Below are 288,358 nucleotides of genomic sequence, written 5' to 3'. Positions count from 1 at the left end.
TTTCGTGTTTCAGAAATTATAACATTAAACATAGTGTTTTGATTTTGTGACAAGACACATTATATCAATTTAGTGTAATTTCAAATATAGTGGATCTGTTTAAGAAATCTGATTTCTTTTGTATGAGTGAAGTTTGGTGCCTGATCATTTCATATAATATTATCCAGCTCTTGTGGGGAAAAAAACAGATTTCCCACTCATCTTCTCCTAAAAATTCATGATTTTATAGGAATGTATATTTATTTGTACAGGACTATGTCTATTTTTGTCCTCTTTTCCAAGGCAGTCTTTATGTAGAACATTTCCATAGCTGCAAGCATCCTTTTTATCTTTCTGTCTATCTTTCCTAGATCTTTCAGAAGTGGCTGAAGCATTTCAAAGCACAAAGTTTCTTAGAAAGGAGTATGATAGCCTGAATGATTTCTTCTATTAGAGCTATTCCTAATACTCTTTTTTAACCAGTTAGACATGTGAAAGTGGGCAAGGTGAATTGGTAATATAAATCAGTAATATATATATGAGGAGATAGGTCACACACGGATGATATTCTTTGGCATAATACATGTTCACAGCAAAAAGAGTCCAAGTCACTCTGATGGTCTCAGTACCACACCTCAGACCAGGCTGGAATCACATGGCTGATGCTCACATGCAGTGAAGAGTGAAGAGTTAGAGCCAAAACACAGACTTGGAATACAGATGCATCACTACCAGCTTTAAAAAATATGTACGATGGCTTTCATTTGAATTACTGTCAAATATCTCAGAGCTTTCAATGAGTCTCAGATGCAGTAAAGCTTTAAATATATGTCTAAACTTAAGAATGGAGGGAAACATCATCTTCAATGACCAAGGTTCTGAAAAGGAAGTGGAGTTTATGGGGAGGGATCTTTCATTAGTCTAACTAGTAATTGGACCAGAAATGGATTTTGTACTTGAAAGTCTGTCTTTCTTTCCCTACCTGTATCACTGGGTTTATCAAAAGACATTCCTTCTCTCTGAATAATTTGCTTAACTTACAACTTAAAGATGCCAGTAATTCTGGCGGAATCAATAAAGATATTTACATTTCAAATGCACATATTTATGCATTGTCAGTGAATTGCCATCTGAATTATACCTGACTCTCAAACAGAAGGTCAACAGCAGCCCTGTAAAGTGGAGATCACCTCTCTTTGATGATTATTTTAAAATGCAATACCTTCGTGCCAGGGCATAATTTCCACATTATGGTTTCAGGAAAAGCAGGTTTACAAAACCAAAAAGCAGTAGACATGCATGATGTAGCCCCAAATTTTCAGGCAAATGCAGTCTCCTGTTTCATGGTCCAACTTCTCCTAAAGACAGAAGACACCTTGTGAATCAGAATTGTGTTTGCTTTTCAGTGATGGAGCTTGCCTCAGACACGCTTCCTTGAAGCAGGCTTGAGTTGAGCTGATGTTACTGGCTTCTCACACTTACAAGTGCCAAGGGGAAAAAAATTTAAAAGTTGCACATTTAGAAGTAGCATGCACCATTAAGCTGAGTCTACTGTTGTGGAGATGTGTGAATTGACTGATATATTGACACGGTGCTTAGTGCAGCAGAGCAGGCCTGCACGTGGCTTGGGAGTCAAATAGGGAGGGGGAGGAGAGCTATTTGTTTTGTTATGTCAAACCATTCTGCTGTCTCTGAAAGGAAACTCATTTTGGGATAATGGAAGAACAGGCATAGAAACTCAAACAATAGTTGCTGGACCTTAAAAGACACCCACATGTAATTTATTTCCTTCCTTTTTTAACAGACTGTTATGTATTAAAGTGTCCATATTGTTATTAAACTCATGTATTCAGAATATTATAAAAGAAAGTGAATCATCTTCAAACTGACAGGCATCTGTACTGAGAACAGCCAGTGTTTCTTTTCTTGATCCCAAAGATGCTTGTTTATGGCTCAAATTTTTTCTTCATTTTAAGAAAAGCATCTCTTCATTGTGTATGTTTGCAAGAACCTCATTGTGTCTACATTCTCATTAGGTTTATTTTGTCATTAAGAGTGAAGAATGAAAGATATTTCACATTTGCATTGGTGGGTTCAAGATGAGTTTTTCAACATCAGTCTTATTTGATATCATGTTATCTGCACTCCTTGACCAACCTTTCATGTGGAAGTCTTTCATGTGGAAGTCGATCAGATGTGGGAGATGCAAAAAAATGAGCCGCTTTTTCCTTTATTATTGTGGCTATTATTGAGGCAGCTAAAGCCTAAACCAGGTCAAAATTGCTGCATGATATTAGTGAGGAAATGCAGCAATTTTTCTACTTACTCTGTTGAGTGATTCCATATTGTAGTATTTGCATTGAATGTAAATATATTGGAGCCATTCTTTCCACCTTCGGACTATACAGAGAAATAATGTGTGAAAACCCAATAGACGAAAAACACCAGAGAAATATAAGAGAGAAAGCAGTTTGCACTGTAAATATTATATTATTGTGCCAAAAGATAATTAAACTGAAATTATCAACTCCTTAACATAATAAAAAGTGCATTGAGTATTCTATGGAGCAAAGAAGTATTTTTGGCATCTGGCTACAGCTTCTCTACAGACCTACTATATAAAATAAGTACCCCAGTACAGGAGTGCTTGCCAAAAACATTGTGTTAGAATAATGTTGGACATTTATTGTTGTTGCTATTGTTGCTAATCATATTATCAGCAATATTTTTTGTACAAAGGTTTATTTGTAATATAGCAGAGATAAAATCAGGAAGAATAAGTTGTACAATGGAGGTGGCTCCCTAAGGCTTGATTGTTACCATTCACTTATACTTTTAGACTGAGAAATTTTTACTGTCAACATTTGTAGGGAAATTGGAATTGTCTTATAAAAATGGAAAAGTTTCTAAAGAAAAAATGTGAGCTGCTGATGTTGAGCACAGATTGTCTTATTCTGCTTTCTGTCCTTTCTCTTTGATTTCTTATTTTTTCCTTTTACAATAAGTGACCAAATAATACAGTGTCCATGAGGAGAATGTCAACAATTACCAGAAATAAGAGTTCTTTCTCTTCACTGAGTGTGGCAATTAATCTTAACAGAAGAATGCAGTGAATCATACATTAAATGGCTCAGTAGGTTAGATAAAAACTGGGCAGTAACTAAAAAGAAGAATAACAGCATAGGAAATGAGACTGGTGCAAATAAATAGCAGAAGAATTTAAACAGGAGCTACCACTTTGATTTTGCATTAAAAATATAAAAATATAACATTAAATGCATTGCAACTTTCAACTTTGTTCCAGAAATGAACTGGATACTCTCTTCATTTTGGGCCAGCTGATCCAAACGTAAATCAATCTTTGTGAAAAACTAAATACATAAAAGAGTATTTAATTCACAACTGAAATCTATACCAAGGTTTAGGTGTCTTTCCTTTAATGGAAAAATGATTGCAAAAAGATATTGTGAAGCACTATTTGACACTGAGGTCATGCTACTCAAATACATTACAGACAAGAAAGGATTCTTTATGCTTACTTCTAGAAAGGAGTTGTAGCTACCAAATTATTGCTTGAACTGATTAAGGTATGTTTTAAAGTGCACTTTTACCTATAAAAATTATTTCATTAAGGCTGGAGTGACATAGCACTACAAAGTTGTAATTCAAATTTGTTGGCACTGAGGCAATAAAAAGGGGGTTTTTGTTTAGTTTTTTTTTTGGGGGGGGGTTGGGGGTTTTTTTGGTGCATTAAGCAGATTTACTCTTTAATAGTGAAGCTTCAGTGGATGATTATGACATCAAAGTGTGACAGACAGTGATTATGTACTGCAGGGGGAAAAGGCGGATAAATACAGACATTTAATTCCCTTAGCTTAAGGAGACATTATTCCTGGCTAGTAGGAAAAATAAATATTCCACCTCTACCTCCTTTAGGCAAAATCAGATACAGATTCAACCTACTTGCCTTGTCTAAAAGTTCTACTTTAAAAAATGTTAATTGCAAGTTTGTTTCCTTTCATTAAGCATAATTTCAATAAGTATCTTCTTTTTTTCTTTAGTTGGAGGCCTACAACAGGTAGCTTGTTTTCCTCCATTCCTAAGAGTTCATCCATAATTCTGCCTAGGCATGACCTTCCCCGTCACTGCAGAAAAGGCATAAGACTATGAAATCAATTTTTAAAGGAACATACTAGATATAGTGTCCAAAGAATATAAATAATTTAACAATTATTTAAGAACATTAGGCTTCCTCTGAAATTAGGAATTACTTTTTCTATGTAATTCTCAAAAAAGAAAAGAGAATACACAAAACTTGATGCAAGAAACACATGGATACACTGGATACAGTTACTACTGAAGGTCCAGGAAAGATTTTTTGTTCGATTAGGATTTTCTTTCAGGTATCAAAACTCAATCATTCTGATGTTTAACCTATATGAACAAAATGTTTGGGTTTGATCTTGAGTTGCATAAAATAAGTAGAAAAACAAATTCCTGTCAGCTGTAAAGGAAACACAAAATACCAGAGATTAAATTCAAAACACTTTTTGTCTTTAGTTCAGAAAATTTTATTCCATTAAAGGTAGGAAAGGGTGGGGGCAGTGAGAGGGTGGTGGATTTAGTTACTGAGGTAGGTGGGAAAGACATGAGAATAATCCTCTTGGTCTAGAGCCAGTATATATCAATTAAGTCCCAGACTTCATGCACATTCTCTTTAATGAAGAATTTTTAAGGAATAAAAAGCAAAACAGTAAATTCAGTAGATTATTTTCTTTTTATGTTGCTATTTCTTTAAAATCCTACACTTTAAAAGATGTTATCCCTGGTTTATTCTTACACATAGTGAAATAAATGCAATGGATGATGAGGACCTTTTATTTGACCCTGCTACTGAATGCACTGTTATGAAGAGAAAATGGTTCATAAACAACTTTTTTGTAAGGAACAGATTAGTAGATGACATGAGGACAGGAAAACAGGGGCATAAGTTAAGAGTTAAAGCTGAAATTGCTGAAACTGTCTCTTGTGTGCTGAGATTTGCATTGTTGTGTTAGAAAGCAAAAAAAAAAAAACGGGGGGAAGTTTCCAGTAATACGTCGATGTCGAGATGCTGGGAGAAAATCCTGCCTCCACAGAAATCAATGGCATATAGCTATTGATTGCCATGAAACCTAGTTTTCATCTAAGTTTTTGCCAGCTAGCAATGATGTGTCCAGCTCAAACACTAGACACTGAATCATTCTTCAAGATATATATATTCTGGTTTTAGTTTAACTCCTTGTTGGTGAAAGTCTTCTGCTTCTAGAAAACAACTATATTAAGTTTTTAACTTATCAGCCTGCAAAAGGTGCCTGTTCATGCAGTTCTTGTAGGTTTGCAATTTTTCTTCTCCTCTTCCATCTCTTCAGCCTTTTCTTATTTCCTCTCCTGGCTGAAATCTAGAGGTCTGGTCCTGCAGTGACATAAATAAGAAAAAAGCCACAACATTCCAAATGAACTGCTTCCAAACTGTAATGTTATACAACACAGTGTATCCTGAAACTAGACTGTCATTCCATGCAGCTGGAAATTCTTTGGCCACTGAACACTGGATTTTTTTCTAGCAGTTTTATGAACAGCTGTGTTACACACTTTGCAGTGGTTCAGAGTGAATGTGCAGTTGGATGAGTTAACAGTCCTGCAGAATAAACACAGTCTAATCTAACACTCCTTTAGAAACATGTTTCAACACTGCCTGCAAAACACACCAAAATGGGGTTTTGGGTTAAACAAAGACCATAAAAACCACTAATACATGGTCTGCTTTTATACCTTACCTAGAACAGAGAGTCTCCAAAGGACCAACTCAGAAGCACATGCTAAAGTCCTGCATAGCCTGTGATCTTCACTGAGCTGATTGCACAAAATTCCTACACAAATCACACTATCATGTGGGAATCTGAATTAAGAATGTTCATCCCTATATTTAGATGCCTAGAAAGCATTTATAGAAAACATGTCATAATATGCATCTGATATCTGCCCAAACACACTTTTGCCATCATTATACATTTAGGAAAGCTTTTTTGGCTAATGGTTTTAGACATGTAAACGCATCAGTATCTTTTTCTGATAAGATCAGGACAGGAATAATAAATCAAAAAGCATTCAGGTGATAAGAGAGGAGATGCTAAGAGTTATTGCAATGAACACTGAATGATATGCATGCATTAGAAGGACACCTCAGAAAGATTAGAGCATATAGCTCTGAGCCATGTTAATGCAGGACTTTATATTAAAAAATAGGGTTTTCAGGGGAGAGAAAGCAAGCACTGTTGCTTGTGTAATGTATTAAACCCGTAACATTTTTCATTCTTGCTTTTCTACCCCTTTTATTTTTTTTATGGTCTAGCTTCTAAAAATGTTAAGAAACCTGGCAGACCTCATGGAATTCTGATTTTAAGAACACAAAACAGGAAGCTATTTTGAATGCTCCCTCTTGAGCCATCTTTGTGCTGGCAGCACAATGCCTGTAAAATCCACCTGCTGGAAGTCGGGTGGTTTATGCAAAGGGATGTCATGGTAATTTGGAAACTGCTGAATACAGAGAGAAGCCTTTTCCTGCCCCCAAACCTGCCACACCAGTTTTTCTAGCTCATTACATGCCAAAACTTTTGATTGATGTGCTCACTTCAGTCATGGGTAATTTTAACTCCTATATTAAGTAGCTGCTGCTTCCACTCCATTATATTACCTCGTATGGGGCAAATCAGAGCTCAAGCTTGGCTTGTATTGGCTTGACCTAAAAGGCAGAGTAAGCCTTTGTTCAGTTTTGTGTAGGCAGCAAGCCAATATTTCAAAACAACTTAGACAATCACTCTGCCTTTTCTTAATTGTCAAATTCCCTTGAAAATGGAGCTTTTAAGGACTCCTACATAGCATTTTTTTGGGGGCCCTGAAGAGATAAGAAAGTTGAGAGAGGCTTTCTAGACACAAACACAAATTCTTTTTCATTAAATTTAAGCAGAATATTAAGTTCAGCGTGGAAAAACTTGTGACTGCCTTGCACTATTGTCAGTGGGGTGGAATTCCTACTTTGCACAGCCTTGTTGCACAATTCCCTGGATAGGTCTGGGACTGAAAAGAGCCTGAACAGGCACATTGGGTGTTTTCTCAGAAAAGACCTACTGCCTACAGTCCTACAGAAGTCAGGCTACACGTAAGGAGGGAAATGATGACTTAAATAATCTATTTTATGGTTCTTTAAAATGAAGCTTATTGAAATTGAGTGCTTAGATTCCCTATCTTGCAAAGAGAAAAGTATCAGTCCTTCAAGTTCATCTTATCATTAAATTAATGTATAGAATGGGAGACATTTAAATGGCTTTGAAGGGCTGTGAACTGATATATGTGATGTTTCTTAAATTTGATCTTCACCCTCAGGTTTAGGGCTATATATCATTCAGTCACCTAAAGATTTGAGAATGATATAGAATATAAGATTTTAGACTGCAAGCAGATTCTCCTTTGTTAAATTCTGTTTCAGATACCACTACAGGGAGGAAAGCACTTAGTTTGAGATGTGGCTTGGCTTTAAAGATAGGATAACCGAGAGGAAATAGTCCCCCTAAATAGTTTTTGGATTTCAATTTCTTGGTAGGTATGCAATTTAAAGATCCATGTAAAGCTATTTGGTGGAACATTAAACATTCAAGCTTCTACCACTGCTTCACTGATTAAGTTCAAATGCACATTTCAAATATAACTTTGTAGATATTGTTGCTTGCTGACAAAGCACATTTAATCAACTGGGCTGGTTATAAGTAATAAAGACACAAATTATAAATGTGCATAGTCATGCCAGGACCCATTTTACTCTTATTTGTATAGCACAGACCTAGACACTTATCATCTTCAAAATTATTTTTGGATGGATTACTTAGGAATTGTACAAACACCTAAGATTAAAACCACAGTAGAGTACAACAGGAGTAGAATTCATTAAATGAAACAGACAAAAGCTTCACAAGTATTGATATATGAATCCTTGAGCTAATTATGAAGATATACTCATCTTGGAGATCATTTTTAATCCTCAGAAATAAACAGGTCCTTTCTGAGACTAGTGAATCTCATTCTAAAATAGTCAACTAATACACACCAAGATTAGTGCTTTCTGCAATGACTGATTGTCTCTATTTGGAAGAAAGGAAAAACATTGTGTACAACTTGGAGTATTTTTCCATACTGCTGATGTCCAGAGTAAAATATGATGAATCCCTTCCAAAGATTCTTTAAACCTAGTGCTGGAACTGGTAAACTAAGGGTTTAAGTTTTTGACTTCAACGTCGCAGAAAATTGGTATCTGCCTGCTGAAGTTACGTCTCAGGGTTTATTCTACTCCTTTCCTAAAGTTTATTGTCTTTGCAATGGGGCAGTTGACCTAAACTGTTATATTAAACTGGCTTTGATTTCAGTTCACAGGACTGCTAATAATAATTTAGAAGAGGTCACAGAGGTTCTCCTTGAAGAAAAAGCATGATTAGGAAGTAATTAAAAGACTTCTCTTTGTCTTGTTATATGTTGGAATAACTGAAATTTACCATCTTAGGAACCTGCAGAGGTCACAGACTGTAACATATTAAAACACGGAGCACACTTGAACATGGCCATATACTACCCACTAAACATGAGGGTTGACACATGCTTCAAGACCATGTATGTTTCCATATTGTAGTACAGAACAAGAAGAATACCTTCGGGCATCCACAGGATTTAAATAAATTCTCAAGGAACACATTCTCTTCTTCCCTTATTTTTCAGGACCTCATGACATAGCCTCAAGTTTTACAAAGGTAAAAACAATTTTTAAGAGCCTAAATCACATCCCACCTACTTTTTCAGCTATGACATGAAAATAACAAGAGAAACCTCTTCAGTGTGCTGTATTTCCCTTCTGACACTTTTTTAAATTTTCAACCCTTCTGTTGACATGGGCCATTTCTACCTGAAAGAAAAAAGAGGAAAAATTACATTTTTATTTTAGAATTCTCATAAGTAAGAAGGTAAGAATGAACACATAATTTCATTAAAATCAGAATAATTTTTTAATATTTATGTATATAAGGTATAAAATTTTAATATGATGTGCAAAACAAAACACAGGAAAATTCACTCTAGAAAATACACAGGGAAACTTTAAAAGGCCTTACACTGACTTTTAACTCTGGAAAAGTCACGGTATAGAAAGATCCATTGCTTTCATATGAGAATTTAAGTTTGAAGAAAATGCTAATTTTCCTTTGACTTAGAGATATTGAATTAATTCTTGAAACACCACTACTGGTAACACAGCAAAAGATATTACTTTAAACTCTTTTATTTAAAGGGTTTTCTTTTTCTTTTTTTTTCCTTTTTTTTCTTTTTTCCCTGAGCTTTAAACTTTCAAATCATCAATGTGCCCCTCAAGGAATTTTTTCTCTCTTTCTTCCACATCTTAACTTTTACATGTTCCATTTTGTTGCCTGATTAAATCATTCTGCAAATCCTGTTTAAATTGCCTTTCTTCATAGAGATTCAAAGCTTGATGTAAATACATCATACCTGTAAAATAGAAAGAAGTTAATACAGTTATGCATACACTCTGGAGGAGTGCATCTGAACTTCAGGCACAGTCTGTGATTTTTGACAGATATGTTTATGGCCTTCTCTGCTCTTTAGTTCCAAAGTGCCATTCAAAACATGGGGTTTTTTTAGAAAATAGTGTATATTGGGATTAACAAACTCCTTTTATTTTGCTATTGCACAGGGTTTTTTATATATGGAAAGCTGTGGTGATACTCTTATTCTGGGTTCAAATCAGGTTCTGTTCAATTTAATACACAGGCATATCTGTATTAGAAACACTCTATCATTACAGAAATACTAATAGAGTAAAGCAGCAAAGTTCTCCTAATGGAGTTATTATCAAACTGAGTCTTTGTATAATTGTAATAAATTCACTGTCTTGAAGCAAATCAAGCTAAAGAACACTTTTGGTTTTTTGCTGGTAAAACACAATGTGTACTAGGGGTTTATATTAGCGCAGAGGTGTGAGTTTAAGTTTACTTTCTACAGCTTGGCTATTCGAACTGTAACAAAGGTTTTAAGGTAGACACAGTCTAAGTTAATTGGGAACCAGCTTGGAGGGCATGGTTTAAATTAAACTTCAATAAACCAGTGTGACATTGTAATGGATTAAAAAGTGGTATACATTTTCTGTAAATGTGATGAAAAATGTCTTGTTTGCATATGCAACCTTTGCACAGTCTGCTGTCTCCTTACTAATTCTCCCAGTTCTATCTTGAAATGTATTTTATTCAGGCGCAGATATCAGCTTTGCTTCAAGTATAGCCTTCACATATAAGCAAATGTGTGTCAAGCAATTTAGGAATATGCCTGAAAGAAATATGATTTTCCCTCCTGAATCAATCAATCCTCTCTTCTTCCTATACTGCCTATACAATTCTTATAAATGATACCTTCACAATTCTACTGGGAGGTTAAGTAAGTGAAATGTTAATGCAGTTCTTGTAGGAAAGAAAATACATGTAGATTCCCAGTGCTCTGTAATAATAATGCCTCAAGATCATATTCATATCCTTGAAATGCTGGCTGTGTATTACAAGAGTAGATTTCTTTTAAAAGATTAAAAACAAACAAAAAATAAAAGAAGCAGGTAGAATTAATGGAGTTGTGTGAGAACCAATGTAATTAATTCACTACAATTGGAACCTTGCAAAGGATTTACAAACAAAGGGGTGGGATTGCAATTAACATGTTCACTTGTCCCTGAGCAAGCCTCCCCTTTGATCTTTTCAGATGACAGAAGATGTGTCTTAGGAATTAGAATGTAATGCAGGCATCAGCCATGATTGATGGAGGGGTAGCAGGGCTGAGTGAGAGCAAACTCTTCATGCAAGCAGGCATGTGCCACTGTATTTATTGCACTGCCCCTCCTCCCAGCTCGTTCCTGAAAGGAACCTTTTCACCTAGGTTTAGCTTGTCATTAGTGAGGGCACTACAGAGGAGCGGTTTTGTTTTTTAGTTACGGTCTCTGGGAGTTGTGTTCTGTCAGGTGCTCCTTTCTTTTGACCTACTTCAGATTGCAGTTTTGCCTTTAATAAGAGCACAGTGCCCTTTTCACAGGTTGATAGTCATGAATATAGATACACGCTGGGATAAAAAAAAAAAAAGTAGATCTAAAATATCGAGTATTTTAGGTTCCTACCTTTAATCCGAAACAAGAAAGAGTAGAAATATTTTCTTTATTTATATAAATAAAATACCTCAAGTACTGGAAATTTTTAGCTAGGCTTTGCACAGGCTCACTTAGCCTGTTTTTTCTTTATTAGTATTAGTGTTTAGTAATAGAGTAATTAATAGAGTAATTAATATGCTAAAAATCTCAGCCAAAAGAAGTGGCTTCAGCAACTTTTCTCAGTTCTTGAACTTCTTGAACTTCTTGAACTTCAGCAAGTTTTCTCAGTTCTTGAACATATAAAATGAAACAAGTCTCTAGAAGCATTACAGGTGCTTCTATCAGCTGCACCTTAGGGCCATTGCTTAGTGTTTTATATTTCCCCAAAATAATTTGGTAATAATTTAAATTATGCTTAAAAGGCAATAAAGGTAATGTGTTCATGACAGTGGCTGTCACTTTGTGGCTGACCACTTGACAGTCATTTGCCTTACAAAGTTATAGTCATATTAATGGCATTGTACCACAAAGGCCTCATGACCTGAAGAAAAAGAGGCCTTTTAGTCTAAGTTACTGTATGATTCTTCTGCTATGCAGCCTATGCATGAAGCCGTCTGATGCAGAAAAACCCAGTCCAATGGAAGGGAATATGGAATAGGAGAATTCTGGAAGGAAGATGAAATGTTCACTTCATATACCAAATTCTTATTTTAGAGTATTGTCAAAAGAAAATTGCTTGTGATATTTGTGTAGGATGGTTTAGTCATTCCTACAATAGGTGAGTCAACAGAAAACATAAGAAAATGACTAATTTTAATTATATCTGTAACTCTATTCTTATTCAAATAATCATATGCTTTATTGCAAATCATACATTATAGAATATTATATAAACATGGTCTTTCCTTAAATAATTTTAGTGATTTGTCATTTGGGATGTAAGGGAAGAATGAAATGAATATTCTTCATTTGAAAGAGGAAGGAAAAACTCTTCTGTTTTGCACAAAGTTGTCTAAGCAGTTTATATAAGACTTGTAAAACTTCTATAAACCTAAAATAGCATTTCTTAAGCAACTGTGGCTGAACAGGAAATGTAGCAACAAGCAGGAATCTATCAAACCAGTTAGAGCTTTTAAGAGTGGCACGTGTCTGTACTGCAAAGTGAGAATTCCCATGTAACAAAAGCGACTTTGTGACATTAGTTCTTTCCAGGATTTTGCCCTCACTAACTAGTTTTTTATTAAACTCTACCAAACTTCAAGGAGGTATCTCTCGAGAGGCATATTACAAGAGCATACAGAAGCCTTTTGTAGACTAAATATAATTAGGGTTAGCTGATTGCTAAGAGAATTAGAAGAAAAGCATCATGAAAAAAAAGGGAAAAAAGTGTCCATACATTTTATAATCTGTATTTATTCAAAGCTGTATGTGAAAGTATATATAAAAGTTTTGATAAGTAATTACTAAGGACAGCAGATATATACCATGCTGGTTAATTAAGCCGTCATGGAGAAATTGCTGTAGTAAGCAGTCATTAGTGGCTCTCAACAGATTCACCTCTCCTTTTCTCTCAATTGATTCTACCAGACTTTTTATTACAGCTGAGAAAAAGCAGGAAAAAAATAATCTGTCAAACCTAGATCGGGAATGATAGTTGCATTGGAGCGTACCTCATGACTTATTTAATTTGTTAAAAAAAAAGAAATGGCTTAATTGGTGAGAAGTCAACAACACAAAACATCTGATTTTTCTGTAACCTTGCAGAGTTTTGTTGAGGATTTCTCTCTTTCTGCCTGTTTAAAGTGGTTGAAAGGCAGAAATATTTCTCATGGAAGGCTGTTGTGGATGATCCAAATATTTTCTGTCAGGGAGTAAATACCCATATTCCTCCCCCTGCATGTTCGTTATGTGATCATGGTTTGTAGATGAATAAGATTATTCAGGGAAATTAGAACGGTACATCTGACTTCATTTGATGCCACATAAGATTTAGATGTCAAAACAAGGTATTTTTAAGGAAAATGAAGATACAGGGGGTGGGCTGTAGAGTGTACATAAGCTTGACAAGCAGCAAGTTCAAGCTTGTCTAATACAGAGGAATAAATTTGCTCTTCTGTGAGTGTTTTGAACATCTGTGCTTCTAAAGCAGGTCCTGCTCAAGGTTTAATTTTTAAGGCTGAATAGGGAAGCTGTAAAGCTGCAGATCTTTCAAAAAGGAGAAACTTGAAGCATACCATTCCTTGGTCCTCCAAACCCAGGCTGTACAGTAGTGTTCTCTGTTATCATCTGAGATCTGAGCAGTCTGATAAAGATTTCAGACCTGAGAGGGATGTGTCATGCAAGGAGAATTTCAGAATTGAAATACATTTTCATAAAAGCCATTTATGCTTAGAGAACAAGTGTGCATTTTACTGAACACAGAGGAAATTAAGAAACCAACCAGCCAACCAAACAAAAAGGCCAAACAAAAGCAAAGAGCATTTCTTTACTCATGTCTTCAAACCACTTTTATCCCATCTGCATGTCATTTTTCATTATTGATTTCTTGAGTGTCTCACTTCCAATGGCAAGAATGGATGATCTCTCTTCTGTCTCCCTCCCCTTCTTTTCTTCCCACTCCTTACCTCACCTCCTCCTTTAATTTTATACATTCTGTTTGTGTCTGTATGGAGGGGCTGGTATTTCTGTTCTCCCAGCTGTCCAAACCTGGAGAGATATGGCTGTGCAGTACAGTTTATCTCTCATCCCTGCTCTCAAATATCCTTCTAAGAATCTGGAGATATAGGAGGGTAGTGTAGATTTGGGTTCTCTGACATGCACACATGCGGTAGTAGTGGCAAGACTGAGGTCTCAATGTAATAAAGTGGGCCTGTTCTGCCTGTGCTGGCTGGACACAGTTGTTTCTTCTAGACCAGCAGACTTCTGGATTAATGAAGAAGAAATCTTCATGTACTGACATTACAATTCTTTCTTCTCAAATCCTTTTTTTCCAGGAGCAGCTTCCAGATAGTTCTTGATCTCAGTGCATTAGTACACAGGGTTTTTTTATTATTTCTTTTGCAGATAAAATGTTTTATAATGCTTATAAAACATTAATAAAAGACCTATATTCAGAAATTAACCAGGCCTAAAGACTGGAGTGTTTGTGTAAATTATTATAAAAATCAGAATGTTTTTTCCTTGGGTGAGTCATTCTCCATTCTATGCCCAGAATGCACAATAGATAGCATGACTGTGTCAACTCCTGCCAAGCAGTTTGGATGGTACTGCCCTAATTCAGGTGATAAAAGAGTTTAGCTTGATAGTTAAACATCATAGCAGGACAGGGTGCTGTCAGAGACAGAAACAAATATAATAGACAGAAATAAATATAATCTGAATCTTTTTACTTAATACTTGAGAAGCAGCCATAGTGTTAATAGTTGAGCCTCAGTATGTGCAAACCACCCATAGTGAAAAAGAAAGGCTTTGGAGGTTTTGGACAGAACCATTGTATAAGTATCAAGTAGAGACTTTGTTAGCTTTTGTCTTGGGTGGAGGCCATCATTGTTTCAAGAACTGATTAGATTTCCTATTGATTTCTTCATGAAAAGGCAGCCAACAACCTCATCAGTTATACATTCTTGAGTGCCATCTACTGGCACCTTCTCTATTACAAGCACATTTACACACTTGCATGCATGTTTACATATTTATATGTGCACATAGGCAGACACACATATCTGTATACGCATATACATGTAAAGTGGTCTACAAGTCAGGATTGCAATAACCAATTTGCAATGTGCATTCACCCAGTTAAAGGCTCTCACCTCATTGTTACTGTGCCCAGGAGTTAAAATTAAGTTGAATTAGCAGAATTAATGAAGCCGGTATTCCTATGAGACCACATCCTGTATTCTTAACCGATTCCATGCCCCCTCCCGTATGCACAGAACTCACAGATCTGAGCTCCCAGTCTTCCCAACGTCATCCTAGGCTCTCTGCATTGACCGAGATATAATTGTTCTTTCCTCAGAGGGAACAATAAATTCTGTTCTTTACTCTGTCTCCACTGCTCGCAAAAGTTTCAGAACGCACACACCTTTGAGCTACCTTTCCTCTTCCTTCTTCTCAGACCTCACTGGAACTGATCACAGAGGACATAAAAGTTACCAGGTAGACCAGTATAAATGCAGAGGCTGTAATCCCATTTCTCGTTTCATTTTAATTGCATTCATTTTCGTGTAGCTCATTTTAATTAATTGGTTGCCCTAATAATCATTAAATACGGAGTGACAGTTAAATAAATATATTATTTCTGCTTCAAGGAGATTTAAAGGCTTTTTTGGTTTTATTTGGAGCTTGGAGGTGAATCTTCAGGCACTGAGAAATATACTGATGCCATTGTCATTCATATAAAAATGAGCAGGCGAAAATGAGCACGGACTTTTGCTCTCAGGAGTTCAGACATGTCCCTTGTTACTTTGGTATTGCAAGTAGCATTCTTAGAGATTAAGCACACAGTGTTAAATTCTGGCCAGCAACCAAACTCTTTACAAAACAATTCTAAAGAGATGGAAATTTTCTCAAATCTATATTCACAATCAGTCTTTATCATTTATTTCTCTCCCATGGAAAAATCTTTGTTTCTACCAGACAATGACAAATAAATATGAGAAAAAGACATGCACTCTACAGGCCAGGCAAGATTGTAGAAGCTACATATCTGTGCTCTGTCCAGGTGACACAGTGTAGCTACATACATATACCACACATAAATTGCAAACTATTAAGCCAACAACCAAGCAACAAACGTTCGTGCCTTTTTAAAGTGGTCCCTGTCCTACTCCATGTGTTTCATTCTTCTATCAATAGAGGCCAGAAAAAAAAACAAACCCTTTCGTCATTTCATCTTGAAGAAGCAAATTTTAGTGATGAGCCCAGAACTCAGGCAGTGACTACAGAGCTGTTGAATAGCATTCAAAAAGGAAAAAAAAAAAAACCAAACCCTTGCTGTTTATAACCATTTGCTAAACTGGAAAGCAGCAACCTTGATACAGAATAAAAATTTATTGCAATCTATCAAGATCCCCATTCAAAATGTTTTTATCCCTTTCTTTTTATTAAAAAAAAAAATGCTTGCTACATGAAAAGAATAAATTTTGATCTGGAATTTTCTAAAAAATAATAAGGATGCAACCATTTGCAACTAAACAATGATCATTTTGAAAAATGCTCACAAATAAGAGCAGTTCTAGGAAATTTCTATGTAAAAAATAAACACTAAAAAGACTAGAGTTCTCATATAATTTCAAGCTAACATAAAACATGGAAATATAATAAATAATGGAAGTAAAAATCAAAATATACTAGCTTATGCACATTTTTCCACTTATCCTTTCCCTTACAGTTTTATTTCTATTTTAAACCTCTATCTGTTTGAAATTTTATGAAATCTCTTCTTTTCTACTTTTGAATTCATTGTGTGCCTTAACTTTTGGCTACTTCTAATATTGTGCTTAGGAGTTTTATTTTCCTACAAGACATCTGTCTCATCTTCTGAAATATGTTATATTCCACATGTTCATTTAATTTTAAATTAGATCAAAATAGAGTAGAAATACAAACTAATACCATAATGTGTTTTCCTGCTAGCAACTTTCTTTCCGGTATTTTTTTTTCCTTGTAGTTCAGGTGCTCTTCTTGTCCTTTTTAAATAGTCACAAAATATAAGCAAACAGTTAGAAAATAGGTGCAAGTAGTTCTTTGTAAAGATGAATTTGTGTAAGATATATCCACTCCACTAACGCTTCAAATCAGCAAGTATGAGTGATGCTAGAGGTCAGTGGAAACAGAACTATTGATTTTGATGAGCTCAGGATTAAGATGAAAAGAAACTGAAAGTTTTAATAGGTCATTTCTCATGGGGAGTGGAATAAGATATTCAGCCATTGCTGAATCATAAATAGGAACAATATAGTGATTTATTTTTTAACCCTATCCTGACTTGAAACAATAAGAATTTTTTGTTGAAAGTAGGTTTTGAAGTATAATGCATAAAAAATTCCAATGGCATAAAGCCAATTCCATGCATTATGTTTTTGAAATATGAAAACTGTGAAGAATTTCTCACGTGGTAAATAGATGCTCATTAGTTTGCCTCAGAGTGTGTTTTAATATTTTACCTTTATTCTATAGTTGACTAGAGACAGCAAAGACAATTTCTGCTTGTAATAACAAGAAATTACCACCCCATCAGGTTAAATGAATCATATCTTCCATTACAGTTGATTACAGCATCTCATAGTTTTCTAAAATTTGCAGCTTTTCAAATTGAAATTTTGCAGTTTTGTTGTTTATGAATATGATGTTTATTGGTACTGTCATTATTCTTATTACTGGCTACAATTTTTTTTGTGTGAAGGTCGTTTATGCAAGAGGTTTGACAAGTTTTGAAAGATAAACAAGATAGAAGGGAGGATAATAATGTTTTATTTAATGCAAATATTCTTATTTTTAAGATTATTTAACAGCTTTAATGCTTGACATAGGGACAATAAAATTTAAATTTTCCACTGAATTTTATTTATTGCAAGTCTATTTGAATGTTCCCATTAAAAGTATGGTAAAATCTGAGAACAAATAGCATAATATTAGATTGTGTTATTTGAGAAATATTATCTGAACCTGTAATTAAAGACTGAAATAATGAATACATGCAGAGACAGTGTTGAAGTTATATGTACTACAGAGCAGACTGAAGACTTAAAACAGCTATTTGGAAACAGCACTGTACAAAAAGGAATGAATCATTTGATCTGCAGTAGAACTAATCCAAGGAAAAAATGAAAAGGTGTGTGCTACAGTGTCAGCATAAAAAAGTTCAAGCTATTAGTAGAATGTATTTTCTATCTAATTATAAGGTACCATAAAGAATATGTGATATAACACTTATATACTGCAACCTGAATAATATTTTTACATGCATTTCAGGGATAGTTTGCATTTCTGGTCATACTTAAAACCTCACTAGAATGTTATCAATAGATGTCTTTTTAAATATTCCCAAATGATTTTTTTTAACCTTCCTTTCTTTATTCTCCCCTTTTCTCCCTTTTTTTTTTTCCCCCTCAATTCAATTTGCACTTTGTCTTTGAAGTTTACTCTCTGCCTTTAATTACCTTTGATGGACTGGTAAGACTCTTGCCACGGAACAGTTCATAGACTTAGGCTAATATATCATAAATGAGAAATCTTCTGCTTGAAGCACCATTTTAAAGCACCATTTAAAACTGGAAGGACACATCACATTGACATACACTCAATAATAACATTTCACAGCTTTTAACTAAGCTGGTAGGCATGCTTTTTTTTTACCCTTTTTAAATTTTTTTTTCTCCTCTCAGAGACAGCTGCCTATTCCTGTTCATGCACGGTTTCTGCCAGTACTCTGATGTCTTTATTTAGGGAATTATAAAGAATTGCTTGGAGTCTTCTGCAGTTTGAAAAAACTTGCCATTGAAGGGGAGGAGGATAAAACTTATTCAGAAGACAGATGACAGCTTTTCATCTGGGGATCATACAGAAGGATGCTTCCTTCTATAAAAATAGCTCCTGAAATGTTGTTTTCTTCTCACATTTTCAATGACCAATCATTCTTAAAAAGAAAGAATACCCTTAAAACTGTGAAGTCAGCTGAATCCTACAATTCTCATTCAGCCAAACTGGTATTTTTTACAATTATTACTATTTGACACAGTAAGGCATGCAGAATTGGCTCCTAAAAGAAACAGATTGTTCTCACAGCCACCCCTCCCATCCTTCAAGAAACAATAGCAGCCTGAGTCAAATCAGCTTGCACTAATTTTGTTTCATAAAGAGACCATTTGAATTGTATTTGTTGACAGTATCTTTTTTTGTCTGTATCAGGAAACCAACAGAATAGAGGAACATTGTGATCATTATTAAATAAACTGTCATCCTATTTAACTGAATGGAGTGATTTAAATGTCACTCTAATGAGCTGTTTGGAGTTTATTTTTTAGATTATAATCTGTTAATTAACGATTAATGTGTGCTTTTAAGACATAGCCCACTGCAGGAGGTACTGGTGAGGCATTTTCCCTCAGCAGGAGTGCTAGGCAGTAGTTAACACAAAATAAGCAACCGGGACAGATCCTCAGCTGGTTAGGATTTAACTTTGTATTTTCTAGAGTACAAAAGAAACTAGACTTTCATATGGAAATAGGTCAAGGAAGTGTCTTTCAGCAAGTGGGGAAAGGGTAGGGCTGTAACTTGTGAGGGTACTAGGCAATTGTATCCCCTGGGGACGGAAAAGAAGTGGTAATGCTGCAGTTTCATTAGCGGTACAGACAAGTGGGGATGAACCATTTCGCTGACCTGCTGCTACCAATTATAGCGAGTACTGAAGGATCTCTGGTCGCGCCGTTTGCCAGAACAAGTGTTTCAAACATAAATAAAGAACAAAGCAAGCAACACTTGTACTTACAGGTTGGCAGTAGGGGAGTTAGAAAGATTATCGCTCTTATTTGCTTCCAGGTCTTATGAGGAGTTGATGGCCTGGCTGAAGTATTTCTGTCGCTGAAACATTCCACTTCAGTTGAGATAGTTTTTTTAATGCAGAAATATGAAACAAATATGCTGATATATACTGGGTTACCATACAATTATTCTTTTAGTCTAGTTATTAATAACCATGCACTAGTGTCAATACCACTGGTCTCTATAACACCAAAAGCTTTTCAATCCCCTACATATAGAAACCAGAATTTTTAATTCAAAATAGATGCACACACCCCAATATACTCCTATATAGATAAAAGATGGTTCTGCAGTGTTAGCAATTTTCTTCAAATCCTAAAAGCCAGAATATTATTGAGAAAGGTTTTCTGTTTGTTTGGTTTTTTAAAATGTATTTAGTGATTAAGACCAGTGGCCACAGATTCATCAGTTAATGAGGTAATATCAGATCTTTGAGATTACACAGCAGGCATTTTTTTATCTCACTCAGCTTGCACTTCAAATGTATTGGTATTGCTTGCTTGTCCTGAAGAGTTAGAGGATAGCAAATACGTCCATTTTGTAAATGAAGAGCTAGCAGACATGAGAACTAGAATCAAATTAGCCAAATTACAAATACATTCAACTGCATGTAGAGGGATTGTTTTATACTGTAGATAAGTGTCTTTTTATACTGGTGAGTTCATCAGCTGATTTTTCTTTTCTTTTCTTTTCTTTTCTTTTCTTTCTCACCAGTCCTTAGAGAAATATCAAGACAAATTTAGTAAAAATAAATAGTATACTTGCTCCACAAAATCTCAGTGTGGATTTTCAGCTGTACCTAGCACTCATAAAAAGATTTCTTCTATGCTGTGCACAAGTTTCCAGCCACCTGAGTTATTTCCACACCCTGCCTACCTCTACACAGAGTTATGTGCCATCATGGACCCAGAATGGATAATTTGCATTTTTACCCTGTATTTTTTATGCCTCTTGACTTATATAAAAAAATTTATTCAGTGAATTTGAGTTTCCTGATATTAAGTCCCTGTCTAAAGTCCTCACTATATTTTACATTTGGTTTTTTTTTCTGTTTCCTTGTCTAAAATATATTTTTGAAATACAGTTGTAAGCAAATCAGTATAAACAAAATCAAGGTGTGCTGAAGAAGCTCATTACAGAGAAACAGAGAACTTGTTAAAAGGAAAGAAACTTATCTGAGCTTAAAGGAAAAATAATGCAGAAAGAGAAGTAGACAAAGCAAGAGGAAAAGATCTTTATGAAGTTATTGGATTCATCATGGCTTTAATTTGAACAGAGCCATTATCTATGCTAGCTGACACAGGACAGCTTGTGTTCATGCCACCACAATCTTTACCTAATTAATGAGAGCTGCTGGCCCACAGTAGCTACTGACCTGTCTCCAGGAAGCCTGGAGGAGAGAGTGCTGGTTGGCTTCAGCCGAAACTGCTCAGGAACTGGGGCTAATGATGTGAGACAACAAGTGAACAAGTGCTTCTGAGAGGATAACTATGAGTGATTAGAGTTTCTTTTGTGGAGCTGTAGGTACAGCTCTGCACCCTGTCTAACAAGCCCCTCTCTTGCCTGTGCTGTTTTGATGTTGGAATTAGACCACCTCAGGTGCTTTCTGTTTGAGCACATAGGTGACTTCAAAACAATGCATAGGTGCCATCCTTAGTATTTTCACTAGTAAATGGAACATAAACACAGTGCCAAACTAGACTGATGGGATATCTTATGTATTCTCTATTCCCTCATGTAAATTTGACTTTTTCTTTAGAGAGGAAAAAACCCGTATTGTATCAGAAATAGCAATTACAATTATTGATTATACAAAAAATTTGTATGCATTTTGTATTATTATTATTATTATTATATGAAATTATTGTGTTTTTCCTTTTCCTTACCAGAAAGTCTGATGCTACACTGAACACATGATTATTTCCAGCACTTTGCTTAGCACAATGCAGTTTTCAGACAAATAAAATAACAATTTATTCTCCATTCACTACAAAGGGTAAATTCAGAGATAACAGTGGCCTGGGGATTTAGAAATTGTGCTAAATTCATATGGTAATGAACATCTGTGATGTCTTGATGACTCACTTGCTCTAAAGGATACAATCCTCAGGTTTCACTATTGTCTTTGAAAACTTGCAGGAAGTCCCACATGGAACACTGATGACAGACAACACGGGATGGTTTTAGGCAGATTCCCAGTAAGACAGAGGGCAATGCTGGGCTATATCCCAGTGTGACACAATGGCTAAGGTCTAAACATGGAAAATGTCTCAATATTTTAGTGTTTTAATGACATCATAAAACATAAATGGAAATATAATATAATGAATTACCCTGATTGCTGTTGTAATTTTTTGCCTGTTTGTTTTTCTCCCTTTGCTGAAGTGGCACAAATCATGCCACCTGCTAGGAAACTCTCCTCTGAATGGCTTAATTCCTTTCTTTTGCCTCTCCTCCCACTCCTCCCATGACAGAAGAAACTTTTTTCAAGTGTGTTCTGAGAATTTCAGAGTATGCTTTCTTAATCAGCTATGTTAAGACACTCAGCCAATTACACTTGACAATTTTCTTTTTAGAAATAGTAATACCTCTTCCTCAAGTTATTTTGTCACTGGGCTTGAACCAATGCAGTTTAATTAGATCAAAGAGAGCAAAACACCAAAAAGCAGTTTTGAAAGGGAATCTACAAATATTTGCTTTTCAGACAGTTGTGGAAAATCCAGGAAAAGATAATGCAGAAAATCCAAATGCAAGCTATTGCTCAGAGTAGAAAAGGAAAAATATTAAGATATGTTGCAGGTGAAATCAAAAACCCTGTTGTTGTCTGAAGTATTATCTCTGCCAAAAATGTCCGCATCCTTGGCAAGAAGGGAAAACTACTGAGGGTAACAAATGCTGCATTCAGAGCACGGAAACCTGTACTCATCAGAGTGTGAATGAAAACTGCCCACATGGGAAACAGGAGCTGGACAACAGCATCAATGGACACCATCAGTGCTTTGTTTAACCACCCTGACGTTCTGCATGGGACTTGACCACCATTAATCTTGCTGAGCAATCTGCAGTAGGATTTTTTACATTAAAGCTCTGGGGTTTTTTTAAGGGTTAACTGTCTCTCTTAAGCCTCATTAATAGGAAATTTTTAAAAAAAATTCTGAGAGTAATATAAGTTCATCATACGCTTCTTTGGAATTCATCTTTTTACCCTCTTCAGCTACTTTACCTAAATGGTTATTTGCAAGCATCTTTGCAGTAACTCACAGATTAATGAGCTTATTATAGAGTTAAAATATATGGAAGTACTCTATTGAACAGATGAGATGTTTGATTTTTGTAAACCTAAGGATAATATACCTCATGACCTTCATAAAGTGACATTTGGGTCATAGTGGAAAAGAAGATTTAGAGACACTGCATTTTTGCACACATTTTTCATGACCCCTGATTTTATAATATATTTAAATTTGTATTTTGTATCTGGTTATCCTGCTCCTAACAGAGTCTATTGTTTCTGAAAACACAATCAAAAATAAATTAATTTATATATTTATAACAAGAGTACTTGGAATTTTTATAGTTAACAATTTTATTGCAGAGATCCTTACATTAAGGCTTCAGGGTTTATGTTTTCTGTGATATCAAAGATCAGGAAGAAACTTAACTACAAATGCAGATTTTTCTATGGACTTTTGATCAGTGTTCTTAGATCTTCCTTCTGTTGTCCTTGCACTGGCCACAATAGGAGACAGTCTATCAACTCATCTTTGGTCTATCCCAATGATTACCTTTTCCCTAAGAATGCTTTAAAATGTCTTAATTTTCAGGTGGTTTGGTCAAGATATAAGTCTCCTTTTCGGTCACTTCGCTCTCTCTAATCCTGGGTAGTTAAAATGATTCCAAATTTTTTTTGAAGGGATTATTCGTTTAATTGTGATTATACAATGGATATTTCATGATCTGTGTTCACTGTGCAATCATAGAAAAGGTTTAATCCTAAATAAGATGTTGAATAATAATTAAAACTACTGAAGACTTGATTAGGAGTGTTCAGGGATTAGAAAAGAGAATTAAAGGTGGCTACTGGGTCCAGGGGCAAATTCAAGGACTTCAGACATCTTTACAAATAAAAAATCCCAGAACAACCCCACATACACTAAACAAAACCAAATGAAACATATTTTTCAAAATGATTGAGAAATTTATTGGGCTAAGGATTTCCTCTGGGAAGCCATCTAAACAAGCCACATAAAAACAATAGAATGTACTTTCTGAGCTCCACAGAGATGTCATTGTGTATCATGGGAGACATAAACTGATTAACTTCAGAGGGTCTTAAATACCAGAAAAGAAAAGTGTGAATGTGGATGGGGAGAAGTGGAGTAAGACAAAACTTTGAGGAGAAAGTCCAAAGGAAAGGCTGAATTTTATTTCCCATCACAAATATGACCTGTCTATAGAGTGAGCAAGTGCCAAATTTTCCTATTTTTCCCCAAAAAATTGCATTGCAAAATGTGCTTTAAGAATTAATACCTCCTTCATATAAATCAAACCTATTGGATAATATCACAAATGCATTTGCAATGAGTGAAAGTGGAATATTTTGTCCTGATAATCACTGTCTAAAAATTAATCCTCTTAAGCATGGTAAGAACTTCTAATTTTGGATAAGCAATAAAATATACATATTTATATTTTAAAAATTGTACATAAGTGCATATCCATTTATGTATGTATGCACAATTATCCATGTACGTACATATATATTTTACTTTTTCTGCAGCTTTTTCCAATTCTTCATCACAGTATTAAGCCTCAGGGTGATTACATTATCCATAATTTCCAGTAAATTACTGGAAGATGTCACTAAAAGTGCAGAAGAAATCACAAATGTGTGAATGTTGAGAAATGTCTTCCAAAAATATCAGCCCCATCTATGTTTTTAAAATAAAGTTTTATAAAAAGATTCTCTTCTGGTACCAGCTAATCTAACTTCAGAGATGCTAAGATTATTTCTACCACACAAGGCTAGTTAAAATGCCTCAGCTCCCTCCTTTTAATTACACATGTGGTCACAACCATAAAAAGTCTAATTTCCTAAGAAAATCACAGGATATTCTGAGCTGGAAGGGACCCATAAGGATCATTGAGTCCAACTCTTTAATGAATGAATATGGGGACCAAACCCGCAGCATGGGTGTTATTAGCACCATGATCCCATCAGCTGAACTAGTCTCAGGGTCAGAAACAGAGCAAGAAGTGGTTCCCCTAAAAGAAGTAATCTTCTGACATCTCTCACACAGTCAGGCTTCTAGCTGGAAAATGTGGCAGACACACATTCTGTAGTGGTTTCCTGTGTATAAATTTACCTGGGAGTCACAGTAAATAGGACTTGACTATTTTGAAATTGTATCCTGCTCTTTCACGTTTTCTACGTTTTCCTATAAGCTCTTCTGTATTTCCTCATCAGTGCATGTTAAAAGCCTCCTGGATATGCAGTTGTAACTTTATAAGCATAAATGAGGAAAATAATTCAGAAAATCAATTAATTTGCCTCTGGCAAGGCATCAATTTTACATTGAATAAAAAAAAGTAAGCCTTTCTGAGCACTGCCATTTCCCTAATACCTCTCTCATTCTTTATTTATTTATTTATTTTTATTCCAGACTGAAAAAAAAAATCAAAGGTTGACATTTTTTATTAGGAAACAATCAATTTTGTTTTGGTCAAAAAGTGTTGCTCAGGTAGAAATACTATGAATGTTATTTAGGCATATTGCATTTTTCAACTTATATATTGAAATACAACTTATTTTCAAATCCGTTCCAAATGAAAACTTGAAATAGTAAATATAAAATGCAGAAATTGAATACATTTCAATTTTAATAAGTTTTGAGGTTTTTTTAAGTGTCACCAGAAGATATTTCTGTCCATTTTGACAATAAGAGGCTTTTTCATTCTTTTAAGAAACCCTCACAAATGCAACATGGTTATAAGAAGCATATTTCAAAAAAAGCTTTCTTAATTACAGTACAACTTTGATTAAATTGTCCAACTAGTTATGATATGATTTAACTGTATGAAGTTGGATCAAACTTTTAAAGTCTTAAGAGCTTAATCTCTCTTTTGAGCTTCTCTGATACAGTACTTTATGTAAACATGTGGCTAGCACTGATTGATGATTGTCTTTGCACAAAATTTTGAGAAGGAAGTAACATCAGGAAACAAGAAATTATGATTTTTTTCAGTGATCTCCCAAAACTGACATTGTAGATTGTTGATAGAGGGAAGACTTGCAGTACATATAGTCATTGCCCAAGTGCCTCCACCCAAAACACAAAGATAGCACTTCTTGTTTTTTTGCAGCCAACTGTAAAAAGAAAACAGTGAAGCGCTGTAAAGCAGAATGGTGACAGACCAGAAGATACCAGAGATTACTAAGAATGACTAATTATGCCTCATACATTCAAAGTAGGAATGACAGCATCATTGTAACTGACAACAGATTCTAAAATTCTCTGGGAAAGACACAGTCTTAAGTGATGTCCCACAGACAGACTCAGAGGTAAAATGAGCCCTATGGTTTGAAATTAAAATTCAGGAGAATTATATAATTCTAGCTGAGAATCTGAAGTTGGCTGAAACTGTAAAAAGGATATCCCGTACAACGTGGAAGCATATTTAGGCAACACTGCAGGCCTGTATCTTCTCTAAACCTGTAATTTTTATGAATGATTCATTATTCCTTCTAGTGTTACTATTATTACATCTAATGTTTTTAAATACTATCCTTGTAATAAAAAAATTTGCTCCTCTGAACTTCATCAGCTCATAAAACTATATCTTGTGTTTTTCAGCATACTGAGAACTAGGTGTTTGTTACAAAATATTTCAAACCATTCATGATAATTTTATAAAGTAATTGTCACAGAGTTATTATTTCTGCAAATGTATTCCTGTATTTTTCCTGATAACTTAATTCTGTCTGCATACAGGTGTTCTTCATCTCCTGTGGAATCAGCTATTATGCATATGTAGTGACAGGTACATGCGGATGGGAGATTACAAGTGTTCTGTAATTTGCTTCTGTGTATTACTTCCTAATGTGTACATTTTTGAATTTTCAAAGTCGCTGAATGAATGAGGAACCTACGTGTTTCCTGTGAATTTCAATCTGTGTTTTTTTTAATGGCATAAACTATAAAATGTTGTTTTGAATATGTTTAATGAAAGTTGTAGACTGGATCTCAAGATACAAAAACAAAATAGACTCTGTCTTGCAGGTGAAATTAATAAATATAGGAGAAAAAAAACCCCTGTACATTAAACTGCAGATATGTCTAGACCTTCAGCTTGTTTAAAATAAAGATTCCAAAGCTCACAGGCTTTTAATTCACAACTCCATTTCATATCAAAATATATCTAAACTGTTTGTGGCTCTGAAGCTTTCTAAAATGTTGTGATAGGGATTTGTATGAAACATCATGTCTATACTCCTTCTCACCAGATCATAATGACAAGAACATAAATAGGTTTAAGTATTTTGCAGTAATATAGAATTAGAAGCTTTCTCTGTTTTTTAACAGATTTTTTTCCATCATAAAAAGAATATATTCACTATAAAGTTATTTCCATATGTTTTTTATAAAAAAAACCTAATTTTCAGGTTTGATTTCAGATAAAATCCAAATATACATGTTCAGAGCTTCATCCAAAGTCAAACAGATCTACATTAGGTGTAGTGCTGTCAAAATGTTTAAAGTAATGAGAAAAAAAAGCAAATTTATGTAAGTTTTATAACAGTTTGTTTAAATATTTTATTTTAGTTTAATATGTAAAATTCACATATTATTTCTGAATTCTAAACAAACTTATTAAAATATGTAAAGGAATTACTGGAGTCCTCCATCAATATAATTTACTTACTAGCTAGTACATATTTAATTTTATATTATTAATTGCTTTGCTTATGGATGGAGAAATTTAAATTAAGGACTATTTTTTATTTTTCAAAATTAACATGACAATTTGAAAACGATAAACTGCTCCATATGCAGGAATATATCATACCCATAGGGGCACCTTTCTTCAAGTTCAAAAGGAGATTAATGCACTTGTTATGATGTAAATTACACTTCTAGCACTGACACAAAAGAATTGCTATAAAAAATGTATATAATCATATAAATACATATAAATACGTATACAAAAAATACATATAACTTTGGCACCAGATAATAGTTATGTTCATTAATTTAAAATCTATATGTTCCTCTCTAAAGTCCTCTAACAGGATACAAACATTTTTTCCTATATTCTCTTTTGTTCCCTCACAAAGTGATCCACTGTTTCTCAATTACACAGAGATTGAAATGTAACTAGGAAGTTCACATCTGTGAATTTAGAATGCTGGGAAAAGAGTGTTGGGTAAAAAAAAAATTAAAAGTATTTTTAATCTACTTTTTGCTTTGCAAAGATATTAATTTTTAGACATGTGAATTTTAATTATCTGTGTGAGCACTTTTAATGGGTTTTCATTTTCTATAGAGATGAAACATATTTGATACTCAAGGATTTTTAAAACAGTTTGAAACCAAAACACAGGGTTCTTTACATTTTATTTGTGCTGATGAAGTGACAATATATCCTCAGTTGATATTTTTTCTTCTACTGTAAGCAGAATTAAGACTTCAAGCTGGATGACCTATGACCTAAGATATATGAGATCATACAGATTGGAGCTTGATGACAGACTGAATGGAGTAAGAGATCTGAAAGTTATACTGGAATGCAACTCATGTATCTAGACTATTTAGACTGAAATATTTCATATCTGGTGTTCCCTGTAAAGGAAAAGCCTGAGACATGAAAAGGAAATACACCTTAGTCTATGGGAAAGCCTAAAGTAGCAAGAAGTGGAAAACCTCAAGGATGGTTAAGAAGCATTACTGAGGTTTGGAGAAAGACTGGGACCTATGAATTCTAAGGAAGATCACTGACAGACACAATGAATTGGTCTTCAGCATGGAAAACCCCAGGCATTACAGTCTCAGAAAAACAGTAGAAGGGAAGAAAAAGGAGCTCTAGCAGGGTGTACTCTACAGAGGCCCAGTACAGGACATCAAAGGTAGAGAAATAATTCTTAACATTATTGAAGAGTGTTTTGGGACTGGAGGTTTGTGTCTGGGTCATTGGCTAAACTCTAGCCTGATGTTAATCAGCAGAAAAATAAATCTTCATGTTTTGTGTGGATGTGTCCTTTAGCAGGAGCAGAACAAGGAGGTTGTTCTGGAATTCACCACAGCATCTATCTATGCTACTGTTGTTATGGTGCTGCACTTGTGCAGGTTGCACAAAGAGTTTTAGGAATGAGAACCTCCACAATTAGCCATGCCTACCCTCTCAGAGCTGCATTTACAAGACTACTGACCTGAAAAGTAGGTCCCTGACAACCAACACGTTCAGAGGAAATTCAGCTTCGCCAAATTGACTCGGCCTATAAGTGTTACGTTAAATGTAACACAATACTGAAAAAGAGCCAAAATAGGTCAGGAAATGTCTGCTTTAGATAGTGGCAGTGTAAACAGTTATGCTGAAAGTAACAGAGTTATTGCACTGTGTAAAGTTTTATTAGATTTAATCTCCCATTAAAAGTAGTTCCTTTGCAGTTCGGGAGTAAAGAATTATTTTATAAGCACTGTGGATCAATATAAAATAGAACCTTTTTCCCAGGCAGTCTAGTTCTCATGAAAAAAACAACTTATATCCTAAGGGGAACAAGAAGAAACCCAGCATACTAATTCTAATATTTAAAAGTGATCAATGCAACTTTAGATGATAACAGACTGGCTCAAAAATCCCCAGTACTTTAAATATTGCCATCTGAACACTGTACCAAGGAGTGCCATGGGAGAATTGGCCCTATCCTGCCTTGGGGTTGCAATGCCCACAGTGTACTAAACAGCCATGCTGCAGCAGTCCCAGGGCCAGGAGAAGGGCAGCCTGATCCTAGTTTAAGAGTTTAGGGCACTCATTTACTTTCAGGAAAGACAGGTCTCCCCTCCTGGAGTCCTGCCTGTTTTCTTTCATTCTTTATTCTATGCACTCACATTTCTGAAATCAGGGACCATATCTAAGCATGGAAGACGGAGCTGAACCCTTGGAAATCCTGGGTGGGCAAGGGGATTCCTTGAATAACTGGGTAGCTTCAACTGGCTGCTGAAAACAAGACAATGTGCTGATCTAAGTGGAACAAAAGAGAACTTTCAGTGGTCTGTCTTCATTCAGATGAACAGAATCTCACTCACTGCTTCATCAGGGGGACATCCTGTTTACTATGATAAATTCACCTAACCTTAATTCTAGTTTTTAATGAAAGACCTGTTTTTTTTTCCATTTAAAAATATTTCCTAACCCATTTTCCAGACAACTTACCAAATTACCAAGCTGAAACAAAAATCTTTAAAAATTGTGTTCAAGATTTCAGTTATAAACATCTAGATACTGTAACTGTGAGTCAGATATGAGACGGGTTGTAAGTTAACATTTTTATTATTTTGAAATAAACTCAGAAGTGCAGTCCAGTCTTTGTCCAGAGAATTCCTGGGCTGAGATAATGACATTTTAATAGAGAAGACAAAGTTGAATACACAAGCAGAGCAAAGTAAGGAATGAGCTCCCATGGGCAGGCAGGTGTTCAGCTGTTTCCAGGAGCTCTGGGCCCCATCACACCTAACAGTGACTTGGGAAGGCAAACACAATCACTCCAAATATCCCCTCCTACCTCCTTCTTTCCCCCACTTTATATGATCATGATGTCATATGATCTGGAATATCCCCTTGGCTAGTTGGGGTCAAAAACATTTCTATATTGTCAACCCTGTGTTCAGTACAATTTTAAAACACAACCCCGTACTAGACACTGTGAAGAAAATAAACCACATTCAGAATCAGCACATATTATTTCAAGCTTGGCATTTTTACTGACTACAAGCTGATATGGAATAAAACTATAGGATTTCTCCTCACAGTCTTTTTAAGTACTGTTTCCCTCTCTTCCCAAACACTTGGAGTGTAGCAATTATTACCTATATTTTGATAAAAATCCCCTTTGTTTTAATGTTATAAGGATAGGATTACAACTGTTTATAAAAGGTTATAAACATTCTTTTTTCTGTATGATAGAATATATTAGTCAACTGAAAGCCTAGGAGCAAAATTCTCTTTTACTTATTTTTTTGACATATCCTCTCAGAGATTTTATACCCTTATAATTCTATAAAACATGTCCTCTGCCTGAGTTCATACCTGTTGCCTATTTTGTTCTGAATAAGATAATATAATAAAGGTACCTAAAGACAATATTTGTGCTTTAAAGATCATAATATCCTTAAAGTTACAGCAGAAAGGAACTTCAATGTAGCTGTACTATCACTTTAACTTTTTAGGGTTATATCACTTTTTTTTTTTTAATTAATAAGTTAATCTCAAAAGGGTATACTTTTCAAAGAATATAGATTCTTCAGAAACTATGGTCCCATGGAGCCCTTTAAAATCTATGGATGTGGTTAAGATGTAACCAAGCCTTGGTTGAACAGAGGTTCAGCAGATGGCAGTAAGATTCAGAACACAACCATCTATGAAAAGGACACCACAGTGGTATTTCTCACAGCTGTAGGTTACTGGTATGAGTAAAGACACTTTATTGTGGGATAAATATTATACAGTTCAGAAAGAAAAAATCTGCCTGACAGCTCTGAAAGCTGTAATGGCCTTCACCTTTGCAGACCTTCATCCTGGGACCAAGTGAATTAGAGGGTAGGACTGCAATGGGACTATGACTGCTCTCTGTAGGCAACTAAGGTAGCATGGCCACAGTTGTGACAGTTCAAACTGTAGACTTTGAAACTGTTCATCAATCATACTAAAAGAACTTTCTCCGTTTCGATGCTCTGGGATGTTTCTTTTCAAGATTTCCCAGAGTACAGCTAATGACCTTGAAGCTGATTCCCAGCTAGCAGAATCAGTGAAGGCAGTAATTGATCATGATTTATGCCAGATGAGTTTCTATATTCTTATTTTTCTAATGTTTGGGGGGTTTTTTGGGTTTTTTTTCCCCCCAATATAAGGTTCTTGATATCACTCAAAACCATAATGAAATTAAAATTTTAATTCTCTTTACATGTTCTGTCCCAATCCCAGAATTTAATCATATGGTTAGGTTGCTGTCATTCCCGTTACTGTTATGATGATGCTTGCTATTCAGTCTTAAAGAAAACACGCTATGCCATTTGAGCCTAAACTTTACCCCCATATCCACTTATTAATTGGCTTGCTGCCATGCATGTGTCCTCTGATCGATAGCATGTATGTGTTTATTGTTGAATTGGATCTTCCTCCAAACTTGACATGCCCTTGTACTACATATTCCATGAACTACTAAAGAAGGGCTAGGAAAGTTTGTGGAAATAACAGGGAAGTGTTTCTTCATTCTGTTACCTGGAAAGCAAGAAATAATTGCACTGTAGTCTGAGTTTCAAACTTTCATTCCATAATATTTTGACACTGATACATTGAAGGTTTGGAGAATTTGGTAAGGAGGTATGTTGCTGTCTTGAATTTTGACAGTATTGTGTGTGCTAATGTAACTGAGCAATGTGCTTGACATGAGACATTTTTTTCCCTAGAATGCTCACAGATATTTGTCAGAATATATTTCCTCAAAAGAAGTCAAACTTCTAAGTTAATTTTGCCTTCTAACATGAGCCATCCACTCTGCAAGGAAAAAAGCTAAAACTCTGTGTGGAAACAGCATCAGGAGATATACAACACAATTTAAGACTGGTCGTTGCTGAACACCACTATGAGTAGTATCAACTCACAGATTATATTGTCTCAGTGCTAAACTATTACTGTTTCCTGAAGCCCTGCAAATGAAAAATAAAAATCTAACATTTCTCCTGCAATTTCATTTTATGTCTGATTCTCAAACCAAAGTGAAGGAAAAAATTAAAGAAAATGTACACTGTATCTAGAGAGTGAAGAGGTTTTATTTTCTTGAAATAGCTTAGGAACTTCAGTTAGCACGTTAGCCATGTCACATGGCAAATTTTATGTTCATGAAAGTAATGCAACTTACATGTTCCTTGTAGAAATTCTGCATTTCCATTAATTTCATCATCATGTACTCATGGAATATATCTTTGGACAGAAATACAGCTCTTCATGCTTTAGTACTATCACTCAGTACTTGAGTGACAGTAAATATCAAGCCATTATGGTCACAGTGCTTTGTCTGATCAGGGATAGATAAGTATAGAACTCATAATAGGTAACTATTTTGAGAGATGCTTGTCTAGCTCAACTGTCTTGCTGGAAGGTGAATTCTCTCTTGGCCTCTTTGTCAGACTTAAGCAGTTACAGACTACACTGTGGTAGAAGACATTTAGGGAGGAAAATTCCTGTGGTTCAGAAGTGAATAAAGGAACTTACTAGCACTGTTCTTGTGCATTCACAAAGGGGTAGGGAAATGCCATCATCTTCCTGTGATAAGTGTTCCGTAGCCTAGTTTGGGTGCAAAATGATTAAACTGAGACTGCACTCCCACAGAATCCAGTATGGCTCACATAGACACAGGTTTAGTCTCTTTTACCTGATACTGGCCAAACCTGAACTCATACCTGACAGCTCAGGTTATACTCTCTTCTGTTCAGTTAATAAAAATATGCATCTGCTTTTTTTGTTTGTTTGTTTGTTTTTTGGAGTTTTTTTAGGAATAACTCAATTATCTCCAACAGTGAAGATACTCTTTCTCTCTTCAAGCATATGCATCTCTTATTTCTTGTGAGCTAGAAACAATTTCGGTGTCTGTACACCATGGCAAAGGAAATATTATCTCTCATCTGCCCACTACCTTTAAAAAATCAACTGATAGTTTTTCCTGAATATTTTATTTCAGAATCACTTTCATTGTTATAGAACACACTTGACCACCACCCAGAACAAAAAGACAGGGTGAAGCATCTTAAAGTGGGACTCTTTGTATATATTTAAAGATTTGCCTCCTCTAAGTTTAAACTGGCATAAATGGCATCTTAGCTTTAGGAAAAAAAAAAAAGCCAAACCAAATAAAAATTAAAATAAAACTAACCAAAAAGCAAATAGAATGTTGAAAAGGTGAAAGTTTTACTTCAACATGTTAACATCTGAAGCAAAGGATTGAACTTCCATTTGTATAACCTGGGCATCATTACTAGGTTGCTACAGCTAATCATATATCTATAGCAAATTTCAACCATGTTCGATATACTAATAAGCAGAGGGAGCCACAGGGGACCAGCCTGTGCATCTACTGAGTGGCGTAAAAGGAATATTCAAGCAATGGTCTCATTATTTATTTGATGGATACTTATAAATGAAAAGAAATGGAGAAAAGAAGTCTTTTGTCCTTGATTGGAAAAGGATGGTCCCTCAATGTGTGCAAGAGAATTCCTGACCCACAGAGAAGCCTTTTGAGTAATCCATAGTAGCTGCCCAAATCTCATGTGTGTTTGGTTAAATAAAACTCTTTAGTGAGATGAGCTGTAGATTGGTGTCCCTCTTTGTTGGTAAGAAAAATGAGATGTGGACAATCAGTATTGGTAAGCAAAATGGGATGTGGTTCCTTGCTAAAGCACTGGCTGGTGTCCTCAGATTTCCTTAGCACAATTCCTGGCATGGGTTTGACCTCTACTGGCTCACCCTCACCAGAAAAAAGTCAGATATGTTCTCATAAATTTTCTTCAGGGAAAGGAATTTCTTCAAATGCATGTGAGCTAAGCTTTGCTGTTTATCCTCACAGTGAATGAATGGGCACTGATACACTGTGATCCCAGTGGAAAAAAGATCTCCCTTAAAGCAAGAGGGGTCCTACCTTATTTCACTGGGACTGCAATGATAGATGAATGGAAAGGAGCTACCCAAGAAATCTTTGTGATTTAAATTAGGTATTATTATGGCATGCATACTTAGCACCACTAAGATATTACTATACTATGTACCACTAAAAAGGTAAATAGAAAAACTAAAATAATGCAGGACCACATTCTCTCTTCAATTTCTGCCTGTAGACACTGGATTGCATAAATAGAAATTCCACAAACATACAGAACGCAGAATACATGTCATTTTAAAACACCTTTCTACATTCAACATGCCTAACTTCTGGCAAAGTTTTTCTCTTTTATTAGTTTCCATTTCTCCTACATTCACTACACGGTAAAATTTATAATCACAACACTGAATGGACAGGGATTGTCTATCAATATATTTGGCACTCTTTCCATACTAATTGTTGCCTCTTTGTTTCTCACTGATTTAAGGCACATATATATATAAATTCCTAATATTATTTTAATTTGCCTATGAGCTTACATTAATTACAGGTTTTCAGAGAGCTAGACCCTCATTCTTAGACTGAAAATTTGCTTTTGCTCTAGTGCCATAAGACAAGAGGTAGCAGCTAATGTTTATATTATTGATTAATCAGATACTGAAGGGATTAGGTTCTAAGATTGTTTAGTACAGGAAAATCCATACTTATTGCATTAAAACAGATTTTAAGACCTTGTTTATTGGCTGTATTCATGGTCAGACCCCTGGGATTTATTCAATCTGAAATGCCTATATTATTTGTGGGCATAAACCAATCTGTTAAGAAAAATATCTAATGTAGGTCACACAAAGGCAAGTAATTTACAGGTAGTAGTAGTAAATTACAGGTCAGTAATTGAAAATGACCACTTACATAAACACTTCTAAATTTATAAAACTGCCAAAACCTTAAATATATTTAGTTAATAAAGATGAAGTCTGGACTAGTAGTCACTTTTGGCTACCACTTTCTTTGTTTAATGGATTTTCTATTATGCATTCATTTTGTAATTTTCATGGATAAAAAATTTTATTGGCTTGGCCATAACTTCTACACATGTATTCAATCAGAACAATTCTTATGCTAGTCTTATTGCTCCCCAGTGTATAATGTACCGATTAGTGCAAGCAAATACTGGTTGTTTCTTTGAAAGAGAAAATGTCATAGCTGTTCAAATATGTGGAGATTCACATAAGTGGAGAAGTTAATATAAGTGGAGATCCACATATGTGGGTATTCATGTTATGGAGCATTTTCAACACAAATTTTTAGAGTTGCACATATTAAAAAAATTAAGAGTTGCATTAATAAACTTCACTAATAAATGACATAAAGAAAATGTTTATTTGGTTAATTTAAATCATTGCTGTATTTTGAAACCATCTGCAAAAAAAATATTGTGTTTTCATGTTTGTTTTATTTTTTTTTGTAATTTTATATGCCATTTTGCCATTTAAAATAGGATGGTGTATGCAACACCTTTTTTCAGCTTCCTGGAAAAAAAAAGTCATAATAATTCCAAAGCTCAAAAGTCATGTATAAAAATATTGGTTTGGATTCTAAAAAAAACCAAAAAACTTTAATTTTTTACCCAGAAGTACTTTTCTGGTTTTCAAACTTGAGTTTCAATATCTACTGCAAACACTTGCAAGGATATACATAATTCTACTTATCAATACTACACCCTTCATTCTGCATTTCTCCTTTGATAACTGATTCAAGGAAAAAAATGTGTGATATCGTTTTCTGGGTCTGTTTCTGTTTGAAGACATTATATCATTCAATCTTATCGAATAGTGTTTCCTATTCTAGTAAGTGACTTCTAATCCACCTTTATTATTTTTCTCTCTATCATCAGTGATTAACTCATTCAGCTCATTGCTGTATATAGCAGAAATTCTATGGTCCTTATAGCTTTTCATTCTTCATTTCATTTGTGAATAAAAGAATTTTTCTCTTCCAGAATGACAATATTTTGGACATCACAAGTATTTCCACCAGGCCTCTAGCTGTGACTTTCTTCCTCCTTCAATCTTATTTTGCTTAAATGACCTGTCTTTGAAAGATTGCAAAATTCCTGCTCGAACACATGTGTCTTGAGTGAAACTTTGTCATACTGTAAGTGGTGGTGCTTGCAACAATAGTTTCACACTATCCAGTGCTTGGTATTCTTGTTCATTGCCTTCTATTTCCCATCAACAATGGATTCAGATAAGTAGGTGATTGTATGCAAGACACGTTTTCTTTCTTCAACTGTTCTTGCAATTCTGTTTTCATTTCTATTAATTATTGTCAAGAAGAATCTTGGCACAAAAAAAGTCATGGCTCGTGGCTTGTCATTATGACCCCAAAGTCTTTTAGTTCAAATGTACTTTAAAAAAAATGCTTTCATCTGATTTCTTACCTTTAATATGTAAGCCCCCGTTGTGCTGCTAAAAGTGTTGTTGACATAAAAAGTTATGTTCTTTAAATCAATATAGTTCTGAGGTTTTTTAAAAATGCATCTCCTCTGATAGCAACCTTATTTAAAAATGATTTTTTTTCTTTAGCTTAAAGAAAAGCTTTATATCAGTCTCATCCTGACTGATATAAAGTAGAATGACAAAACCTTTTTTTGCACATCTTAAAAACATCTTTATGGACAGCTAACTTTAGTATAAAATGTTGATTTCAACTAACACCCAAGGTTTTTAAAAATATTTTCTTATATAGAAAAGTTGTAAACTATAAATTATAATTTAAATTTTTTCAGATACAGAACTATTACATGTTAATCAACTGTTTGTGGGGCAGATAAACAGACTATAGAGCTGCATCTTTAGGAGAAGGATTTATGACACAAGTATTTTCCTTGTAAAATTAGCTGTGGAGGCTATAAAGTACATACAGATTACCACAGATCGAAAATATGCTACTAATACAAAACTCTGAGAAAGTAAATAAATTTGCAAATTCAAACTACACTGTAGCTAGATCATATGATTTAGAAAAAGTATGAGATTATAAACATGGAAGCTTTATTGTGGTGCATGGTGTAAATATTCCAAAGATGTCTATTTTGTATTCTTTGTCTGTTTTGCTGTGATGTCTCTTTCAGCATCAGATGCTGCTGCTCTGTCTGGATGATAGTCAATGTATTTTCTCTTTCCAGTACCATTCTGCTTAATTCTAATAGAAATATTGCTAAAAGCAATTTAGTTTTGCTCAGTTTCCAAGTGCCCCACTATTGGCAATTCAAGTGGTAGTTAGTGTGATTTTGTGAATCCTTTTTTCTGTTCCACATAACTGTATTTTCAGTAATAAAATAAGCATTTAACATATAAAAATGTAGTGAAAGATTTTCAAACAGAATATTAAAAAAAAAAAAGAGAGAGTGCATAAAATACCAATTGTTAGGCATATAGAAAATACTTGTCAGGTTTTTTTCTTCCTAGTTTCCTGGTCTAGCAGTAATGTAATTTGCAGGACTATTTATGAAGTTTAAAATAAGGAAAAAATCCTTTTCACATCTTAAATCCTCTCAGCCATTTTCTGCCTTTAAGATGAATTTGAAGTCTTGCTATAGCAAGTCCTTTAAGAAATAAGTTTTGGTGTTTTACACTTTTTGATGTCTTGCATTTCAGGAATGTCATGCATTGCATTGTCCTCTACAAAGGGCAGCTTTCCCTGCTCTGCAGCCGTGTTAACACTGGTCTTGCAGCAGGACCAAAGCCCTTGCCTCACACCCTTTCCATCTGACTGCTGCACCTTGGAGCTGGACCAAGTCTGCTGCAAGGCCCAGTGACCGCTCTCTGAGCAAGTTCACTCTCCAGATGGGGAGAAGGCAAACATGAAATGGGAGTCAGCAGAGCTCTTGCACCAGTCCCATCCTTTATTCGCTCACCACAATAAACTTCACGTACTACAGTAATTTACCTCCTTCTGCCTTTTCCGCCCTTTCTTCAACCCACACCAGCAATAGCAAAGAAAACAACCAGGAATATTCTCTCTCTGAGTCACCCTTAAAGAATCTGGCCCTTTCTTCTACTCCTGTCAAGCTCAGCTCAGACTAGCTCTTGGAGAGTGTTACCAAATTTGAATAGTTCTATGAAAAATAATCCAACCAGGAAGAACTCCAACAACCTTCCTCCACAACAAACAAGCAAACAAACAAACAAACCTTGTATTTGTGTCTCCTTTGGAAGTTTGCAGATTTAGAGGGTAACAAAATGGGCACAGTTTGTCTTCTAACAGATTATGAATGCCATGTGTGACATTGCTTGAAAAGATGGAAAATGTTTACACAAACTGTCAGAGATAGCTAAGATAATTTATGGTATGTGGCATGCATGTTTTTGAACCAGAAAGTTTGTCATACACCTACTGTTTGGCTGTAGAATCTATGAGAAGACAGATCTTGTTGACATATCGCAGCTGCATTTCAACTCATTGTGAAATGCTTTGACTTCAACAAAATTCACACCATATGCCAAAGAAGAAAAAGAAATCTTACAGTTTCCATTTCTCTTTTAATGTCTTCACTGAAGGTGAACTACTCTGATTTTGCAGGTGTTACATATGAGGTAAGCAAAGCAGTAAAGAATCTCAGGGGTTTCTTTTGTTTTTTTATTTTTTATTTTTTCTCTTTGTTTGCTTTTCGGTCTGGTTTTGCTTTTGGTTGTTTTTTGGGGTTTTTTGTTTTGTTTTGTTTTGTTTTTGTTTGGTTGGTTTTTTTGTTTTGTTTGTTTGTTTGTTTGTTTGTGGGGTTTTTCTGTTTGTTTTTTTTTTTTATTTTTGAGTTCAGGCTCCAAAAAGAGGTAAATATGACCTACTAGTCACTGCTGTTTCACAGGAATAAGGGAAAGAATTCCACCACAGCTAGAGGCTGCCTAGAGAGGCACTGGTAAGGGAAGTGGGAAGAATTGGCAGGTAGAAGTGATGATGAGGGATAAACACAATGGAATGAGTAGCCTTGAATTCCTGCATAGCTTTGATTTGTGTCAGGAAATGGTTAAATTGTAATAGAAGTCCATCCCTGTCTGCAGACATGCCTTAGGAATCAAAATACTCTGTATAGATTTGCATGGCTTTCAACAAGATTGGAAAGCAATATGCATTTACAATGCTCTTCTGAAGTCTCCCTCAACCGTCAGACTTCTAAACAAGTGAATCTTCCTCTTTATTAGATAAAATGTTCTCCTCTGGACATAAGATAAGTGGTGAAGGGAAGAACTATAAATGCATAAGTTGAAAATAGTCCTGTTCAGCTGAAATTGCAAGTGAAGTCCTGACCATATATCAGTCATAAGTGAGATGGTGTTCTGCAAGGTTATTTGCTTTCATTATTTTTCAGTTCTCTACATCAGCATTCTCATGAAGACAGCACATAACTGGCCCCAGATGTTATCTAGTAAATTATTTTTGTCCTGCAAATTCTATATGCTTTACTTATATGATGCTGTTTTGGTCAGACTTGTTAATTTTTATATATTTTATAATTTCTTGTTTTGTTTCCAAGAAACTCATATTAAGTAAACAATCTGTAAATAGATTCAGAAGTTAAAATATAATTTCCATTATTATTAAATTAGTTATATAAAATCTTTTGGAGAAAGAGAATATTTTTTCTATTATATTAAAATATTGATAACTTGTGTATGCATGTTTTCCTTAATGCAATATGTTCTGTGCTGTTTTGTAATCTAGCTCCGTGGGGTTTATTTCTGATTTCCTTATAAAGCTGAATTATTTTCTTAATAAGGTTTAAAGAAAAATGATCATGATTATATTTTATGTCAAACAGACGTCTGATGGATATTATAGAGTGTTTTGTACGAATGAACTCTCATTATGAACTTCCAGGTTAAATTTTCCAACAACTTGATGTTTTCACTGTGGCTGGGAATGTCTATATTCCAAGTGTACAGATTCTGCCTGTTTAAATTTATATACTATGGTGTATGAGTCTATCCTGACTAAATATCTGACATCACATGATTTGCTTCTATGAATTGTTAAAAAAATTTTTTCTTACCAATCATTCAGAGTAACTATTTGAATGCATAGGCAATGATGCTTAAGGACCAAGTCTCTTCCAAAATGAGGAATCAATCAGAATATAAAAACTTTGTGGAAAATTCTGATTACATTTACTAATCTTGAAGTAATTATATTCCTCTTTTATCATTATATGTCTCCTCACCTACTCTCTGTGTATTCTGGATATTTCTCCTCCAAAAATTTTCAGATGAGGCCGAACATCCACCTACTGGGATAGTTCTATATTTTCTAGCTGTCCTTGATTGGACATATGCCTGGCAAATAACTATCTCATTCCCAAATTCCTACAAATATGAAGAGGTCATCAGATGTCCTTTCCAGAAGGAACTACAAAAGAGGTTATTTCCTGTCATCAGCAGCTCCCTAAAAGAATCACCATGTTTTTGGAGCTTTGCATCTCTTAGTTCATTGCAGTCAGATGAACCTAATATAATGTGCAGGTGAGAAATATACCTAAGGTGGGAGGACAGCAAGTGTCATAGTCCTTGAATATTTCTGATGAATAAGATAGAAGATGAATGTACCCTGAAGTCCTGCCCTAGTTCAAGCAGGGATTGAGGGAAAGAATCTAAATGTGGAAACAAGGTTACTGTGGTGGGCTGGCCTCCTTGGATACCAGGTGCCCACAAAAGCCATTCTATCACTTCCCACCTATGCTGGACAGGGGAGAGAAAATACAGCTGCTGTTTAGAATGTTTCAGTCTTGCTGAGTAGCCAGACCTGTTACAAGCTGCTGTGGGCTTGTTTCTGCTGGTCACTCCCACCTTGCTCAGAGTTACCTCTTTTCACTCCCTGTTGAAGAGCTTTATTTGATCCAGTATAGTTAAGGGGAATCAAATATTTTTGCTTTCATCTGAATGATCACGTTTTGTCTTAGATGGTGTATAAAAATCTTATTGGATCCGGCCCTCATTTTTTGATGGGATTCTTGTTCATAAGGAATATATCAATGATGCTGATTATACTTTCTGCAATCATTTTTGTGATTAAAATTTTGGACTATTATTGTGAATTTTAATTCAAGTATTCATAAACATTTAAAATTGAACTAATTAATGAGTATCTAGCAATTTATGTCTTTTGAAACTGCACTGAAGATGAGTCTCTGGAGCCAAAAGACCATAATTTTGTATAGTTCCCAAGTATACCAGACAGTGTACAATTTTGTGATGTCTGAAAGTATCCTTTCAGTAATTGCTTTCTGGAGAGCTCTATATTTGCTTTCTAACTGATATCTTCCAAATTACTTTTCATTTAACCTTAACTAGTCCTTTCTCTAGGGTTATAATGTCAAAATATTTTAATGTATTACTTGAGTTTTCTACAAGAAAAAATATCATAAATTAGACAAAGAAACAAATATCAAAAAGTTATAAAAGGACATGTGTAAGGAATTAAGAATGTTAATTAAGAAATTAACATTTCTTAATACATATGCTGAAGAAGTCCCTGCCCTACGTTTTTGTTCACTGGACCTCATAAAAGTGCATTTAAAAATTTGAAAAGGCATTTGTCTTTAGAGAAAAAAATAAAATCATATGTCAAACAAACAAGAAAGGCAGATTGGTACAAGATTGGTACAGTGTGGTTCTAAATGAGCAGTACCTGACTTAGCAATAGCCACTGATTTTAACTGTGCCAAAGGAAAAGTAGAATCTATGAGTTCTCACAGATTAGGATGAGACATGAAAGATGTAAGAATGGGATCAAAATGTAAATTATGTTCTTTAGAAAATAAAAACAAATTGTGAGCTTGGGGGCTACCAGGTCACAACATTTACCAACAATTCCTTTCACTTCTTCCTATTGTAGTGTTGCAAATGGATCTGAATAGAAGTTTAAAGTCCAAACTGGACTTTACTTTTTACAGTGACTTTTTACAGTGACAGAAAAGATCAAGAGGCATTGAAACCTGAACTCCTGCTGCTGCTCCCTGTAGAGAGAAGCTGTTGGGATCATCAGGTTGTATGATACCCTTGGTGTTACACATATTTGTGTATATTGGGGTGTGGAAAAGATGTCTTGGAAATGGGAAAAGGAGATCTGATACAGTTGGTGCAATCATGAAGAGACAGTTTGTGGTGAGCAGACCATAAAAAGAGAAGGATTTTGATAGTCTGCCTAATTCTGTCTGTTTCTTTAAGAGCAAGGAAGGAAAGTGTGCTGATTTATCTCTTGCTGGTCCCGTTGTTCTCTGGGGCAGGAACATTACAAGTCACTGTTTCAAATACAGGCTGTCACTTTAGATGATAGAACAAAGGGAAGTGGCTGAAAGTAAATAAATCTTGAATTCACACAGGTATAAAAGGACCTTTTTCTATAAGCAGGCCATTCTAAACATCACTCTGAATGGTTTGTGAGGCAAAAATAATGGGCTTGTTTGAGAAGCAATTGAGGTACTTTCTGACAAAAATAGTATATTAGGAGATTAGTCTCCAAGGGGTGGATAACCTTTTCAGATTCTAAGTATTTCTTCTGTTCTCATGTGTGAGCATACAATCTGTTAGTCTCAAAATATATCTACAAACCCACAGGCCCACCTTCCTGACAGCTGCTCAAACAACAGAGCGGGGGAGCAGAGAAAAAACTCTGCCCTGTCACCCACCCAGCAGTCCTGAAAAGCTTGGTAAGTTACTCATACAATCCAGAAATGCCAGTCTGAGAGGAGGGGGAGAAAGAAGGCTCTTAAAGTGCAACATTTGCAGCACACGCGCTAAAACTAAAGGGGCCAATTAGTATAATAGGTTTGAAATCATTTCAGCACACTCCTAAAGACAAAAGAAAAATTGTCCTTCAGAAATGCGGCTTTATTGTTCAGACGGGTATAGAGCCGAACAATGAATTCTATCAGTTTTGGAGGCAACATTCCTTCTTCCTCATACCGGACCATACATTATTAATGAGCACTATTTTGAGTGTGAAAGAACTGTTTGAAAAGCATTAACATAGTCTATTGGATGTGATTGACACTGTCATCCCTTTCATTTTGCTGTTGGCAAGAGGCATCCCTGTAGATTTATGTGCATCTGGACATTACTAATATTCTCCTTGTTATGCACTCTGGGCAGCTGTGATATGGAAATTCTTAGCACGCCTTTTAGAGAAGGAGTTTACTGTTGTTATCTGTACAAAAAGGGAATAATTATCCTTCACTGAGATTGTATCAGCCAAAAATATTTAATGTCTGGTTCCTTAATAACCCTAACCTGTTTTCAATATATACCCTTTTAAAAGAAATTTCATCAAGATTATGTGGATTCTCCAGATATTTCCAGTGACTCTTTGCTAGACTGTTTAGTTTCTGGGAATCATGTCCACTTATAATTATTCTATTTTAACCTCCATTTCTTCAAATAGTTTACATTTCTAATTAGGTTGGTGAATCAAGGACTACAGCTAGTGTCTGTCTGCTGTTTAGAACCACCAAACCTTTTCTGACTTGCCTGTGTAATGGCTCTTAATCACAACAATTAAAACCAGTGAAATTAAGAACCATTGAAACAATACATCTAAATGACATATAAAGGAAAATTCCTAGAGGTTATAGAATTTTTTTCAAGTAATGTTTTATATTTGTTTTATACATATATTTAGAACTTTTTAGTTTCTCAGGCCATATAAGAATGTATGACAAGATTTTATATGCATGAATATTGTAATGTGTAGAAAAGAAGAGAGGGAAGAACCTATATAAAAGGATGAAGATATTAAACATGAATGTCTATGCAGACATTGCATGAAAAGAGTTATGAACATGGGGGTTCTGTCTCTAATCTAGAAATTTTAAGTGTTAGCTTTGATGTATGTATGTGCAAGTATGTAAAAGCTATAGATGCACAAAATCAAATATCTTATTCAGGGGAATGAATTAGGGGATTAATTAGGGTACAGTTTTGGAACTTCTTTTAAAGACAACCCTTCTACTAAGCAGCCGTCTCATGAGGGCTCTTGATCAGAACAGATTTTAACACCAAGAGTCTGAATCTTTGGGTATGAGACAAGGAAACACCATAAGGCTAGAGTATTATTACTCAAGGCCATATTATTTTAAAATATGTTTCCTTATTATTTCATATTGCATCATATCCTAAGATGTAGTATAGTATAGGAAGGCATGAGTTTTTACCTCAATGCAGAATTATCTTCTCCTCCAGTCTGCTCCAAAACACCTATCTTCATATTCAAAAAATCTCACCTCATCACTGTTTCCTTTACCTAGAGGTTTATGCAACTACCAGTTTGCATCCAGCTATCAGAGGGTCATGATCAGTTGCTTTCTGCTCACATTCAGCAGGTCTGCACTTTGAGTGATATATCCACCACCTTCCTCAGAAGTCAGGCCCAGCTTCCCCATGGAAGGTCCATTGCTGGTCATCCCAGGCTGTGAGAGTTCAGCAGGAAGGTCCCTCCTGCTTGGCAGCACAAGGAAATGCCACTGCTACACTAGACAGCCTAATTACACCAATCGATCATATAAAATAATTTGCATGGCTAGAAGTGGAAAGGTTATAACTTCCCAGCTGAAGAGGTAGTGAAAGAAAATGTGAAGTCAACATATAAGTTTAAAAGACATGCAGAACAACAAAATATTTCTAAATGTTCATCTGAACTATTTTTTTTTTTGTTTCTTTGGACAAAAATCTAAATGGCATATTTAGATATGGATAAAACCTTATAAGCTGATAACTGGTTATCAGAGTTGATACTTTGCTTGTTTCGATGTGCTTTGAATTTTAGTGATTACAGACTCATAACAATGTACATTTAGTTGTTTTAAGGACTGCTTTCTTCCAACTGAGATATCTTTGTGCCATCCTGCAGAGCAGAAGACAGCTACTCAGAATAGTCAGCATAAGTTCCTTAATCAGAATTTTGAGGTTCCTGTATAGTTTCTAAATTTTGTTTCCCCAAGCATTTTTGTGGTATCTTTAATATTTTACTCAGGAATCACAGGTGTAGGCCACATGAGATTGGTGTGTGGTTATTCTCAGAGGGACAGATGTATAAGGGAAGATTTCTTCAAATTTTGTTGAGAAATTTCTTGTCAATTCTCCTGCTTAATGTGCACAATTTACTTCACCACCTTAGCAGCAGAGAGTGTATTTATGTGTACTGGCATCAAGAGAGTCACTGCATGGCCCACTGTCTTGCATCAAGTGCTTCCTAGAAACCATTCCTTGCACAGGTCCAGGACCCACATCCGTTCCTTGGTACTTCTGAAGACGTTATAACTAAATACAAGGACATAATGTATGACTGCCAAAGGTCTTGGCTGAATGACTTATCTAAGAGTGTCAAAATACCTTCTCAAATAACTGTACAAAAAATTATTATTTTGATATTACACAAACGTTACAAAACTAACTATAACCTTAATACATTTAGTACAAGTAGAAAGCCTGTAAAGTGATATCTTATGTTCATTTTCTTAGGAATAAACACCTTTTTTTATCAGTGTTTTGAAGCTTGCAGTGTAAAATAACAGATTTTTATCCAAATATTTTCTACTGTTCAAAATCTATCCTGCTTCCAGTCTGAGGGGGAGGTGTTTAAAAAAAAAAAAACCACCAAGAACAACAATTGCATGGTGTTTTGTGTCTATGTGAAAAGTTAAAGTAGAAAAAATGTTTTAATTGGAGATTTTCAGATTAGACTAAAATTCTTAAGAGCTCTGGAGAATTTGGGAAATTAAATTTTTAATGTTTATATATATCCACCAAAGAGCAAAGCAGTCACATTCCTCAGGGTTGAGATACCACTCCTTCATATCTCGTGGTACAATATTGTTGCACATATTCCAGCACATTGGAAATCCATGAAGGTGGAGGATCACACGATTCACCTTCTTTGTCTCTCCCACACTGCAGCTTTGTTTTTCCCTCATGGAAAGGGTAAATCACAAGGTAGTTTGCAATGAGCTTCTTTTCTGTGCTGGTATAAATACAAGGGTTTTGTCTTAGATTTGGATTTTTTAGCTGAATCTGTTTTAGGAAATAACTGTAAATTCGTGATAGAGAATTTAAATACTTGTCTTTTAGTGAGTCAAAACATGAATAGGAAAAAAGTGTGTATTAGGAGCACAGGCTGTAATCCTATTATTATACATTTTCCTTGTGTGATGTGCCTAATACGCCTAATGGGAGTAATACATCTAAATGGAAGAAATTAATATGAGAGGATATATTTGGTTACATTTTGGTTGAACCAGACTGGCGTATTTATGTATCTACACACAGAGGTAAAGAAAGATATTGGAAAATGTTGTGGATTGTAACAATTAGTTGTGTCTTCTGCCAGAATTTGGGTTACTCAAGAACTTGTTGTCAAAAGATGTCACCTCTCAGAATGAAATGCAACACCAGATGAAGAGCAGAATTATGGAGTGTATGAACAATTGTTCAAAACAAAACCAGAAGTATGTTTCACTGTCAAAAAATATCAAATGGAAAGGTTCTATAAAATTTAACACTGTAAGAATTACAGAAATTATTCAAAACAACCAAACCTCCATAAAGAAAACTCTTTTGGCTACTAAGCTCCAAGCCTTCTGTTTCTTTGATTTCCCCCCCTCCCCCAACAATAGTGTTACATAAAGACGATTTTAAATGTCATCATAACTAGTAATGCATCCTGCATTTCATTTTCATCTTTTAAGATCACTGCTAGCAAAGCTCGTACAGATCAAGACAAAGACCCCTAAAACTGAATCCCTCAGGACAGAATCAGAAGCTATTTCTTATGGGAGATGTATTTCTGCCTTTTTTGACATGTCTCTTGCAACTACCACAGTAAAGATAACTTCCACCATGTCCATCCATAATAGATTCTCCAGATTCTTCCTTCATTAAAAATGAGAAGGAAAAAACAACACAAGTAAACAAACTAAAAGATAGTAACTTAAAATTCAAATATCAATCATAAAATTCATGAAGAAATTAATGACTGGAAATAATAGTTTTGAAATTTAAGACTGCGTTTTGTATAGTTTGACTGTTAAGATTAAGGAATAAAGGCAAAGAAAGCTGTATTCACATATGAATATTTAAAACCAATTAAAGCCTTCTCTGAGGAATTCGAATTATGTTGTTTGATATCTTTCTAATCATTAGCCAGATGATGCTGTGGCAATGTTTTTGACCAGTGAAGATGATTAGATATTAGCCAGAGATGCCCTTTACTATTTGACCAACAATGTTTCTGTGTCAATCACATTACTTCCCAAGTTAAGTCAACCTTTTAAAACCAGATATTTGAAATTTTTTTGAATTAGAAATTGTTTATTTATGGTGCTTTGGTAATTCTTTACTAATTTTTAATATTTAATTTCCTTTATACATTTCCTTATTCTTTTGTGGGGAATCTTTCTTACTGAACTCTCTGAAGCAAATTTTAAGACTTTCATCACACCATTTCAGTCTGCTTCTCCTGAGAACTTCCCATGAAACAGTAAATACTGCACACCAGCAAAATATTCCCATGAAACAGTAAATACTGCACACCAGCAAAATATTCCTAGGATTCTTATCTTTTTTTGCTGTTTAGTTAGGTTTGTGGAGTTATTTTTTTATGTTGGTAATCGATATGCCATGGCTGATGATTTTGATTCAAGTAAAAAGAGAAAAGAATATTTCCCACAGGAATCTCCAGGGAGAGTAATGTTCAAATATATATAAAGAATATAGAGTGATTGCAGTTTTATGCCTGAGGAAATTCAGGAAGAGAGGATATTGTAGTATGTATTCCAATCACTGCAAAACAGTTTTAAGTTAAAAAAAAAAAAGTTAAAATACTAAGCTTACATAAGCTTACAGAGTTCTTTGGAGTTGTTGGGGTCCCTGCCCACTCACTTCTGTACTTCAGTTTTGTAATTTATTTTCTCATTGATCAGCTACACAAAGGAAAAACAGAATTCAAACCACAATTCTGCTATGTGTAGTTTAAGCAGATTTGCCGATTATTTAAAAATAAATGAACGAATTACTGTGTGAATTCCCAGGTATTTTGTCATGCCTTCACTTGATCTCCTTTTGTGTATGTGGTCAAAGGTTCTGTCTATAGCACAACAACCCTGGTTATTGGTGATTGGCCACATGAGTCATGAGGTCTGCCTGGTTCAGAAAAGTACACAGAGCATTTCATCATCTAACATGCCCACATCTCCAGATAAAAAATGCCCACAAGATGTTTAGAAAGGAGAGGTCTTGCAATAGAACAGTATGAACTTCTCAGAACAAAGGTCAAATTTATCACAGTATCTTTCTCTTATGGAAAGGGATTAGTTAAGCTAATCTTTAAGGAAATATGTTTGTCACATGCTCCTTAAAAGGAGGTCACTAGATCTTTCGCTTAGCTCAAATTCCTTCTTCCTATTTACAAAATTACATTCTTACTCCAAACCTAGTGACCTAAATGTGAACAAAACAGATCATCTCAAATTGTATTGCATTGCATTTCTTCCTTTGTCAGTCCCCAGTGATATTGAAGAAGTTCCCCCTCTTCCTAGATCCGTTCCCAAGTTTTCCAGAAGACAAAGGAGAGAAATCCATCGACTCTGGAAGGTTCCCAGCACAAGCTATGAGCTAATAAGCATTTAGACAATACAAATATGCAACATTAATATGGTGCAAATATTGAAGTGCATTCTTTTCAAACTGCCATGGCAATATGGGATTCATTGGACCCTTCCTGAAAGAGGGAATTCTTTATCAGTGTGTCTTAAGTTGTTTCTGCGCTTTAGGACATTTGTTAGTGGACAGTCAAAAATCCCTATGCAAACCAATTAAGGATTGCATTGCAGTAACAGAACTAGAAAACTCTTCATCACGGAGAGTGCACCATATATCCCTTGCTTTTTATTCTTTTTTTTTCTCCTGGTTTCATAATAAATAGACCACCAACATGAATTATATTTATACTTAAAAATAATCAAAGAGTTCAAAAAAACTTCCACTTTGTGGATTGCCTTTGAAATATTTGTTGGGAGAAATATTAAAATTGTCACTCATATCAGTAAAAGAAGTCTCTGAGTACTTTCCTTCATTATTTGCCTGCTCTACTTTGAAACAAACAATTTAACAATTTTATTAATTCTGCAGGAAGAAAAACAAAATAAAATATTATTTGGAACTACTGCATTACTAGGGGAAAAATTGTTGTAGAAGCTAGTCCTGTATGATTTTAAACTCTTTATTTTCAAGATATCCACAAATTTGTCTGTTCAATAACAAACTTGTGATTATCCCTTAATCCACTAAAATTTGTTGGAGTTTTACTACTTGTTTTAATGGGAACATGGGGAGGACTAATTCATTGTCTTCAGTATGTTAGTGCTTAATGAAGACAGAGTGGAAAAATGGTGAATGGTTATCAAGAATTGATGAAACTGAACTTTTCCAGGGTCTTACAAAGCACTTTTATTATTCTTATTATCTTGAGTTTATCCAAGCATCATTTTTTCTTTTCATTCATCTATTTTTATCCTATTTCTTTTGTTTTACTCCATATCTTTTTGCCATTATTGTAATTTACGCATGACAGAATTCTTTCTAACTATCTGGGATAGCAAAACTTTAAAATTAAACTTAAAAGTTTCTGTGTTTATGGCCCTAAACTTTTAATCAGATAGTAATTCTGATTATAAATACACTTCACAGGTATAGATTCTTTCCACCTAAGGAGAACCAAGTCTACTCAAATATTAATTAACATTCATCAGAGTCAAGAAGTTGCTGATGTTGTTACGATATTTTCAATTAGTTGTCACTAAGGCCAGCTAGAATAGAATTCATCATGAAATTAAGACATTGGGACTGAATGTCTGGACACAGACATCAACAAATGTGTATATCATCAAGTATTTAGTTATGTCCAGCGGAGATGCAGTCAATGCAATTAATTCAGATTAGAGAGCAACAAATCTCATCTAAGCATAAGCAACTAAGGTGGGATTTGTTTACTTAAATATTGCTGTCTTTTGCAATTTAAAATGAGCATAGAGGCTATGTGCATACAGCTGACATGTCACAGTGTTACTGCTGATCTCTGCCTCTCTGAAGCAGCAGCTGGTAACTGGGCAGGATGCAGATACTGTAAAGTGTTATGTGGGACATAACACTTTACAGTATCTGAATTTTTTTTTGTATTTAACTGATGGTTTCATTCTTCATTGACTATGATATAACTCCTAGCATACGTGACAGAAAACTTCTGACACCCTTGTGGAGAATAGTTATTTTTGATGTTGTCCTGAATGTTCAGTCAGTTGTTAGTAAGCTAAATAAGTAATTTGGGATGAAGCTAAAGATGCTCATTTTGTTAAATGTTTCAATTTAGAAAAATAAATCACACAATGCTTAGGAAGCTCTGTAACCCAACTGCTCAGTCAATGATAACTTCTCAGTGACTTCCCAAATTTCTGTGATTTTGGCATCTTAACTTTTACAAAACTTTGGTAGCTAGGCAGCCAAGCGCCTTTGACCCTATGAGTCCATGTCTATATTGATCACATTAATTGCTTTATACCACAAATTTTCTAAGCATGTGCAGTGAGAGGGAGGAGCAAAATCTTCCCATGGAGTGCTCTGAGAGAGTCAAGTCACTATGAACAGAAGTTTCCACGACCACAAATTTTCTAAGCATGTGCAGTGAGAGGGGAGGAGCAAATTCTTCCCATAGAGTGCTCTGAGAGAGTCAAGTTACTATGAACAGAAGTTTCCACAGCACATAGGGAACTCAGATGAAATCAGCATGAGCAGATAACTGCAGCAGGTATTAATTCAGGTGTCAGATTTGAAGACTGATATAACTACTAAGATATGAGTGGTATGTTAATGAGAGGTCTTTTTATCATTTTTAGGTAGATAAATATAAATTTAGCTGATTTTAGTTATTTCATATAAGCATTGCCCCAATTGTTTTGATATATTTAATCTTAAACATTTTTTATTTTCAATTATGCTTAAGTGTATTTTATGTTCTCTTCTTCTCTTTGCCTCCAAGATTTTTGTTTCATGTTGTTTACAGTCCATCTGGTATCATTCCAGAGTAATTTTCGGGCTTCAGTGTAATTTTTCAAAATGTATATTGATGAATAAACTGAGGGAAGATTTTTTTCATAAGTCTTCTTCTCCTCTATGTTTTTAAATATTTTGAACCTTTTACTATCTTACACTAGTCCTTCAGCAAGAGCCTCTCAATCTCTCGGAGAGGCTCCAAAAACAATCTTATGTGGTTTAGGCAAAAAGAATGCTTGACCTATTCCTTAATGGGAGCATGCTATTTGCAGATAAGGAAGCATGAGTTATAAATTTCCTGTCAGCAGCTCATGATGCATTTAAGAGTTATATATTCACACGTTCCAGCACAAAAACTGCTTGCTTTGTACAGTGGAAAAGAAAGATAAGCAATCAAACAAGCATTTTGCATCCTGTTAATGGCACATTTGGATGGAATGCCACAGAACAGTGAAGAGGGGTAATCCAACATTGCTCCACTGTATAAACACACTATGTGTATTAATTGGTTCATACAGACTTGAAATGAGTCATTAATAAAGAAAGACTATAGGCAAAAATCAGATTTCTTTTAAAAATAAAAATGAACATGAAGGGGGTGTTCTTTGGGAAGATATATATCATTTTTAGTGGCAATACTTCAGCTGACTTCAGTATACTAAAATATCAAACCATATTTTTACAGATCTTTTAAAAACCTGCATTTCTCACTCCTTCCATCTGTTTATTCACATAGGTCACTTGAAAGGCAAACTCCATTTTTCCAAGAATGGTAATACACAAAATTTCATTTTGTGTACTTTCTTGATTCAGTAAAAGTATTTCATCATCATGTAGAAAGGCAACACCCAGATTTCTTTATATTTTAGGCATATTCTGAGAAGTGTTACTAATTCTAGTTCTATTGATGACTGTCTCCTCAAGACAGGTGTGGTCCCTCAAGAGAAGTAATGTGCCATTGCCTGCTGTGAAAACCAGGCATCAGGAATCTCAGACTGGATTTGCAGAAAAGGGTGCAAAGACCAAGGCTGTAGCAATGTCAGTCAGGAAAGGGTTCTATTTAACCACAGTGCTCTGCTATTGTTCCCAGGCCAAAGCTGTGTTTAGAAGTTGAATTTAGAAGCGAGTTAACACACTTGATCCTTTTGCCTGGAGAAAATTGAAGTGGAGAATGTGTAATGCACTTCAAGCAAATGCTATAGGTTGTAACAGAGACGACTGATACGTTCTCATGTGAACTGCCACAGCACACCAAGTTGTACATTTGTTGTCTGTTTTACAAAAAAAAAAAAAAAAAAAAAGCTAAATTGAAGAGACATTTTTTTTAAAGGACTTTTACTAGTCTGGATGAAGGAGTAGCATAAAGCAGTCAAAAAGGCTTTCGCTTTTCTTTTTTATATAGAAGTACATTCCAAATTGTAAATAGGCTTAAAATGTGTTAAGTGTAGAAATGGATTAATTTATTTCATTATTCAATTTGTGGAAAGGACAGATAAAGATAAGGAAGTGATGATTTTATAAGACAGGTTGGCCTTTCAGAATATGATGCAGATTCATAAATGGCATCACTTTGACTTCAGTTACCATTTTGTTGAACAGTAAATATTGATTCTCGAGGACGCTGACACAAAAACTTTAGAGCAATTGAAATCAGATTGCTTCAGTCTCTTTATATTTGAGTAAAAGGACTAGGAAAACTCATCATTCTTTTATCCCCTTTTTTTGTTAAAATATTTATTTATTTACTTTTTTTTTTTTGAAAAATTGCTTTAACACTTTTTGAGAAGGAATTTTATTTTAATAATTTTATTTTAGGAAACTCTTCCATGACTGAATATGTACCTTTATCCAAAAGACATTAAACATTAGTGGTAATCTAAAGCATCTTATGAAATCTTGCATCTTCAGATACATCACAGATTTTGAGCCAGTAAAGTTACCTGTAAGATTATGAACCATAGAAGCCTGAGACTGTATCACTTATCTTACCTGAAATTTTTTAACTTTAAAGTTGACACTGTCCCATAAAACAAAACAAAACTAGCATTGGAAATCAAATAATAAATTAAACAGAGGATAATATATAACAAACAGCCTGTAACTGAAGACCATGAGGAAGACTTTTTCTGCCTAGGTGGTTCTGAGCAAGATAGTACTGACAGTTGTAATGGCCACAGGTTTATTAAAAGGACATGTGCATAACCATGAGTTTAGAAGAAAGGGAACGGAGTATTCAGAAAGCTTGTACCATCTTCAGACTTATAATCCAAAATCCTCTAAGTCAACCAAGGTAGATCCTTACATTTTTGACACTGGAAACTGGAAGATCTGGAAGCCCAAATGCCACCTGGTATTTTGTGCTGAAAAAAAATGGCTCAATTGCATTGCAAGCTCTGTTCAAAGTGAAAATTGCTCAGCATTAGATTTTATGTTCTGCCAAAACAGGCCATAGGTATCTGTGGCCTCCTATGAGCATTCAGGAGACTAGAATGCCCCCAGCAAGTACTGTAATGAAGGTCAAACACTCTCTACAGACAGTACTGCACAGAATCCTGAATGTCTCCCTGACATTCAGGTCTTTAGCTTCAGCCGTGAATGTCACGAAAAAAATGACATGCAACACTCTGGGTAGAACATGCCTCCTGCATCAGTTCATCTTAAAACACTTTTGGGAATTAGGCAGAGTTAGACATAAATTTGTACAGAATAATTTATGACTTCCAGAGAACACTTTTATGAAGGAAATATTATCACAAAGCACTGCCTTAATAAAGAATTAAGTTGATTTCTTTCACCCCTTTTCCTTAGTTAAAAAGAAATACATAAAGTCTTTGCTGTAGTGCATAGATAATAAGGGTTTCTGAATTGTTAAATATCACTCACCACACTGCAAAGCTAAAAGCAAGGATGCAAAATCAAAATAGATGTAGTCACATGGGGAGTGCATGTTATTCCTTGTCTAGAATCCACATCTATGCCTCTGCTAATAGAGAAAATACATCACAAACCATTTTTTGGTCCTGCTGCCATATGCCTTGCACACCTTATTTCTCTACAGACAAATTCTCGTTTGTCCCAAACTGTAGTAACTGTACCCAGATTGCTTGGGAAGAGGTGTTCCTGGCCCATGATAGCATCAAACTGTGCCTGGGCATAGTCTCTGAGAGTGCTGGTTGATTAGTCCAAAATTATTTCAGGGGCCATGCTAAGAATTTTACGGTATGAATGACCACATGTCCATGTGTTAGTCTGTGCATTAGCCCTGTTCAGTTTGCTAGAACACACTGTAAGCATTCCATATTATTTGGTATCTGTCAGTGATGTAATATGTGTTTGTGTAAGAATAATGGAAACAGAAAACACGACAGTACCAAAATCAGGAATAGTGAATGGAATGTGCTTATGGTGAAACAGGAGCTTTGCAAAATATGCAGCACTAGTGGAGGGCAAATTTTCTCCTTCATTAACCTTCATGTTAAATAGCCAGAAGATCCTCATCATGTGAGTGAAATTCCTTTTAATATGTTAGCTACTCAATACTGTCCAGCATCCCATCTTCTAACCTTAGCAGCCTGACATCACATTTATCCTGCATGCGGATGAATAAAAAAAAATGTTTTGATACATTGAAGAAATCTATAACATGTTTGTTCCACTATTGGCAAGAAAAGGAAAAGGTACACAAAACAAGTATAAATGAAATATTATTCTTTCTGAAACCACTTTGATATGATCAGCCTTCAACAAGCTCTGAGGTCATTGAGCATTGCATACAATGTTACACAATGGATGGCACTTCAGGTTATTAGCGCACAGTTGACAGCCAAACTTAACTGTGACATACGACACAAGTACTCCAGTCCTACAGAACAGAAAAATGCTCTCACCTATTGTGTATGAAGCCTAGGGATGGATGAGCATATGCTGGACACAGGGTATATTAAAAGGGGGGTAAAACCTTTTTTGATACAATTGTCATAAGGAAATTTATGTGCAAAATGCATATATGTCTATTATTATTCAACAAATCCTTTGTTGCTTTAGAATATGTACGTGTAAGGTTCACTGTATGATATATATGTAATGCTTATTGGGTAAAGAAAACAAATTCAAAAGTTGGAATCTTCAGTATTCAGAGAGAATGTATAACTGTCCAAAGCATAAAGAACTTCAGTCTTAATGTTAGAACTAATAAACTACAGAAACAACTGTAGCTATGGTAGTGCTGTATAGAATTATTATACACTTCTCCCTGTAATTTATTTTAACTCTTTCATACTGTAAAGAAAAGAGTTAAGCTTTTTCTAAAATGTTCCAAAACTCACACAAAGGAAATTGGCGAGATACTTACAAGTGAAACTTTGAGAAAATGCTCACTAATTCCTTATCAAATTTGCAAACACAACTTCTTTCATTGTTTGGGCTTTTTTATAGTTTAAAATATGCAAGAAGAAAAAGGCAAAAGAAAAAAAATCCAACAAACCAAATAAAAAAACATTGTAAATAATATTTTGACATGTATTGAACAGTAAATCTTCTGATGTTCTCTGTTCAGACTGGACCATAGTTAATGCTACTTGTGTATATCTGTACTCTCAGAGAGCAACCAATTTACAGCTTCTCTTTCAGTTATAATAACCTGAGAAGAATGTGCAAGATAGTCAGATTGCCCAAGAAACAAAGATCCTTTCCAAAGATTCCATGTTGCTCTGCAAAATAATCTGAGCCTTAAAATGTAAGTCAGCATATTAAGAGTTGTCTGGATCACCTCAGATATTGATATTCTGGAAATCTGAGACTGCTCTCAGAATGGAATAAGCTGTTAGCACATCCCTTCTCATTCTTTCTGTAATGTTTTACTCTACAGAGCAATATCTCTTTTGGTTGCAGCTCAACCAATGTTGAGAAAATCTACATTTTTACCTCTATTGTTATTTCATCTTAAACAAAAGCAGAAAAACCCCAGTGTGATGACAATAGCTGCCTGAAGGTTTTACTGACAGCATTGCATCTAGAAATGACAATGGCTTATGACCCAATGCTTTGTGTTCCTCCATGAACATATCAGAGTGGACCATATTACCTTCATTAATGACACACTGGATAATATTATTTTGTAATATTTCAGTCATAAATGAATTTGACATATATGTTTGTCTAATAATATTGTCTTTAATTCTTATATCTAAAAGTTTTACCATCTTTCCATAAGGCTGACTCAGTTTTGAGCAAGATATAAATAAATGTCATCCACTTACTTATAACAAAACTCTCAATGATTTTTTTAAAACTGTTACTAATATACCTAGTCACTATCATAGTCTATTTCTGCACATTTCTAGATTCCCATCTCAGTCTGGTGTCTAGAACTAAGCAAACAGGAGAAATCCATTGTTTGCCTCTGTTTTTCTCTATTTTTTTGGGAGGTAAACCAAATTTAAGGACTAAAAACTGTTTATTTCCATTAAGGCAACTGTAAAACTGCAGTCTAACTTGCTATTTTATTTAAAATATATATTACAATTATTTTGCCTTATGGAATAATTTAATGTTATCCCTGTTATGTAATATGGATTTAGAGCAGCTTTAAAAAAAAAAAAAAAAAAAAAAGAATTCTAGTGGTTTGAAATTGTTAATTTCTGTCATTCATATATATATCAAAGGTGTCACTAGTGTGTCTAAACACACCATCAGATTCTACAGTTTCCCTTGTGTACCCTGAGAAAAAGTGGCTAAAGAGCTCAGAAACACAGCAGTGACAATGAAACCCCTGAAGTTGGCAGGACCTGCATACCTCATTGCAAGCAGCAGTTGAAGTTTTGTATTTATCAGTTCCCTCCCTGCCACATACGTTTCTTCCATGTCTTCTTCTCCACTGACTGCTCACCTTTGGAAAAAAAAAAAAAATCTGATTTCCAAGGCAGAAACACTGTGGTCTTCTAGCTGCCAGAATGTAGCATAATGGCTATCTGAGCATCAACTCAGATGGCCATTCTAGCAGGTGTTGATGTTGATCCTGCTTCATTCAACAACTTCTTGTTTCCCTGGAATAAGCTTACATCTGCTTGGGCAAATTCTGTCATCACTGCCATTTCATTTGCAAATGCCATCTGTCTTGGAACTCCCTCAGGAAACAATCTTTCTTATCTGGCTCACAAGAGACATCCACATCATTTTTACTTTTCAAGCAATACTTTCTTGAAGAGCTATATGTCCTGAAAAATTGTCACCTCAATCCCAAAATTTGCAGATACCATTGTAGCCAACTTCACTGCTCCCTGTTTACAACTCTGCACATTGTCTTTTTCACTGACATTAAATATCTTTCTAGGGAAGACTTAGGAAAACCCACAGAGCTTTCATGCAAAATTTCTCTATTCCTCTGTCCTTGGTCTGAACCCTGAGCCACATTCAATCTGAGTGTGGTAGATTTCCATGTCTGTGTTTCTAGCAACATAGATAAAGCCATGAGAAATAACTTATTCAATGTGCTCAAACAATAAAATTGCCTTATAGCTGGCATGAACAATCACAGCTGGATTTTTATTATTCCTTCCTCTCCATCTTTGGTCAAAAAAAGAGAAGAGCTTGGTCAAAACCTCGTAAAACCTCATGTCCACTTAATTTACGGGAAAAGCTGCTCTGTCACCTTCAAGAAATTGTCACTAACTGTGACAACGATGCCCACAGATGATATCAGAACTTGGCTGCCTTCTAGGCCTGTATCTCAAAGATAGCATAAACAGATATCATGTAAGCAAATCGTAAATATGTTTTTGGCAGCACTGTGCTGATCGTTGCAGTTCCTTGTTGCTTTGTACATTTCCATAGCTCTCAAGCAGAAATAGGAAAAAATTCGGACTCAAACACTATGTCAGACAAGATTAAGATTGATTTAGGTTAGCCTGGGATTCTGTAGCTAATGTTCTCCACAGAGTCAGAAATGAGATGACAAGCAGTGTACAACTGAACAAAAACAACTGAAATAATATCTTTATTTCCACTGTGTCAGAATAATCTGTGATAGTACTTGCAAATGCAAAACATTTGTTTCCAGTCTCTGCTGAAAACTGGAGCTGAACATCTTCTGGACCATACAGGAAGTGCTTTTCCTTTTAAATGCTGCCTAATACTAGTGTCCATAAGAGCACAATAAACCTAAATGCCAAACTCATGGCTGAAGATAAAAACTAGAACAAATTGCTAATCTTTTGCTGTACATAAATAATATTGATTAGTCCATATTTTTGCATTTAAACAGTCAAGATCTTTTGTCTAGGCAGTGGGGAATGACTGAAGGTACAGAGACAAACTTTTTCAAAGGGAAAGAGAGCAAATTTTGAAAATCTTTAATGTAAATGAAGTTATTTGGTTTATTGGCAAGAAAAAGTTGCAGATTACTTTGTAACGGGCAGAAACAAGATAATTATAAATTTATAAACTATGTTTTTGTAGTTTCTGTTCTCGTACCTTTGTAAGTAAAATAACAAATATCTAAAATTATACATCCATAATGAATTGGCAGAATATACTGAAAATATACTTACATATTCTCTACTATAAATATACTAGATAAAATAATAGCACATTGGCCTGAATGCATGATATGTCAGTGATCCCAGGGACTTGCTTGCAATGAATAAAGTTACACCAGTGTATGTTTTGCAGATTCAGTCTTTACTCCTGAATTAAGAATCTACACTTAGTTTGTATGCCAACTTGCTAATATCATCATCTATAAACATATGTAGAATTTAAAAAAGAAAGGGTGAAGTATCTGCAGTAATTAATTCAAAATTTCAACTTTTGAATGTATATGTATAAAATGTTCCCCATTCTCTACATGAGAAGACAAACCAGTGCAATTATAGCTGAGCAATAATCTGACTATTCTCTCTGCACATCACAGAGATAGACACAGAATACACCAATGACCTATACTCAGATATCAAAAGTTATTGAGAATTTTCAGAAGAGGGAAATTCAAAAGACAGATAATTACGCTATAATTCTTTGCAGCCTCCAACACATTTGTATAGGTGTGAGAAAATTGTACTTTATTAACATCATTACTCAAAACCTAAGGTGTTTTACATACTTTTTCTTAATTTATTAATTACCTTTATTTATTTATTTAAAAGCATGCAAAATTTGAAACCACAATTGCAACACTAAGTCTTACAAAACTTAGCCCAGTATAACAAATTTCTCTACATAACTTAACATTGGCTGATCAGCTCAGAAGACTCCAACTCTGCAGACTTTCAGACAAAGGCAAGACTAAAATTAAAATTGGAGAACAGAGTAAATGAACTGCCAATAAAACAAGTAACAATTTCAGAAGAGATCTGGATTTTAATGTACTGCTATTTATTGTTACATTTTTCTTCATTGTTTTTAATGAAAGATGAGTATTTACTTGACAGCACATAGTATAGTGAAACAGAGCTCATAATTCTTCCTTTTGATAGTATTTAAAATAAAATTTTTGTGTCAATTAAAAATGTTCTGTTTATGTAAGCACAGTTGTAATACTTATTCTGCAGTTTTTCAAATCTTGTGTAATCTCTCTAATAGAGGAAACTCTAGTTCTAGTTCAATTCAAAAATACATGTCTTATCATAAGAAATTTTAAAAGTATTTATCCATAGTTCCTTTGATTTTCAGGCTTGAGCAATTTTAATTTAAAAAGATAAAGTCCCATGAATCTCAAAACCAACACTAATTAGATATTAAAACACACATCCAACCAAAAAGATTTACTAAGGAATGATAATGATGAGAACATTATTTCTTCTGAATATGTTGATTGTTCTAATTGCAAACTGTAGAACGCTAATAGAATCCTACCGGTTTTATTTTGGTTCTTTGTTGGTTTCTTTGTTTGTTTTTTCTTCTGTGTTAGTGTTCTCGGTGTTCTCTTTTATGAATATTGACTGTATATTAAAAAAATTCTACTGAGGAATAAGCTAGGAAAGACATTTTCAATATAATTAGAAATTAAATAAACTACAGCCAAATACAAATTTATAAAAAATACAATTACAAACACAATACAAATTCATAAATTTGTAATTTGTTGAGAACATCAATCTTTAGCTATTTTGAATCTTGACCAAATGGCTGTGTTTAGCTTTGTTTTTTAATATATCCTCATGTTATTACAGCTGTTAATTAAGATAGGAATCAAAGGCCAGTCTCTAGACTAGGTGGTCCACCAGGCTACTAGGCATAAAGCATTATCATTTCTGAAATCAGTGAGCAACCAGAAAACAGCATTATATTCCAACACTTTCAACATTCTGAGGTGGAGAACAGTGGCCTGTCCACAGATAGGTCATCTCAGGGTATAGACTTTGGCTCAAATTAGCTAGGGATTTGAAAATATGCCTGTAAATCTGGAACAAACTGCATGAAATTCATCACTGTCACAATCCTGTAAGGATTTGAATGAAAAGAGAAAGGTTTGTTGGTTGCTTTTATTTGTTTGCTACTTTTTAAATATTTGTTAAGTGTAAATGCGAAATCCTAGCACAAAATAAACATAGATGCTCTTTTGTATGTTTATCTTTCAAGGTTCTTAGGATGAATATTTCTTGATCAGCAACACATTTCTAAACAGTAATTAATTTGTCACAGTTATGTAAATGTTTAGACAATACTTATTTTTGTAAATTAAACTTTACTCTTTTCTATCTATACGTGAAAGACAAAGTAGACAACATTGTTAAAAGAAACTCTAGTTGTGATCTTCAAATGCAGCAAATTCCTTTACATAGTCAAGTGAATATTTCCTTCGAATACACCCCAGAAATAATAAATGAGTTATTCAGAAAAAAAAATATTCTGAACACCAAAGAATGTCTGGCTGTCCACAGACTGCTTAGTAATTTTCCTCATTTTGTCTTTTCTGAAAGCTTTCTCTGTTCCTCGTATGGGATAGAGTTACACTCCATGAGCTAAAGAAACTGCTACATATTTATACAGCATTTTTCTTCTTTTTATGTCATGGAAACGAATAGCCAAACCACGTCTACTTTCTGTGGGAATACTTTAGAGAGGCAGAACTGCAGGGAATCCCCTTCTGTCCTGAAGTTCCTCCCTGCGGAAAATAGGACTGGATTGCTGTGCTCCCAGAGGTCAAAGACAGAGGACGGAGGATGCTGCTGGCAGTGAGGCAGGCATGGAAAAGGGCATGGCCCGAAGCGGGGTGCAGCATCCCCAGGAACCAGCTCTCAATTGTGTGGCTGTAACTGAGAAAGCTTGTCTGTGTGTATTGCACAAAGAATCATCAGCACTACTCAGCATACAGCCTCCAGTGCCCTTTGAAGTTTACTAAGCGTGCTGAGTTGGCGTGTCCTTGAAATCCAGTAGAAAATTTAGGTCCAGCTTGCCACTGAGCTGGAGTAGCCTCACATCCAGCACTTCCAGCCCACCTCTAGCTCTGCTGAAGCATCAGCCACATTGCGTTTGTTTGCCTGTGCTTCTGTGTGCTCACAGGCGTGTGCATGCAGACCTGTCCTGCCTTTAATGCTTGTCTCTGTCAGCAGTGTGCCTGTCTATAAGCATACTTATATGCAAAATAATGTGTTTTTGTTAAAGTGAACCCTTTCCTATCCAACATTCCGATGAGAGGGCATGATAATGAAGTAAGGGTTATATTTTGTTTCTCTTTTGAAATAATTACCCAACCAAAACTTGTGATCAAGGAGATTTTACAGTACTGGTACTCCTCCTACTACTGTATCATTAGAAAGAAATTCAGATCATACTCCAAGAGGAAGAAAAATATTTCAATTATATTCAATTTCAATTTCACTGCTCCAGGATATTGTCGCTAATTTTAAATGCACAGTTAAACTGAACAGGTCTTATTATTTAGTTATTATTAATTTACTCAAATTTCTTTCACTGTATGCTGAACATAAATGTTGAGTGAATTTTATGGGAATGCACTTTTACTGATAGCCTCAAATATTCATAACTTCCTATCATGCATGCCTCAATAATCTTGGAATTGAGTGTTCCTTGTTTTCATGTTAGTTCACAGGATTTTCTTATCTCTCTTCATTTTTGTTGCCCAATAATTTTACCACAGGGAAAAATACTGCTAAAATAAAATTGATATTGCAATATTTTTAGCAGCACCTCGTTTTAATCTTGCATTAATATATTTGGTGCCATTTCAATCAACAAAGATAATGAGAACAGCCTGTCTTCAAAGAATTTGTCTGAAGAAATATGTTTCCTATGCTCAAGATATTTAAAATGTAATTTTTTATAGATGTTTGTATTAATTCTATTATTTATAATGTTTATACTCGTTATGTTTATAGTTATATTTTTATTGAGTATGGACTACCTTCACTTACACTATTATCTCATTCAATTGCAAGCTGATTGAAACAATCACTCAAACATAGGTATGCTTGTACTGCAATATGAAAATTGAAATCATCTTGTATAGAAAATTGCCTAAACTGTTCAATTTTATTCCTTTATTTATTCAATACTTTAAGGAAAGATATTTTTAAATATAATGTCTTACTTTTTATGTGGTTTTCAAGTGAATTGGTAATTTTAAAATATTTAATGTACAGTTCTGTATTTGTTACACGTATTGCATTTGCAAGAAAAATAGCACATTTTTTCTTGATATGTAATTTTCCTCTAGAGGCTTTCCTGTATTGCACTTTTCCTATTGTGTAGGAGGTCTTAAATGATAACCCAAGTAACTAACTCAGTTTGTTGTATTTCTTTCATCCTTTTTTCGAAAGTACACTATCTTTCTTGAGCAGAAGGAACAGAATAAATTTTGAATTCTTTCTGTGTTCCTGAGAATGCTTTTGCATAATTCTTAAGATCTTGCCCTGAATGCATGATGTGGAAGGCAACAGCAATCTTCTTTCAAGCAAAATGTTGTGATTTGTCCCTTACCAATCCGTGAGGATCTCAAGCAATTTAATCTAAATAGACTCTGCTATTTTCACACATGAGTGAGTAACAATTGCCTCTGAGGTGCAAATGTGATGAACCATTGACCGTGTCATTCAAAAAGAAAAGAAGCCACAAAAGCCATAATATATGCAGTGAACATAGGGCTAAATTTTTATCTTCAGATAATAATTTTTCAACTTTTTAAAATGTAAACTTTACATACTCTACAATCTTTTCTGTAAACTGGATAGGTAAAAAGACATAGAGGTAATTATTGAAAACCAATTGCAGTGAGATGCAGAACAAAAGCTATTGCTTTTTATGATGATAATTGAGCAGAGCTCTAGGCTTAGTAGGATAAAATGATTTCAAGGCTCTTTACACTGTTTTGATTAGGAGATTGAAAATGTGATGTCTTAATAAAGAGAAATGTACAGTTCTAAAACATAGCTCCTTTTCTGCATTATCTTAGATATAGGTATTTTTTCTTTGTGTCTTTTACATAAGCGCAAAATCCCAAAACTACAGGTCCCATTTCCAGGGGATCTTAATAATTGTCCCAGTTTGGCTTAGTTACCCAGTGAGCCAGATCATGTACCTCTGCCAAGCTGATCTTCCTTCAGTGGCACACAAAACAAACACTGCACCTCTTGCCCTTTTTTATTCTGCTCCCACTTCTACTAAGGTTCATAAGGTAACTTTGGGTCTCTAAAACATCAAACACGAAATGAGTATTTAGGAGAACAAGGTGGTATTTTCTGTCACTGAGTTCTATGTGCAATCTTAGGAAAAGCTCTAAACCAAAAAAATAAAAAAACTAACATGGAACCCCTGAGTCAAGTGCTAGGTGAAGGTAGTTCTTCTATTCCTTAAATTTCAGATCACTGACATAAAAAATTATTTCCAGTGAACAATGGCCTAAGTCTCTATTCACGTGGTCTCCTACTTCCCCTTTTCCATGTTAGCTGTGGTTATTTGCTCAGTAAGAAATCAGAAAATCTTATAGAGGTAACTAATTATGTTTAATCATCATCATTCAGTCTGTATAATGGCTCCAAGATTAAAAATTTCTACATTTATAACTATTTTGAAAGCTTTTCTGGTAACTATAGATTTCCAACTGGTGATGCACAGATGTGAAGTACGATCAGTTTGGAAATACTTCTCAAGTCAGAAAACTATATACCTTTTGTTTCTGCTGTTTTGTCATGGTTCTTATCTTTCTGTTTGGAATTGATTACCTACAGCAATGATTTGGAAATCTGGCTGCAGAAATTTTTCTTCCTATAGACTGTCCTTAGGGGATTTTTGAACCAGATCCCATTTCGTCCCTGCTTTAAAGCTGCTTGTATGTGAGATGTGGAACACCAGTGTCATACAGGACAGTTCTGCACAGATGTCAGCTGTTGATAACAGCATACTACAAAGCTTTAGTCACAGTTAAAATAAAGGGTTTTTCCTGCAAGACACATGGCCTTATGCTTATTCAAACACCAGAATTTTTTTTCCCTATTTAATTTTCTTTTCTAATGATTTTGTCATTAAGAAATAATATCACTTCTTGAATTGCAACCTTTCCCTTGTCAGAATACAAAAGAGGCAATTCCCTCTTCCCATCAAATATAAGACATAACTTGCAGGAGAAACATTGTGTTTCAAGTGAAAACAGGAAGGATAGATGGCTAAACAGCATCTTTCATTCCTCTATGTGACTAGGGGCAAGGAAGCTCAGACTTAATGCTATACAGGATTATTCAGACAAAAGACATATTAATGGAAAATGTTGATTTGTTCAAAATAAAACACGCATAAAAATACATAGAGTTCAGTGACTGTGTTTTTCTTAGGAAGCTTTCTTTAGATTTCATTAAAGGTTTTGTTCCAAAATGAGAAAGACAGAAGAGAACTCTCCAATTACTATTTGCCTTATGGTCAGGAAACTCATTTGAGGTAAAAAATCATGAATTTAAGTCTTTAATGACCCATAATATGCAGACCTCTAAACCTCATTATTAAAATTTGAATGCCAGAATTATTATTAGTTATTTTGGCAACAAATTCACTTTTGAAAGGTCTCATTATACTGCCACCTATGAAATGTCATCAAATTATAAATATATTCCAATAAAGGGGAATATATATATATTTTCTTGTTTTTCTATTTAGTTTTTCATTGCAAGCTATGTTTATCAGGTTTTGCCCCAATTCTGAGTCATGAGATTTTTCCAGCATGTCTGTCACCTCATATTGCAGTATTTGATCTTCCATTAAATAAACACAAACTATAACCTTTATAGTTGCAAAGATAACCTTCAAGCAATGAAGTGAATGTATTTGATTTTATCAGCAATGTCTCATTTGGTCTGAAGCATGAAATGAATGCAAATTTATTTTCATTTATCACGCTGCTGAATATTAATACTAATGCAATCCAATTTTTTAGTGTCAAGAACAATTTCTATGCTGATCAAAGTCTTCAGGAGAAAAGATAGGAGATCCTGGTGTATGCTCTGTGCCTCTTATGAGTGCACTTTGTCTCCAAAGTCTTGGGGAGGTAAAGATTAAGAGGGAAAAAGAAAGTTTTAAAGCAAAGAGCCCTTCATATATATCTTAATAATAACTGAAGACTTGGTCCACTGACATCCATCTAATGTTATGAAGGTTCAAAAACATCAAAATTCCACAGACACTAAAATTGTATATCCAAGCGCGGAATTAGTACAATTCTGTTTCTTACCTTTACTGATGTGATAGAAATATAGTGCAAATTCCTTCAGTCACATTGCACTCTCAAAAAGAGTCATTGTAAATCAGTTATACAAATATTTGAAAACTACTTCCATGAAATTCTTTAGCAAACCAGGTTAGAGTAATGGTTCTGTTTTTACTACCAAGAAAATTCAATGGTAAGCATAACATCTAGAAAAAAAAGGATATATTTAACTTAAAAGAAGTCAGGTTTGTTGTCCATCTTGCCTAAATGGACTTAACTGCCAAAAGCAATAAAAATAAAAAGAAAGTGCCATGAGATAGGTGTTCTTAGCAATGTTAAAATAAAATAAATTAATTAAAAATAATGCAGATATAGCTCCATGCTTTTTGGTTTGGTTTGGGAGTTTTGTGTTGTCTTTTGGTTTTTACACTAGACTGTAGTTAGAGAGGACATTTTATGCATTTTACATCTGAGAATTTCAACACTATGAAAAGCATCCTTCATATTAGAATGCTTTTGACAAATTTATGCCTGATATGATTTACTAGCAGCTTGTGATTGAAAAAGAAATCATTTTCTAGAGCAGAAAAAATCCCAACCAAACAAACTCAACCATTTTTTTTAAAAGAATTTAACAAAAATTTGCTCCTTTCTACCATAGCAATAAATGTTACACCTCTTAAAGGTATGAGTGGCTTGAGGGGTTGGGGAGGGTTTTTTTGCTGTGTTTTTTTGTGTATCGTGAAACCCAAAAGAAAGGAAACATTACCTCAAATAAAATTCTTATTTAATCTGAAGCTATACCAAAATAGATGGCAGTTGAAATTTCCTTCTTTTTCACTGTAGTATAAAGAATTCTGGAAATGACCACACTATATTTCTACTGTGTGTGAAGGCTGCCCATTACCATTAGACGAAGGAATTACATGGATTTGTTTTCATTTAATCTTTTCATTTTCTATTCCATTCTACTCCATTCTACATATCCACCTCTTTTCCCTGCTCCACACACACACACAAAATAATCAATGTGGAACTGATGGTTTCAAGCCACTTTATTTACTTTGTTTTTTTTTATCTTTTTTTTTTTTTTTTTTTTGGCTGCACAATGGATACAACTGAAATTAAGCTCTAGTGTAATAACATGAGATGGTTTGGGGCAGGAGGAGGACAGGAGGGAGTATGATGGTCAAAACTGCATTAGCTCTACAAAAACCTTGCAATATTTCTTAAAATAAACTGCAAATTCTCCTGCAGACTGGGCTATATTCCCTTTCACAGAGTAACTCATGTTTCTATTATTACGCTGATGAACTTTCTTTCCCCTCGTTCTATAAAAAACACCTTTTTCTGTGATATGAAATTACTTTCTTCTTCATTGTGGCATAAATAATAGGATTTATCTGAGACTGCACAAGAAACTTGAAGCAGGGAAATTCACAGACCATCCATTCGGATTAAAGCAGTAATCATGGAATTATCCCATCTTTTTCCTAAGTAGGTGCTGGCCAAATGTTTTCAAACAGTTCCACAGATTAAAAAATAAATAAATATATAAAAATGTAAATGGTTTGTATTCACTGAATTTAGGATAATTCCATTTGTTTGGATGAAAACTTCAACTGTTTAAAATCAGAGTTGCTCAACAGATCTGTGTAACACGTAAAGCAATTCTGATTAATGTTCCTAGGCAAGGATTTCATTTTTTCATCATTCAGGTATTAGCCCTCTTAGCAATGAATCCTTCATATGTGTTTTAATGATATTTTCAATTGAAAAAGTTATTTTGGACCTATTCTTTCAATTCTACATAACCATGCTAATTTATTTAAAGGTAGAATCTGCCCTAATGCTTCCTGTGACAGGGAATCAGGTTTCAGATGCTTGTCTCCAGAACTGTGCCAGCTGGCCTTTTCAACTCAGTATTCAAGGCTAAAAAGCTGTAGTTCCTCGCTGAACTGAAAAAAAAAAAAAAAAAGACATTAAAAGAAAAGGACATGATATTTTCTATAAACTCTAATTTTTAATTAATAAAAATAAAAACAAAGAAAACCAAAATAAAATAAAAAATTATCCCTCCAGTAGATATATGCAAGTAAAACTCTAAAGAAATGTTTTACTGAGAAATTATGTCAATATATTCACAATTCATGGAGTTTTCCAACCAACTATTTTTCTTATCCAAAAGCGTCCAAGTCAGCAAAAAAAGTGTATGGAGGATTTCTTTCCTGCTCAATAAGCCTGTGAATAAAGTAAGTCTTATGAGTGACAATCACATTTTCCGTTATCTTTGATGGAACATTTGCATCTAAGTTATGATAAATATGCTGAATAATTATATTTTGCATGTATTTTTATTAAAAAGTAACAAAAAGAAAAGAGGGATAACCAAAATCACAATATAGCTTCCATTGCTGCCCACCAGGAGAAATACTATAGCTGTTATCCTCTAAGTGTTCTCTCCAAAATACTTAGCAAGTAATTTTAAGAGTTTAGCTTAAAATGACTAAACAAATACTCTCAGGGCATGGGGGAAAAAACCCCCAACCAAACAACAACAACAACAACAACAAAAAAAAACCAACAACAAAAAAACCCCACAAAACAAAACAAAACAAACAAACAAACAAACAAAAAAAACCCCACAAAAACGACCACCACCACAATCCAACACAGACAAAAATAAACAGAAAAAACCCACACCAAAACACCCCCAAAAAACCTCCCAACACTAAAACCAAGAAATGAACCAAAACAAGACCAAACATTGTCCACAAGAAAAAGTAACTTAGGAGCAGGGGGACTAAGGAATGCTGGTGAGGTGTGGGAGCACATAGCACTTGTAGCTTTGTTGGTTGTTTCCAGGAATGCTAGGAATGCTGGTAGCCTTGATAATCAGTCAGGTGGTGAAACATTCCCTGGGTGAGTTTTAAGTCCATCACTGCTCTGCTTAGGACACTGGCTGCTCCTGCTTCTGTGGAGGAAGCAACTGGTATGGGAAAGGCTTTGGGTGATAGGGTTTAGGAGAATGGTTTGAAAAATGGGGTGCACCTTCAAGGAGTGTGGAAAGTCTTGCAAGGAAGTAATTGGGTACATGACTCTATTCTATAGTCATCTGAACCCTAACAGAGGTCAATTTTTCTTGCTTAATGTGAAAAAGGATGTACTTGCCTTTACATAGCCTAGCACATTTTCTTGTTAAGTGTCCCTGCTACAGATAGCCTTTCTTATGCTTCACTGAGGAGCCTTTACTTTTATATTTTTATCATTGTGGGTGCAACATTGATTTGAATTAACTCAATGAGAGTTTAGTGGGTACCTACAGTGGGGCAGGAATTCTCCCCATAATTGTGTGTTAAATTGTGTCTAAACTAAAAAACCTTCCACACCACATCTTGGACAAAAGCAGAAAATTTCAATGTAAAATCATCCCAATTAACAATTCCAATAATTTGCCAGCAACGCAAGATCTTGCAAATTCTCTCTCCCCAGTGCCAGAAACAGAACAGTACACACAGAAATCACAGACTGAAGTTTAAGTAGGTGGATTTTCACTGAACATTTCTTTAGGTTCTTTTTTGCTTCCCATGACTGTATGAAAATTACTGACAGGCTAATTTCTTGCAAAACAATCTGCAAGCTAGTTATTTGTAACAATGATAGATTTAAGGACATTTGTCATATGATTGCTGATTTGCTTTCATCTAAAATACAATTTAAAAAGATTATGTTAGCAATAATCTTTGTTTAATAAATGTTTACTATGAATAAAACTGTTTTGTTTTCATTTTTCCTTCTTTTTCTCTTCGTAGTGCCAATTAGTTCTGTATTATCATCTACAGTCAGAGATTTAGCATGGAACTTTTTCTTTGGGTTGGTAAAGACTATATATATAGTCTTTACCAACCCAAAGAAAAAGTTTTCTGTATAAAAGAATGGGGCACAAGGTTTTAACTGGCATCTCTTGAGCACTACCTGATAATAACTATAATTAACTGATATTGAAAAAATCACATCACAGGAAAGAAAACCGATAAACAAGAAGTTGCATTTGTCAGACATTTGCAGCTAAAAAATGGAACACACACCACACACGCATACCATTTTTATAATTTAAGACATTTATGGATGATTTTCCAAACCAAATTTGCCTCAAATGAGGGCTGGAGCACACCCTTCCTATGAAAGTAGTCTGAGAAAGTTGGGGTCCTGTGATGATAGTCTGAGAGAGCTGGGGTTGCTCAGCTTGGAGAGGAGAAGGTTCCATGGAGACCTTAGAGCACCCTCCAGTACTTAGAGGCAAGGGGGAATGATGTAACTACTTACAGTAGTTAGAGGACAAGGGGAAATGATTTCAAACTGAAATAGGTTAGGTTTGCATAAGAAAAAGATTCTTCACTGTCAAAATGGTGAAGCATAAGGATGGGTTGTCCTGAGAAGTTGTGGATGCCTCAGTCCTGGAAATATTTAAGGACAGATTGGATCAGGCTTTGAGCAAACTGGTCTAGTGGAAGGGGTTCCTGACCATGGGGGGAGGAGTAGAACGAGATGGTCTTGAAGGTCCCTTCCAACCTAAAGCCTTTCTATGATTCTATGAGAAAAAAAGAATGTAAGAATAGTGCAAACATATACTGTACTTCCAGAATGGAAGACAAAAGAGAATTCTTACTCCTGTCTCAGAGGTATGCTGATGCACACTGCAAGACCTGAATATCCAGATGTCAGGACCTAGTTATGTGGCTGTCTTTATAGCCTCTTTGTACGTATGCACTTTTCCCTGCATAAAGACCTGAAGGAGGTGTAAAGAATAATGCTCATGTCTGTCCCTACAGAGCATGGGGCTCTTTCTAGATGCCAGTGAGCAAAAGCATGCCTTCCTTTGCAATTTGGATGCAGTACAGCCACCATCTAAGCAAGAAATTTAATATCTCTACAATTAACAAATCATTATTTTGAGATGTCTGTAACAACAAAACTTTTATGTTTGAACTGTTTTACATGTTTTTTGTTTTACATTTTCTCTTGACAAATATCTATCCAGGCAGGAGGAGAAAAAAAAGCCCAGCAAATTTACTAGCTTGGTTCTGCTTTTCTAAGGCTACTGTTTCCTATGAGGTATATTTGTACTTGTACACCAAATATAGAGGACTAAGCAACTTACTAATGCTCCTTGTGGAGACTTTGAGGGAATGTTGTTTTGATGGATTCACCCAGTGTTTCTTGAAACACCATAAGGGCAACAACATTACATGGTAAAGTCAAAAATATTTCATCTTTTCAAAATTTTGAGAGGTGTTGAATAAAATGAAGGTGGAGTGGGTTTTAGTCAGTAAAGTAAGCTTGATCCATTTTGCACACCCACCTAGCTACATCAGAAAGCAGATTCTTAGTACTCAGAGTAGAACTCAATGTGAAAAAATTCAGTAAAGTGACTCAACTTTGGACCAGAATTGAGGTGTCTTAGTGGTATCCAGATCAGCTTTCCAATGTAGAATGTCAAAAGGCAAGTTAAACTTGCAGGTTTAGGATGGACAGTGAATGAACTCTGACAATGCAGGACAGTCTTAATGAACACAGCTATACATTTGCAGCCGTGTTATCAACAAGTATAAAATATTGTTTTCATTATGGGTTTACTGCACAAAATATTGCATAATAGGACTGTGTGAATCCCCTTATTTTGCTCTTAAACTTTTGTTGCTGATGTTAGGAAGCTAACCTGTCTCTATACCTTGAGAGAACAAGTGAAAGAAACAAGCTCCTCCAGAGGTGGATTTTACTCCATTTCTTAATTGTTCTCTGCAGGAATTAATTCAGTTTTAGGCAAAGGTAAGGAAATCAGCCTCATAATTTAGGCACCCTAAACAGCCAAAATACCATCTTTCATCTCAACCTTTTCCCATAAAGACATAATTTCTCATTAATATTATGCTATTTTCTGTTAATGTTGTTTGACCAATCTACCAAAAATCTCTCCTACAAGAAATTGTTGAACATAAAAATTCAAGTACTTTATAAAGACAGTAAGTAGTTACATTTTATACAGGGCTCAACATAACAGTTCTTACTTCCACATGGAAATTCGATAGGTATTATCACTATAGAAAATGATGATAATTAGTCATGACTATTAAATATGTGAACCAATTAAATCAAATTAAGAATGAAAAAAATCTGAAACACTCCTTTTAAATCAACATTCTCCTTTTTTTTCCAATAAAAGTCCTGCAACTGAGTACATTGTGCCACTAAAGTTATAATGAAAGAAGAGACACTAGGAGAAATCAAATGATTTGGTTTTATTATGGCACCTCTGATCAAATGATCAGTAAAGAATCGACTTCTCAAACTTAATTTAGATACATTCCTTCTCATTCCCCTTTTTCAAATAGCTTCTCTGCCTAGGAAGCTGCAGTGTAACACTGCCACCCACTGCTCCACTTCACACAGGTAAAGCCACCAGGGTAAGTAGCTAAATGTTCATGAACAATCAAGTCTTTCCAGGTACAGCCATGACATCTTTATTAACTTCTGAAACCTCCTCAGGGTAAGCTGGACAGGCTTTGTTTACTTTGTTTTGAAGCAGATGGAGTATGATCTTCACTTGCTGCAGCAAACTGGCTTTCAGCATTACTGTATCTTGGTGTGTGGGGTTTTTCTTACCCACTTTCAGATGTCACCATCATCTCTATGGCTAAACACAGTAGTGCTTTGCTGCAGAGAAACTTCCGCTCAGTTATCTTCAAACACCAGGCAATCTCTCTGACGGGCACCAACCTTATCTAGAATATTTAGACAAGGAGAGCGTCTGCTGTAAAGCTATATAGCATGACACAACAAGCAACATTTCAGTAAAACTGTAATACTTCTTCAAACTCTTCATTCTATCTATCTGAATCACCGCATTTGCATGTTTTACATTCACTTCAAGGAAATAAATGTGTTTGCATTTGTTTTATCAAAATGACATTGCTTTCACTTTGCTGAAGCAGAAATCATTAAAATTCTACACAGAAGCTCAGAGATTTTTTTAGTTATTAGTAGGAAGTTATTTATTAGTAGGAAGAAAGACTAGAACCACTTTCAACTCCAAACAACATGCTGTCATTTATTTTAAGTTGTTTTGTTTGTGTGTGGTTTTAAATCATGTGTCCACTTCTGTTTAAAATTGCATTCAGACTTGGAGCTTACAGTATCAAAACCCAACTAGAATATTTGCTGATTATATTTTTCATCCAGTTTCCAAAACCCTTCAATCACCACTGACATTCAAAGTACATGAGGCATAGGGCATAGGACATAAGGTGCTGCAATGTCAAGATATTAGAAATTACTGCAAGATCTTCTCATTTGAGCTCACACCACCATGCCAGCTCCAAGACCTTTTGATATTTATAAATAATAAAGAGGAAAATTACTAGTTTTGCTCTCAAATACTCAGAAAATTACTAAGCACTGCTTTCACTCATGTAAAATTAATTCACAGGCTTGGTACCTGGCATTACTTTGCTGTAAGAAATTGCATTGTATCTCACATGCATTGAATATAGGACTTAAGGAAAAAAAATCAATAAAAGAAATTAAATATAGCCAGCCTCCCTCAAACAATAAAAATCAATGCTGTGTTATCAGGTACCTAAGAAGCAGGTTTATTTTCAACATTAATCTGGATAGTAGTTTCATGGTAATTGATTTTTTTATACTTAAGCTGTCAAAAACTATAATAAGCAATGATTACTTGTTATTTTCCAAATTCCTAAAAGAATTGATTCTATGACGATTGTGGATTGTTTTTTTTTCTTTCCCTGCCTTTCTCTGGGATGTCACTTCGTCACGGAAACAATTATTAATGTTTTTTTTAGTGATGAAAAAATTGAAAAATAAATGGTCTTAAATGGGGTCATTGCCTTGGCAGCTGATTTACGCCTATAATATATTCCTATTTGTCAGAAAAAATACGGTAACCATATTTGCATTGTTTTGATTGGCAGACACTCTTGTAACTGTTGTCTATGGCCAAACTAAATGTTGCATTAATCATTAAATATTATTTTTTCATTAAATGAAAAACTACTTTTTCTTTAAAAAATAAGAAAATGCTAAAAGTTCACTTATTTTCACCAAACTTTGTTTGTCTTGCACTGAAACAGGGTGTGTCTGCCACCTCTGTGTAATACAATATAGGGGTTGGAGAGAGTTATTTTCATTAAATTTCCCTATGAGAATTCTAAAATTTTGGGAAACTTTTAAAAAAAAACCTGAAATATTAATTTTGGGGTTTTTTTTTTACTTTTTTTACTATATTTAAGGATGTAGAATGGAAGACAGGGCCATCCTGTAAATAACCTCATTGCGTGCAGTCTAGAAATATGAGGTAAATAGAAACATGGATGCAAATTAGCAGCAGGTTATTTCAGATTGAGGACATACCATCCTGTTTTGGGTATTAACTTCAAATTTCAGATGGTCAGTAGAGGGGGAAAAAAAAAAAAAGAAAAAATAAGGATCTCTTTACAAAATCTAAGACTCTTTGTAAATTTTCCTGGTTATTTTATACAAGCCTTATTCCATTACACCATGTGCTTAGTGGAAGAATATTATCTAGAGAGTAATGAACAAATAAACCAATGTTTACACTCTTTTGATTTATCCTGACAAACCACACGTAAAGTTCCTTCTAGCTCCCCAAGAAAAATCAGAGCAGTAACAGTCGTACTTATCCCAGGCAATTTGTAACGACGCGAGAGGTTTATTAACACAAGCTTGCTTTCCATAAATAGCAGTGGCAGCTGGAGCAGCAGCCAAGTTTGAGCTGGCAAAATTAACATAACAGAGAGGCATCCACCTCCCCCTTTCATAGACAGCATCAGTATCAGCGTTGGTAGCCCCATGCACAGCATCTGATCACATTTATCATGAGAGTGACATTGATGAAGACAACCTAGAAGATGCCATGGCATTGATACTGATGTGGAGTTCTGCCCCAGAGAAAAAATGTGCAGATACAGAAGTTCCTCTGTAAGCATTGTATTTTGCTGGTTATGATCTTTGGGATGAAGTACTACAGACTTTTTTATTATTGAAGAGGGAAAGCAGTAAGATGCAGTAGACAGATAAGAGGTTTTTGACTCCATCTCTCTACTCAACAGTGAAAGCACTCTTCAGTATATTTAAATCATCTATTGTCCATTCTTGTTTTAAAGCTCAAGCTTTGTAATTTTCAAGTCCTGCCATGCAAAAATATTCCATATTTCAATACCAAACACCACTAAAATTTTATTCACTTCCACTTTTTCTTCAGACATGAAGCTTAAATATTTCCTTTTCTTCTCCTTTCCTACTTTCTTTCAAAAGTAATTATTCGTAATTTTCCTTTTGTACTGATTACAGACTTATGCTAATAGCAGTTTTTTCCCTGTTTCAGCTAGCACAGAGGAATTTGTATGATGATCTCTCTCATTTAGCTTTGTGAGTCAATTTGTATTTTTTAATGCATTTTTGATCCCATCTATTTTAAACCTTGTTACAATATCACTTTCCTCCTCAATGTTCCTAAGCTATAGTATTTCTTTTACTATCATTGTATTTTAAGCCTTTCTATTCCCTGATTGCTTCTGAGTTCTGTTTTATTTTTTGTTGCTGTTGGGGTTTTTTTTGTTGGTTTTGTTGGGCTTTTTTATTGTTGTTGTTTTTGTGTTGTTTGTAAGTTTGTTTTGTTTGTTTTTGTTTGGATTTTTTTGAATGGTCAAAATAATTCATCCCTACCTTTCTGGAAAAAAGATGCCAAAAGACTCAATCAACCCTGCAAGCCAAAGATATGATGGAGGTTATAAATCTCTGTAAATAATAAGGCCAGATAAACAATGCATGTTGTCAATGACATAATAAAATATAATATTATTTATATTTAATTAAATATAAATATTTAAATATTCTCTTTATTAAAATGTTGTGGAATAGATATTAAATATAAACTTTTTAATTTTCTCTTTTTCTATTTATTTGGTCCTCTCTGATGTGTAGAGAACTATATTTTGATAGCACAAGTTAGAAATCATTGAGTTTCTCTTTAAACAGATCATATTTTTCAGTTGGGATGAGAATGTTTTGCTTTTGACATTATGTCCTCTTGCTGTGCATTCTTCATGTTAGACATTGCTGCCATTATTGCAATATAAGTCAGATGTTTACCCTGTAGAAAGAGCAGCAAGAAATTTTTTTCATGATGACTCACTATATGATATAATAAAATGCACTAGCAGTGCAAGAGGTTATTGATTTCAATGGTTTTAAAATAAGAAGGAAGAAAGAAATCCAAAAACGGGGAATCACTCCTTAGATGAAAGGCATAGATTGTCACGGGCACGAGTGCAGACTTGGTCAAAAACCACAGAAAACCTAAAAGGTCTTGAAGAATATTCTTCATTTATTGGTCAACATTCATCAGCATCCTAAAACTCAGTCTCTCAAAAGACAAGTTTATGGCCTGTATGAGTGAAAAAAAAAACAAGCCCAAAATAAAATAAAAAAAATAACCCAACAGTTCAGTGGATTCTTCTATATTTTTCATATTTTCTCACAGTTATTTGTCACCATGACATCCTAGAACCCCAACCGTCAGCAGAGCTCCTCTTGTGACAGGCCCTTTATACCTGCACACAACAGTAAGAGACAGGCCTAGCTCTGAATAAAACTCAAAAGGAAGATGTGCTGCAATGCCACCTTCTAACAGTACAGCACCAGCCATGGATAATATAAGCTGTAATGTTCAGTTCATGCAAAGGATTAAAGCATGGAAGTAAAAGTGCTTCAGTGCTTAAGAGCAGTGAAACCTCCATAAAAATCCGGCATCACCTCATTTGGTTTGACCTCACAGTTTTTAAAAAAGTAGAAGCTCTTAGTATGAACAGGTAGTACTTTCACAACACAGAGGGATCACTTATCAGATATACTGAACATTTTCTTTAAATAGTTGCAAGTCTGAAAGGTTACGTGACAAGGTTAAGTGTCTAGTTTTGCACCCTTTTTGTTCCTAGTATGCTCTGAGGTTTTCCTTAATGATAGGATTAAATGTGGTTTCCAGCTACAAACAGTTGCTTGTCGTTCCCTGTAGGTTAGTCTCTATATTTTGTGCTTATCACAAACAAAGAGGAAATAACTTTCTCAGTCTTTGAGAGTCTCTTAAAATGCACACACTTTAGGGAAATCATATTTTCTTGAAGGAAATGAGGCATGACCAATCACACAAAACGTGAGAAAATCCCTTGATAGGTGACCTTTGCCACATGTAAAAGAAGCTGTTCAGTGGCTGAGGTTTCATGGATTTCATGCATGAAAATCAGATTTTCTGGCCACCAGTGCTGTTCAGTAAATAAATAATCCATCATTGTGTCAAACAGTAGAAACACGAAGATACTGGCATTGCTAACTGAATAGGGGTTTTTAGTTAGCAACTTCTGCAAACCCAACATTTTGTCTTCAGAAGCTGTACATGTCTTTCCTGCAATGTTTAGTTTTCATTGCTTGAACTTAGGTTATTTGTGTTTAGAATAAGTGTGAAGGAAGTCTGTGGTGGGGACTATATCCCAGTGTGACTCTATAGAACCAGATGCACATATATAAGAAAGAATAACAAATAATGCTATCATACAATACACTCTGGGAATGCTTTTTGGAGTCTTTCACAGGGGAAGAAATCCTTCTGCATTGTATTGTTTTATAATAATGATAGATACTTTTCTGAGGTATGCTAGAGCACAGAGAACAGCATCCTAAACACAAAGTCATTTAGCTAGGTTTCACATCAATGTGTGAAGTCAATTTACATTAAATAGTAACATATTATTTTCTCATCCCTATTTCATAATTCCTGACCAAACTTTTGTTAATCACAATTTTTTCTCCCTTATATGTAGAAGATAATCTTCCATGTTGGCTCTAGTAAAAGTGGCACTTCTTATTATTATTTTTCCCGTTTCTTTCCTTTTCTTACTTATTTTTTCTTTTTAATTTGAATATTTTTTCAAACAAAACTGTAAGAAAACAGGTATTTAGCATGCAATTACTGCACAAATGAATTTTAGGAATCGGTAATAACTCATTGTATAGTATTCTCTATTTTTTCTAAGACTTTTATCTATCTAATTATCTATATTAGTTTTAATTTTGTTTATCTAAAAAAGATTATTCCATTGATAGATTTGATCTAATATCTAGGATTCCAATTCCTTAGTTCATTTTGCACAGTTTGAATTGCCACTCATAAAACCAAGAAACTTTAATTACTATATGGCAAAATTTTTAACTCCTTAAAGCTTATTACTGCAATAAACAGCTCACCTCTCCCATTCACCATGTGGTTTCTCTGGACCAAGAGCTGCCATGATTTCTTCAATCTAACACATAACTGATCCTTACTGTAGATATGAAATAAATAAATGAATATATAAATGAAATTTTTAATTTTTCTCCTGACATGACATTTTTCTTTAGCTACTTGTGTGCTTCAGGTCTTGGGAGCAAGAATTATTTATCAAGTTTTCAGCTCCTTTCTATCTGTCAAATACTACTGCAGATGGGTTACTGTGCTCACTTATTTTAATATGCTGAGGTTACCATACTCATTTTAATATGTTGCTGAATAGACTCAGTATGGCTTATCAAGAATAACAGATGTGATCTACAGTCCCATTAAAATGCATTAGTTATATAAATCCATGTAATTAGATGTAAAAACTAAACTAAAATAATATTTTGGTGTATTTTTGCTGTACTTTTCTTAGAGCAAATTAATTTTTTCCATTACAAAATTTCTTTAAAAAGAAATCTGCATCTTCTTTAGAATTCACACTACTTTAGCACTTCAATGTGCAAAGATTTATTAGGCGTCTGCCTAGTACATGCCAGACTTTCTAGAAAATCAGTGTTGCCTTCTATCTCTGGATCAAGTTAAATTATTTTGACAGAAGAAATATTGGTTAATTTGTTTTCATAATCTTATATATCAAAATTTTAAAATGTCATAACTATTCAAATATTTATTGTTACAATTTTTCTTTTTTATTACTTACTTATACTGAGAGGTTGTATCAGGACAAATATTAGAATCAATTTGTGCATTTGTGCATGTATACACAAAAACACTGGATGTTTTATTGAGATTTGTGCATCCTGGTGTTAAGATCAAAACAAAAGATTTTGTGGTACTGTTATTATATATGCTTGCACAGACGACAGTAACTTAGGCCACTCCCTGCCTACTTTTTCCTAGTTCTGTCCTCTGGCAGTTCTGGGAGACTTTTACAAGTGAGTGACACATTTCACAGAGATGGCTCAGCATTCCCTAGGCATTTCCTCAGTTTTAAAGGAAATAACACATATGCTTTTTTCTTCCCTTTGTGATAAAATTCTGAAAAGTATTTCATTATTATTTGATGGCTTGTTGAGGAAGCTGCTTGATTTTTATTGTGACTGAAAGTAGCAGTGGGTGTACAGTGTATGAATGTAAATAGCATGGGTTTTGTAATGGGAATAAAGAATGCAAGCAAGTAAAATGAAACAAACAATGAGAACTTGCTCAGTGGCAGGATCCAGACTCCAAAAGTTGTCACTGTCAGAGTGCCATGCTAATAGAATATAATAAGACAAAACTTGAAAGCAACTTTTCAGATATTTTCATCCATTAGTTAGATTTCTAAGACTTTCTCCATTGACATGTGGATTGACTCTCTTTTATTTATCAAGCAGCAGAATGAAACCACAGCCTATTGTTTATTACAGGAGATTAAATATATAATCATTTCTTACAAAGCAGCCATAGTTCCCCAAACTTCTGGCTGTACCTGAATTTATTTATTTATTTATTTATTTGATTATTTGTGACATAAAAATATTTTTGAGTGATTCTAGAAGTGTAAGCTGAGCGTGGGATTAATTTGACTTAACTTTAGATGACTAAGAGTCTGGTTAATGACAGGTCAGTCATGCTAGACCATCCTTATAAAACCAGTGGAGAAAAACAGACCTAAAGGAAAAATGGCACCTCTCTTATTTTAGACAGGTATTTAGCATGAGGATAATGCTAAAATGGCTAAATGCTAAAAATTGCTAAAGGCTTCTCATTATGCCATTTCTGTTGATTGGAATGAAAATCCAAGTTGACTGCTTTAGACTCAGATGGCTAATTTTAGATATATAGATATATCCAAACTTTAGGGTCTGAGTGACTTTAAATGTCTATTCAACATGTACGTGCAACTGAGCTGGCATTGCAATTTGAACCTTAGTTTTATCTTCCTGGTTAAAGACATCTGACTTCAGCCTACAGTCATCCTACATTGCTTTAGCAGATAAATACATACCTCTCCTAAGGAGTAAATAATACATTTTTGATGTGGACTAACCTTTTCTTTGAAGACATCTTTCTCATTACCCACCATGAAAAAGAGACCAAGAACCATTAAACTTAACTTAGTTACAATGCACACTGAAGTTGAGGGAAATGAATGCAGGCTGCATACACTGGACCTGGGCTTTAGCCAAACATGAGGATGAAGAGAAACCAGCTGTTTACATCCACTCCAGAGTGCCTTCTTTACCTAGGAGAGTCAGCAAAGTTCACCATTTCACTGGCAACAGTGAGGCATCTACCTTGCCCCAACACTTACTGCTCCTCTCATCAAATACACTGGGCCCACACCATGCTCTGTAAATTCACTGGAGTGCCATGTGAGCTCATGGTGCCTCTGTCTGCTGCTCTTTAGCGCACCCTCCAAAGGCATGGGAGCTTTTGGAGATGAAAAATCGTAGTTGCACACCCTCTGCCTCCTGTCAAGTCTTCACTCAGCAGCAGTGAGGAAGGTCATGGTAGCTGGGCCAGAGGAGATGGGTGTTGAGAGGCTGCTGCTGACTGAAGCACAGCTGGCTCTGAGCACTGCTGCTCTTCCTTCCCCTGTCCTTCATCTCCTCCAGATCAGAGTGGCCAACTAGTGTCTCCCCATTTCTAGCAGAAAGATTCAATTCCACACTTCCCACCTACTTCCTCCACTGGTATAAAGACAGCCAACTGTTGTTGCTGTCAATTGATGGTGTTTATTTTGTTTTTTAAAAGAAAGGTTCTTAATCTGATTTTTAAAATTTATTTTTATTAAGCCACCCTTTGTCTTTGTGAACAAAATAAGACATAAACTTTTCATTTGGTTTCATTTTTAACAGAATATGTTCATTTTTAGTTGTTAAAAATTTTTAAAAATCCCTTTTTTTCTCTACCTTATGACTGTGATGAAAATTCTTCATATGGAAAACATGACATAGGATGACTAAAAGGAAAGGAATTTAATTGCTGGCTTTTATTACATATACTTCAAACTATTAACTTGAATTTTCCTGTTAAATTTCCTCCTTTCTCCATCTTCAACAAAAACCTTCCACACTGTTCTTTCTTATAGAAGTACTTACAAATGAAAAAGAAAATTTGCATATATTCACTGCTGAGTGGATAAAATGTTAAAAGAAAAGAAACCTTCTCCTCTTATAAACATTGAGTAACCATTCTTCACATAGAGCAATGTATACGATATCTTTCTCCCTTTCTGAAACTTTCAACTTTGAATCCAGCAACGACTATAGCACTAATTTTGGGATTCACATTCAAGCTTTTGAAAATTCTAATTTTATGTTTAAAAAGCATACACTTCCCTATAACAACGGTAGGATATAGCTCATCCAAATTATACATTTTTTTCAGATATTCTGGTCAAATTATATTTACAGATAAACTAGTGAGATTTTACTTCTGTGTGGATTGATTTGATAGAAAGACAAGAGCAAGAATTTTGTTACAAAACTTTGTAAGATGTCTTGCCTTAATCAAATATAACCAGATACTGATGTGGAGAGCAGAAGTAAAACATTGATGAGCTTTTACTATAATTTTCAATGAAGATTATTAATTTCAAGATTCAAATATCATTTATGTTTTATGCAGAAATTCAATTTGGTTATCTCTGTAATAGATAAAGCAGTCAATAAAACTAAATTATCTGAAAAAAATTATAAAATATGCTGGGATCCACCAGGATCATTGAGTCCAAATCCTGCCCTGCAGAACACCATCCCTAAGAGTCATACCAGCTACCTGTGATTGTCTAAACAATTCCTGACCTTGGACTGGTTTGGTACCGTGACCATTTCCCTTAGGAGCCTGTTTAAGTGTTCAGCCACCCTCAGGGTAAAAATCCTTTTCCTGATATCCAACCTAAACCTTCTCTGACTCAGCTTCACTCTGTTTTCTCAGGTCCTGTCATTAGTCTTGGAAGTGAAAAGATGCTCCTCCTCTTCCACTTGTGAGGATGTGGAAAACCACAGTGAGGTCTGCCCTCTCACTCCTCTTCTCCAGGCTGAACAGACCAAGTGACCTCAGCCACTCCCTGAAAAGCTTCTCCTTAAGTCCCTTCATCACTTTTGTTGCCCTCCTTTGGATGCTCTCTAACATCTTGATGCTGTTTCTTTGTTGTGGTGTCCAAAACTGCCCCCAGCACTCGAGGTGAGGCTGCCCCAGTATAGGTCAAAGTGGGACAATCTGATAAGAGTAGGACAATCCCCTCCCTTGCCCGGCTGTGCCTGATGCACCCCAGGACACGGCTGGCCCTCCTGGCTGCTTTGCAATGATACCAACAAGATCTTTGAGGATTTTTGGATGACTCCCACCAGGCCCCATAGATTATAAAGATCCAGGTCCCACAGAAGTTCAGGGTTGATTGGAAGTTGCTCATTCTCACAGACATGGTTCTCCATCACAGGGCACTGAGACCCTCTTGGTCTGTCATCGGTGTTGGAGACAGAGGAAAAGAATGCATTAAACACCTCTTCCTTGTCCATGTCACCATGTCAGGTGACCATCCTCATCCTCTAGTAGATGGATGCTATTTTCACACTGTCTTTTCCCATTAAAATATTTGAAAACCTCTTTTTATTGCCCCCCAACTTTCTGGCCAACTTAATATCCAATTCATCTTTGGTTGTATGAATTTTCTCTCTACAGAACCATTGTGCTAAGCAATTTGGCAGCATAAAATATTCACTGATTAAAAGATATTTTGTGTGGATCCAACTTTGAACCAATGAAGGTTCATTTGAAGGACATTGTAACATTAATCTAAGAAAGAGAGAAGGAAAGAAGAGTTAATATATTCTTCTCTATTTCATCAGAGTCCAGCAGTATAGCTAGACCAATGGCATTTTGTAAGCATTTGTACCACAACTAAAATGTAATCCAAGTAAATAAACATTTACCTCCCAGGAATGGTAGGAGATGAACAATTAGTCACATAACTGCAGTTAGACCTACGGCTGCAATTCAGAGAGTCTGTACAGCCATGCTCCACTAACAAACCTCTCACCTACAGGAGAACTTCAGGAATTTCCTGTAGTTTTACTGCATGGGACTTACAAGAAAGGCCTTGCTGAAGTCTGTTTGAGCAAGAGATCTTCTTTGTAAATGACTGGGTAAAAGAGCCTGAGGTATCCTTAAGAGTTTAGAGGCTCTAGATTCAAAATTAAGCTCAATCATTAAGGGGATGCAGACTCAATATGTCCGGATGCATCCTGAGACCAGATCTGCTCTTCCTCAATCCTCCTTTTTAGATGGAGGAAGAGGTGTCAATCTTTCATTTCCATCTATTTACGCTGTCTGATATCAGCATTTTTTTATTTTAGTTTCTCTAATTTCTTTGGCCTGACATCTGTAAAAGCAGAGTCTATGCTCCTTCTCCTCCCAAAAGCCAAGGAATTGCTTTGATATCTTAATGAACAACCAAAACCTTAGAGTTCAGGGGAAAAAAAAGAAAGATCTTTCAGTAAATACAGATATACTGTCTTGAAGAGTCCTTTTCATCGATATAAGAAATAACAAAAAAACCATCTTGCTTACTCCTGTCAGCCTTCAGCAGTGGAACACTGAACTCAGTCTATTCCAGTGGGTAGATGTGGAAGTAGCAAACCTGGAGCAGTCCTGTTTTCTGAGACAAGCAGGCATACCTGTTCTCTGAGTAAAAAATTATCTGAATGAGAAGGCTCAAAGAGTGGCTGGGAATGGAGCTAAATCAGTGCCACTAAACTCTTTTAAATACAGATGTTATATGTCCAACTCCTTCAGGACCTGTTTCTTATCAGTTTTCTTCCTCACCTGGCTCAAAACACAGCTTGCTGCTTAACAAACGTAAGTTTGTCTGTGGTCATCCTCCCATGGTGAATTCACACTCCGTCTGCACCTGGGCTGTTCTTATGCAGACCAGAGGTTTTGCCACCAAGCACTACAAGTTCTCCTCCCTCTCTTCTGCTGGGGGGGTACAAACATGGCTTAGAAAAACACCCTGCTTCTTTTCAAATGGCCAATTTTTTAAGTCATTAATCCTTAACACTTCTGTCTCTCTCCATGGGCTCACTTTGAATTGTAATTTTATTTTGCAAAAATTCACAGCCAAAGAATCTTCACTTTCACTGTTTAAATTTTGCTAGTTGCTGGTTTTTGTATTTTTTTTTTTTTGAGAGTGGAACATTTCAATATCATTTGATTGATTTATTTTAAAGAAAAGATGAATAGTTTCAACTGAAGTGTTCAGCCAGCTCAGGATTCACCATAAACACTAAATGTTAAAACTGAAATGATAGTAGGGCACAGAAAAAAATAATTTTAATAGCTAATTATAAAACATGGGTAAGAACATTTTGATGCATCATTTCACCAATTTGTAATATCAAAGTGATTTCTGAGATCATAGCAGATGTCCAAACCCAGAATTTAATTTTTGGTGTCTTCTAATATATAGGTCTCAGTGCCGATTCACAAAAATGTACTAATGAGTTTTCAAGCCAGCATTTGTTTTAGTACAGAAAAATTTCTGAATGCCCACAGGCCACACAACACCCTTACATTACGTTATAATACTCTGGACTGAGGTAGCTCTGAAGGAAAATTTCACATTGCAAGGTAAAAATTTGCTTTGGTAGAGTGCTTGCCAGCTATTTTTAAGGTACTGAGGAAGTTGTAACATTACATCAGGATGTGATGACGGGTGACAATATTCTGTTTGTGCTGCATACTGCTCTTATGTTCTGGAGAGTGCACATAAGTGCATAAAGTTATGCACATAATAGGTGCAGAACTGGTATTTGTATAAGTAGAGTTTTCAGCTGTTCTCATTGCAAAAGGTGCTTTAAATCTAACTGACAGAAGTACCAACACATTCTTCCATGACAGCCATCAAGTCACAAGACAGTCTTTAAAAAGTGGTGACTCAGATCCAACAACTTCCACAACAGATAAGAAAGCAGTCACTTCTTAATGTAGGAGGGATTTCAGTGAAGAGGTTAGGGTTTTTGTTAGCTTTATATTTGCCAAAGCTTTTGTGACATTTAATAGTGCACCAAACCAAGAAAACAATTATACAATCAAAAAAGTTACAGAACACACAACTGCAGTATTCCTGAGATTAAGGGACAGTGGAAGGATAGGTAGGGAGAAAATGCTTTGAAATGAATTCAATGTCATGTCATTGAAAACTCTGACTGAAAAAGAGTCACGTTTTATTTTTAATTTTTTTAAGACTGCAATGATTTCCAAAGCTTCAAATGCCCACACATCTACTAAGCCAGACCATTTAAAGAACCTAAATAAGCTTGCATGGTTTTAAGCTCTCTAACTTTGAATATGAGCTTTGAAGTCAGGCCAAAAAACAACTGCAGCAGAGCTGCTTTAGAACTGAATTCCTGACACTGGAATTAGTGTTGGGTGCGTGGCATGCCTAATGATAATCTTGACCACGTTTGCTGTAGACAGCCATCACACATGGTGTCTCTGAGTCAATAACTCTTCTAAGATAAGATTTGGACCTTTTTTAGTTTTTACAGATTGGTGTTTTGGACACTGTCCATTCTACAAAGCCAGCTTGCCTAATCACAAGACATTTTTCCATAGGACAGGAAGATTTCTTGAACGTTCCTTTAGTTAATTCCTGTCAAAATGTTATTGTGGGAGCATAAGAAAAAAAATTTAAATTGAAACTGCCTCACATATAGGTTATAACTACAATTAATTGGATTCCCAAAATTCTTAAGTTTCTAAATACATTAGAACTTCAGTGCTTTATTTATATAAAATGTTAATATTTATATAAATAAAAACTGCTCACTTCATAAAAAAAAAAAGCTATCATGCCACTTCATCTATGTAGAAACATACAGTCAACGTGCTATTTTTTTTTTTCTCTGTGCTGCACTGAAGAGCATATGCTTCTGCTAATGAAAGCTTTGGGAGTAACAGTATGTCACAGGTAAAAAGGAAACCATACACAAGTAGATTGAGCTTTTTTCTGAAACATGTTCACTGTCTTTCTCACACAAGTCTCCTATCCTGAACTCAGAAAGGTAAACAACAGCATTTCCATTTAATTTAATGGAGCAGAATCAAGCTGTTCTAGTTTCTCAGGGGAAAAAAATGCTTCTTTCACTCAAACATTAGTCACTATGAAAGAACAGATAATTTACTTGAAATATGGAACTCTAAAAATGCATTCTTCATCCTGGCTAGATGATTTCATTTAACTTTTATGACATGATTAGTCATCCTATCGTGATGCAGCACAATGTAACTGAGCACATCCAGCATTTTAGATAAGAGTTGCCTTGCAGATAGAGATGTTTGCAATGGTTTCAAAGCACACTCTGTCTTGATTGTGGGTGCAGAGCCCACAAAGAAGACAAATATCAAAAAAAATATATATGTATTCTAGGCATTTTGAACTCTATATGTGAGTTTTCCCATATCTCAAATTATAGCCCTACATTTAGAAGAATGTGTTCCCTCTCTACATAGAGAGGGGAAAATCCACAATTTAAACACCAAATTTGCCATAAAAACTCATTTTTCAAAAAACTTTGTCCATTATATTTCTAAACTTCCATGTTTCTATGAAACCTATTTATTGGACTTTATTTACCATTGATTTATACATTGTGAATTTACTATTTCTTATATGAAGACTGGAAAATATGATATGTTCAATAACCAAATTTTGTAAAAAAACATTATTCATGTAGAGTCCTATATTCTAGTTACAAAAAATCCCACAAAACCCGAACCCATTACAATTACAATTACAATTTAAGAGGAGTAAGCTAGACATATGAATAAAAAATGATTTGATACTCAGAAGCCAGGTTATATTTTGTTCCTTCCACATAACCATAACAACTACTGTCAAAATTTGACTCTGATTTTCTGAAGCAAATGCAGAAGTGCTATGTTACTATATCTTAGAATATGTGACGGGTAAAAAATGTTAAGTATTATAAGCTTCTCCTTAATAATTGTCACATTTTTTTAAAAAATTATTTAACATTAGCAAAATTATTTTTTATAGCTTCTCTTTCTAAAATATGTTGAGTTTATTTTGTTTTAAGGTTTTAAAATTTTTTTATAGAATATCATGCTGATAGAAATAGAATATTCATATATTTGATGATAGAATTTACATCATTCCATTAAAACATTTAGTTCTTTACTACTCACACTTTACTGAATTAACTCTCATAAGGAATGTTAGACACAGACATTGGAACACTAGGCAAAAACCTCAAAACCTGAAAATATACAAACCTAAATATTTTTATGTATGATAAATATATATTAAATATCGCCTCCATTTTGCTAAATCAGTATCATTTGCGTCATGTATTACATGAGTATTCTTGTGTGCATCTGTTTCTAAGAGCAAAATAGTCTGAAATCCAGAAAAAAAGCAATTTTTAAATAATTTCGTGAAAAAAAACAGGATCTATGGAAAAATAATAGTTATAAGATGCACGTATATTTTTGGTTTCTAAAAGATGCCAAAAATTTAAGTCTTAAATTAGTTAGCTATGCCATTTGTTATGGGTTTATTCCATTCCCTAGTCTTTATGGTATATTGTAGCAAAATACTTATGTGTCTTAATTAGGAATTATTCTGTTTTCATCTTAAGGAAGAAAGGAAACAGCATATTTATAGAATCATAGAATGGCTTGGATTGGCAAGGAACTTTCAGATCAACTGTTGCTCCAACCACTCTGCCTTAGGCAGGAACAGCATCCACTACATCAGGTTGTCCAAAGTCACATCCAGACTGTCCTTGAACTCATCCAGGGATGGGGCATCCACAGCTTCTCTGGGCAACCTGTTCCAGTGCCTCACCACACTCACAGTAAATAATTTCTTCCCAACATCTAACCTAAGACTGTCCTCTTTCAGTTTGAAGCCATTCCCTCTTGTCCTGCCACTGCAGACCCTTGTGAATAGTCTCTCTCCATCTTCCTTATAAGGCTCCCTTCAGGTACTGAAAAGTTGCAATTTGGTCACCTTGAAACCTCCCCTTCTTCAGGCTGAACAATCCCAATTCTATCGACCTTTCTTCATAGGAGAGTAGCTCCGTCTCTCTAATAATCTTGGTGGTCCTCCTCTGGACTCACTCCAACATGTTGATACCCTACCTTGTGCTGCAGACCCCAGAGCTGGACACAGCACTCCAGGTGGGGTCACACAGAAGTAGCACAGAGGGGCAGAATCGCTCCCTCTCCCTTCTGGCCACAATGCTTTGGGTACAGCCCAGGATACAATTGAGTTTCTGGGCTGCGAGTGCACATTGCCCAGTCACATTCATCCTCTCACCCATCAGCACCCCCAAGACTTCATTGGCAGGACTGCTCTCCATCTGTCCAGCCCCCAGCCTGTCTTAATGTCAGGGGTTGCCCTGGCCAAGGTGTAGCACATTGAACTTGGTGTTGTTAAACCTCATGAGATTCCCATGGTCACATTCCTTGGGCTTATTCAGGTCCTTCTGGTTGGCGTCCTGTCCTTCAGGTGTGTAAACCACACCACTTGGCTTAGTGTCATCTATATTTAAAATTTTTTTTTTTCTATGATTATAAATCTTATCCTTTATGTTTACATTGTAACAGGCATTCTAAGGATGTTCTTGGCTTAGTTTTAAATTGGTTTGTATTTTTTCTTGACATGGCTTTCTACCTGCATGAGCAAATTAATATTTTCAAACAATATATCATTTCATGGAGTCATATAAATGTTTTAATTATTATGATGGCTGAAAGATACAGGCTGAACAAATGAAAGGAAAGAGTGTTTATATGTTAAAGTATGATGATATGTCACTGATGGAGTCACAAGAAATAAATATAATTCTAGAAAAACATGAATTGTATGTAACTGAGTAGGTAAGTAGTCTCTTCTTAAGAACATAAAGACTTCATTTTCACTCTCATTCAGCTGTAGTTTTTTGTTTGTTTGTTTGTTTGTTTGGTTTGTTTTTTGGTTTTTTTTAAGCTATTAGATTGTAGTACAGAGAGAAGTTTTAACCCAAGGGGGGAAAGATTGTTAGAAAGAAAACAATTCTCATGGGATTTTGGTAACATAAACATTGAAAATAAATAGGATTTTCTTTTTTAAATGCTGTCTTTGGAAGTGTAACATTAACCTCAGAATATTACTTGTGGGCTGAAAATCCTGTCTCTGCTGAAGTCATAACTCCCACTGACTTCACTGAGATCAAGAGATCACAGCTGATCTATACCAGTGTGAGATGAAAATCAGGCTTCAAGATATTGTCTAAAATTTGACAAACCAAAACCAAACAGCTTCACTCAGGCCTAGCTACAAACAGATGTGTTCATTCTACTGAGTCTTACATGGAAATGCCAAATGTCAGCTGCTTTGTAAACTGCCGTTTGGACAGGCTAGCATGCAGGGTGTCAGAACTTCAGTTTCAGAGTGGAGCAAGTGCATTGAGAAAGCAACCAGCTTCTTTCTTCATGAGAAAAATACAATGAATTCATGTCATCTTCCTACACGCACCTGAGACAAACAGACAGTCAAATTAAAAGTTACCACAGATAAAAAATGAGCATCCACTAACTCTGTTTGTGTAAAATGACTCTGCAAAACTCATCCTCTTCCTTTGGCTGGGGATTTAACACCATGAAATAGAGAAACACCTTTTGCATTGAGTGCAGAAAAAGAGCAATGCTTTATTTGTTCTCAAATTTCCTTGACTTGACATAAGAAAACAAATTTTCCATCATTTCCACAATACTCTTTCACTGAAATGTGGAACTGAAATTTTTACTAAATATATCTGTGTATGTTAAATTGTGAGTAAATACACATGTATGCATGCAAGGAAATTTGTTGAGAGAGCAAATATTTGAAGGGAAGCTATTTGTTAAGACTGTTTATAATCTTGGGACAGATTATTTTTCTTCCATGTATTATTTCAACTTCAGTTTGTACAGTGGCATTTGTTTTTCTTTGATTCTGTTTTTGTAGAGGACATTATTTCATAATTCTAGCTTTAAAACTTGAAATGTTTGCTTTGCTGGGGCCATAATATTGCATTTCTCAAAAATCCACCCAAACTCAAGCAAAAACCCAGTGCTACAACTTAGTTTTCTCAGATTATTACTTGGGAAGTAGAAATTATCTTTATGTTCATAGCAGGATGATGCCCTGCTTTTTATACACTGCAGCAATATGAAAAAAATCAATGATTTATCTGAGAAAAGAACTTTCAGCATTTTTGAAAGGGTATAACTAAACGTACCCTATATGTAAATGTAAATAAAACCTCTTCATTTTGTCTGAGTGTGTTATAATTTTTATTCAATGATCTGTAGTATTCTTTGGAGTGGAAATTACTGTAATTATGCTAAATATATATATTTGGTCAATAGCTAAAGGTCTTATGCCAGAAAGACTACTTGTTTCTCTATAAAAGCATGGATTTCAAGGTAGATGGTCAGCAACAAAATAAACACTCAAAAAAAAAGTTCCTCCAAATTACTTTCATTATTTTGAGGGTTGCTTTTATTTCTTTTAATGGTAACACACCAATAGAAGCAAAATGGAGAGTAAGCCCTATGTTTTCCCCCTTTAAACTTTCAGCCAGATAGGTTGAATCTCTTTCCTCTTAATATGTTCTACAGGTTTTGAAATGGCTGAAAGTAAATCAGACAGCAAGAACTATGCTTTACCTTCCCAGAGGTATAGTCTTATGAGAAGCTTTGTTTGGGACTCAAGAGTTAAGCATACCAGAAATTACTTCTATTCCTGCATTATTAGTAAAAGCGATAGATGTGCAGACACAAAAAAGGTTTCTATCAAAGCCAACAAAAAGCAGTTAATCTGCTTTCAAGTTTTGAGCTAAATTCCTTTGAGATGCTGTAGCTCTAGAAAAGATTGTTGTTTTTCAGTTTTTTAAGTGTGCTTAAAACTAGGAAAAAGTATATAATAGACTGTAAAATTTGGAGCACTGTTTAGCTGTCTTTTAAAGTGCTTGTTTAATTGATTTTTTGTTGTTGTTGCAAATGGAGATTTCTCTCTCTAAAACAGCTGCTGTGTTTTTTGTAGAGTCTGGTAAGCATCAACGCTCCAAATGAGCCTGAGTCTCCGGAGGAGGAAGCAGGGAATCAGAAAGAGCATTGTGCTTCTTTTGTCATTATTCTGTTAGCAGCCTTGAGTTAATGTATGCCAGCTTCTCAGGCAAACAAAAAGCTCGACAACTTCTCCTTCTTTGAAATTATATTATACTACTGGCTTAATTTTGTAAAATCAGTCTGCTCAGCTGTGAAAACAGACATGGTGTTTCTGTTGTTTGATATATGCAATGAGTTATCATAGTACGCCCAGTACTTGGATGATGGGATTTTAAATGTCAGGAAATAAATGAAAATATCAACAGTTTGGCAATAGGAAGATTTCTGTTTAATGTGAACCTGACTTTCTGAGAGTCTTTTTGTGAGTTTTTCCCTGAAACCTAGTCAGTGAAGATTAATTTTAAATTGAAAAGTGACAGTAGATGTGAGCTTGCCTGTGTGTGGTGCATTTCCTTGAGGAAGAACCAGAAAATTGTAAGTGTCTTGTTATGGGTACTATGAGAGGGATTCTTGAGGCAAAATTAAATCTGTTTCATACTTTAATTTGTAAGGGTGATAAAAAATATGAAATTTCAGAGTAAAAGTTTTCAGATATTTGCCAATATTTAAGGAGATATTTAATAAACTGTTGTCCTGTTTTCCTCCCTAACATTCACACATACGTGCACTTCCATTAATTCACTCTTAAAATAAACAATATTTTTTAAGATATCATATAAAGAACAGAGAATACCTAGTTCTTCTTTTTTGTTATTAAATTGATCTTATCCTAGAGTTTCTGCTGAAATTCAATTCCTCCTTATTTGCAGTACCATCTCCTGATGCCCCAACTTAAGATGCATATCTGTGAAAAGAACTTTTTAATATAAAAATATACATGTTTACTGTATATATATATACACTCCAGTTTTCTCTGTGAAATCTGAGAAAAGTTAGGATTACCATGAGAGGTTTCTGGATATTATGATGCCATTTGTTGGAAAAAGGCTTTGAGAACATTTATGATTGAGTATTTAAGCAAGATTTTAGAGAAAATAAGGGTGGGTGTAGTTTGGGTGAGCTATAGACATGAAGTGAGGTGAAAGGCAATGCAACGACTTGCATATGGAAAGGAATTCCCCTTTAGAAAGAACTTTGCTTCTGTTTCCATGCCAATCAATATGAAAATTTATAAGTATCCATCACCTTCATTGGAAATAGTGAAATGGCTGCAAACACCTTTCCTTTCATGAGAAATGAAAAAAAAAAATGACACTGCTGACTTTCATTCACCCAGCAAGTTAGTGATTTGCCTCAGTGGTTTTTGTGGGTATAGCAATCTAAATCCTCATTTTATGTGTATGTGCACATGTACATCTATATCTGTGAATAAATGTATACAAATATACATGTGCCAGGCAGGAGTACAAGCCAGCAATGCTGCTATGAAATCCACATGTTCCTATGTTAATTGCTTATTCTGAGTTTGAAGCAAATGTTACAATATTCCCTTCAGCCATCAGCAGTCTCACTCCATTGTAATATAGAGCAGTGAAGGTCAGTGTTGATGGATTCTTAGTGTGTTTTGAAAAAGATTAATGCTTAGCAATGAACTCCGTATGAAAGGTTTCCTTTCAAACAACATCTTAGGATCACTGATTCAGCATAAAAGATGAGCTTGTATCATAAAGGTCACAGTTAACACTGTATTTGGCTGCCAGGTCCCTGGTTTAATATAAGCTGAATTAGATCCCATTTTTTTCCCCATAACACAAATTTAAGACTAACCACCACTGAAGCATTTTTTTAAAGAAGGTTTTTCATCTGTTCCTTCAGATACTGACAAGCATTAAATTCCTGGATGAATGATAAGGAATTGGGGATCACTAAAATGATAAGGAATTGGGGATTTTTCAATCACACATTTTAAAAGGAGTGATGTGGCTAGAATTCAACAAGGACAAAGCATTTGACTCTAGGGTAATGTGGGGCACTCTCTCTCCATATGGAGGAAAGAGGACTAAGCTCTCTCCTGGAGTTAGTCTCTGCAGGCAGTTAAAGCTGGAGAAAGCGTAGCTCTTTTCAAACAAAGATTTCGTTCAAAAACTTTCTTCTAGTTTACAAAGGACTGAAGTCCAAATCCCTCTGCTGACAAGCTAGGGTTGAGTCCTAGTGTGGGTTTCTCATTGCCTAATTAGATATTTGAAAGTAAGACATTCAAATCTGGACTAATCTATCTAGTTTCCCTTTGTAGTCAGTGGTAAGAGGATGGGGCTTCTGCTGATTATCCCAGACAGCTGTTCTGGGAGGTATTTCTGGTCTATTTCACTATGGATTATATACTCAGCCTGCGTGAATGCTTTAGTTTTATAAATGAAGTTTTTATTTGCCAGAGGTAGGACAGATATTTATTGGCAGTAGATAAATGCTCAACAGTATCTTCTACTAGCAACCCTGGTTAACTGAAGAAGTTCCAGCTAACTGGAAATTAGCAAGCATTCTCCAAGAAGGGTTGGAAGGATGACCCAGGCAACCACAGATCCTTCAGCCTGTCCTCAATTCTGGGAAAGGTTAAGGATGAGATCATCCTGAGTGCCATGGCACAGCACACAGAGGATAACCAGAGGACCAACCCCAGCCAATGAATTTAAAAAAGGCAGGTTCTGCTTGTTCAACAAGATCTCCCTCCTTCTCCTTCTCCTTCTCGGATGTGCACAGACTCAAGCAATGGGTCAAGGACAGCTACATGAGGTTCAATAAGGTGAAATGCCAGGTCATGCACTTGGGTCACAAGTCTAGGCAACACTATAAGCTGAGGGAGGAGTAACTTGAGAGTTGTTTGGTAGAAAGGGGCTTGGGGGTGCTGGTCGACAGCCAGCCCAATATGAGCCAGCAGCTTGTCCAGGTAGCCAAGCAGGCCAGTGAAATCTTGGTCTGTATAAAGAACAGGGTGGTCAGCAGAGAAGGGCTCATCCCACTGTAGTCAGCACTGGTAAGGCTGTACTTCGAGTACTGTGTTCCATTCTGGGCCCTTCAAAAAGGACATTGAAGTGCTTGAGGGTGTCCAGAGAAGGACAACAAGTCTCATGAAAGTACTAAACAATGTGTTTTATTAGGAACAGCTGTTTTATTAGTGGTTTGTTTAGTCTCAAGAAGAGGAGATTCAAGAGGACTTCATCATTCTCTACAACTCCATGAAATGTGGTTATGTGGGGGCCAGTCTATTCTACTACACCTGCAGTGACAAGATGAGAGGAAATGGCCTTAAACTGAGACCGGGGAGATTAAGATTAGTTATTAGATTTTTTTTATTTTAGTATATTCAGGCATTGGAATGAGTTGCTCTGGGAGGTGGTGGAGTCGCCATCCTTGGAGGTGTTTTAGAGCCATCTGGATCTGCTGCTGCGTGATGTGGTTTAGTGGTTTAAGGGTGGTAGTGCTGGGTGGACAGTTGGATTGGATATTCTTAAGGGTCTCTTCCAACATTGATGATTCTATGATTTCATGATTATAGGATTAAATATGGTAAATTTCTCATCTTTCACCATGTATTTCCTCAGCTTCAGACAGGCTGCGTCTAGACTACAGAGAGCTTGACTCTTTCCAAATTTCTATTAAGTTGAAAAGCAGACAATGTTCTGAAACAATCACCTTCCTAGAGAATCCATAAAAAATCTAAGAAGCAAATACCATGCAAACAAATTCATAATAAAAATGGGTCCAAACGCAGACTTTGAGTACGTATGTCCACAATAATGAGATCTGGAAAAAAATAAAATTATGAATCTATGTTTAAACGGCTTTTCCACTTACTATTACAGAAAACCTAAATTATAGACTTTGTAACCATCTGTAATGTCAGCAACAGCAGCTGCTCCCAATTTACCATGTAGTACTACTGTACGTCTCATTTGCTTTAGAATTTGCTTTTAGTTTCTAGAACTACATCATGATGCTTTGATTTTTTTTTAAATGCATACCAAAAATTTACAAAGCTATAACTAGCTAGTAGGAATGACTCTATACTAACAGTGTTTTTGTAGTAGTTATTTCCTTTTTGCCATCTTCTATAAATGTTTTTTTGATATGTTAAGTACGTGAGAATGGTGTTTGAGTATGTATATGTGTGCAAATTCACATGCTGGTGTAGGCTGACACAGTTGCTTTCCAGATATTTATGGAAAGTGGTTGCTAATCACTGCTGTTTTTTCTGACTTCACTTCATTTAGATATCTTCTCCTGTTATGATAATTTCCTAACTATGGAAAAGATAGTGCATAAAAAAATAAAAATACTAAAGAGAGCAGATGTAAAACCTGTTTATAGTACTTCAGGAAAAGTTGAGGAAAATGGAAGAGATAGTTACATTGTAAAAAAAAGTTTCAGCGATTTAAATTGTAACTTCCTCAAAGTTCAATAACACAGAAATTTTAGGCTTTTTTCAGGTATCAATCATGTTCTCACCAAGTTCTTCATGGGGACTTCACACTCCAGGCTAGTATGCAGAAGTATCTTCTGCCCTGATTCCTGGCTCTCACAAGCAAAGAAAACAAGTTTGTATTAAGGAAAATGTTTCAGACACTTTTTACTGGAATGTTACGTTACTCATAGCTAGTGATGGATACTAAAAGACAATCTTGACTTGGAAATTTAATCGATTGATTCCATTCTTGATCAAGGACTGTAGCATTACACTCTTGTTGTCTGACATAAAAATAATTGATGAACTGGATAAGTATTGTACAATTGTTTTCCAGGTACATACCAAGAATGTTCATCAGAAACATATTCTGTATAATATCAGCCTTATACCTTTGTGACTCTGTGGATTGTAGCTGCTCCAGGCTATTAAATATCAACCTTTACATTCTTTCATTTTGCAGTCAGCAAGAAATGTTTTGCAAAAAGACGTACTAGATGAGAGAGCCTCAAAAGGTCTCTTTCACTAAACTTTTAGAAAGTTCGTTATTAAAATAATTGGAATATATTCATTAGTTTAATAATATCTTCCATTGTACTTTCATAAGATAACTCTGTACATTTGTTAATTTGATAATGTATTTTCTTACACATTGTTCTCCTTCTGCCTCATTTTTCTGTCTTTTGTTCCTGTTCTTTTTCCTTTTGTTCCTTCCGTATTTACTATCAGGTTTGGTTTTGTTTTTGGTTTTTTTTTCCTTTTTCTCACATTTCAAGATTGCATTTTGCATTCTAATGTTGGGTAGATTTGGTGCTTGGTACAATTACCAAATTACCAAGGTTTGCTTGGAAGTTTTTTATCATCTAACTAATACAACTGCTCATAAATTATCTCACAGAATTTTATAGAAAATAAGTACTTGTTGAGTCAATACCTGAAATCACCATTCTCAGAAGTCTGGGTGAGAGTGTTTTTTGTTTATTTATTTCCCTTCCAATTCATCATAGCTTACTGGGCAAAAAAACGAAGATCCACTGACTTTCAGTTGTATTGTGAAGTTGGTTTGGTTGGTTTAGAAGTGTTTTTTTGTCTCCAAGTTTTCCAAGAAGATACATTTCACAAAGGGTAAAGGTATTACAGAAATAATTAACCAAAGTAGAAATAAGTGTAATTATTTATCTTAAAACAAAATAGAAAAAATAACAACAGCAAACTGGGGAAAAGCAAAGCATAAAAACAATGAACAAACAAAATATTAACCTTGTCCTGAAGGTATTTGGACTTCATTTTGCCATTCTCAATATTTTGTAATTTAAACTATTGGTTTCCAGGAGGAACCAGGTTGTTTCTGTCCCTCCTGTGTATCTCCTCTGTTTCATGTATTATAGGAAGGGAGGGAGGGAGGGAGGGAGGGAGGAAGGGAGGAAGGGAGGGAGGGAGGAAGGAAGGAAGGAAGGAAGGAAATATTTAGTTGAATGTTTATAATAATTTACATGGTAGAAATTTCTTTATTTTGATAAGGTGAACATACATAATAGAAGTGACAAAACCTGAGACATAAAATGTCTTTTCTGCTGGTGTTAAATATGTAAAGAAATACTGAATAAACTGAAATACCATCAATACTGGCATTCAAGTATTACTGGAGGAAGATGAAATAAAAGAAGGTCAAATTAAATTTGAAGTTCCTTTTAATAATAATGAATATAAAAATGATATGCCTCACAATGAATATTTGTCTGAAAATATCTAGGACTAGGCTGAGAGCTGCAGTAGTTCTTGTTATTCCTCCTCTGTCCAAGCCTCTCCATGACCTTCAAAGAGCCCTTCATGCTCTCTATCAGCAAAACAGAGACAATGATATTTAGAGAAGAAATCTGCAGCTACAGCACTTCAGCTGTCGATCTCATCCTAAGAAGGATTCCCAGGCTGCAGGTGATTATTACTGTGGGAACACATTTCTAGTAAAGGCACAGCTATGGTGAAACATTAAGCTCATCTCCTGCCTTTAAAGTTCTGGTGCATGTCCCTTTTTGTGAGAGGTGTTAACAGCTGAGTCCTAGCCGTGTTCTGTCTCTGTTTAATGCTCTCCCAAATCCACTTGCAGTTGGATAAAGAATTTATTTCCTATGACCACTATGGGGGAGGGGACAGAGTGTGATACTGAGCTGTCATCAAGTTCCTTTCACGGGAGTGTGGCATCCGGATGGGGTCTTGGCAGTTCCCCTGTGTGCATGTGCACATGTAGGCATGCACATCTGCAACTTGATTCCTTCATTCTTTACAGCTTATGCAGTCACTTGTTCTTCTGTAAAGCAAAAGCAGAGTGGAGGAAAAATTGCTGTGGCAATATTTTTTCTATAAATGGAAACAATCATATGCAGGGCAAGACAAAAGGCAAAGGCAAAGCCAGGGTAGACAATAGGAAGTGTTTAATGGAGCCAGCCACTGTATGTATGTGCGTAACATTCCTCACCTAAGCATTGTGTTTTTTCTTTTGTAACAAATTTTTTGAACCTATGTATTGCTACAAGCCTACTGAGTGCAAAACACAGCTGCCATTTTGTGTCCTGGAGCAATAAAGAAGACTTATTTCAGGATATCTGCAAGACAGTTCACTGTTCTTTGTATTTTTTTTTTAAACTAATCTAAAGCAAAAAAATTAGAGGCTCCAAGATCTTTTACATCACACTTTGAAGTACTGTCTCCTACAAATGCGGCAAAAACACAAGGAACGAGTAAAACAAATGAGATCTATCATTTTGAAAATTAATTATGAGGAAAATGTCAGCATTTCTGATAACTGAGCTAATTAACAAGGGATAAAAAAAATAGACAAGATGGCAAAACTATGTCAGAGACTCAATGTAAGTACATTGCTTAGCTAAGCAAAACTGTTCTTCTTCGGAACAGCAAACATTAGCACGCCTTCAAAGAACAATAATAAAATTTTTTGAAGCACAGAATTGTTTTCAGTAATTAGAAACATGGATTTCATTTGCTTCAGTTTTCTAATACTCTTTTCAAAGTGTAAATTTTTCAGGTAACTGAAAGCATTAAGAATTCTGATAGAGCACAAGAGGATTGCTGCCTTGTGGGTTCACTGTGGATATTCAATGGCTTCATTGAACTGAACTTAAACTGGGAACTTCTAGTACAGAATGATTAAGTGTTCAAAACTAAATATATTCACCTTTCATTTAAATTCTATGTAATTTTTTGCCCCCCCAAAAAAAAAAAAGTACTTCAGCCTTACTCTGCATCTCAGTATTTGTTCTGGAATATACATCAATCTTCATCATCCTTTTAATTTCCATTTAGCCACTAATGGCATTTTTAAAACCAATTCTCTGCTGCCTAGACTGTGAGACCCTGCACACACAAGGTGCTGGAGCTGAATCCTGCCAGGAGCTAATTAGTTACTTGAAACTCTTGTTCAAGTTAAAATTTGTCAGAGTTTCAGACTGTGCCAGGAGAAAAGCTTTCTTATTACAAACACATGATCTTTTACTTCAGAGCATGCTGAGAAGAAAGCCCCTACAAAACAACCAACAATCTGACAGATTACACAGCAGTACAGAACTGGACATGTATGGGAGTGCTCACCAGACAATGCAGCATATTTGTCTCTTTTCTTCTAATAAGTAAACATTTTTTGGATATTATGCAATGGCTCCAAAAGAGATTAGAAATCAGATTTGTACCAGAGTAGCAAACAGATCATGGTGAAGACAGAAAAATATAAAATATTCAGGATCAAAAAATTCCCCCTTTATCTTACTCAGGATAGTCTTGTAATAGAGATGTTCTTGAAGTTCTCTGCAACCACATAAGGGATTTAAGTTTACTACAGCACTGGTACATAACCAGCCAAGCTACTAAAAATTCTGTCTTTGTCTCTTCAGATTTTTGTTGTTTTTGTACTTTTATCTTTTCTCAAAGAAAATGGAGTACAAAATGTCTTTGCTTAACAGGCAACATTGAACAGGTGCTTAATTCCAGATTATGATACTTAGTTCCAAAATCCAAAAGAAAGAAGTTACATGTAATTTGAGAGATGCGTACTCATCTCTGCCTCCTTTTACCAGGTAGTTCCCAGCCTTTGCTCTGCACATCAGTGATAATTAGCTCAAATAGTGCCTTACTTAGATAGCTTCTAAAAATTCTTTCCTCAGATATATAAATCTTATCAACTAATGTAGAGTTAACTGAAGGTTAGGCATGAATTATTGAAGTAACTAAATACGTTTGATGATCTGCCTCATAAATCACAAGCTCCAAAACCCTCCACAGACTTTCACCTAAGCCCATGAAAACAAAGGACACCCTAGGGACTTGCCTAAGCAGAATTCACCATGCCATGAAAACCTCTTGATGTTTTATTTCTCTAGTGCTCGGGTAAATTCATCTTTACTCCAAAATCTGCATCTGTGTTAATGAACTTGGGCACACCAACTGTTTGCTTGGCCCTGTTTCTGACAGCACTGTAGTTGAAAGTATTTATATTTACAGTCTAAGGGAATCTTCAGCAAATGCTCTAGAAAACAACTCCTTCTTTATCCCTTACAAGTATGTAATGGCAGGGCATGATAACACTTTTCTTCTGTTCAGAAAGGAGGCATTCACATAGAAGGATATGTGGTACAGTTTGACAGATAAGTACATCACCCTGTTTAAATAATTTATTTTTCCTTTGTTGCAAAGGGCTCAAAGGGGTCTATATCCAGCCCCTACAATAACAACACTGTAATTTAGAGGCTCCTTGCGAGGCAGGTAGAGTCCCAATTTCATTGCACTGCAGGAATCCAGTGTTCAGTGAGAAAAAAATTAAACCAATTTTTATTTTGAAAATCCAACCTATTTACTACATACCAAACCAAGATAAATATTTTTAAATGTGTTCTGGATTTGTCTTGGGGTAAGAAAAGACATTTTAAGGCAGGAAAAAGTCAGCTTGCTTTTTCAAAGAATAAATCAAATATGTAACAAAAACCAGAAAGAAAACAAAAAATTTAAAATTTTAGAGCACAAGTATAAATGGAAATATGTAAAACTGTATGAATATGTATAGTGTGAAAAGAACATTTGCACATTCTTTCAGTGCAATGTGCAAGGGAGATTTACTAGGAGATGAAAGGAAATGTACTACATGGTTCTGAAATTAGCTTTTCCCCCTAATAATTGGGTCTCATAGAAATGTACTAGCTGCTGAGGCTGGCAGACTTTTAAAACTCCATGCCTGCAGTTCAGAAATAATTTTTTTGGAGGGAATAATTGAGAGTATGACAGTTTGTCTACAAATATGTCACTATGTGTTTACTTCACCGTGTGTCAATTGGATTAGTTCCTTATTCGGGGAGAAGGAGCTGAATCAGCCATTGCAGATTGCCTGCTGCCTCGTCTGCCTCTGCAGCCTGGAAAGGACCCCTCCTGCTACCAAGGAAAGCAGGGAGTAAAAATCCAAATACCATGCCCTTGACTTGGTTATGGAAAAGAAAACAGGTTAGTAATAAATTAAATGGGTTTCTATGGAGACAGCTGTTAACTGTATGCCTCAATTTACCCTTTTTCTGCACAGCAGTTCGTGTAGGTGTCAGAGGAATCTCAATAGTTCACCAATTAATGGAAAACTCTTTGAGTTAAATGTTTGGCTGAATGATGGCTGGATTTTTTTTTTAATTCTGCTTTTCCCTCTGCAAACAGCTGATGCCTGCATTAAGCTAAGATCAAATGAAAAATGCATTCAGCATTTCAGAGATACCCAGAAGCAAAATAGCAATATCAGGAGCTAAGCTTTCTTATGCTTCCTTTGTATATGTCAACTTATATTATCCTGGGTGATGTATCATTCTTCCCAGTGTACTTAATATTATAATGAAAGTGGATTATTAATATGGAAAGTCATGGGACTATTTCTTTCATATGCAAAATAAATCACATGCAACCACACCTCTGATGTGAACTTTTGAACGTGGAAGCTGCAAAAATTGTTTTTTACACAGTCCTGAGAGTTTTGATATGGCCTACTACATATTTCTTTTTTTTTTTCCCCAACAGATGAAAAATGTTCCTGTTCATGGTCAGAAATTACCACACTAACTTGTGATAGTTGAATCATGGAAGGTATATATGACACCTTTCTAAAATGTTTGTTCTAATTTCTTTTAGTATGAAGATGCAGAACAGAAGTGGAAAATTCAATTTAAATATTCCCTAATACGCTAAGTGGGATAAATATTACTGTGAATAACATTTGTATCTCTCTTACCATTTATTTGTCTTGAACTGTCTATAAGGTAGAAATAATTTTATTTCTCTAACCGTGATTTCTTTTTTCCCCTTTTTATATAGATATCTCCATGCCATTGTAAGGGGTTTTTTTTTTCTGCTTTTTTGTCTGTTGGTCTGTTTGCTTTGCATTTGTTTAGTTTATATATATAAATATATGTATATTTCATAAAACTAGAATGGGAAAAAAAACCCCAAAAACCCAGATAAAGGGGCACAATTAAGCACTGACAACACCATGCAGACTCCAGGTATTGCTACTGGCTCCAAGAGGCTAATTCTTCTTGCTTATATGCCAGTTAGTGTTATTAGAGGTGTCTGTGACAGCAGAGTAGTATTTTGATTTTTTATTATGATTTTAGTTTGGGGATTTTATTTTGTTTGAGTTTTTGTGTGTAGTTTTGTTTGTTTATCTGTTTCCACTTAAATTCTAAATACGATACTCAGATTATACTCACAGGAAGACCAGTTTCATTTTTTATGCCAGATATTTTGCCTGAAGTAATATGGAGCAGCCAGAATAAGGTTTCCTTCCTCTCAGCTATTTTGTGACAGTCTTTTTAGTAGAATGTTTCACCCTAGTACAGACTACAAACATTTTAAAGAAAAATTCAACCTAATTATGAAATCTGCTCCATATATCAATGTAGATTAAAGTTAACATGCTAGGATGTGGCAAGAAAATCTTTTTGACAAGTAGATAAAAAGGACCAGATTTCTGTGAAGGAAGGGGGATTCATCTCAGCGCAGGCGGCGTTAGCCACGGAGAGGAGAGGAGAGGAGAGGAGAGACAAGAGCAGTATTCCAGATGGATCCACAAATCACATCTCCAGATCACTCAGAAGAATCACGCTGCATAGAAATCACCACTCAGAAAGCATCTGAAAGCTTCAGTTTTCATATAGCCCTTAACCTACTACCACTTACCCAGGAATTGAACAGAACCTGCAATGTCAGACCGCATTATTAATGAACCTGTTTTTTTTACGGCTATGGCAAGATTTGGCTTTTCTGACTATAAAGCTCCCCTTCTAAGAGAAAAGGGAGATATACAGCCCAAAAGAAATACAGGACACCACGTTTAAGACTGAATTGAAATAAATGTCCTACCAAACTCAGCAAAGTATCTTGTATCAGTGATGAGTTTAGCAGTTTAAAAATGTATACTTGAAAAAAAGGGTCCTCTGAATGCCTTAATATTTCCACCATATCCCATAATAAGCCTAATGGTTTACTACGTAATTGCATCATTAGTAAAATGGTATTCTTGTTCAGTTACAACTTTCTATTGGCTTACAGAAAGGATTTCAAATTTGCATTTAAATGAAATTGAGCAAAGAGTGATAAAGGCTTCAATTAAAAGGCCACCTGTTTTTGTTAATTCATTTTTAATAGGAACAGTAAATATTTTCAGCTGATGCACTTTCTGCTTCAAGATTAGTACATTCTTCTCTTCTTTATCTCCAGTGTCAGACACCCCTCATTAGAGGAGTCTGTCATTTTCTCTGACTAAAGGAACCTGTCTCAAGCTTTATGAATCTGTTGGTACAAGACAAATAATAAAGTAAACCAAAAAGCTATTTAGAAAATGCAAACAAAAACACCCCAACGTATGATCAAAGTAAATTCTGTAAATAAATTATTTCAAAAAATCAATTAGTTTGAAGGCTGGGTGGAAGCTGGTTCCACAAACAAAACACTCAAATTCTTTCTTCGTTTACACTCTTCTTGGAGGTTACTGATCTCACTTGGGCACACTAGTATGAAACAAAAGTAATCTTCCATGTCATAATTATGTAATGCAATTAAAACTTAAGGATTACAAATATGTAAAACACAAATCATGACAAGAAGCTTTTGTGAAATATAAACCCAACTGGTGTTCACAGAATATGAGCTTCAACTGGCATCTGGAAACAATAAATCTTTCTATAAAATGTCTTCCTTTGATGCTAAATTTTTCACTTTTTGGTCTTGTCTTCTAGGTTTACAGGTCTAGTTTTGTTCAGTTGCCATTAGTAACATAGCAACTCATCTTGCTTTTCTAATATTTTTGAAATCATTTGTTGCTATAATTGCTTCTGTTTTCCATTTACTGTAACTATAACTACTAATTTGCTGACAACTGCTACACATCTGTTATAACCAAAGCTTAAAAATCCAAAATATCCACAAGAACAACGTGCAGTGGACATGCTTCTCTTTTGGGATGTAGCATAAGCATTTAAATAAAGAATTGAAGCATTTAATTAGTTTGTGCTTGTTTCCTGTTAGCAAGACATCATAGTAGTAAATAAATGGATTAAGTTTCTTGTAACACAAGCTGGGAGAGATCTTCACAGTTGCTTTTCACTCTCAGATTCCTATTTAAGGGAAACCCAGGGGTCCAATCCCACTTTTAAAAAATTTATCTTTGATTTAAATCATGACTGTTTTTTAATGCTATGTGATTTTCCACAATAAACTTAACAAGGGATTATGTTTTCCATTTCTGGTTGAATGAAGAAAGAAATTAGCAGAAATATAAGTAGAAGATCTTCACATGAAACTGCAGGTTAGGGGATTTACCCCCTATTTGCTAAAAGTTAAACATTTACAAAAGAAAATAAATACTGGACAGCTCTCTCTCCTTGCCTCTTTCTGTCTCGTTTCCCCTCCCATGTATGTATTTCTGATTGACATACTCATATATTTTGTTTGTTTTTATATTTCCTGGATGAAGGAATATATCAGGATTTTTAAATAATTGATTTTTACTTGACCCAGGTTCTACTTCTTAACTGGTAGTTGCTGCAGTTTTCTTTTAATGCTTGCAAAGCTGAACTAAAAATATCTCTTGAAGTCAAGTTCAGCATGACTACATGTTGAAAATGGTTTGGACCTAATGTTCTGCCACAAAATAAATATTTTAATACTTTTCTTTCAAGTTAGGTATATGAGGCTTGCGTGGCAGGGCTTTAGTAGTTGGGGGGCCTACAGGGGATGCTTTTGGGCCATCCTATGACCTTTCTCCATGTCAGACAGAGAAAACGCTCCAACCACAAAAAAACCCAACATACACAGCTTCAGAAAAAATGGGGATTGAGACTGTGTGAGAGAAACTCTGCAGACACCACGGTCAGTGCAGAAGGAGGCGGAGGAGTTGCTTCAGGTGTCAGAGCAGAGATTCCCCTGCAGCCCCTGGTGCAGCCTATGGTGAGGCAGCTGGGACCCTGCAGCCCGCTCATGTCCACAGTGGAGCAGAGACCCACCTGCACCCTCCATGGGGGACCCTGCTCCGAGGATTTGGGTGCCTGAAGGAAACAGTATCCCTGTAGGATGCCCGTGCTGGAGCAAGCTCTTGGCAGGACTTGTGACCCCACTCACGCGGGAGTGGTTCAGAATAAACTGCAGCCTCTGGGAAAAACTCATGCCAGAAAAGTTCATGGAGCTATCTCCTGTGGGACTGACCCCACACTGGAACAGGGGAGGAGTGGGAGGATTCTGCCCCCCTGAGGAGGGAGTGGCAGAGACAACTTGTGGCAAACTGACCACAACCATTCCACATCCCCTGTAACATTTTAGAGAAGAAGGTAGAGAATTCAGGGAAGAAGTTGAGCCCAGAAAGAAAAGAGGGATGAGGGGAAAGTGTTTTTAAGATTTGTGCTTATTTCTCATTAATCTATATTGATTTGTTTGTAATAAATTAAATTAACTTTCCCCAAGTCGAGTCTGCTTTGTCTGTGATGGTAACTGGTGAGTGATCTCTCCCTGCTGTCATCTTTACCCACAAGCCATTTGTTGTGTTTTCTGTACCCTGTCCACCTGTGGGGGGAAGAAATAGAGTAGCTTTGGTCAGCACCTGGTGTCCAGTCAGCGACCAGCCACCACAGAAAGATAAAGAAACGGAAAAAAAAGCACATAAATGAGTGATTTCAGTTCAGCTCTAAGGGTCAAAAGACTATAAATAATTACTATGCCTATGGAGAAGACTGTTTCATGCTCTCCAACCCAGTTCAGAGGACTCAGTGCTCTTTCTCTCATTCCCCTGGTAAAGCAGTATATGAGTTAATTATTGCTGTAGCTGTTGCAGTTTAAACCAAATGGGGAAAAGAGATGGCATGAAAGTCAAGCTGAAGTAGTGGGAACTGGCAGCTTTTTACTCAATGGCCATCTGCAGCCTTGCAATATTGACCTGATCACTGGAAAGGTCACAACATGCTCTGTGACTGAAATGGCAAGTGCAGAAGGATATGTACTCATCCGACTCCTGTAGAATTTAGAATTAAATATCTAGGTATGTGTTCCAATTTTAGAAGTGCCTATTACCTTTATTTAAAGGTATTAAAGGGTGGAGCTAAGTTAATTTTTTTCAGTAAAGAGCTGGATTCAATAAGCAGCTAGGTATTCTGTTGCATTTACCACACACCTAAAGGGAAAAGAATCTGTCCTATAAAAGTGCAATGAGGGATATCACCAAATGAAAAACTTGGAAACCCAAACACAATAAAGTCACAATGAAGAAACAACAATTAAATCCTCATTTGCATAAATATTTTTTCATTTATTTTAAATTTATTTTAAATTGCTTATACAAATAGGTTTTCGCATTTTTAACTTTCAATAGAAATACATAAGTCTTATTGACAAGCATTTTTTCCAAAAGGATGCTTTATAAACCTGTTCTGAGACAAAATTCTATTATCTCAAATTCTAAATAGTTAATTTTTACCAATAGAAAAAGACAAGTATTTTTCAGATTAATCCTAATTTTTTGAGTGATGAAAAAAATTATGACTATCACATTAAATATTTAGATATTTGGATAATTGCACATTATTCATAGTGAGGATAGTGAGCCATTTCTCAGGAAAAAATAATTATTTTCTGATGAACAGAACTCATATACTTCTAATTGTGATACCTATTGGCCAACAGAAGAAAATATTTAAACATCTCATTTTGCTGATTTCTGAAAATAAATCTGAAGAATAACCTCTAACTGATTGATTAAAATCCTGTAAACTTCTCTTTCAAAGAAAACGGAAGTGCAGAGCCTTGTTCCTTGATTTTGGGTTAAGGTTTTTTTGTGGTTTGTTAGTTGATTGGTTTGTTTGTTTGTTCATTTATTGCAGTTTTTTAATTCTCTGTTTTGTTGGGTGACTACCAAGGAGTCTTGCCAGTGAATTTGAGGTTGGGCTGAAAGCACTTTTGGCACTGATGTCCTCTAATATTACAGCAGTGAATTTGTAAGCCTTACCTGAGTAACACAATGAAAGAGAAATTTATCTTAGTAGGTTGATGGCAGATAGCAAGAAGCAGTGGCATGACAGATAAATCTACCCTTACGTGGCTCTGCCAACTGCTGCTTACCCCATTCCATGGACAAAATAACTGCAAGGGTGGTGAGCATGTCACTGTCATTGGATTGAGTTGTACTATTCCTTTCAGCTTCTCTGCCCTGCTCCGAATCAGTAAAGGAGCCAGAAACCATACATCACATTTGAACCACCCTTTGGGCATCTGTCCATCTCAGGAGCAATGCTAGCTAGAATTGGAAAATTTAACCTTACCTTTTTCTACTTCTGATAAATTTTTGATCTATCCTTGTCATGCAGGAGGTTTAAAACTTCTAAAGGTTACTTTAACATACTCTTAAAAAGAGTGGAGGACAGGGGTTAGGACAGGGATTTTAATATTTTGTCAAGTAGAGATTAATGATATTATGTTCTGCTAACTATTTTTCCCTGGAAATATTATTTTTCCCTGCCATGCTGTCCCTGTTTTAGCTCAGTTCATTGCATAGCTACCACTGAAACTTCAAATTGATCCAAAACATGGGTGACCCCACACCCTTCTTTGTTCATGTAGTGGGAATTACAGACACCAGAAGAGTTATAGTTCAGCCTGGTATTGAATTCATCAGAAAACTTTGCAAAGAAATCTCTTGCTCAGCTTTAATTAGGATTAACCAGTCAGAGGTCATAGTCTGTTCTGGTTAATACCTCTTCTACTACCTGAAATATAAATGGATTATAAGATTAAGCTTAGTTTCTGAATATGTCAAAAACATATACATGTAGATGATATTATAGTTGAAAAAATTATGAGAGAAAAGCTTCACACACTCTTGTGCCTTTATTTTTTTATTAGAGCTTAGGTCCACTTTTTTTCTAACAATAGTTTAAAATTTTATCTCCGCATATCTTTGATTCACATTAAATGTGCAGGATACCCCATGCACACAGTTTGGGGTTCATCAAAGAATCTCATTATCACTTCCAAATTGCCTTCCTTTCTCAAAAAAAAAAAAAAAAGAAAAGAAAAAAAAAAGAAAAAAACCACAACCAAAAAACCAAACATTTTTCCTTCAATAATATAGGAAGTAGATAGCACAAATTCTTTAAGGCCTGATAAATCTTCAGAAGCCATTATGATGACAGTAAATAAAAATGGATGCCACTTACACAAGCAGTTTAACATTGATGGCATTTGCAAGGTACTTGTACAAAAACGTGCTGAACTTGCATTTGAAAATCACACAATGGAAATAAAGGGAGGAGAAGTAAATTTTAAGCATAAAGCCATAGGCAAGAAAAATACCCAAACATCTAAGCAAAGACAAAGGAAGGGAAGGTGAAGAAGAGTATGGATGGTTTTGTATGTGCATATAAGACAGAATGTATATATAGACACCTACAATTATGTGCTTATCTATATACACTCCATATAGGTTAAAAAAATATGTGATTGTCATATTTTATGCTGCATAATTCCAGCATAGTTGCATACATTTTTCTTGCAAGTCAACCAAATGTCTCAAGATTTTAAGTTCAAAGACTCTCATAGGTAGTGTAGGGCTTATTCATTTAATATAGATGACAATAATTACACAAGAAATTAATGAAATATCATTATTAAAAGTGACTTTGGAAATAAGATTTGCTCCTGAGCTCAAAGAAAACTCAAAGAGAGTGCAAAGATTTTTATGGAGACCTTACCTTAGTGAGCATCATTTAATGTATCACAAAGAAGTCTTCCTTTCCTGTCAGTTTTCAGGATGGAATATGCACTGCATTAGTCAGCTTCTGTACTGAACTATCTACTTTTCTGCAATTTCAATCATTCCCTTCTCCTGAACATCCCTTTTGAAGTGGAAATGTTTCACTTTCAACATCCCTGACATTAGAAGAGTTGGTCTTTGCCTAATGTGAAGGTCAGTTGAAACTAATGCATTATCTACTCTCTTGCAGCATTCGTAATATTTGTCCCATGTTGAATAATTTAAATGATTTCTTAACATGATCAAATACTTTATTATTAACACATACACACACATTTAATGTATTTTTTATCTAACATTTAATGCTAGAGAAACCTCCCTTCCCCTACTTCACAAATAATATTTTGGATAAAAAAGGTGGTTAAGCTTTCTCTACATAAGATTCAATCTAAAATTACTTTATACAGGTCAACATTTATACCAGTTTAGGACCACACCCAATACAGATCTAAGTCCAAAATGAAAGGAGAGGTGGATGAAAATTATGTGATCCTAGACTCATTACCTACTGTGGGAGTACCTGTTGTGTTGGGTATTGTTAATGGAATGGCGAAAAAAGCCCCTTAATCTTCCCTGGAAAATCTCCAGTTTATCTCAGTTGTTTTGGTTGTCATCAATTTCAACATTTTACTTGGGGATGTCTAAAGGTTTGAATGAACTTTCATATCAAAGAAAGTTAAATGAATTTATGAAAAAATAAAAAAAGGATATATATATATATATGTATATATATATTCTTCAGATCCATCAATATCAGTCTATAATAGCAGGAATTACTAAAAATTTTACTTTTCCCTGGAAATTCACAGTAAATTTTAAGTGCAAAACTCTGATGGTAGCTATTAAGGTATAACACTGAATTTCACTGAAAGTATAAGAGGAATCTTTGTGTTTATTTTTGATTCCTGTTACAATACCCCTGCCTACTGAAGTTAATTTCCTTTCTTATTTTTATGATTTGCGATCCTATAACTGGTTTTCTGTTAAGACTGTGTTAGCAGTTGACTATTTTGTATCCTTAGTTCATGATGAATTTTAATTTAAGGTAAAATACAATTTTGCCTTGCTAACACTAGTTTCCTTCAATATTCTCCATTAAGTTTAATTTAAAAATGTAATTTTAAAATAAATTAACTGCAGAAAAATAGTGTTTGGAAATTATATACATGTGAAACTGAAAGCTTAGAGAACTGCACAGCCTCTCTGAAATAGATAGGTCTAAGCTCCACTAAGTTTGCTACATCAAAGAAAATACAAGGAAAATGGCTTTCTTTTCAGGGTTGAAAACTATTTTATTATATTAGATATGTTGTTGCTCACCTACTTATTATTGCACTTACATGCATCTTTACGCTACCATATACTCCCATTTATTGTTTTAAAAGTAATTTTTCAGTTTTTACTATATTCCAACATTTTTTCAAAAATCAGTTCATTCACATAAGACATTAATTTGAAACTTGTCTTAGCAGATCCATTACCTGGAAGATACCTGTCAAAATTATTCAAATGATAGGATATTTAGAACCTGGTGAATCTGGCAATGAGGAGATTTTAACCATACTTTAAAAAGTTCAAAATGTGCTGTCTGAGTGAACAAAACTAACTGTATAAAAAGAATAGGATACTTTCTATCATGGTTATCACTTTGTAAATGTGCCTTAATGTTTCAGCATATTGAATGCTGGTAAAGTGAAATACTTTTCATAATTCTGAAACTGCTTTGGTGGATGAACATAAAGTAATTGAAAACTTTTGTTACACAGCTTTTAAAACCAAATAAAAAAAATTTCAATAGTGTACTTCACTGAATTATGCAATATATGAGGCAAGCAATTAACTTCAAGCAAATACTAATTTTCATTTCCCATTAACTCTGTAGTCATAGGGATGTTCTCCAAAATTAATTCGGGGGTACTGGTTGCAAATGATGATATGTTGTCAAAGTTCAAACCAGTTGATTGTAGTATAATTTTTTCTTTTTTCAAATACTTCTATTTCAGTTTCATTGATGTCCTGAAAATAATCAGTCAAACTGTGGTGTTACTCTCTTTCCAAGTGCGCATCATGGAACAATGATCACAACCTTCATTGTATTTCTGCTAGATATGGGGCAAAATGTACAGTTTTCAGCAAATTAACTGGGTTCTTTTCATACTACAAAAAGTTGATACATTGTTTTCAATACACAAAGCTTTTGCTTTCTTTCATTCTGTGGATTAATCCTGGAAAATAACGGCATCTGACTTTTTAATCCTGAAGTAAACATTATTAAATATTATTGGCAGATTCTGTTGTTTCTGCTCAGTTTTCTTATTTCTAATTATTACTAACAGAAAAAGCAAAAATAATCTGTTCCTAAAAAGTGTGATAGGATTATTGATATATGGAACTGACTGACCTATTTCCTTTCCTCCTTACCTACATTACCTGGAATGCAGTGTTCACTAAACTTTGCAATAAAATATATGAGCAGCATAAACAGAAATAATTTTCTGTTTCCTATACTTCCTAATATACTTTTTTCTAAATTTTAATTTTTCTTTAATAAGAGTTTTGTATGTCTATGCTTTCATTCCAAATATGTAATTTTGGCACACCAAAAATGATAGTGGTAGGGGATTTTTTACTTGTTATTTGAGTGGCAGATAATTTTGCTACAGAATCTGTGCTTATATTAAAGACTACATTAAACAAAAGGCATGGATGGACACATGCAGAGCAAACCTGGCACAGAAGCACAATCTTATTCAGATCAGAGCAGGTATGTCACACTTCATTCAGTGTGACAAAGTGCTTCTGTGATTCTGAGACCAGCAGCAGAAAATGGGACGATTTAGCCTGTGCCCCAGCACCTCAAACTGACAAAGTACTGCCCATGTGCACCAAGAAGGAGAGGCAGATCCCTTGAGCATAAATTTACGATATAATTTGATTTTTGGGTTCAACCCAAAACCCTTTAAAAATTATGATGCCTCTAGGTCTTGTGAAGCTGTGCTGGTGGTAACAGTTGTGTCATTTCAAAATGTGAACTTTAACAGCATCTACAGATTTTATTGTTGCTATTGTTATCCTTGAAACTGATCACTGTTGGTTTCAGATATTTTTATTTTCAAGAGTCTTTCCATATAAATATTGTTAAGTGAGCAGATACACTCACTAGACAAAAAAAAAACAAAACAAACAAACAAAAATTTTCCTCTTTTTTTTTTTTCCCTGAGGTCCTTTACAGTGGAATGAGAAAACCTGACAACAACGCAGCAGATCTAGCTGCTGTCTGTGTAGAGAAGAGCAGTAGATTATCTCAAAGATATCAAAGGTCCAAGAGCCTTTCTCAATGATGTGAGATACTGACTAGGATACAATTCCCTTCCTTGTGTAGTGACTGTTGTTCTTTCCCATTCCCATGCAAACAGAAACACATTTTGTACTGGGGAGTACTCACTCAAATATAAGGCAAATAAAGACTTGACTACCCAGTCAAGTCAAGGAAATGCTACTGAGGTGATTTTTCAGCCTAGGATTTGTAGATCATGTAAGATATTTGCATCTCTTCTATCTGTTCAGATGACTCAATACACCACTAGAAGCACTGGCAAGCTTGCACCTGTGCAACCATGATTTTTTACATCAATATGAGGACAAGAAAGAACAAAATAATAGTTATCTATGTCACAAGAACTAAATATCCATTAGAATATTTATTAATATGGTCTTTTAATACCCATTATCCTGTTCTACTTTTTTTATCTTTTTAAAATATATTCATTATGAATGCTGAAATTTTTTTCTCATTTTGCAAGAATCCTAGCACAGGATCTAGGTTCCAGCTTGGTCCCTTTTAGCTCCACAGCACAGGGATTAAGGTTATGAAGCTCACAAAAGGGTATTTTTACCTAGGCAGGAATTTCATTCTATATAACTAAATGTACAATATACTAGGAACAGAAAACCATCTTCCACTCTGAATTACCAACAGCAATATTTAGAATTACAGTCATCTTCTGCAAATATGTGTGTTTCTATCACAATGTATTTTAAGTAATCTTTAGGGATTTTTTAATGCATGCTTTTTCTTTCCCTAAACTTAGATTTTGAGAATTTTGTGCAAAGGAAGAAAGTTAGATCAGTAACTCAGTACAACTTTTTTTTTTTTCACTCTGCAATTGATTTTGCAATTCTATTGTTTTGAGTTACACATCTAAGATGTCCTCTATCTTCTAATAATTTATCAAATGTATTAATTATCTATTCATTATTCATTGCATTTTTATACCAATTAAGCAATTTGTTGAAGCCAAGAGTGTGTTCTTGTAGCCAAGAAGGCCAATGGTATCCTGGGGTGCATTAGGAACAGCATTGCCAGGAGGCCGGTGGAGGTGATCCTGCCCCTTTACTCTGCCCTGGTGAGGCACATCTGGAGGGCTGTGCCCAGTTCTGGGCTCCTCAGTACAAGAGAGACCTGGAGCAGCTCCACCAGAGGGTCCAGATTGAGGGAAAGGTGCCAAGAAATAGAACAAGAGGCACTGAGCAGAAACTGCTGTAAAGAAATATCCACGAGAAGGTGAGGCAGACCTTCTTAATTGTGTGGGTGACCAAGCACTGAAACAATGAGATTGAGGAGTCTCCCTCATTGGAGATAAAGCACGATCCTGTGCTTTAAAATAACTCTCCTTCAGCAGGAATGTTGGATCAGATATTTCAGTTTGATCCTTTCCAACCAGACTCATTCTGTGATGCTGTGATTCTTTAAATAACAGTTGCCTGTAGCCTGGAAAGATCTTCCTAAAATCTGTGAAAAAATGACAGAAGTTTAGGCCTCTGATTTTTAACGCAAAGTACATAGCATTCCTAGCTTTTTTGGGAAGTTTCCAAGAAACTGAAATAGTCAGAGCTTTTCAAAATCACCATATTGTTGATTTACTCTTGAATTCTTTTGATCAAATTGACAGTGATGGAGTAGAAGTTTTGTTTTTGATAGCATATTGAGATATGTATTTTTAATTTAATTAGGGCAGCTTGCTGAAAACTACAGATAGTGGCTTATATGCATTTCATGAAAAAAATAGAAGTAAAATATAAGGAATAAAATAAAGCTGTGACACGTTCTCATTCCTTTGTCATGAATAATCATAATAAAATTTTGGAAGTTAAATTAAAAACAGATAAAGATAAAAACCTCACTACCCAAAAAACTTCAACCAACTTCCCCCACCCTAAAAAACAAACAAACAAACAAACAAATTTAAGAAAGAATGAAAAGTCTGTCAAATACATAATCACAGGTTTTGAAACCTTAGTGCTTACTTAGGAATACCAAGAAACCCTCCATGAGTGTATCAGATAATATAATTAAGTTGATAATGAGAAGAAAATAAATTATATATTTTAAAAGTACAAAACTATGTTTCTTCCAGAAAAATATTTTTAAAATGCAGGTAAAAATTTTTAAAAGTCTAAAAATAAACCTTTTCAATACTGACCAATATTGTACTATTAAGGACTTGTGTTTTGAAGCTTTGCAATAAGCAGTAATTTAGTTTCAGTACATAAAATAATGAAAATCTTATCTAAATTAATTTTCCTTATGTAATTTAAATATACATTTAGAAAGACACTTAATCCCTTCAAAATTAATGACAGGAGTATAACTGGGATGGTGTTTGGTGCAAGAAGCAACAACGTGTGTCAAGAGTCCACAGTGGTGCTCGGGTGGGGAAAAATTAATGATCTCAGAAAAAGTCCCATAAATCATCAGGTTGAGTGAGGTGCAACTCAGATGGACTAGAATGGGTGTGAAGACCTGTCTGAAATTCTATGGACAGGTGTTCCTTGAAAGACTTGTCAGTGCATGCTGAGAACTCCACCGCTTATTGACAGCTCTATGTCCATCCTCAAAACATGCTCTTTAGTCTATTTGTTAGGCTAGGAAGTGAAGGTTTTAAGTGATTATTGAAAGGAGAAATTTCAGTACAAATTTACTCTCCATGAGTATTGTAAGTGTAGGAATATTTCACCAGGAAATGAAAATTTTGCTGTTATTGCATTTCAAATGGATACTGTCCTAAGGGCTGTGTTTTGACAATTCAAGGAATAAGTTCCAGGATAATGAACTTAGAAATTAGTAGGGAAATGTGTGCTTCCAGAGTGTCAGTCGATGCTGGGCATAAAATAGGATCTAAACTGTCATGGAGAGTAACTGAAAAAATTTAACTCTTCTCCAGACAAAAGCAGCACAATTATCCACACAAAAATATTTCTCAGCATTCAGAGAAACCTGTGGTATTAAAACTGAAACCAGAATACCACTTTTTTTTTTTAATTAAACAGTAGCTGAGCATAAGTTTTCAAGGCTATCATTAAACACAGTGCAATGCTTTAGAGATGTGAATCCCTTGGGAAAGATTTCTCCTTTTTTGGACAGTTTTGCCCATAATCCTACTGAGCCAATCAGATCAGTGAACAGATAGCCATCATCATCACTGGTAACATTTTTAGAATTCCCTTACATTGTCTTCTCAAAGTATTTTAGAAGTAAATCACATGTAGTATGGATAGAGAAAAAATTCGTAAGTGCTGAAATTTTCTATGGCTTGATTTTTTCTGAGTCTTGTGTTTGCTGTATCATATTCTGCATATTCCTTCTTTTTCCATAAACACAACAATTCACAGAATGACAGAATACACTGAGTTTAAAAGGATCTACAAAGATCAAGTCCTGTTCCTGGGTCTGCACAGATCCATCCTCAAGTGTCACACCATGAGTCTGAGAGCATTTTCCAAATATTTCTTGAACTCTGTCAGGCTGCTGCAGTGACCACTTCCCTGGAGAGCCTGTTCCAGTGCCCAACTGCCCTCTGGATGAAGAACCTTTTTCTAATGCCCAGCCTAAACCTCTCCTGACACAGCTTTAGGCCATTGTCTCAGGTCCTGTCACTGGTGACCACAGAAAAGAGACCAATGCCTTCCCATCTTGAGGAAGTTGTAGACTGAAATGAGGTCTCCCCTCAGCATCCTCTTGTCCAGGCAGAACAGACCAAGTAACCTCAGCCACCCTTTAAAAAGCTTCCCCTCAAATCCCTTCACCATTTTTGCTGCCCTTCTTTGGATAGTATCCTATAGATTAATGTATTTTTTATATTGTGGCACCCAAAACTGCCCGCAGCTCTCAAGGTGAGGCTGCCCCAGAGCAGAGCAGAGCAGAGCAGAGCAGAGCAGAGCAGAGCAGAGCAGAGCAGGACAATCCCCTCCCTTGCTTGGCTGATGATGCTGTGCCTGATGCACCCCAGGACAGGGTTGTCCCTCCTGGCTGCCAGGGCACGTTAATTCATCTGGGACTGCTCCTGATTCCTTTATATACGCACTCTTCCCTTCCTTTCTTTCTTTGTTGTCTTTTTATAACTTTGTGTCTCTTTTTTCTTTTCTGTATTTATCACTCCTTCTCCTTCATCCAGACAATTCTTGTGATATTTGTACAACAGTTGACACTAAATGATATACAACAGTCAAACTTCACTTGAAATTCAACACTGAATACTTCTGAGGTGTGCCCTGCTCACAGTAGCTCAATGTTATTGATCAATGACAGCAACGAACTGTAGAACTAAAGGAGATGAAGGGATGGCAGAAATCACAGAGAGCCCCTGCAGAAAGCTTCCTACAGACACATGAGACATTCAATGCCAGTGAGCACAAGTCACAACAGTGTGTATTTCTTCAACTGACTTTCATATGTATAAACACAAAATAACAGGTTTTACTGAACAAAAGCCTCAGCAAACAAGTAGAGAGTTACCTGGTGGTTAGGGTTCTAGCATTACAGTCATCCATAAGTAGAAAAAAGGGTTTGCAGTATTTGTCAGAATAGTCTACTACATTTAATTTCAAAAATTATATTGATTCTCTAGGATAAGCATATATTATTAGAGCTTAAATATTTCTGTGACTGTCTTATTTCATATATTACCACTTCAGGTAACTGTATAGGGTTTTATTGAGACAGTTTCAAATGAACCATATGCATTGAGTTCCTACTAAAATTTGTCTAATATTTTCACATGAAAAATTAGATCCCCATATTGAGATTGTTCTGTCTCAGCTCATAGCATATATTGAATTTATAACTGGGGTTTTTTTTCTGTCAAGCTTTTTCCCAATAATAAGTATTAAAATGATTATATGAAAATAAATTGCATTACACATTATTGTAATGTTTTCAAAGATGACATTACATTAGTCTAACACAGGTCAATTTTCTTTGGCCCTTTAATAGCATGGATAATACCTTGCTTTGTGGGTGTTTTTGTGCTTGTTATATCTGGTTTTCTCTTTTTTCCTGGAAGAAATGTGCAACATTTCCCGGCACACATAAATAAGGTCTGTTTTTAGATTGTATTGCGGGCACCATGTCTAGGTTTACTTCAGCCGCTAAATCTAATAAACATCTACTGGGATAGTAATTTTTAAGTTCAAGTTCAATATCAAACATGTCAGCAGTGCACTTAGCAAGAAGCAGGGCAGCAGTTTGAAGAAAATTCAGATCCAGTCACCAGTAATTTTTATCAAATTATAAACCCTTGTTAGAGTGCTGGGATTTCATCAGCTAACATTACCAAAATAAAAGCAATCCTTCTGCAGGAGGTGATTGCTTTTCTTAGACATAGGTAGATTAAACATCAATTCATTTACATACTTTTGACACACGCTCTGCTGCTCACATCTTCATTATCCACATTTGCATGGTATTATCAGGATGTTTCATGCTGATCAGAAATGGACTGGCATTCATATTTATTTTCTTATATCTACTGATGTAATTTTTCATTGAAGTTTTTTTTTTCCCTCCTTGTAAAATAATTGCTGATGACTTAAAAAAATTATTCATCATATTTAGAGGTGTGTAATACTGTGGTAAATTATGCATATGTAGTTTAGAGGCATTAGTTTTACAGTCGGTACCACAGATCTGTGTATATTTTGCAGGTAGATTAAAGATACTGAACACATTTTTCAAATGACACAATTTATTTCTGGACTATGATTAAAGAAAGATGTAGAAGATGTCCTATTTTAGTAAGTCAAATCAAAAATTTAAAGCATTAAAATTTTGGTGTGAGAATGATGCTACCTCATTCCACTACACATCCATCAAGTTCTAAATGAGGTGAAGTTAGATATCTAAATTCAAAACAACTCCTAATGTAGTTTTCTACCCAACTTGGATTAGATTCAGAACATGTTTTCAGCAGTCACATTATGACCCGGCTGGAGAACCTTTCCAATGAGATGGGACTGAGAGCTAGAGCAGCTTATCCTGGAAAAGAGAAGATTTAGGGTGATTTTAAAGTGTGTTAATATTTGATGGGAGGGAATGAAGGATCCAGACTCTTGTCAGCAATGTGCATTGACAGAACAAAAGGCAAAGGCAAAGATTAAAATCCAGGAAATTCTATCCAAATACAAGAAATAACTTTTTATTTTGAGGGTAGTAAAACACTTTCATGGGTTTCCCAAAGAGGTTGTGGAGTCTCCATCTTTGGGGATTTTCAAAACTCAATGGAACTCCACAGCTTGTAATTAAGAAGGATAATGGGGCTGGGCTGCTTTATTTCAAGATGTTCCTTCCCACCTCAACCATGCTGTGATTCCACAATACACCCACAGACCCCAGAAGACAGTATTCCTAATAACCTATATCTAACTAAAATGTGAAAGACCTCTGTGTAAAATAGTCATGTCTGACTTGCCTGGAGTTGGGAACATGCTTGACCCAGCTCTGATACATGTTCCTGAGGTATATATTAAAGCTGTGTTTACAAAATATTCCAGACTGGATCTTCCAATTTATTTATTTATTTATCCTTCCCCCTGAAGCTCTTCTGTGTGTCAGGGGCCATAGTCTGCATATCTAAAGCAAAAAAAAAAAAAAAAAAGTCATGCTAATCCACTACCTACTCATTTTAGATGTAAACTCAAAGGAGAAATATATTTAATAGACCTCAGAAGATAATCTTAAATTCTTTATATCTTCTCAAAATTTCCCTTAAGTTGGCTTATTGTCCACTGATGATATCAATGTATAAAAATACACCAAACACCTGAAATATTGCTTAAAAAATTGTAAGTTTGCTATCTACAGCAGCTGTATCTACGTCGCCATCACTTTTATATTTTCATGTTCAGCTTGCAAAGGTTTCAAGACATGGCTCAGAACTGAGGCTTTGAATTGTCTGTGAAAGATATTTGCTATCACTTGTCCATTACATTAATGTAATATGACTTAGCTATTGGGAATCAATTACTTAATTAAGAAAGATTTGAGACATCTTGTCCTGTAATCATGACAGCTCTGCTTAGTCTCATTTCTTCCAGTCTTGACAGGGCTAGAGACTGTGACATAGGTTATAATTTTCATAAGTGACATGAATAATATTTCTGCCTATTCTTTTTATTTGTTGTCATTTGCTTCAAGTACCTAACTAAACTAAGCAGCCTTCTCCCATAAACAGAATTTAGGTATGCCTATGCTCTCCAGTAAATTGACTGGAAGAAAAAAACACTAAAAAATATGTGGCAGAAGCTCAGAATGACTGAAGTAGAAATGACGTTGGGAGATAATTGAGTTCCAAGATCCCATGCTGAAGCTGGATAAAACTAGTGCTGCTTACCCGAGATTTGTCCAGTTCATTTCGTCTGTCTACAAGGACTCCACGTCTTCTCTGGACAAACGGTTCCAGTGTCTGTTAGTGTCAAAAAAAGCTGTTTTCCTTATCAAATGGATCTCAAAGAACAATTTGAGTTGGTTTTTTGGGTTTTGGGTTATTTTTGGGGGGAGTTTTTTGGGTTTTTTTTTTAGTATATTTGTATTTCCAATTCTATTTCCACTTACAGAAATATGCAGCTGTGTCTTCCCTACAACTCTGATATAAAATTTCCTCACTGTCCAATGATGCTATTCTTCAAAATAATCTGTCCTAAACTAAATGTAGGACCAACATTATTTTACACTAAAGTCCTGAAACCAAATCTAACTTCTTACAAAATGAATGATATTTCCTGTTGCAAATAAAATTTAATAAAGGTATGATGAAGTTATGAAGTATCTTTTGTGCTGCCCTGAATACTTTCAGGCAATTTTCAGATGTGTCCTCCTTCTTGATGCAAATCTATGCAATTTCTGATGAGTTCATATATTTTTTAATATTTTTTTCTTTCTTCTCAGGAGTTCCCATGGCTGAGCTGTGGGTAAACTGTAGTGATTACAGCTTCAGTAATCTGTCTTGGTCTATCCCTGCCAGCTTGATAAGTCAAAGTAATTTCTGTTATTTTAAAGTCTTTAAGGTAAAAAAAAAAAAAAAAAAAAAAAAAAAAAAAAGGTAGCGCTTTTTAGCCTGTGAAAGACGGATTTTTCTCAGGGATTTGGTTTTTGGCTTTCTTCATGCTGTCTTGAAACTAATTTTTCTATGACTGATATTTCTGAATCACCTCTCTACCAGTCCATACAGCCTGTTTCTCTTCTGCTGCTCTGCCAAGGAGCAGAGTTTAGACCCTTTCAAATCTTCAAGAATAAGAATAATCTCCCCTAGCTCTAGAAGTCTACATCAAGAGTAAGTAAACTGTACTCTAGATGTACTCCATTCATAACAAATCTGGCATCAGCAATATTAAACCCATAGTATTTATGACAAAACATGAGGATAAGGGTGAACAAGGTTATTCCTTAGATTTCTTCACCACATGTCTGTTTCAGGAAGATACAATGAGCTTGTGTAGATTTTACACAAGAGTCTCAGCAAAAATATTTTTTTTAAATTTAAATTTGTACAATAAGTCTTAACACCTGAGACAATAACATTTTTGTCATGTCCTGTAATTAAAGCTACAGAACGAAAACTACAATGGTGCTAGTTTGCCAAAAAAAACAAACCAAAACAACCAAAATTCAAAAAACGATGAATACCATTTTTATTAGAAGTGATTTATTTAACAATGCAATCTTTTCTTCCTGTCAGGCATTACTAAATATATAACATAAAATTTCTGGAAAGGGAATTGACTTCTGGAAAGGGAATCGGCAGGCAAATTTTGCTGATTTTGTCAAAATAAAATATTTTCTTATCTTTCCTAGTCCAGTAATTTTCTTCACATGACCACTGTGAGACCCAGATGTAAATATGAACATAGATAGAAACCATCTGCAGCAAGAAAGTATCTCAGTGTTTTCAATAGATCTAAAAGGACTTTTGTGTTTATTAGTTAAATGTTTGCCTCTGTGCTGAGCTGGACTAGATAAGGAAAGAAATCCTTATAAAATACATGATAAAGCATAAAAGAGCTTTCTCAGCATTTACCTATTGAAAAATATATTGCATTAAACTTTTCCAGCACTTCATCCTTAATCTCTGCTGCAGAAAGTTTGTTTTAATTCAGTTTCTCTTCATTAAATGAGCTTATATACAAAGGTATCCATCAGTAGTCCTGGACACCCTGAGAGATTCTGCAGTGCAAGTCAGAGATGGAGAAACCAATATCAAACAATATAGTACAACTGATATGGAAGAGACCAACAAATATTTATAAACGTAAATGTCTTTAAACTGTTGTGTCCTAACTGAGTAAAATAAAAAACAGACTGACTATGCAGACAGTGTATTTAGGATATCAGCAGACCTATGCTGCTTCAAATTGAATAGGCTACCCATTTTCAAGGTGAGGGACTAACTTTGAAAGTAATTTAAATAATAGAGTTCTTTTGTATTTTGACCACGTTGTACTACACTTACTTAAAAAATATAATCAGGCAATGCTGCAAAGAAGGCTGTCCTATGTCATTTGAAACTTCAAAGATAAAATCATGCTCCAAATAATGACTGTATTTATAAATAATTAATTTTAATTGCTTCTAGATATTTTGGGAAAATTTCTAAGCCTAACATCACTATATGTATATAGAATGAAACAAGGAAGTTCAGAGGCATTAAATTCAACATTGTAATATTGGAGGTTGGGCTTCATTTGTAATCTCAAGCTTCAAGCTAAAGTTTCTTTACTGGATATGTTTTGCAGCAAATGGAGAGGGAGCAACTGACCTTCAGAGGGTGATTAATCTTTAACAAACCAGAAATTGCCCTTAGATACTGCCCTTATTATTCCAGAGAATGTGAAGTACCTATGTTGTCCCTTACTGAACTCTGTCCCTATGTAAGAAAAAACAGTAATAAAACTTTCAGGCAATAGAACCATGGATGACTTAATTGATCAAAGAGAAGAATCAGAGATTATTAGAGTAAAATTTCAAAAAGTTTTCTCACTCTATTGAAGAAAATGGTCATTTGAGTGCAAAATCATTCTTACAGAATATTTCCTGCTGTTATACAATAAAACCCAGTTATTATCCTACCTGCTTGGAAGTCCATACATTGTTTAATTTGCACAAAAAATTCTTTAGAAAATAAAGTGCAGTTGAAAGAAGAGATCTATTATTTTTTTCATTCTTTTAAGAGAGCTTCAAATTAATGATTTCAGATCTTACACTTCTATACTAGGCATCCGTACATCATAAGGGAGGGCAAAGAAGGAAAAACAGAGAGAAGATACCTCTAGAAACAAAAAGAAAATAGAGAAAGAAACATTGCTATCCAAAAATTTCCAATCTCTCCACCTTTGAATAAAAGCCTGTCCTATACAGAACTAAACCCATGGGCTGAGCTTTGAAGTCTATGAGGGAGGGAAGGTTCCATGAGTTTCGCGTGATATAAGATTACAAGGATAAGTTCTGAAAAGAAACCTGAAACATCTCAGACTTCTCATTTTGATTAAAAATCTTATTCCAAACCATCTAGTGCATGCTTTCTTCCTGTAACACATATAGGATAAGTAGGATAGAAAACAAGCCTAAACTTCAGAGTTCTCAATCAAGAATACAGAAATTCAATTCATATCAAGGAATTAGCACTTCTCACCCCTCCTTCATTTAAAGTAAGAGAAATGAATGTAAACATTGAATTAAGGAAAAGGCATTCTTAATAAACTTCAATATATTGAAGCTTCTGAATTAAATATAATCATTGATTAAAAATATAAAATAGGTCAGGAAAAATAATTAACCGGAGAAGATAAATTGATTCCAAGTATTTTTCCTTCACAAGATGAGTTTTTCTTTTAATAAAAAATATTTACTTGAATAGGATTGCCAAACAACAATTAGTAATATTTTTGTTTGTTTTAAATAACACACAGGTGAGAATATTATCATGTATGGAATGATACCTCAAATTATGTTGTGGGTTTTTTAAAATTATATTGTAACTCAACATATTGGGATCCCAAATAGAAGTTACTGCTGTCTTTGTGATATGTTAAATCTTGAAATTTAAATAATTTCAATCTGTGGTATGTTAAGTAGAAAGAAAAATGTTTATGCCCATCTCAAATTATTCAGTGGGCGTTTTGCTAGATATCAGCCCTATCTCGCAAATCCTGTGAGAGCATTGCTCTCTATGAAGCTGTTGAAACTTATAAAGTTGTAGCGTTAATAATGGAAGAATCAGAATCAGGTCCCTCAGCTATCCACTGCTGTTGGTGTGCAGCTGAAACTCTGACTTCATCTCTTGTGACTTGGACTGCGTGTCTGCCACCATGTGCCTGTATAGATGGTAGCTCATGACATGCAAAGAGAAATTATCTGTATCCAAAGTAGATTATAGAAGAGAGTAAAGAAACTATAACCTCCTTTTGCAACTCCATATCCCAATGACCATGAAACTCATGATGTTATGCTATAAGCTGGAAAAGTCACCAGAAAACGGTTTCTATATATATCTGTGTTAAGGCTCGAAAAAAGATACATCTCAAAACACAACTCTAGGAATTAGTGAAACTTACTGCCCTCAATTAGTGAAACTTACTGCCCTCAAAATCATGATCTTTTTCCTGAAATCTTTTATCAAAGACTACTTCTGAAATTTATATCGTTAATAATATACTTTGAATATTAAGAATATGTGTTCCCTGTAACTGAATCACATCTAGATTATTTGCATTAAGGTGAACTTAATCATTCATCAGGTGTCTAAAACAAGATCTACCTTAAGAAATTAAGGAGCTTATACAAGTAGTATAAGACAAGTAAGATATTATAAGCCAAGTGTATATTAAACTTTTGGTAGAGTTACTGTTATACAAATATTAAAATTATGATCCTGAGTATGTAAATATTTTCTCAATTTATAACTTGCCCTGTATAGTTCTGGATAATTATTCTGTAACCTCAACAAACTAAACAGTTCATGCATGAAAGCAGAAATTAGAAAAAAACAAAAGTCTTCATTCAGTGAAGAAATTTTGCATAACTTTTACTAAGATGAGACCCTAATGTAATAGACTTAGGGGCTTGGTCATTAAATGTGTTTTGTAATTCTATTCCTTTACTTGAATCAAAGTCTCCTGGCAAATGCACAAGTAGTTGCAATGATTACTTATCAACCATATTGAGCTTTGTCCTGTTTTTTGATCCTGTTGCACTTCTGTTGTGAAGAACAGTAGTCAACACAGGAAGGATGGGTTTCAGTCAGAGGGTGAAATATCTAGTCTTGCATGTCTACAGATGTGAATGCAAGAATTAGTTGCTTAAACAGAGGCATCTAATGATGTTTGAAACACCCTCATGTAACCCACCTGCTTTCTAGCTCTTGTTACAGAAGGTATGGATCTCCTGCAGGTATAACTGCCAGCCTTGTTTATTTGCTCAAAATATATATATGATATTCACATATATAATATTCATTAAAATGCTACTAGATGAATAAGTTTCAGTAACTGAACACTATCTAGCTGTCAGTACTTGAAGAAAACGTAGCCGATAACATCAGCAGAGTAATTCAGCTCAGCTGAGTGTAAACATCTAAGATGTGATTCAGTTATCCATAAACCTCTACTGTCTTTTGAGATAAACCTGCAGAAGATAGATGCCTTTCAAGAGGGACAGCTAGAGGCCAGCCACAGTATCCTAAGACATCTAAAACAAACCAAGTGGCTTTAGGTAATTGGATTTCCTATTATAGGGTTATCTATGAAGACTCTCAAAATCCTGGAACAATAAGTGCCAAAATATCAACCAATATTACAATGATGTCACAAGAAAGACCTCCCATTAGAGTCTTCCTGAATTTTGCTTCACTCTGCTACAAAGAACAAAATTAATCATGTTTTCCCTACTGAAGAAACCTTAGTAGGGTTTAGTCTTTAAACCTTCAGGGGTTTTGGTCAAAATATATCATCGCTAGTAAACAGAAGTTTAATTTACAATCCAAGTAAAAAAGAGAAACATGAAATAATACGGTCCTACTTCTACTCTCAAAAACACAGAATAATGATCTGTGTTGCAAAACACATTGCTTAATATTGTTCTGCAACATTTATGGATTCTTGGAAGACACATAAGATTAAAGTATCATTCCTGTTACTGCAAAGATTTTTAGCTTGCACTCGTGTTTTCTTTTGAACATTTAGACATTACACAAGTTTGATGTTTGCTTTTCAATTGATTCTAGTAAGCTTCATGACAAAGCAGATAAATATTTAAGAGTTTGCTTACTGGAACTATTCAGTTGTAATTTTAATAGGATAGTGCAAATTGATGAGCTTTCCTGCAAGCAATATACCTCTGGAATGTGGTCCATCTTTGACATAGTAACACAAACATCATGATGAGCTGAAGAATGATTATACTGAAGAAGGAGTATGCAAAACATACTGGTATGTACAGCTGTGTGCTTCAGCCAGCTTAAATCAGTGAAGCCAATTTAAGTTAGTGGATCCCTACCAATCTACATTAGCTAAAACCCTGGCCCTGCATTTTCTTCTCAACAGTCCTGAACATCAACATTGTTTTTGGTTTCTTATGAAATTCTATATTATAATAAAGTACTTAGGTATGTTTAGCCAATCAATTTGCTGGGTAAATGGAATAGTCTTAATGCAGTAATTGTGCAATTAGGGTTATTTGGTCTGTGTAGAGCTAGCCATTCTTAGATTAGTAGATTGATAAGGATACAAAGAGGAGACCAATGCATTTTTTTTTAAACTGAAACTTTATTTCATTATCATGTAATTGGGTTAGGTTTTATTTTATTATTCCATATTTCAGTGGGTATGATAAATTTGAGGTGCCCTGATGATGATGCTCATGCTAGGATTTGCCTTGGCCAAGGTTTATCTGGGGTAATGTTACTGTCCCAAGATTTTTGGAGCCAGCATTTGGAACAGGCCAAATATCACTTTCACTGTGGAATAAAATATATTGTGCTTTACTGATATAATTTTAGCACTTAAGCTTTTGTGTACAAGTTCTGATGCATTTTAATTTCTAACTTTGGAAGAAAATGCATACGAATGCAAAGATTACAGTTAAAGACCTTGCTTTCTTGGTCTTAACAGATCTTTATGATAAACATGAGAAAGCATGGGAAAAAATATTTAGAAAAGATAAAAAGTATTTAGCAATTATTTTTTCTTTCTATCAATAGAAATAAAAATTTTTTGTGTAGGAGGATTTTATCCCAAATTATAAATATTTTTTTACATTAATGAGGAAGGGGATTCTTGTTATATTTATCACTGCTGTCTTTTTAGTGGTGTATGTGCAGTAAAATAAGTTTATCTAGTTATAGGTATTTATTAATTCCTATGGCAGGATATTAAACAACTCCTGGATAATGGCATGTAATTATCCCTGACAGTAAATTATTTGAACAGTACAAGCAATAGCTTTGCCCTGAGCCAGCTGGTATTCTGCCACAAAATTCCTGGACATTGTTTGGCATTTAGCATTAACCAGGAATATTTCTGAATATACAGTTTGGATATGGCTGCTCTCTTTTAAGGCTAGAGTGTGTTGGTTGGCATCTGAAAATGGTCATAAGGACTGCTTAATTTATTAAGCTAGATATAAAGTACACGTCTTCCCTACATTATTCATATATTGGGGTTTTTGGGGGGTTTTTTTTGTTTGTTTTTTTCCTCTTTTGGAGTATGTTTTTTTCTTGTTATCACAAAGGTCTGCCCAAGCCAGTAAGTTATTTTGGACAGTGGTAGCATCAATGCTTAAGGAGAGAGGGCAAGAGGTTATTTCCTAGTATAAATTCTCAGCTTTTTAAAACTGAAATATGACTTCTGAAGAAAGAGGTTGCACCCACATATCATGAGGCTGCGTAGTTCCTTCTTGAACCCATGCTGCAGTGTCCTGCCACAGTGCATTCTGCAGTGTGTGTGCAATGTATTCCTAATTTGTTCCAGTGGTCCATGACAGTTTCTTCCTGTTCAACTTTCTATTTTATGCCAAACAGTGATTGCTCTATCCCTGCATGGTGGGTTGATCCTGCCTGGATACCAGGTGTCTACCAAAGCCAATCTATCACATCACTTCACTGGAAAGATGGGAAAAAATACAACAAAGCCATTGAGATAAGGACAGGGAGAAGTCACTCGCAGCTACCATCATAGACAAAAGAGACTCCACTCTGGGAAACTAATTTAATATATTACCAACTATTTTATTACCTAATATAGTACTCAAATCAGAGTAGGATAATAAGAAATAAAACCAAAACCTTAAACACTCCACCTCTTTCTGGGCTCAACCTCACTCTTGAATTCTTTACCTCCTCCACATCATCAGCTCAGGGTAGAGACTGTGGGTTATGGTTCCATTTGTCACATGTTCTCTCTACTACTCCTTCCTCCTCATAATCCTCCCTTGCCACAAAGTGGGGTCCCAGTATGTTCACTACCTTTCCACATGAAAGAGCACTCATAAAACTGTTTATTACATTTTCTTTCCAGTTCTGTACCCATGCATATGCATTCAGACACATACTCACAAATTAATCACAGCCCAACAAACTGTTGAGCTACATATGCAGAAGTGTTTCCTTCCATAGTAGAAAGAGCACCAACTGCAGCAGAAAGGAATGTTTTAATTTATATCCCATATTTTACTTTATGTCTCTTTAGAAGACAATGTGAGAAAACAGATTCCATGTCTTTGGGTGATCAGAGGAGGATTAAAGAAACTAACACTATTTACTTTAATGGGCAGTGTTTTAAGTATAAGAAATCCAGCACTTTGATTTTCTTTGATAATGCTAATTCTAACATTAGATTTAAGAAAGTGCTGCACATCATGGATGAAAATTAGTCTAATCAAGCTTAGAGCATGGAAAAAACAACAGTACCTGTCTTTATGCTGCTTAATATCTGCTCATATCAGGGGTTTATGCCAAATTTCAATTACACATGTTGAATTATTTGTACCAACCAGAAGCTCCAAAAAACAGTGGGCCTAACTTCATATGTTTCTAATATAATTTTCTCGCTTCCTTTTGAATATGGATTCAGTTTCACACGCAAAATTTTGTGTCTTTCTTCTGTGTGTAGGCTTGTTATGCTTTTACTTTAGACACTCTGCTGTTTATCTTCAGGTACATAAGGGATGCTGTGCCACTTTATTGCTCCTACAAAAGCCCAGAAAGCACCCTTACTGTGGAAATAATCTGCTTCCTGATTTGATGAAGGGATTTAATGTAATTATCTGGTTTAATAATTTCAGGGATGCTAATTGAGCTTCAAGTATACCAAGCATTTAAATATTTTTCATTAAAGAGAACTGTTTTTGTAGAAGAAGGCTCAGCAGAGTGTCCAGTTTGTAGGTAAATACAGAAACAGAGCAATTAATTCATTCAGTATGAGACTTAATGACGAGAAAGGTTCTAGCATAGAAGTTATTTTGTTGCTGTTAAGAGAACGTATGCTCATACAATTCCCTTACTCTAATGATCTTTTAAAGCATTACAACTTCCATCACTTTAGTGATGAAGCCATCACTTTAGCTCAGATCAAATTCTGTGATTCTACCACAGGTTCTAGAAAAATCTGGGAATCTAGTAAATTCTAGCATTCAAAAGTGTAAATCACAGAAAAACACTCTAAAATGAAAAAATTAAAAAGTCATGTATTGTACAGAATAAAACAAGGTCACCCTTTTTAAACTCTTTTGCTCTTTACCTTTTAAAAAATAAAGACAATAGAAAGCATAAAATATAGCTGGGGAGGAACATGGAATATTTATTCAATGCCCAGTACTTTCACTAAAATTTAGATTTGTTTGAGCTTAAGAAAAAACTGAGAAGCTGGGTTGTTTTCTTTTTCCCTATAAATGGGGTTTTCCTTCACTCTGAACAATTCAGCATATGCCTCATCCCCATTATGATCTCTGTCTTGCAGTGAAAAATCTGCTGCACCAAATTTATGATAGGGCTTTGGTAGGACATTGTTGCAGTAAGAGGGTGAAGTTGAGTCCTCTTTGCAATTCTGACAGCATAGGAGACAGTGGACTGATGGGTCCAGAAGAAAGAACAAGGTATTGAGTAGCTAATGCTAAAAACATGAATCTTTAACACTACTTCTGACTAGTGACAAAAAAGAAATATTTTTCTGTCTGATATGCCTAACTAAGCAGGGAGAAAAACCCAGGATCTTCATATAACATTCTTAGCCTCAAGCAACCTGAAAGTGTGAATCATAAATAGTAAGCAAAGGAAGAAAATCCTCCAATATATTTTTTAATTCTGCCAACATCAGCAGCCTGAGCTAATATTGACTACACATTATGAAAGAAAAAGAAAAATAATAAAAAAACAAAATAACAAAATAATAATAATAATAATAATAATAAATGTATATCTGCAAACAACAAAATTAAGTGCAGAGAAATGATGATACAGGGAAATCCTCTGGCTTTCTTTGAAAGGAGAACATAAGCACGAGGGTCTTCTGCTTATTTTAAAATAAAGTCTGGAGATAAAATAGGCCACAATCACATCTAGGGTAAACAGTCATATGCTTGGAATTCCAATGTATATGCACAAAGACTATTAGAAACTAGAAGAACTGAACTCAATTATACTGAATGAATAGAACTCAAACTTCTTCTGTCAAGGGAGCATTTAGCCCAAAATTTTGCCTTTCTTTTTCAGTATTAAATTTGAAACAATTGTTTGTATTTCAACATATTTACACTGGGTCTCCTGTGTACACTATTGTATGGAAAATATTTGCTGTATCAGAATTTTCAAAGATCAATTACTCCGAGTGTTTTCCGACCTTGAGACTTCTATGATGATTCTGATGTTGAAAATTTTCATTGTATTGTCTTGCTAAAACTAAGAGGTCTATTAGTTTATGTCTCTGTTTTTAGATATCATATTCCGAGGAGAAACCATCAGGCTTAATAAAGAAAGCTATTTTACTTTCTCTATTTCAATCCCAATTATTACAGCTCTCTTTCCTGCTGGTACTGCTAAAACCATTATATTTCCATATTAGTTTTAGGAATATTTCAATTATAGAGGTCATTCAGTTATTAATATGTGCTCATATGTCATCTGTAAACAATTTTTTTTTGTTGTTTTCTAAAGAAATACCTAAAATACTATTATCAAGGATCTCCACAGTTTCTAACACTGATATGGTTAATCCTTAATCCCCTGTAGAGCTAATTAATACAAATATGCATATGGACTAAACTAGAGCACTGTGCTGATAAAAACACTGAGCCTGGCTGTATCTGCCAGTCCTAGAATGGGCAGGTTGTTAATATTTAGATAACACAGCCTGGTTTCCAAAAAGACACAAAAGTTATCACTCCACATATCCATCATAGCCATGCTAGCCTTGTTACCCAGTTTATCACTCAAAGTTAGAAATTGAAAGAATATGTCATTCTTCATTTCTTTATTCTCTTCCTTAGACTACAGGTCTTTCCACACAATTTTCTTATTTTCCTCTAACGGCCAGACTTCTAACTATTTCTAGGTTTTTCTCCTTGACCTTAATCTGAATGAAAGATAATATATATAGCTAGAGCTCCATGTTTCTAAGGGAAAAGCAACAGGTCAGTTAAAACAACAAATCGCCTTTAAAACTGGAATACACATCAGATTATTATATGTTTTACTGACTGAAAATTAAGACTTCTGTCTGTGAAAATATGACATGAAAGTCAGTCAAGTGCTTGAAAAACTTATTTGTGGGCTTTTTCAAACAGTACATCTAGTCTCTGAAAAAAGAAGCTTTTCTTAAGTGAAAATGCATTCAGTTCCTTGAATGTTGATGAAAAATAATTGATTGGTGTATGGATAAAGAAAAGTAACTCTAATTTTATAAAATTCTGTGTTGTAATGATAAAGTAAATGATTATATATTACAAAGCAAAAGAATAAATGTGCTTGTGTCAAATCTAAAACTGTTTCTCCTAGGATTTTTATTTGTCCCTGAGTATTAGAACAATGACAATGATATAGGTAAAGATAGATTATTTGCTGCAATTCATATGGAAAAATAAGGTGCAATACATATTCAAAATCTTGAACTGATTTGGGCTTTGAGGAGCTAAAATTGTGTTATGAGTGCTTTTTGGAGAAAATTTATTCATGTGTGACTATTTAAAGAGTGTTCAAAATGGGATATTGTCCAAAACTAGCCACATATTAAATGGAAAAGATAACAGAATAATTTTTATTGGAAGAATTTCCTATCTTTATTTGTGTTATATTTACAAAGAATCATACTATTTTCTTTTAATTTAGTTATGGTTAAGTAAAAAAGATAATTAGAAAAATAGAGTGTGAAGAGGAAGGAACAAAAAACCCAGTGTGTAGCATGAGAAAAATGCAGCTAAACAAATTTGTCCAAGAAAAAACATCTCTTTCAAAATTAATTTGTACCATTAAAAGACAAGCAAGGGAAAAAACATCAAGTGACTGAAGCTATGTCTACCTAAGCTGGTTATACAGTACATAAAGAAGACCTGTATTGAAGCTCCATAGAGAAACAGCACTGAGAATGCACATTGGTGCATTCTGTACATGTTTCAGGGTGGGAAAAGTGTGGGGGGAGAAGGGAATATTTAGGATTAACTCTAGTCTGAATGCCCATTAATGGCTGTAGGATTCTGCGTGTGCCCCTGGCGTGTGTCTTTTCATTTAGTTTCACCAGAAAGGCATCCAGCTCATGCACTCCAGTACCTCTCTACAATGACAGCACAAGTACAGAAAAAATTAGAATTGGAAGATTTGTTTCTCAGATTAACTCCTAAACCCAGCTAAGGCATTAATATAAACAACTCATGCAATAAATAGAGAGCAGCTCCTCCATAAAGAGAATATTGTCGGAGCTTGGATTTGGCTCATTTTATCTTAAAGATGTCCAAAATTATCTGACTGCTTAAATCTGGTGAAATCAGACAAGGACTTCAGAGCTGGGCTCTCACGTCCTCATTTGGAGCAAAAGAAAGCATCAGAGCCTTTTATATTCAGTGAATGAGGGAAAGGCTTATTGAATAACAAAGGTCTGTGTTGCTACAGGAAATAAGAATATTTTTTTCTGCAATTGCAGAAAAAACAAACATTTGACATTAGTGTTGCTCCACATACAATTTCTTAGGCATAATTAAACAACATATTCTATTTTTGGAAACAAATTAAATGAAAATGAGCATTACTTAAATTATAGAAGAAAAATCAAGAAATCCTTAATCTTTCTATTCACAAAGTAAAAAAGTAAAACAGCATTTGTGAAACCTAATTGAAATAAATCCTCATTTAGTAACTTTGTAAACTTTGTTCACAAGGCCACTGAAGTGCAATGTTTGAAAGGTACTGATAGCAGTGGAATTCATATAAAGATTTAGCTATTAGATATAACCTTACAAGGTTGTCTGATCAGAGAAAATTGCTCTAATGCTCACTAGTTTGTATCTAAACCAAAGGTTGGAAGCTCTGAGTTTGAAATGCTTGTGACTTAATAATTCAGAATTTCATATTGATACTGAGATTCTTCCCTGGCACTACTCTTTATGTGTCCAGTCTGAACCAATCCTTATTGACAGAAGAATCAGCATGTGTTGAAGTCATTGCAAGACCAGACAATATCTCTTTAGTCATTTATGTAGCAGATTTCACTTGATATCAGAGCCCAAGGGATTAATCTCACCTCCTCCAAACTTGAAGATGTTGCTTGTTGCAGTCTGATATTGACCTCAAAAGTTCCTTTTGTAGTCAGCAGAGTAATGTGAACCTAACTCTGGAAGAGGTATTTTTGTCTGTTTACAGTAAAGGAATCAGAGAGAAACTAGCTTTGGCTTACACGTGCAAACAAAAAAACCAACAAGAAGCCATGAGAAGAATACCTCAGACCTATGTGCAGCTCTTTGCTTAATGGTTGTTAGGCTGAATTGGTGCATCAGCTCCAAGTTGTACTCAAACTTCATAGAAGCCCATTTTTGATTACTGGGTCTATCACTGGACCATAAATCACCTTTTGGGTTCATTTTCTCCTGGAGCAGCTCCATTTTCAGTAGTGAAGTGCATATTCTTGGTTCTGTCTCTACCTGCTGTTCTCTTAATTTCTTCATGTTCTTTCTATTTTTACTGGGGGAATTGGAGGGTGTGGGAGAAGAAAATCACCTTCTAAATTTATGCTTTGTTTATTTGAGTTATTGTTTGTATATGACTAGTTTAATCATGCACAACATTCACCCTTCATTACACTGAACATTGTGAGAAGTAGATGCCTCTGAGCACAATAATGCCTAATTTGCATTAATCTTGCATTGCTCAATTCTTTTATAGTGATGCAAACATGTGCCACAAATTGCTCTCCATTTTTTAAACCACAAGAAATGCATAAACTACATTCCTAAATTAAGTAGCACTTAATTTGCTGAACCCCTCTAAAGTAACGAAAAATGTTACAATGTTCTCAATTCTGCAAGAAAACAAAAATATCTCAAAACAGGCAACAAAGCAATGTCTGCATAATGATACAATCAGATAATCAATTATAAAAAAGTTTTCATAAACAAATAAATAAATATGCTTAAATCTTTGTTTTGTTTTGTTTCTGGTTTTTTTTTAAATTTATTCTCTTTCCCTATTCTCTAGTTTCCTGCAGGTACAGGCTAGCCGGTATCATTGACTTTGTTAGAGTGTCTAGAAAAATCTTGTAGTCAAGTATAACTTTCATATAGCTACTACTTAAATAGGTATTAATTAGTAAAATCCATTTAACTTCTCCAATCTATACTACTTCATTTTCATTCATTACAAATCCTTAAAGTTGTACTAGAAGTTCTCTTGTGGGTTTTTTTGGTTGCTTTTTTTTGTTTTGTTTGGTTGGGTTTTTCCAGAGAGATCTGCACTCCTCCAATGCATTTAAAAGATGATGATGTTATATGGTATGTATGAATAAGACCAGGAACCACAGAGGTTGTCAAGAAAAGCAAAGATCCCCCTAAAGGAGGGCTATAGAACACTGAGCTGACTACTCAGCAGAAGCAAATGGTACTCTCCATCTCCCAGATAGCCTAAATTCTCTCTTTTTATTCAGTGATAATGATATCCACTTCTTCCTGTGGTTTAAATTAAATGCTCAAACAGGCCTGGAAAAAAAATCAGCACCTTATAGTAAGTATTATGACCATTCGATCTGATAGTTATATTTTGTCTTATTATAAATAATCTGAGAGTATATCCAGATATATCTAAGATATATGAAGTATCTTAAATCCTCATGAAAATACTCCTTCTTAAAACAGATCTCTTTTAGCACAGTCTCGAGCAAGGGACCAAGTTACATCTGCATATTCTCTAATCACCAATAAAAATGGTGCTATCAGTTTTTTTGTTTCTTTCAGTAGCATTTCCAGATAAGATATTGTTTCTTGTTTGGTTGCTGGTTTAAAAAAAATATTATATATATATATATATATATATATATATACACGTGAATGTCCTGAGGAAAGGCTGGTGCTGAAGGTTCCATGCAAGATCATATTTCTGTCTATAGCCTCTTTTAAGATGCCTGGGATATGATCTAATTGAGGTTAACTCTATGTTCTACTCCTAGCTCTGGAAAACTGTGTACATGTTTAGTTGCCTGCCTATGCTGTGCAATTACCTCTGAGTTCATGCCAAACTCCATGCCTCCAGACTTGAATGCAATCCGGGTGTTTCAAAGATGCCTCTGGAACCCCAGCTCATGAGCTACATCATGTTGTCACAAGGACAACTTAGCAAGACAAAAACTTGAGCTGGGATTAATACTCAAACTCTTACATGCATCCCAAACATTCTGCATCAACAACTTTGTAACTGAGTTTGAATGTTCACATACTCAGAGATACCTGCATGGGTAAAATGCAAACCGCAGCAGAATTTGCCGTAAGGGCCATTGCTGAAAGGTGAAGGGCATTATTCTGCACACTGTCATCTCCTCTCTGTCCTATATAGATTCTCAAGGAGAGTTTTGAAAACTGTCAGAATTCCAAACTGGAACAGCTTTCAGAGGAGATTAACCTTCTCCATGGCACAGCAATTTTCCCTCCTGAGGAAAGCCGTATTATTTCAGTCTGAAGAAGGTGTCTATTACTTTAGAATTTAAGAACCCACATGTTTCTTCTCAGAGAGAGAAGCAATTACTTTAACTGCTGTGCTCAGCATGAAAATGTTTGGGGAAAAAATGCCCCTCTTAATCATATTTTGACATCCATAATATGAATGGGGCTAAGCATATGAAAAACTAAAATAAAAGTTTAAAATGTGTACCTATAATAACTATCATGAAACTGTAAAAATGCAATGTATAACTTATTAATATTTTGCTGTGTGGAAGTACATTTTAATGTATTACTCTACATTGAACCTTTGAGGGTCTTTTCTCATTAAAAATAGTTTCAGTGAAAGATATTCTCATACACAAAACCCTGCTTTGGCTATCTGAGTAACTATGGTCCTTGATTTATTCATTAACAATTCTTTGTTAACAATTGAACAAGTTTTGCAGTGAAAAGTGGAAACTCCTCCATGTTTTTCTACATCTGACAAAGAGGATTCACTCTGTAATCTTAATATACAACTTTGAATAAAGGATTAGATTACCAAACTACATATTCTATTATCAGGTAATCTATTTACTTTTGGAGGGTTTTTTGTTTCTTTTACCAGTTAAAGTACATGGAAACACTGATGCAAAATAGCTTTTGAAGAAGTACTTAGTTCTCCATTTTTCCTCCAGCAAAAGAAAGGATAAAATAGCTGCATAGCTTAAAAAAACAAAAAAAAAAAACCAAAAAACAAAAAAACCCACAAAAACCAAAAACAAAAAAAAACCAAACCAAAACAAAACAAAAAAACCCAAACAAACAAACAAAAAAACCCCAAAAACCAACCAACCAACAAAAAAAAAACAACAACCCTCAAAGGATTTGCCTTTGGTTTGGACCATAGAGGTAAAAAATACCTGGGGTATAGCAGGTGTAATGGGGCAAGACTCATACTCACTTCTGTGCCAACCTGGTCCCTTCCCCTCTGAAAGTCTCACTGCATGTTCAGAAACTGGTACAGTGCCAAAAAAATACAATCTCCCAAGGTAGAGGGGACTGTCTACTTTAAATTTTTGGCCACCTTTCACAGTTACAACACTGCTGAGAGGAAAGCCTGTGGGAGAGATTTTTAATATATCACAGTAGATCTTGATGTCGTGTCACTTATCAGTGTGAGCCCTTCCTAAGCTTCCTAGAAATCTACTGCTCAATCAGTTAGTTTACCTTTCTTTTGCCCTTTCTTCTCTCTCTCTTATCCCTTCATTTTCATGGAGGAAATTGATAGACACAAGGAGGTACAGAACAGTCCGGGGCTGTGTGTAAGTAATTTTTGTGGCAGGACTGTAATGCACATCCCTCTCTTCCCTGGTTCCCTCACAACCTCATCTCATTGGATTTCTCCTTTTCAGAGAGCTCCCACTGTGAATGTTTTCCACAATCACAATTGCTGCAAAAACAGAGGATGACCTTAATCTGTATTATCTTTTGAGAGGAATCAATTAAAAGAGATGAAAAAGTGGACAGGGGATTGCTAATTACTTGAATATTTTGTTCTACACTACAGCTTGCTGGAGCCTATGAGTGAATTAGTGTAATTCAGTCTCTAAGTGATTAACTCAGGAATTTTCATGAGCAGTAAATTCACTGCAAAAATTAGGCCAAAAGGTAAAAAATATATTGAAATTATCATCAAGTAGAAAAAAATATAATTCTTAATACAAATTTTATAGCCAAATAAACATTATAAAAGGGAGCATTGAAAAACACATTAATTTGAGGGCATCTTCCCCCTTTCTTGTTCTATTTCAAGAGATTAAAGCAGTGGGAGAGATATAAATGTCACACTAGCAATTTATTTTAGTGCTATTGAAAAAAGACCTCTAAAAAAAAACAATCTGCAGAGTAAAGAGAAGGCTTGATCTGCATCAGTGTTGAGGAAGCAGGACAACCACCTACATAAGAATTTGCAAAGCACAGTTTTTGGAGAACCCATTAAAATAAATTTACTGGGGTCTAATGTTCTAAGGTCTCTTAGAAGCTCAGTTCTGCCCTCCCTAAAATGTTTCCTTAGTGCCAAAGAAAAGCTCGTATGAGGTCCAGGTAATTCAGCAGCAAAATGTGCACAGTGTTGCCATCTCTTTCTACATCTTATTGGTATCAGCTCAGAAATGATAATGTGTAACCTGTGAATTAAAAGACCTAGCTTAAAAAAGTCTGAATAGTGCATATCTCCAAACCTTGAGGTAAACTAAAACAGCATGAACCTCCTTTCCACCTCCATGACTGTTGACGTATTAGTGGCTTGAATTAATCATCACCTTGGGTGACCTACATCTTCCAGATATTTAGTTTAATAGAAATAAGTTTGCTGTTGTGTTTGTAACTCACATCATAAATCACATTTCTGTGAGAGAGTTGAAGCTGTTGGACTCTCTAAATACCACATAAAGTGATTCTGAAGAATTATACCCCATTATTGAAATTAGATGTAGAATAGGACTTTGGAGTCTCTCCCTATATTAGGCAGAAGACATAAAAATAGCTTTGACTTTGGTTTTGCTCTTAAAACCCTCATCTGGGTTTAGGAACAGCAATATAGGTTTTGTAAGCAAACATTATGAAAGGAGAGACTTCTAGTTGTCCAAGTCCATGCATACTAGGTTTCAGTCTTGTCTCCTAATCCTGCCTTCTGCTTCCACCATTGTTTCTGTCTTGAGCAGCTTGTCTGGTCTTTTTGTCTATACAAGAGCGTACAGACCTACTGCAAAGAGAACTGTTGGGCAGCTTTATTAACATCATCATGCTGCTCTGAAAATATGGTGAGCTATAAAACTGCAAAATAGTTTTATTGTCATTGTGTTCCCAGAAGTGGTTAATGTCCCATAAACCATGATCATAGGTGTTATACGAGTCAGAGAGGTGCCATCATTACTGTCTGTTATGAAGCGAGGTTGCCAGTTTAATTGTACCTGTATTTTGACCTGTTTCTTGGCTGTAGATTAAAATAGCAAGATTCAGGTTATCTATCAAACACAACACTTTTATTCAAAAACTTCTAATAGAAATAAAAACAATTAAAATAAAATAAAATGAAAATTAAAATAAATTATTTTTTAATCTAATAATAATAAACCCTGAATCACAGTATTCAATGAAAATAAATGTGCTTTTTTGGGTTCTCAGAAAAAGCTGAACTTCAGTCTTCCTTCTCTCTGTTTTTTTTTTTCCTTCCTTATATTAAAAAAATGAAGATTGTATCAAATTGACTGAACTATTCAAACAGTCCTTTCACAGAAATTTGGAGTGTAGAATGCTAGCATAGGAAAAATTATTGTCAGTTACAATATAATGAAGCAAAGCCAGATTCCAAATCCCTCTGTCTAGAGTTATTTCATTGAAAATTCAGCTGTTGCCTGAGTTCAGAAGTGATCCTTGTCCTCCCAGAGCTCTTACCCTGCAGGTTAACAAGGCTGCAAGCATCAAGTCCGGGTTCAGCAAAGCACTTCAGTGGTCTGTAGGGGAGTGAGGTGATAGATCACATATGGTTCAAACATCTCCTAACCCCACTTGCCCAGAGTATATTGATAATAACATTGGTCTTACAAATTAGACATGGAAAACAACTATTGAATCACGCTGCCTATTGCTCTGGAAATTTTCAGCTTATCACATTGCCATATTTGTAGTCAGCAACTAATTTTTAGTTCAAGTGCTCAAGTCATGGAAATGTTTATCTGAATCCTGTTTAACACAGAAATCTATTGATCTCCTAGGAAAGCTTGACATTTTTTCCTTCTGTTGTTAAACCTAACTTGGCTTTTATAATTTTTGTCGTCCCCCTATATTTCTACATGATGAAGCAATTCAAATTGGTCCTTCCAAATATTCCAAACACTTAGTTAAGAGCCATAATACATGTAAATTATTTTTGAAACAGCACAAGAAATGAGAAAGGAACTGACATAAAATAAAATGTGGCAACATGTGGTAACATGAAAAATAATTGCATATAAAAACAATTGCATGTATAATATAAACCAAAGGAATCACCTTAATTAATAATTTCTGAACATATCCAAATGAAATTGTAGAAAAAGAAGGAGTCTTTTTATTATCTAAATTGTGCTTTTTATTTTACTTTCTTATACTCTGTCTTAAATACTTGAGAATTTTATAGACGTATATTTTCATATATTTGTACCATGCTTTAATACAAAGTGATTATACAAATGCATAAAAACCAATATGAATGAATTCTTTAATTCAAGAAAAATTACCATAGAGGCATAATTAGGCATCTTGTCAGTTTAAAATTATTGTATCTTTTCTTTGAGCACTCTCCTGTCTATATCTTAATATCTCCTTTGTAATGTCTTAGAATTGTGTGTAATTTTCTTTCCAAAGGGATGGTAGAATCATTTAGTTCGGTAAAGTCTTCTAAGATTATTGATTCTAACATTTAACCCAGCACTTAAAAATCTGCCACTAACCTACATCTACACACCTTTTAAGCATCTATAGCAATGATGACGTCACACTCCTCTGGGCAGTTTATTCAAGTGCTCGACAACACTCTTTGTGACAATTTTTTTTTCCTAATATCCAATCTAAACATCCCTGGAAGCAACTTGAGTCCATTTCCACTTTTTCTCTTTCTTGTTACCTGGGAGAAGAGACTGAATCACACCTGGGGGTTCAACCAACCCCTCCTTTCATGTAATTGTAGAAAGTGTGAAAGTGATAAGTCTCCCTTCCACCTCCTTTTCTCCAGACTGAACAAACACAGCTCCTTCAGCCACTTGTGCTCCAGACTTCATTGCCCCTCTCTGGACATGCTTCAGCACCACAATGTCTTTCTTGAAATGAGGGGCCCAAAACAGGACACAAGACTCTAGGTATGGCTTCATCAGGCTGGATACAAGATATAAATATACGGATATAAAATCCCTTCTTGAAATGAGGGGCCCAAAACAGGACACAAGACTCTAGGTATGGCTTCATCAGGCCGGATACAAGAGTAAAATCCCTTCCCTGATCCTGCTGGCTACACTATTCCTGATACAGGCCAGGATGCCATTGGCCTTCTTGGCCACCAGGGCACTTTAAAACAGGGATTGACCTGCTGATTCTTACTGTTTCTTCCCACATCATTCACTGCAACTACTTCTAGTCGATAGAGGAGGGCATTTGTGCTCCAATCCCTTAACTAGTTATCCCAAAACCCTGAAATGCCTCCTGATAACCCTTGGACTTGCAATTCTGTCCACTTGGAAAATCAGCAGTGGGTAGCAAGCTGAGCGCTGCACTAGGATAGGAAGATTGCTCATCACAACTTTAATCTGGGTCCCAGGGAAATAGCAGACTTGTCTAAAAAGTCTGAATATCAGGCCTTCTCCTCCCATTAGAAGAGAGTCTCCTATGAAAATGACCAATGTTTTTTTTCTCTATGGAAGCAGTTTTGACACAGGGCATGGGCTGACAACTTCAATGTCATCTCCATGCTAGATGAATCATCATCCTGATTATTGTTCAGTTTCATTTGCAGAGCCATTATGACTGGGCACCTGGGAAAGGGGGAAGCAGTCACAGAGGAGGCATGCCTGCTGTGTCTGGGAAGGAAATTTTCAACATTGTCCCCTATTCTTACATTTAAACATAATAAAAAATGTATGTTTTACCCTTGTTCATTCGTATAACAATTCACCTTTTTTATTATATTACTTCTGAGGGGCTGCAGTCAAGATCAGTAACCTGCTATGTCAGGCATTATATGAGCATACAGGTATTTTCTGATGCTGGTTCTAAGATAATTAAGTCTCCTTGTATTACTTCCTTGTCCTCAAAGCATCTCTTTAGCATTATCTGTGAATGTAATTAATGCTATTTACTTCTCTCCTGGGTTAGTGAAGATATTAATCCCTTACTTAATACAGATCCCTGCAGCACTGTGCTACACACCTCTTCCCATCTGGATATATTGCTGACGTTATCCTTTGTTTATGCTCTTTCATCCTCTTTCAATCTTTCAATGAGACAGTGTTTCTATCGAAGGCAATTTTAATTAATGTTGACAAAGATTTTAACATGTATTGCAAACCAAATATATTGCAGCTATTGCTTTTCATGTCCTCATTTTTCTTTGCAGTTCTAGTTAAAAAATAAATCAGATTTATCTTCTCCTTCTTTGTTCTTTCTGCATCTATTCTGCCTCTTCCTGCTAGGTGCATTAGCCTATAGAAATTCATGGTCTTTTCTCTTGCTATGAGCTTTGCTATTTGAGGAAGAACAAGGACAAATCAAAGCAAGACAGTGAGCAGGATGGCCCCAGTCCAGCAAAGCGATGAAACACATGGCCATCTTTAAAGCCAGACATAATCTTGCTGGAGTCAATAGAAATACTTGCATGCTTGAAAGTAGTATCTACCCAGCTCAAGGCTGCTGTGCTGAATATATAAAAAGATCATGTGTTAATCGTCTCATATTTCTCTTTGTATTTAAAAATAGTTTCGCTAACCTTTCAAATAACTCTTCATTCTTTCCTATATTTGAAGCAGTGATGCAATAAATATTTGAGATAATATGTGTAAACACAGTATGATGCAAAATAGTCATATTTTCTTAATTATATGCTTTCACTTCCCTCCATTATTCCTTAACCCACTTCCCGTCAGAACTGGAAATATTTCAGTATATATCCATATCACTTGTTCATACAATTACCTTATTAGTGTTATGTATTTATTCACTAAAAAAAAATATTTCAGTATTTCAGTCACTTTTGAAACATCATTAATTTCACCCTTCCTCAGGACATACTTAATTTCTTCAGCAGCAAATGCAATTTTGCTTTGCACCCAGCAGCATAATGGTTCTTGTTGACAAATGTTAATTATTTGTGTGGGTTTTCTGTTCCCGACATTTTTGGCTCTGAACTTTTAATCACAGCAAAAAGTAAGGGGAGGAGAAGGGAGGGAACTTTCCCCCAAATAGCAGAACAGCTTTATTTGTGAGTGTCATGGGAAGCTAGAAGGAGAAAAGAAAGCAAGTAAGTAAATGCCTTAGCCTGAGGGAAAGGATTTCTAAGGATGTGCTCTTACATCCAGCTGGGACTGGTCTCTTCTTTAGCTGAATGGATTTAAAAAAAAAAAAAAAAGAAAAAAAAGGGGGAAACAATTCCATGGCCCCACACCCCCAGCAGATACAATGGGATTTCGGCACTCAGAGGTAATCTCCCCACCACAATTGAAACACAGCTTAACTAGCTTTAAATCAGACTATCTAATCAACTGAAATCCAATGAAAAATAGCTTCTGTTATGCCTTAGAAGCAGAGTGTGGATGAGGAGATTAGCTGGGGTGAGATTAATCACTTTAGAAAGAGAACTTTAACTACTTTTTAATAACACACAGTTCAATGTGGTTGAGAATATGGAAGCTCAGATAAAGCCTTTTAGAAAGTAAGAGCCATCAAAGCAGTTTGGAAATGTCTAGCTGCTCAGATACAGTAGCGGGCAGAACTCATTTTCATCTGTGCTTGTCTGAGGTGATTCCTTATTATCATTCTATAAGTTTCATGCTAGGCAGAAAGAGAAAGAAAGACTCAATAGGTTTTTTGTCATTAATGGTTGTCATTTTGATTAAAAAAAAAAAGGAAATACTATAGCTTAATGGGTAAATGCAAATGACCCCAATGCGGCAGTTTTGTACTTCAAAGAGGAGTAAATTTGTTTTGAAGTTTATTTGGTAGATGAATTGCTGTCAGAGATAAGCAAAAAGTTTAGAGCTCCCAAGGGTTCTGATAGTGTTTCAGAAAGGAAAAATATTTGAGAATTACCACACTTGTGATCAAACATCATAAAAATTAAGGCTAATAAACAGCTTTTCTACTGTCAGTCTAAAAGGTGAGCCAAGGAGGCTTGTGGAACACAACATTATCAGTTCAAAATTCACAAACCTTATTATCTATGATTTTTTTCATAATTTTTGTTCAATGAATATTATTTCCACCCTAAATTAAATATATTCTTCTTGCACAATATCACATCCAGATTTAGCTTTTGCAATCAAACTCCTATATGTGGGCGAAATTAACAGCTATGGTAGAAAGCTTTCTTCCCCACAGTTCCCTTGACAGGCAGAAGCAGGGTAGTAGCTCTGAAAAGATAATTTAAATAACAATTGAACCATTGTACATGAATGACATTTCATATAGACTCTTTGATTATCATATTCCATGCTCCTAGGAGCTATAGGGCAAAAACAGAAGACAAGATTACCCTTTCTATACTATAAATTTTTTTCTCCAAAATGTCTCTGATTAAAGAAATATAAAAGGCATGATTTTACTTTTGAACTGTACAGGCATCTTTTCGGTGTTAAACACAGATACATGTACATTTTTAAACACTGCATTGCATTGATGTTTTTGAATGTCATACTGTAATTGGAAGATACTGCTGTCTAAGAAAATTTATGCTGATTTGTATCTCTTGTGAATCTCTCCTGGTAGCAAAGTTGTAGGTGTTTATATCCTCCTCCCTCAGTTATACATACTGTCCTGCAAAACTTTCCGACAAGGCTGACTTGTCAGTACTCACTAGCAGCTCAGCAGTCGATGCCTGTTCAAAGGGTATACTTTGTCTGACTTTGCTTTTTAGCATCAGACATATACAACAAGACACAGCTCATTGTGTGTTTGCTTCAAAAAAAGCACCATGCTGTCAACATGACAAAATCAAGTACAAGACAAGCCAGGACACTGTAAAAATCATTTATCCTCAACTATATGTAAAGATAGCATAAAGCAAGGAATACAAGTTTTGACAAGGCATTTAAATGCTCACAACTTTCTGGTATCAACCAAGTCAAAAATATTTCATTTTAAGGTCTAAGACGAACAGTAATAAGTGGAACAGAGCATGGCTGTCTCTGCAGTGTTTCTTATGTTGACAGAGGCACACAAAGGAACAGCTATGACACTGTATGGGCAGTTCATAGCTGTCCTTTAGTTCAGCCTTCATCCGTGGAGCACAGCAAGGAAGGGAGCCTTGACTGTAGCTTGGTAGAAACAAGCAAAGCAGTTCCAGAACATCTCAAAATGCTTCTGGTGTTCTAACTAACATCTGAATAGGGTCATCACTTCAACCCTACATAAAAGTCTTTTTTGAGATTTTAAGTCTGGTACATGATCTTTATATATCCTCTGTGACCTAGGTGACAGCTCAACAGCTATGAATGTCACTCCAGGCAGAAACATCAAGCAAGGTAGACAACTGCATTTTATTGTCAGTTTTCTGTCACATATCAAATCTGCCTGTGAAGCCAAAAAGTGTCATACAGTCTTCTACCATATCATTTTTATCTATTCACATTTTGCTAACACAAGTTGTCTTGAGATATTCACCTTACTTCACTTGAAGCATTCAAGGTATCTGTGTATGATTTTGTAGGTTTCACTGATTGTTTGTGGTGATAAATCTGCAGAGGTGATGGAGTAAAATAGGCATTTCATTCCTGTTTTAAAAATCAGACCTCAGTTTGGCTAAACCACGTTTTAGAAAGCCCTCTTTCTGTCGCTCCGTAATAAGTACAAAATAAACTTTGAAGTCAATTTTCCAGGTTTTGCAACTGCCCTAGGCATCTAAAATTGGACCAGATGAAGCTAGACCACAACCTTGGCATATAGGCTGCATATTATCACTTGAAGGACTTTTAGTTAGATGAATCAAAATTTCCAAGTCATGAATGTGTTAGGAAGTAAATTAAGCTAGGTTTATTTCCATTTGCCCTTCAGAATATATTTGGAATGGAAGCTACTGGTCTTTTTACATATATATACTGTATCTTTCAGACTTCTTTTAATTATTCACAAGTTTATTGTAAATCTGCTGTATATGCACATTTGTCAGATAAACCTTTGGTAGTGCTATCACATTTCAAGAGCCGAGAAGAGAAAGAGGTGGTTTTCTGTTGCTGTGAGCAAATTTATAGATTTATTAGTGAACTGACGTTCATATATGACTGACGCTTAGTGTTTTCAAATGTTGTTTAAATTCATATCCATGAAGTAGTTTCTGTGTGAAAAATTAAACCTTTGCACTAAGTAATTTCCATGGTAGTTTTGTTTTTTTGTTTTGTTTGGTCTAGTCTGGTTTGGTTTGGGTTTTTTTGTGGGGGGGATGGTTGGTTTTTTAAATTGGTTAGCCGTTTCTTTGTTTTGTTTTTTCGGGGATTTTTTATTTGTAAAATACTAAACTGTAACTCCTCAAGTTTGCAGTTAAGGCACTTCAGCATTCCATCAACAGTCCATGTGGTCTTCTTCTTTCTCAAGATAAAAACTATGACACTTAGCCTTCAATATATGGTGCATGCAATCAAATGAACTTGGTGATAGAACATGGTAAAGCAATTACTGGATTACGAGTTATTTCTTTTATAAAGGGCTCACAAAAAAGTCTAAGAATCTAGGTCTATTATTTTATCAGACAAAAAATTCCTAACACTCTTTTACTTTGTAAATTCAGGTTGACAACTGTTGATTTCCTTGGAAGTTATTCTTGTTTCATCAGCAAAGGAAACTCAATAAACATTAGTTACTCAAAACAAATCATGAGTTTTAACTAATCACAGAAAATACACTTTTTGAGGAAAGAGAAACAATTATTCATGTATACTTCTTCCCATGCTCTTCAGATCACCTTATGAATATCACAGCTTAAAAAAGCCCTGGAGGTAAAGTTGGTTCGGTTTCTTTCCATAAGCGGCTGGGGCAAGGCTAATCATTTATAAAATATTTATTTCCTTTTACTAGACCATTTATAAAGATGTCAGTGAAAGGTAGCAATAGAAATTAAATTTATACATTTATTTGTCAATGTTTTATTTGTTAGTATTTGAAACTTTGTACTGTTTGTTGGAGTGAGGGCACAGGAAACTCCAGGTCTCAGTTCAGGTAACTACCCTCCACCTCAGGAAAATTCCTCTTTAGTGTTTATTAGAGTGAGATGTTATCATTTTCTTTGTCTTATTCTTTTCTATCTTGCTGTGCACAGTGGAACTGCTCCTATGTCTCATTTTGCACCTTACTGAGCTGTAGTAGGAAAGCCACTGCCAGACCATCTCCTTTTGTCAAGTGATTCTTAGGCCATTTCTTGTTTATATCAAGTCAGCACTTACACACAGGTAATTTTGCCACAGCTAACAGCACTTAGTGTTTCTCCACAGGACACTGCAAAGTCTAAACACTTTCTGGGTTTATCACGGGGATTTCAAAATTGTCAGTATAAACTATACCTATTCGGTAGAAATACTTGTTACTCTGCAGTTGAGACAGGAAAGTTTGGGGTTTGTCAATGCTTATAGAAATACAAACCTGCTTTCCATTGCTCTCTTCTTTAATTTTCCTAGACAGAGGATCAATAGCACAAACACACTCCAGCTGAGAAAACTCTTTAAAAATGTGTCTAAAGGCAGTGCCTTCTAAACTGAGCTGTTCATTAGGCACCCAAGTGAGATGACAATTCACTGTCAGGAGTTGTTAATTGAATAAAGAAACAGTAACATACTTTCAAAAAAACATCTTCTCATCAGTTTTGTTTTTTGGGTTTTTTTCACATTGACAGTCATGTGAACATTTTGTAATTCGTTTCTAGCCACATTATCCACATTATCAGCATTTCTATTGCATTTCCATAAGATGTTGAAAATTAATTGAGTATTTTGCATTCACTGAAAAGTCACACATTGTTTTCTATAAAGCGTCCGTGAATTCACTAGTAGAAGCATTTCAGTCCTTACTGATGCCCTGTGAATTTATATCAGTGAATTGGACATGCTTAGGTTTTTTCTCTGAAAAAGAGTCTAACAGACATAGCACAATTAACATTCATAATATTAAAATCTGTTTCTCAGGTTGACTATTGGCAAAAGGTTCTGCAATCTCCAGACTCCTTGATCATATCCAGGGAATGCTAGACAAAGTGGTAGCTTAGGTCAAAACTATTCCAGTGACTACTTAAAACTTTTCAGTTATGCATATAATGAACATCTAACACCTGGAAATATTTATGGCCACTGCCTAAGTAGTTTAGACACAGAACAGAATAAGTTTTTTGAGATCTTCATTGCTAGGTATTCCACACAGTAGAAAAAAGTTGACACAACTAAAGGTGTACTGAAAAAAACCCAAAACAGCCCTATATCTAATATGTATCAGTTGGTAGGATTCATAATACAAGAAGTTTGCATAGTTTAAGGTGATAAATTTATGGAAAAGAAACACCTAAATTATCAAAATGTATTATCAAATGCAGAGAAGCAACACAGGGCTTGTAGTAGCAGTTGCTGAGCTGAGCTTAGTTTGAAAACATTTAAAGGTCATAAGGTGCTACTTTCCCTTCTTGCATATTCTTTATTGTCAGGTTCCAGGTAGATTTTCTGGGGGTTCTTCTGGTGGGTTTTTTTTTTTTGTGGGTTTTTTTGGATGCTTTGGGGGTTTTTTGTTTCATTTTGGTTTTGGGGTTTTTTTCCTGAGTATGTAAGAATTCCTTTATTATTTGACTTCCTTTTCACCATTCTCTGTGAAAAATAACATGTGTATCATGGCAAGAATGACAGAGGCCCCATTCATTCTTCAGGCTATGGATTTCACACAGACTATTGATATTTTGTTTGCAATTCAGCGAATGATGCTACATCCACTTGGCATTCAGTCACTAGTGATAACCTCCAGGGCTCACTATTTGGGCTAGCCCTGTTTAATATCTTTATTGATCTGGATGAGGGGATGAAGTGTACTCTCAGGAACTACAACACAATTACATGGAAGTGTTGATATGCTGGAGGAATCTGGACAGGATGAATCAACAGCCCAAATCCAACAGCAAGACCAAGTGCCAGGGTCACAATAACCCCATAAGGTGCTACAGACTGGGGAAAGAGTGCCTGAAAAGCTGCCCATTGGAAAAGGATCTGGAAGTGCTGGTCAACAGCCAGCTTGACATGATCCAGCATGTGCCCAGGTAGCCAAGAAGGCCAATGGCATCCTGGTTTCTACCAAGAACACTGTGGTCAGGAGGAGCAAGGCAGTGATTATGCCCCAGTACTCAGCACTGGTGTGGGCACACCTTGAGTGCTGCTTCCATTTCTGCGCCCCTCACAACAAGAAGAATATTGAGGTGTCAGGGAACATCCAGAGAAGGGTAATGGAGCTGTGAAGGGTCTGCAGAGTAAATCATATGAGGAGTAGATGAAGCAGGTGGGGATGTTTAGCCCATAGAAAAGAAGGCTCAGGGAGAGCCTTATTGCATGAAGGGAGATTGTAGCAAGGTGGAGGTTGGCCACTTTTCCCAGGAAACCATTGACAGAACAAGAATACATAAATTCAACAACAGGGGAGGTTTAGATTGTACATGAGAAAGAATTTCTTCACTGAAAGCGTTGTTAAGCATTGGAAAAAGGCAGGTGGTGTAGCTATAGTATACTCACCACCCCTTGAGATGTTCAAGATGTTCAAGAAAATCTGGACATGTCACTTAGTGCAATGGTTTAGTTGAAAAGGTGGTGATCAGTCAAAGGTTGGACCTGATAATCTTACAGGTCTTTTCCAACCTAAACCTTTCTCTGATTCTGTGATTATTTGTAATATTAATGCATACCGTGCAATTCTGTATCTACATCAATCCCAGCATGTTTAGGTCTCTTTGGAGAGTGAAAATCATCAGACTGTAGTCATTTTCTCTTTCTTGTTTAAAAATAAATTTTTTAAAAGACTGAACAGAAAGGAGGAAGGATAGTCTCCTTCAAATTACTGTAGGATGCAACAGTCATGATGCACATGGTGGAAGCAGACATAAATGTCTTGCCTAAAATAAGCAGAGTATGGAGAGGGGAGATAGACCACTTTTCCATAGGCTGATGGGATATTACATATAAACTTGGTACTGATCCTTCATTGGATTTTCAGGTATGGCTCTCTCTTCTTCACTATGATCAAGTTTTACAAATTTCACGCTTATCACTTTCATTCTAGCCTAGACTTACAAGGCTGACTCAACACATATCTTCAAAGTCTTCTTGATGCAACTGCCTCAGGTTCCTTAAATTGGGAAACCAGATTATTGCAATGTCCATATTTCTTTTAGTAATTTAACATTAAAATTCTCAGTTGTTCCTTGTGCTTTCCTATTGATCCTACACTGCAAAATTTAATTGAAAGCAAAATTCAATTAAAAGAAGATATTACTCTTGTAAAGTAATGAATATCTGCATGAATCTTTAAAAAACAGTTTTAAATATCTTCGGTACCATTAACATTTGTGTGTAATTTGTGGCATAAAGGTCACATCTTTAGAAGAATTTTGAAAGCTCTTCATAATATTACATGCTTATATTTCTTCATAGGATAATGAAACCTTTTCCTGCAAAGTTTACAATCAGCCAGTTAGCCTTTTGGACTTGCTGCTGAAAAAGTCAAAAGAGCAATCTGGTTACAGCAGCCAATCAATCTCTGTCTAATGTGCAAACGTTAAAAAAAACAGTAATTTAATAATCTTCCTATCCTACAGCCTGAAGATTGCTCATTCTTTCCTTATGTATTTTTTCCCTAGATACAATGTACCAGTCTGCAACAGTGTACCACTTAGTGCTAAAAGTAAATAGACTAATGGCTTTGCAGAAAATAATATTTTATTTCATTAAAGGTGTAACATGAAAAATATTACTTTTTCCACTTTGATTCACACATCATCCTGGACCCTAAAGTTTTAGAGCTATCAAAAGGTAATGAAACTGTCTGAATGTCGAATGCCCTGCTAAAAAAGAAACATTGACTGCATTATAGCTTGAGAGAGGAAGAAAACATATTTACTTGTAGAAACCCCTACCAAATGTAAGTCTAGTTTAGACACTCAGGATTTATGCTGAAATTTTGACATTTACAGAGACATAAACCAAACATTGTCAACTGTACTCAAAACACTTTTAATTTGTTGATCATTTGTAGCTTAGATTTAATTTACCATTTTTGCAATGATTTAATGACATTTTCAGTAATTTTTGCGTTTGACACCGAAACAGCATGGGGTTGATTTACTGTGTTTTCAGACTTCTGCTTTTATGTAAACACATTAGTATTTTCACAGCATGTTTGTAACAAATGGAGCAAATTCTGATCCTTCTACACCTATAAAAAGCCTATTAAATTTATTGAGCAGCAGAGAGAAAATTTGACTGAATTGCTGGAGTAAGTCAAAAGGAATCAGGATAAAATATGAAAAACTTTTGCCTGTTTTGGAGGACAAGAGAAACCAATTTCATGTAGCAATGAAGAAAGTGGAATAAACCAGCAGTCAAGATAGCTCCTGTGTCTGACAGCTTTTATCTGTTATAGGTTTTATTACATCTAGGTTTACCAGTTTTCATAGGTATAGAAAATAGATTCACATGTATAGATGGCTCAATACAATGCAGATGTGTTGTACACATAACATCTTTCAAACTAAGTGATCCCTAAATGTTCTCATGGACATAGACAAAATAATTACAAAATGAAATAACAAAATATAGAGAGAGGAGAAAAGAAGGTAAATATGATAAGGTAGAGGATTTATTTTCAGAGACTTGAGATTATAACATCCCTAGGAATTATAGCTTTCACCGGTAACAAACACTCCTGCTGGTTGTGAAGGATTTTTTTTCCCTCTGCATTGCTTGACTCCTTTATGCCACTGCAAAAAGCAATAGAAACATTACATGGCTCTATTTCACCTTTTTAGCAAACAGGATAAGTCCTGAAAGGCAAAGGTATTGGGGTGTGTTAAGTGAGAAGTGACATGTTGGATCTGATGCTGTGTTCTGTTAACTGTGAAATGCCATCGAAGTCGCTGTTACACAGATATAACTAGGAGGAGAATCTGCCTTTTCCTCCTGAAAGTCTGCTAGCAGTGTCAGAGAGCAGAAACTGATCTGAAATCTGTTTAACTTATATCATGTTCTGTTCTTTTAGCTTTCCTCAAAATGTGTCAAAAGATTTTTTCCTGGACCTTAGGACCAGCTTCCATAGAAATGAATGAAGAACTCTTTTTTTTTTTTTTTCCTACTAGTGGTCTGTGATGTGTAATGGTGTCCTGTGCACAAATAAACTGATCAACAGTAATATTTGCTTATATGTGGGGCTTTTTTTCTAAATCATAAGACCTTATGCTCTAGGGTGCCAGTCTAGTAAATCGTATTCATTTCAATTGGATCAGCAGGACTACACTTAAATACATGGAATGTTACATTTTCAGTAATTTCTTTTCTCTAATTGTAAGTTCCCTGCTATTGCACTGTAGGTTCTAAATAACAAAATAATTGGCACATGAAATAAATATGCAGTTATGCATGTAAGTTCAAATTCAAATAAATATCCTTTGTCCAAAGAAAATTCGAGCTTGCATTTGACCCAATAAAATTTAAGAACTATTTAAACATCTTCTTACATGACTGGACACAGATGCTTTCCTACATCATCAGGAAGATGCTGTATTTGGGTCTACCAACAGGTAAATGCTACCTACAGGCAATACTTCAGTTCTAATTAAACCAATTTTTAACCTTCTATAAAGGAAGAAGTGGCCATTTAAAGGCAAATATGTGATTTGTGTGTACATTTACTGAAATTGTACACACAAATTGGGTTGAAATTCATAATTTAAATTTGAATAAATATTTATATGAATTTGGGAAAATCAGACCCCTAGCTTTAGAATAAGATGTAAATTGTACAAAGTGTGGCTGAACCAACACCAAATGAGGAATTTTAATTTGGGGATTTCCCCAGTTGCGTACTTAATGTTATGCTAATTTTTTTACCATTAATAGCTAAAAAGATCCATTGCTTCTGTTTTCAATGGGCTTGTTGCTAAAGAAAAAGATCTTTTGTTAGCAAAACTGTACAGTTCAGGCAGAGTGATAGCATGCTGGGTCTTTACACTTTGGATGCTAAAAAGCCTCAGGCAAAATATTTTGCTGAAAAAGGCAAGCCTGGCTCCATTCATTTCACAAGTACTGCCCTCTTACACTAGCTGTGACTTTGTCTCTTTATTTAATGATTCACTGAACCCAGATATTTCCATAACAGCATATATATATATATGAACTAAGTGTTAGCCTTCTTTTTAAAGCAATCAATTTTGAACAGTAAGAATATATTCTTTTGTCCTGAGGCATCCTTCCAGCAGCTGTTATTGAGGTGATATAAATAAATCACAACACTATTGCAAACTGAAATTAACGGAAACAAAATCCTATGGCTCCCTCTTTTTGAAAGGTGACTTTGAGCCTGAAAATTCTATGTTGTTTTGAATGAGGCCTCTATTTATCCACTGAATCAAAAAGGGTGGGAAACTCTTCAGGAGATACTATTGATTTTAAGCATCATTTAGACCAAAGAATAGATTTCAAGTGAACTTCTGCTGTGGTAACAATTACCTGTAAACTTAAAAACCAGATTTGTCTAAAGGAAGCCAAAGTCTCAGCTTTGAAGCGCAATATGTAGCAATTTAAGTTTAATTTAAACCACTAACTAGTAATAATACATAAAAAAGGACTCTACTGAATTAAGTATTTTGATCTGATTTTGATGTTCTGTTAAATTTTCAGTAATTAAAAGCAGTCAATACAACCATTCAAAGTCTTCTGTTTGTCTTGGTTTCAAACAATCGTTACACTCTGTTTTGTATTTTCCATTTTCTTTAATTTAAAATTTCTCTTACAACAAAAAATAATTTTATAATGTATTTGTATTTATTGTCAATATATAAAATACAGAAAAACTCAAAGATTTTACTGTTAATTCAGAAACTTTATTACAGACAATAAAATAAAAATGTAATTGCAAAGCTACAGTCTTATTCTGCATGACTATTAGTACATCAAAATAGTCTCTAATCACTAACACACCTGCATTTGTTCATAAACACTTCATGCAAGGAATTGTCTCCTGAGTTTGCATGGAGTCTGTGAACAACCCTTTTCAGGTGATGACTTACTACCCTTAAGACTTTTAAATATTGCTAGGGAATTCTGTTGGAGAAGTTCAGAAATATCACTTTCTTTCTGGGCAAAAATAAGTGGGGAGATTTGTGAAAGTTCATTTTACCTGAGATCTGTGATAACATGACAGCACAATTTAGCAAAAAGTATATAAAAGTTATATGTAGCACTTATTGTATAGCTGAAACCTTTTCCCAGAAAGGGCCTGGGATTACCCATTTTACAGTGAAGAGTTATCAGTTAACATGTCTTAGTGAATCCTGGTTTCCCACATCACCACATATTCACCTTAAACTTGCAAACACACACTCTTCTTCTAGTTGACCTTGATATCATTTACATATTTTATTAAATAAGTTGAGCATTTATTCCTCGGTGAATACTCACTAATCTCTTTACATATGAGGGACAGGGGAATAGAAACTGTCTTCTCTAGCTGTGACTTGAAAGAAAAGAGTGACCTCTGTTGAAGCATGTCACAGAACTCACATGGCAGGTGACAGCTCCATGCTATGACTCAAAATTGCTGCAGCTGAAAAGCTGGCATTTTCAAGATGAATAGGAGGGAAGAGTTTTTGCACTGTATATTTTGGGTATCACCTTGCTGCAGTAAAATGCCTGCTGCAAATTTCTTTCCAAGTCCTTCAAATCCCCTCAAGCCGTGAGTAAGGAGCACTTGACCAGATTCTTGCTTGCAGATTCCCCTGTGTAAGATAGCTGCTGAATTCTTTAATTTCTTCATGATTTTGCAGAAATTTTTGCAGACTTTTCTTCTTGCCTGCTGGCTGTGTATGCATTTACAAATGTAAATAGGTTCTTGTTTGAATTATTTATAGTTAAATTTGCTTCTGGGAAGGAAAAGCATAGATTTAGAGCCCAAAATTGCTATTTATTTTTGTTTATTTCATCAGGGTCTAAAACAAACACCACAGAATTGTACATTAGTACTTGCAAGGTAGAGGATGGGAGTGATTCCAAACATTTTTATTTTTTATTTTTAGAAGTTGTTAACAATTATTTTCTAGTCTCCATGACAATAGTGGGACTCTGCTCCTGTCACACAATCTCAGTATATAACCCCTGTCTGTGTGGAAGCAACATTTCACCAATACCTTAATTTTAAATCATTATTTTGTGTTATTTTTCCTAGAGAGATGGAGTTCTATTTTGAACTTTTCTCCAATAGTTTTACATGGATGTTGACCTCACACAGGATAAAGTTCAGTTTCACACACAGCAATAAAAACCAGATCAGAAATAATGTCATGCTGAAACTGACATAATGACAAGAGTTCTCATTGCTCAAGTTATTCATAGCTCTTCCAGATGTTTTACTTAATGTACAGAGTCATAATTCTTTAAAATATATGCACGTAGCCCATAAATACACACTGAGAAAAATTAGGACATCATGTCACCTGAATGGCAGCTTCAGTAAAAAGGGATAAGCAGTAGTACACATACTATAACACATGCAAGCAAAATATGGATAGAGACACTCCCACCTTTCAAGAAAGGGTATCCCTCCTTCTGAGACAGTGAGAGGAAACCCTAGCCACCGAGAGAAGGATTTAGTCACTTTTTTCACAGTCAAACCCTTTCTGGCAGAATTTGCACATGTACACATTTGCTTGAAAATGCAGATGGTGAGAGGGGGAGACGCTGTATTATCAAACACACAAATTATTCCTCTGTTGTTATGCTTTATGACTTTTTTCTGAAGTCTATCATGGTTGCTGAGAAAGAAAGTGGCATCTCATCTGAACATGAATTCATGATCAACTTAAAAATTGGAGGTATTAGCTTATGTAGTTACAAATGTATGTACAGTTACTGTAGGTAGTGGTGATATCCATTAATCTACTTATTTGTTCCATTTGTACTATCAAGTATTTTTTTACCTCCCATACAATTTTTAACAGCTCTCCAACAATACATTCAGCTGAAATGTACATGGTACCTGTACACAGGACCATCACCTGGATTAGAAATATTCCTCAAAACTGATCATCCAATGACTTGGACAGGTACTGTTTTAACACATATCTTGGGGACAACATGTAACACACACACTGTGTTTGCTAATAATAGTGTCACCTCAGAACATGAAAACATTCTGCTGAATAACTTTGGGCATGACAGCAAAAATTCCATCTCCACTGTCAGCATTGCATTCACTGCAACTTCTGAAGTTGGAATTCTTCAAGCTGCAAGAGGCATGAGTGATCCTCTCCCCTAGAAATTTCCTGGGAGAATGGAACCCTGTGATGTAAAAAGGGAATTAAGATGTATGGAGACCTTATTCTCTCATGTATAAAACATTTAACAGCTGCCTATTTTTAAAATTAAAAATATTAGATTATTAGTTAATTTTCATGAGTTATATGTCTTCTACTATTTAATGGTTCTGGGTTACCAGGAGTATTAAGCAAAGCAAAGGCATATTTTCTTTATTAAGTATTTTTAAACTGGTAAAGCATGAAGGCTACCAGCATTATCTAAAGCTTGCTTCAATTTTTATACAACTTGTCTCCAAATTTATAGACACTCAATGCTCTCAGGTTTATGCATTTTAACATGTTGCATGTTTTCCTTAAATAATATTTCTGTCAGAATCCTTTTATTACTAAAGAGTTACTGTTTTCCTTTATAGGAAAGCATAGTCTTAGTCAATGTGATTATAAAAAAAATTTGGGAATATAACTCTATATTGTCCAGTAGCAGCAGACATGGAGTAGATATACAACATATATTGCATTTTAAAACCCACAATTTTAAATGACTATCAGGATCTTGACTTATGACTTAAAAATTGATGGCAAAATTTTCTTCCAAGTACATCAATGATGAAATATTTGAATCTTTGATTCACAACATTCCTGATTTTACATTAATTACTTCACTTCATAGAAGATTGTTGTAAGGAATGCAAACTTCTTGACACCAAGAGAGCTTTAGCAGATTAGTAATCAATAAGCTTGTTGCTACACCTCATTGGCAAAATTCCTGTTACTTTCAATGAGAGTGCGATCAGGCTCAAAGTCATCTGAAATTTCTGTGAATGTAAAGGCTGCTTATTTCTTTCAGCTACTTTTGAACACTAATAAGGTTGATTTTATTGGAACTTATTACATCCTTACTGGAAGCAGAATTTGACCTCAGCTGAAAAGATTGCCCCCTTCTTTCACTTTGTTTTGAAAAAGAGCTACATTTTCATAATAGTGTCCGGGTACGCGCACAAATCTCATTACACAATAATAGGATTTGTCTACATACCTCCTGCTCAGTCTTTTGGAAATGTACATGTCCCTCAGCATGGGTTACTTTTTTTCCCCCTTGTTTCCATTTACATATGTCTATGAGCACAATAGCTTATATTCTATATAACAGTTTCAGTCAAGCAAAAGTAGCTAAGTATATAATCAGGGAGGAGGCGGAGATATCCTTAAAGTACAAAATCAACCTTGGAAGCTGAACTCTCACTTTTGTTACAATGATTAAGACATTTGAGAATAAAAGTATGCCACGGAGGTGAAGCAATATGCAATGGAATAGCTCAAATATAACAGCAAAATGCTAAAGCAATGTTTAATTATAGTCTGCCATGCAGATACCCTCAGACTGGATCTGTAAAAGAAATGTTTTCCTAGGAAAACTTGAGATACTAACATTTTAAATTGGGGATATGAATTTCCACTTAGTTTCACTGTTTAATTTTCTTTTGTTTGTTTGTTTTTGTGAACTGACTCTCCTTTGCATATTTTTCAAAGTAGTACAAAGTAGTAAAGGAAAATAATTGAAAATCACTTTAATCCTTACTGCTTTACTTTCAGCCATTAGATCTAGATCTGTTCTGATAAAACATGTTAGAGAAGCTGAGTTAAATTTTTTTATTCAGAATGTAGAACAGCAAGTTTTTGAAAAACCCACACATAAAGGTTTAGAAGAATAAAAAGCTTAAAACCCCTCAAAAAACACTTCTCCTTCTTCACAAACAATTAGAAATAAACCATGAGAAGTTACACTGAATAGAAAAACAGATAAACTGAACAGCAAAATATATTCTGATCATTCTTATATACTGTGAAACTCTCTGGAGAGGCTCATCTCTTGAAAGACAGCTAGAAATTTGGTCTTTTGATAGAAGGTTGTCCTTTGTTTTATTTCTCCTGTCACCACCAACCTCTCTTATGCTTCTTAATCTTTCTCCTTATTAAATAGTTGCTTAATTTGTATAAAGAAACATTTATATAAAGGAACATTTCTTTGTAACAAGACATAATTTACCTTTGTTTAATTAACCTTCTGGAAAGTTAATGTCCGTTATCTTTCTTGTCGAAAAGTGGATAAGAGGTGAAGTCACTATTTTGATCTGAGGTTTTGCTCCGTGTGTATGCATTACCCACTACATACAGAAGGCTAAATTTTTACTTTTTCCTGCATACAGGCAAGTGTCCTAAAGTCTTGTTGCTATGCAGTTTAGCCATAGCAACAAACACAAAAGCCACTGTGTTGTTATTTCCATTTTCCCTTCCAGACAGTTTGCCTAGTAAAGAAAACATGCTAGATATAGTGCTGTCAAAATAAGTACAGCATTTTCTGTGAGGGATGTCAAACATTTCACCTTTCAAAAGATTATACTGTGCAAAAATTCTAAGCAAGAAGGTGGAGAGGTTATAGCTGAGATATCCACATCCCCTTGACACACAGGTAAGGATGTAAAAAAGTAATTGCTATACAAGGAGGAGTCAGCTTTTCTATTATATATTTATCAAATATAAAAAATGTCATGATACATTTTTTTCTTTGTCAATATAATGGCAAAAAAGTATTTCAAATAACTGGACAAAATGAAGGGATAGAACCTTCAATTTACTATATATGTGATGCATCTTTATGCAACAAAAGTTGTTATCCCTCTTTTTTAGTCAATAATAGTTTCAATCAGCATCATACTGAGCTAAAATAAGCCTTCATAGAGCTTGTGAGACAACATCCCATTCCATTGCGAAGACATATAAAGGATTTTCTTGTAACTGAGGTAAGGAGTGTGAGTTAAGACAAATAGTTTATTCAGCAGATTCTTTCACAACTTCCCCCATAATTTCTTGTAAGTCACGCAAAGGTAATTTTCATTGTGAAAGAGAAGTTTGGCTTTCCAGATCTTTCTCGCTTGAAATGGGACTTAGATTCCTGAGTGTCACTTCGTTTATGAAAAATCTTAATAATTGCCCAGGCAATCTTTTTTTTTTTTTTTTTTTTTTTTTTTGCACTTGCAAAATCAGGAAAATATAAGAATAACTCAGATAAGCAGTATAAATGTAAAATTCTTAATAACCAAAAATATCCTTTTAATTTTGGATAAAAATGGTCAAGGAACTTACTAACTATTATAACAGTACTGATTTATTTAGTTCTGCTAGTTTACTTAAGCAAGAATTTGAGACATTTCTATTAATATGACTAATTTAGGATATATTTATGAATACAAATTAATATGTTTAAAAAAATCTTTATCTATTTCAAACATTTTAAGTGACACATCCATAGTTTTAAAGAAACTTTATCAATACAAACACTGCTTGGTGACATTTTTCTGTGCTGGACTTCATGCTCTGAGTTTGCCTAGTGCTTACAGTCATTTCACATAAATTAACCAGAACCTATGAATTTTGTCTTTGTTGTGCCAAGCATGAAAATCCTCTGTTAACTGGAAGTATGTGGTGTATCAACATGTAACAAAGAGAAACCATTCAGAAGTTCAGGGGAATAAATGGAGTCCCTAGTTCTCAGTGTTCTGAGTGCCTTCAAATAACCTCAGAGGGGGCCCTCTTGCTATTCCAAGAACTGAGATCTTAATCCCAGTCTTTCCACCATTTCCTTGCTATAGCTGTGGAACTTGTTAACATTATTCATAGAGAATGGAATTAAAAATGTTTCAATGACAGACGAGGAAAACAGAAAAAGATATATTTTTGTTCATTTTGTAATGTCTATTATTTGGCCAAATTTTTGATTCTACTTTTTAGTTATTATTTTTTCTTGATTAATCCCATAATTTCAAAATGTGATTGATTTACAATTGCTGATATGGACACCAGTGAGGTTGGTTTTGAAAAGAACATCATTTATGACTATACACTAGTGATGTAAATGGATTTATTTGAACAGGAAAGAAAACCATAAACTATTTCTTAGACTATAAGTAGGATTTGGACAAAATTTCTGGATGTACTATGATCTCGTGTAATGGAATCCATATCAAATTCTTTAGCCCCAGTCACTCCACCAAGTGAGAGTAAAACTTTCAAACTGAGTAAAGGAAATTATTCAATCTACCCTCTGGTCTACAAACAGTAAGAACAACCTTAATTGCAATCATGAGAGATCCATTCCAGTTTATTCAAGAGCAGGAAGACCTTCAAATTTCTTTCAAATTTTTTCCCCTTTGATACCATAGAAAACAGAATGTATTTTTGATAGTTTCATTTATTTTGAGGATTCATTCAGTGTTAGGTTTGAACCCAGGTTTAAAATCGGTTGCAGTAAAAAACTGTCTTCACAGAAGTAGAGTTTCTGTCCTTGCCATGAAGTTTTCATGTAACTTAAAAAGATGAAGTATTGCTCTAAGAATCCTTTCACCTTACTCAATGGTACAAAAGTAAAGTTTTTCTTAATAAGTTAGTCATCCAAAATTTTCTTTAAAATCAGAAAGGAAAAAAAGGCATCTGCTGAGAGCAACTAATTTCATCCTAACATAGATACCTAGATAAATACCTGGGATCAGTCATATGAATTGTCTTTTAGAACTGCCCATATTTCTCTGTTGGCAATGTGGGGAAACTAATTTTTAAACAGAGTGGATGAAAATTAAATTTCAAACTGAAATTGTTTATATTTAGACCTGTACAGTTAGGTAGGGTGAATACTGACATTTATTTCTCCTTTCTTGTGGTGGGTGTTCCCATGAATAAGTGCTTACTTCACCTGGGGTGATGCTGGAGCACCAGAATTCCTGGAGCAACAAACAATCCTTGCAAGTGCTGTCTGCTTTGCTTACGAGGGACACATGGAATTTTAGGCTGGTTGTTGTAAACCTCAGATTAAGAGCAGTGTGAGCAGCAGCTCCTGCTGGGATGGGGAAATCTTCTGAAGACTTGGTCTTCATTCATCTGGGAGCAAGCACAATTCTCCAAAGCTTTTGAGTTGTTTTTCTGTCTTGACTGTATTCTTTCCTTTTTTTTTCATCTCTTCAATTTTTATATTACTGACAAAAAAAAAACCAAAACAAAACAAAAAAAAACCCAAAAACCAAAAACCAAAAACACACACACACAAAAAAACCCACAAAAACCAACAACAACAAAAAAAGACCACTTAGAATTAATTAAACATTCTCCATACTGGAAAATTACTGGGAAATCAAAGAAAAATCATTCAGATCTTCTCCTGTGTCAGATGACCTGTTTTATTCAGGAGGAGGAATGGGTTACACCATAGAAACAAGAACAAATTTTCAAGTCTGAAGCTGCCTGAATTCTAATGCATTCCATTACAGTGTGGAAACTCTTCCTTCTCACACGTGAAATGGATGGCAGTGGAAAATTGTCACAAGATGGCTTCATATGTGGCAACTTCTAGCAAGCTTATAATCACCTTGCAGCGCTGCAGCAAAAGGAGGTGAAAATAGAAATAAAAGTTTGACTGCAGTGAACTTTCATTAATGAAGTAATGTGAATCTTAAATTTTCTTTTTTTTCTTTCTTTTCTTTCTTTTATTTCTTTCTATTCTTCTATTTTTTTACTCAATTCTTTAGCCATTTCCACATTTTCTGTCTCTCTGCTGTTTGTGCTGTTTCCTCAGTTCCCACTACCTCAGCAGTTCCTCCTTCACATGACTCTTTTCTTCTTCTACTTTCCATTTTTACCCTTACTTGAGATTCTCTCTCTGATGTATTTCTTATATTTCCCATTTTCTAATAACTCATGTAGATCTTCTTCCTCCTTATTTGAGTGATATTTTCTCCATGTTTTCTTTACCAATCAAAGTATGTTTACTCCAGTTTCCATTTTTTTTCTCCTCTATTTATTGGTGATATCTCAGGAATACTCAAGTAAAATACAGAAACTGCAGCAATAAAACAATGAAACAAACTCCCCAAGGTTTTTGCCTACACCTATTTATAGGAAATCTAAATTTCTTACAAAATCAAATGCATCACTTCAACGTTTACCTATATATACAGAAAGCAGAATAGAGTGGAGATGCAAAAAGCATAAAAAAATGATGTAGTTGACCATTATACACCCTATTAAAAACCCCTCTACTTGCATCTAGGAGTGCTCCAATAACAATTTCTTGTATGAAGCTAATAATTTTCCATTATGTGAGAGAATTCATAAACAAAATTATGTATGTAAGAGGAAATAAATGAGCAACCAGATAGTTCAAACAAAAAAGTATCATGTGAGTCACCTGGACCTTTAGACTAAGAGTGACTTTAAAGTTACCTGTGGTCCCAGACCACAAGAATGTACTTAATTAGAACTTTCTCGGATATTTATAAAGATGTTCATGTTTTATATTCCAAATGAAAAAGGTACAAAAACTTCACAAAAAACCAAAAAAACAAAAAACCAAACAAAAAACCAAAACCAAAAATACCCCAAACAAAACAAAAAAAAAACACCAAAAAAAAACAACTAAAACCAAACCCACCAAACAAGCTCAGCAGGCTCTGATCACATAAAAAAACATTCAGCCTCATTAAAGCCTATAGCTCTTATATGGTAGCTTTGGAATCTTGTTACCTTCCAGAAAGACTTTCCTGTAAAATAACTTCATATTGAAAACTGAGATAGAAATAACACTATGCAGTATAAATACTAACAGTTTAAAAACTCACTACAGACAAATTAGTTTCAGTATTGAAATATAAAATGGAAATCTATATTTCTAGTGAAAGAAAACATAAAATTTCTTTCTTCTTGGTAATTCCTGTTTTGTACCATAAAAACCCTCGACAATCTTTGCCACTTTTCTTAGTTTAAATTTATGCTTTATTGGTAAGAACACTGTTTGCACAGTAGGGCCCAGTTTTTTAAAGGTAGGTAGAAATATGGCCAATCTTATTCCATGATACTTGTTAAGTACTCATCACTGAGACAAGAAGTTGTTAAACTCTCTTTTACCACTTTTAATAGTGATCATACTTAGTCAGCTCCTTTCTTACATGGCTTTTTTTCATCAACACTCACTTTTTTTGCTACTATAAATTCATTGAAATTCCTCATAGCAGTCTCTGATCTGATCACATTCTTCACACAGTAAGATATGACAAATAAAACTCATACATTGGCTAAAAAAAAATCAACAACAAAAAATATATCAAAAGAATTATTATTTCCTTTTTCTGGCCAACTCCCTTACCTAACATTTACTTTTAAAATTGAGATTGAAAGCGCCTAAGGAAATGAAGATATCATATCTAGTTATCCATAAACTTACTTTTGACTTATAGACAGACAACACACATTATACTATCCTGAATTCCATTAAATAGCAGTAGTCAAGCTCAGGAGGACAGGAAGGGATCCTGTCAGCATTGATATCTTTTAAGCATTTTGCATATGAGACCATATGCTGGCTTGCACAGTTGTCAAACCGTAAAGATGAATAGAAGACACGGTGATCAGCGTTCCTTGCTGCAGTGTGCAGGTGCTTTCTTTAGCATCTGTTTGGACACGGTTTTGACACTACCTAAAACCAAAAAACTCCCTCCTTTGCCTTTGCAAGGATTGTGTTTCATACAAATAGCTTTTTGAAAGACTTTCAGAAGCTTCTGCTTGACACAAAACCTGGAGGCTATCTGTCAAAACAGAAGAAAACAAAGAGAGGGAGTTGGAGGGAAGATAAAATTAAAACATTTTTGCCAAACAGATGGGATTGGCAGTAATCCTAAAAAAAAAAAAGATGGATTATGGCTCTGTCCAGTACCAGGGATTTAAAAATAGTTGCCTCATATAGGAATATTTTTGTCTGATTTTTTTTTCCTCCCCTTAGAGATACAAACTAAGTTGTAAAAATAAGGCAAAAGAGAAAGATATTTAAAAATCCTTTTAATTTTTTTTTTATATCTTTCTATGACAGATTCCTATTTTGCAATAGCTACAATGAGAGAGCTAAATTCTGAAGTACTTAGACGATAACTTAAGAGTCCTACAAAAGAGTATTTGAAGAAAGAATTCCTGTATCTTCACTGAGGCATATAGCTTGAAAAGTTTTTCTTTGAAGAATCATCAGTTTAGCCCCAAAACAAGACTTTTATACTTAAAATGGAGTTGATGTACTGAGGTTCATGACTGCAATCCCTACTTAGTTCCTAACAATCCTGAGTCTGTACATGCTTAACTCTCCAGTAGTAAAGGTCTGTAGGTGCCCAACATTCTGCTTTTGGGCATACCTAAAACTGCTACCATCTTGACAACACTGACAACAAGCTGTCTCTGCAATTATCTCCTCACTTAGATATGCTTATTTTTAGCCCTGAGAGGCTATAAAATGCTATACATTTTATAGATGTATTTATATGATAGGTCAATAGATGGATGACAGATAGATAAAAACAGGTAAAAAGAAGCCTAAATTCAGTACACTACCTGATCCAAACATCAACATAATTTTATTTCAGTCAGTGAAATCTTCTGGAAAGAGATCTGTGTATTCATCCTTGCACAAAAGGTAGTTAATTCATGTCAAATGAAGCAATCATTGGTTAAAATATGTAAACATATTTTCCCCCTCTTGGATCCCTTCTCTTATCTCCATAAAATTCAGACTATCTTTGGAGCAGGTCCTTCGTCCTGTGCAATCTAGGGAATAATGTTTGCTACCCACCCAAATTAAAAGTCTGTTTCAAATTAAGTGTCTTCTGAAATTTTATTTTTGTCCCAAATCTAATCCTAGTAATATAAAATGTATACAGACCCATTTACACATCTCCACCCTGCCACCATGCCCCCATTTAGAGGAGTCCATTTTATTTATTTATTTGCCTTTGGCAATGGTTTTCTTAGGAGGGAGACTTGTATTGGAATCACATAGAAATTGATCTATGGAGTGTCAACTTCCAGTTTTCAAATTTTTAAAAAATATTTTAACCACTGAATTTGCATATAGAATAAGATATTGCTCTTGCAAATTTTTATAAAGAAGTAAAAGTAACTAGTGTTCCACTCTAGGATAGTCCCAGTCTATGCCAGTAAGCTGGGATTCCTACAGACCAGAGACAGTGACATTATCTCCTCAGCACACTGGGATTTTAAACCAAAACTAAATTTCAGTGCTTCAGATTGTTGAATTACTCAGTTGAATTACTCATTCACAAGAACAACATTAGTTCTGGACCTTCTGTGTTTAAATATGTCACATATAAAGTACCTGTAAAGTTACTAAATTGTTACAGAACTTGTTTATAAATAAATATGGTTTAATATGAAACACACCTGCTTCAAAACTGATATAAAATAATTTGTGTTCCATAGGAGCGTAATGACATTAATGTAAATAATTAATTAGATGTGTATATGCACATCTAAGCAGCAGAGAGATTTTGTTTCCTTCCATGTGTTTTTGCATCTAACATGTACTTAGAGGATTTTTTTGGAACCTTTCAAGATGAAATATTTGGCACCTTTTATATATGATAAAATGCAGTTATAGAATAATGATATCATACCTCACTAAGTGATGAAACATTTCAGGTATTGCAGAGATATATTAAAACAGCAGAAAAGTCATTTGTACATATTAATAATTACCTCTGGTGATAGTTTGGTAGGAATTCTCATCTGAGTTTTTTCTGACCTTTCCATGATTTCCAGGCATCCATACAAGCTGAAGTGGCATCCACTTAAATGAGAAATATTTTTTTGAATATCAGTTCAGCTTAGGTCCAAATCCAAAATTTGTTAAAGTAAATAATAAATTTTCCATTGACTTTCTTGGGCTTTGACTCAAGTTCCATGAATAGATTTTTATTATAAATGAACATTTCAGCTATATTCCCCTCTGCCCCTTGAAGATCACTCTCTGTGCCACGTTTTACTTTGCTAGCCAGGAACTCGTCAGTCACCAACCGTGTCCTACTTACACTCCAAATGAAGAGGGTTCAGTACCCACTGCAGTTGGCAGCTGCTGCTGTTGCTCCAGCTCCTAATTTTCTAACAGCCCTTGCTGAAAATGGCAAAGAAACAGGAGGAGGAGAATAAATGGCTTTGTAAGACAGATTAAGTCTCAGCCATATGCCAGTGTTTCTGCAGTGACTATAAGATACTGGCCAGAATGATTCCTGCTGGTTTAGCTTTATCTCCAGGAATTTCAAAATCTACCCATCTTTGCAGTATGGACTGGAATGTTTGGAAATAGCAAAGTAGCATTTACTGTAACAGTACTCAGAGATATAATCAAAGGACCTATGATTCCTGGAAAACCCAGGAAAAGCCCTTTAGGGCATCTGAGGTTGATTTAGATGTCTTAATATATATACATCAACATAGATTTCCATTAACATGTGACACAAGAAGACAACCATCCTTTTCAGGGTGCTGTGTCTTTTTTATGTGGTTACATTTGTCATGTGAGAAAAGAAATACCACTTTAGTGGCAGCCCTTTTGCACATTTGAGTGCTAGGGAAAAAACATCTTGACTGAGGTCAGATAAGATGTATGTGTTCTCAGAGCAAATTGAATTTATGTATCCTAGCTCTTCACCTTGCTGCCATTCAGACAAATTAAAAATAATTGTGTCCAAAAAATGAGGCAGATGTGGAGGAAGAAATGATTTCTTGATGATTTCTCAAGAAGTTCTGTGTGCTGAGCACAGTGAGCACAGATTGCTGTTTTAGGAACGTGCCTCAATCTTCATGCAGAAAGACAATTTTGCAGATAAATATAATAAAGTTTGTAATTATTAAAAAAGTATAAAACTTACAGATTTTACTCATCAACAATACTTTCTTGAATATTTTGAAAGGATAATACAGATGACACTGTATATCTGTAGTATTCTTTCTGGTTATTAATTTTACTTAGTGAACTTCCTCTAATGAACAGCTAATTTAATTTATTCTTCTTCCATCATCATTTCTTATCATTTCATATCTGATGGTGAATTATAAGAATGTGATGGACAGAACAGTCTTTGCCTCCAGCACAATCTGTCTACCTCTCCACTACTAATATTAATGCAGATAGGCAAATAAAAACACATGAAACCAAAAAAGGCACAGAAAAACTCATCAACCTATCTATATGAAACATATACAAAATAGGAACATCTATCCAAAAAAACTGCAAAACAATAAAGTGAAAATAGATTTAAAGACAGTGTTTTAAATAGCTGTCGTATGCAGGGCATGCTTCATAAACTGCAGATAGGCTTCCTGAATAAAATATGAGGATATGTAGCTCCATGACTATCTCAGTGAGTAAAAAAAAAAAAAAAAGAAATCTGAAGAAAATTTATAAATAGGCCATACACTATCTCCAAAGGGATAAACAAAATAGCCAGCAGTGACAGTATTTGCTTTTCATGTGTGCAAATACAAGGCCTAACAAATGTCATCTCCTCATTTGCAAATTAAGATATAAAGGAAATGTCTCTGACAGTACATGCAACAGTTCATATTTGAAGTTTGGCACAGTGAACTGACAGCCACAGAGGAACTGCAGTCGCCTAATCCTTTCATTCTGCCTTCCAGCTACTGGCAAGGAGGGTGGAATTTAATAAATATGTGATGAGAAAAGGCTGTGAAAGGCTGCCGTATCTTCTCCTCTGCAAGAACTCATCTTCAGAGATAATTAACTAGATGACAATATACAACGTGCCATTAACAAGAGCATTCAAATCATTTCTGGACTTAAGTACACTTTTAAGCTGCTTATCAGATTTTCGTTTATGAATCCATTCAGCTGTCAGGCTTACATCCTGGCCTTTTATTGAAGCTCACATGGGAATCCAAACCTTCTAATTTTCTATACAGATTCATTTCAGAATCAATTAGAGCTGGTGGCAGCCTTGTCCCTGTGTGCTAAGGGGATTAGCTGGACACTTCTCAGCTGAAGCTACCTTTGAATGTACATTCAACCCTCCTTCAAGAGTTGTTTTCCAGAGGATTCTGAAGCAATTGAAGTACTGAAATCAACAGATGACAGATAATCACTGGAAACATCTACAGTTTTGTGAGGAAAGGGAAAACATTATTTAAAACTGCATCTTTGGCATTGTACAAGGAAGATACAAAGTGAGAAAGTGAAAGAAAAATAAAGAAAAGAAGGAAAAGGAAAAGAAGAAAAAAGAAAGAAGAAGGGAAAAAAAAAAAAAAAAAAAAAAAAGAAAAAAAAAAGAAAAAAAAGAGCAGGGAATTCTTCTGACTGCCTCCCAGTGGTGCAGAGAAAATGCTCTAGTGACCAGAAGAGATCCCCAGGGCAGAGCTTTTATACATTTTGCCTACATGAGTGCTTCACATCTCAGTTTTTGCATAAGACCTTTGGCCATTTTCCACCTATGTGTTATTAGCTTCTCTACTACTTGTCTTAGCAATTTCAGTTTGCCATCCCAAAACACATTGCTTCTGACTTCTAGTAATAGTTCAGAACACAAACCCATGTGGAACAGTTATCCAGTCTTTTCTGTTTCCAGGCAGTCTAGATTTCATTCAGTTTTCCAGGTTTTTGGTTTGCTTATTAGCGGTTTTCTCTCCAACCCAACATTTTAATGATTATTATACACTTCAAAATTGGAAAATACCATTCAATCTATTCTCACATTTTAATTATAGAAGATTCTTGTTTATGAGATAGTGGTTTATGCTAAGTGACTTAAAAAATATTAGCCACAAGTTTGAAATCAAGTTTCTAAGATTACTTGCAGAAACTGACAACTTCACCAACACATAAGCAGCCAAAAAAATGATGTAAGGAATCACAGAATGACAGAATAGTCTGAGCTGGAAGGAACCCACAAAGATCATCAAGTCCAACTTTTAAGTGAATGGCCTATACAGAGATCAAACCTGCATCCTTGACATTGTTAGTACCATGCTCCAGCCAACAGAGTTTTTATTAGATTGCACCAGCTTTTACTTAAACAGCTCAGAAAATTGGTTTGTGCAAGTATAATACCGTAAAGATAATTTATTTCAGTGTATTTAGTTTTAAAGTGATGGCTATAACAAGGATAATGACTTTCCATGTCCTAGGAGCTGTATCTATGAGCCGCAAGACTGAGAATGCTGAGGATCTTGATCTCTAAAGAGGGCTAAAAAGTAGGAGATTGCCAAGTGTGGTCATGTCAGGTGTGGCATCCGACAATGGCTATAGTGGCCTTGGCAGGTTTATCTGTTGTTCACTGTATCCACAAAAAATACCTACCTCCAAGGTGTTCCCAGCATCTCTAAGAGTCTCTCAGAGAACATCATGCAGAAGTCCTGCTCTAATTTTGTCACAATAACTGCATTTGAGCTGCCTGGAGGCCTTGTGGGGGCTGAGAGTCCATGTCACTGATTTGCATCTGAGATATTTAGGGCAGAGCTTCAGCATCTTGTAACCTTTGGAGACATAAATATTCCCAATTGGAGTTGGAGTTGAGCCCCTTTGTGCTGCAAGTGGTGGGAGTACTTAGGTTCTTCATTAATTTGTATGTTATACTGTTAATCTGCTAATTTGTGTGATGTGTTTACATTTCAAAAAATCTTGTACATTCTGTGAGGTACTTGTGACCTTTAAGACATCACTAGGCTATATTACACATCTGAATGCTCCTGCCCTCACTGGGAAAAGAACAGTTTTACAGAAAAAATACCTTCTTCAAGATTCAGGAAATCTCCTCCTTCAAGGTTCAGAAAATTATAGAAGTATCACTACAGTGAAATATTTTCCATTTAAAGATTGCTATAGTTCCACTACTATATATCTAAATCTCAACTTTTTTTACCCTACTGGCAGTCTCCTTAGAGTCCCTCTTATCTCCCATGAACAGTAATGAGATCACTACATTCATGTAAGGATTTTTTTCCTAAATCAAGAGGAAAGAAATTCACTGCATAAGGCATTCATGTGTTCTATAATGAAATATGGTTTTAAAAATAGAACAGCTTAGATGCTATAATTTTACGTTTTTCTATCTTGTGAAAAATAAGAGCCTTAATAAACATGTTTATTTAGTAATGTTGCTCAAAATCTCCCCTCACTTCTCAGCAGGTATTCATGGGCTTTACATGGTTTCATAGCTGTCATATTTCTGAACTAATAATATGCTATGTACTCAGTCCAAATGAGAATGAATCTGGAGGTGTGACTTTTTCATATCATTTTCTGAATGGAAAAGCACAAAGCAAACAATGTTCATGCATTATTCACACAATAAAAGATTACAGTTATTAATGCAATAAGAATACATCACTCACACACACAAGCAGTGGTGTCTGTAGATCAAGGGTCAGATAATACTGAAACCACTGTACTCCCAATGTAATACTTTTGAATAATTCTGATATTCAGAGATTTAGACATATAGGTTTTGCAGCGTTTTACATGTAATAATAATTTTGGATACCACTTCTCAGTGGAGAAGAAAAATGCTTTATTCTTACCATATGCCTACATGATGCTCATTTTGAAGATGACAGTATGTTAAAATTAATACTGCAGAGCACCATCTCCAGAATTCTGTTACACAGAAATGTGAAACAAAATGCACTTTTACAGAAGTGTAAGAAAGATTCAGCTTGTACAAACAGTCACGAGTCTCTTAATTTTAGTAAAATCTTTTTATGTTTGCAAAGAACATATCTATTATGTTCATTAAAGGTGACAGAGTAACAGCCCTTGAGAATGAAGATATCTATTATCAAGAACATCTAGCCAAGCAGAGCAATCCACAGAAAGCTAGCTCAGCAAACCAATAAAGTAATGAATTCTGCCTCTTTGAGGATGTGTGGGTGCATATTTTGCAAAAGTAAATACTGGTAAGTAAGCTCTTTTTATTACAGTGCAATGAGTAATCCTATTCTTAAAATGTACATATGTTGAAAACAAACAAAAAAAAGTCCTGTTTAATAGCTTTACCAGTCTTGTCTAACATCTTTCTGGATGATCTGGATGAAAGCACCAAAGGCACCCCTGATATGTTCACAGGCAACACTAAGTTGGGTGGGAGTGTTGATCTGCTGGAGGGTGAGAAGGTAAGAAGTCCAAAATGATCTGGACAGACTGGATTGATGGACTAGTGGTATAAAGCTTAACAAGACCAAGTGCCAGATCTCTGGCCACAGGAGCTCCATGCAGAGCTACAGATCAGGGAAAGAGTGGCTGGAAGGCTGTCCAGCAGAAAAGGCAAGGAGGCCAATGGAATCTTGGCTTATACCAAGAATAGTGTGGCCAGCAAAACCAGGGCAGTGATTGTCACTCCATACTTGGCCCTGGTGAGGCCACATCTTGAGTGCTGCGTCCAGTTCAGGGTCCCTAATGACAAGAGAGACATTGAGGTGTTGCAGAGAGTCCAGAGAAGAGCAACAGATCTTCTGAAGGGTCTAGAGAGTGAGTGATAGGAGGAAAGACTGAAGGAGCTGGGGGTGTTTAGCCTGGAGAAAAGGAGGCGCAGGGAAGACCTTAATGATCTCTACAACAGCCTGAAAGGAGGTTGTAGCCACGAGGAGGTTGTTCTCTTCTCCCAGGCAACCAGTGACAGGACAAGAGGAAATTTCCTCAAGCTGCACCACAAGAGGTTCAGGTTGGATATCAAGGAGAATTTTTTCGGTGAAGGAGTTGTTAAGTACTGGAATTACTTAAGTAATTGGACTGCCCAGGGAGTCGCCACCCCTGTTCAAGAAATGACTGGACATGGCACGCTATGATTTAGTTAACAAGATGGTGATTGGTCAGAGGTTGGACTTGATGACAATGTTTTTTCCAACCTAAATGATTCTCTAATTCTGTGAAGAAAAACAACCTGCTGCAAAGAGTTCTCTTTAGTAATAAAGTATGCAGTGATGTTACTTTTGTTTTTAAAATCAGTAGCCATTATGAACCTAGATTTCAACTCAAGCACTTGAATAAGAAAAGTTCTTTATTCTACATCTTTCACAAATTTTTGTATTTACAATTGCTTTTGAAAAATAGTGCATTGAAGCCTGACTGAAAAATTCTTTTGACATACTATTTTAAAATTTCCATATATCAACTTGAGAATGAAACTGAAGACCCAGAAATCAGATATGTAAATTTTATTAGTATTTAACAGGAAGTAGCAAACAAGAGCATTGCTAAGGAAATTTCCCAATGCTAGATTTAAAAAAGTGGAAAGCACCAATGAGGACTCAGAAGCTGGCAGCATGGGCATAAAAATCAGGTATTCAACTTTAAAATATGCAAGCTCAAGAATCTGTTCAGAGATAAACCAATTGCTACAAAGATTGAAAGGGAGGCAACAACCTGGAAAGCATTAATTCTAGGAATATTATGCAGCACATTAGATATCAGTTCAAAAGTGTGAAATATTGTTGCAATAAAATAGAACAGATAATAGACATTTTGGACTGCATATGTATTCCCTTAAAAAGGTTTAATGGAAGTTCTGTTTCTAAGGCACTGGTGTGATTTCCCCTACAGCAGTGCATTCAGCTCTGGGCAAAAAATTTCCATAAATAATCTGACAAATTTGTATGTCCTCCATGAGTTGTGCAAATAAATAAATAAATAGATAAATAAATAGATAAATAAATAAATAAAGTTGGGCTAAAGTGGGTTATTCATGCCACATCCCTGGAAGCCCTCAAGGCCAGGTTAGATGGAGTTGTGAGCAATCTCTTCCAGTGAATGGTGTCCTTATCAATGGCAGGGAAGGTTGGAACTAAATGGTTTTTAGGGACACTTCCAACAAATAATTATATGATTCAAGGAATTAAATAGAAGCTAGACTACCTAAAGTGGCATTCTTCTTGACATAAAAAAAGCACCATGTAGTGAAATTTGACTTGCATGTAAATGTAGTCTTTTCCTAAAAACCTTCTTTTTACCATAGTCAGGTCCACATATATAAAAGCTTATTAAAGAAGCAACTAAAGACAACAGCAGTTATATTAACAAAAATGTCAAAGTATGCACAACAGAGGAACAACTAATGTTAGATTAATACATTAATTCAATTAAATTTAAAAAGTAGATTCGGTGAAAGAAAATCTGTTTGAGGAGAACTGTGCTTTTATTTTTTGGAGACTGATAAAATTTTTGGAGCTGATCAAAAAGTCACATAAATGATAACTAGCAAGAGTTCTGGAAAGAATAGTTCCAGGGAATCATCACCTTTCTCTTTAGGATTCTGGAGGAGATGAGAGAAATAACATGGAATAACATGGAATATTTTATAATTTACCAATGCTGTCAAAGAAAATCCTCTTACCAGCTTTCATCATTTTTACTAAGGAGTACCAGCTTCCCATATTAAATAGAAGTAGATTGAAAAATATTAACATAAGCATAGATATAAAAAATCACTATAGAAATATACAGATTTAAGAGAAATGGAACAGGCCCTAGCTTTTTCCATCCCACTATAGCCAGGGGTTTTTTTTTTCAGCATGTGTCAATCTCTTGGAAGACAGGAGGGCTCTGCAGAGAGACCTGGAATGGTTGGATGGATGGGCAGAGTCCAGTAGCATGAAGTTTAACAAGTCCAATAACAACCCCCTGCAATTTTATAAGGCTGGGGACGGTGTGGCTGGACAATGCTCAGGTGGAAAGGGACCTGGGGGTGCTGGTGACAGCCGGCTAAACATGAGCCAGCAGTGTGCCCTAGGGACCAAGAGGGCCAATGGTGTCCTGGCCTGTGTCAGGAACAGTGTGGCCAGCAGGAGCAGGGAGGTCATTCTTCTCCTGTACTCAGCACTGGTGAGACCACACCTTGAGTGCTGTGTCCAGTTCTGGCCCCTCAGTTTGGGAAGGACCTTGAGACACTGGAGCAGGTCCAGAGGAGGAAACAAGGCTGGTGAGGGGCTTGAACCACAGGCCCTGTGAGGAATGACTGAGGGAGATGGGGGTGCTTAATGTAGAGAAAAGGAGACTCAGGGGTGCCCTTATCACTCTCTGCAGCTCCCTGAAAGGTGGCTGTGGTCAGGTGGGGCTTGGTCTCTTTCTCCAGGCAGCAACTGACAGAACCAGAGGACACATTCTCAAGCTGCATCAAGGGAAATATAGGTTGGATATTAGAGAAAAGTGTTTTTACAGAAAGTGTGATAAAGTACTGGAATTGTCTACCCAGAGAGGTGCTGGAGTCACCATCCCTGGATGTGTATAAAAAAAGCCTGGATGTGCACTTGGTGCCATGGTTTAGTTGAGGTGTTAGGGCATGGGTTGGCCTTGATGATCTTGGAGGTCTCTTCCAATCTCATGATTCTGTGACTTTTTAAAAATTTATTTAATAGTACAGTCAAATACACTATCTTTGGATAATTTTATTATAAATGCTAATTGAAACCTCCTTAAGATAGGATATGACACGTGATCTCAATCACTTCTTATAGCAATCCTGATTTGATTTACCCTCATTCTACCCTATTTCACACATTTCATGCCATTCATCATATTTTAGTTTTTATCCATTCTTTCAGCAGATTTAAGATCTAGTAGATAGATCAGTTCCAGCATTTAATTCCAAATTTCCAACCCTTTCCTCCTTTAGGTTTGATAATGCAGTCATTTCTCATCAATCCTATTCCTAATCCCATATGTTACTGAAAGGGTTCATTCTTGCTTTTCTCCAAGGACTAGGAAAGAAGCAGTAAATACATGTATAAAACGGATAATTTTCTGTTCTTTCATGCACTGTATACTGTGGTAGTATAAGGAAAAGTAATTGCAAATCCTGTGTAGAGCTTGCATATCCTTAAATATGTTCTTAGCAAAGAAGAAATCTTCAGGGATTTTAGATATTAAATAAATGTTAACACTGCTTTATGTAGCATGCCTGAACTGACTTTTTTTCACATTTGACTTGCTTAAGCTTGGCTATTTTAAGAGGTAATCCAATTACACACCTGTGAAGAATATCTTGTAATTGAAACTATGGACCTAATTTAACCATGTGAGATATTAATAGCTTGCTTTCATATTTTTTAGGTCTATATTCTGTATTTGGGAATAGTGAGTTGTATTCATCTGTGTCAGATACAGTCACGTTAGTAGTTTGTCATTTCCCCGATTTTAATTTTTTTTTATTCTCTCACAATGGATAGTTGTCTCCCACTGTCAATAGAAGATATTTTCTTTGATTCTTACTTAAACATATTTATTGCAAGATATGTAGCTTCCCTAAATTTGTTTTCGAGAGGATTAACTGCCATTAGGATTCATCAGTCTATGTCTTTAACTGTCCCACAAGCCAATCATCTCCATTTTCATGATGAACAATGCATCCTTGGTTTTCACTCACCATAACTTTGTTGCATATCTGAGAAAGGCCAATTGACATTTTTTATGTTATTCTTTAAAGTGTATTCTTACTTTTTCTAAGTGACATAAAATTGACATTAGCTGTTCTTATTTGTTTCACATAAGCATCTTTTAGAAGAATGTTGTGAACAACCATTGTTCAAACCATTTGAACCCCTCCATGCTCATTATAACACCCACTTCTTTGTGACTAAAACTTTAAAATAAAATAATAGGACCCAATCTAAAAGTGTTTTTAGAAGCATCAGTTTTTACATCTATGTATATTTAGATGGTAACTAAAAAACACTTTGTTTTCTCATTTTTTTTAATTGCAAAAATGGATGAAAGTGTTTTCACTAATCTCTGCAAGGTGTTTTGAGAATTTTTAAATTATTTTATATTTATGAATTTTATATAATCTCAACTATATTTTTAAAAGTTTAATATTGCCTATTTTTTTAAATGTCCCATAAATCTTTAGCTTGAAATGTTCATTGTGATTAATAAAAATATTCTATGAGCTCTCTAAGATTATAATTACAGTTTTTCTTATTTAAGGTGCATTGTAGAGAAAACAATGTTATTTGTTTACTATCTCTGTTGAGAATTTTTTATTGATTAAACAACATTTCCATGTAAATATGATGTCAAAAGTTTATAAACAAATACTTTGATTTTTAGATTGTAAGGGCAAAATTTAACACTGTATTGATTGACCTCCCCTGTGAAACAGATTATAGATTTCATCCCATGAGTCATATACCTGCCATTTTTATAATTGTAAAATTCTGGCATAACACTTAGTTTTGACACAAACATTTCAAACAAGTAATCTAATGACATTGCTTGCTGATTTGGCCCAGCTGATAATTATGTTATTTCAAGAATACACATTTTATTTATTCTTTGATTTTTTTTAAATCTCAAATCCTTACTGTTTGGACATGTGCAGGTGCATCAAAATAGTTAAATTAATTCTAACTGATTTTTCTTTTTTTATTTAAATGGATTATGGTGAAGAAAATAAAGCATTAGAGAGCTCCATTTCCATACTACCAGTTAAGGACTTGTTTAGATTCCTTTTGCTGTCAACAATACAGCAGCATGTACCTACCTGGATATGCTAACAGATATTTTTTCAAGCTTATCTGGGCAGTTTTTATTCTGTCTGTCTGCACTTTTCCACTGTAACAGTAATAATGATTTTTTCCACAAGGACTTTTCCAGTCAAGAATCAGAAAGTTATGTAAAATCTTCCGCAAGAGATTTATCTGCAACTTCCAAAACAATAACTTTCTAATCATGGTCTGTTTCTCTATAAACATCAAATTAATTTCACTGGCTACTAAAGAACTGCTACAAGACCAGAATACGAAATTTATTAAAAAAAAAAAAAAGACAAAATTATACCACACATTTAACACACATTTGTTAAATTTCAAACATTGAAAGTGAAATGTTTTAATAAATATTCTCTTATTGAACACTGAGAGTTTTTTTAAATGATTTTTTGGAGTTGGTTTTATTTCTGTATTACGTGATTGCTAACAATTGCATTTATACTAGGACTAGAAAACCAGTATTTGGTGTCAGTTTGCAATTCTGAATTTATACTGTGCTACAGTGCCCTGGATCTGACATTTTTATACCTTAATTCAGATCTTCCTGTCAGATTGGTGTGTGATGGGGAATTTTCTAGCTAACACTCATGTAAAGCACAGTGACTGGTCAAATCAGATGTGGTGTGCTTTATTATTAAAAGAATGAGTAAAAGTGTGTGATGTTCTTTTTCACCTGAATATTACTAAATTTATTTTGGGATATAATGATATAACAATGTCTTCTGTCAGGAGAATAGAATTTTGACTTTTTTTCTTCCTACAATCAATTGCAAGTAGAAAAGCAAAGTATTTTTTTCTATTTTAAAATATTCAAATACTATAGAAAAACTAGAAAATATTAATATCTAAGAATAGATCTGTAAACATTCTGCTTTGCAGTAATATAAAAATGTTTATTCTGTGATCATCTCAGTTATTTATTATTTGGTTTTATTTTACAAGTAAAGGGTTATTGTGGTTTAATCCTGGTAGGCAGCTAAGCACCACATAATCACTTGCTCAATGTCACCTCCCTCTCAGTTGGATGCAGACAAGAATAGGAAGTGTAAAACTAGATTGAGAGAAAAGTATTTATTTAGGATAATCACAAAACCAAAACATAAACCCATAACAACCATCACCAAAACTAAACTCAAGAAAAACACTGGAGTCCAAATTGTCCCTAAGCACCAGGCAGCCATGGAAAATTTCCCCCCCCCAACATTATTTGGTGAACTGCACTGTTCAGCAATAGCTAAAAGGTGGATGATTTATCAACTCTGTTCAATCAGAAGTCTAAAACATAGCACAAATGTAATTTGCTAAAATGAAAATTAATTCTATGCCAGCAAAAGCAGGGGGTTTTTTTGACCAAATTTTTAGTCAATTACTAATTTTAGACAAATTACTAAATTTTGTAATATTTTCCTGTTAATTCTAGAAACCTTGTAGTTTTCCACCACTTTCCATGACCTATTGGAATTTTTCCTCAGTGTACTCATAATTGAAGTTTGCAGAGGAAAAAATAGAGAAATCTGATATTTTAAAAACTTTAAATTATGACATATAAAACTCACAATTTGAAATCTTTCCTGTCTTCTCCTCTCTTTATTGGTACTCTCAGACAAATAAATAGATTTAATGTAGACATAAAGTTTCTAGTAGATATCTCCAGTATAAGGGCATATATGCTATATATAAGGGCATAGTAGATATCTCCAGTATAAGGGCATATATAAAATGCTACCAGGGACTTTCAGTTATCCAAAAGTAACAGAACTCCAAACCGGGAGGTTGGAAAGTTCAAATTTCAATTGTCATATTCATGCCAGAAGCATAAGTAGCCAATATTTTTTTCACTGACTATGTTTACACATAGTGAATAACTTTTATTTTATGACCAGAAAAGTTACTTACCATGCTTTCCACATGAAGGTCTGAGTCAGGGACTGAGTACTAACTAAGGTTAAGAAAGAACTGCCATCTCATTATTAACTGATCAAAAATGTTGATAGGTAATATACTTCAGAGTATTTATTCATCTATTCTACAGCAGAGATCTCTGTTATTTGTTCTGTACCTGTTGGACAGACATGATAAGGGTCAAAACTTGTATAGGACAGCATAGATTTCTCGGGATATATGAGCTTGTTTCTCTTATTTACAGTACCCATATTTGATATGAATTAAGAAATACAGCCTAAAATATTCCTTCAATTTTAGGTGATTTGAAGGATTGTTTCAATCTTGACAGCATTTCAAAAAAGCCTGAAGTATCATTCTTTATGGTGAAGTGCTATTTCATTGATACTCTTAGTTTGTTGAAAAAGTCAGGTCCCAGGACTTCCCAAGGACAAAAATTGCAATGTTAAAAGATAACAACAACTTTGCACAGTTGTTTTTGACTATAGCGTCACATTTCAGACCGCTTATAATAGCTGTTGAATAACTTCATTGTTACTGAAATAAAAATGCTAACCAGTGTTTATCAGAATCACTTTTCTGTTGAAATTTACAATTGCATCACTTATCACAGCAAGAAATCCATTTTGCTAAATATAATAGAAAGGGGCACATTTTATGGCAACTTTGTCTTGCAGTTCATTTGAAACAAGAGTATTCAAAATGTCTGTAAAGGAGTCTTGTAATAATTACACTTTCTGTTTTCCTCTAATTAATATTCTAGAAGTTGAAAAATATATCTAAGAGTTGAATGACATTTCTGACAATTTCCAGCTGTTTTCTCACACTATTCTTAATGAACAAAAATAATGGATTCAATATTTCAACATGATTCTTAAAAAATATTTAAATATAGATTAATGTATTACTTTGGTATGTACATTTTTTGATCTTAAAGGTCATTTACATTTTTCTACTGTCAGAATTTTTATTTTCAAAAAAATTTCAACAAATTATGTTCCTGAGCCAGAATACTGCATTATTATTAATTTTACTTTAAGGATGTTAGTCCAAAAGTTCTTTCTTTCAATAAGGTTCTACTATTTTCTGAACATGCTAGTTTGATGATAAATTTCATAAAATTTTGAATGCTTTAAATTATATCTAAAGTATAATAGATGGTATATTTCATGCATTTGTTTCAAACCCTTGAGCCCAGTTTCCTTAACTGATTCATAAAAATTGAATGAATACTGGGAAAAACCCTCTCAGATTTCAACTAGTGATTTCTTTGAATGCATTCACTATCTAAAAATATTCGGTAAAATCTCTTTTGCTTTTTTATTAATTTTTTTTTTTTCTAAACACTGGTCTTCATAGAGGTTAACCTTATAAAACCAAATTAAGCATGAGGAAATACACATTACACAGGGCTGGAGGGTCAGAGACAGGAACAACACAAACCCTCAGCAATCCATGTGACATCAGCGAGCTTTATTGTTTGGACTCTCTTTACACAGGGGGTTAGGAACTCCTGGGTTAAACCACTGATTGGTCTGGTTCTAACAGTGCCCAGCTCTATGACCAGTGAGATGTCTGCAACTCAGGATGGAAAATGATTGGGTGAAGTCCCTGTTTGGGTTTGAATCCAACTTATCCCTTCCTCATCCCAGGACTTGTTTTACTTCTAGGCTGGTTGAGTTTGGAGGTCTGATATGAGCAAATTCATTTTGACCAAATCTAGTTTCGGTTGCAGGCTAGCTGCAACCGTGACAAATATGTACAGGAGCAGGTGCTGGATAATCGTCAGTGTCATGAATGTTGGATTTGAAAAAGACCTGTCAGATTGCTAATCTATGGATAGAAGGGTTAATCTCTTTGGATTAGGGTACAGTCTGCCTTGTACACAGACAAGTCACAAAAGAGAGAACAAAACCCCATGAATCATTACTGTGCTTTATAACTCAATTTTTTTTTCTACTATGTTAGGGCTTAGAAGTTTAGAATAATTCATTCAAATTGCGAAAGGACTATATAAATTAAGCAAGTTTTCCCACAGTATGAATAATACAGCATTCAACCCCCCAGGGTAACACTCAGCAACCTAAATGACATGACCATCCTCCAAATTCCTGCCTAGACTCTCTCTGCCAACCTCTGCATGAAACTGGGGTGGAAAACCTAAATTTTGAAGACGAATTCAATACAGAAGCATATTTCATTGCCGCCATGGTGATTGAACGAACATCATGTTTCAGAAAAAAGGAAGAAATGAATGACAGAACATCAGATCCTGAAGGACTGTATAATAACAGATGCACACATACAGGATCAAGGGCAAGTAAGACATCCTACACAACTGTAGCTCAAAATTTCCCTAGGTTCTTAGTGTTGCAAAAAAAACAAGACAAAACAAAACAGAGCAAAATAAACTAAGCCAACATTAAATGAAATATAATGAAAAGCTCTTTATATGTTTTTCCCTTTACACAGCCTGACCCACACAGCCCTGTGACCATTGGTGCAATTGCTTTAACACCGCCTCTTATTGCTTAATTGCTTTTGTAACATTTCATCATACTCCAGACAAAAGATTCATAAAACAGGACATAGACATCACTGAGGTGAAACACTCCAGTCTTTTTAAGCATAGTCAGCTAATTGTAGAGTTTCAGGCTCAAATTTATCGCATAACCTTAGCACTTGGTTGCTGTAACCAAGTTAGGAGCTAGGGCTTCATTTATTCTCAGGGAAGTAGATTATCTAAATAAGGTAGAAACTCTCTCCAGAAGTGTCCACAAACCACCAGTATAAATACACAGAGAGATCATCTAAGGTGGTTTGTTTTCTAACACAGACATAGGAACAACATAGGCTAAGTGTGATGGTTTCAGAGACTGCATTCTGTTCAAGTCCATTCAAAATTTAGGAAACAGAAGTTCTAGGCCCTCTGTTTCCCAATTCCTCTGCTCTGGAAGGTAAGCAGTACAGAGACCCAAGAAAATGTAGAGCAGGTACTTTCTTTGAGGATAAATGACCAAATAAGCCTGTTCAATGCCTGCAGGTAGCTGGAAGAAAAAAAACCACAAAATACTTTAATTGTGGGGTTGTCCTTCTGTCTTATTCTTCTGGCCTACTTTGGCACACATGATACCTGACATCCTGGAGGGCCTAACTCTTGGACAACTGATATTCCTTACCAAGCATGCCTCCATCTACAACAAAGGAGTCACCCCCATCCTTTAATTTAACCTGGACATGTCCTATCTGACTGATAAGGGACAGCTAAAAATTATTACATTGTTTCATTACCTTCCAGTTAGGTTAAGCTACCACTGTGAAAATTTGCTTTATAGATTATTTTTGAAGAATGCCTTATTGGACTATTTTCCAACAATGTGAATTTTGTATTGGTTTACTTTGTTGTTTTGTACGAAATATTCAGATGCATACTGCCCTAACAATGAACTCCTTGGCTACTTTGAATTTTTACGCTGTTACTTAATGGCCAATTAATTCCACTTAAGGTCACAGTTACGCTTTTTTATGACTTGTGGTGATGTTTTTGTTTGACATTCATGTTACTTTGTTATATCTCATAAAAATGATTAATGACAAACTCCTAACTGTAGAACACAAGTTTTTATTCTTGTCACTCTTGTCACTACATAAAGATTTCCAAATCTTTGAAAGCCTATTACAAGCTAAGTGAAGTTTTCTATTCTGAGGTGCAAAAGCTTGGGTAAAAATATAGATTCTGTAGGTGATATTGGATGACAGTATTCTCCCAGTCCTTGAAACACTCCTTAAGTGAAGGAGATTTCTCTAACTACCATTCAGCATATCATTAAATCATGTGAATAATCATGTTATTCAAAATCTACATTAAAGATTAATCTAAAACTTAAACCCTTACCAATCTGGATCTTGTACTATTTCAAATTTCAAACAAAGTCTATGCAAATATACTTACTGAAGTCCCAAAGTTATACTAATTTAATCAGAAATATTTATTAGCATGTTTATTTTCTAAGTTAGTTACTTTAAAGATGCCCTTTGCATACCCTTTTCCATATATATATGTATATATATATATACACACATATACATGCTTAGATTTCCAAGCCAGGTTTCCCACATAATTTTTTTTGTTGCTGCCATCTCAAAATACAACTCCATTAACTGAAGGCAAAGTAGGTGAGAGGAAGAAATTGCATCTGGGATCTCTTTGTTAAAGACAGGAATAACATTGTTGACATGTCACAGTCCAAAGATATCACAGATATCAAAGAAAAGAAAAAAACTGCAATCTGTAGGACAATCAGTCAGAAAAGCAGATTAAGTTTGGCTTGTATTTAAAGGCTTTCCTAACTTGGCTATGCTGCTTAGAAAATTTACCAGGCCAAAGAGTAGCTCTGGACTACCCTATTTTATTTAGTATTTGTGCAGTTTGATATCTTAAACTTTATCTTTGATGACGATTTTTAGTACAGTACAACAAGCAGATTCTTTTAAGTGTTGATATATTTTCAGATATCTGATGCAAGAACTTTTCTGCATGACTGTGGCATGTTTGAAATGTGAAAAACTGGGTACTCTGCTTGATTACTTGTGAGAATTGCAGAGTTCTTATCTGGCTAATCTACATTCAGTTATTTTGAGGAACTTAAGGGAAAAGACTGAGTATATCTGAAAATTGTCTGCCCATCCTGTACACCTGTAATCAAAGAGAATACTGCATTTCTGAGTATGTATAAGTCCATTAAGCTTCATCACTGTTAGTCATATGAATTTTCTCCCTCTTTGAAAATTAAGAGGGGCACTATGACAATCAAGATTCACCATCTGTGAAAATTTATTAATAGCAAAATGGAGGTCACATCAAAAAAGTTCTAATTGAAGAGAACAGCTAGGAAAAAATTACAAAACAGATTTTTAGCATTAGTATTTTCTACATAAAAATAAACTGGTAGATTTTAGTCTTGTACAGGTACCAAATATTTATACTGTCCTTGTGTAGTCTGCATAAGAATCACACAAGAATGAAAAAAAGTTTAAAGAGGAACAGCAAATTTTTAAAATTGGTGTTAATTTTCATCAAGTCATAAGAGTTTCAAAGAATATTGAAAGCTGAAAAAGGCAGAAAGGGTGAAGGACAGAATGGAGTAGACACATCCCTCACCTGCTCTGGAGTCAGATAAGAGTGAAACAACTCTAGAGTGCTGCAATCCTTTCCCAAAGCTGCAGAGCCCCTTTTCTATGTCCATGCCTAGCAAGTATCTTCTACTGCCTTTCGCAGGTAATCCACATGCATGCTTAAGTACAAAAATGACATAATATATCCCTAAAAATGACATCTAGAGGTGGAATTATCAATCAAAATTGCAATGAGCAACATAAGCGTTCATATATTTTTATTTGTTTTTTCAACTGTATTTGTTTTCTCTTACAATATACCTCTTACAACCAGCTGCTCTCTCTTACAAAACACCTCTTGCTATCAAATAGTTGAAGAGTCCTGTAGAAACAAAAGTAGAAGTACCCCCTGGCTCCTTTGTTCTTCCAGCTTCCACTGTCCATTATAACAAGATTCATTGGTAACAAATTCTTTTATGTGGAGGCTAAATTTTGAAAAATCTCCTCATCAAGAAGATGATGACACATCTTAAGAGAAGAAATTCACTTGGTGAATGAATTCCAGTGCCTGGAGAGACTATAATACATTCAAAACATGGCATATCACAATCTTTCCTGAACACATCTTACTTTTATTCAAATATCAACATTCAATCATTTCAAAAATTTGTGAGAAAAACTTATTGGATTAACCTTTCTAGAAAACAAAAAAACCACCTCCTGACTACACCATCATTGCTATATTTGAAGGGAGACAAGTTGTTCTACTCCTTCTTCCCATTCCTCCAGAAAGTGCAAAACTCGCCCTACTTTTCCAGTGCTGTAACATTCATTGGGGTGTGAGGAATAGGCAGGCAATAGGTGTGTTTTATATTGCATCTCTGGAACAATTTCTCAACTGGAATTGTGCATGAAAAGCCTGTATGCCCTGACTTCCCTTGGTATTTTACTCTATCATGTTGACCAAGAGAGATACAGTAAATCAGGTTGACATTTTTTGAAACAAAAAAAAATAATTAAAACTCTTCCAACAACTATGGATGAAAATGCTCTCCTTTGGGAATGGTGACATTGATGAGGTTTTATACATCAACCTCTCTTTCTCTCCAGTTCTTTACAGAAATATCAGCAGAAATATGAGATAACACATACAGGAGTCCTTTTTTGCTTGTGTTCTTCACTGTGGATGAATAGAAGTGTGTGTAGATCTGCAAAAAGACCCAACAGACATTGTCTAGTATGAACACCACTGCAATCAGTGAGTGCCTTCAGGACAGGCAATGTCTTCAGGATTTCTACATCTTAGATAAAACCTGAAAGTTCAAGGATTATTTACCCTCATATCTACTTTGAGCAGATTAGACAAAGAATACAGGGCTTTGGCCTTTGTCTGCTGGTCTTCCACTCTACAGGACATTACCTCCACTTACTTCATGCCATCATTAATCAATAGGTAACTACTAATTGTACAGCACATTTCATTGTGAAGGTGACTGAACATAGGAACAAGTTTCCCAGACAGGTTGGGGAGTCTCAAAAAGGTTTTACACCTTGAGTAGTCAAAACTCAACTGAGCAGAGCAGGGCTCTGATAAGGTAAGGTGCTCTATGTGACCCTGCTTTAGGTGATGGCTTGGACTAGACAATCTCCACAAGTTTTTTCCCCTGTGTGATTCCATGGCTGCTTCAGGTGAATTAATTTAGACAATTTCCCTGTTCCACATGATTCAACCATTACACATGTTAAAACAACCATTTTCCATTTTAGAACTAGACCAAATAACAATAATGACAATCTACTGTCTTAAGACTAAAAGAAAAGTTTTCTCAACTTATTCTAATTTTTTTTCTTCACAACTTTCCCCCAATCTTCCTAAGATAATTTCCCAAATTTGATTTGACTACACACTAGTGGGAATTAAGTATAAAGTCTTGTAGATCCTTCCATACTATGCCAGCTATAATTCTTTATCCAGCCTTCAGATTTTGCTTCAGAGTACTGGACTCTAATAATTATTCCTTTTCCAGAGGAATAAAAATGTCCCTCAGGAACAATTTCAACTACTGAAAATGCTACCATGGTCACTGAAGCAATCCATTCTAGCTCAGAGCTCCTAAATTCACAGGCTTTTCCAGTGTAATTTTAGAGAACTTTATTGTTAAGGACAGCTAGTTTTTAAATGGTAGTCATGATAGTAGAAAATAACTATGTTTTTAATCCTGGTCAGGCTTGAATGGGTCTGTTTCAAATACTAATGACTTTTTAAAGGTATGAGTAGAAAACAAGATAATATTAACTTTTACTACTGCTCAAAATACATGAATAAGTCAAAAATTTAAAAGTTTCTCTCTGCTGTCTTTAATCATCTGCAGCTCATTGCATCTGCCTTTCTACACTGCTATACATTTGCACATATGCTCTGTGTCAGCCTCAGCTTAAAACCAATGTTCCCACCTGTGTTCATTCATTTGTCACTTAAATTCCTTCTAAAGTCCCATATTTCCCATATCACCCAGAACCATCTGTCTTCTCTAACTGAAAATCAAAAAGAGAATACCAAGTGTATCCAATGTAAAGTCCAATGTGAATTACATGTCTCTGTGACTTGTCATCTCAGTTACTATTTTCTCTAAAGCCTTGAGACATAGAGTAGCTACTATTTATGAATTTTTTTTTTCTGGATTGGTGCTTTGGATGATAAACCTGTCAGACCAGGAATTAGTCGCAGAGACTGAGGAAGATTGTTTGTCTTAAAAGGGCCATAATAACAAGTCCTAGTACTTTTCATCAAAAAACTGGAATTTGCCTTCTGAACTTGGAATGAAGTTAGTCTGCTGTAGAAATGATCAAGAGTACCCAAGTGGGGAAAAGAAATATTTGTAGTTGGGACCAGGAATCATACAATTATGTTGTATAAAACTCCTGGTTTATCTTCAGTACAATTTGTTTCACTATCTCACATATATAACAATCCTGCTATGACTGGTAGTAAATAGTGATTAAAAATATATTTGCTAAATTCCAGTTTGATTTTCATTTTGTTTGTTTTGTTTGGTTGGTTGTTTGGGTGTTTGGTTTTGTTTTGTTTTGTGGCAGTTTCAGTCATACCTACAAATTTTGGCAACAGTACAAGCGATCCAAGGTTTCAAGCTCTGTTTATGAAAACAGAAATGTTTCACAAAAGATTACAGACCATAATATTTCCCGCTATAGCCAGTGAAAATGGATATTCAGTGGTTGTTTACAGTATTCGGTTCCTGTACATAGAAAAATCTTAGGTAATTAAAACTTTGGCAGTTTTTGTCCTCTTTTAGTTCCATTTTAATATTCAGTACAAATCTTATTTCTTTTTTATTGCAATCTGAATCTAAAATATGGAAATATGACTTTAATATCTTAACATCTTCTTAAATCTGCAGAGACATTGTAAGTAGTTTGTCTTCTTGCTTTTATTTTGTGTTTTTCTCATGATTACTATCTATAATTATGAAAGTTTTTCAATTTATGTATATACATTTTTTCTGCCTTTTCCTCACCCATTTTAAAATAAACATAATTCTTCTGTATTACAGCAAAAGAACTCATAACAGCAAAGCTATTTAAATGTTTTGATTTTAATTCTATTAGTCAAATATATTTTAGTTTTAAAATATGATAAAAAGAGTCTTTTTACACTAAAAAATCTGTGCAAAATACTAGTATCTGAAAAAATAAAAGACTGAAATGTAAATATTTTTCCTAGTCTTTGTCTTAAGCCTGCTATTGCATTTATAAACACTATTTTTGAATGTTGTTTTGCAGCAAAACTTTGCAACTGCATGCTGAATGCACACCACCTGAACATGAGGAAGAACTTCTTTACTGTGCACTGGAACAGGTTGCTCAGAGAGGTTGTGGAGTCTCCCTCACTGGAGATGCTCAAGAGCCATCCGGACACAACCCTGTGCCATATGCTCTAGGATGACCCTGCTTGAGCAGAGAGGTTGGACCAGATGTCCCTCTGTGGTCACTTCCAATCTCACTCAGTCTGTGATTCTGTGATTCCAAAATGGCAGAGGGAGCACACAGGTCATCTGTCAGGTCTGTCTTCTGAAACAGGTGTTTTAGATAAATGAGAATCCTGATGGAAGCAGGTTTAGGGAGCAATGAAATTGATGTCTCCATCATTGTTGAATGTTAGGGCTGCTAAAACACTTCTCACAGAGCCCTGCATATAGACCTGAATTTTGTTGCCATTTGCATCTGAGAGACTCATTTGGTGTTGCAATATATTATTGGGAACCAAAGGAGGGTCACTAGCACTTCCCCTAGCATCAGTCTATAGACAGGTGGACGCATACTAGAGGCTTTTACAGCCAGCTCAACGGATCTCAAAAAGTCAGAAGGAAAACAAGACTCTGGAGTTAAGGAGTTGAGGGCCTAACACTCCTTCACAGTTTCTTTGTTCCTGGGCTTATGGTAATGGATAATAAAGTCTCCATATAGATATGGACACATATATATATATATATGATATAGATATAGATAGATATAGATGATATAGATGATAGATAGATATAGATATAGATATAGATGATATAGATATAGATATAGATATAGATATAGATTAGATATAGATAGATATAGATATAGATATAGATATAGATATAGATATAGATAGATATAGATAGATAGAAATTTTCTTTATTAGTTTTTATCTTTCACTTTTTTAAACTTTTTCTGAGGCTCCTGGGAACTGATTTGTTCTGCTTTTTTAAACATTTAAACTTCGTTATTTTCTAGGAAATTTAACAACTTATAGATATTAAGCTGTGAGAGAATGCCATCTACTTTGATTTCTCTTTCCCATTATGATTCATGGCAGATTAATTTTATTATTTAAGATCTTTGTACAGAACAGAGAGATATTGAAATCAAGGTCAGAGTACATACTCCATATCAGAATTCAGCGATAAAAACAGTCAGACAAAAAAATAAACAACAACAACAACAACAACAAAAACAACAACAACAACAAAAAAAACCCAACAAAACAAAAAAAAAGCTAAACCAAAAAACTGTCCAATCCCATTGCTACACAAAATATCAAATCCAACAATGGAAAATCATACTGAAATACATTTTTTTAATGGAAAACTGTATCTTTACTTAAACATAGCATTCAGACAAAAAAAAATCCATCAGATCATATTTTCTTTACTTCTGAAGACTGCAAAGGAAAATATGGATAACTGTTAGGACTCGTGTCTCTTACCAATGAATGCTTGTATAAACATAAGAGGGATGTTTGAGGTGTTTTGTTGCTCATGACTGAAGATCAGTCTTGCCTACAGAAATCTGTTTGCAGCACCCTACTTCAGAGATGGAATACCTCTTAATACAGTCTGTTGAATTCTGCTGAATTCTGAATCAGAAAAAAAAGCAACTAAAGAACCAAATTATAGAAAGTCTATATTAATGTAGGTATCCATACAATAGTATCCAACAAGCTGAAGATAATTTGAAATATCAAATAATGCATTTATAACATGTTGTAATATTTTCAAATATATATATATTTAGATTTGTAGTTTATAATTACAAAATGCCACATCACTGGCTTCTCATTTAGACCAGTTGGTTGCTCCAAAGGCCAAGGGTATTCATAGAAAGGTTTCCACAAACTTTCAGGTTTTGATTAACTGTTGACACCCAGCAAAGAATTCTGGAAGATCCAAGTAATGTCTCCCCTTTGTCCTCCAACAATAAAAATGACAAAATAAACCTTATGGCTCAAGTGCTTGAAAAACTCTTTTACAAATCCTGTGAAAATTGTGGCCTTTTCCTCTCACTACCTTAAGCCATAGTCTTTGTTTCACTAATACCAGGGTTTTTAACCTTAATGCTAAGGATTTATTTCCCTTATGCTTTCCTCTGGCCAGCAAGGCTGTATATATGTACTTCTCTGAATCAGGGCTCACTGCATTCCCAACAATAGCAGGAAGACACCAATTCGTTTTCTAGGGTCCACAAATGAGACTGATACTTACTTTTGAAATTTTCTGTAACTCCTAAAATCTACCAGAATACAGTAGGCTGTCCCAACATCTGGAAATTTTTAAACAGAATTAACTTATTAGCAGATGGCTGTGGAACAGATTTATTTATATAAAAAATTAAGTCAAAGTGATTAGAATGTGTACTTTTAAGGACATTAATTAATGACATTATGCTTCTTGTGTGGAATGTACACTTTAGACTAAGATGCAGTTAATTCCTACTTTGAACAATATAAGAAGTTACATACATAACTTTAGAAAAGTAATGTATTAATCCTAATTTTGAGAACTAACATGTTCAGATAATTACTTGCTTTATTAATGGATTTCAGGAGTAACCATTCTTTTAGACTTGTGAACAAATTAAATAGTCCTTATCTTATTAATGTGAAAATCCCTTCTGTAGTCTGTCTATCTGGTACATTGGTAATTAAGGATTTAGAGGCCCTTTGCCTGAATCTCCTCAGTGAAGCAGGTAAAATCATAGAGTATGTGACTAACTTTATAAATCCTCTAGATTATAGATATCAATGCCCAGTGTTTATTAATTTTGAAAGTTCTGGAAACATAAGCAGACATAAATTCAACAGAACTGCCATTTCACATTGATAAAACTGATAAAATAAAACCAAAAAGGAACTTGTTGTCTGATAACATGTAAGAGTATGATCAGAGTTAAACTAAAGATCTGATATATTATTCCCTGTGCACATTTGAGAAGCTGGCAAGTGAGGTCATGTCTTTTTTTACACGTCTCAATAACAATATGGTGATGAACAAGAATTAGACACAAGGATCACTTAAATTACTAACTTTAAAGTGTCCAGAGGAATAAGTTGTCCAGAATTTCCTACATAATGCATTAAGGTATAAAATTATTATTTAGTAAAATTATTTGCAAAAAAGTTAGCGTGATGAACAGGAAACTGAAAACACAGCTTCCTAAAAGCCTCCATCTCTAAGTGCAGCAGCTGAAACAAAGGCTGAAAGTCAAAACAAAAACGCTGGACTCAGCTGGCTCTAGAGGTTCTGGGCTTCCTTTAGGTCTTAGTGTTTCAAAATTCAGTTAGAACAGATTAACATACAATAAAACGTAGTGAGATTTTCTTATTCTAACTAGCAGCTGTAATTACTGAAGAATACTTTTGGAGGGAAGAGGTAATCATTATTTAAATTTAAATTTAAATTCAGCATTCCTACTTGCTACTACTGTTCTCTTTCCTGCTTGTACAGGATGCAGCTTGATCATTGTTATAAAACATTAGTTGTTCATAGGTAGCAGGTCAGTTATGTTCCAACAGAATTTGAACATCCAATATGTTTCACAAAGCTCAAGTATTTTTCCTTTCATTATCACTTGTTTTTCATAACCATTATATTTCTCAATGAAGAACAGCCAACAATAAGACCAGAAGAATAGTCCACAATACTCTTGTTTAATCAGCTGAATGGGTCTCATTAGGCAGAACGAGTCTTGTTCCATTGTTACAGTGGCATGGAAGTATATGTTTGGAAACATCTTTTCACTCATTGCCCATTTTCTTTCTTTTTTTCTGGCACTTGCCTGACTTGATTATGACCACATTTCTTCACTGATCCTGATTACTGCCTATTTGATTAGTGTTGCTTAGCATTTTAATGAGTTCTGTGACTTCATCTAAAGTCAATGTACTCATGGAAACAAAAAGAAATAGACATAGAAAAGTTTGGGAAAGTGAGACACTTAAAATATGGCTGATATTAATTATATGATCTAGGATCTGAATTTTCAAAGTGCTGATAACTTTATAAGGAACTATAACTGACATTCACCTTTTGTGAAGCCATAAATACTACAAGTTAGTGAAAAATAATCAAAGAGCTTAACCTGAATCTAGATGTGATTTTTATAAATGTACATTTGAACTAAGAATGATCTAGTACTGTTTGGTATATTCATGCTTTGCAGATTTATATCATAATCAGTTGATTGCTGCTATTTATTACTTGTATATCCAAGAGAAAAATTGTATGATGTATAAAAAGAGATGGGTAGGACGTTTGCATTATGTTACTTGCAGTTTCATACTTCTGCATTTTAAAAAAGAAACCCATAGACTTTTTCTGGAGTGTTATGAGAAGTTGATTTGAGGACAAGAAATCTTAGATTTTCTTATTCTGCTCTGCTATAGATCAATCTTTTTGCCGCAGAACATTATCATCTCTCAGAAAACATTGTATATATAAACCGACTATAAAATTTTCATAAATATCTTAAGCATGTTAGGTTTAAGTACCATGTATTACAGATAATTATAAGCATATAAGTAGAAGGTTTTACAGTTAACCTATTGATCCATTGAACTCTATAGCAATTTACAGTAACTGGCTGACCACTCAAGGAGTCATATATAATCCTTTATAATCCTCTATATGTGGCCATCCATAACATTTATTTTAAAATAAAACATAACTGTATATTTAAAACTGTTTCTCATAAATGGGAAGGTTTAATTAGTGACTATTGTTACTGTTTTTATGAGCTCTGATTTATGAGCTTAAATAGCTTTGGGGATTCATGACCCATGCTTTCTACTTTATTCTTCTCACAGAAAATTCTTCTTTTGATGAAGGAAAAGTTTATGGGTTTAGTTTTGGTTTTTTGTTTTGTTTTGCTTTTTTCTTCTTTTTTTAACATGTGAATAACTACTTGAGAAACTTTGGTGCAACCCATGTATTACACACAAAAATATTACCAGCATACTTCTACTGAATCAGATTTTCACAATAGGCTCTTACTAAAAATACTCAAAAGATTATGTACAAGTTACAAGAATCATCAGAAGAGTAGGGTAGAAGATCAGAAAGTACAATCATTGATCTGAAACATCTGCATAGGCATTTGTATTAACTCATTAATTTATTTCTTTTATTCTTTTATATAATTCCCAATCATTATCAGGAACTTCCACCATTTATTAATTTTAACTGAAGATTAGAAAATAAATGAAGCATAAAGATTGTTCAATCAATGGGTTTTTTTGTTTTTTTTTTTCTGAAAAGCACAAAGGGAAGTTTGAAGTGTTCCATTTTTACTTAAGTGACCAACACAACTGACCTTACCCACCCACAAAATTATTTCATTTAAAAAAATTATAAATTTATGAACATACTTCTGCTCTGTATAAGTGCACAGCAGCACTTTCTGTGGAAACAGGTTTATAGACCCTAACAACACTGTAAGTGCTTAACCATAATTTCTTGTTATTTCTATTGGACTTTACTCCAGGGATCATATATCTATTTAAAAATTAATTTTACAGATGCAAGGGTTTTTTGGTCTAAAGACATTTCAGATCCACATTCGTTATGCATATTTGACCTCTACCTTTCATTCTGAGGCAGGAAGGCTGTGAAGCTGTCTTTTTCTGTCAAAGTGAGTAAAAGTGACAGTTGCTCCATTAACGAGAAATTCAGCTATTGATCTGATCTTTTCTCCACTGCCATTGATTTTTGTCCTTTGTTTTGTCATATGGACCTAAAACTGTCAATAAGCTATTGACTGCAGGATAGAATATCAATAATTTGTATTCTTCTTAGAGCTTGTGAAAATGGAATTTATCTTTATCTGCACTGGTGGTTTACTATGAAATTCTGAGCCTATAATAAAGCTGTTTTCAGTCATTCTGGGTTTGAGAAGTTTATGATTATGAAAGATAATTTTCAACACAATTAATTTACAGATTAATGATTTCTAAATGGAAATGGGGAACAGCTCAGAATTAAGTCTGTAAGTCACTTTACATAGTATATATTTTAACAATCGATTGCAACAATATCTCCTCTGGTAATATAACATTTTAAATCCATGCAACAATGCCCAAATTGCTATTAGGTTTTAATCTGGGTCCTTTTTATTTCAAGGAAAGAGTAAACAAAATACAAGATATAGAAATCACTGGAAAATCTATCAACTACATACTTCAGTGTGGTGTAGAAGAGACGGTTTGAAGAAGAAAGGATGATTTGCGAAAATGTTTTTACTATATACACTTATAAAGAAATCATGGCTAGATTCAATTTTCTCTTTGGATTACTAGCTACATGTCAACTTTGAGGAATTCTGAATGTTGGATGACCTCAGATTTAGAGGTGCATCTAGGTCATTTGCTTTTCAAATAACACTTTTTTACATCTCTGAGTAATGCTTTATGACATATTTTACTTGATATTTCTATACACAGTCTCCCAATTGAGTCATCTGAGTAAACTAACAGAAAGAAGCAGAAGCCAAAAAGACACAGGCAGCTGTATAAGCCCTGCTGGCAAAGAACAGTGAGTATGTTTTCATTTGACCAGATCCCCCATGTAAAAGAAGAATAATATTGAGGATAGCCTGCTAAAGGCACATGTCAGGAAACAGCCTGAAGCATTTGAGGGAGCTGCTCACTTCGAGGAACCTAGAGGCACAAGGAAGACAATAAAAATAAATAACAATATGTATCAAAAAATACCAATTCTTCTCAAAAACTGTGTCAAGAGCAATGGCAGAGATAACATTTACTGGTGATTAGAGTAGCTTTGAAATGGGAATCAAAATGTTAGTGAAGTGGCCAGAAGCAAATAATGGACAGATTTTGTTGGATGTAGCTCCGTACACAGAAAACTCCCAAACCCTTTATTTATCGGTGCCACATTACCTTACCTCAATCTCTATTTTTTTAGAGAAGTGCTGTCATAGTACTCCTGACCACAAACAGCTACAGAAATTAATCTGAATCAGGAAAAAGTTTTAAAATCCAAGGAAATTCCATGAAAACCTGTGGGAAGAAACTCTCAGCAGGACTCTGCTTATTTATATATTTATTTATGCTCATGATGATATATAGCTCCATATTGAAAGCATGGGAACTGTATATTGTAAAAGGCAAAAATCCTGCAGGTGAGTTAAGAGGAAAAAGATAGATGATGTCGTTAAAAGTGAGCAACAAATACAATTATTTAAGCTATATGGTAGTTATAGCTCCCACTTCTTCCTACAAGAATGAATTGTAACACACATTTCAACAAATGAAGAAATAGTTTCCATGCTAATAGATAACATAATCTATTACAGAGTTTGATAGAGTTTAAGTACATTGTGGTTTTGTATTTTTGGGTCCAAAAACTAATAAAAGAACTATGAGGGATTTTTGCAGTTCATTTCTGGTTTTTTTCCCTGGAAGATCTTGTTCAACTGGAAAATGTGATCCCAAGTTAAGACTGCAGTTATTGCTTCTCAGGAACTCACAGCCAGAGATGTTTAATGACTCGTATCAGCCTGCTCAAAAGGAACTGCTCTGCTTTCCAAAACAGATAGGATATCCTTAAGAAATACATATGTTTACATTATTTTTAATATTCGAATATTTGCTTTGTATGCAAGTCTACTAGATCAGATTTTAGAGATATTCGATCTATGGAAAAAAAAAAAGAGAAAAATAAATAAAAAAGAAGTTAGTCTGTAAAATGCTTGTCCATCAAGAAAAGGTTATTTATGCTTAATTTAACAAAATCAGTTTGTTCACCATGAAATTTTGGGTGTATAATCCATAGAAATTGTTATTTATCAAGACAGTTTTAGTAATCTATTTCAATTTTAAAAATTCCATTTTTTTCAAAGACCAATTTGCTCTGTGTTTCACCACCCCTTTTTAATCTCCTAAAGTCCTTTTAGTCTCCTAAAAATAAGAGAAAAAAAAAAAGGCCTATGACTATACCACTAAGGGAAAGATACATAAACCATATATTGAATGATCAGTTTTTCACTGGAGGGATTAAATTATTTGCATTCCAAAGAATATTTTATGCAAATTCAGTATTCAAGAATTGTGGTGATCAAGATGTGAAACTTGGTTGCAGACTTTTATTCTTGCTTAAGTGTCTAGAGATCGTTACCAAAAAAATTTAAAAAATATCTCTTTTCCTGTCTTATTTACATAGGAAATATCAAATTCAAGATTGGCACAAGAAAAGTACTCATTTAAAATTAATTCCCCTGATCAATTTTTATAGAGCACCAAGAAATTCTGAATATGAAGCCTTTAACATTGAAAAAATGTGTTTTTAAAAGCAGTTCTGGATAAGTTTTGGCACTGATCTCAACTTTGAATGAGAGCGTATTCTTGTGACAAGAACAATTTGGTTGAAATTAAAAGAATCTCCAAAGTCAGAAATTTATTTTTGTTCATATCAGAGATCCCAGAATATCAAAGAGTGCAGGAAATATTGCAAAGTATTTTTACTTTCAGGTTTTTCATTTGCTTCCAACCCTGTTACTTTTGTCATATAAAAAAGATAATATTAAAATCATTTAGAGAACCTGAGCCATAAAACTCTTTTGTCAAATATAAAGATATAGTACATTTAAAACTATAAGTGACATTAAATCAGTTTCATTGTTTCAATATTATGCACAGCTGTCAAAACATCATCAGGAAAAGCTACAAGATTTTTGTCAGTCATTGCACAAACAGATTGACACAGAACTGTGTGTAAAATGATTTATGTTATATAAACATATAAAGATCTATACATATACCTTCATTCAGGGAACAGGGAAGAGATCAAGCTTTTAATACTTCTGTTTCCAAATTTAAAAATATATCAGTGCAATAATCTTCTCCAAACTTGAGAGTTCCAAATTTAAAAATATATCAGTGCAATATTGAGAAATTGAGAAAATTGTGTCTTTAAAAGTATGGACTAAAAGATGGGGGGTTATAATATATTTTAGTTCTACTGAATTAGATTAACATGAATGAAAAGCAGGGGTGGAAAGCTGAAATGCGAGCAACCTGAATTCTGAAGTTGCAATTATAGCACATCCTTTTAGCCTGGGTCTGGGAATCATCAATATGGTCCCGAGAGAGTGGGATCAGCTCTACTTCTATTATGAAACACGATACATGCTTTCAAACTGCTTGCAAACTCTTTTTAAAATGAATTAAATACAAAGTACTCAAAACACTGCTTTGTGAGTTTTTATGTAATTTTAAATAGATCTTACTTCCAGATCAATATGCTGCCATTTGTTGACATACACATGTGCCCTGTTAAAGATATGGATATTTTCCTCTTATCATCCCTGCCTGATTTGCAGCATGATGCGTGGAACAGATAAAGTGGGATGAGATCACCCTGTGTTTGCTATTGTAACTTCTTGAAATTGTTTTCAGTTAAATAGATTTGGCACCATTTCTTAAGAAAGCTATTAATCATTCTGTGCCAGGAAAAAAGATTTCAGAGAGAAATTTCCCTTAAGGGAAGTCAGTGGGAGTTGCTGTTATCAAAAATTTGTCAGCAATCTTCCCACAATCACAAATTTGCATGGTAATTTTTACAGAAAATAATGCCCTACTGAAAACTAGTCTGCCACTTGAATTAAAAAATGTGTTGTTATCAATTAGCTGAACTTTTAAATTTAATTTGTAAAGTCATATTGCATATATATTTCCTTTAAAATTGAAAGTCATAAAAAGTTCATATTGATTGTTTTACTTATTTTTTTCCTGTGATAATTATTAGTATTATAATACTATCCTTATTTCTGCTATTCTATAGGGCTCTGTGGACCATGTTTTCTTTAATAATTTTCATAATTCCTCTCTATTACTACTGCTTGTTAATGACAAGAATTTGTTGATTTGTTGAGGTTTTTTTTAAACCCTTGTTGAGAAATTGACAGCTTTTATGATCTTATGGGTAAGATGCCTTTACTTTTTCCTTTACCTGTTAATTGGCTCCAGCACTACGGGCAGGCAGTGAGGAGGTTCTAGGTGATTCTGAACATGGACATTAAGTTCTATTGGTGTCTGCATTAGTTTCATATACACTGATTTTGCTAGAGTTTTCCCATCTTAAGGAAAGCTGGTCCTTGACAAACCTCTTACTGGTCCTAAGAATACTTTTTATTTCATGTATCACATAACTTCAAATAATATTCTCATTTGTAGTTAAATAATTTACCTGGAGGTTTTGAGTTGACCTTAGTCCTTCCTAGCAGTTTGCTACATCTCATAACTATGTGTATTATTAGGCTCAGAAATTATTTCTTGTAAAATGCAACAGAAATTTCTGCTTCAATTACAATACCTAATTTCCACTTACTAAATAATTGTTAATAGCCAATTTTCTGAGAAACTTTGGTTTCCCAGTTTGCTGTAGGTATTGTTGTCAGTAACAAGATTACATTGTCAAAGAAGTTGTCATCAGAAGGCAAACAAGTTTTAGTTGTATCTTTGCTGACCTTAAGCACTACTGTCCTTTTCACTTTCTTCAGGTTTCAATATTTGTGTCATATTTATCTTATCTGCAGAAATAGACAAAATATCCTACTCAGGAATGCGATCGGGGAGACAGCACATTACTTTCATTTCATTTCAGAATATGCAACACTTTTTCCAAATGTCAAAGTATTACTGTCAAAGTATTACACAAAGAAGCAGTTTTCCTCTACTGTAGAAAACTTTCAGGTAAAACCAAAACTGCCATTTCCTTATGCGTCAATTTTCCTTTATTTTATAATCATCTTGGTAAGTTCCTGACAATACAAAATAGACAGACATAACATTTACACAAAATATGTATTTTTATTCCAAAGCACTGACGCTGTACCAGTGGTTTTTTATTAGAACATTGATGTATTCTATCTTTTATACACAATATAAACCGCAGCCCCAGCAACAAGGCAACTCCCAAATGTCTAAAGTTTCAAATCAACACCTCTAAGTTCTGATACATATTTCACATAAATACATAGAGTTCAAAATTCACAAGTCTAATGCTTTTTGCTGTAGCATATGATGATTTTTATGTTATTAATTATACATTTAAAAATTATTTCATTTTTCTTAGCAAAATGGCATTCAAATCACAACCAATTTTTTGCACTGCCATTTTCAATGGGCAGGTCATATAGATTCACATCATTCACATTTCCGTATGCCCAGTAGCAACATGAAAGGTTGACTGGGCAAAATAAATTTTTTTAAGTCTCAAAAATCAAGTTTTGGTTTTATTCATACAGAAAAAGAGGCTTGGTGCTGCATAAAAGGAGCACACTAATTTTTAGATATCATGTAAATACTGTTGTGGTGTATCCTAGAGATTTATCCAACCTCAGAAAACGACCCTGATGTCAGTAAGGCAATTTTCACACTGAAAATCCTAATGCTGTTTGTACTGACTGACTAATCAACTATCAAGGAAACACTGCTTAAAACAGTGTTTTTCATTTTAAATGGTGTGAGAGTCAAGGGGCAGCATTCTGAAATCATGTGACTGATGGACATGAAGACTCTTGACTTGGAAAGATAGCACAACACCTATTTAAGAGAAAGATCCTACTTTAAAAAGTACATGCTCAATCCTGGCATAAACAGGCAGACCAGATGTTCTCATGTCTAATCTAAGCAGATGCAGGTAAAATCTAGGAGCAGCATCCACTTTTACAGCCAACAAATAAGAATATTGAATGATTAGAACTAGTTAGTAACATTTATAATTTTTATCTTCTCTTTAAAAAAGAAAAAAAAAGAAAAGCCTAACCTCTAATTAAATACAACACCTGCTCCCAAAATAGCATAATTTGTCAAAGCAAAGGTTTTTCTAAGCAGTGGATAACAATGTATGAAACTGTAAATTTCTCATCCAAGTTACATAGTGCTCAGCCTGATTAGGAGCTTGGGGTGAGTTACCTGCTGTCTCTGAGGCTTGAAGTAAAAAATGAGCCAAAACTGCTATGGAGCTGAGAGAAAATAGCACAGCACAAATCAGTGTCACATGGTTGAATTCTCATCTGGTCCCAAGAACAGTCACCTCACACCTGTTGCCCAAAGAGAGATGCTCCTGCCCTGCTCAGGAGAGTGCCAAGATACCAATCAGCTTGAACCAAAACCATGCCAGAATCATGATTAATATTACACTTAATGGAGGTAAGTGACCTTTCCCAGGTGCTTTGGATTTATACCAGTATGGTTAATATATGTATGTTAGTTTTATTTGTGGCTGATATTGATGAAGCCGGCAGTGATGAAGACAATTAAAACTGCTGATTTCTAATGAACCTATGCACATTTTAGCAGCATCATCTTTAGGATAATTGTATTCCTCCAGTATATCATTAGCTTACACTTACACTCCTCCCTATTATTTTAATTCCATTACTTTTTTTTTTTTTTTTTTTTTTTTTTTTTGGCAGGTTTCGTTTGCTTCTTGCTGGTTTACTAGAGAAAATAGAAGAGTTGGAAGGAAGAGAGGAGGTGGCGGCAAGTTCATTAAGAGATGGCAGCCTGAGAGGAACAGAGCTCTCCTGCTCTGCTATTTAAACCTTTCAAGACAGGTTGCAGTAATGTAATCTCTTTTCTACATTTAGACTCTCCTACTGTCTTGCAGGTCTCATTTTTATTGTGTGAGGCATTTAATCTCTTCCATCTTTTTCCTCATTCATAACCTGGTATCCAATTACAGTAACGATTCTTGCTTCCTCATGTCAGCTATATCTTTTCAATATTTATTATTTTCAAATAGTATCTCTTACCACAGACTTTCTTCATATTTTTATCTTTAAAAAGCCAATTAAAATTCACAGGAGCTGATAAGTCTAACTTTTTCACTGTTTTTATCGATTTTCATCGCAGTAAGTTTTTACATGCAAATATAGTCTTCAGTTTGATATTTCAGAGTTAGGCGAAAAACCATGGCCATTAGCACTTTATGATTCCTACTGAAATTTGCCCCAGGCAAAATGTTTGATTCACTGTGGCTGATCAGAATGATTAAGATATCAAGTTTAAATAACTATTTTTTATGCTTCATTTGACATCTCAAAACCTGCGTGTGCATCTGTTTTCAAGAGGGCTGACAAGTCTGACAGCGATAACTGCCCCAAGACAGTGAGTTGTAGTGTATTTTAAATAGGTACTAATTGCCACCTTCAAGTTAGATGAGCTTGCACAAACCTGTAATATCTCTAATTTAATCTATGTGCAATAATTACTTTAAACAAATGCAATTTATACCATTTAAAAGGTGGCGTTCTGGCCTGCAGGTGTTCATAGGGTGAGTACATTAAACCTAATTCAATATCTTCTGTATCTCCCTATACTGCTGCCTTTTCAAGACATTTTGTAATTCCAATAAATGGAGAGTCTGACGTATTCTTATGTGAAAAAATGATAGCAATCATGATATTTTCTTCCAGACCTATTTTAAGAAGCACACAAGTTCCCAACTGCTTTCCTTTTCAAGGGCGAGGAAAAGAAAGCATTTTACTGTTCTTTTAAATAATCTGAGAATATAAACAAGCATAGAGACTGTAGCTAAGTGTCTTTGATTACACACTAGTCACTGACATACCTATTTCCAATTAGATTGAATGCTCAGTAACATAATGCACAAAAATAAAAATACTTCAGAGGAAACATATAAGAAAAGGTTATTAGAAACAACAAGTTCTAGTATTCTAAGTTTTCCAGTAAGACCTGTATTTTAAAAGGAAAAGAACCAAAATGCAATAGCATAAAAATACCTTAATATTACTTAGTCCACAGCTGGATATTTTGATAAGAAGTAGAAAGACAGTGCTGACACACAAAGAGAAAAGTGGACTTTTTATACATATGATATATAAAGTTAACATGTTTGTCAGGACTTTTGGTATATACACAAAATTCCTGCTACTGGCAGCTAACAGACAGAATGTAATGCAATAACAAAAACCAATAATTTTTTTTTTTAATGTCACATATCTTATATTTTTATTTGCATGGAGTTTCAATTTTTTTTTATGGTGACTTGACAAAACAATGCAAAGTAAAATGCATTTAAACTCCTTATTCAGGATAAAAACCACCAAATATTTATTGTATATGGTGACTATGGAAGGCATAAACATGAGCCTTTCAATTCAAGGTTTCTGAATATCTCTGAAAAATGACCTGCACAGCTAATTTTTTTTTCCTGATATATATATAGGCAATAAAGTCTTCAATTGTCCCTTCAAAGAGTTAATCTCTATTTTATCACAGTTAAAAAAAAAAAAACTGGAGGAAAATAATTAAGATTTTTTTTTAATTTCAATGGATGTGTCATTAAAATATATTTCATCCCACAAAAAGGTTTTGTTGTTTGGTTCTTTTTTCTTAATTTTGTTTTGAAACATCAGAAAGGGTTTGTTTTTTTGGTTTTGGTGTTTTTTTTTCTTTATTAAAAATCTGCAAATTAAGAAGCTGATAGTTAATCCATTTGCCTGTGGAATAAAACTCTTTGTTGTGAAGATGTCATATGATATTGTGCTCAGCTCCATATGTCAGAAAAACAATCTAACTACCCATGGAGTGTTTAGCACAGAGGTCTTCTTCTATGGACAGTATTCCTGTCAATACTAATCCATTCCCTGAACCGACAATAAAAAATGTCCATTTTTCCCAGTGATTCCTTTAACAGTGCAGAGAGATGTTCACATAAGGATTCCTTACCTCTTGCAGATAAAAACATATCTGTGACAGAGAATAGCAGTAGTAGACAGCCTCACTTTTGTCATAAACTTCTAAACACCTCGTGTACTGAGAGATTTCAGTGCCAGGAGCAAAAAAGCCCTGAGACCCCTCTCTCAACACCCCCTGGGGATCACCCACCCTCGCTGAGGTCTCCAATAACTCAGCTCCTGCAAGAAGGGAATGACACAATTGGATGCAAAAGTAGTCTCACAAATTGTAAATTTATTTGCCCCTATTTTCTACTCCAATGCTTTTCAGGACAGCCAAAATTTTGTTCTAGTCCAGTGTAATTTCACATGTTGAAGACTTTTCAAAGATTTAGCCTGGAAGAATATTGTTTATTACTACTTAGATCTTTCCAGAAAGACACAGAAGGTCTTTTCTATGAAAATTTCAATATTTAACATAATTCCTATTTAGTTTTCCATACTGAAATACCTCTCATATTGTTTTTTCTTAAAATCTGCCTTTGTTTGCTACACTGTGGTTTCCGTGTTATAAATTATAATTATTAATAAAATAATATGCTTAGAAGGAATACTGTTGGAGTCTGAGTGTTACCAGTGGCTTCATTGCAGCATAGTGTATCTCATAATACCATTTCACTTACAGAGAGTCTGAGACAGATGTACTTTGTATCAGACAAAATCAGAAGGCCATTATTTTGAAATAAGAAAGCAGGTAATTAGCATCTGAGAAATTTTAAAAAGCAGTGTCTGCTACTAGAAATCCTCCAACAGAGGTAACTTTGATATTAGAAGTGTGGAAAATAAGTTTCTATATCCATTCCTGAGTCTGAATCATCTTTTTGAGAGTTTGTCCAGCTTGGAATCATGGTTGTTCTAGAATCAGAATATTAGAATAAAAATCACATAGACATTTCACCTTTCTGTAATCAATATTTGACTTGTGTCTAACTACTAATATTCAAAGAAAATTGCAGCAAATGTGTATTTATTTTCAGCTTTCTTTTTAGAATGCTCTTTACATGAAAACAGGTGACAAAAAGCATTTCCTGTGTCCACTCCTAATTTTTCCTATTAATACAATATGTATCCACACATGCTAACATTCTGGCTGTGTGATTCATCCCACCATGTTGCAATAATTCCTATATTTTCACACTTTTCCTCCAGTATTCTTGATTCACATTCATCCCATTTAACACTCATGCCATTGGATAATAAGAAGCTATAGGTAAGGAAAATGTGCTGCTGCAAATGGATTTACAGCCTCACAATGGACTTCCTGCAGCCTTTGCTGTGTCTTCTAGAATTTAAGTTTTAGTAAAAAAAACAGACACATCACAGAGCATCAAATATTAGGAAAAGCCTTCACTGTGTAAACCATATTCAGAAATGTTCAGAAAAAACCCCAATTTTTTCTAACAGAAAGAATCCTGTTCATCTTACTGCACTGTTAAATATAACAGCACAATTAACAATGCCATTTACCAAAAAGCTGCTGAATGTTGTAGCAGAACCAATAAGCTGTGGCACTTATCCACTGTGACTAACTGTATCTGCCACTTCTGAAACCCCATTCAGTTGGAAATGTTTCTTCAACATAATAGAAATTGTGGCTATGCAGGTTTACAACATTTTACTTTTAAAAAAAAGTTTTCTTCTTCTTGAAGGAAAAATAACAAAAGAAGAATTTCAAATTTAGTCAGCTGAAAACTGCTGGAATCGCTCAGAAAGTTGTTCAGCTGCAAAGGGTTTTTTCAGCTTATCATAGAATGGTTTGAGCTGGCAAGGACTTTAAAGACCACTTGTTTCTAACCCATCTGGCTTGGTCAGGGACACCTTCCACTAAAGCAGGTTACTCAAGGCCCCATTCAACCTGGTCTTGGACACTTCCAGGGATGGAGTATCCACAACTTCTCTGAGCAATCTCCTCCTGGTCTCACCACCCTTATGAAGTGAAGAATTCTTTCTAATATCTTATCTAAGCCTATCTTCTTTCAGTTTAATGCCATTCCCCCTGGTCCTGTCTCTATGTGTAAAAAATAGTATGTGCCTCTCCAGCTTTCTTGTAGGTTCCCTTTAGGAACTGGAAGGCAGCTACAAGATCTCCCTAGAGTCTTCTTTACCAGGCTGAAAAATCCCAACTCTCTCAGCTTGTCTTCTCTTCACAGAAGAGATTTTCCAGCCCTCTGATCATCTTTGTGGCTCTGCTCTGAACTCACTCCAACAAGCTCATTCTTTCTTATGTTTGGGGCTTAGCATATTTTGACGTTCTAGATTGTATCTCAATACAGTCTTAGCACAGCATTATAGAAAAAGAGCCAGGAAAAAATATACATTAAATTCCCACTGAATTTCTGAAGAAAAAGATTTACTTATTTTCCTGAAAGAGGCTTATTCACCTGACATTTACAAGGAACTACTAAGGGAATTTCTCCATCATTTATCTCATATTTTTTATTAACTCTACACCTTTTCTGGCATTTAAAATTGCTTATGTTATTACAAATATTATTGTATGCTAGGATACATGAAGAGAACCCAGAGAATAAAGTAGGAAGAAAATAAGTTCCAAATATTTCTGCACACAGCCCATTTGGGTTTCACTTGCAGGTTGAACTGTAATGAGAGTTTGAAAGCTCAGTCTTAAACAATGACATTTATGGGGGATATGTAGGGATGAAAAGTATTTTAAAACACATTAAAGTGTTTTTAAACAAGGGGAGAGAATAATTGGGGGTTTTCCTTCTTTCTCTCTGACCTGCATCAGTGATTCCAGAATATATTTACTATTATTGTTTATTTGCAAAACATATCATATCAGAAATACAGCTAAAACCTCTTGAAGAATCGTATCATACTAGAAGAGTTACACAGACAATAACAAAAATACATAAAGTTGAAGTAGAACTATTCAGTGAGTGGTTTCTCACACTGATATACTCTCTCTGGCTATAAAGTGTAGACATAAGTTTAAAAAAATATGTAAAAAACTCAAAAGCATTAGCACAGTAGGACACGAAGACCCATCTCAGGTCTCTGCAGTAATAGAGCTGAATAAAAATTATGCTATTAAGGTAGCCGGAAATACAAATTTTGCTTACAGAGCTGGAATTTCAGTGTGAAACTCCTGGAGAGGGAAACATGCTTCAGGGTGGTTAGTCCTACCACTGAGACCATGTATCCATAGCATTTAAATAACTGTGGCTATATGAGAAAAAGCAGCATCAGTAACTTTGCTTCCTTTTGCATAGTAAAAGTGCCTTAGCAGAAAAAAATGAGACAGTTTCTCATTCTTTAGAGGCTCACAGCAAGTAATGAATTAAGCTTTCTTTTAAAGAAAACTGGGGGAAGGGAGATTGCAAGAATGGTGACCAGCAGGGAAGGATGGACACAACCAAATTCCCAGTTCCCAGACTGTGCCTCACTTTACTCTGACCATCTAAAATGAAGTGATTGATAAAAGCTTTGTCAGCCACACTCACCTTTGACAAGATATTTCATAGCTGTCTACAACAGCTGGTAGGATTCAGCTGCTAGATGTGACCAGCCCTTTCTTATGGCAATAGAAGAATACTAGGCAGATCGTTTAGTCTTTCACACAGCTAAATATAGGTCAGATTTGATCCATTTTGGAAACTGCCCATATGAATCAGTTGAATGTGACTAGGTTGTCTTCTCAGACTGAGCTCTACTTCTATGTTATGATTCTTGAGTATACACTTCAATTTTTTTTGCTTTCCAGAATGAAGTAGTAGTATTCAAATTGTTTGTATGGAGTGGTCCATGGCCAGTGTTAATTGTGTGTGTTGTGCTCAGGACTTGTTCAAGTTGTTCAAGTAGTCCTGCTGGACACTTATAAACATAAATATAAACATAAATATAAACATATAGTAGAAATCAATACTATGTCAGGTACCACACTAAAAATTTAAGTGTGGCAAGTGAAGTAACACAGCATAGGAGTCCTGGCACTGTCCAATTTTCCAGTATAAAGCAGCCCATATGTCACTTTCCTTAATCTGTTTAGGCCACTTTAGAGTCTTGTGCTTTTTAATGGATGAACACACAGCTATAATTTTTTCCCTACGAGGTATACATCAATCACTTTTAGGTTAATTGCTGCTAGACAATGGAAGTCTGTATACAGCTAAGTGGCAAGAGACAAGCCTTCTGCTGAAACATTCAAATAGCCCAAGTCTACTTTTAGGTAGTTAAATATCTAACAGGCCACAGAACACTTCTAGATAAACTTCTAGATAAAGTAAAATCATCATTGTTAAAGGGTAAATTTCAGATCCAGCTCATCAGTATAAAATTATCTCCATGGTGTTTACATCATCTAGTTACAAATTAATAAAACAGGAATTTAAATTATATTAAAATATGTTGGCAGAGTTAGAATTCCAGCTCTGGTGGATTTTTTTATGCCTGTTCAGGCATACAAAAGTTTTATTTTAAATGAAGTTGAAATGAAAATATTGGAAAAATCTTGCGAACAAAACACTGTTATTCCATTTGAAATGTCTCTGTGGCTAAATCTTCCATTACATTTTTAGTTTGCATCACCATGCAATGACAACTAGCATGCAACCTTGTGTATTACCTTGAAATTTATGTCATCTCCAAAGAGCTATATCCATGAGAAATAAATGTGTTACAGCAACAATAGCACATGCATTCAGTCTTGAAAAGAGTTTTTCTCAAAGAATACAAATATTCTTGTTAACTTTTGGTAAAAATCAAATACAAGTTCTTTAAGTGGCACTTGTAATTAATGGCAAGTATGAGGAGTGGTAAGAGTAACTCTGCAGGAAGACTGGAAATTATTTTGTTTCTGTTTTTCTTGCAAAACTGCAAGAAATCATCAGGGTTTACATTTCTACCAGAAACCAGCAGGAGTTAAATTTTTTGTTGCTTTCATGCACCTGTTGTCCTTAACAGCCTTATCGTGTTTGGGTGACACAGGCAGACATCAAGAAAAGGAACAAGCTGTGGCCCCGGTATTTTTCCATGTCATTCACATATTACTATACAAACTGAGAGGTGTCTCGGAATGTGTTGCACCCACTTTCTGTGCCTGCTTCACTTTGTAATTTTGTTGTCTTGTCAACCCAAAAACAAAGCAGTGATAGAACATAAAAATGCCGGTTGTCAATTGTATACAGCACAAATGCATAAATCTTGTATTTTTTTCTGGTAGGTTTAATTTGATTTGATAAAAAAAATATTTTTGGTGTATTTTCCCTGTAATTACTAGAAAGTATATTCATATTAGCAAATATTCATATTTTTTCTTTTGTATTCTTTTTTCATCATACATGCCCTCAAAGTATTTATTTCTTTTAAAAAATGCAAAAGGTACTTAAACAATTTTCAAATAGTTCTTTTCTGCTATAGTTTATACTCTATCACATGGTTTTAGTGAATCTAAAATAAAATAATAAACCAGAAAAAAAACCCCACAAAATAAAAATTAATTGCCTACGGCAGCCCAAATAACATATTGCACTAAGCTGTTTATAAGCACAACAGTATAGCAAAATCAATAAATCCTGCTCTCACAGAACTATTTTATGTCAGTACATAGTTTTTTTTGATATTATTTCATTATTTTTCAAGAACCTTTCCATGTTAGGAAGAAACATATAAAACTATTTAATCAATAATACGTTTCCCTTTGATGTTATCATAACTCCTTTTCTTTTATCAGAGTATGAAATGTTTATGGTTAAACAAAGCTTGCTGAATGTTTATGTGATTTATCAGCTTTAGGCAGAAGGTTTCTTTTTAGAAAGTAAACCGAAGACCTGGGCTCTGATCCAGGCCATCTCATAAACACGTGGTTGATTATAAGCACAGAAAAAATGCTCTTAAAGCCGTGCACAAAAGAAAATTAAACACATTTAATTTCCTCTGTCAGTATCAAAACTTAAATTAGTAAGAGATGCCAGTCCTGTTCTGTCTCTTTTGGCTTTTTTCCTTCCCTTGTTACTTGGAAAAACGAAATATTCTTAATTGTGATATACTGTTAAATTCTGTGGAGGAATAGAAAAGTTTTGCCAGTCCATACTGAGAACTGGGTAGACACCTGGAAACTTTATTTTTAGTTCTCCACACATCAGCTTGTCACCATTTTTCAATATCTAGTTTACACTATAATGACACAGTAAGTGGGAGCCTCAGTCACTGTCTCCCTGCTGATGAAGCAATCAAAATACACCTGTTTTCTACTGGGGAAAATGCAGCAGTAGTTGTGGTGGCTTTTTAACCTGCAAGATGGTGATAAACTAGCATGCTGTAAACATTTGAATTGGACAAACTTTCTCTTACTGTCTGCAAATTGAACATGAGCAGGAGGATATGGGCTCATGCATTCCTCTGTGTGATGACAGACCATAAGGCCACAGGTAAAAAATTATAGTCATTCCCAGCAAAGAAGTTCCAAGAATTTGACCTATGGGAAATACCTTCTTGATTACAAGTTCAGCACTGATGACGTAAGGGTCATGCCCTGGCTGAAAAGAGGTTTTGCTGCCTGTAGAAAAATGTCTAAGACCTTATCTCTGGTTACGACCAATCTCTGTTACTTTGTGCTATTTCATCATCCCATGTTACAAAGGGAATAAAAGCAGGATAAAATATGACGCTGTTAACCTCTCTTGGGTGGGGGACACCCACAGACTCATATGCTTTAGTCTCTGATATTATCATGATCCCGTACACATCCTACAGTGGTTTATATAAGCTTATGTTCTCCATTACAAAACAAAAAAAACCAACAAAAAACCAACAAAAACCAAAAATCGAATAAACAAAACAAACAACCAACAACAACAACAACCAAAAAAACCCCCCAAAAAACAAAACAAAACAAAAAAACAAACCCAAACCCATTGGTTCTTTTTTGCTTGAAATCTCATGGACTGAATATGAAGTCTTTTTTCTATATGCTTGACAATCCCCTATTACTAAAATATCTGAGTTGAGAAGTGATCAACTAGTCTTTGAGATCTTAAAAAGTCTGTTTTCCTGAAGGGAAAGATAAACTAGTGTTAGTTTTCAAATATTTCATTTTTTGGTTTACACACATTTCTTAAAAGAGTGGGAGAGGAATGCCTCATTTCCCTGAACTTTGTTGAAAACCACCACACTCACAATTTGGCTGGCTATGAATTTCATGACCCATTGTGACCTCATAGGAATCCTGACCATTTGTGGTTTTTTACTTTTTTTTTTTTCAAGAGGAAAGGGTTTTCTTTTGTTTTCTCTTGTTTCCCTCATGACACAAATGGATTCAAAGATGGTTCCAGTTTTCATTGCTTTAAACACTGTGTCCTAGACCTCACTTAGCAGGTCAAATACTGAGGCTCTGCCAATCTGATCAGGGATCTGGACATGTTCCAGTGACACAAAACCAACATTCAGTTGTTCCCTCCTTTAACCTAAATATGGACTACATCCAGTCACACTTGGAAACAATATTATGCACAATAATGTTATGCACAAAAGAATTCTTAGTGTATTCTTAAAGCTATGAGGTCAAATACCAGAAAAATTAGGAGATACTAGATATAAATTCACTAGTGTTTTACTTTGTCCTACTAACTAATACCATTTTTTCATGGTCCACTGACTCTTGCAGCAAACTGTGAAATAAACTAACCCAAGTATTTTTTCACCCCCCAACTCATAATGTGGCCCTCTGTCTAATGCAACTCATAGAATTTTTTAAAAAATATTAAATATCTCTTTAGCTTTTCTATGGCAGTGATCACTACAGTATCTGCATGTTCCATAAATATTAATGGGACTTTTCATAGCATTTCAATAAGAGGCAGGGAAGGCGATCTTGTTAAATAAAACTGAGGGGAATTACAAAGAAGCACAATTTGAAATCAAACTTATTAACACAGCTAACATTAATGCGTTTTCTATTTCCAGAGCAGTTCTTAGAGATGGCAAGTGCAGCTGTGGGCTCTCAGCAGTTCTGAAGATAACCATCCCCAAGTTAAGCCTGCAGAAAATGATGGAGACATAATTAATATGCAGTCTTTTAAGGTTTCAGCTTTCTATGGCTTCAAATATTGCCACAGATGTTTTGCAGTAGAGGTAGAAACCTTGTTTGTTCATTAGGATGCTATTTATTACTCTTAACCATCCTCTGACTACTTATTCAGTAAACTATTTCTTGTTTTTCAGGAAAAAAATGATGATACAAATGACATTCTTTTATTCCCTAGCACTGATTTACACTGAAAGTTTGCCATCATCTTGTTGCAATGAGTTTGACACAGTTATCATAACACATGTATTCAAATAAAGACTCCATTCTGAACTTCTAGTCTGTCGTGAACTTTTGGCTACTCATCTCAGTCTCGTTTTCCACACACAGAAAATTCTGATTTTGTTCTTCTCCTCAGACTCCTAATTTCGGAGTAAGGGCAGTCCACGACAATATCACAGTGTGGCAATTCCAAGTTTTTTTCAGCGTGTTTCCATTTTGTATGTCATGTCCCTCTGTTTTAGGCTAAAATATTGTTCTCTTCCTTGCTGTGAGGGTGGGATTGGAGCAGGAGAGAGACATTGGCATCCACAAGCATGGAGTGGCAGAGGAAATATTTTCCCTCAGTAAAGCACTGTCATCTTATCTTAGTCACTGAAATCTTAGAAGTCTTAATTCTCATACGAAACCTGTGATTGTTTCCAAAGCTTCTTTACATCACAAAATCAAGATGAACTTTACCAGATACAGAAAGCACAGTTCTGATACAAATTCCAATTTCCTTACTGAATCAAAGTATTAGACTGAAATATTTTCAGAATTTATGTTGTGAAATTTAATATTTACAGAGGAACATTTTGTCTGATTTTGTTATTAGAGGAATAGAAACTGAAAATATATCTGAACTGCCACAGAGGGCTGTCCCAAATTCTGTTTAATAAGGTTTAGAATAATAAACTTAAAACTGACCAAAAGCAAAGTCAGACAGCTTTAATGGGAGCATCCCTACTGACTTCAATAACAATACTTTCAAAGAGATTACTTTCAATTCTTTTTGACCAGTACAGATGTTGCTAGCCCCATGTTACAGATTTATATGATCTAGAAGAAAGAACTGAAGCAAAGATCATCAGTGAAGATTCCTAGGCACAAAGCATAACTACTTTTTTGTACCTGTCTGCCAATTAAACTTAAAAGTCAAATTCTAAAGCAAATTTGTCATCCAATATTTTTGTTACTTAACTGCAGTATGACAAGAGGCTTACTGCTACCTAACCTGTCCAAGCTGGCTAAAGGTTACTCTCATGCATAAAATGTGGTGGGTATTTCCCAGACCTTTTTCAGTGTTCCTGCAAGGCTGAGGCTTGCACAGCTTCTTCTCTGGCCTGCAATTTGTACGAAAAGCATTGCTACTTGTTTATTCTTTGGTGGGGCCCAGCAAATAGATCTGCACCTCCAGAAGAACTAGTAAACAATCACCTATCACAATGGGAAAGGAGATATCATAGGCAAGAAAGGAACAGGCAATTTTTAATATCTCGTACTACAATCATTGCATCAATGAACAGCACTGTGGATTTTGTTGTTTTGCAGAAAGGGCATAATTTTTTTCTGTGCTTTATGCTCTTGTCAGTTTTGCAGTATTTAGGTCTTCTTGCAAATGCAGTTTTTAGTCCCTGCCGTGCACTTTGCCCTACAGGCTTTTTTGTTCTTTTGTCACCTAAACAGGCATCTCATAATTCTTTAAATGATGCAGCAGCAGATATCACATAGGCAAGTGATTTAAAGATATTCCTAAAAATGTATGTAACCTTTGCTTGGTTTTAATGCATTCCAATGATTTCTATTTTCCTGATAACTTCCCTGAAACTAATATAGTAGTATTGTCATAATGTCCAAGTCCCATCTTTTCAGAAAATATTAATACATCATCTATTATTTTAAAAGGTACCATCTTAATGCTCATTTATTTAGGCAAACAAACATTTAATTATTTCTGATTTAGTATTAAAAAAATATATAATAGGAGCTATTATTACCATTACCAAATTACACTAACTGCTTTTTGGTTTCTACAATTAAAAAAACCCACAGAATTTAATAAAAGACCCATGCAAAGCGTGGGAGAAGAGAAGAGAAAAATCATAGACACAGGATATTATATATTTTCCTAGCACTTTCTTAAATTTAGCGAAAAATTAACATTAATTATTTACCTCATAAGCTATTGGTGTTAAGGATAATTTTCCAAAGCATATATTTATAGGAAACTGGCATTTCATGTGGTTGCTATCAAATGCTGCCATATGTGCTGCCTTTTGTAGAGAAATTATCATCTATCTTAGGAAACATTTGTTAAAATGTAAAATAAATACAATTTAATAGACTTCAATGGAATACAAATTTAATATTCTCTTTTAATTCTTTGGCATTCAAGCTTTTATGCCAGCTTCATCACTATTAGGCTATGTGAATGACTACCCAATTTGGATTTTCAGCTGTGTATTAATGTTTTGGATTCATACCAACTGCTATAAACCAACTAAAACTTAGGTATTTGGCCTAAAAGGGTCATCCAGCCATGCAGTCACACCTAGTCACCATTTAGTCATTTTTGCTCCCCCAGAGGATGATTCATCCCACCCTCAAACTGCTGTCTAAAATAGAAAGGATGAATTGTTCTATGAAGGTTCTACTGGTGATAAGTTAAAACACTTGCAAACAATAATTTGTTTGTTTTGTTAAATTTCCCTCATGATTCAGCATTGTGGGTGACAGAAGTGATTGGGGAATGCACACACAAGTGGTGTTCTCATCTCCTTCACAGTGGATAGCCACATATTTGGGTCTGATTATCCATGACAGTCACTGAGAGCTCCTGAATACTTCACTGGCTAGTGCCATATTTTTTTCAAGCTCTTTTTTTTTTTTTTTACTTCCTAATATTTTGCTATTTTAAAACATTTCATATCTGTTTTAATGTGGCCATAGATAAGGGATGAATGTGAGCTGTTGATAGTAGAAGATAATCAGCCATCTCAATGTGTGAAGAGAACTGGATTCAGAGGACAAATTTATGGTATTTGATGCCACAGTAATTAGAATTAAAGCTCATATGCTTAAAAGCATGCCAACACTGTCGTAACAAGAGTCATGTGTTTGGACAGCCTATATCTATTTGGGAAATTTTTATATGAATTCAAATATAATGTGGCTAGGGATTATATTTTACTTTCACCTTTTTTTTGTGGTTGAAAGTAAACCCAGGTTCCAGAGGTGCAAGTACATCAGGCATGTAGAGAGGTACAGAGATATTTAGATAACAGGAAACTCACCACCCTTCAGCACCTCAAATTGTGTCTGATTTTCAGAGTTTAAAAATCAGAGTATTTTTAATATACATGTGAAAATAATTAATATGTGAATATTTTAACTGACTGATGAAAGACTGATTATCTGCAAGAACTTAGATGACACTCATGGAAGAATAATGGTACCAAGATTTCTTTGTTATCATGGCTGAAATCTTTCATTAGGAACAGATGATACAAGTACAAAAACAGCAAGGTGAATAGACATAGTAATTAAATAAATGAAACTTTTTTTTATTATATATTAAAGATGTCTGATGAACAATTAAAGCATTGATGCAGATAATTTATCTGAGATGTTTATCTTGTTCAGCCTGTTCAGAATTATTTGTGGCCACAATGCACAGAAAGGTGCAATTTATTGCTTTTGCTAGGCTGAGGTGTTCAAATTACAAAGGGCTTATAAATTTCAGTGTCTTTTTCTAACCTAAAATATCAAATAAGTTTCTAACTTCGCTTCTGTCCTTAAGTGTACTTAAACTTTTTCTGTATATTTATAACCCAAAACATCTTCAATTTCTTCATGGTCTTCCCACTGTCCCATCTATTTCTTTGCAAAAATTTCTACTAATCTTCAATAAAAAGAATTGTCTTGAAAAAGACAATTCTCTGTCCAGCTCTGAATTGAATTTTCTCAGCTTACAGACCTCTTTTCCATTTAATGTCCTTTTGTAGTAGCTATTGAGTTAATTTTTTTTTTTATTCTCTGGATCTCTCATCTGCTTTGCTTTGATTTCATTAAAGAGCCTAACCTGAGTGGAGAGCAGCTGAGGCTCATCACAATGTGTCAGGGCTATTGTTCTTGGCTGAAAAAGAAGAATAAGAAAACAGAAAAGAAAACAAGCCATGGAAATCACTGTAAGGAAGGGGATTGGAGACCAAGTCAAGTCTTGCATAGAAGCATTCTCTGAGGGATTAATATACAACACAAGAAAATCAACTATGATAATTCTAAACTTGAAAAGGTAAAGGGAATACTAAAGAAGATGTCAAAGGAATTGCAAAGATTTGTTCTTTCTCACCTCTAAATCTTTGTCTTAGCTTGAGAGGGACATGGGGGAGAAGCAGACATGCTTCATCTTAAGTGTTGGAGTTATATCCCAGGACTTATGCTCTGTCATTAAAAATCTAGCTTATTTAAGCAATAAACCTAATATAGGACTTGAATTCCTAAAAGTGATATTGAAGAAAACAAACAAACAAACAAAAAAAATACCTATGTTATTTCTTTCTTGGATTTTTTTGTTTGGTGTTTGGTTTTTTTTGGAGGGTTATTTGTGTTGTTTTCTTTTTTTTTTTAAACACTGCGAGAAAAAATTCTAAAATTTTTTTAGAATTTCTCTCTGAAAGCAAAAATATCCCCTTTTTCACTTAAGCCCCTTAAGTAATATATTTTTTACTTTAGAAAAAAAAATAACATTCTCATTTGTCTGTTTCGGTTTATAAAATGATCTATGATTTTGTCAACTTATTCATTGGACTGAGAAATTACTGGTGACTTGCTAAAAAAAGGTTTTAAAGAGTCATTGCTATGAATGAATTACATAACATACCAGGTGAAATTCATCTCTATCTAAAGTAATGAAGTTTTAACAAAGTGGTAAAAAAAATCCTAAGTGTTTGCTTAATGAGAGTCTATAAAATTTTATATTTCTTGCCACTAAAACATGATGGTTTAAATGTACCCAGTAGATCACATCTTCTGTCTGCTCAAAGGAGATTAGTTCATTTTACCACTAATTTTATACCTAAACCCACTTGTTTTTTGCCATCTGAGGAGTATTACAGTTTCGCTTGTTTACAACCCAAGTATCTTAAGGAAAAAGGTATCCAACCCTAGGAGACAATAATTTCTGAATTTCTCCATTTCATAACTACCTGGCTGAGAGATATTTGCAGTAGTTAAAATCAATAACTGAACTAGAGAAAGAAGAATTCACAATAATTTTTCCCTCCAGTTTTTCAGAAATTCTTGTGTAAGCTTCCTGAAAATCACTTCATTAAAATTGATTTAAAACTTTTTTTGGAGATCTGAGCTCAGTCTGTAGAAAGAAATCCAGAAGCCTGAGTTGGATAGTATTAAAATTTCTGGAAAGATTTCACCTTCTCAGAATAGGATCAAGAACAAGCAGAGCCAAGACATATGTGCAATAATATCTTTAAGACATTAGAGGATGATTTTGTAGGTCAGTAGTTGAAAGAAACACATGAAAAGAGTGTAGTCCCTGCTTCCAGAATATTGAGAACTTTTAGGTAATTGTTGTGAAACATCATTAGAGGAATGAGTTCTCTCTCCACTCATCTGCTGCAGAAAAGGTGAAGAACAAGACACATTAAAGGGGTATTCTAATTAAGAGAAATCCAAAACTTGTATTTTGAGAAAAATCTCAATTTTGACAGTACGTGGTAGTTCATTCCAGGACAAAGTGTTAGATAAAGCCCCTTTCCAGTTACATGTTCCAGAAGGAGTCCTGCTTATCACTCTGAATACTGACTTATATTCGGACAGGAATGAAAAAAGCATCTGAATGGTTTTGTTATAAAACTTCAGCTGTAACTGTCCATTTGTTTTCTGGGAGCTTAGATCACTGCTGTGTTGTCTGATTGCCTACTAGAGCACAACACCCTGACAAGCTAAGTCCATTCATTAACACACTAAATTCTCAGTGACTCTGTACATACAGCAAGTTCTCTTCAATTAAGAGCTTATTTTAATTTAATAGCTGCACAACAGTGTTTGTATTATTCTTCAGCAGCCCTGTACAAGTAACAAGGACAAGTCTCATGCTTGTATTCCAGGTTCTGTCTTCTAACATTTGGTTAGACTAGATGACAAATTTCTATATCAAAAATTAGATTAACCTCTCTTTTTTAAAAATTTATTTCTGATAGGTCCATCAAGCCAGTCTATGAATCCCTAAAATTCTCCATGTTTCATGTGACAAATAAAGCCCTTGTTTGTCACATGATAAATAAAATAAAAAACCCAATAAAACCCATGAAATAAAGGTTTAGTTCCTGTGTACCTTGAAAATCAAATGCTGCTTGATTAGGTTTATAATTACTAGTGACTCTCTCATTATAAACAGCCACTGGTATTGATGTGCCACTTGAACTCATCCCCGTATCATGAGTATGTGGGGGTAAACATCAGCAGTACAAACTGCAAATCAGTCCCACTCTTTGCCTAAAAAATAATTTAAAAAATATATAAAGAACAAAATAATTTTTTTCTTATTCTAGGCAATCACAATCTGTTTCTTTATTTTTGCAATCTTGTACTGGATTCCCTACGAGTTCTGATTTAGTCAAGCCAATACCCAATAAAGAACTGGAGTTCTTACAGAAGGACCAATTGGGAAATAACACCCAAACCAGTGGCCACGTGTAGCAAACTTGACAAAGCAGCACAATCCAGTCATCTGCTCAGACACAGAAGCTAAACATGAATAACTAAAGTCAGAATGAGCTACTCACCTTACATCCGTTTAGAAGTCATATGAGAGATATATATTGGTGTCATCTAAATGGATTCATCTCATCCAAGAGGCATCTGAAATATGTGCAACAAAATCCTTTAGATGGTACCTGCTTCTCTCTCACAGTCTGGAGCGATTAGTTCAGATTCTGATGTCTTTCTTTTATGCGCCTAAAGGTGCAAGAGATTAATCCTATTCTAAGTGTTTCTTTGCTTAAATTCCCAGAGGAGTCTGATTGGACATTCCTTCTTGGAGCATGCCTAAATGGTACTGACAATTTTATGCTGAATGTGGCTGACTCATGTTTTACTTAATGTCTTAATTCCTAAAACAATGTAAGGTGTCTGTGTAAACTCACCCATCAGCCTAAAATTTCCTACCTTGCAGGAAATTATCTTGACCAAAATGCTGTGGGCTTTATAGGAATGAGAACCTCATAATAGAGGCAAATACTGTGACCATTGTGCAACTGGCTAAGTTGCTTCACTAAGCCTCTCATGTTGAAGCAATTGCTTCCACAGTTTAATATAGTACTCATTTGACTAGAGGATGAAAATGAATCCAAAGAATGGCATAACATATAAAACCAGGGAGGAAAAGAGTCAGATGTAGAGGTAGATGAATATGTGGGGCATTATGTGAACAGCAGTGCTTGGGTGGAAGCAAACACATTAACATATAAAACCAGGGAGGAAAAGAGTCAGATGTAGAGGTAGATGAATATGTGGGGCATTATGTGCTTGGGTGGAAGCAAACACATCCTTTCTTTCCTGTGACATGACTGAATCTTCTTTTGATTTTGGCCAGCTCAAAGTCATAACTCTGGAAATAGAAAATTTATAAACAAACATGAAAATTGTTTATAATGACTGTTACTCACACTCTTAAGCTTCAGGCTATAATTTGGTGTTTGATTTTTATTTCATATTTGTCCATATTTTCTTAGGAGTCCACCAGGTGAGTCCCAAAGAACAGCTTAAAGCAGATGTTAATCGGTGCATTTATCACAGTAAGGGGACAATGATCTGACTTTCAACGAATGCTGTGCTCTCTGAAAGCACTTCACAGTTATGTTCATGGGTAAAAAGCTACCTGGAAGTGCGCAGATTTCTTTAGGGCAGCCTCCTGTTCTTTAAGCTAATCTTACTTATAAGTAGCTAATTTAAAAAGTTAACAAAATTTGGTACAAAATGTGGTCTGATCTTTTGGTAAAAATCTTGTTTCCAAACCAGGAAAAACAAGGATCAGCAAACCAGACATTTTATAAGACAGATCATTTTGAAGCTCACGTTTTCTTAGATGTTTTATGCCCAAAGACATGATGACAGGCTTATAAGATGTGCACATGATAGTAGAGCCATACAGGTTTTAGAATTTCAGATGTCAAAGATCCACCAAGTTTTTATTTATTTTCTTTTTTATTCACTAAGATTAAAAAAATAACTAATATATATTAACTGAAAACAGCCATTCTCATGTGGATTATCAAATTGGTGATTCATAAGAGAAAATCCTGGTAGAATCTGCTATATTTCCGGAAGACATGAAGGATAACCTGACTGAATTCAGGAATTTTGATTCAGTGATGGATAGCTGAATGAAGCAGAAATGATCTGTAGAAAACAGGATATAAAATTAGATGATATATTCATCTTCTGTGGTATTAAAACTTTCCTCCACAGGGGTGATGTGACATCAGCTTTGTCATTTTTCCCATTTTGAATTACTAGTATTTCCAAGGCTCTTGTCGCAACTTGTATATATGAAACAAGAATGTCCTGATGATCAAAGCAATGGATTTAACAGATGGCAATGACATTGACTTCAGGATCAGTCTGAGAATGTAAGTGAGTGAAAGCATTTGTAAAAAAAGAAATTGATATATTTTCTTGTTTTTAAAACTCTTGAGGCATTTACCCAAGGAAGCAGGTAGAAATTAAATAACACTGGATTATTAACCTTTCTAATAAGCACAAGAAATTGAAGATATTGCAAAATTTATTTTCAAAACAAGTATCAACCATTGAGAGTGTCTGGGTTTTTTTAATTATAGCATCATTCTGCAAAATATTTCAAACCAAAAAGGATTTTAAAGAACTAAATAGCACCTAAAGGAAAAGACATTGCTTAAAAAAGTCCATCATCCTGAAACTGGTTTTTTTCTGTATGAAAAGCTTTTGTAATCTGTCACAAAATTGGAAAAAAAAAAAAAAAGAAGGAAAAATCAAAATGCTCCCACTAGCCTGTAGATGTTCTGATATACTGCCATATCTTAGGGCAAAATTATATTTTTTTACATTTTAAAATATTTTAACTTCTTTTATTTCGAGGACAGTGACAGCAGAAACTTATTAGCAATTAAAGGTTTTTTAAAGTAGTACCTAATTATTTCTCAGCATATTCTATTGAATACTCCTGCTGCCAACTATGCAACTTGTGATTTTTTTTGTGTGTGCACGGAAAGACAAAAGCTTCAGGTAGCCTACCTGTAACCAAGGGAGTCCAAAATCTTTTAGCTTTCTCTACAAGGCATTATTCATATAAATGTCTGCATTTTTATGCTTAATTAAGGAAATAAATTTAGAAAAAAAATATTTAGAATCTCTTTGATTAAGGATTCTCCTGGAAAAAGGAAGAAAAATAAACAAAGGTGTGGAAATAAAGAAAGACAGAAATAAATTATTAAGAGGATGCAGTTTCAGTGCTTTCCTTCTTTTCAGCAGTGAGAAAATTCATGAAGAAATTAAAATCTGGAGGCTCATTGGAAGTCCGCTTCACAAAATAAGGAAAAAATTTCAAAAATGATGAGGTCACTGGGAATCTAAAATGCTACTATTTTGATTTTTTTGGGAGGCATTTATTTCACTATTTAACAAAACAATATTATGATGTTTCTTACTTTCCTGTTGGAAACTGCATAAGGTCTAGCCAGTTCCTTGGCTTTTTCAAATTTATCTCTAACTTCCCAGGGAGCAGTTACTCAGCTTCCAACCTTGGCCATGCTGCTCATGGCCAAGCAAAGATGAAACACTGTCTTCATTGAAGCTCTTCCCTTGTGATTTAATAAAATATCTCTGCAATTAGGCCATCAGCCTTTGGAATGCACAAAGAAGAAGTGCCTGGCATTTGAGGAACATTTGAGCATATGCCAGAGGTTTTCTGAATCTGAAAAATATATTTCAGGTTCACTTTATTGAAGGAATTGACTTTTCACAGGTTTCTGTTTGCCCCATTCTGCAAAGAGAGCACCTGCTACATCAAGTTTAAAAAAGGAATGATGGAAGCCATAGCAAACAATTCCCATCTGACATGTATCAAAAATAAAACCTGTGGATTTTAGTACTTCTCAACTGATGTAATAAATCAATTAATAAATATACAATTAAAAATGTTCTGACGTATCCATCAGGTCCCAGGGACTGCTTTGATTTTCTTTATTCACATTTAGTAAGTATCAGGTGAGAGCAGTATATTTCTCAAAATAAGGAAGACCTACTGAATTTGACTACAGCCTTAAAGAAACACCCCTACAGATGCCCTTTATAATGTCACTTTTAAAATAAAAGAATATGTTCCTTTGCACTGGAACCAACTGGCTTCACAAAATTGTGTATAATTTTAAATGATAAAGCCATTTAACTAGCTCTTGCTTTTACAGATGTAATTTGAATACCCAGGAAATCAATATCTGCTTTGTTACATGATTACAAGCAAATAATTGAAATATCAGAAGAGCAGTGAGCCACAGAGCCTTTGTACTGAACAAATAAGAATAATGACGATGCTCTGAGTATAAATGCACTTCTCAATTTAACTGTGTGCAACTTCTGAAAGTACTTTTTTATTAGTGCTTTACAATAGGTGTGTAAAAATGAGCACCTGGAAACAGCAGTGACACTTTCAGCACTCAGCAGTGTCATCAGTTTTTAAATAGAACTTCCCATTGATCACCATAGTACTGCTGCAGACAAGCCACAGAAACTCCACTCAGGGAAGAATATTATGCAAAATCTAGCCAAAGTCATGAGATTGATTTTGGACAAGTCTGAAGGCTGGAAACAGGCTGCTACTTTTTGCAAGCTAGGAACAATGCTTTATAAACCCTGGTTCATCTGAAAAACAGAATAAAAAGAAACAATCTATATAAGGGAAATAATTCATGTTTTCACTTGTGAAGAAAAAAGGATTCTCCCTTATGATATAAAATCAGGAGAATCTGTAGGTGAAGCACAAGTCAAGGTTAATATAAATTATGTATCTGCTACTTAGTTGCATGGCAGAGCAAAGGAAAAAAACACGCTTTCTTATCAAAGAAGGACTGCAATATTATTTCAAAGATATTCACTGTGATTGTAGGATAATAGTTTTAAAACTGGAGTAAGCATGAAGGTTGAGCAGTTTGCTTAATGAAGCGCTAGCCTTTCATCCCTGGCAGTATAATTTAAATCCATCTTTCAGTCCTAAGCAAAATGAGTGGCCTCATCTTTGTCCCTCACGGACAGTAATACACATTATATAACCACTGCATGTAATTTGACACAATTTAGTACAACCAACAGCCATTTTGTCAGTAGAACACCAAGCTTCAGCTGTCACAAAAACTGAAACAACTCTTTTTAATTTTTTTTCCAATGCAGCAACTTTCGGGAGTGCTTATGTTTTTTACTTAGGAGTCTGTAATGATCCCACTTTTTCCCATTGCAACCCTCATTCCAGGTGTAATTCCTTATCTCCCACTTCTGTATTAATTCCTCTAAGATCCAGATTTTAACAATAAGTTTGTGTTATATTTATTTTTTAAGTATCCACAGGATTTCACTTTTAGGTCTAAAACTCCTGACATCTTATGTACAACATCAGTATCTGCTTTTGAGAAATCAAACAAGGTGAAAGTAACATTAAGTGAAATTTTGCAGGTAGTCTTGTAGCTGATTTTCCATTCTAATTTTTCAATTTCTAATTTTCCATTCTCTAATCTGGACAATTGCTTAGTCCTATTATTAATTTCAATAATATAAGACATCTTTTTGTATTCATTACTTACAGGGATAAATGTGAGACTACTTATAGATGTCAACCTAAAAATATTTTTTTCAAAAGATACAATAAATAGCTGCATCACATTTTGTGTGTGTCTTTTCAAATAAAGTAATCCAACAAGCACTGAGGTTTAGAGAACCCATAGGCAAATCTATGACACTTGGAAGATTTTCACTGTAAAGTCATCTAGTGACCTAGAGAGTGATTGTGATTACAGACAAATCAGGATATAGATGAACTACTTTTGACATTTTTCTCAATATTTCACCTGTCATGTAAATTACTTATAAATGTAGGGGTCTTATTCTTTAAGAAACACTACTTGATTCTTATTTTATGCAGTGATCATAGAGCTTCAGTTCATGTCAAGAGGTTTTTACTGTTTGTGCATTAGTGTAAAGTCAAAATTTTGGTCACATTCAGCCTCATTAACCTGGATTCAGATAGGTAATATATGAAATTCTCCTTTGAAAGTCTCAAGGGAAAATGGCTTCAAGTTGCACTAGGGAAGGTTTAGGTTGGATATCAAGAAGAATGTCTCCACCAAAAGAAATATCAAGCATTGAACAGGCTGCCCAGGGAAGTGTTTGAGTACCCAAGCCTGGAAGTATTTATGTCATGTAGATGTGGCACTTAGGAATATGGTTTAGTGGTGGACTTGGCAGTGCTGGGTTAGTGGTTGGATTTGATGATCTTGAGGCTTTTTCTATGCTAACAATTCTATCATTCCTAATTTCTTCATATCATGTGCATGTGCAAATACAAATTCATACCCTACTACTCCCGTACTTTAATGGGAAATTCTCTATGAAGTGATTGAATCAGTGGTTCCTTCTGCATAGTGAGCAGTCTGTACCTTATTTTTTTTGTTTGCTGAACTTTATGAGATGCTTTTGTTCCCTTCTGCATAATGAAAAGTAAGGTTGTGGTGCTTTTACTGAGAGCAGCAGCCTCAGTGAATTAAATCACACCTCAGCAGAAGTAACTGCAAAAGTAGCTACACAAGCACAGAGTTTGACTCTGATTAGTGCCAAAATTATTTGAAACATATCTGTAAGACAAATAATTTATAGTAAACCATCCACAGGTTAGCCAAACCTGACTAACGTTTAAGAAGCATTGTACTGGCATATTCACTAGGATATTCAGTTGGTTTTTTTTAAAATATATGTTTCGGACATTATCTCCTTTCGGATGCTGACATACAAAAAAGTTCTATCTAAACTCTGAAAGGATGGTATCCTTCTTGATTTGAAGGTACAAGATAAACACATTTTTAAAGATTCATGATAAATAATTAATACAGTATTTAAAAAATGATAGTGCTTTTATTTAATGCACATATACTCTAAAGCACACTTTTATGATCTGCAATTGAACCCCACCAGTGAAAGTCATTGTATCACAAAAGGGAAAAAAAACTCCCCTCCTCTCTTAAGATTACAAATTATCCATGTCTGTTTACTTGTAAACCATCCATCTTGTGTTAGCCAATAAGGTTTTAGGCCTTCTTTTGTCTAACTACAATCCAATTTGCAATCCAATTCAAAATTCAGAAAGGAGTGGGGGGGGAAGCTGAAACATTGTTGATTCTGAACAACATGATACTTCATTGTTGTAATGCATCAAGATTACTTTTGTTTAGGTAATAATAACATAAAAGTGTGTTTTATGTGATAGTGATGGTTTCCTGTACTCTGCCTGGTTCTGACAATACAGAAGTAACATTTAAAATTACCTGGAATTTAATCACTTCTCTGGAAATAGGTGTGTGCATTCAGACTAATATTTTCATTCATTTCTGTTCACAAGAAGCTTTCTTCTGCAAAAATAACACAAAACCCCATTACTCAACAGTACTTTAATGACAGCAAGCTGTGTTTTCTTGGGGGCAAGTTGGAGGGACCTAAGGATAAAACAGAAAAACCCATGAACTGGATTATGACTTGACATGGTACTTAAATCCACTCTTCTAATAAGCCTAAAATACCACATCAAGGAGAATTTCAAAGACTACCTTTTTACAAAATCTGTACAGAAGTCTCTTTTTCTCAGTCTCAAAAGCTTTCAAGGGCAAAAAGGCCAAGACATGAACACTGTCTTGTCTGCAGAATTCACATCAAACATAGCACTTAGGAACAGTTTTCTAGTCCATGTTTTATGAGAGACATTTAAAGAGTTTCTGGTTTAGATTTCATTTAATTATTAAAGAAGGCATTCAGTCTTGAGTATTTTTAATGAAATCCTTTTGACAGAAGGAAAGCCCTCTGAAATTCACTGATTATCAGATTAATATTTGTGTACTGTGAAAAATGACTTTGCTTCGCTGATTATAACAATGCAATCATGATTTTTCAAAAACACACTTTGCTTGGTTAACCTTACGGAGGAGGCTGCAAGGTTGACACCAGTTGTGACCTACAGGCCCAGAGTGCATTGATCTGTAAAGATATTACCAAAGAAAAATCTATATTATTCTATTAAATTAAAACCGACATCTACCTCATCATCGTCATGAAAAGAAAACAGAAAAGGCCATGGAAGCAAATATCTCATTATCAAGTGTGACAAAGATTTAATTAGGGTAATTTTTCAAGAATATTTGCTTACTGGGCTGTGGCTTTTATATGTCTCAGAGTCTTCAAATATTTAAAGTCCATGTTGCCTCAACAATAAATTAGCAATAAATTCAGCAATGTCCTCATACAACTTTTTTCCCTTTTTTACCTCACATAAAGGGGGAATGCCCAGATTCACTGGAGCAGAAGTCATTTTTTGTTCCGCTCAAGTAAAAACTGTTGCAGGAATGGAGCTCAGAGCTGTAATCCAACCATATTTTAATGCTGAATTTCATTGATAACAGAAAGCAGATCTTGGAATTCTGAAACTTTATTTCTTTTTAAATACAGTTCTTGTGGGCTTTTGTGTATATATATATATATATCTGTATATTTAGATTATCTATGGAGTTGTAATACTGCCTTAGTAAAGAAGTACACTAAAAACTTTTTTATTATGTTCTCCTTCACTAAGATGTGAGGAAATGTGGAGATATATTCCAGCAAATGTGCAAGTCCATAAAGTGTCAACAAAGCCTGAGGATGTAGTTACATTTATTAAAATAATCATTAAGTTAGTGGGATTAAGGGTTAATTACTGCTTGTTGATATAAGAATGCCAATTTTATCAGATAGTTTGCATTATAAATATTGCACACTTTTATAAACAGTTATAGAAATTTATAATTATAAATTTTACCTATAATAGCTGCAAGTTGATAGTTACAATGTTTTTTATTACTATGCCCAAGTTATTTCCCTTCCCTTCCCTTCCCTTCCCTTCCCTTCCCTTCCCTTCCCTTCATCAACAACAGTGTTTCATTTGCAACCCTTTCTCTAAAACAAAAGGAAAAGCAATTTTTTGTTGGTTCCCTAAATTTTTTCCAGTGTATTGCTTCTACATTTAATTCCAATGTATACTTATTTTCTTGGTAATTTTCATCAAATTATGTCTCCAGACATACTGCAAGCTGAGCCTTTATGGCAAATCTTGGACCCATGTTCTTTTCTTTGTTTTATTGAGTTTTGTTAAGTCACTTAATGACAGAGCACACCTTCAATTGTCTGTGAAGTGCAGGATGAGTATTTCCATAAGGCACAGCTGATTTTGCTTTCACTGTGCATAGCAGTTAAAATAGATTGCCAGGTTAGCTGGTGTGTCTTCAGGGGCTACTGCCATGACCATAAAGAGAGTTAAAAATGTCACAGGAAAAAGGTGCAAAGCAAATGCATTATTTAATGGGAATCCTCAATATGAGACTGGAGCGAAAAGGTTACACACTGCAGAAGCCATTCTAAAGCCCCCAGGTGGACTGGCCAGAGGAATCCTTCTTGAATGGTCCCTTGAATGGGGAGCTCTGGGGATTAAGGCCTCTCTTTCATTTGGATAAGGTCTGGCAAAGGAGCTGACTCCAGTGGCGAATGTCAAACCTGCTGGGGGTTACTTTGTGTTGCAAAGCAGCTGCATAAAAAGAGAGTTAATTCTCAGCTCCCCAGAAGTCATCTATACTTAGTTTCAGGAACAGAAGTTTCATGTGGCCAAAAGCTGTTTCCCAGATAAAGAGTTAAGGGCACAAACTATCTGCCAATAAAATTGAGAAATAATGAAAAAACCTGAGAAACCTAGAGAGGTTTTAGCGTTCTGTGAAGTCTGTATAGTTTTCTTTTAGGAACCTGCATGCAGGCATCTAGAGAATTAAGTATTGCTTTGTTTCTCCATTGCTAGATGTAAGAGGAATGCACATGCTTTTTTTTTTTTTTTTTTTTTTTTTTTTTTTTGTTAAACAAGTGAAAATGTTTGTCTTTTTGGTTTTTTTTCAGTGTAATAATGTGCAAGAATCTGTTACAAATGAGAAAATGATCAATAGTAACAGCAACATCAAGTCTTATAGTTGTGTCTTGAAATGAAAATCAGTCTCCATGTAGAAGAAAGAGCTGTCAAGGCAATTCTTCTCTCTGGCTGTGGAATAAGTACATAAAAAAGATAAAAGCATTGTGAACAAATAAATTCAGTCCAACAACCATGCAATTTTTTCTTAAAGTACTATAGTGAATGCACAATTTTACTACCATAAGCTACCATATAAATGATATGGCTGTCTTCAAGATTAGTAGAAAATACTTCTTCATGGCCAGTTAAAATATATATTTGTGCATGTGTGTGTATATAAGTACACATATTATTTCTAAAGTGATAAACGGCTCAAACTCATACTACGAATTAATTATGTTGATTCTCAAGAGCCCAAGGAAGGCAAGAGAATAAACTGTGAAATGTGAGGAATAGAGAAGGTAACAGGCATGATGGAAAAGAAGGAGGCAAGAGATGTGATATTTGTTTAATTTAGGAGAGCCTTCTATATGTAACATTCTCAGAAGCTGATGCAGACTAAATTAATTTACTGTAAAATAGGTTATTATATTAGATACTATCTCTTTGTATCACCATAGATCACTGAAGAGGTAAGAAGAAAAATACACTGTTTCATAATCTGCAAGTCTGTACAATGTATTATCTGTGGTTACATAAAGAAGAATCATGGCCCACATATAATGTATATGTTTTTTGTCAGGTTCCTAAGATGCAAGCCAGAGCTACATGTGAACAAATAGTGACAAGTTTCCTTTATAATTATGGAGAAAAATAGGTGTTTTTGAACGAAGGCAATAATTCTGATCAGTTTAGCACTGACAAGGCCTCAGGAGGATCACTATGCTGAGATCTACACACCAAAGTTGAAGCTGTATGAACACTGGAACAAATTGAAGAGGAAAAGTAGTGATAAATGGTTTATGAAGAACAACCTGTGAAGAAAGGCTGAAAGCAACACTTCATCTAGTCTAGGAGAGACCAAGGGAACACACTAAAATAATCTTCAAGTATGTAGATGATTATTAGAAAGACAATTCGTGATTTCCACTTTACCTGAGGACAGAACAAAACATAACCAACTTAATTTGCAGAAAGGAAGACTTAAATTAGTTTAATAAAAAAATTTCTTAAACTGTAGAGATAGTTAAGCACTGAAACAAGCAACCCAGGGATATAGTGGAACTTCTGTTGTTAGATCTTTTTAATGAACATATTTAAAAAGAATATGTCTTCTACTTAAGAATGATTTCTGCATTCCTAAAAATGACATTATTTTCTTGCTTGAAAAACTATACCTACATGCATGACTTGAATTATTTTATTTGTGAATTATTTTCCCAGGGAAAAGAAAATATTGTGAAAAGACAGTATTATTAAAATCAGAAAGCAGATCATGAGACCACTGATACAAAGCTTCTAACAGGGGTTTGGAGAGCACATCCTGGATTTTGGAGAATTCTATTGTTCTTTAAATGGTTCTTGGCCACTACTGTAAGAGAATTTTTGCGTAATAAAATGACAAATCTCTGTTTGGAGTTGAATGATTTTTATTACATCAAAGATGAACCTCAATGCCATTTTCTGTAGCTTTTCAAGTGAGCATTTCAGATTTTTCATTCCCACTAATATGACTTGTAAGTTTTTCTTGTTGTGTTTTGTTTGTTTAATTGAGTAGCTTGACCTTTTGTTAAAATTTATTAATTTTTTATTAATACTGAGTCAGAAATGCTAGTCAGTCTCCAAAAAATTCCAGGGAGATCTACTGGCATAAGTGAATTTGAAAAACACAGCTCATATGCATGATAATTTGCTGGAGAGAAAAAAAACCTCAAACCCTGTGTTTTGTATCAATTAAGCTTATCAGTCCAGATGTGGTATGTAAGATAAACACACTCCTTGCTATCTTGGCTCAAAGCAATAATTCATTGATTGTGTTAATTATTGGTATGCTGCACAACGTCTCTCTTGGCCAAATAACCAGCTCTGCTATGCAAAATCTCCACAAGTATTCCAGGTCATGTAATTTTTTGAAACTACTCTGGTGATAATATTTCATAGTTGTATAATTGGTGAAAGCTTTGTTTGAAGTCAAGTTTGAAAGCTCATATCAGCCTTCCAGGGAAGGTAATTCAGTTACAGGGCATCGCAGAGCTTGAACTCAGCCTTGACTTCCTGATGATGCAAACCGAGCAAAAGCAGAACAGAGGGATCACTTTGGAAAGAGAGAGTACCTGAAGTAGTAGGGCAGCTTTATATGTCCCAAACATAAGGTCTGTGAGAGAATAAGGGTGAAAGAAAAAAATGTCCCAACCCTACTTTTTCTTTCCTGCATTCTGTGAAAGAGAATGGGCAGAATGGATTGTCCTGTTCTCTGCCTTGTACTTTGGACAGTGAAGCATTATGGGCAAAATTGGGTGAACTCTGCTAAAAACACCAGTAGTTTTCACAAAGAAATTCACCACTCTCAACCTTTTTTGTTGCTGATAAAAATATTATACTGTTTGAAAAGTGTTTTTTTAACAATGTCTTCACTGTTTTGAGTTTCTCTTTCCCCCCTTTTGTTCCTTATTTCTTTCTTTTCTGGGTGCTTCGTTTTTTTTTTATATTCCTTTGCCTGTTTTGAAATTAACTCTGTCAGTGATCATGTACAGAAACACAATATAGATTCAGCTTGCTCATGGAAATATCTAATTTCGGCACAACAATATTAATGGAAAAATGTGTAAGTCTGTTCTGTATACAGTAAATACTCATGTATAATCCATTCTGTACAAGAATTACAAATTCTTTAAGGGCAGAAACTTACAAAAACAATAGTTTTTACACAGAGAAGAGAGAAAAATGGACTGAAAAGGAACAAAGAAGCAAGACGAAAAAATCATAGAAAAACAGGATGTTTTAAGGGCCAGCTTTAACAAGTCTGGTTAGATCTGGAGCTCCCTTTTTTGGTTTTTTTTGTTCTCTCTTTATGAATGTTGTCCATTGAGATGGTTGAAGAAAATTGTAGCTATATCTCTACAAAGAGATCTATTTCAAGGACCTTGAAAGTTCTGGTTTTCTCTAAAGACCAGTTGGCTTAGTACAAATCTTGCCTTATACCCTCACTTATAACCTACAACAATGTTTCCACTGTGTAAATGCTGATTCTACATCACGATTCCTATTTGGATAGATTTTGTTTTGCAAGATCCTATATTGATAAATCACACTGTAAAATAAGTTGTACAGAAAAGGTTTTCTTAAAAAATGAAATTTTTTAGTCTTGAAATTGTCCAGCAAACTTGAAGATAGCTAGAGTTACACAAATAAAGGAGAGCTAGATTTTTTTAAATCTATCAGCAAATAAAGTAAAAAATACCTTTCCCCTTAAACCTGATATGCTATAAACAGGGAAAAAAATTGCAAAGTACTTGATGAAATAAATGTCCAACTTTTTTTCCAGGCTGAAGGGAGTCATTACTGTTGTAATTTTAAAAAGAAGGCTTAAAAACTTGTCTATGCAATCTCTAAACCTAAACAAGGCACCAGGTAAAAGCCTGTTCTTATAAATTTTCAAAAGTATTATTGGTATATATTTATTTGACTCAACAGTATCTCTGGAATGGCAGAGGCACTAACAGTCCCAATGAAGTGACTTAGAGAAAGCTGAGGCTCAGAGCACTTGACAATAAACCAATATTTTTATGTTGTCAACTTCAAAGTATTCAAAATTAAACCCCAGGTAAAAATACATTCCTCCTCAATTTCAAATAATTCTAAATTGGGTTCTTGAATGAAATATTGAATTTTTGAATTAAAAAAATAACAATAGGTTTTTTAAAATTAAATAAACAGGTCATATTACTTCATAATTTTTTTTCCTTTTCTTTTTTTCTTTTTTCTCTCCCCAGTAAGATCCTGCTCTTGATCTAGAAAAATTTTATGTGAGTAAGCTTGGGTTTCTAGATTTCTTTCTGCTATAGAGTACCAAAAACCAATGTTGGGCTATAATAGAGTCTCAGAAATTTATATATAAAAGAGTCTCTTCATACAGCAGCTTCTCACTTGAGAACTATCTGAGAGAGAAATAACTCCTGAAAAAGAAATACAGTTCACATATCTCACTGGGGCAAGATGAGAAATCACTGCCTCAGACCAAGTCAAGCCCATGCACACTTCTTCAACAGAACAGATTGAATAAGAAGGTCAAAGCTAGCTAGAAAGAGTTGGTGGAGTGTTTTTACATAAGTTTTCTACAAATGGCAATTTATTATTAAAAAAAAAAAGAAAATAGAAAGAAAATTATTGTTAGTGTGTATCTATGTTTAGCTTGGTGTCTAATATTCAGAAGTGTCATTGACAAAATTAATGTCTAGCAAGGGTACTTTCCAAATATTCAGATTAAATCTGAAGTTTTAATGAAGGCTTATCTGTTAGAAAATGCTATGCTTGTGTGGTCTTGTAATGGTAATTATATTTTTCTTCCCGGACAGACAGTGGAAAAAAAAAGAGAAAACAAAATAGTTTCCAGGGTAGAAGACTTCAGATCTCCACACAAAGGAATCATCACTTACATTAGAACTATCTATATCATTCACAAAACACTGATGCTGGTTATCTGCCCTAAATTTTCAGCCTGGATTTTTAAGCTTTTCTCAGAGAGCTAAGAAATATCTTAGTGGAAACAAATCCTGTTAGAGAGTGCTGGGGAAAACATGTACTGTAAAAGCTGCTTATCTCACCAAATTTATCATTCAGGGGGAAAAAAACCTGCACCTCAACTTTTGAGAAGAACATGTGAATGCCTGTCAGGCCAAGGTGCACACAGACACCACCCCCTCAGTTCCTTTGTGTCCTTGTCCCACTGGAATGCCAGGACATGAGAAAATCCAAGGAAGATGTACACAGATGGAAACCTAATTACATCCAACAGATCCCTTAGCGTGAATTACTGATTCAATAAATACATCTACAACTTTTTTTCTCTCAACAAATATTTATTCCTTTTCTTTTCCTTGACTCTTTTTCCTTTTGTCAGTTCCCAGGATCAGTGAAATCCAGAATTGATATCTAAACTATTTTCTGGAAGGCTGAAAAAAAATTTTGTATCAAATGTTAAGCTATGCAGGAGCACAATACAATAAGTGTAATGGAGAAGCAACTGGTGGCTGTGTGTCAAATTAATTTTATTAGAGTTATACATATGCGACAATTAGAAGGTTGCCTTTATACAACAGGGTTGTGAATAGAACAATAGCTGATTGGAGATTTTTGGGTAATTTTGGCTGAAGAGTCAAAGATCAGTAGATATATCAGCTAGAGGATTTGGGGGACCAAGATCTTCCATTGATCTGGAATGGAGTGGTAGAAGAAATGGATGGATAGCAAAGAACATAAGTGAAAGGAGAAATTAAGTCAAAACACAAAAATTAATGAGAGACAGAGGTCAAAGAAGAATACCCAGAAGAAAAGCTAGCAGTAGTTCATAGATAAAGATCATGCTCTAGACTAACTCTGGCTACAGGTTTCAGTGCAAAAAATCACTGGACCAGAATCAACTACTGGTACATGAAAATCTGGTAGAAGGAGCATAAAAGGGAAAAAGGTCAGAAACCTGACCAGAGAGATGATAGCAAGGAAAGGAAACTTCTGGTCTTTTCGTGCCACTGTAAGGAATTAGAATAAACAAACCAGAGGGCCTGAAAAAAACAGAACCTTATGGAGTTAGCTCTGTAACAGGAGCAGCTTCCCCTGTGAAGGTAAGCTAAAAGTTAGGGTGGCAGCTATTCTTGACTCTGAATATTGGCAATGTATCACAAGAGCAACAAGGTTGTGGAAGACAGAATATGACTGCAAGGAAAGCTGCACTGATTAAAACATAAGGCAAATAGTTGTGGAAGCTTGCAGAGTACTGCAAATTTTTGTTCCTAGGTAAGCCCATGAAACAAAATCTGCTCTTGTAATCAGACATGAACAGCAGGAAGAACCCACAAAGTTAATGATGGACTCAATTTCATTTAGTCTATAATGAGAAACAATAATTATGATAAGCATCCTTGGACTTCACCTTTTTCTCCCACCTTGTCCATTTATGCAAACACTTCTGTGTATGTAAACAGCTGGGTGCCATGGAGACCTGCTTGCTGCCTTAGTTCAATCCACTTCTGCCTAGCATTTTATCAAACTCATCAGTTTAGAAAGGGATGACATTTGGCTGAATCTCAGGGAGAAAAAAATTACTCTGACATTCACACTTCTCATCTTAAAATATGTAATCTATCATACAATAAAAAGTACCATTTTTACAAATGAAACTGATTATTTAAGTATGCAACACATTTCAACATTTCTTCTATGGAGCAAAACTATTATGATAAAATTTTCTGCTGTAACTCACTATTTTCATAAACTATTCAGGTAGTCCAAGAATGAAACATGAAAAAAATTATAAAAGTCAAACTCCTTTAACAATCAACTGGGAAACGGAAAACAAATAAAATTAAAGGATTCATTAAATTGATTGTTTGCAATAGTTGAATCCAGCTCTATTCAGAGAAGATGATAATCCGTTCATTAAAGTCTCCTTAATCTCTTATTATTTTACAAAATTTCAGAATATAATGTTGGAAAGGCAGTTTATTGTTTCTAATATTTGAATAACAGTTTTTTACATTTTAATTTATAGAAACAATTAGAAAGCACTAATATTTCCTAAGTGATAGAAAGCAAAGGATTAGGTCTCCTCACAAAATCTGTAAATTTGGTTTATAGTTCTGTTCCCCAAAATTGAATTGAAGGTAAAATATTTCTGTGGTTCGTGTATTTTCTTCCTAAACCTTGTGTCCTAGTTCTGGCCAGGATATGGGTAATTTTTTACAGTAGCCAGAAGGGGGATGGGCAGGACCCAGAGGTTATTCTATACCATTTCATATAATTTTCCATTAATGGAAAAGGGCTCTTTTCCAAGTTGGAGTAACGTGGCTGCAGACAGGCTCTGCAGTGAGCATTTTGTGTGTGAATCCCTCATCTTTGGGATATGGTCCCAACAAATCTGACATAGATGTCCTAGACTCATTTTTGGATTAGCTGGCATGCCTTGCTGTAAAACACACAAAACACCCTATAATCAATTAACTCGTATGAAAATGGTGAATTTTTGGAGATTCAGTGAATGGCGATGGAAGTTATAAAACAAATTTTTGATGTAGTTTGGAAAATATTTATTTCTCAGAATGAACCTTCTACAGTGCACAAGATGCCTGGTAGTCACAGATTCATCTGTGGATTTTTATATGTTTTGTTACTGCTTATTGGCCAGTAGATGCACACATTTTGACTGTGTAATAGCTGTAATTATTCACCCAATACCATTTTGGAAAAGACTTGAACATACCTTCAGGGAAAACAATATAATCAGAGTTATTTAAGATACAACTGGGAGCTACATTTGGGGTAAATTGAGAAAAACTTGTGTAAAACAAAATGAGGCCTTCAGGAAAGCTGTTAGGCTCAAAATGACAAGCTGAATCTAATCACTATCCATGTTCTTTAAGTACTACTAGTAGCATCTTTCAGAAAACATATGTTTTGCACATCATTTATTCAGTGTATAGGGGCTGCTTACCCTAGCTAGACTGGATGATGTTAAAAAGCAAAGAGACAATAAAGATCTCTAAAATATGTATGTAGACTCAGATTTCAGTTTAGCATTTTCATGAAGAAAATTAGCATTGAGCAGGAGAAAGATAAAGTTATGTAGTGGGCAGTGTAATGTTATTCAGTCCAAAGTTAAAGAACTTTACATATTTATAGCCCACTTTTCGAAAGTTTTCATAAGTGAGCTTTTACTACAGGCACAACTAGGATGTCAGTAACATAGAAGAGAGAAGCTTTTGAGACAGAAGACTTGGATCTGAACTTGGACAGTAGAAATAAAAAGTAGAAATAGTTCAAAGCGGAAATTCATGTCCTGCAAGAAGAATTACCATAACTTCAGCTGCCTAAAGATGAGGAGACTGATCAAATTAGCTGTTCAGCCATCCTTCTCTTTTTTCAGACAGTAGATAGAAAGATGGAATTCATCCTTCTTATTTGGAACATTCATTTAGAGCAGAGTGCATTAATTTTCCCATAAAATATAGAGAGAATACAAGCCGATCAACTTAGACTCAATGTTGTAATTTTTACATACACACATATGTATTTAATGCCTTCACAGGAGTAAAAGTCTCACTTCTGTAGTAAAGCCAATCATCTAAATGACACCTCTGATTTCAATAGTTCAGGGTACATATTAAAAATAAAATATCAAGTATAAAATAAAAATCAAGTATATTTTCAATCAATTAAATTGGGATGCCCTCCTAATAAATCTATTAATGAGTGTGTAAATTTGTGCAAGATTTGTTTGAACAGTTGGGACAGTAATCCACTTGCACTGAACTTTAAAACTACATTCCTGAGTTGATAATGATGAATTAACACTTTGATATAGACCGATATTATTTGTAGCTGTCGTAATGTCTAAAATAATACTACTTCCTTTCCTTTGCTTTTAATTTGGCTATTTTAAATACTTGAGTAGCAAATGCTTCAAACTGACCAAATTCCTGGTTAAGTTCAAGTCCAGAAAGCAATATATTTTTTTAAAAAAACATACAACTCTATTACTTTTTTTCCAGCAGTGGACAGTGACATCAGTTCTATTACATATCTGTTATATGACATTGTTTTGGAGATGATTCTACAGAGAATAAAATTTTATATAGTGTTCAGGTTCATTAATCTCTACTGTATAAGATGCTGAGCCGAAGTCTGACAAAACAAAAGGTCTGTATGTTCATAGCTTAGAGTCTGAGGACTCAGGAATATTTTTCCTAATGAACATCACATAATTTTAATTTTCTGTGCATGTATTTTCAGAAATAACTAGTGTAAATTAGTTGCATCAAATAGTTTGCTCAATTTCCTCTCATAAAATTTCAGGGACCAAAGAGACACGAGAGCCTGCAAATGTCTTGTAGAAAACTGTTCATGGAGTGATTGCTGGATAACATGAGAGGTTTGTGGAGGCGCTCGCGTGACCCACACTCGGGGTAGCCCAGTGGCCCCACTGTCCCCAGCTGTTACAGCAGGAGTGTGGATGTGCACAAAGCATATGTGGGCCTGGGACCAGAAACAGAAATACCGAGGGAACCAGCCTGAAAAGAGGCACGAAGGCAGCAGGAACAGTTGGCAGACCTCGGAAGCAGATGGACAGCAACAGCACCCAGCCTCTGCCAGTCTCTGCCATGTGCTGCTCCAGCAGAGGGAGTGTTTGTGACCCAGGGGTTGGGAGCAGAGTGAGCTGCCTGTGAGCTGAGGGTGAGCTAGTGGTGTGTCCTCCTGGGGATTATTAGGTACAGGGCTGGGAAATGCATGGCTACTTAACAATTTGCATCTGTCCGGTATCGTGATTTATCACTTGTGTTGGTATTGATCTTTGTTGACGTGTTGTTCATAAATCAATGAACTGCTTCAATCCTGATGTGGTTTGAACCACGCAAACTGACTGGTTTTCCCCCATGACAGGATCTGATACAATCTACTTTTATATTGCCCAAGGTCAGAAACATGGTTATTTTTACTTAGTCTCTACATCTTGGACACATTTCCCTTCTTTCAGCATCATACCTTTAGGGATAGGGCATATAGGTAGAGCAGACAATCCAGAACCCATTGTTCTAACGGAGACCAAAAACTATATTGAAAATATCAAAATTCATATTTCTTTCCAAATATCCTTTTCTCAGCTAGCTAATTTGCCCACTATTCTATTTCTCAGTCTCTAATTTCTCACTTCACCTTTTTCTTTGCTTATCCATTTAGAAATTCTCTTCTTTTTTTCCTGGCAAAGAAGAAAATAAATATCTCACTTCAGAGACAACTTTGGCAGGAGTGACTTTTAAGTTCTGTCCTTTGTCTTCTCTATTGAGCTGATCATCCTTGTACAGATGATAATCTCTTTTAATATGAAGCAATGCTCTAACTGTAATTGTTTATGGTAGAATAACTGTCATTTAACTGAAAAACAGATATTCCTGTACCAACACAGGTGAAAATGTTCTTTCAATAATAATTTACAAGACAGCTTTGTTGAAGCTTTATCTTTTGGGATGGAGGACCCAAATATGAAAATCCTTAATCTGACAATTAAACCACATTTCTCATTTCAAAGGCAAATTTGCCTGCCACTAGACTAATATAAAATATTATAATTCCTCTTTCTTGTTTTAAAAGAAAGAGTATTTAAATTTGTACAAACAAATCTCAATAGCTTAAAACTTTCCAGCTGTTCATCTCTTTTTATGTATTTATCTCTCTGAAATGAAAGCAAACTGTCTAGTTAAGGTACTTGATTGTTGAAAATTGAAATTGAATGTGATATAAAAAAGATGAAAACAATATTATATTTTTCTCCCTGTTTTTCAAATAGATGGATAATCAGGGAGAAGGATGCAGGAAGAAATACCCACATTACATGCTCTCATAAAGCACATACTCAAGTAAAAATCAAGCAGATACTTAAGTGCTTTGCTTAATCAGAATCTAAATCTCTCAGAGGGAGGTATGTATTTGAAGCAGGTAAGAGATTAGATTAGGATAGTAGACAAGCAAGACTGTTTAATTACCTTTCCACAGGCCACACAGCACTTGCTTCAGGCTCTTTTCTCTGAAAAATTATTAATCGGGAAGATTTATTAGCCATTTGCTGAGTTTAAATTTTAAAGTTCTCCTGTCACTTTCCTGGAAAGTAACTGCATGTGCAGCAATTGTTATAGGCTGGCTAGTTTTTTCAATGTCTCCATTCTAAAATTTTGCTGAAGGATTGATTCCTGTGCGTTGTCAGCATCCTCTGGTATATAAAATCTCAATGAAGAACCAGCTTACATATTTAAACTTTGCATTTGTACAAGCCAAAGTATCCTCCAAGCTACACCAAGACTAAAAGTTGAAGGGCTACAAGCAGAGACAAAACAATAAATTTATGTATATAGGCATATGCTATGTGCATGAAAAATACTTTTATAGCTGTAACTATAATCCCTTATTTTTTTTTAAATATAATGTCTTATTTTTTTTTCCTTTTGCTTAACATGCAGGTATTGTTCTGGTTTGTGGAGTTACTAACACATGTTGGCACCATAGTTGGCTGGTCAAGTGACTGTGGATGAAGTCTATATCAGTATGGTTTCAAGAATTCCTCTGATTTGAAAACAAGAGTAAGAAATTCTAAGAAATATTCTCATGAGTTACAAATATCAAAGTAAATCTGGTTTTAGCTTGCGGCATGGACAATGTATTTTTGGTTCAAAAATATATGCATGATTGTTCAACAAGAATAAAACCAAAAGCAAAAGTTTCTATATTGCCTTCTTCCTTTTGTTATGAAACAATTTGACATTCTACCTGGCTGCAGGAAATCCATAAAACTCATTAATTAGATCTACAAGATTTTGACAATAGGGTCTACAAACACATGAAATTATCTAATGTAGATAACTCATAAACTGATTTTATGTGTCCAAAAATCTTTTTAAGAGCTAGTAAAATACTACCTAATTTTCCCAGAGGTGAGAAAGTGAATCAAGCCTCTGGTCTTCCTCGGAAAGACTCAGTTAAAATATACTCCTTTGATTTTGAATGTGGAAGTAGCTAAGCAAAGGAAAAACATGTTGACATAGTACCCAGCGTTAGAGAAAAGTAGAGAGAGATCTCTGCTGGTCTCATAGGTTCTTTTTATTAAAAAAAAGAAGGACATTTTCTCTTTATATCAGACTTCATTTGATTTGATCAAAAGCTTTTTACTCGCATCATTTAACAAATGCACAGGTCAACAATCTTGTGCTTTTGTCACATGTAAAATTCCAGAGTAAAAGCCATTTGCAGGAGATCTGAATATTGGTGTTTACTTAGGAGCCAACTGGATAAGAACTTTACACACTTACTCACTTCCACCTGCTGTGTCATATTTTAACTTCCTTGCAGCCTGCAGTAAAAGTTACTGCTGGTTTTGGATGGCTGGGCAGAAAGCCATGTGGGCTCGTGCCCTGCCACTGCTCAGTTTCCTGTCTCAGGATTCACTGACCAAGGTCTTCAGACATCCACTGTCATTTGTCTCCATGCACGTCTCCTCTCCAGAATCTGTCTTCATTTGCAGTATCCTTCCTCCACACACAATCTTTGCCACCTTCTTTCCAGGCCCCTTTACTCTTTCTGAGACCAGCTCCTTTCAAGGATTCTCTTTACAGCACCCAAGGATTTTGTTTTCCTAACTATATTAGACTGCATACAGAGGAATAATGTATGATCATCCTTCTCATCAATAATTCTCTTTCATATCTCTTTACTAATTGCAGGATTCAATGTACAACACTTTTCAGTCCAGGTGATAGAGAAGTTTGCAGTCAGTCTACACAGGGTACAGCTAGCAAACAGGAGGTTTGTACCTGAGAATTCAGAAGTCAAATTTTATACATTAGCGCACACATACATGCACACATATCTACCACTTGTCATTTTCCACAGCTTCAATCAACTAACCAGATCTAACAAACAAACAAATAAAAAATCAACCTCCAAACAAACAAGGAAAACTAAACAAAGAAGAACTGCAAAACAAACAAACACTGGAATCTTTTTCAGCATGAGTTCTAACATAAAGAGCTTTACTTGCAGATTCAACTCTACAAAATCAATTTCTCTTGTGAAAACTAGGTGCAAATATTGGCTTTTGTGTGATGAGGTCTTATGTACTTCATTAAGATGCTGAGCACTGTTCCTGAGTGCCAAACACCTCCTGTGAGTGATTTTGTGGTCACAATCTCACAGGATTTAGCACTACATGCTTTACATTAACATTTGTCTCAATACTATGGGTCTTAATCTGCTGAAATTAAAAAACTCAAGTTGACTTGACTGAGAAAATGACAGGGCTTGAATATAAAGAAACAGAAGACGAGAGGGTCATAGCTGGTTAATTGAACACAGCTGAACACAGTAATCTGAAATTTTAGGAAAGAGATGCTTGGATTTGTAGTCCAGAAGAGGAACACAAAGTCTTTTTCCTCTGTCCTGCATAGGCCAGAAACCCCAGTACACTCTTATAAGCCTGAATCTTCCATTAAAAGACCAAAAGCCAGAAATTGTATTTTGCCACGTGAAAGAACTCTGGAGACTCTGGGGTTTATCTTATGTTTTTGAAATAACACTGACTTGCCTAAACTACTGTGGTAAGTAGATTGTGTACTGCTTTGATTGTGAGAGTTGGAGGGGAAGGGATAGAGGCAAGAGAATAAAAAGCAAACCCCCTCCCATGCTAAAATAAAAGCTAAGCAGCAGTGCTTTGAACATAAGGGCAAAAGGACCTATGTAGTCACCTAAAGGACTTTTAATAACCTGGGAAAATATGTCAAGATAAGGATCAGTGACCATTTTAGTGCTGATCATGTATAGTTTTACTTTACAATCAGAATAACAGTAGAGAAAGGGAACTAAGAAGGCAAAGCTGTGACACAGAGGGGAAAAAACAAAAATGATCAAAAAATTAGAGCTCAACCTTCCTTACATTTCTCGAAAGGTAAGATATTTAAAATTAGATATTAAAAAAATTCTATTATAAGATTCTTACCTTCAAATTAGTCTTTTAAATGTGAAATAATTTCCATTAACCTCTATGAGAGTACCCTGGAAGAAACCAAACCTTGTCAATTCTTAACAAAAGACAATATGGAGGAATGCAATTATAATTTTGAACTAAATCTCATGGAAATAATTATCATGAAGAAAAATAACAAAAAAAAATTATAATTTTAAAATCTATATACCTTGCTAATTTTTAAAGAAAAAAATAGTAATAATCTCAGGATAGTACCACTGTATGCCTGTTTGGTATTAGCCTAGAAAAAACACAGACGTAATATATTTGCATGAAGTGACCAGTTTTAAAAAAATTCTTGTTCATATTAGGAACTATATAGCTGTACTGAATTTGGAGTTTCACTTTTAGATGCCTGAAATCAGTGTCCTGTACCAAATGAAAAATCTGAAGATGAGCCATGAAGGTGTCCAGCAATCATCATGGCAGAACTAATATTTGATTAGAAATTATAAAGCCTAACATTACTTAATGCTGAACTGAACTGACTTAGTCAAGGCACTAAAAATTTAGAACTGAAAAGTCCCTCATCATTATCTTGTGGCAGAGTAGCAGCGGCATGATGTATAATGATTCCATAACACAGAGAGTCTTTCAATGTAATTAAAAGTCAGTAGAATGGAACACAATTATAAGAATTTAATTTTTTTTAAGGCAATGTGTGATCAGCCAAGGAAATTCACTGTCACAGAAAATCATTGAGACATCATCTATGCCAAAACCTGGAGACTATGATAATTTTTTGATCAATTATAATATTTGTGGGCATCTACTGTAGAGAGAAAAGCTGCGCTGGACATTACAGCACTGTGTATACATTTATCTAATGTACATGGATATTGCACATTGGCTAGACCCCAGAACAAATTCAAAAGGTAGGCACTTGTGTTTCATAAATCACTTACTCATAGGCATAAGTGCTGTTAGGTAAGGAATTCACATACCAGAGTACTCATTTCACAAGTATTTAAACATCAAAAGTTGTTTGTATTAGGTAGTCAAAGCTAGTCTTCCTTTACACTAACCAGAGAAAACATTTCCAAAAAACACTTCACCTCACAGATGCAATGTCTTAGGCTGATTCCCTTCTTGGATCTCTTTATTTCTTTAACTCTTTATATGGGGAATCTGGAATAATTACCTTGGCTCTAGTCAACAAACTTTTTTAGTGACTGATAGGCATTAGTTATACTGTCCTCAGCATCTATGTCCTGTATGCAGAAAGAGAGAGACATTTCCATTTTTAAAATAGATATGTAAAATAGATGCTAGGATTTGCCCTCTCAGATTTCTTAGCTCTCTCCATTAAGCACAGGAACAGCCAAAATAATCAGCTGACATTTGAATTAAACCCTTAAAACATAAAATTTGCTTAAGCTCTTAGATGATTGGTTGAAATTAAGTACATTTCCCGGCTTAGCAGAGAAATGAACTTGTGTGGGGTAAACCACTTAAGGATTTTTTGACAACGAGACATGAGACCTGGCCATAGTCTGGGATGTGAGATGTGGTACCTTCAAGGTTAATGAATTACAGTCCCTGAACTGTTGCATGCTGCCTACTTTGTCTCTATACTGTGAGGTGAAGCCTCTCTGGAAGTACCTTTGGAAACCATCAGAAGAAAAAGGGGGTAAGACAATGATGGACTCAATTTGCTTGGCATTAATATGGAATGAAAGCATAAAGCTAAAGAACAGGCTCCAGTTTCTATAAGAACTGTATTCATTTTTTATTTATTTTTCCCTACCCAATGAAGAAATTCAGGGAATGCTCTGTGGTGCACAGAGCAATGTATCAAATCATGATGTCTCACTATGATAAGAAGGTTGTAGTTATTGCACATATTTGAAAAGAATGTGTTAAATAATCCTTAAAATACTGATAAAATTACAGACAAAAAAAAACCTGAAAGTAAAAACCTAAGTCAATTATTAGGTAATGGGCTCTGAAGATTGCAAAATGAAAATTTGAATCTATGTCACACTGACAATGCCTAAAACAGACACATGGAATTAAAATGACAATAGTATGATATAGCATTATCAGTTGAGAGCTGATACAAGATACATAGTTACAATGTTACACTATGCCAGATCAAGATGGCTGAAACTAACCAGCATGAGTACACTAGTAAATTACTTAAAATTATATAATGGGTTTATACAAGGAAAAATTTCCTTTAAATACGTTAATTTACACAGTAGAAAAAGAGGAAACCCTTCCAAAATGAATGAATAAAAGTAAAACAAAACTCCACTGGTGTAATTTCTAATATGCATATACAAACACATCTGTAATGCCACAAAACTAAAGAATTAGCACAGTGATGATAATACAGAGATGTTTTTGCTATTGCTGAGCAGGGATTACATTGAGCCAAGTGTAATCCTCCCTTTTAAAGTACTGCCACGCTGGGGAGGGGGCTGGGGGTTCTTGGGAGGCTGGGAGGAGACACAGCCAGAACAAGTTACCCAAAGTGACCAAAGGGACATTCCAGAGCATGTGACATCATGCTCAGTACATAAAGTGGTGGGGGGGAAAGGAGGAAGGGGAGGGCATTTGTAGTGTTATTTGTCTTCCTAAGTCATTGTTACACATGTCAGGGCCCTGCTCTCATAGAGATGGCTGACGAGCTGCCTGCTCCTGGGAAGCAGTAAATTCATTCCTTGATTTGCTTTGTGTGTGCAGCTTTTGCTTTTCCTGTTAAACTGTGTATATCTCACAAGCTCTCTACCTTTTACCATTCAGATTCACTCTTTGATCCTGCTGGTGGAGGAGTGAGTAAGCAGCTGTGTGGGGCTTGGTTTCTGGCTGGGGTTAAACCACAACAGCCTCCTAGGTCTAAAAGCATCTGACGTATGCTCTGAGCACACACAAACTGTTTAGGTGTTATCCAGAAGGAACCCAGCTTGTGTTCTTTAATCTAGCACTGGGAGAGTAGACAAATGGTGGCTGTGCTGGTTTGGGCTGGGCAGAGTTAATAGTCCTCATAGTAACTAGTAGGTAGCTGTGTTTTGGATTTGTGCTAAAAACAGGGATGTTTTCAGTATTGCTGGGCAGCTTTTCCACAGAGCCAAAGCCTTTTCTGCTTCTCACCTACCACCCCAGCAAGGAGTTTGGGTTACACAGGGAGTTGGGAGGGTTACAGCCTGCACAGCTGACACCAACTGATCAAAGGAATATTCCATATGATATGACCTCATGCTCAGTATATAAAGTGGAGGGAAGAAGGAGGAAGACAGGGGACACCTGGAGTGATTGGGTTTTCCTTCTTTAAGTCAGTGCTAAGTGTGTTGGGACCCCGGTTTCCTGGGACCATGTTTTCCTGGGGATAGCAGAATGCCAGCCTGCTGAAGGAAGTGATGAAAGAATTCTTTGTTTTGCTTTGCCTGGGTGTGCAGCTTTTCTTTAGGTAATAAACTATCTTTTTCTAAATCCATAAGTTTTTCTCATTTTTACTCTCCAGATTCCCTCCCCCATCCCAGTGCAGCGAAAATGAGTGTCTGTGTGGGGCTGAGTGATCAGCTGCAGTTGAATCTCGACAGTGGTAAATCAGCTTGAAAAGCTTAGTCCTGGGCCAAAATAATATGCCAGTGTGGCAACATCCATACACCCTGATGGAAGGGTCCATTAGAGTAAAAGCACCAGAGGTATCAGTTTACTCTTTTCAGAGTCCTGTATTAGTACAACCATGGGACTGATAGGTGTCCACCTTAAGAGGCATGTGGCATAAACCAATACTCTCCCAAACTCCATGAAACACCACCATTTACATGTCACTTAACACTAGCTAACAGGTAACTGAAAGAAATTAGACTGACCCTAATCTGTTGCCTTCAAAATACTAGTGTGAACTATGCTACATAAAAGCTTTCTTATTGAAGGAGTGCCAAGGTCGTAGGTCTCTTTTGGAAAAACTAACAGCCACCACATGCAGTCTCCTTTGGAGGCTATTGCCTTTGTTTCTTCCTTTTTAGGAACAGAATTTTCTTTGTGGATTTATTGGCCCTAACTGCAGTGCAGCAGTACCCAGACACAGTTTTATGGATTCTGCACGTATTCCCTGGAACAGGGATTTCTTTTCTTTTTCTTTTTTTTTTTTAATCTGTCCCAGCTTTGAAATGCAGCTTTAGCTCAAATCATCAAAGTATCTTATCATTCACATATTTTAAAAACTACATTTCTAATGCAAACATAATTAGCCTCTGTCTGTTAATGTACAAAATGAAATGCAGGAAAGGGACAGCTGAATGTTGAGTCAATCACAGAGTAGTAACTAGAGCCTCGCTTATCAATTTACCTCCATTGTAGAAATGGTATTGATCAAGGACAGTTGAAACAAACCTACAATTATCAAGGAGAAAATACAACTCACACAGATATCTGCAAATGTGGGGGAAATCATTCAGACTAACAATTCTTTCATGTGATGCAGATAAAAAGTATCACAAATACACACAGTATCAGCAGCAGAATAAAACAGATAAGGGTTTTACACATTCTTCTGAAATGGATGCCATCAAAAATCATAAAGTTTTGGAGAGGAAACAAAAATATCTAAGATCTTTATAATCAAAAGCAAATGTGAATCATCAGGTTAAGATTTGATCTGGGACATTTTAATTTGGGGTTTTTCTCCTAAATAACTTCTTAAAAAGTATTTTAAGAAATAATGTCATCCCAGTCAAATTAGGAATCATTTAAGTTATAAAGTAAATTGATATTAAAAGAAATATATTGTCATCATAGTGTTTTAAGATTATTGAGTATTCTAATTATATATTCTGAGTACTAGAGTTTTATATAGTGTTTCATAACTTTTTTAGAATATTTTCATTTTCAGAAAGATAGACATATATAGATTATATAATGTGTTGAGGTTTACAGTACTAGCAATATAATATTTTCTCCGTATTTTTACATAAACATAAATTCCTCCCCCCCAAGTACAGTCAAATGACATGTAACTCTGATGCTATAACGGTGAAAGACGAGTTTATAAATGGCATCGAGAAAGGTCAGTGTGGCACTGCTAAGAAGGAAAGATGGATATGGAAACCTGAAGATGGGTTGATTCATTTCACAGAGGTAAATACTCAGTGCTGCATAACTGTCTCCTTTTAATTAGCTTGTCAAAAGATTTTGACAAAGGCCTCCAGTGGATTACTGAGCAAATCTGAACTGCAGATTACCTCTATTGAATCATTTATTGTCTTTCAGAGCTTTTAATAGAATTGATCTAATCAAGCCAGTCCTATTTTCTTATCAATTATCAGCTTTTGGGTTTGCTTTTGTTTGTTTGTTTGTATCATTACAAACAAAATGTTTGTACAAAACTACAAGGTTTTCCAGCAACATTTTTTTTCCTGATTAAGACTGTATTTGAGCATGCACTTTAGATCTTCCCTGATATCTTTATTTGGTCTTCTCTACTATCAATTCATCAGTGAACATAGTGTTTCCAAGCTTTTTATTCTCTTTCCTTTCCCTGGTTTTAAATGTATACTTATATGAATGGATGATACTTCATTTTAAGGCTACAACATTAACACAAGTTGTTCTTGTAAGTAAACAGGTATTTACAAAGGAACCTAAAAAGTGTTGTCTTCCTCAGTGCTCCATTTACTGTATCTTACATTTTATTATCACTTCTATAAGCATAACATCATGTCACCAAAATTCATTGCAATTGTTAATATGACAGATACATGTGTTTGTTAAGGGGAATTTGACAGATATGGGAAGAAAAATCAGGAATATATATCTAGAAACTTTCTGACTCAAAATTCCAAGGACTGGGAGGAACAGGGGAAAGAGACTGATCGTCTTTTCCCATTGAACTTTTCCAAACACAGGCACTATAACTACTTGCTAAAGTCACTCAGATATTTGGAGGCATACCAAGATGTTGTCAGAATGTTGGTGCAACCATTTAATATTTAGGTATTTTGCTCATCCTAAATAGTATGGAAGGACATAGTTGGAGGACAGAGTGTCTGTTGCCTCTTTTTGCTGACATGCCCATGTGCTGGTTTGAAGTGTCTAAAAAAAGGTTAGCACTGGAAAAATTACTGACATTATAACAAGGCATGGCACAGCATAGCACTTACTGCATTGAATCACACACTACCTGGACTGCGTATGAGAGCACCTAAAATGTCCTTCTGTCCACATCATCCAAAGAAGACTCTGAACTTTACAATTTAGAAATGTTAAATAATGTAAATCAGCCTCATCTCTAGCATAGTAATAATACTTTGCCACTTCAGGCATAAGAGAAAGAGCTTATCCTCCTGAGTAATGTTATCTTCAGTCTTGACTAACTTTTTTAAAAGTTTTGATAAATAATTTATTAATTAAAAATGCCGTTTTCATTAAATAGAATATATTTATGTTAAGTCAACCTATTTCATATTAAATTTGGGGGACATTAGAAATTCACAAATCTTTTACAAGCCCTCAGCTTATGATACCATTTACCAAAGGAGACAATTCAACTCTCTCCAGTCCCTCCTGTCTGGCCCGATAATCTAGATCCAAGCATACTGTCACAAGTTAAGGGCTGTCCAAGGTGACAATGATGAGGAAGTCTTATTTTCATTTTAGCAGTTATTCAAGGCACTGGGCAAACATACCAAAGCACTGAAGGATATGTGTTCAACATACACATCCCACACTTTGGAACATTGAAAGTGTGAAGAGTATAGAGAATTGGCAACAGTATGAAGAGATTAGACTAAATGAATGCATCTCTTTCCAGATTTGTACCCCTTAACATGTCATTTAGAACTATTTTTTGACCTGGGTGAATTGGATTCAAATTTCAACAGAGAAAATAAGAAATTGAATTCAGCCTCCTGCAGTCTGGATAGGGGCTCTGACTACTAGGTGATTCAATCAAAGAAGGGCATTGTTCTCACTGTACTTGTTTTATATGTTTGCCATTCATCTCCCTTTTTCTTTTTAAATATATCATTTAGCATAACATAAATAAGCCATTTTGCTTGTGTTTTCACTTTGAATTAAAAGCATGCACACAAATATGTATGTGCATATACATATGGACACAAGTAAAATGTTTGTATTTATTTGTGTGTATACACAGTTTCATTGGTACAGTGGTAACAGCTCCTTTGTTCTGGTAAATTTTTAAACTAGCAAGGAAAGCAAAACATCACTTATATAGCAACACACTTGTATATCCAATAATGTACACCATCTTAAAGTTTCCAGTTGCCTAAGGAGTTTATAAAATTATATGTTGTATAACAAAATTATGTGCAATTACTACAGTGTCCAAAGCCCCTAAGGATTGAATAATGAATTGTTAATTTGAAATATTTATAAAAAACAGTCGAAAGAAAAACCTTCTTGCACAGTTTAAGGTAGATAAGGAAACCTCTCTGAGGAAAAAAATTTGATAAAGAGAGTGTATTTGGGAAAATATGTTTAGTGCAGCACTACAGTCTAAAATAGATGCTGTATGCAGCACATAAACATATTAATTTGTCAGCAGTTTCTCGGTGCCAAAATACTTGGCAAAGTTTTAAAAGAGCTATACTGTAGTCTGAGTGGTATGTTGGCAAGAAGCCTGCACTTGTTCTACTATTTCAGTATAGTTTCACTTACCTCATAAGGAAATATATATTATTACTTTTTCAGTTATTTTAATGTCCATCTTGTCCTTCTCCAAAATGTCTATACTCTGTCTTCCAAACATCTAGGTCCTATATCAGCAGGTTAAATTAAAAAAAAAAATAAAATTCTGTCAACGCTCAACTCACATTCAGAGAAAAGCAATTAATTTGATGGGTTGACAGTTGAAAAAGGTAGCTTCTGACAGACATCCACTGTGATGCCAGCCAGAATGAAGTATAGTGTTACACTTTCCTTAAAAGGAAAAGTAAATCAGACATCCCAAAGGCAAGTCCTTTGTATTCTATTGAAGCTTTTAGGTATTAGTGCATCTTTGTTGTGTATTCCTGACAAGCTGTAAAGAATTCTACTGTACTAAAACGTATTTGAATAGAATTCACAAAAACCTATATGCAAATCCCACACAGGAGAGCCGAAGAGCCAGGCAGAGGGCAAGGAAAGCAGCAATGCACTGCTCAGTCCCAGAACAGCTGTGCAGACCTCTGGAGCTGACAAGGGCAGTGGGGACAGGGAGCAGGTTAGCAGAGCAGTATTCAGCCCATTATGCTTCCTTTGAAGTCCATTAGTTACTGGAGTAGTTAAACATCATAAGTTAGTGCTCCTCTTCTATTTTGTACAAATGCTCATGCATGAAAGGAAAATTATCACAGATTTAGTAACCTTCTGTGGTTTTTTGAACTTTTGTTGAATACTTAGAAATCACGTCATTTGGAAAAAAATACACTATATTCTTAGTATCTACATGTTGAAAACCTCCCATATCAACTTTTTTGAGTCCAGGTCTCAGAAGATTGAAGAGTGTTGTATGAACAGCACCACAGAAAGACCTGTTTTCTATGAAAGATACAAGTCTTTAAGGCATGGAAGGGAAAATGTGCATATTTTTAAACCGAGGGGTAAACATTAGCCAGTATTAAGTGTAAATGCTTTGTATAGACATTGTCTTATATGAAAAAGCACAAACCAAGCTAATAGGTAGAGAAGTGCTTAAAATATCTTTTCTATAAGATAAACTAGGTAAAGCTCTTTCAGAACTGTTGTGGTCCATGTAGGAACCATTTTGAAATAGAATAAAGTTCACAGCCTGTAAATATCTGTGTTGATCCTGTGTTACCAAGGGAACACTCAATTAAGACTGTTATGCTGCCCAGCAGATTTGTGCAGAATCTACACAGTTACTCTAGGATGACTTTTAGCATTTGGAGACCATTCACTACTTCTTCTGACCATAGGAGCAAGAACATTAGTGGAATTCTCTTATAGAGTCATCCCAAATATACTGTTTCCCTTTCATGACAGAGGCAAAAGACTATAAAGTAAAGGGAATTTTACTTACACAATGTCAAGATGCATTTGAGACCTAGCCAGGAATAAATATATCCCCTAAACACTTCAGAAGTTATGTCCAGAGGATAAAGAAGTGTACTAAAATACTAATTAACTATAAGATTTGTGTCTTATTGCAACCATGTTTTAGTTTACAGTATTTATTTGAAAGATTTTGCAAGCTAGAGCATTGAGATTGATTTTTGCTAGCTGTGTTGTTCCTAGTAACCAACCATCCAAGGTTCATTAGGGAAATCAGAGATTTACATGTAAATTGTTCTATACAATTGTTGACTCATGTGGAGGAAGTTAAAGTAACAACTTCATTTTTACAATTAGTATAGCTTTCACACTGATAAATACATGTACTTATATGCACGCTACTCTTGTACACATAAGCTTGGTGATGTTGAAAGTTTGTGCATTGGGATTTTTTCACAATTTATACTTTGTTTTCCTACAGTCTGGAGCAAACCCTGGTCTCAAGATTTTCTCCTGGATACATTAACCCAGTGGACCATTGGTTATACTACTGTCACAGGTATTGACATTTGGCTCCAGGCATTTAAGAAAGAAAGACAAAAATAAAATTAAATATTAGAGATTTAATTCATTGAGATACTTGACAGTGTTCCAAAAATATATCCTCTTATAAACATTGTGACAAAACTTTTTATGTATTTCTGTAGGGATTTTGATTAAGATTATAAGCACTGATGATCCCCATTTTAGCAAAGCACTTATACCCATATTTAGCTTCCAGGACTTAAAAAAAAAGAATATCTTAAAAGGTACGTGTTTATGAGTATCTGTGCACACAGACACACACATTCACAGATGTAGGTACTCTTATAATTTAAGGCCTTTGTTGTCTGTGTGTATAATCCCCTCTACAAATCTCAACACTAAAAAAGTTTTAGAAAAATGTTTACCTGGCAGTGAATTGGTCAAGTCCAAATTGAATTGGTCAGTTACCTGATGCTCAACTATCTGAAAGTTAGAATATTAACATTAAAGACATCATACATCTCACACAGCCCATACAATAAACCTCTGCATTAGTCTCATCCAGGAAAAAAAATTTGTCTAGCAGCTAACAACCTTAGATCCTGCATCCATGTAGGTATTTTCAACAAATTTTTACTTTATAGCAAGACATTTACTAAACAAGAGTACTACAGAGGCTAACATAGTCACTGAATAAGTGAATCTACTGACATATTTTGGAATAAATATTAATCCTGTTTTACAAGAAAATCCTTGTTAAATCTACAGGAAGATTCTTATTTTTAAAATAGTCTTGCAAGTAAACATAAACTTTTGGCCAAAGCTTAATAGTCAACTAAAATATATATTTTATGATTTCTTTCGTTATTTCTTATCCAGGAGACTGTGATACTGATTTTATACTGCAGCTGTTAAAATACTTACATTCATTTTCTGTTAGAAAGCTAAGAGATATAATTTCTCCATAATAGAGAGATTTTAACTGGTTGATTAGTAAAGTTAGGTAAGCTTGCATGTATTTTATAATACCAAAATAATACAGTCCATGGTAGAGCTGTTTCAGATATATGCAGTGTCTTCCAAGTAAACTCTTTGTTGTGCAATGTTTCAGAGAAGATGAGTAGTTGATTCTTCAATGCAGTGCACAAAAAAGTAGTACAATGATACTTCCATCATTACACCATCTTTTTGACCCCACAATGTTCCTTCTGTCTTGTGACAAATCATGAGTTTATGGACTTCCTGACCTGCATGCTTATTGCTCAATATTCTGATTAGCAGACTTTAATTAACTTTTCTCTGTGAATGTGCCTCCTCACTTTTCAAACACATTTCAGTTTGGCATCCAGTGTGCATCACATTTTAACTACGTGCTGTGTGAAACAAGCTTCTTTTTCTTTGTTTTAAAGTTTACACCTGACGACTTCATCTGTGTGCCCCTTGGGTTTTCTGCTATTAAATTTTTTAGATAATAGCTGTAATTCATCATCATTACCCATTTCCTTCTCTGTGTGTTACTACCTCCTTCCCCTGTTGTCTTCCTTCCACTCTTGAAAGTATTACATTAATGCATTGCTCCTTGTAACAAAGCTGTTCTTCAACGATGATAGTATTTTGTTTCTTTCTCAAGTTCTGCTATATAATTTTTAATACTCTTACTTGAGTTCCTGTGTTGTATAATGGAATAATAAATTGGAAAAAAAATATAAATAATAATTGTAAAAATATTTTTCCATGGCTTTTCAATTGTTTTAGATTTCTTCCTGCTACTCCCTTGTAGTGTATTTGTTCCTGAGCATATCAGATCAGTAGCTACTGGTCCTAAAAAAGTAAATATCCACAGTGAGGATAGTCTGTGCCTCAGTGAGCTGATGTCAGCGTCTGTGTGGTGTACCTGTTGTTCCTGCAGGTTTTCTTTCAATTTATAATTTTGAATTCATTTAGGTTGATTTTTTTCATTTTAATTGTTATTCTTTTAATGAAAATTTCAGGTTTACTTCCTGCAGAGAAAATCCTCAGAGACATTTTGGCTCAGACCATGACTGCATTAGGTCTTGTTCATCTCTGCCCAAGAAATGAGCTGATTTGATGCACTCTCAGAAGGCTGTTATATCATGGCTGGCTTATGATTTTTGAGGTACACTTTTATTCTGCAAATACCTTGCTTGTGATCACTTCAGAGTGTAAAGTGAAGTCGCAGTCAACAAAGTACAGCTGGGCCACTCTACTCCAACACCACACTTGGTGCACTTTTCTTGGTTTATAGTAGCATACATCCTATTTCAGCTGTGTTGCCATAGCAAGCAACATCAAATATCCTTTTTTCAATTTACTCTTTTCTTATCTTTCCTCTCTCTCTCAAGCCATCAACACTGGAGAGAAATTTAGTACCACAACCTTGTCTGTGCTTATGTTGCTGACACTGATAGGAGTGAGAAGAGTAGCCCCATACTACTTTGTTTATTTTGGTGCTTAGACATACACATGAGAAACAAGCTTTAAATTTCCCTAAAATATTTGATACTGTATGATTCAGGGCAGGTTCACACTCACTTTTAAGTTTTATATTGGTTGTATTATTTATGTTCATAACTCTGTGTTTATCCTAGATGCTGATCGAATCTTTTGAATGATCATTTGAATGAAAAATTGGTTTGTTTGGTTTGTTTGTCTCAGCTTGTAAAGGATATATTTTTGTTACAAAGCATTTCTTTTCTACTTTCTACATTGGAAACTATTTGCACACACTTCCTCAGCATAAAGAATTGTTTCAGTGGGGTCACAGCCCTCGGAGTTCAGCTGGCTGTCAGCATTCCAGCTGAATGGCATCTGCACTTACATCCTGTTTCAAGGGGAAATGCAAACAATCATGCTGCTTCAGGAACAAAAATCTCAATATTTATGTTAAAATCATTTTTGATTAAAAGCCAATTACACTGAAGATGATGCAAATCTGTCCTGCTCTTGTTTAACCAAATCCAGAGATAAAAGCTCTGGATCGAAACCCACTCTTCTGCTCCTCATTGAACTATCTGAAGTTTTGAAATTTTAGCTGCTCTATAACCCTAATCAGCCACACAGGATGCCAAAATATATGACCATATGAAGGAAGTATGCAGAAGCAGTGACTGTTTGCTACCTCTAAGCTGCCAGCTTCCATAATGATTGTCTTGGGCAATTTTAGAGAGTTCCTGGTTGATTGTGTATCAGATAGGCAGGTAGAGTACAGTTTAAAATCTGAAAACTATATGATTTGCCATTCTAAGGAAAACAAGGAAATTAAATTTTCATCAAGTCTAGGAAATAACCAAGCTTCTTTGTGCTCCATCCTAAACAGAAGAAAAAAACCACAGTTTAGAATCTTGAGATTTGTGTGGGGATCTACTTATAGTAGCATTCAAATATTATGAAGGATTTATACTTTGGTCCTTTCTTGACTTAAGTTGGAACTTACTCTTACATACAGAATTTCCCCATATGTCCATGCTGAAACTGTATATAATCATATTGCAAGGAGTATCTCAAATATAATAATAAAACAGGCTAATATACCAACTTCTGTATCTCCAGTACATATTTTATAAAACAATACAATTTTAATAACTGAAAAAAATTATAATAGAACACTCATGTCTGTAAAAACAAACACATCAGCACATAATTAACTTACCTGAATGCCTAAATATCTTTAAGTAAATTATTATGAACAGAGATGGACTTAAGTCCACTGAGTCCCATGAAACTTAGGCTAAAACAATACATTCCTTAGAGCCCAAGTAATGTGTTTCACTGTTCATGAATAAACATAGCATGCACAGTATGATACCACAAGAGAAAAATGATATAAGAGGAAAAGTTCCTCCTGCAAAATAAATGGCCTGTAATGTAAAATAAACACAAGACAGCAAATGGAAGAAATAAAAAATAAGCAAACTACAAGACTATTGTATCACTGAATCAAGCAGACACATAAAGCCTTCTCTTCTGTTTACACTTTCATGGGGTGATTTAATCAAGCTATCTACATAGCTATCAGAGTACTATTATTTTTCTTCATTTTTGCTATTAAAATCAGAAATGAGGTCTGCTCCCCCCTTTCCTCCTCCCTATCCCTATATTGGATTGAAATTCCCATGTAGGTCATTTCTGTTTGTCATAGGGCACTGCGTGTAGGCTAAAAAATAAAATGGCAAAAGACACGTACCAAGTTTTTCTTTCTCTGATTACTCATTTCACACACTTATTCTAGTGAGCAAGGTTTAAATTCTTAATATATCACATTCAACAACCTGCAAAGAAGTTCACTGAGAACAAAAGAGAGCAAGGGAAGGATGAGACAGAAGCCTTTGCAGAAAGTCTTTTTGTAGGTAGTTCATGCACATACTAATTTCTATTGTACCATTCCTGATTCTCAGAGGCAGATCAAACTTGAAAGAAGACTGAATTCAAGTACTATTTTTGCTACTTGAACTGAGCACATTGCATGGCTCTTATCATCTTCAAAGGTTGCCTCCTGCTTTATGAATAATGTGTCCTTAAAGCAGTGTTGTCAAAATAAAAAAGAAGGTAAGTCACTGCACAATTATAATTGTAACCAGTAGTAAAGGGCAAAGGTGTTTTGGTTTCTTTGAAATAAATTTTCAGATTACATGGAAAGCCTTAGTCCAAGAAACAATTAGAAACAGAAATTTTAGTCCAATTATTCCAACCACAAAAACCCTCTCTAATTAGAATTGACTATAAACTGGAAAGTTGAATTCAAATATGCTCAAACTTCATGGCATCCAAAGGTTATTTATTTGAATATCAATTCTGATTAGATATTTCAGGAACTTCTCTGACAATATTGTGAGAATTTCAAGCCATACAGCTAAACAAGATCTTGTTATCTTCCTATTTCTTCTTTTTTTACATAATTTAAATTTGGTACCACATATCAATGTATCAGTGCAATATTTGCATTGGCTATTAATGCAGAGGTCTGGGCAAAAGCAGTCAAATATATTTTTTCTAGATTTTTTCTCTAATTATTTTCTTATTCACTTGAAAAAAAAAGTTTTTTAAAAGCTGAAGGCTTATTTTTTCTAGATTTTTTCTCTAATTATTTTCTCTTTCACTTGAAAAAAAAATGTTTTTTAAAAGCTGAAGGCTTAAAATGTGATCAGTAAATCTGCCATGCTGTGAGGCAGTAAAAAAACCAAAGGGGTAGATTTAAAGGTATATCTAGGAACCTTATTTTCCTTTTCAGTGAGAGCTGGGATCCTGCATTCCTCTTCACCAAAATCTTATTCATAGATACAAATTTAGAATGCAGAATCAATCACTTAAAAACACCCAGGTTTTCTGAATTAGAACTTATAGAGCTATTGAACACTGAAGTATTTTGTTTTCAATCTTCTATGCAAACCCAGAATTTTTAAACGTTCTTCACATCACTACACATTTATTTTCAATTAACCTGAGAACTCTATTTTCTATGACCAATTCTAATAATTAATATTGCCATAAACATAATTTTCCTTTCTAAATTTAACTAAGATTTCAGAGGCATTAAATTTAAAACTAACAGCCCAATCTTTGAGAAGGTTGATTATCTTTCCTATTCAAGAATAGACATGTCCTAAGAATTAGAAAGAAGAATTTAGATAAAGTAATGGCATGTTAAAAACTGAACATATCGAGTCTACTGTGGTTTTCATCTTGTACAATAAAAATAAGTTCTCATTTACAAATAGTTTTGGAGGTGTTTAAAATGCATTTGATTTCAACAGAAGAAAAGTCCTCATCTACAAGATAAGAACAGCAAACAATCCTAGATTAATGTCATGGTTTAAACCCCAGCAAGAAACCAAGCACCACATGGTCACTCTCTCACTCCCATACCAATGAGATTAGAGACAGAATTGGGGAAGTAAAAGGTAGATCACCCCTGGATTGAGATAAAATCAGCTTAATAGGAAAAGCAAAAGCCATGCACACAAGCAAAGCAAGGAATGAATTCCCTGCTTCCCATGGGCAGGTGGGTGCTCAGCCATCCCCAGGAGAGCAGGGCCCATCACACCTCACAGTGACTTGGGAAGACAAACGGCATCAGGGCAAACGTCCTTCCCTTCCTCCTTCTTCTCCTGCCTTATACACCGAGCATGATGTTCCATGGTCTGCAATGTCCCTTTGGTCACTTTGGGTCACCTGACCCAGCTGTGTCTCCTCCCAACCTCCCAGTCACCTCCAGCGCTCCCCAGCCCAGCAGTACAAAAATCAGAGCTGTGTCTCCTCCCAACCTCCCAGTCACCCCCAGCCCCTCCCCAGCCCAGCAGTACAAAAATCAAAAAAGTTCTTGGCTCTGTGTAGGCTCTGCTCAGCAATAACAAAAACATCTCTATATTTAAAACCCTGTGTTCAGCACAAATACAAAACACAGCCACTGTGAAAAAAATTTCACTTTACCCCAGCCAAAACCAGGACAATTAAACACTTTAATATCTATTCTTAGTCTGTTCAAATGTTGGTCAAGAGCTATGGGGATTTTCAAGATGTTAGATCTCACATCTATCTGGATGATATTTGGGTGGTCCAATGGGAGGTCTCTGTACTGCCTCATACCTGCTGTTGTGACTTATAAACAACGGCATGGCTTGTTCAACTCATAACCACCCTTTATGAATTACATTGAGTATCAAAACACAGATTCCTTTGTATGTATTGCTCCAGATTCTATTTGAAGGGGAAAACAAAAACTAAAACAACATGTATAAGAAGCATAGTGCAGCCCTACTCACATTCACATAAAATACTCTATTTAACTTAGTTATTTCAAATACTTGCAAAACCTGAGGCAACTTCTGGACAACCATAAGTCTGAGGTGGGAGATGAAACTCTTAAACTTGCTTGAGAACTTAAATAGGTAGGAGCTATGCAGTCAAACAGGTTAAACCAGAGGGAATAAAAACCCAAATAGTCTTATTCATCTCAGCCCTGCCCAGATAGCTTCTAGGATATTTAATAACACTCCACTCAGCATCTCTCCAGTACATTAGGAACATCAGAGCCAAGTCAGACTGTCTGTGAACCTCTGGAAAGTGTTAATTGACAGGAACCTGAGGAGGTGAATCTTTAAGGTCACAAAGGATAGCAGATAGCCTATCAAAGAAGGTAAAGTAAAATTACATTTAGTGTTTGTGAGCTCAATCAAATGACTTTCCAATGGATTGTGAAACACTGAATAAAGCACTATGAAGCAATACTATAACCTCTTTGTTAGTCTCAATTTACACTTAGTTCAAAGAAGAAATACTTACAGAATGAAAAAGTTGTATATGCTGCCTGCCTCCTTTAAAGAAATAGACATTATAAAATAATACACATTGCAAATCTTGTTCTGGCTAGTTTTTATTTTCCTAATTCTTAATGTTATTGCTATTTTCAGAAAGTTGATAGCTTGAACTTTATTTTTCTAATTTTTACATGCTGCACAAAGAATAGCTCAAAGTATTAAAGTTACTTTGCCTGTGGTTTAAATAGAGAAGAACAAGAAATTGCTAATTGACCAAAGAGATTAATATAGACTAATTACAAAAGTCAAAGAATAAATGTTCAGAAATACTTTCCACAGAATTTTTAGTCTTTCTGCCAAGTTTGGCTGGTTTTATTTTAATTTTATTTATTTTCTTTTATTTTTAAAATGATCTCCTGACTTTTGAAGGTAATATTAATATTTTATACTTTTTATTATGGTTGTTAATTTTTAAAACTATAATAACAGTAAAATACAGTAAAATAATAGTGGTGTTTAAGAAGAGTAACAAGATTACTGCTTAAAGAAATAGTCTGAAGGAATAATGAGTGTTTAGCTTTTTAAACCTAATTAGTCCTGTAGTCTCCATTCTTGGAGTAAGCAACATAAAAGCAGAAAAAATAAATAAAATACTGTAATAACTACTTAACTTCCCTAAGTATTTTGTTTGTAACTAGAAGTAATTGTATATAAACTTGCATGCTTCAAGCATGATAAATTGAGTTCCATGGAGCAATGTGTGCCTTGTCTGTCGCAAGACACAAAGAGCAGTAATTGTAGCATCCCACAAACACCTAATTGCATCTTGTAAATGCATCTTAGTCCAGGTTACAAGGAATTATTTTTGACAGTAAGCAGGTTGTCTTCTGCTAGACCTGTGTGGAAACAGGTTAGACCCACAATGAAGCAGTAAAAAATGTGTGTGGAATACATATTTTGTTTGTTTCCCTGAGCAAAAGGGTAGATGGGGATGATGCATCAAGCAATGGTCTGCCACAAGACAGACAAAGGCAGGGTTTATGTAGGACATGGATAAATCCAGCCCTTCTGCACACAGTCTTTACCAAGCTGTACATCTGGGGACAGCTTCTATGCAGAAATGGTGGTAATTATTGTTCTATCTATTCTTGGTTTGAAAAAAGGCTGAAGCAAAGGGAAATCAGGAATCTTATATGGGACTTTCATTTCAGGTTCCTCTGTCCAATACTGTGTTGCAGACATCTCTAGTTATTTTAGCTGTTTTGGGTATGAAAGGGGGAATAAAAGAAATTAGATAAAAGGCAAAAATCTTACTTTTAGTGTTTAAAGAACTTATCATTTATATAAATAAGCAACAAGTAAATGGCTAACTATAATAATATAACATAAAACCTCTATTGTGGAATAACTTGGATGAAGGGTTAATTCATTATTTACCTTCTATAGTTTAATTTGTATCATATAAAAACAAAGTCCAAGGTCAGCATCCTTCCCTGTACATGCATATAGCTTTTCTATTGGTACATACAGGGTACCAATATGGACATTAAACTAGGGAGTAGACAATCCTGGACCATATCCTGCCTCAGGCACCTGAAACCTGGGCAGGGACTCTAGGCCTGTTCAAGTTCTCCATCATCATCATCACCATCAAATTCTTCATGTGTTCTGAAGGACACATATTGCACTTATGTTTAAAATGGGGTGAAAGGAAGAGCCTGGGAAATGAAGAGCTGGTTCCATGATGTGTCAGCATTTGCTTATTCTTTATATAGCATAACATATGGCAAATTCTTTCTTTCCCTCCCAATTCCTCTATTGAAATTATTTTCTACAAAATTATGAAGGGCATAAATGCTCTTGGCTGCAAGCCTCCTCTATTGAAATGGGAGTGGTATGGGGAGAGGAGGGTGATGACTGCAAAGGAGTTCAATGTAAAATAAAGACATTATTTTCAAATTATTTTTCATGCACTTAGAGTATGAAATGTGAAGATTATTCAGGGTGTCCTAGTTCTATAATTATTCTCTTTGTTCATCCTACTGTAATACAGAAGCAAGTGTATTATACCTCTTTCCTGATATAAGTCCATATTTTATGCAAGCTAATAACTTCAAAGTACAGCGCAGGTTGTTCAAATCACTTTTATTATACACAGCATATTCAATATAGCAAAGAAATGTTTGCCTACTAAAGTCTCTTTTATAATGGATTGTATTGACTTTGCTGGTTTTAAACTAAATATCAACCATAAGGTAAGAGTGGGAAGGAACAGATGGAGAGTTCATTTCTCAGAATGTATTGGAATCAAAATACATTATTTAAAATTCATACCCAAATGGGGCTCTGAGAAATTATAAATGATAACTCTACACTATTTTTATAGTGATGCCTCTGATACAATATTAACATAATGATTGTGTAACAATGAAAGTAAAGAAATAATATCTGTGTAGTATTATTAGTGTTACTGTTGCAAATATATAGCTTCTGTCTTACACACGGGAACAGGACTGAATTTGAAAAAGGAACCTGTCTGTGTGTCATTTTTGAGGATTGGAACCACAACAGTTTCCAGGAACCAGCGAAATATTTTACTAACCATGTGACCATGTATGCCATTAATCTTGTTCCCATTTCAGTGAACCTGTGTATTATAGTGTCCCTAACTAGTACTAACTCAGCTTTTGGGAAAAAACCTTAACAAAAGTATTTATTAACAAGTCTTTAATCTCATATTTTTTTCAGATACATGTGTCTTACTGTCTATACCTTAGATATTAATATTTTAGCCTTTTTTTCTAGTCAATAGAAAGAACTGGACCTACAGATATTGGGAATTTTTGCTTATCCATTTCTTATATGTAAAAATATAAGAGTTATAATGTGAGTTGTACATATAGTGTCAATTTAAACCCATTGACTCTGAGGAGAACCTTGATGGCAAGCTCAAACAGAAATATTTACAAAGCAAATGTCTTTGTTAGAACAGATGAATCTGAGCTTCTGCATGAGTAGAACAAGTTTTTGATAAGAAAATGAATGAAATTGTGAGCCTTTCCTGAAGAGGGCCAGCTTCAATGCTACATAAAAGACTTCTAATTTATCCTGTAGAAGTCTTAATTGTGGAATCATTTAACTTATTGACACTGATCTATAAAGTCAAGGCAAAAGTTTATGCAGGGAATGATGCGTTTATCACACGAATGGAGGTGTTTTGGCACCATAGTCCTGGGTTGAGGGATGCTGGGTGATTTTTTATTTAATTTTCATCTAACATCAAACTGAATTAAAAACATTGCTGTTAGTAAAGTTAGGGCAGAGGCCATTTATGTGTTCCTCCAACCACTGGATATAATCACCTCCATTTGTATTCTACCAACAGATCACTTCTCACGGCTTATACATTCAGTCAGTGTCCAGCAATCTCTGCCAGTAATTGTTAGCATGAAAAATACACTGAACTGAATTTAAAAAAATGATGGTTAAGTGTCAAAATATCACGTGACATTTAGACTAAATTTTATGATACTTTGCTTGTATACCTCCTTCATACAAAGTGATTTGAATGAAAACAAGATTATTTTTCTTCTTCCTTCAGTTTGAAAGTGTCCTGGTTTATTTTGTTTAAGTCTTTTTTTAGGTGAGACTGAAAGCAAGACTGCTTACAGAGAAGCCAGGGAAGATTAATATATATTAAAGAATAACTGAAATTGTTCCTACTCCTCCCCTGCAGTCTGGGAAAAGGTACAACGTAGAAGCTTCCAAAATATTGTGAAACTGAGATACTGTATTCTCGTGCTTCTATACAAGTCAGATACACCACCTGGACCCCCAAAAGCATGTTAAACAGAAGTCAAGCACTGCTGGGAATACATGGCTTTCTAGCTGGCACACAGCACGGTTTTCCTTCTCTCCTAAGTGGGAAAGGCTGCCAGCAGCCTCCTTGCTGCCAGTGCTGAGCACTCCTTGCTCAACATCAGCAAGCTCTGTAGAGGCAGCAGGTCCAGGCCCCCTCCTGTGTAAAAAGCAGCTGCCTATTCTGCAAGGTAAGAGGTCTGACCTCTGAAATGTTCAACTCTCTTGTGCTCCAGATATGATCAGAAAACCTGACAAGTCCTGAGATATTTTTTCTGATTAAATTTTTATGAAATAGATTCGTTTCCCAGAAATCATTCATTCCCATGATCAACATTTTCAAATAAAGAGGCACCTCAGGAAATTCCTGATCAGCTTCAGTAGCCAATAGGCTTTGTCTGAGTTTTGGAGTGATAACCTTGTAAATTAATTTTTCATTTTAATTTACAATATGTTTTTATTTTATCAAGGAACAAAAGCTGAGGTCTCTGTAGTTAATTTAGCACCTGTACAGTCTCAGAAATTATGATGAGACACTGCACGATTCAGCATTTATAGGGCAGTGAATTCTAATCCTGTTAGGGTGGTTCTTTAATTAAAATGTCTATTAACTTTTCTGAAGTTAATGCAATTATGGATTTATTACTTCTTGCCATTCTAGGAATAGGTTTTTATGATCCAATAATATTGAATTTTTAAATCCTACCTTAGGAAAAGAACAACTCAACTGAGTAACGCACCTATAAAACCATCCACTTTCAAGACTAAAGTGTCTGTTTCAAAGTACTTGAATAAACAACATGCAATTAAAGGACCTTGGCCTTACATCCTGGAGCTACACTCCTCCTTCATATGTAAAGAGTTATATTATAATTCATTTTTCCAACATTGTGTATCTTTTATCACACTTCCTGTGAATTTAGGATACCTTTAGCACATTTTCCTTTACATATGTAAACTTCTGTCAGTTTAATTGTTAAGTATTCAGAGAACTTTCATAGTTATATTCGTTTCTTTTAATATATGGAATACACTGACTCTCCCAACAACTCTTAGGGTAATCACAAAGTATATTTTTCTTTTCATTGAATAAATCTGTAAAACTTTCTTTTGTCCACATGCACTGTCATTTTATAAAGTACTGCTCCAAAAAAGAGACAATAGTGAAAAAATAGCTAATGGGTTGTTCTACTCCCTTCCAGGATGAGGAGGGAAATTATAACTTTGAAAGCATCAGAGAAACATGGCTGAGATGTTACACAGAGTGTACGGTCAGATCTGTAATCCCCTTGTGGTCCAGTGTTTACTGTCAACATATTATACAGTATCAGTTGATGTGTTAAAACACTGTCTTTCAAGATTTTTGCAGCTCCTCATGTGAAGAAATCATAACTCTATATACCAAGGGATAAACTCCAACTTAAAGTACTGAAAACAGTACCTAGTGACTTGGATATGTGTACTAAGACACCTGTTCTATTGCTTTTTCACAGAAAACTGACCTTTCATAATATTTCTACCCAGACTTCAAACAATTTTATTTCTAAAAATATTATTTGAGACAAAAAGGAGCAACTGCCCTCAAACCCATCAGGGGCTTGATCCAATATAACAGTTAAGACAGAAAATTATTTCACATAAGGTTTTAATAAATGTGTTGAGAGTGAATTGTATTATTTTATGAGTGTGATTTTGTCACATTACAAGATTTTGCATAATGTGAATACCAAGTTGTGCAGTACAATTTACGTGTCATGATTGTGCAGCTAGTCAAAAACATGGAACCACACAGCCACATGGAACCAGAGCCCAACAATAAAAAAAATTGACATTTTTTCATACTACCCGGAACCACTGTCTGGTAGAAACTTGAATAGCTCTTATTCAGTCCAGGAAAGAAAATCTCTGATCGGATGTGTTCTGAGATTGGGGTTGGAAAGACAGATACGAAGCTGTGTTTTATGAAGGTAAGCTGGGTTTTTTTTCCTTTCTTAAAATGATAATTCAGAGTTCGGCAGTCACAATGCATTGTGTTATGTAACTTTAGAGATCTTGAAGAGGAAATTATTTTTAATGATAATTTGAGTTTTGGCCTCATTGGAACTTATGCTTTTTGAAAAGATGTGCATTAATTTTTGAATACTTAGGAAAAAATAAGCTGTCAGCTTTTTAAAGTCTTTATAAATTGTCATGCTCTGACTGCAGAGAGTAAATTAGTTGTTCTTTCCCTTTCCTGTTTTTATAAGGGCTGAAATGGCAAAAGTTCCTCTAAAGAAAAAGCAAAAGCAAACAGAGTAGAGTTTGAAAACGAGGCAGAGTTTTTAGCAATTGTGCAAAATGACACCATTTTGGTTTTGTTTTCAAGCAGAGAGCTAAGAGCTGCTTCAGCATTCTGGAAACTGAACTACCCAAAGTGAAACATACCCAGGGCTTTTTGTAGAAGAGAAACAGCAGCAAAAGACAAAAAATCAAAATGTTTCTGCACAGGGATCTCTAACTTTGTAGTCAGGAAAAATATTAAAGCCTACTCCTTGATAGAGGCAAGGATACACTGACTCCTACATTGGTGGCTTGAAAGATAGGGTCTAGCTGGAATGGGTAGGGGAAGGGTCATAAGATTTTTCCTGATGCAGGCATGTTGCAGAGGACGTGAGAACAGGTACAGAAATCTTAATTATATACCTTTGCTTAAAGCTAATTGGTAATGTAACATGTTTTACAGTGATTTAAGATCATGTGAGATATATATCTATATACAGATATATAGATATATAGATATTTCAGAATTTTTAAAGTGGGGTAACATCCATTACACAATCTTAAATATAATTCAATAATCTCACAGTCTTTGTAGGCTGATGGGAAGCAATTGCTGCTTACCACTACTTACACTGTGTCTTTTCCAGGAAGACCTCTCCAACAAAGAGATTTATGCTTTCAACATACTGTGCAATAGCTCTGGATGTTGATGCTCAGTAAATAGAGTCCATAAGGACAAGCTGATAAGAAATTAAAGAATGATTAAGCCAGGTAGAAAATGTAGCTTAAAGATTAATGGATTGCAATATCTAACTACAGTGATGCTGTTCTTCTTACATTTGTTCCAGGTTGTCACTAAATCAAGATAAGAAGCAGAAAATATTTCTCCTTTTTATTTTTTATAGAAATATTTGAATTACTCTGCTAATTCAGGTGAGCATTGTCTGGTGCTTTTCCTTGTGAGTTAGGAGGAAGCTTGGAAAATCAAAGAGCTTTTGTTTTAGCTGTGGAACAGTCACCCTAGCAAATATTTTCTGTGTAAATGATCTATATATAGGGATGATATATAGGGAACAGTGGTGGAATAGAAAGAATGTGAGGGTAGTTGCATATACAATACTGATTTTCTTTCCTAAACTTCATTTTACTGATAATGGTGGAAACCCATAATCAAATGCCTCATCTGTATTTCTCAGAAACATCAAACAAAAAATTGGTGGTGTGGGCCTTTTCTGATAGTGCAGGTTTTTCACTTTTGACTGCAAAAAATACACAGAGAGTGCACAGCTAAGTGGTAAAAGGTCTTCTGCCCATAATTGCCAACTTAAAGTACTCTTATTGGTATGTTGTACCACTATAATCAAAGAATCTAATAAAACTTTATATCATTAATTTCATACATACACATTCTGCTTTTATGTATTCCAATAGAAATAAAGAATAATTCAATACACAAGGAGCAGCCAAATTTGTAAAGCAGATTCTAGTCTCCCTTCTAAAATTAGAAGCTATCACAAGATATATTATAAAGGATTACAATATGATATAATAGTTTAGATTTTCTCTTTTTATGATTAATTTTAGACCCAATGCTTTAAAATATGCAAAATGCCCATGAATTTAACTGAGTCAAGGGGAACAAAAAAAATCCTAGGAAAATGGTAGTAAGTGCTCATGACAATACATCCAACCTACAGGTGACAGCAAACTCACCCTGAGGGAAAGGACAAAAAAAAAAAAAATTAAAATCAGATGTTTTCATCTCTATGCAAGAGGGAAAAAGCATCCATACAAACCATTCTTAATGATAATATTGTTCTTTTCCTACTGTGTGTGCTATGTTTTTAAAGACAGGATCATTATATTTTATTTTGCTTCTGACCATAGATGAGACTGGTTAACAAATATTAATAACTTTACTGGGTTTTTTTAAATAAAAACATGAACAGGAAATTCCTGTAAAACTTAGATTCTTCTGTGACTTACAAGGAAAACAATCATCTCATTGACTTCAATGTGAAGATATTTTTGTATATTAAGAATATAAAGAATATATTAGGTCTAAGCTTTACTAGGTTTTAGTAACACTGGTAGGTTTTTCACATTTATTTTCAGTAGTTCACTTTAATCTCCTTCTAACTTAAATTTAAATGAAAAATAGTAAAGAAAAGGGATTAGAAATCCTTTGTCTTACAGACCAAACAACCTGTTTGCATTTACTCTCCAGAACACTTAGGATTTTTTTGATTAAATACTGCAGTAGCTTTGCATGCTCCACCCCTGTGGTGGCTGTTTCAGCTAAAAATCTGAATGATAATTGCAAATTTAAAATTTTACCTACCATATCCTGTGAGATCTCAGTGAAGATTTCTTCCCAGGCTTTGTGGAGAAAATTTAGTTCTAGGATGCCGCTATTTTCTAAGTTACCCATTAGAACTGGCATTTTATTTCTATTTCATTACAATTTCGCATTTTTATCCTTTAGACTGTGGGTTGTGCATTGTGAAAAGACCAACTCCTCACAGAACTGCTGTTCTGTAAATTTCTGGAAATTATTTTCTTATCTCTAATAATTGTTCTCATGTTATATAATACATTTCATCTCTTGTATTTTTATGGGAAATTTATTTGTGCTTAGATTGCTCAAAAAAAAAATCCTACCACTTTTCTCCTGCTTTCTGTGTTTCTGAGGGGAAAGGGAAAAATATAGAAATTATGTTTGTTTTGTATTCTCTTTTTGGTGCTGCTACTCATTTACATTCGGGGAAATTACTTAACACTTCAGATCTAAATATTAGTAATTTAAACATAAGCTAAGCATTGTATTCCCTTTTTATAGTCAGTTAAAACAAACTGCTTCTGTTGGAGCAGAATTCATGTCTCTCTCCTGGAGAGATGCCTATTTCACCCCATTGACCAAAAGAGGAACAAAGTCCAGTGAGGTAAGATTAGGACAGTTCAGACTACACACATTTAATCTTAAAGGCTCAATTTTCTGTGGTATACTTTGGTTTAATCTTACTCAGATACATAAATATTTAATAGAAATTATGACATGTAGGAGAAAAGACTAAGGCAGATAATTAAAGTATGTAGTGCACAAATGTTTTGAGTGGGTCAGTTATGACACCCATTGCTGAAAAATGGAAAAACCTCAATAAAAGTGGAGAAAAAAGTTCCAATCGTATTGCAGTAGAATGCACAGCTATAAAAATGTGCCTATTTGTCAAAATAATAAAAGTTTGAAGCAGAACTGATCAAATAAAGAAAGATTTTTGCTAAGTGCTGAAACAGTTGGAAAAGTATTTTTTTCTCCCAAGTCCTGCTTTTAAGTTCCTTTGATACAAGGTGGCACAAAGTCAAGAAAGAACTTGAAACAAGCTTCACATTAATATTTGAAAAAGGGCACCCAATGTGTTTGATGTGGCGCCCTTCATGCAAATCATGTAGTCTGAGAGAAATCCCAATAGGAAATACGATTCTTTCTTCTTAGCACTCGCTTTTTTTCCTGGTTGATAATAATGAACTTTTCACACTCCCCTTGCAACCCCCCTGAGCTATACAGAAATGAAGTTATTACTCACTAGGTGATGCCTATTTGGGTAGGATTTTTTGTTGCTTTTTTATTGATTTTTTTTGTTGTTGTTGAAAGTACAATCTCAGTTCAACACATATTTTGTACTTATTTTTCAGACTTCTAAACGATAAAACCCAGATGCTCTATCAAAACAATAAAATACCTGTTCTCTCCTAGGATTTTTAAATGTGAGGAAATGTGTACATGATCAAAAATGTCATGATGCTATAACATCATGTATTGATTTGATCGGGGGGTGCTAAGGTATAGCTGACATTATTGAATATAGTGTAATTTTTTAATCTTTTTTATAATGGAGTTTTCAATTTTTTTCAGTTTTAATTATGCTAATAATAGTAAATTACACCTTCCAGAATTCTCCACGTAAAGTATGGAGGTCAAGCTGATTACAACTCATCCAAAATCCATAACAGTGTGGGTAGCAGCATTGATCACATTCCTTCCTTTTGTTCTTGTTGTGCATACTTCATTCCTATGTATAGCAACTAATATATCTCCCACATTACACCACCCACTCACTTACTAACACTTTCTGAAGGCATGGGAACCTTTCTCTACAATTTATTTCCACATTACATTTTTAAAAATGTCACAGATTGATTCTGGAAATTGTTGAAAGCAGTCCTAAAAAAGTCCAGGTTCTGTAAGAGACCCTAAGGGGAAAGAAGCCCACAGGAGTCCCACAGTGCAAGCTTCACGCAGGAAAAATACCAAATCCAAACCCTGAGCAGGAAAAAAAAAACAACAACAAAACAAAACATAAAAACAACCAAACCAAAACAAAACAAAAACCAAACAAACAAAACAAAAAACCCCCAAACCAAAACCAGATATTTCTGATAACAATATTTTAATTACAGATATAATTATTGTAAAATGAGATATTGGTATTCAGAAAAAAATATTAAGATTGTCTAGGATAAAAATGCATTCTGAAGAAGGTTTAGTTTAGGGATTTTTGTAATATTTTCTGGCAGAAGAATCTTGTTATGCCTTTGCAACTGAGTCTGCAGGATTGCAGGCTTTGGTCCTCATGAGGAAATTCAGCTACCCCAGTGTCTGCTGGAAGTACAACACAGCAGCAATCCAGAAGGTTCCTGGAGCACACTGATGATTTCCTGACATAGGTGAAACGAGGTCCTGTGAAAAGATGGTCTGCTGTAGGCCACATCTACAAACAGGGAAGGACAGATCAGGTAGGTAAAAGCCTTAAGTAAGGCTGTGAGGTGGTGAAGTTCAAAACTGTGAGAGGAGGAATCACAACCCTGGACTTCAGGACAGTACTCTGGCCTTTTCAGGGATCTGCTTGGAATAATTCCATTAGAGATAGTACTGGAGAGGAGACATCCAAGCATTGTCCTCCAGATGGTTCATGTCCTCCAAATTCAAGAACAGTCCATCCCAATACACAAGTCAAAGACAATGTCAGGAGACCTGCACGGACAATCATGTTGATCTTGACTGAAAAGGAAGAGGGAAGGAAGGAAGGAAGGAAGGAAGGAAGGAAGGAAAGGATGTTGTCTGATCAACTTATTTGTAAAACTGATCATATAAAGGTAGGATTAGAAAGCCAGGTCCAGACTAAAGAGGAATTTTGCAACATATATGAAAGATGGACTGCTACAATTACATCAGCAAAAAAAAGGAAGATTAGAGAAAATCTGAGTTTACTTCTGAATGGGGCAGGGGAACTGTGAAAAGGACATGAAAAAGCCTGAATTTCTCAAGGATTTTTCACTTCAGTATTTACTGGCAAGGTTTACCCTCAGCAATCTCAGGCCGCTGAGACCAGTGGAAAAGTCTGGAGCGAAAAAACCCTTATTTTTGAAGTTTCAGGTTAGGATATATTTAAACAAAGTGGGTGAACTAAAGTCATGGGGCTGGATGGGATACACCCACAAGTGGTGAGGTAGCTGAAAAATGTTATTTTGAGGACATTATTCATTATTCTTGAAATGTTATGGTGACTGGGGGAGATTCCTGATCATGGAAAACAGATGTTACTCCTATCTTCAAGCAGGGCCAGAAGGAAGATTCAGAAAACTATACACTGATCATCTTCACCTGATCTCTGAGACACAGACTGATGAAGTAGAGGATAGATAAAAGGACAGTAAGGTAAAATGAAATCCTTCTGTACTGATGGGCCCAAGCATTTGTGGCCAGTGGCACAAAGTCCAGCTGCAGGGCAGTGGCCAACAGTATGTCTGCCCCAGGGGTTAATGCTGGGATCAGCACTGTTTAACATATTCATGAATGACAGAGATCATGGAAATAGTCCACACTCAGTAAGTTTAAAAATGATACAAAATTGAGAGGAGTGTTGATAGCTTAGATGGTTTCCCTCAGGTGAAATGAGGGATTGCAGCAAAGAGTGAGCCCTTGAGCTCTAACAAGGAGAAAAACAGGGCTGTGAACCTGGGGACGAGCAGGCCCATGGACAAGCACATGTTGGGCAGAAGACAGCTTGGTAAGGAAGGACCTGTGGCTCAGGGTAGACACCAAGCTGACTTCGAGCCAGCAATGCACTCACAGTAAAAAAGCCCAGGAACAACCCTGGCTGCACTAGGAAGACTATTGCCATCAGGTCAAGGGAGGTGCTCCTCCCTCTCTGCTCAGTCCTGATGAGACACATCTGGAGTACTGGGACCCCAATATCAGATGGACACTGGACAAAACAGAGCTAGTTTAGCAAAGAACTGTGAAGATGGTTAAGAAACTACTCTATCTGACATATAAAGAGAGGCTGAGAGAGATGGGGCTGTTCAGCCTGAAGAAGAGAAGGCTGAGGGGAATCACAGAATCACAGAATGACTAGGTTGGAAGAGACCTATAAGATAATTGAGTCCAACCCATGCACCAACACCTCAAATAAACCATGGCACTGAGCACCACATCCAATTTTTTTTTTTAAACACATCCAGGAATGGTAACTCCACCACCTCCCGGGGCAGACAATTCCAGTACTTTATCACCCTTTCTGTAAAAACACTTCTTCCTTATATCCAACCTGTATTTCCCTTGGTGCAGCTTAAGACTCTGTCCTTGCGTTCTGTCAGTTGCTGCCTGGAGAAAGAGACCAACCCCCACCTGACCACAGCCAATTTTCAGGGAGTTATAGAGAGTGATAAGGGCACCCCTGAGTCTCCTTTTCTCCAGGCTAAACACCCCCAGCTCCCTCAGTCATTCCTCACAGGGCTTGTGTTCCAAGCCCCTCACCAGCCTTGTTGTCTCCTCTGGATATGCTCAAGAATCTCCACGTCTTTCCTGCACTGAGGATCCCAGAACTGGACACAGCACTCAAAGTTTGGCTTCACCAGTGCCAAGGGGAAGAATGACCTCCCTAGTCCCTGGAACTGATAAATGTGCCTAAATACTTGATGGGGTAACAGTAGAGAGCATGAATCCAGACTCCTCTCATTGGTGTCCAGTGGTAGGAGAAGAGAGACAGGATGAACATAGGAATTTCCATTCAAACATAAAGAAAAAATCACTTCATTTTTTCCTTATAAGGGTGATTAGACTGGAACAAGCTTCCAAAAAGAGGTTGTATGCTATCTTGAAGATCTTCAAAATCATGTGCACAAAATCCTGGACAGCTTGATCCCACTGAGACCAGGGTTCTGGACTATGTTATCAGCATATTTTAAATATTATCATATTTGAATATTATCATATTTCAACTGAACTCTGATTTGGGGGCATGTTCCAGCTAAGAAAGAAAAAAAAATCCTTAATTTCCTAATATCTCAACCTGGAGAGTAAAAAGGATATGCTTGGTTGTGGACAAGCTTTGGTTAAAATGGATGAGACTACGTCATGAACTGATTCAGAGGGTATAAGACAGAAGAAACAGTAAATGTTAAAGTAGGTAGAGCAGGACAGAAAAAAAAGGATTAGAAAGGGAAAAAATGAAGATTTTCTTTTTTAAAGAGAGACAGAGGGAAAACAAGATTCATGATTCAAGAAGAAAGACAAAATAGAAAAAGGGTGAAAGGAAGGATGAGAGAGCAAAAATGAAATAAAAGAAATAGTACCAGGGAAAACTGCCATAGGAGAAAAGGGAAGAAGAAGAATAAATAAACAATGATGAAGCATATTAAATCATATGTTATTAAAAAAAGTGAAACTATACAACAAGAAACATAGTTTGACTCTCTGAGTTCCTACACTGAACAATTAAAAAATTATGGTTTTTAGAAGGGAAATAGGGAAAAGAGCTAAGTTTCAAAATCAACTTACTGTGTCTGGAAAGGGTCATATTTGAAGTCTTAATTACAAATTTCAATTAATTTTTGAATATGCATACAACAATATTTAGAAAAGTGTGCAAAAATAATTTAAACATAAATTTGTGAAGAGTTTAAAAATATCTTTTAAATTTCAAAGATTGAAAAAGAAATCAAAAATATACTTTTTTAAAAAATTATTAGAATTAGTAGAATTAACTTCTACCATCTCTCTGTGTTTCTTTCCTTAACTTGTCACCACTTTAAACATTAAAATAAAGATGAAGAAGAACATGTAAAAAAGCGGAGAAACAAAAAAAAGGCTTCAAAATGCTTGAAGATTTTTTTATTTAAAAATAGATAAAAATGGGTATTCCCCCCATTTTTGCTAAACACATTACAATTTTTAATTTTCCTCAAAGAAATTTAAAATCACATAAACATTATTTAAGATATTTACTGGGATCATAACTAATATCACTGTTATGGAAGTAAGTAGTATGTTGAGATACAGTGAAATAAATTAGAAGGTAAAATTAAAGTGGAGTGATATCCATGATATTTTAAATTCATTTCAATTTTATCATGTTCCAGTATATTACTTATGTGTAAAAATATTATCATATAATTCAGGAAGTTGCCATAACTGGCTGCTGTAAATTTCTTTCTCATATTTGATTGTCAATTATAGCCAAAATTTTATATTCTTCCTAAAATATCACAGAAATTATTATCTAAAATAATAATATAGATTTCTGACATTTGTAAAACAAGAAAAATAGTTTAATAATTCAAAACCTTTACTGTAAGATATAAGACAATTGATTCTGATAACGATTCCATTTTCAGTTTGTTCAACCAGATCATAATTTCTTGATAAACCTTGAACTTCATGTTAATTTCATACTTGTAAATATCAATTTAGTCTATTTCCTTTTTCTTTTTCTTGTCTCATACATAGACTTAATATTGATGTATCAAATCAATAAAACAAATTAATAAATGAAAAATCACTATGAAATATTGCTGCACAAACACAATTACTCTCTGCTCTCACATCCGCTATTTAATTTATATTGTATTATTATAAAAGTTGAAGTACCCCTAATATATTATGGCAAACATTACTCTGTGCCCTGTTTCAACTCAAGCAGATCATATGGAACTGAAATTCAGTTCTCTGTTGATGGAAACTTTCACATAAATAAATAAGCATGAAGAAGTTATTAAAAATAAGAGGAGGAACTTTGCCACACTGAAACAGGTGATTATTATTGTATTTCAAAAAGGGGAATTAGTTTTATGTTTCTAGCATACTTCAGGCATACTTCTTTTGAAATAATTGACTGGTTTTTTTTACTGGAGTACAGATACAAGACACCAATCAATTACCTATGAGAGACTTAGGAACTGAATTTTGCCTTGAGGGATTATTAAAGATAGATTCTGTAGAGGAAGAAAACCCACAGGGTTTCTTTTTGCTGAAGAACGTTAGTTTGTTTATTTCCTTTTCTTTTTTTTTTTTCTTAATTGTCTTCTTCTTTTTCTTCCTTTTGCTTTTCATCATATTCTGTTCCTCCTTTGAACAGTAAACTGGAACACTGAATTGCAAGGAGCTGGCTGCAAGCTGAAATAACACACCCAACTGTTCAAATTTTTAAATGCAGTTTTATTTCTTCAAACTTAAAGAAAAATAAACATTGTAGTTCTGGAACTCAGTGTCTTTAGCATTCATTACAGACAAAATATGGTATAAGATTGGGAATAAAAGAGTGCTCTCATCCAGAAAAGAAAAGAAAACTCAATAATGCAAATAGATATTTCTCTTTTGAGGACAGTTTCAGTCATGTAGCGCTTTTGTCTTAATAGAGAAAATAAGTATTTTAACACCCCAAAAAATTGGAATAACTTCTTATATACTTTTTTTTTTAATTTTAGAAGTACTAGGGTATATAAAAATGTGCTGAATGAATGCTCACAGTTCTCAGTTCGCACACCGTTACATTGCTAGGTTTCTGCTATATATTTTTCTTTGCCTCTTTTAACACATCTAATTAACCAAAGAAGAGTGAGCTCAGTATCATAGTTAAACAGACAATTTGAAAATTGCTTTTGACAAACTGGAGATTAACATGTCCTTTCCCTGATTATTTGCACTAATGAAGATTGAACACCTGAATGTTCACACAAAGTGAAAACAAGTGAGACACGGAGCCATCAACAACACGACTGAACAAAACATTCTTATAAAATCACAGTCTGGAGACTCGACACAGAAAGCAGGTAAAAGGATGATTCTGTCATTTGCTCAGCTGTAGAAACAAAATCACTGTCAAAAACACGTACATGGGGTGAAGGATGTGCAGCAAATCTTAGCTTTGATTGGGGATGAACGGGCAACTCTGCTTAAGATTGATGTCAAAAGTGGAGAACAAGGATATGAATTCTTGCTTTACACAGGACAGACAAACCAGAGCAAATTCTTAATAGAAGAAGAATCTCATTTTCAACAGTTTCCACACAACTTTTTCTTGAACTTAGCTGAACAATGAGAAACACTCATGCTTTCAATAAGTTATTAAGTTTTGAATATTTTCTGATTAACAGAAAAAGGGGGTACATGTTCATCTTTTTGTTTATTTCTCCTTTTTTGTCTCCTCTGACTCCTGTGAGCTGCAGAGGATTGTATGGAAGCAGTTGTCTCCATGGGGTTTGGAATCTGGCATGAGTTTTCAAAGAAAGACAAATTAGATCACTGGAAGATGTCTCAAGAGTAAAAGTCTTTTGGCCAAAAGTTCTTGCTTATTTATTTTGAGAATACATGTTTGGAATGAAAAATTTCCAAAGTGGTAAAGGACCAATGCCTGTACTTTCAGAAAATAGAAAGGAAGAAACACAGATTGAAAAGTTAATTTGGAATTCTTAAACATGTGAAATATTATTTTTAAACAGGCAGACTCACATTTGACCCATCAGCTTAAATCACCTGCTTTCATTTTTGTGGGAAGAAAGAAAAAGAGCTATTTATGGCCCATCTGTGGTATATATTAGTCACATACTAGGAAGAAATATATGCCTACCTGGACAATATGTCTGATTTTGGGTCCAAGAGGATGAGCACTTCATTTCTTCTGAGAAATTTGTATATTAAAGTGGTTGGTTGGTTTTGGTTGTTTTTTACTTTTTTTCCCCAAGTCTTTTAATGTTATTGCAGCCAAAGGAAAAAGTGCTTAAAATTAAGTCTGTGTTTGCTTTACTATCAGTATAGGCCAGATGTGATAAAAAGGTGTAAATGATTACAAGCTACATATTGCAACAACCTTTACTACTCTTTTTATCACTTCTCCCACCATTGGCTTAAAACCAAAGATAAGCATTTGGATTTTCATCTCTCAGAGGAGCACCCAAAAAAGAATGGTATGGACTAAGATATTGTCTCTCTTCGTCTGTCTCTCTCTTCACCTTTTCATCTCCATTTGGGCCATGGCAAAGCTAGAATTCCATATCCATGTCACAGAAAGAAAGCACACAAGCATTCAATGTGTGCTTCTGAGCTTGCTCAGAACAAAGGGGGGACGTTAGTCTTGGTTTTTAATACATTTAACATATCTTGGATGAAAGCCTTATAATAAAAAAAAAAAATCCAGCTCTGAAAAAGAGAAGAACAGAACTTGCAAAGGGTTCTGTAATACTCCACTGAGCTGTGAAACATAAAACTTCTTTTACAGAGTAGCTACTGCCTGAATGAACCCCCCATTCACCAACCATTTCCCTTATGGGTTCTGAGGATTAATCTCATTTTACCCTGTGCTTGCATAATGGGGAATCTCTGTATCAGGGACAAGTGTTTTATGCAAGATCCACCCTTCTTTCTCATTTGGGAGACTGAGCTTTGCACTTGTCTTTTCCCCTTCACACCTCCTCCATATTTATGCAGCAGAAAGAAGCATGTGGCCCAGAGTAGCTAAACTGTGTGGTTTGTCAGGGAGTTCTGCCAACCTTGGCAGAAGGAGTCACATAACTCCAGCTGGTTGCAATGGCTTTCCTTGTCCAAGAGATATTTATTAGTTATAAATAAAAAGTCTGATTGCAAGCCCCAGATAAACTTAAAAAACTATTATGAAAATGTGTGACCATGAAGCAAGATTTCAGCAAAATATTTCTGTTTTTCATCCATGTTAAAAAAAAAATCCCAAAACAGAGGGTGGAAGCTTTTGAAGCCTTCTTCATGAGGCATGATATCACAGAATTTTGACAATATGCACCTTCTCCATCCCAGAGGATGCTCTCAGCTTTTTAAGAGAAAAATTGGTCTTTACTCTCTGAAGCTGATTGACTGCACAGCTTGAGATGAAGTATAAGGGGAGGGGTGGGTATAAGGTATAAATTAACATGTTTTTTCTATTTTATCCTTTTTAAAAACAATTTCAAAACAAGACCAACAGTAAATTACCTTAAGTCTAACTTCAAGCCATGAAATGCACAGAATAATGTCCTAGAATGTCTCATAAACAAACACAAAGGAGAAAAACACCACTTTGTCTAAATCAAACTTCAAAGATAACACCTTCTATTTCATCTGTGTCTGTGTCAACCAAACCTAAAGTTCTTCTTCACTTATTTTCATTGATGGTGATTGAAAATGAGACCCATTCATATACAGGGCAAATTTTTCCCCTCTTTTTAATGTAATTTTTCTTCACATAAGATGATTTTTTTTTCCTAAGAAGCTACAGCCACAAACCATCTGATTTAATCCTTTCCTCCCAACACCTACTGTTAACCAGCAAAGACACCTTTGAATAAACATGGTACTTTCATTTATTTTGTGTTCACAAGCACCAGCAGAGTCTGTGTTTTGGTATTCAAGCTCAGAAAGTGTGAGATGTGTGGCAGGAGCTGCAGGAGGTTTGTGTGCAGAATGCTCATAGGGCAGATGCTTGCTCTACAGGGAGCACCCAGGGCTGGCTGCAGCAGTGGGATGGGCTGTGCCTGGTGGCCCCACGGGAGGCTTTGGCTGCACCCTGACAGTGGAAGTTAAACAGGGATGTTATCCTGCTTTAAATATGCTATAGAGTGCTTCATCCCAGATGAAAAGACAATTGCAATGTAAGTACCTGAGGCTTAACTTTGTACTAGAGCCTGCTATATCTGTGAATAACAAGTTCATGTTTTTTGAAGAATCACATGAATGTATTGCTTTATAGTATGGTAATCTCAAAAACTGCATCTTATTTACTATGTATCCTGGTACAGTGAGATTAGTACCATCTAAACCTACTCTCTGAAGTGAAAGATTGCTTTTTGCCTCTGTGTATGGCTGCAAGGTATTAAGTGCATGGTCTCTACAACCTTGGCATCACCTTTTATCCTCTCAGGAAGCAAAGGGTGACATTGAGAGCGAAAAGGTACTCTAAGAGGAAAAAACTATCTTGGTGCAAAAGTATCCAATACATCCGTATGGTGAGGGTCTTTAGCTGGGCAGAAAAGACTGAAAAATAGATCATAATTCTACAAAGTATAGCATTAATTAGTGTGTTATAAAATGCCCTGATTTTATGATGCCCTGACTTTTATAATGAGCTTGGATCTCTCCAATTTTTGCCAGATTATTGAAAAGAATGTGATGGACCTTCTTATGGGCATCTTAGAGTCAAGAAGTTTCATAGTAGATTTAAAAAACCCAACGAAATAAAACCTCTAAATCATACAAAGGTATTGTATTTAAGAATACTTTCGTAAAAGTGTTGGGCACTGAAGTTCTCCGTGCTGAACTTAACACAGATAAACCCAAGCTCAAGGACCAAAAATCAAAGTATGTTCACTATTTTTAGATTAACATAGATTTTTCATAAAATTTGTTATGGATTATTTCTGAAAACAGTGATTTTGGACAGAGCTTGGGTACCACAGTGAACATCAAAATGCACATGGTTTCCCACTTTGATGCAATAAGTACAGGAGTGAGCCAAATCAAAACAAAAAGTTGTATTGTCAGTCCTGATGAGATTATTAACCAGAGAGACTATTAATTGGAAACCACCAACCAGATCTGTTTCTTACAGGTTGAAAAGCATGTTAATAGCTTGAAAAAAAAAATTCTAAATCAATAAAAAATTATTATGTAGCCTGAAGTTTATTTTTTATCCAAAAGAGGAAAAGGATTTATCACTATCCATGAGCACTTCCATGAGGCACAGAAATTAGATAAAAATGGTATTTAAAGAAGCAAAAAAAGTCATACTAAACTCTAAGGACAGGAAGCCAATAACATCAAAATTCGCATTCTAAACTCTAAGAGCAATTAAAAGTTGGCATAATTTCTGAAGGTTATGACTGTCCAAAATGCTAATCATTTTATTGGACAGACAGCTTTTCCAAGAGTTATATTCTAAGACAGCAAGAAGTCAGGCACTTGGTCCCAAAACCAGTCAGTAAAATTCTGTTAATTGTATTGCATGGACAGTCAACCTGAACACAACAATAACTTTTGGCCTTAGAAATATATCAAGAAATCTCTTCACTGCACTGGAGATAAAGACATGTTTTGGTGAAAATTGGTGTAATTATAAGCTGCATTCAGTAAAAGTCAAAAATAATAAGTAAATGAAATAACAAGTAAAAGTCAGAAATAATAAGTAACAGTCAGAAATCAGGGAGAAGGGAATTGGTGATTTTATTCAAGCAAGGTTTAGCACTAACAAGGTTGTAACAATTTGATTTACTACGAAATATCAGTTCTCTAAATTGAGCATATGCCCAGTAGTAAACTTGTCTTAAAATAGTTCTGCTGCATTTTAAAAGAGCTCTTCAGTACAATTGTGCTATCTTCAGGTATAGTTGGAGATTGCTAAGGATATTGTTGATGATGTCCAAACAGCAGGAATAAATATAATTCCATTAGATTCAGATATGCTGGATGCGCCATTTGAACTGTTGCTTTTAATACATGGTTATGCTAGCTTAGAGCAGGTCTAGAAAGTACATGTAGAGAGAAAAAGCAGAGAAAATTCAGGATGTCCTGAACTTGAAACCTGTTTCATCTGTTTCATTACTGGGATGAATATTTAGGCTGCTGGTTTTGTAACATGTAATAATTTAGTCATAATAATAATCATTCTAATTATAATCATAATAGCAGTTTATTATATTTTAATGTTGAGTTGTTAAGTCCTTCTCAGATGATTATTTTATTCAGTTAATTTCTTGGAAATTTTTCAAGATAGAGTCACAGAACTAGTTCGTCAGAGAGGGATCAGCAGGGGGCAGGGTGTAACCAAAACAGGCAGGGCCAAAATTGAGGCCAGGTAAAGTTGCACAGGAGTGACTGAGCTCTTTGCAGCACTGTGCTGCTCCGTACATCCTTTCCAAGCAGGAAAATGTTATCTGCTTGTCACAGAGCTCCTAGAGTATAACACTGCAAACACTTACAGCAAACTATGAAATAAATCAATGATAAAGTAATCATGTTATTTAGAGGGCAATTTTTGTGTTTGAGGGTTTCCTTAGCAAATGGCAATAAGTGTCACAGTGTGAAAGATCATGGAAATAACAATGGCAGTCAGAGGAAAACAAGACGTAAATGACACTGCACTGATGTGGAAGGGACTAAGTTCACACAAATTAAAGCACAACCAGGAGATGAGGAGAAAATATTGCAATGTACACAACATGAAAAGGAATTGAACTTTTGATTTGCGAGTCCACAAATTGTTTAAAAGTGCTGTTTTGTCTTTTCTTTGGCAGAGTCTTGCATTCTTGTAATTTTCTGTCATTTTCTGAGATCAAAATGTACTTACTGAAATAATGGGGACAATAAGCACTATATCTGTGGCTACATCAGTAAACCAGGACTGCATTCAGAACCAGAAATTTTATTTACTCACTGTCATGCAAATGATTTCCTAGTTTACCTTCATATTTCTCATGTTCAGGGACTATATCCTCAAAACATGAGCAGTAAATATGTCCTGAATAACATTTGTAATAGAGGTAAATGGAAGGTTTATAAATCAAATATTAGATGAAAGCACCTAGCAGGTAGTTTAGGTAACTGGCAGTAAGGGTGAATCTTTAATAAACTTAAATGCGTACACTAACACCTGGAGATAGAAAGAGATCTTGTTTTCTGCGACATTTGACTTCAGGAGGTGCAAAGCCGACGGGGGAGCAAGGTAAGGAAAGCCTTTCAGGGGAAACCTAATAGTTAAAGCACCATCAGGCTTCCAAATTCTTTCAGATACTGGCAGTAAATGATGTATTGATTTTGCTGTTAAACTGCACAGATGTAACCAACACATTAGACATGGAAGATAAAAGCAATGACTAAAAGCACCTTATTTCATCTGTCACACCTGAGGCTCTGCCTTCTTCAGACCTTTAGTGTATTAGCACAGAAAATCAATTAGGTAAAGAGCTAAACAAATGAAGGGAAAATAAAATTTAAAAAAAGCCTCATTCACAAAGAGTCAGGAATGTCAGCAAGCCCTGGAGACTTCAGCAAAGTGTAAGACATCTCCAAATAAACGACAACAACTTTTCCCAACTTTTTTTTTAGTAAGTGATTAAATATTGCTTGGATACCCTTATAAGCATCTATTAGGGCAGGTCTAGCAAGTGATCAGTAATCCCAAGCTCAAGAATTGTTTTCAGCGAAAAGAAAATGGGGACATTTATTTCTCAGTTTGTGTTGTTTTGGATATCTGTAGTTCTTGTCATCTTAGTCAGGGCTGAATCAGTTGTTCATTTACATCCAGAAATAAAATTTTTCTGAGCAATACCATAGTACTTGGCATTGATAAAATGTAATTCATTAGGGTCAAGGGCATATTGCTGAAGCCAACTGCTGTGATACACAACATATTGTTCCTGTTTTAATAAAGCAAAGTAAACCATCTCTGACCCTAAAATATAGTAAGAATTTTGTGGTACCACATGTAGTTTACACCCAGAGAGCAGAGCAATCACAGATATTTCACTGGTTGTTTCATAGTGAATTAAATACCACAGTGATACAATGGAGATAATAAATTGTGATTTGTCAGTGGAGCAGTACTCAGAAGACCTGATTTGCTGGTGGAAACATGTACTCATGCTTCCCATCTATAACACAGAGAATTTCACCCTTTAGTTCTGTCCTCCTCTGTCCACTGAGGTTGCAAACTCACTGAAGGGGATTTTTAAAGACAGGATTTAGTCAGCGACAGTAGCTGACAAGACAGATTTGTGATTTCAAGTGGAGGTCAACAAGAATCAAATAAATAATTATTTAAAAGAATGCAACTAAAAAAACTCAAATTGAGAATTTAATATAGGTCCCAGTACATTTTTTTCCTCCTTTAGAATATTTTTCCCTGTAGCTGATGAAAATCTCGAAGTAAATTCTACATTAGAAGAATTTATATTTTTAGGCTGCGACATCTGAAAAAACCACAACTTTGGTCTTTAAAACAAAATTTTATTTTCAAGCAGGGAGAAATATGTTTGGTTTTTTTTTTTTAAAGAATTCTCAAAAAAGAAATTAAAATAAGACTGAACACCAAAAGTGCCAAATTGTGAATTTTCACACATTTCATCAGTGCCACCTAGTGGAGACACCTCCCCATCCCCCACAGGAAACTCCTTTGCCTAACTTTGCTCATCTAGGGAAGGGCTCAGCCTCTGCAAGGGACAGCAGGTTTACAAGGTGGTTTTCTGAAGTGTCCGAGTTGTTTGTGCAGACAGCTACTAGGTGATGGAGAAGAGGAGAACACCACCCATCACCCCAGCTCTTGGTGCTTTCCCTGGAGTCTGAAGGACTAAATTATTTCAAAGGGATTAGAGAGATTTTTCACATTTCACCAGCCTAAAACATGTAAATTCAAGATGAGATGACAAGCAAAGCAGCACAGAAACCTAAGAAGATTTGAAAAGATGCTGCCAAGAAACAAAATACCTATAGTTTTCTACTATACTATCAACTTTTATTTATTTTTTTTTTTGGGAGGTGGTGGGTGTTTGTTTGTTTGTTTGGGGATTTTAGGGCTTTTTTGAGAGAAAGAAAAATTAAATTCTTCTTCTCAAGAAACAAAACATGCAAGGTGGCACTAATCTTGAAAATAAGTGGCAAGTACAACTTTTGCACCTGGATTTCCTGCTTTCTTTTTTGATATCTTCTGTTATTCTTTTATTTTTTTTTTAAATGTATTTCACATCCCATCAACTTTCTCCACCTTCAAGACCCAGATTGAGTGCATAGCTAAAACAACACGACCCTGGCATTAAACAGGCACATACATCTCAGTTTTAACCCACCAGCACAGGAAGTTTCCAGCACTGTTGGAATTGCATGACATGTGGGCACTGTAATTATGTACATGCACATATAGCTATACACACATTCCCTGACACCAGACTGAAAATTATACTGCTCCCTCCTGAACAGTCACCTCAGGAACAAAGCAGCTGAAGAGCCATTGTGGGAAAACACCATGGCGTGGCATAAGAGTGGCAGACAGCACTTAGAAGCTGAAGTACAGTAGCTTTGTGCTGCAGAGCACAGTCTGAAAGAGCATCGTAAAAAGAGAATAGTGACTCGTGAGCTTGTGTATGTCGGAAATGATGCTCTAATGGGTGTCAGCTGTTAGCAGATTCCTGTCATTTAAACAGTTTGAGTTAGTTCCCCACCACCTCTCTTCTCTAGGCGGAATTACCAAATCATTATTTCTATGGAAAATAGAAATAACACCCTACAGTTCTTTCACTAAAAAGTGGTTCTTTTATCTCCATGGTTTGAACACACACACACAAAACCACATATGCACATAAGACTAAGGTGGGCTTCTAGCTACAGTAAAGCCCACAGCACTTTCTAACTGATTTCAGCAGAGACAAAATCCCATCCCAAGATCTTGAAAGGATTTTCTTGCTGACTGTATTTCCTGGGCCAGAAATTGCACACAAACACGACCAAATAAGAGAGGCTGGAAACATCGAGGTAAGTGAATGAATAAAGCAGTGAAGCCAAGCAGCTCATGATTAGAAAGAGGAAGGGCGTCTCCTTCTGCACTGTTGAATCAGCCATTAGTGTCAGAGTGGCTTTTAAATTTAGAGTAATTCTTCCTGTCTCTGCACTACTTGAGGTGTTCACCCAATGTTTGCCTGTATTATTAAAGGATTGAACCCTGTCAGAGGGCAAAAGTAAATTACCTGCAGGGAGTCAGGGGCCAGATGAGATATACCTTCCCTGTGCTCTTTGCTTTAGTAACCAGTGGTAAAAGACTACAAGGCAGCTTTTATGTAGATGTCACATCATTCACTGACTGGAACACCCAGCTGAGATAATAGCAGAGGAAGCGGGGGTGGGCAACCATTACTAATTCCTCCCTTACACAACCTTGCTATTTGAATTATTAGCTAAATTGGCATCTTCAGAACTTAATTTTTTCGGGCTTGCAGGTTCAAGAAGTTTATTTCACATGTTTAATTGTATATGTTATTGCCTATTGTTATCAGTGAGAGCCTATTTTGCCTAAAATTTTTTTCTTGCAGTTTGTTAAGTATTTTGCAATGCTTGATTGTCACTATTACATATCCATAGGGTAAACAACACTGAAAACAATATTTAAGCTTTTATTATCTTTTTTTTTTTTTTAAAGGAGATAATACATGGTATTTCTGAAAAAAAAAAAAGAACAATAAAGACATGAAACTCAAAACTTCTCATGGTAATGATTACAGCATCTGGAGAAAAAAATAACTCAAATACACATGAGGAAATGTAAATTAATTGATGAGACATACAGTTTTTTTCTTTATTTAAATATTTTTGTAATTCCTCCCACTTAATTTGACTACAAATATGTTTTAAAAGAAAAAATTTTAATGTTTTGTATAGAAATATTTTCTTGCATGAAAGAATGCATTGATTAAGCCACATTAATTTTGCTATTGAAAATACAAATATATGTAAAAGAATGGAAGCTACAAAGTGTTGTAAAAAATAACAAAACAAAATTTATATCTGTTATTTTTTCATACTTTTCTACTGCAAAAACACCCTAAATACCTCCGTTGCTCCTAGTTCTACATGCCATTAAGTAGGGAATTAGTGAGTGCAAGAGAAAGGTATAGATGCTTTGTGATTCTCCATAAGTACTGTCTGCACATTCCAGCAGCATATAGAATTTGCTCACACTGGAGCTACTTTGCCTCTAGCACTGTGCGTGCATAGCATAATATCACAGAACAGCTTCAATTGGTTACAACTGATTCTCATGTCTGAAGCTTGTTAAAAAAGTCAGCTATTAAAAACAAACCAAAACAAGCTATTATTCCTTCCTTTCTTATTTGTGGGTTTTTTTTTTTACTTGGTTGTTTGGTTTGGGTTTTTTTCTGAAATCCAGTCTGAAAACCCACTCTCCTTCTATATCCCCATGCATGATCTCCTAATGCCTTTCCTCAACTCCACTATATCTATGAATTTTCCAGGCTCTTCTCAGCCTTTATGCCTTGCAGTTTATTTCCAGTTTTCCATTCAGTCACGTTTGATCCTGCATTCATTAGCTAGGAATTTAAGATGTCCATAGACTGATTTTCAAATATGAAGATCTGTTTCCACATGGCTTGTATAGTATCTACTCAGCTGCTTATCTTCCAATCCCTCTTTGTACTGTGTTGCATCAGGAATATTCCAGATTATTCAAAGGAACATTAGCGCCTGATGATCTTCACATGCTCTCACTAGTAGCAATTTTACATTCCCATTATGTGGTATCACCTGAAGAAAAAGTTTTACTTAGTAACAAGATGCTGCTTGAAACACTCAGTCCTCGCTTGAGAAGACCATGCAAATTTAGTTGTCCCAGTATGAAGCTATTTCAATGGAGCCATCTCTGAACCATAACCAGGATGATGTTAACGTCTAAATTAATGCATGCTAAATTTTTGCATTTCAACCAGTGAATTTACTTTTCACTTTTCTTTCTTAGTTCTGACACTGATACTATTTCCTTGTGTAGTTCATGCCTATCCATTCATGGAGATGTAGAAGCCACCGGATAAAAATTTTTAGGAAAAATAAAATATTTTTTTTCTTTTTTATCTGACTGATGAGCACTTTAAAAGTGGAAATAATCCTTCACCCCACGCTGGCATACTGAAGTATCCACAAATGGGAAGAGAATGTATGCCCTAGCCAAATGTCATCAGGTACAGATTGCATTTGCAGTTGATATAGATAGAATACCATTAAAGCTGTTACATCACCCTGGGCAGGGAACAGGTTCCTTTTGAGACTGAGGGACAGTTAATTCTCACCTGGCTTCAGCAAAAACTGGGTTGCTTTCAGTAGGTCTGGTATATGTCCTTACAGTAAAACCACCAGGCACTGGCAGCAGCACCAGCAAAAGGTTGCTGGGGCTTCAGTCATTCATCATTTCCTTCTTACCCAATATGTCCCATTTTCGCCAACCTTCATGCTAAATAACAGGCAATCTTGAGGGGCCTCAATCTTCTTTCAGAGTTGAATATGGAGGGGAAATTTAGCTTGAACTCTTGTTACAGCCCCAGGAAAATTTTGATGGTAGATTGAGCCTCAGGTCTAAGGGTGTAATATTGCTTTTGCTGAAATCTCTGATGAACAAGATATTCAGTCTGATTGTGCTGCTTAATCATGATGAAGAATCATTCTCTTGGCTGAGAGCTGTATCTTTCAATAGGTTGAAATTTTGTGTTATTGAACAGTATGTTGGACTCCTGCTTTTGCCATAGTTAAACCTAAACCAAAATAGATTAGCCCCTCTTACAACTGGATCATTGTTACTTTAGCTTTATGCACACGTGGGTTAGAAATCAGATAGGAATAAGAATGACCACTTAATTTAGCATTCACAGACCATTTCTCACTGTCTGTCCTAGACCAAAGATTCGGTCTGCTTTTCTCTGCAGAGATGTTTTAGTTATCTGAACATTTATGATTAAGCTGACTTTAAAACAGAGAGTATCACAATCAAAACAGTACTTAATAGTTCTTATGGAAATATGTGGAAATACAGAGGTTGAAGACAGTAACATCTCTAAAATATGTCAGATACTTTAAAACACCAAACAAAATCCTCAGCTGGGGTCATGCTTTGTATTAGGTCAGATGTTTCATTATAGTCTGTTTGAAAAGCGTTTTTCATTTCTGTCATATAAAGCTGAATTGCTTTATTTAAAAAAATACCTTAAGTGATGGAGATAATAAAATATAAGACTGTCTATTGTAAAACATGACAAAAGAAAAAAATTCAAACATACAATAACTCTAATTCAGACTGACTGACTATTACAATAAGATATAGAAAATGAGTGGATATTTGGTCAAATCATTGAAAACCAATGCTCATCTTATGGTATTATTGAATTTTAAATTATCATATGTTATTTCTTTTAACTTGGATCCGTCTCAACTATATGCTTTACAGGAAAACTAATTCAATTACATCTGTGATACCTCAGACAAAAAGTCTGAGATATAAGCACAATTGTCACTTTTTATAGAGTCACCAAGAGCAGTGACCAACACAGAAATATTTTATAATAAAATTACATTTCATTCATTTGTTACCATTATCCTTGGTTACTCCAGAAACCAGGTGTGACATGAAGTCTATTCAAACTATTAATAAGAATCAACCAAACCTGACCCTGACCCAGGCTTTCTGATCATGTACTATCACATGACACATTCATTTTCAGTTTATTGATATTGCTGAAACCTTTGGTTGCAGATTTATGAAAGGGTTGGTCTTTTTATACAGTACCTATAATCTACTTGCTAAAATGCAATTTTCATCTGAATTTGGGGTTCACAGGTTCTTTATGCTGGTTATAGAGATAATTTTATTTAGCAGTCAGTTAAATCCACTTCTGTAGTTATTCATACTGCTGTTACAATGGTGTGATCCCCTCAACTTTTAGAACATGTATTTTTATGTTTTAGTTCCTGACTCAATGCTAGATACTGTTCTGCAAATTGTTCTCATAAAACTTCCTTATAATGTCATATTTCTGACTGGTCAGAATTTTCCTCTCATCTTTCATGACTAAATTGTTCCTGATGCTTTTTAAATATACATTTATAAATGCATATGTGCTTGTGTGTGAGTTTGCAAAAATCATTTCTATTTTGAACTCTGCAGACTTTGCAATTTTCTTCAGTAAAAATATCACTTATGAAAAGTATCTGGCTCAATGCTGGCTCATAAAGAAAACAAGCAAGCATGCAAGACTAGAACACTCATTTCCCTTGTTCATTTATACATTTAATATACACTCATGGTCAGAGCTCAGATATGGAGATGACTGAACTTAGTGATATTTGCCTTCTCTTGCCACCTCACAACTACTAGGAGAAACCTATAAACTGCTCACCTCAACCATTCAGGGAGAGCTGAATCTTAAAACTGGGATTTGGGAGAAAAATAAGAGGGCAAGGGAAGAAGATGGTTGATCACTGGATTTAAATGTTCTATAATGTACCCTGCAAAGCAAAAGTAAGTGACACTGCTCTTCTGTAAATCACATGCTGAGAGAAATTCTTTGATTTTTTGAGGAAAACCCAAGGACCTCTGGTTTCCTTTCTCAAAGTACTATCATTTACACTTCCTTTTTTTTAACATGTAATCTAAGACAGCTTTTCACAATTTGCCAGCTATAATGCTTTACAAAGTTGCCTACATTTAGTTGTCATCATTTGTCTAATGCTGCGACTCGAACATCTTTTTAGCAAAAAAGAAAAACAAAACCAAAAAGTCAATGTTGTCCTGGGATACATTAGGAAGAACATTGCCAGGAGGCATGGGGAGGTGATCCTGCCCCTTTACTCAGCCCTGGTGAGGCACATCTGGAGTGCTGAGCCCAGTTCTGGGCTCTTCAGTACAAGAGAGACCTGGAGCTCCTGGAACAGGTCCAGTGGAGGACTGCAAAGGTGATGAGGAAACTGAAGCATCTCTCTCATGAAGAAAGGCTGAGGGAACTGGGCTTGCTCAGCCTCAAGAAGAGATGACTGAGAGGGGACCTCATCAGTGCCTGTAGTGCTGAGAGAATGGATCCAACTCTTCTCAGTGGTGCCAAGCAATAGGAAAAGAGGCAATGGGCAGAAACTGGTGCACAGGAAGTTCCACCTGAATAGGAGGAAGAACTTCTGTAATGTGCAGGTGACTGAGCACTGGAAAAGGTTTCCCAGAGATATTGTGGAGTCTCCCTCACTGAAAACATTCAAGAGCCATCTGGACACAATGCAGTGCCCTGTGTACAATCCAGTTCGTGCTTGAACAGGGAGCTTGGACCAGAAGACTCACGGTGATCTCATCCAGCATTGTCCATTCTGTGTTTCTCCTACTTTATGAAGTATTTTTTTCTATCAATTGTGCTAAATCTGTAGTCCTTTCTTTCTTGTCCCACTTTCCAAGTTTAGGTAACAGAGCTATGTAAATTCAGCACCTCAATAGCAGCATCATCAGTGCTCTGCAAATGTGGACTCAAATTCTCACCTTTAGTCCTTAATTTATACCTCTGACAAATGCATAAACATTTTTATGACATTTCATTTGAACAACTGGTAATCTTGAATCAGTTGTTCAAAAGTTGACTTCTGTGGGCAGATCTATATATGCTGATATGGTAATATTAAACTTAGCTTGAAAGGATTCTGAATGTAGGTCCATTCTCAAAAAAAAAATGCATTTCCTGTGACTTTTTTTTTTTTAACTAAAAGTATTTTATTTTCTAGCCAGTCATGTCAGTCTCTCCATATTCCAGTGATTCCATGGTGGCCCTCTTGCTTGGGGGCACCCCACTGTTTTTTGGTGATAAGTTTTGGGCAGTAGTCATAATCCAGTTAATACATACTTTTGTTTTGGTTTTTTTTTGATACTGCTAGTAACTTTTTTAAGTCTCAGTTTTGCATTTCAGTAACCACAATCCTTCATAATTGTAAAAACTTTAATTTTTTTAATTAAAATCCTTTAAAATTGTACCCATTTACCTGCTTACCTCAATAAATCATTTCAATTAAAGCAAGAAAAGAAATGTCAGATCATTATACATACACTTTTTGCCACAAAATCTTTTAAAGGAAAGTTCTGGAAGAGTGTAGTGTGAATACAACAGCAGAAGCAGTCCTGTAAGATATGTATTGAGAGTTTGGGGTGCTTCCAAGTAGGTTGACTTGGGTATAGATTACCAATACCATCAAAAGGAGTATTCTGGATGAAAGTGCATACCCCTAAAAGCCCCTTGCTCTAAGTAATCCAGACTCTGGGCAAGAGGGAAGCAGAGAAATCTCATCCTAACAGTGATGTGAGGGACTCTTCTGTTTTGTAGTGTTAAGTCAATGGAGTTCAGCCTGTTTTTTGGGGTCTCAGCTAATAATGTTAGTCTTGGAAATTAATTTGTAAAGCTAATAAGCTCTTCCCATGAATGGAAGTACAAATTCTTTAAATCTGAC

This window comes from Passer montanus, unplaced genomic scaffold (assembly GCF_014805655.1).
Source record: "Passer montanus isolate IOZ18808 unplaced genomic scaffold, ASM1480565v1 scaffold11, whole genome shotgun sequence".
Classification (NCBI taxonomy): Eukaryota; Metazoa; Chordata; class Aves; order Passeriformes; family Passeridae; genus Passer; species Passer montanus.
The sequence above is the reverse complement of the archived record's forward strand: the minus strand, read 5'-3'. Positions refer to the sequence as shown.